The 286,903-nt window shown below is 46.6% G+C and overlaps 6 protein-coding genes, 2 long non-coding RNA genes and 1 pseudogene across 42 annotated transcripts; 4 read left to right on the forward strand and 5 right to left on the reverse strand.

Annotated features, from left to right (window-relative positions):
- Positions 1 to 11,984: 11,984 nt before the first annotated feature.
- Positions 11,985 to 31,970, forward strand: LOC134481497 (uncharacterized). The gene is made up of 6 exons (XM_087581952.1): positions 11,985 to 12,057; positions 14,944 to 15,004; positions 20,539 to 20,692; positions 22,602 to 22,738; positions 25,547 to 25,680; positions 30,811 to 31,970. Exons 1-6 carry the CDS (start codon positions 11,985 to 11,987, stop codon positions 30,939 to 30,941), a joined length of 690 nt encoding a protein of 229 aa, XP_087438078.1. The 3' UTR covers positions 30,942 to 31,970.
- On the reverse strand, positions 14,467 to 20,762 carry Snrpe (small nuclear ribonucleoprotein polypeptide E). Of its 5 annotated transcripts, none has more exons than XM_087579802.1 (5): positions 20,666 to 20,762; positions 20,190 to 20,216; positions 19,378 to 19,440; positions 17,048 to 17,126; positions 14,467 to 14,653 (listed from the first exon to the last, which is right to left on the reverse strand). In XM_087579802.1, exons 1-5 carry the CDS (start codon positions 20,699 to 20,701, stop codon positions 14,598 to 14,600), a joined length of 261 nt encoding a protein of 86 aa, XP_087435928.1. In that variant the 5' UTR covers positions 20,702 to 20,762; the 3' UTR covers positions 14,467 to 14,597. The 5 variants fall into 5 exon arrangements, with proteins under 5 accessions (XP_087435928.1, XP_087435929.1, XP_087435931.1 ...); XM_087579803.1 differs by having other exon boundaries at positions 20,186 to 20,216; positions 20,648 to 20,762; XM_087579805.1 differs by having other exon boundaries at positions 20,186 to 20,216; positions 20,616 to 20,762.
- A 4,934-nt stretch (positions 31,971 to 36,904) lies between the features above and the next one.
- Zc3h11a (zinc finger CCCH-type containing 11A) lies at positions 36,905 to 77,410 on the reverse strand. Of its 16 annotated transcripts, none has more exon segments than NM_001443638.1 (18): positions 36,905 to 38,815; positions 39,138 to 39,205; positions 40,178 to 40,344; positions 41,896 to 42,211; positions 43,312 to 43,397; positions 44,098 to 44,601; positions 52,480 to 52,578; positions 54,262 to 54,321; positions 55,619 to 55,726; positions 56,747 to 56,827; positions 57,038 to 57,154; positions 57,246 to 57,449; positions 58,606 to 58,729; positions 59,669 to 59,788; positions 61,584 to 61,781; positions 70,121 to 70,180; positions 71,427 to 71,480; positions 77,286 to 77,410. In NM_001443638.1, coding segments are annotated over 15 exon segments (2,367 nt in total). In that variant the 5' UTR covers positions 61,638 to 61,781; positions 70,121 to 70,180; positions 71,427 to 71,480; positions 77,286 to 77,410; the 3' UTR covers positions 36,905 to 38,556.
- On the reverse strand, positions 70,723 to 76,994 carry Zbed6 (zinc finger, BED-type containing 6). The gene has a single exon (NM_001398831.1). The coding sequence runs from the start codon at positions 75,631 to 75,633 to the stop codon at positions 72,682 to 72,684; it is 2,952 nt and encodes a 983-aa protein (NP_001385760.1). The 5' UTR covers positions 75,634 to 76,994; the 3' UTR covers positions 70,723 to 72,681.
- Positions 77,411 to 84,830: 7,420 nt separating the features above from the next.
- On the forward strand, positions 84,831 to 85,476 carry Ndufb10-ps1 (NADH:ubiquinone oxidoreductase subunit B10, pseudogene 1; annotated as a pseudogene).
- A 12,815-nt stretch (positions 85,477 to 98,291) lies between these two features.
- Positions 98,292 to 108,921, reverse strand: Lax1 (lymphocyte transmembrane adaptor 1). 4 transcript variants are annotated; one of them, XM_087581358.1, is made up of 6 exons: positions 108,594 to 108,921; positions 107,577 to 107,760; positions 103,079 to 103,230; positions 102,613 to 102,717; positions 102,058 to 102,128; positions 98,292 to 99,794 (listed from the first exon to the last, which is right to left on the reverse strand). In XM_087581358.1, exons 2-6 carry the CDS (start codon positions 107,660 to 107,662, stop codon positions 98,940 to 98,942), a joined length of 1,269 nt encoding a protein of 422 aa, XP_087437484.1. In that variant the 5' UTR covers positions 107,663 to 107,760; positions 108,594 to 108,921; the 3' UTR covers positions 98,292 to 98,939. The 4 variants fall into 4 exon arrangements, with proteins under 4 accessions (XP_087437484.1, XP_087437485.1, NP_001017491.1 ...); XM_087581359.1 differs by having other exon boundaries at positions 103,079 to 103,255; NM_001017491.1 differs by having other exon boundaries at positions 103,079 to 103,182; positions 108,594 to 108,844.
- An 831-nt stretch (positions 108,922 to 109,752) lies between these two features.
- On the forward strand, positions 109,753 to 117,114 carry LOC148001613 (uncharacterized). Its single transcript, XR_015635908.1, has 3 exons — positions 109,753 to 110,621; positions 111,070 to 111,259; positions 115,103 to 117,114. It is a non-coding gene; the product is annotated as an uncharacterized LOC148001613 (long non-coding RNA).
- A 2,491-nt stretch (positions 117,115 to 119,605) lies between these two features.
- Positions 119,606 to 218,290, reverse strand: Atp2b4 (ATPase plasma membrane Ca2+ transporting 4). 13 transcript variants are annotated; one of them, XM_087580540.1, is made up of 23 exons: positions 217,907 to 218,290; positions 181,219 to 181,289; positions 169,874 to 170,533; positions 157,178 to 157,375; positions 156,425 to 156,682; positions 155,789 to 155,914; positions 155,238 to 155,363; positions 153,866 to 153,901; positions 152,289 to 152,450; positions 149,275 to 149,489; positions 148,705 to 148,947; positions 147,581 to 147,822; positions 146,605 to 146,836; positions 145,593 to 145,772; positions 144,831 to 144,918; positions 143,693 to 143,799; positions 136,677 to 136,868; positions 135,187 to 135,400; positions 134,537 to 134,748; positions 132,923 to 133,030; positions 131,289 to 131,465; positions 127,817 to 127,991; positions 119,606 to 123,874 (listed from the first exon to the last, which is right to left on the reverse strand). In XM_087580540.1, the coding sequence occupies exons 3-23, from the start codon at positions 170,064 to 170,066 to the stop codon at positions 123,849 to 123,851; spliced, it is 3,510 nt and encodes a 1,169-aa protein (XP_087436666.1). In that variant the 5' UTR covers positions 170,067 to 170,533; positions 181,219 to 181,289; positions 217,907 to 218,290; the 3' UTR covers positions 119,606 to 123,848.
- Positions 218,291 to 237,823: 19,533 nt separating this feature from the next.
- On the forward strand, positions 237,824 to 243,548 carry LOC148001614 (uncharacterized). Its single transcript, XR_015635477.1, has 2 exons — positions 237,824 to 238,040; positions 239,223 to 243,548. It is a non-coding gene; the product is annotated as an uncharacterized LOC148001614 (long non-coding RNA).
- Positions 243,549 to 286,903: the final 43,355 nt, after the last annotated feature.

Here is a 286,903-nt window from a genome sequence, read left to right on the forward strand (position 1 = left end):
GAGCCCCTTTTTGTAGTGAGTCAGGTGAGTGTTGCCAGGTAACCGTGGGGCGGAGCTTAGACAAAATGCTAACAGCTACAGTAATGTGGTTTCCAGAAGTAGAGTAAGTAGTTTCTCTAGATTCCAGCCTGCCCTGCCCTCAGGACCCTAGTAATGGTGACCAAATGAGATGCTTCTCCATCACCTGACATTGTTTAACTGAGGACTCACTGGTCACCCCTAGTAATGACAGCTGAAAACCAAAAAGGGACTTAATTTCAGGTGGGAATTTTTTCCTGCAGGTGTGTATATGCACCACATGCATGCTTGGTGCCCTCAGAGTGCAGAGGACATCGGGTCCCCCAGAACTAGAGTTTCTGATATTTGTAAGCTGCCATGTTGGTGTTTTCTGCCTCCCTCTCAATCTTCCCTTTCTGCCCTATAACTTCTCCAGCCTGTAAGCAAATGGTAGGCTCTGATCCTCAGAGACCGCTCTACGGGTTTTTGCCCTAAGTACAGGCAACTGTCTTAAGTTGCTTTCCTCGTGTGTGTCCTTCCTTCCTGCCAACCTTTTCAAAATGTATACCCAGAGGTAAAAACAGAGAGTGATATGAGTAAGAAAGTTCAAGTAGCCTCTATCCGGACCAGAAGATACTGGTGACAACTTTTCCTTGGAAACAAATATGAGCTAGATTTCCAGAGCTGAATAAAAATGGAATAGAAACGTAAGAACAAGAAGCTGGCAGGATGGCTCAGTGGTTAAGAGCACCAGCTGCTCTTGCAGAGGACTAAGCTTCGGTCTCTGGCATCCACATGTGGCTCACAGCCATCTGTAACCTCAGTTCCAGGAGATCGGATGCCCTCTATTGAACTTGAAGGGCACCAGGCATGCATGGGGCACACAGGCACACATGCAGGCAAGTCTCACACATATAAAATTAAATATGTCTAAGAAAAAGAAGAGGAAGAGGTGGTGGTGCTGGGCCACCCTGACTTGGGTCATCTTGCTCTTCTTTGCTCCTCAAGTCTGGATAGCACCGGGAAGAGGTTTTCTTGAGTGTTTTTAAATGGAAAGAGAACTGGTGGCAGCTACGGGCCTCTCTAGTATTCAGAGCTAAAGCCACTCCAGTCTCCTTCCAAGCAAGCTACTAGAGGTAATAAAGAGCTAGACTGAGCTGCCTCGGGTCCAAAGAAAAGGTCACGGGGACCACACACATCTCGGTGGTACCTTTGTCCTAACAGCTGTGGCTCTCAAGCCAAGATCCATTCCCTAACCTACAGGACAGTGTCGGTTGCCTTCAGAAGTACTGTGAGGACCCGCCTTGTGTCCTTAAGTGCCTAGCTACTCCTGTGAACCCTCAGAGAGAAGGAAGGGAATAGAGAGAGACTGGTTTGGTCTAGGAAGTCAAGCAGCGGCTCCAATCTCTCAAAAAGCCCACTCGGTGATCACAGTCGTGAGAGTGAGGAGACTCCCACCCATGAGTATGTATGAGATAGGCATACCCAGAGCAGCCAACACACCACCCCGCTGCCCCCCTCTGACACGAGTAATTTTCAATTATGCATTTCTATGAAGAAATCCTCGGAGCCACCAGTTCTAAGCCACCCAGCCAGTGAATCTCTCTAACCTGGAGCCCAGCCTATATCACTATTCAACAGAAGAATGGGTATCACCCAGCCAGTGAATACACGCTGGGACTACCCTAACCGGAGTCCTAATAGCTCTGCAGAACAACAGAGTCTACAGTGGTCACACAAGGCAGATCGCCCAGGTAGCAATCCCACCCAGCGCCACTACAAAGGCAGCAGCCTAGCCAACGAGGAACACACTGCAAACTTTCCCCACCTAGGTTCTCTGGTCCTTCCGTAATCACGTGCAATTCTAAATACTGAAGGCCTACCCTTGCCAAAGACTATCTGTACAGACCAGCAGAGGGACCACCTCCTCAATACAGACAGCAGGTCAGGAGACATGGAGACTGTATGATGTAGTCAGGGTGCTAAAAGACCAGTGTGGTGGCACGTGCCTGCACCCTCGGGACCTGCTGGGTACAGGTAGAAGGGTTGGTTCAAGATCATCCTCAACTATTTGGGCAACATAAGACCCTGCCTCAAAAACAAGTGATCTAACAGAAACAAAAACACAAAACAAGTAACAAAAACAAAAATGTTAAAAGAAAAAGTCAATCAATATCTTTTTGCCTCTCAGACATGAAAAGTCAAAAACTTCATTACAAAGCCATATTGGGAGTGGACTAAAACAATAGTGACAGAGATAAAGCAATTTTATTCCTAGCAAAAAGACTAAAAGACAATGCTATAGATAACCAAAGCTAAGATAAGCTGGGATACACACTACAAAGGACATAAACTCTAACATCAAAAATTCCGGGGTTGGGGATTTAGCTCAGTGGTAGAGCACTTGCCTAGCAAGCGCAAGGCCCTGGGTTCGGTCCCCAGCTCCGAAAAAAAAAAAAAAATCCAAAGGGTCAGGCATCGGGGGGATAAACTTGTATGCCAGCGTGCAGGAGACTGAGGCAAGAAAATCTTGAGTCTGAGACCAGCTTGTGCCTCTCTACCTAGAGGCCCTGTCTCTAAAGAAACAAAATTAAAAGAGAGGAAAGACGAGCTCTTAGGGAAAAAGGAAGTAACGGTCAGAAGGTGAGAGGATAAAAAGGGCAATGGGAATGAATACAACCAAAGCACGTGACACACACGTGTGAAAATGTGACGTCTGGCTTGGTCTGCATGAGCCCTTGCTGTGCAAGCCTGACAACTGAGTTTAATTCCTGGAACCCAGAGGAGCAGGAGAGAGTGAGCTCCCGAAAGTTGTTCTCTGAACTCTACAGGCACACTGGCATGTTCATGCATGCGTGTGCCTGCACACACACACACACACACACACACACACACACACACACACACACACACGTTTTCAAGTCTTATGTGTATGGCACTTTACTGACATGGATGTACATGCATGCTTGGTGCTCAGAAAAGCCAGAAGAGGACATCAGATTCCCTGAAACTGGAGTTACAGGTGCTTGAGCGGTCATGTGGGTGCTGGGAATTGAGCCTGAGTTCTCTGGAGGAGTGGCCGGTGCTCTTAACTGCTAAGCTATCTTTCTAGCCGCAGTAATAACTTTTTAAAAAGAGAAATGTCATGATGAAACCCATTATTTTGCACAATTAGCCTACGCTAACATGGTATGTGTGAGAGTTGGAAGCAAAGATAAATTGTTTTGAGCCCAAAATAGTGTATTATAAGATTTATACTCAGTAATTACAAAGCAAAAATCTTTAGAACTACCAAAAAAAAAAAAATAGAATGGAGGGTTGTGGTGGTGGCAGGGTACTGGCTTATCATGACAAAGTCCTGGGTTTAATCTCCAGTGTATGTGGATGAGAAAAGCCAGGAAGGATTCAAAGTGCATCCAGACAGAAAACCATCAAGCCCTAAAGAAAGGGAACAAGAAAGGAAGAAATCAAGTGTCTAAAAACCAACTAGACAAAGTGGCAGTGATAAAGTTTACTTTATTAACATTTGTTTGGTTGTGTTCAGGTGTGAGGGTGTGCACAGGCCATGGTGTGCGTGTAGAACTCAGAAGATGACTTCGGGTTTTGGTCCTCCTCTTCCAAGAAACACACTCGGGGCAGTCTCTCTCGTGGTTTCCTGCTGTGGCCCTTGAGCTTCCAGAGGATTCTCCTGTTCCCACTTCCCATCTTTTTCTAGAGATGCTGAGATTACAGACATATGCATGACATTTCACCTTTTCATGGGCTCTATGGGTTCAGAACTCAGGTTGTCAGGCTTGGATTTAACCTGCTGCACCATCTTGCCAGCCTCGTACTAAGTTCCTACCTGTTGATAACGAATATAAATGGATTCAAGTCTCCAGGATTACAGGGTGTTTTTAAACAGGCTATATTAAAACAACAAACAAAACTCCATCTATGTGCTACCTAGAGGCAGGTTACAGACACACAGACTGAGAGTGAAAGAATTCTACTCGAATAGAAATGCAGAGAGCTGAAGTAGCCATGGTTACAGTTCAGTGAGAGAACCTGTCTCAAGGAGATAAGGCAGGACACTGGGCATCCTTTTCTGGCTTTTTTTTTTTTTTAAGTATAGAATAAAGTTTATTCAGGGGATGGGGAGGGAAGTTAAGAGGGTAATAGAGGAGAAAGGCAGAGAGAGAGCCCTTCTGGCTTTTATGCACACACACACACACACACACACACACACACACACACACACACACACACACATCAATCTAAAACACAAACAACATAGAATTTATGAGATACAGCAAAAGTAGTTCTAAGAGCAGTAAAGACTTTGACAGATGCCAACTAAAGAAACATCACTCCTCGAAGAACTAAAAAAAGAACTAAGCCCAAAGACAGGAGAAATGATAAAGACAAGAGCGAAGTGGAAATTGAAATTAAGAGCTGGTTACTGTGGTGTGTGCATGTGTGTGTGTGTGCATGTGTGTGTGTGTGTGTGTTTATGTGCATATACACATGTGGAGATGCATGACCATGGCACATGTGTAGAGGTCAGGTCTCCAGGATGGTATGGTAAGCATCTTTACCCACTGCACGAACCCCTGGACTCAGGTGGTCCTTTTTGAAGGCTGAACATGGTGACACACGCCTGGAATCCCAATACTACAGTGGAGTGATCATGAGTTCAGAGCCTGCTTGTGCTACACATAGATACCCCATCACCAACCAGTTAGATAGCTTGTAAGAAATGCATAAGTCCCTGCTGAGACTGAATCATGAGGAAATAGAAAAATCCAAAGCTGAGGGTGAAGTTCAGGAGCAGAGGTAGCAGCAGGGAGGGAGAGGGGGAGAGAGGGAAAATTAAAACAGACCAGTAGTGAATAAGAAAATTGAATCAATAATAAAGCCCTTTTTATAAGTTTGGAATACAGCTCAGTGTGGTAGAGTGCTTGCTGAGAATGTATGTACAAGGTACTGGATTGAATCTATAGTCACACACACACACACAGACACACACACAGACACATACACACAGACACATACAGACACACATACACATACACAGACACATACACACAGACACACACACACAGACACACACACACATACAGATACACACACACAGACACATACACACAGACACACACATACACACACAGACACATACACATAGACACACACACATAGACACACACACAGACACACACATACACACACATACACAGACACACACATACACAGACAAATACACACACACATACACATACACACAGACACACACATACACACATACACATACACAGACACACACACACACACAGACACACAGACACACACACACACACACCAGCACCCATGTACACAGGCTCCTATCAAGGAAAAGTTCAAGATTTAATACCTTCACAACTGAAATAGCTAAGACAACTCTTCTTACTCTTCAAAAAACAAAAAATTCAAATGAAAGTGGTGCCAACCCTTTTTGTATGGCTGGTATTAATGACACAAATCCGAACAGGAGAGCAGGAGCCTAAGGCTTTTGTCTTTTTATAAGGACAGTATCTCACAGTGTATCCCTGCTGACTGGTCTGGAACTTTCTGAGACATTACTCTGGCCTCAAACTCGCAGAGAGCAACTGTGAGTCAATTGTTTGTTAACGTCTAAGCATGAATAAACCCTATCCTCTTGCAGCTTTAGAAGTGTGCTAAAGTCCCAAGCATTTCTTGAGAAGAACACATGAATCGTGTGTGTTTATCACGTGACAGGGGACAACAGCTAAGGAAAAGTCTCCATGCCATCCAGTTACCAGGAGAGGCTATTAGATTTGTCCTTTGCACTTCTTGGCCAGCGACAGCCCAATCCAAACAAGACGAATTCTTTCCCCTAACCTGACAGGTGTGACTCGATGTTGGCAGCCATGAATATGAAGTCCAAGATTTTTTAAGGTTTCCTTCCCTCTACCTGCCATGGGTAGGTCAGGCTCCTATCCATACTTAATTTTCTTTCAGACCATGCCTCTCCAGCTCCTCCCACCACCCTCTTCAAGAATGTTACAAGAGTTAGTGGGTGGCTAGCAAGACCCTCTCTGAAACAAACAGCCATTCCAGAAAAATAATTGCCCACATGCCAAGGTCTGCCAACACGAGCCGCTTCCCAGTAGTTCAGTAACCTTAATGAAGGGAGAGCCACGCCCCCTTGCAATACAAATCCTGGTTGGAAGAAAGGAGCTACAGATTGTGGAAAAGCCCAAGTTAAAAGGCAAACGCCACAGGCTTCACAGAGCAGGGAACAGGCAGAGGTTTCTAAATACAGAGCTCAATTGTAAGAGTACCTATTTCTCACTAGATCATCGTTTGCTCTGTCAAAAATAGAACCTTCGCCATCTCGGTCCGTTCAGAATGAGCCACAGCAGGCGTCTTTGCTTACGCAGGGCAACTGGGTCAGAAAGGCCACAGGGAAGTGGAAGGAGCAGCCAGCAGGCTTTCTCAGGGATTATACTGCTTCAGTTTGTATCCTCCTTCCCAGCTATTCCGGTGCCAAGAAAACTGCAGGGAGGTCTTCAGCTCTGGTCTGAAAGGGCTTCAGGCTGTCTTTTATCAGCAGTCCCATGGCTCTAACTCCCTCTACTGCCTGCTATTTTCTTTACTAGAGCTGGCTTAATGAATTTCGAGCTCAGGCATGTTAAAAGTGCTCAGTGTACTGAAAATATAACCAAAGGGCACGAATTTAGAAAGGAGAGCACTGTAGCTAAAGGCGGTCCCAGAGGCCGACTTTTATGGTCATTACAACGCTCCTGTCTCAGACAGGGTCATTTTATTCACTTTTAAAAAATCTCCATCTCAAAAAAATAATTACTTTAAAAAACATTATTATAACTTATTTGGTGTGTATTGTGTCTGTACGTGGGAGCCCAAGCTAGTCACACACAGAGGTCAGGGGACAATTGGACTCTGGCTCATTCTTCCCCTCCACCAAGTGTCAGGCTTGGTGGTGGTGCCTAGGTGCCCTTACCTACTGAGCCACTTTGCCAGTACAGGAACTGAACTTCCTGGTTGACTTTCACCCATCTCTACTGTCCCCTTTATCAGGATTTCGGATGGGCTCTGGGGGTGGGGCTGGGAGTACTGCTCAGTGGTGGAATGCTTGTGTAGCATACACAAGGCCATGCGTTTGATCCTCAGCACCACAAAATACAAACATAGGATTGGCCTTGTAGTACCCACCAAGAACAATACTAAAACTGTAGGCTGAGTGAGGTGGCACCTGTTCATAATCCCAGCACTTAGAAGGCTTAAGGCCACCTGGGCCACACAAGGGGAACAAACCTGAAGTAAATGAAGACTCTGCATGCTCATCAATCTGTTTCAGTCTTTGCTCAACTTTGCCCAGAAAACCTCCATCCATCACAATTATACAAAGCTGGAGACTTCCAATTGTGAGGGCTAGTCTCCCTATGTGAGCTTGTGAAGGGGACAATCGGAATCAGGAAAAGCAGGGCTCTATCCAAAGAGGAAGCACTTAGGAGTCCACAAAAGAAGTAAAATAGTTGCAGAAAGGACAGGGCAGATGAATGATGAGCAATGCACAACCAAACCCAGGGCAGGGGATGGCTCAGTGGTTATTTACCACCATTCTTGCTCACACCATGAAGAGAACCAATTCCCTTCAGGTTGTCCCCTGATGTAACGAACATAACCCCTCCACCCACACACACTGCATCAATTTAATGACAAAATAAACAAGGGCAAAAATGTCTGCTGGGGAGGTGGGGGGCGGCAACCTTAGTGTATTCCTGCACAAACATCATGACCAAGACTCAAGTTGGGGAGGAAAGGGTTTATTCTGCTTACACTTCCACATTGTGTTCATCACCAAAGTAAGTCAGGACTGGAACTCACACAGGTCAGGAGGCAGGAGCTGATGCAGAGGCCATGGAGGGATGTTACTTGCTCAGCTTGCTTTCTTAAGAGTCCAAGACCATCAGCCCAGGGACAGCACCACCCACACTATTGAGAAAATGCCTTACAGCTGGGTCTCACAGAGGCATTTCCTCAACGGAGGCTCCTTTCTCTGATAACTTGAGTGTCAAGTTGACATATAAAACCAGCCTGCACAGAGGGAGAAGCAAACACAGCATCCAAGCACAGCTCCCTGACTGGTGAGGGGAGTAGTTGCTCTCCTGAGGCAAGCCAGGAGAAATGTGCAGTCCTTGTTTCAGGACAATCCAGATTGTGGTGGAGCAGTGATTCCTCTGGGGCTCGTGATTTCACGAGCAGCTGTGGACTGAGGCAGCAGTCAGGCACCATCTTGTCCTGAGCTGAGACAACTGGGACAAGCCTGTAAGACCATACAGGGAGGTCAAAGACTCAGGAGGAAGCTATCCCAAATACTTCTTTGCCCTTGTGACCCCTCAAAGTTATATTTTTGTGTACATGTGCTATAGCATTTGTGTAGAAGTCAGAAGACAACTTCCAGGAGTTGGTTCTCTTCCATGGGCCCTGGGGGTTACTCAGAGAATCGTGTTTGTCAACAAACACCCTCATACGCTGAGCCACCTCACCAGCCCCCCTCTCTCAACAGCACTTCTACTTTACTGCTCTATGACTATTTTTAAAGCAGAGTTTTATTTTTAAGATTTATTTATTATATACAAGTACACTGTAGTGTTTTCAGACACACCAGAAGAGGGCATCAGATCCCATTACAGATGGTTGTAAGCCACCATGTGGTTGCTGGGATTTGAACTCTGAACCCCTGGAAGAGTAGCCGGTGCTCTTAACCAGAGCCCTCTCTCCAGCCCAGCTTTCCAATTTCTTGTTCTTCAGGTTTTTCTCTAGTATTCTTTGTATGTTTTGTCTTTTTCTTCAGGACAGGGGCTGTGTATCCCTGGCTGTCCTCAGACTCAGAGAATGCCTGCCTCTGCCTTGAGTGCTGGGGTAGATGAGGGGCGTACCACCATCACCATTCAGCTCCCTATACTTGCTTTCTGGGAGTTTTTTTCTTAGTGTCCTTCTCTTGCCTTCTCCTTCCCCTCATCCTCTATATATTGGTTACCTTAGTAACTTCCTTATTTCCCTTCTCATGTTTATCAATTTTTGCATTATTGGGGAATCTGCTTGCTTATTCTGTCTCTTGCTCTTTACTCTCCCCTCCCTATTACACATGCACTTGTTTCACCAGATTTCAAAGCATTTCCTTGCTTTGCTTGTATTTCCCTCTTCCCAGCCTGCTTCCTTCATTTCAGTCATCCCTATTTCTACACTTCCCCAAGTGTTTTAACATCCCACAGCCATCTTACTTTAAAGAGAGAGAGAGAGAGAGAGAGAGAGAGAATATGCTAACTTTAAAAAAAGAGAAAGAAGAAAATCCTGAGGAAGGAAGGAGGTAGTCACACAAAACCCTGGGCATGTAGCTCCATTAGCATAGTTTTATGTGATGTAATAAGGAGTATAACTGACCTGAGTGGAATTTAGATCTTGTATGGGTTGATGCTGGTGTAGTTTCCAGTGTTTCCTTCCCACTGAGTCGTAGTAAGGGTTAAGCCTCCCAGAATAAACTGCTCAAGACTAGGGGTGGTGGCCCAAGCCTTTAAATTCAGCATTCGAGAGGAAAAGGCAGGTAGATTTTTTTTCTTTTTTCTTTTTTCCGGGGCTGGGGACCGAACCCAGGACCTTGCGCTTCCTAGGTAAGCGCTCTACCACTGAGCCAAATCCCCAACCCCGGCAGGTAGATTTTTATGAGTTTGAGGCCAACATGGTCTACAGATTAAGCTACAGGACAGCCAGTGTTACAAGAAACCCCATCTTTAAAAAAGAAAAACAGATAAATAAAAAATAAATTAAAAAACCCCAACAACTCCTTCACTGAACCACATAAAACACAGCATCACCAATTAACTCAACTGAGCAGAAGAATGCCAGTGTGGAGAATGGGATGGCTAACACCCAACCTAGTGGGATCTGGAGTCACTTGGCAAACAGGCCTCCATAAGGTCTGAGGTGCTTTAGATGAGGTTACCAATGCCTGCTGTGGACATGCCTGTGAGGGGTTATGGCAGAAGGCCCTCCTTAAGGAAGGTGGCACCATCACCCCCAACAGCCCTTCCTGCGCCCACCTTGGGTCCTGGAGAAGGAAGTCAGCTGAGCAACAGCAGTCACCATTCTCTCCTGACTGCAGTGTGAGCAGTGCTCCCAGCTCCTGCTGCCTTGACTTCCCTCCACAAAGGACTGCATTTCAAACTGAGAGTTGCCAAAGTAGCCCTTTCCTTCCTCAGGCTGCTTTATCAGGTCATTTTTATCACAGTATCAGGACCCATAACTAAGACAGAACAAGGCTCACAAAGTAACTAAGACAGAACAAGGCTCACAAAGTGCACCAATAAAGAACAAATAAATGGGCAGAAGCATAACATCCAATTATTGGGACTGTGATCAATAGAGCAATCCATGACATACACAAGGAGTGGAAATGCTAACGGTATTGATTCTATTCATGGAATTCTCATAGAAAACCTCCCAGATCTAAAGGAAAACAGACATTGCAATCTAAGAGGTATTTGAAACCCCAAACAGGCTTGACTGATTAGAAAATGTACAACATAGTAGTCAATCAGGCAGTGGTGGCACACGTCTTTAATCCCAGGATTTAGGAGGCAAAAGCCGGTGGACTTTTGTGAGTTCTTGGTCAGCCTGGTTTACAGAGTGAGTTCCAGGACAGCTGGGCTATACAGAAAAACTCGTCTTGAAAAAAACAAAACAAAACCTCCAACACACACACACACACACACACACACACACACACACACACACACACCCAGAGTGGAGTCAAGATACTAAAAGCTAAAAGGCAAAGCTATGACTTTGAAAGCTGAAGGGGAAATGTGGACTTAGTCACAAAGACAAATAGCACCAGATCTCTTGGGGCCAGAGAGACAGTTTGGTGGGTCAGGATGCTCACCACCAATACTGATGACCTGAATTGCATACTTGGAACCCAAATTACGGAAGGAGAGAACAGATTCCCACAAGTTGTCTCCTGATCTCCACATACGTATACAGAGTCTATGGAGAACTTAAGGAAGTGTAAATACCCAAACCAAACCATCTAATGAAGAATTGGACAAGTAAACTGCAGTTTTCAAAAATCACCAATTCCTGACAAAGTATTGAACATCCTTAGCCAACAGAAATGCAAATTAAGTGATTTGAGGAAAAAAAAAAAAAGAGAGAGAGAAAAAAAAAAGATTTGAGGAGCCTGAGCAGTGGTGGTACTCACCTTTCAAGGCTGGCCTGGTCTACATAGTGAGTTCCAGGACAGACAGAATTGCTAACACAGAGAAACCCTGTGTGAGAAAGACAGAGACAGACAGAAAGACAGACACACAGAAAAAGAGAGATAGAAAGGGGCTGATTTGAGGATCTAGGGCTAGGCTCTCATTACCACAGCATGAGAACACGAGTTTGATCCCAGACTGACATAATGGCAGGCAGGGGAGTACGTTTGTAAGCTCAGTACTTCTGAGATTAGACATGGAGACAAGTGATCCCCTGGAAGCTCATGGGCCAGCCAGCTTGTCACATTTAGGTGGACAATCTCTGAAACTAAGTGGAAGATGAGGACCTAGAACTCCCATGTGGAACACTCTCTCACACACGTCAATCTAAATTCCACCTCACCCCAATCAAACAACTACCATCAAAAAAGAAAAAAGTTACCGAATACCGGTGAAGGTGCTAGAGAGAGACTTGCCTCGTACGGCTGTGCTCAGGCTATAAACCTGGCTATATAGCCATCACTAAAGTCAGCATGGAGCTTTCTCAAAACAGTAAAGACAGAAACGTCATATGGCTCGGACTCAATATTGGAGACGGTGACACTTTTCACAAGTTTGCCTAAATGTCCCTTACCATGAATGAAGTAAGAGAGCATGGAATATACAGCAAATCCCATTCATCTGTAGAAATAAGAAAATCATCACCCTGACAAGGAAATAGATAAAATGGGCAATCGCTATACTAAGAGAAATCCAGTAGGCTCAGAAGACAAGTTCTATCGAGGAAACCTAAAGGGAGGTGGACCATTTAGAGGAAGGAAGGATCCAGACAGATGGGGATAAGAGACAGAAGAAAGGGAGGGGCTAATCAGAATACAATGACGTATGGATGGAAATGCCACCATGAATGTTTTACTTTGAATGCTAACTTTAAAAAAAAGAGAAAGAAGAAAATCCTGAGGAAGGAAGGAGGTATTTAGTCACACAAAAACCCGGGCATGTAGCTCAGTTAGTAGAGTGCTTGCCCAACATTCATGGGGACCTCAGTTTAATCCACAGCACTGCATACAACCAGAAATAGCCCATGCTGGCGATCCTAACACTTGGGAGGTAGAAGCAAGAAATACGGTGTTCAAGGTAGGTACACTGACCTAAATATTGAATTTGAATCCAGATTGAACTATATGAGACCCTGTTCCAAACCAAAATAAAACAAACTAGGAGCCGGCCAGTCACACTGGTATATGGCTATAGTCCCAGCACTTGGCAGACTGAGGCAGGATCATGAATCTAAGGTCAGCCTGGATTACCCAGAAAGTCAGCACCTAAAAGAGAAAAAATGTAAGAGCCAGTGGCTGGGTGGAAAATGGCTAAAAGAGCTACCCTCAACCATGAAGATCTTAAAGACCATAACTGGGTCCGCCCACCCACCAAGGGCACTAGTAGATAGTCTCAAGAGACAAATACACACACATGTGCACACATGAAAACTGAAAAAGAAAAGAGGCCAGCAAGATCGCTTCCTGGGCAAAGGCACTTGGATGTTAGCAACAACCTCAGCTAGACATCTGGATTCCATACCTCAAGGAAGAGAATCTACTCATCAAGTTGTCTTCTGACCTACACACATGGCCATGGCACTGGTATACATGCATATGTACATACACAGACTAACAGACGCCAACACAAAACACAAAACACACACAAAACACACACACACACACACACACACACACACACACACACACACACACACACACACAATTTAAGTCTGATTAGTGGTCTTCAATCCCTGAATCTCACATGAAGAACTGACTCTTAGCTGTCCTGACCTCAGTATTTCTGCTGTTAGGAGCATGTACATCCTCATTGAAAAAATCTTTAATAAGACACTAGATATCAGTGGCTCACACCTTTAATTACAGCACTTGGGAGGCAGGGGCAGGTGAATCTGTGAGTTCAAGGCCAGCCTGGTCTAGTGAGTTCTAGGATGGCCAGAACTATAATGGAAAACAAACCAACAATCTCTCCCCCTCCCTTCTAACTCAACAAAACAAAAACCCAGACAACAAACCCACAAAGAAACAAAGTTTTGTTTTGTTTTGTTTGGGGAGGGGGGCACATTTGTGTATGACTGACACAATATGTCTTCCTCACACACTCCGACCTTACACCTTGGGGAAGTCTATCACTAACCCTCAGCTTGCAGATGCTGTTCCTAGGTTCCATTTCTATTACAGCCAGACCACAACAAAGCACCCAACTTTCATTAGGTTCTGCGTCCTAACTCTAGTCCTAAGCTTGAAAATGTCTACCCACTGAGACATTCTGCAGACCAAACAAGCAGCATTATCACTTGGGAAGGAAAGGAAATCTTTAAAGGTAAGAATAGACAAGCCTTTTCAGCATGCTATTATTTTACCCAACAACTAATGTACCAAGTGTTTGTGGTCTTTCCCAAACTACCAATTCCCAATAGTTTCCTATTAATTTTTTAAACTTAAGTGTACTTTAAAGGTATCCTGCTCAAACATTCCTCCTAGTCTGCTCCTGAACCAGTCTTGTCGTCTAGCTTGGACGCAAGTCCTTCACACCATTCCCTCCACTCTCCTGCTAGGATACAGGCACAGGATACCATACTGTTTTCCACATTCTGATCTTAATGATAAAATTCTCGAAGTCTTCAGTGACTCAGAAATTGCTAAGCAAATGGAACCACAAGCATGTCTTCAACCTCCTGCACTTAGAAATGCTAGTGTTGTAGTACCCAGAAGTCAGCAGTGGGTTTGTTTCTGCAATGCTGGGGATCACACCAGGGCCTCGTGTGTGACAGACAGTGCTTAGTGCTGAATTACACTCCCTGTCCCAAGCACTTAGAACTGATTGAGTACATCTTTGGTAAAAAACAAATCTTTAATACCCCAGCCCCTTCACTCAACCATAGCAGCTTAACCTACGCAGGCAGAATTCTTACTCTTTGCCTCAAGAATGTGCAGATCCGGGGTTGGGGATTTAGCTCAGTGGTAAAGCGCTTGCCTAGGAAGTGCAAGGCCCTGGGTTTGGTCCCCAGCTCCAAAAAAAAAAAAAAAAAAAAAGAATGTGCAGATCCATGCTGAGAAAAGCAAATGTCAAGGGGGACTGGAAACCCTCAGAAACCTTAAAATACCAACACTAGGTAAAAGCGTTTTACCACCAGAATCAAACAATGTAAAATTGTAACAAAAACAAGCTCACATTTATTTTTACCCCAATGAGAATGTACAAGTGAAACAGGATGAGTAAATGTAGTCACCAGCAGCCCCTGAGCCCCTTCTCAACCTCTCCCATGCTTGGCCACTGCTAGTTGGAAACGCTTTGGAGCAGAGTAATATTATCTCCTTTGAGCATGATCCGACCTGTAACAACAAAAAAGTGTTACAAGAGCTGTTAATAATCACAGAGAGACATATACTTATCTTTTAGCCTCAGAATTTGGTTTTGAATAGTATTTTGAAACACTTCTCTTATAAAGACATGTGAACATTTTCAAATGTCCATATTTTGAAGGTTTCCACCAGGTCTACTGGGCTTTCAGTGACAACAGAACAAAAAGCACTGTTTTAGTGAAAAGGATCTCCTGACAATAAATTTATATGAAGGTTTAGGAATGAGTGTCTGTCAGTGTACATCTCAGTTCCATCTGCAGACTGCGAGTTCTCGCTGGGTGGGATAGTGGGCACCTGCAATCCCAGTACTGGAAGGCTAAGGTAAGACTGGACAGCCTGGGCTAGAGTTAGAGCACCTCAGAAGCAAATAAACACAGTGTCATTTCCTAGGAGCTACTTTCAGCTATCCAACCTTGGTCATTAGGGTTTGGGAAAGCGATACCTGCACTCCATCATTAATAAATGTGTCAGTGAGCACTGACTATTCTAACAAAAGATAACATGACCTCAGTAAAATATCTCTTAATGAGACCATGGGTCTTCTTGTTACCTGGGCTTTTCTGAGTTTATGTGTCAAGCACTAATAAGTTACTGCACTTACAGGAACCAGAGAGGACATGACTCATACACTTATGGAGCATGCAGTCTAACAAAGAGACAACGATAAAATAAATATTAACTTCAAACTCAACATAGCACATCGTGTGCTCTCCCATCCCAAGTGAAAACAAATTAAATTTGGGTTTCTTAGAGAAAGCTGCCTGATCAGTGAACAACATAAACAGAAGTATTTGGTGGAATCAAGTGCGACGTCGGTGTGGTAGCCCTGTAACACTGTCATTCAGAAAATGAAGCAAGACCTCAGCATTAAGACCAGCCAGGGCTGAACCGGGAGATCCTACCTCAAACAGGAAGTGGGCCAATGTGCAGGTTTAAGGAACTAGAAGAAGAGCTGAGCAATGGTGGCACACACCTTTAATCCCAGCACTCTGGGGAGGCAGGGATCTGTGAGTTTGAGGCCAGACTGGTCTACAGAGAGTTCCAGAACAGCCAAGACTATTACAGGGAAACCCTTTCTTGAAAAACTAAAAAACAACCAGAAAGGAAAAAACAAAAATCAAATTGAAAGACAAGCATGGTATCTGCTCAGAAAGTGGGACAGTGCAACCCAAGATGAGCAGAGATAAGGTCAGATGCAACAATGTCAGACTCATAGGAAAAACAGACGATGGAAAATTTCAAACATTTCAAAAAGATGGCTACGTCTGGAGAGCAACTTAAAACGGGTAAGGGAGCTACATAATTTAGCAAACGTAGTGGAAACTGCTGTTCAGTTAGGAAGTGAACACCAAACCCACTCTAACCAGTATGTAAGCAGGAAATGACACTGGCTTCTGACAAGCTGCCTTGGAAACATTTCACGTGGAACCTTAAACAGGTTCAGAGAGGAGGTCTGGGCTACACATAAAGAAAGAAGTCAATGTGCAGATCGATCGTAGTAAGTGGCTAGAACAGTGGTTCTCAACCTTCCTATTGCTGCAACTCCTTAATAATAGCTCCTCATGTTGTGGTGACCCCCAACAATAAATTATTCTTATTGCTACTTTCTAACTATAATTTTGCTGCTGCTATGAATTGTAAAGTAAACAACTGTTCAACCCTCAAAGGTGGAGAACTGCTGGCCTAGGGGGAAGACTGTCAAAGGTGAGGGGGTTGGGGATTTAGCTCAGTGGTAGAGCGCTTGCCTAGCAACCGCAAGGCCCTGGTTTGGTCCCCAGCTCCGAAAAAAAGAAAAAAGAAAAAAAAAAAAAAAAAAAAAAAAAAAAGGTGAGCTAGAACCCAGCCCCAAATATTTAATGGCTGGGTAAAAAAGATGAATATAAAGAAACCTGAAAAGAAAAAACCAAAGATGAGTAATAACAACTCATGTACCATGTCACAGACCTAGGAGATCAAAGTATTGTAAGGAAGTATTCAACTGTGTCAAGTTCTATTTAATGTTAAATATAAGTGAACATGAGTAACAACCATTAAATTTAACATTCTTGGCCAGGCATGGTTGCAATGCCTATGATCCTAGAATTTGGAAGGGGGAGGCAGGAAGGCCAGGGGTTCAATTTGTTATCCTTAGCAAGACTGAGACTAGCCTGGGCTACATGAGACCCTATCAATCAACAAAATAAAACAAAACAAAAAAAAAAAAAAAAAGGAGTGGGTTACAGAATAAGTGGCAGGAAGATGAATTCGGAAGTGTGCTTTTTCCTTCAAACACAACTTTATAAATTTAAACATGAATTCAGCTACAGGCCTTTCAAGTCTGCCAGTGAAATAAGCAGAAATCTGTAAAGCCAACTATATCCTTACCCAGTTGTTTTCTTGACTTTGTTTTAGAATGAATTTCTTCTGCATCATCTAATACGAGGTTCATGTACTCATCAAAGCCCTGGAAAGTCAATTGACAATCATTTTCAAGTAAATCGCATCAGACCATTCTAAAAGAATAATTAGATTCAGAAATACCAATTAATTTTAGAATTTTATGCTATCACTGATTTGTCAACCCAAACACCTAAAGCATCTTCTTATTAACTTATTTGTATTTCTAAAGTTTTTCATTTTGTTTCTGTTACATGTGTGTTTATTTCTGGATGCATCTGTGCACCTTAGTATAGGTGCTTAAGGAGGGCAGAGGCACTAATCCACCTGCCAGAAGTACAGGCAGTTGTGACCATCGAAGGTGTACACTGGGAACTGAACTTGGTCCTCTGCGAGAATAGTAAATGCTTTTATCTGCTGAGCCCCTTATTTCCGAGACAGTGTCTTATGTGGCCTAAGTTGGCCCCAAACTTCCCATACAGTCAAGGAAAGCCTCAAACTCCTAATCCTCCTATCTCTCTCCATTCCAAGTGTTGAGACTACAGGTGTGTGCCACCACGCCTGGTCAAATGTGACATGCCCAATTCTTGGGGCATTTTCAATATTTTTTTGGGCAGAGATGGTGTTTGAGGATTAACCCAGGGTCTTCTACACATTAGGCAAGTGGCTTACTACTAAGCTGCATCCCAGTCTACCTCTTTTTAAATAACAAAGAAAGCTAGAATGAGATCCAAAATACTTCAACCTCTTAGAGGAAAACATTCACCAGGTAAGCCTGCTGGACACTACCCAATCCAGTATGTGCACTCACAGACTACCTTCTGCCACTGCTCTCCCATGTTCCTCACAAACACGACTTCCACTAACTACTGTGCTTGCTCACCAACTGCTAGGAGATTATTGATAGACACTCTTGGTATCTACAAGATATCAAGTACTTGTACTTGAGAGACACTTCAATTGTACATGCAATCATGAGTTTGAATCTCTACCACTCAAACAAAGCAGGGCACAGTGGTATACAGCTATACCTAGTGCTGGCCAACTAGTCTTCTCAAGTTCATGAGTTCTAGGCTCCATGAGATCTTGTCTCAAAAAAGCAGAGAGCAATAAAAGATACCTCTTGCATATATACCCACACACATGAATATGTATAAAACTCCTCTACCACCACTGTCAAAAAAAAAAAAAAAAAAAGTGAGGCTGAACATGGGTAACACATGTCTATAAACCTCAGGAGGCTGAGGTAGGATCAAAAGTTCAAGGCCTTACTGGGCTACACAGCAATCTCTTGCCTCCAAATTAACAATGGATAGTTCAGTGGTTAAGAACACTGGCTGCTCTTCCAGAGGACCCAGATTCAATTCCTGGCATCCACATGGCGGCTCACAATCTGTTGATAACGCCAGTTTCAGGGGATCTGGCACCCTCACACAAATAATGGCAGGCAGAACACCAACACACATAAAAATAAATAAAGCTTTAAAAAGAATTTTTTTTTTAAAGTTTCCACAATCTTAACATTGTAGAAGGTCAGACAAGAGGATTTGCATGTGTTAAGTCTCTCTTATAAGACTGCCTCACACAAAGAAACAACAGAGATTGGAGAGATGGTGCGGTGGTTAAGAGTCCTTGCTGCTCTTGCAAAGAACCCAGGTTTGGTTCCCAGCACCCACACGGAGGCTAAGAACCACCCATCTTCAGGTGAGCCGACAACTTCTGACTTGTTTGGGCACTAAACACACACAGGCAAAACACTCAGACAAATAAATCTAAAATAACAACAAAAACCTATTGAGATTGTAGCTGTGTGGTAGAGCAGGTGCTTGGTATCCACAAAACCCGGGTTTGATCCCTAGCACCAAACAAAAAGCTGAAGTCTCATCTAACCCTACCAGTTCTCTTCAGGGATTATCTAATCCAGAATCACCGTCCTCTAGCACTCCCCATCCCCCTCTCATTTTGATTTTTTTGTTCCTTCTCCTCACAAACTAAGCTCTTCTTAAAAGTTTAACTCTTTCTTCCCTTTAAGAAAAGTACTATCTGGGGTTGGGGATTTAGCTCAGAGGTAGAGCGCTTGCCTAGCAAGCACAAGGCCCTGGGTTCGGTCCCCAGCTCCGAAAAAAAGGAAAAAAAAAAAAGTACTATCTAACCCTATCAACCAAAGCAAGGAGAGGAGGCTAAATAAATAAAACTCAAGTTCTGAAGAGCTTTCTTGAGTTGGGTCCTTGACTCCTTGTATATATTGCTCTTTCTGGCCATCTTCTGAGATGTCTTTTTCTGATAACATCCAGAGGAAAAATAGCCTGGATACTCACAATAATACAACCCTCTATCCGCATATTCACTTGTTCATACAGCCACACCTGAATTCGAGATCTCTGAAATAAAAATAACGGTTTTAGAAACAGTAAACAGATCCCACCCCATTACTTTGACTCCACAATAAATGACTTACCTTAAAAATGCCAATGAATATAAGCCAAAAGTTAGAAATAGTTAGTCTACATCTAAGAGCTAGCAACTCTGGTGAATCTGCTGAGAAACATTTAACAAATGCTCCAACTGGGCTGTTCAAACAAATTTTCCTACTCTGAAAATTTATTTTTGCTTCTGGCATGAATACATTTACAGTTTAAACTGGTCACAGGACAGCACAAAGCAAATCTGACGATTAAAAATTACAATCGCTTAAAACTGTTTTTCATTTGTGTTGTAACACTCTAAAAATACCGTGAAAATCTCCCCAAAGAAGACCATTTGCCACTAGTTTCTTTGTATCTAACTCCCCCACCACCACACCCCCCACCTTTTTTGTGTCTTCTCTCCATTTTAAGTGCTACTAAGGAAAAAGCAATATACACCTGTCACTGCTAACTCCGATGACAAATTCTATGAAATCAATGATTTTGTTCTTGGAGAATAATGGTAACTGTGTGCATGCTTAAATTAGGCATGGACATACACCATTTTATTAATTAGCGCTTTCCCTGGGACCTTATCCTCAACTGTGGTGCCCCCAACCCTCAATTTTTAAGTCTAAGCACTAGGATCAGAGAAGTTGATACAAATAATCAAATAGGCCCAACCTTCATTTCAATAACAATAAGGAAACAAGTAACTTACGTACATTTTGCAAGTATCTGAAGATAAGGTTCTGTGTACCACAGCGATCAAGGAAAACATACAAACAGTAGTTACTCTGCTCCCAATCTTGTCTGACTCTCCAGCGCCCTAAGGCCAGGCCGGGCTACACACGCAAGCACTAGTGTCCATCTGCAGCAAGCACTCGGGATGCACTAGAAACTCGAAAGGCACTCCCTCCCCACCGGCCTCGTTTCTCAAAACTTCCTGATGACCCACATCCTCTTCTCCTATTCTGTCGACCCCACTTCCATTCCGTACCGCATGCCCGCCACAGTACACCCGAGCCCGCCTCCCGCGGCCCTTCAACTCCGCGCGCTTTCCGGCCTCCTCAGTACGCCCCGGGGCCTCACGGGAAGCGGCCCGTACCAGGTTGCCCTGTTCCCCGCCCACGCTCACAGCGCCTACGGACCCAAAGCCCAGAGTTCACGCCGCGGAGGATACGATGGGCTGCACCATCACCTTCTGCACCTTCTGGCCCTGGCCGCGGTACGCCATGGTGGAAGTCACAAAGACCACACGAATAGGAAGACCGCCTCAGCAAGCGACTTCCGGAAGCAAGACCTGGAAACGGAAGTGCCTGTAGTCGTCGGCGGGCCAGTGGCTAGGAAACGCCTCTCTAGCCACGGAGCCGCTTTTTCTCTATGCTTATAGCCTCCGCCGGCCGCCTTCCGAGTCCACCGCTCTTTGAAACCGAGGTCTGTCCTACAGCGCCACCTGGAGGTAGGCTGAAGGCGCTCAGGGCTTCGGCCAGGCGCCTGTACTGAGAGGTTTGCCTCTGCTTAGGTGCTATTCTGAGAATTGCTCTGGATTTTAGGTCTGGTGGCCTCCAGGCGGGCGGCATATTGTCCAAAACCATCTGCAGACTTCCCTTATTCGTTTTGGGCCCCAGAGCGTCTGGATTGTCATGCCCAAAGCAGTGATGTAGCTGTGGTTTGCTCAATAACAGATTCAACCCTCATCACCTTTATGGAGAGTTACTGTTGAGCTGGTAACCCAAGATGGCAATCCAACTGATTGGCTTGTTGGGCTCAAAATTCCTCTTAGTTGTGTGACCACTGATAATAAGTGACTAGGCCTCACCATCTCCATCCGGCAAGGGGTGTGTGTGTGTGTGAAGATTCAAGGAGGCAGTAGTGCACAAATATTCCTTGAACTGTACGGAATTTGCACTCACTGTAATCTCAGCTTGTGGAAGGCTCAAGCAAGAGTATTAGCTTAAGGCCGTCTGCTAAATAGTACATTCCAGATCTGTCTAAGCTACATGAGGCCTTGTTTCAAAAGTTGGAAATGTAAGTCAATAAATAAATAAATAAATAAATAAATAAATAAATGCATTTAATACAAATACCTACGATCCAGGGGAGATGATTCAGTAGGTGGGACATGAGGTCAGTCACCAACACCTACACAAAATGACGTGCCTGTAATTCCAGCACTGGGATTGCAGAGACAGGAGGACACCTGGGCGTGATGGCCAACTCCTCTAGCTCCATCGTCAAGTTCAATGAGAGTCCCTGACTCAAAGGATATGATGAGGAGTGGCTCAGAAGGACACTTGATGACATCCTTCAGACTCCACATGCAGATGTGCATATACACAGACATGCACACATAAAATGGGGGAAAATGTCTATGCCTAGCCTACTCGACACCAACACCACAAATCAGCCTTTCTCGAAGCTGCAGCTGCCCCCACCTCACCAGAAAGTATCTGGAGCAGCTTACCAGGGAAAGGATCAAAATTTGAAATGCAAAGTCTTGAGTTTTATGGAATTCATATTGCTTTCGCACCATCTTTAGGATGAAGAATTGTAAGTCAGGAGCCATCCGGATGTGTGTGTATGTTAAAGCCTGGTCTCTGTTAGAGACCCCCACCCCATAACGCAACTAGCAAGAAAAGGGACTGATTAAATGTCCCTACATTAGTAGGCAAGCCTACTCAGTTTTCTGTTATGACGGGGCTTCTGGCCTGGTTCAAACATTATCTAATATTTTATAATGTTTGATATTTAGCATTTATTTAAATATTCTCTTTCTGATAAGGAAGCTCAGACTTGAAAGGCTTTTGGATGGTATATAAGGGGGCTGGCACTTTAAAAGATAACACTTAAGTCAAACAACAGAACCTAAGGTCTTCTTCAGATGAGAATAACAGGAACTCCAATCTTAGAAAAGTATTATGATGAAAGCTTTCATTTTTTATTTTTTAAAGACAGGGTCTCATTTTGTAGCCATGGCTGTCCTGGAACTTGCTACAGCGTAGACCAGGCTGGCCTGAACTCACAAAGATCCACCTTCCTCTCCCGCCAGAGTGCTGAGTCAAAAGGCATGTGCCACCACACCTGGATAAAAGCTATTTTTAAGCTACAAAAAGAAACTTAATTGACCCGTCCAGCGGGTCCAGTTATTCAGGGTTCCGAAGGGGCGCTACCCTTGGGCCAATGGGGGGCGAGAGAAGAAAGAGACCAAGCAAGATTCCATTGTCAAGGTCTCATTTATTGGGATGAACGTTACAGCGTTTAAGGCTTTCAGGTAGGGGGAGTGACCTTTGTGAAACACGAAGGATGGAGGGGAGACGAGGGTATAGGCAGTGATAGCTGGAGGCAAAGAGGTCAGGCGGTAGACGATGAGGTCAGGCAGTGGAGACACCGGGTGTTGACTCAGGAGATAACTGATATTTGCTTGGGCTGAAGCATCCCGTGGATGTTATCTTCCTGTGCCGTAAATTCATGGGAGAGGCTTTTGTCCCACAATCTCGAGGCTTTATGACAGTCATCTTAGAGGAGTATGTGTGGCCATGCAGCCAAGAGTCACGTAGCTACTTTGAGCTATACAGTCACAAAACGGCCAGGCCCAAATCCAATACGGCTCCCTACACTTAATTTTTTTTTTACATGGGGGAATTGAAATTATGTCTTTAAAAAGAACATATCACACTCCAAACGTAAGCAATCTACTGCCCTCAGAGGCAGCCTGGAAAGAGCCCACATAGACCCACTCTATCTCAAATGCAAAGATCCCTAACTACTTCAGTACTTGCCTATGCATTTTCTGATTTTTAAACTTTGGTGAGTTGAATCCTATAAACGATATATGTAAGCGGTTCTACAACTCGTCAGAAATGTCGTATATGATTTCTTTTTTCTTCTTAAGATTTATTTATTTATTTATATTGAGTACACTGTCTCTGTCTTCAGACACACCGGAAGAGGGCATCAGATCCCATCACGGATGGTTGTGAGCCACCATGTGGTTGCTGGGAATTGAACTCAGGACCTCTGGAAGAGCAGTCAGTGTTCTTAACCGCTGAGCCATCTCTCCAGCCCTGATTTCTTTTTCGTTAAAACAAAATGATTTTGCAGGGCCAGCAAGATGGCTCAGCAGGAAAAGGCATGAGCTATGAAACCTGGTGTCAGGAGTTCAGTCCCTGGATTCTACATAAAGGTGGAAGGAAAGAACCAACTCCTGAAAGTCGTCCTCTGACCTCCACACATGTGTCAGACATTAAAAGCCTTATACTTGTCAGGCATGGTGGCACATCTTTGATCCCAGTACTTGGGAGACAGAGACAGGCGAATCTCTGAGTCTGAGGCCACCCTGGTCTACAAAGCAGGTTTCAGGACAGTCGCAGATACACAAAAGCTGAAAAAAAAAAAAAACAAAAACAAAAACAAAACTTATCTGTACATGAATGGGAACACATGTAAGTACAAATGGGGTGTTGTAGCCTGGGTAGAGGACAGTGGACAATGTTTGGGGCTGGTCAATTTTGTATGGTTTGTATTTGTCCAGTCATCTCATATTTACTTATGACCTAGTGTCACTACAGTGTCACTACTGTATGTATCCTAGCTTTGGTGGGAAGTAAGTAGATTTTCCTTTTTTAAATATCAACTTTAGAATCAGATTATCCGATTTTAAAACATTACTGTTTTTCATTCTTGATTGTTTGGTTTTGTTCTTTAGAAGGGTTTCTCTGTGTCGCCATGGCTATTCTGGACTCTGTAGACAGACCAGGCTGACCTCAGACTCAGAGATCCGCCTGCCTTTGCCCCCCAAGTGCTGGGATTAAAGGTGTACCCCACAATCGATTGGCAAAACATTATTGTTTGCATTTTATGTGTAGGGGTATTTTTGCATGTAGGTGTGTGTGCTACATGTATGCTTAGTGCCTGTTGAAGCCAGAAAAGGGCACTGGATTTCCTAGAACTGAAGCTACAGATGATTGTGAACCACTATTTAAATGCCTGGAATCAAAGCCAGGTCCTCTGGAAAAGGAGTCAGTGCTCTTGATTTTTCGTTTAAGATTTATCTAGTTATTATATATAGGTACACTGTAGCTGTCTTCAGACACACCAGAAGAGGGCACCAGATCTCATTACAGAGGGTTGTGAGCCACCATGTGGTTGCTGGGAATTGAACCCAGGACCTCTGGGAGAGCAGTCAGTGCTCTTAACCACTGAGCCATCTCTCCAGCCCGTGCTCTTGACTTCTGAGCCATCTCTCTAGCACCTAGATTATCGATTTGTTTTTTAAATCACATTTGGAATTTGTGTTAATATAAACTCTAGTAATTTAAATTTTAAATTCCAGTACATCCTATTTATTTATTTATTTCTTCGGAGGTTTCTTTGTTCGACTTTTTTTTTTTTCTTTTTCTTTTTTTCAGAGCTGGGGACCGAACCCAGGGCCTTGCGCTCTACCACTGAGCTAAATTCCCAACCCCTTTGTTCGACTTTTAAGCCTGGGTTTAGCTCTCTGGTAATGTTTGACTAACAATCCTATATGTGGCCTTGGCTTTGATCTCATCTCTTCTCCCCATCCTCAAATAAACTTAAGCCTGCTATAATATGATTATTGTACCATCATTGGAAATATAGACAGGAAATCAATCTGTCAGTCTATAAGGAATAAATTATTCCACAGATTGTAATACAGTGCATCTGTAATCAAGGTTGAAGGATGTCGACCCTCTTGGGTCCCCTGCCGTGTTTGACCTCTACTGAGCCCTGCTGATGCATGTAGAAACCTTTTGTTCCTAACAAAGGAACGCCCTGGCCCGGTAGCCACACACCTGGGCAATGGTCCATTCATTCCTTTCTTTTGTTCTCAGTCTTTGTTCCTGGGATTTAAGCTGGTCCTTCTGGATTTCTCCCCAGTAAATTTGGGGCATGTGTTTGGTCTTTTGTTCCTGAAGCCTTAAGCCCAATTTTCCCACTGTGCTTCCTGGAATTTTCCACCTGGTGAACTTGGGGTATATATTCGGAGAATAAAGCTACAGATTTGGAAGTCTCTCTTAACATGAATGACCTGCATATGTATGGTTTTTTAATCCCGCAGACTTAGGCCCAGTTCTTGGTGCTGTGTCAGTGCCGGCATCGACAAACGGAGGTCCCACCGAGACCGGGAAAGAGAAGGTTTTCTGACAGGTCGTCCCGGGAAGCCGGCCAGCAAAGAAGGAGGGACGTATTGGGGTAAGATGGACTAGAAAAGGCCTCGGTGATTTGGGCTAGCATGAGTAAAACTTGTTTAAAAAAAAAGGTGGGGGGTGGAGGGACAAGGTAATGGTAAAGTATTTTTGCGTATGTGTTCTTTTAGAGTTATATTTTAGTCTTTGGACCCTGACTAGAGATAGTTTACACCCTAGACATGAAAGAGAATGGGTTTGAGAAAAACAGTTTTCCCAGACTCTCCACAGATGCTTTGGAGAAAGAGAAGGAAAATGAGCTTAAACTTTTTCAGAGCTCTCCTAGGGACAGAAGGAAGGCAGGAGACGTCCTGCCTCTTTGCTGGCTCCTATTGGAGAAATGCTTATTTCTGGTTCTGGGTTCCATAGGTAGTATATCTGTGTCCCTTAGGTGGGACACCATCTAGTTCTTTCCCTCTATGTCTATTGTCTGTCCTTGGTGCACCAAGCTATCCATGTTTGTCAGTTTATGTCTGTGGTTTTTGTTTATGGTTGCTTAAATGTTTTATGTTTCATGTTCAAAATAAAAAATGGTAAAAACTTTATCTGCTGGTCAATCACGACTTAATTTGGTTTTAACTCATTTCAAAAAAGGAGCAAATAAAAAAAAAATTTCAATCGGCCTTTGGAGCCCTGCACCTGTAGCTAGGAGTCTAGGTCAGCTGGAGAAGCTCCCAGGGGCTGAGCCTCTACACGAGCTGATCTTAAAGGTGCCAGCAGCTCCTCAGCTTCTATGGTAAGGGAGCTGATGGCTGTTTCTCTTAGAAAAATCCATGACTTATTACTGGATTTAGCAGGTGACAAGATGCTTCTCTTAAAATTACAGCTAGAAAAAGTAAAAATGGTGTTTGGTCTAAATATTAAAGATATGTGTAGCCACTTCATTTTTGTTCCTGATTGGTTTTAAATGTATAAATGTGCTCTATATGCCCTGGTTATAGACTATTGGCTTTTGGCATTTTTTTTTTTTTGGTTCTTTTTTTCGGAGCTGGGGACCGAACCCAGGGCCTTGCGCTTCCTAGGTAAGCGCTCTACCACTGAGCTAAATCCCCAGCCCCGACTATTGGCTTTTAAGTTATTGGGTATGGTTAAAAAAAATTGTAACATTGGTAACAGAAAGTTGACTTAAAACTGGTAATTTGGATAGAGTCATTGTAGACAATGTGTGGCATGAGCCAACCCAGGGAAATAGGTCTAAATTAGGATAATATTTTTATGGAATTTTATCCTAGAAACCAGGCAATGTCTCTTTGTTGAGGTATTGAAGACCACACCATCATGCATTTATATGCAGGAATTGGCAGTCAAACTTCACAACATGAGGGAAAGACTTGGTGTTTTGAAGAAACTGGATTTTGGAGACTAGATTGTTTAGAGGTTGAATTTTGCTTTCCAAAGTTGTGGTTGTGCTCTAGTGTTGCAAGGAGAACTTATAGATTGTGGTTAAAGATTGCCAGTGTTACATTGGCTAACTCACACAAATTTGTAATTAAGAAAAAATCAAACAGATAGAGATTTTTATGGAACTTGTGAGAGCATTACAGCCTGTTTGCTTACTCCAACTGCCATTTCAAGATAGATTTAGAGATTTGTTTTTATGCCATTCTTTACATTCTGGCGATTGTGAAAGGTTTTCATTTAGTGAGCTTGCTTATAATTTTAGAGAGGCCATGAAATGTTATCATTAAAAGGTTTTACAAAGGAATGGCTAATAGCCCTATATTATGTAATTTTGTCACTGCTTCAATGTTAGAAGTTAGGACTTTGAATCTTTCAGTGTATATGGAAATTTTTACTACAAACCTTTACTCTCACATGAGCTTTAATATTTGGGGAGTAGCTGTTGCTCCAGAAAAGATTCAGTATTGCTTTTCAATATTTGGAATTATTTTTAAAGCTTCTAAAGATATATTAATTGGCTAAGCCTCACCTTAAGCTTACCATGGAGGACTTAAGACTTTGATATCCTCAAGGCAGATGCAAATCCTAATTCCTCTAGACAATTAACTGATGAGGGAAGAATAGCTTTGCAGAAAACAGAGAAAGCTATGTGTCAACAACAGATACATTAATTATATAGACTCTGATCAATTGTTGGTTGTTTGTACCTACAGTAGTCCATTGGCAAAAGGGACCATTAATGTGGACTCACTTTTCTTCTTCAAGTAAAAGTTTTAATGCCCTGTTATGAAGCTGTTGTTGTGTTAATACAGAATTGTAGGATAGAGTCATGGAAGTATTTTAAAAAGGAACCTGGTGAAACATACCTTATTCCAAACAGCAATTAAATTGGTTATTACAAAATACTGATATTTGACCTATTACATATACAATTTTTCAGGCAAAATTGATAATTTTACTCTATGCATGCTTTTGTATATCCTGTAAATTTGTGCATGCAGCCCATAGAAAATACACTTACTGTATTTATAGATGGTTCATCTAATGAGAAGGCAACATATATAATTGGATTAGATGTTTATTCTCTTGAGTTTCCCCCTGCTTCAGCACAGATTATTGAATTACGTGCTGTAGCCGCTGTTTTTTAAATGTTGAAAAATCAAGCTTTCAATTCTTATGCTGATAGCCAATGTGTGACTTATGGTTTGCATTAATTTTTTTCCCTTTTTAGATATTGCTAGCCCTCAAATTTTTACAGTTACTTATGCTATACAACTGATTGGAGGCAAGTTTTCTGCATGAAATCAGTGAGTGATGATTTCAGTGTAAATGTCTGACCACTCCCTGTCCTTTTAGAGCTCTGGCTCAGGAAACTGACTAAACAAAACCATAGACTCATACCTAACTTTTTGGAAATAGTAATGAAGTTGATAGAACACCTTCACGAAAAGAGGAAGACTCCATTTGCCCACTCTCAACTCCGGCCTCGCCCTGCCAGCTCAGGTATTTCTAAGTAAGGCTGAACCTAGACAATATTTACAGGGCTTGGCATTTCTAATTAATGTTTAATGTTTAGGTAAATAAAGCTTGTATAGGATTGTAGATATGGTTCAGAGGTTAAGAGAACTAATCACTCTTCCAGAGAATGTACTGTTCCTTTATAGGCCATTTAAGAACTCAGACTAGATTGCCTAGACCCCTTAGTGAGGGAAGGCAATGTTACCAGGCAGATTATAGGCCTTACATAGGAACAATTAGTCAAACAATCTCATTCTTTATATCACCAGAACAATAATGCTGGAGACAATAATTTGGTATGGAAGTCAAATTATAAATACAAGTCCTCAGTGTCCTCAGTTTCTTCCTGTATCACATAATAGTGTTAATCCTCGAGGACTTATAAACAATATCTTAATAAATAAAAAGGGGGAGTTATATCCCTGTATGCCATACAATTATTTAAATAATGCTCTTTTTATTTTAAATTTTAAAATTTAGATGCCAAGGAACTCTCTGAGTGTTTATGGCACCCTATAAGTAGACATGCTTATGCCTAGGTGACATGGAAGGATCCACATATTGGCACATGACATGATCCAGTTCAGGTATTTTATATGGGGAAGAGGGAATGTTTGTGTTTCTTCTACAGGATGCTACAGGAGTGTGCCAGCTGCCAGAGTGGCTGGTGAGACATGCTGATGCTGGAAACATAAAGATTCCAGCTCTTGTGGTTCAGGCCCCTGGAGTCATTCCTGTGCCCTTGGAGGAAGACGGAGGATTCCCCCTCGTTTTGTGTTGTCACGGAAATTATATTGCTGCAGTCATTGTTACTGCCACTGCATGTCCCGTCCAACCATGGTCTGCACTCCCACCCTCTATGCACCGCTGCATACTTGTGGAGAAGACCAGACTCTAGACATTACCCCTGCCCCTCCTCAGTCCCCCAGCGGCTGTTGCTGCCGTGACTGGTGTTGTCATTTCACAGTCTGTGGCTTTGCAGGACTGCCATCTGCGTGAAGCTGCTGGAGACTGGGGAACTCTGCCCTGGTTGTGCAGATCTTAGGCATGGCTCCATTGCCTGCGAGTTGTTCCAGAGAAGGATGGCCAATCCTGAACTGTCATGGGAAAGACTTTGGCATCTTCGCTGCTATTGTAACCGCCGTTGCTGCTGCAGCCACTGTGTCTGCAGTGTCTGGAATTGCCCTCCCCCAATCTGATGTTAAGGCAAGCACAGTGGATAAACTTTCTGGAGTAGTTGCTGACAATTGAGAATTCTAAATTTAAATCAACAGGAACAGCTTGACAATGGCCCAAGGTGTTATGGCCCTCCATGTCTTGGCCCTAGGGCACCGAAGTAGTTGGCTTTGTGCTTCTCTTCACATGCGCAAACAGCACTCCCAGTCCTGGGCATCAACTAAGCAGGTGTTGCTCTCCTTGGTAGGAGGCAAACCCTCTGCCCAAATCGGGCTCAGCCTTTACGAGAAGCAGTTAACCAAAGGGTCAACTTGGTCAACTCTTTGGGACCAAGCCTCACCTAAGACAGGAAATTCTGAGACTGGCAGAGTTTTTCCAGAGACGGGAAAGAGGTTGCCACCCCAAAATGTCCTAAGACAGGCGCTGCTTAATAAAATATAAAAAAGGGGGATTTGTCGGACACTCCTGGGTCCCCTGCAGTTTTTGACCTCTGCTGAGCCCTGCTGATGCAAGTAGAAACCTTTTGTTCCTAACAAAGGAACGCCCTGGCCTGGTAGCCACATGCCTGGGCGTACACCTGGGCCATTCATTCCTGTCTTTTGTTCTCAGTCTTTGTTCCTGGGACTCAGGCTGGTCTTCCTGGATCTCTCCCAGTAAATTTGAGGCATGTGTTTGGTCTTTTGTGCCTGAAGCCTTAAGCCGGGTTTTCCCACTGTGCTTCCTGGAATTTTCCACCTGGTGAACTTGGGGTATATATTCGGTGAATAAAGCTACAGATTTGGAATTCTCTTTTAACACGAATGACCTGCATATGTGTGGTTTTTTTTAAATAAATATTCTTTTTTTAATTTATTATTTTATTTATGTAAGTACACTGTAGGTATCTTCAGAACTCATCAGATCCCACCCATTATAGATGGTTATGAGCCACCATGTGGTTGCTGGGAATTGAACTCAGGACCTCTGGAAGAGCAGCCAGTGCTCTTAACCACTGAGCCATCTCTCCAGCCCGTGTGGGTTTTTTTTTTTTTTAATCCTGCAGATTTACGCCCAGTTCTCGGTGCCATGTCGGTGCGGGCATCGACAGAAGGAGCTCTTTTTATATCTTGTGACCTGACAGGATTGGTAGCCAATGACATACTAATGGAAAAAAGCAAGCACTGGTCTGCTTGACTTGAGATTTACTTCAATCTCAACCTAGGCTGTAGTAGAATTTACACGTATAACTACAACCCTAAGAAGTGTTTCCTTCAGTTGTGCCCAGCTACCTGTTTATCTTCCCCTGGTCCCAACCATGAGAGACCATATAGGGGACAATGGTGTGGGAAGAGAGCAACAAGATTAGCAGAGGGGCTGGAAAGACAGTTGAGCCTTTGAGAGAACCCTCACCACTCTTGCAGAGGACCTAACTTAGGTTCCCTGGACTCACATGATGGCTTGCAACAGTGACTCCAGTTCTATTAACAGGGTACTGTTGCCACCAAGGACACATGTATTACATATACATACATGACGGCAAACACTCATACATATAAAATAAGTGAATATGAAACAGATTGGCTATGAATATGTAATTGTTAAAGCCAGGTAACTTCCTGGATTTTATTTTAAAACTTTGTCGTTTTGTTTCCAATTTCTCAAATAGCTGGGCATGGTGTTGCACGATGTTAATCCCAGCTCTCAGAAGGCAGAAGCAGGTAGATTTTTGAGTTTCAGGACAGCCTGGTCTACAGAGTTCTAAAGCAACCAAGGATACACAGCAAAAGAAAATATGAAAAAAAACCTTTTTTTTTCCTTTTCTTTTTTTCGGAGCTGGGGACCGAACCCAGGGCCTTGCGCTTGCTAGGCAAGCGCTCTACCACTGAGCTAAATCCCCAACCCCGAAAAAAAAAAACTTTAAAAGTACAGAATGGCATTGTAAAAAGATTTATATGTGTATGAATGTTTTGCTTGCATGTATGTCTGTGTACTTTGTGCAAGAGAGATACCCACAGAAGTCAGAAAAGGATATTGGCTCCCTAGGAACTGGAATTATAGATAATTGTGAGCAGACATGTGGGTGCCAAGAATTGAACCTGGGTCTTCTGCAAGAAATGCTTTTAACCACTGACCCATCTCTCCAGCCTCTAGAATGTCATTTTATATATACTGTATTTACTGATATGAATATTTCACAATTCAATGAATATAATAAATAACAGAAACCTGGATGAAACCTTTTTTTTTTTAGCATATAACTAATCATAATATTCTTGTAACTCTTGCAATTTTCATGACATACCTAGTGTCTGTAAAGTATACTGGAGAGAGACTGTGATTTAATTTTATTGACCTGGTATCTCATGTAGCTTTCATACTCCAGACTGACTCAAATTACTCTGTAGCCAAGGCTAGCACTGATCCTCCTGCCTCTACCTAATTGCTAGGATTACTGGCATATATTGTGAAGTCCAAATTGAACCTCTTCCAGGACCTCTTGAATGGGACTCATGGAAGTGGTGATCGATGCAAAAGCAAGAGGAGTTTAATCATTCTGACATATCAGGGTCATCCCACTTCAAGGGGAGACGACCCTGAGCAGACTCTAACAGAAAGTTATACACCTAGGATACAATTGGGGCAGAATTTGCACAATAGTAACTAGGCAGGATGCTATGTGCATTTGGTGGGGCGAAACAATGTTTAGATAGGACTCAGTGTACTGTTTTCAGGACTTTCAGTTGGGAGTCAGTTAGCTTTGTGTGACAGTTTGACTTAGTTCCAAGAACTAAGCCAGCTTTTTCCTTCCTGGAAGGGAGGGGTCCTTGTGCTTGGAGGTTTGTGGTGGGAATTTTCCCATTGGCCCCAACTCTGGCTCTTTCAACATCAGCATAACCAGCCACTTCCCACAGACTTAAGATCTTTTTCCATTTAGATGAAGTTCTGTTTCATCCAGAATCTGTCATTGAAAGGCTGGCCGGGACTACTGCAATCATGACAAAGACAGTAAGTGACAGGGCAGTCCAGCAGTGATCAGCAAGCCTTGAAATGAGCCAAGAATCCTTTATGGGATTCTTTCTGCTGTATTACACCTTCTATTGAAGCTCTAGTACTAGTACTTCAGAATGGGGCCATATTTGTAGATAAAGCAGCCTCTGTTTTTAACGATTTCTTGAGATAGAGTTGTTGAAGAGATAATTAAGGTTGTCGAGATCTGTGTGGGACCTAATTTCATATTTCTGGTGTCCTCAGTAGAGTAAGGGGAGCTGGAGATGTAGGTCAGGGTAAGGTACTTACTTGTCTCCCATACATGAGGTCTTGGGTTCCATGCCCAGTACCCAATGAAACAAACAAACAAACAAACAAACAAACAACAACAAAAACAACTAAGAGACAGCACATAGGCCTCTATCTCTCCATGGGAACATAAGACAGGCCAAGCCATGTAAGAAGACTGTAGTAGCTATTCACAGTCAGAAGGAACACTAGAAATGCCATCTATCTGGCCAGGACTTCTATTCTCAAGGACTGATAAATATGTTGACCTATTTGGCATATGGCAGCCTGGGAGGACTAATGGCACAGACACTGTTAAAGACAAGCAAAAGATCTGTCTTAAAAGCTTCTCTCTACCCCCACCACCCCACCCCTTGTGCTGGGGAGTCAATCCAAGGTCTTCTGCATACTAGAAAAGCATTCTACCTCTGGTCTACACCCCTAGTACTTTCTGGTATGGGAATTACTGGTAAACAATTTCTTTTAGGGGTGGGCAGGGCATTGAGACAGGGTCTCTACACAGCCCTGACTGTCTTGCACCTACTATGTAGACCAGACTGGCCTTGAACTCACCTATCTCTGTCTCTTAGACTGCTGGGTGTGTACCACCATGCCAAGCTGGTAAGTAACTTTAAAATACAGAGTAAATGAAGCATATGCCTGGTGGAGACCTTGTTTGAAGAGAAAGGAGAGTCTTTGGAAGAAGTCCAATGGTCATGCCTTTTTTTCTTTTTTAGGTGGGTAGCCACATAAAGAATGAAGGCAGGGACTGAAGACATAGATAGATAGCTCCCAGTTAAGAGGGATTCATTTTACTTGCCAAGGACCCAGGTTTGGTTCCCAGCACCTACGTGGCAGCTTATAACAATCTCTAACTTCAGTTTTGGGGCATCTAAACACCATCTCTTCTGGTGTTTACAGGCATCTTTTATACAAATGGTACAGACATACATGCAAGCAAAATACATGTTAAAAATTGACAAAAGGGGCTGAGCGTGGTAGGAATCCTACCTAGCATTGTGGCAGAAGCAGCACAAGTCTGAGTTTTAGGACAGTCTGGCCTACAGTGAATTCTAGGATAGGCGGGGCTATGTAGAAACCCTGTGCCAACAAACATAAATATTCAGAGGGCAAAAGACAGGATCATGTGTTTGAGAGCTGAGGCATTAGCAAGTTTTAGATCAACATTTTGTGGCTTAGATCATCCGTTTAAGATGAGGTGTTGGAGAGTGTTTGCCGAACATGTACAAAGCCCTGGGTTTATTCTCTAATACTACTACATAAACCAGACATGGTAATGTATACCTGTAATCCCAGAATTTGGAAGTTACAGGCAAGAGGATTAAGAAGTATGAGGTCATATGAGCTCCCTTCTCAAAAAGTAAAGAAATAAATAAACAGAAAATAGCTACTAAAACTCCAGCTCATTGTCTACTTAAAATTTGTTAAACTGGGTATGGCGGCATACCTTTAATTCTAGGATTAAAGAGGCAAGCACATCTCTAAGAGGCCAGGTCTGTCTGATTTACACAGCAAATCTCAAGCTACCCAAGGCTATGTAGTGAAACCTTGTCTCAGAAAAGACCAAAAACAATGTATTACTCCACTCCTTGTTATTCTTGTTTTTCTGAAATTCTCTTATATAGCACAGGCTGGCCTTGAACTATCCTCCTGCCTCCCTACTGTTGGACTTATAGACGTGAGGGCAACTACTCTGGCTGATTCCTGTTTTACAGTAGTATTTCCTAAGGCCACCTGCTCTTCCAGAGGATCTTGAGTTCAGTCCTTAGCAATTGGGCCAGGCAGCTGGCAGCTGCCTGTCACTCCAGCTCCAAGGGATCTTGTGACCTGATTCCTCTACAGGCATCCCCACACAAGTGGCATTCACTCCCCTCTCACAATTGTTTAAGGACTTCGGGAGCAGGAATCTGACTTAAACTCATCTATCCCTAGTGACAAAAATTATCTAATTAAATTCGAAATTGTTGTATTTGTCTTCAAGGGTGGGGCTCCAAAATCCTTATGGCAGTCGAGGCCAAAACAAGTAACTTTTCCTCCAGGTAGCTTTTTGGAGACAAGACATTGAGAGCTTGTCATGGCTGCTCCATGTAGGGTTCCCTTGTCCTTCTAGGGGCACTCTCTTGTTCAATGTTTCCCTAATCTGTTTAGTCCCTTATCTTATACACGCTGCACCTTAAAAAACAACTCAAGCTCCCTCACAAGCAAACTAGTTTAAGCCCAATAGACTATTGTTTCCCTGCAATGAGAACAAACAAACAAACAAACAAAACAGGACAGAGGCAATATTGTTTTAATTCACTGCTTTCTACTTACGGCCACACTTACTTAGAAATTTAGTCCAACCAAGTACTAACAATAGGCCTACTCAGTTAAGCCTCATGAAACCTCACTACAAACAGACAATCACAATCATGAAACCTGACTGCTATTCTAGAGTCACTGCCTGTTTTGGTCATTTTACTGCAGTGTTAAGAAAATGGTAAAGATCAAATGATTCCTGTGTGCTTAGGCCTCTTAACGGTTTAAAACTAACTTGTGTGTGCATTTATGGGTGTGTACAGGCCCCACATCACGTGTGGAAATGAGGTCCATGCAGCGGTCAGTTCTCTTCACTGTGTGCATCTGGAGGGTTCAACTCAAGGCCATCGGCCCAGTCGTCTTCAAGCTGAGTCACTGGCTCTAACCTTTCTTCTTTTAAATTTTTAGAAACTTCTTTTGGGGACAAGAGGCTTATGACATGGCCTAAGCATGGGAAGTCAGAGGGCAATGTTGGAGTCTGTCTTTATTAGACTCTGGTTGCCAGGATGGTGAGGCAAACGCCTTTATCAGCTTAGACGTCTCTCTAGTCCCCAAAGCCCTTATCGCTTTGCAGATTAAATGGTCCACTGTAGGTTTGGACTGCACCACACTCTGGCTTTAGTTCCTAGCTGGACCCGGCCTGGCACGGCTTCCATCTAAACACTTGGGTGGTAGAGGCAGGAGAGTAAGGAAAGCTCACGGCCAGCCTGAGCAACACAAGCTGGTCTGAAAATTGTTGGGTTTGAGCAGATGATCTTGAAAGCTAGCAGTACCCTTTCTCTGTAGCTTTAGTTTAAGAACGGGTCCTACAATAGTTTTATCTACACTAAGCATTCACATTGGAGCCCATGCATTTTCTGTTGAGGGCATCGCACATTAAAAAGCTACAGAATTATTCAGACAGAATGAAGCATTAGTTTCAGAGCAGAATCACAGGAATCTGATGGAGTAACTCAAGCTTCCTGTATGAACTGTAGTTACTTAACTTTAGCTTCTCCCTGAGACTGGCAGAGATGAGAACACGTGTAGCTGTGAGATTCAACTGTTAAGGTCAGAACCTCACAGATAGTGTTTTCTTTTTCGGCCTATAACTCAGAGATTCTTCCTGCCTCTCCCCTGTGTCACCACATCTGGCCTCACCTCGAAAACATGTAAACTAAAACTATCTCCAAGAGGCAACATCTGGTCCATTACCAGTAAGAAATGTCCATGAAAATTGCCCAACCTGACAGGACTTTGGGGTAAGACAGCATTAGGCAGGCCCAAGGCCTCATGCACACTAACTGGGCAAGCGGTCCACTGCCGAGCTACAGCCTCAGCCTGGAGACCATTAGCCTACTCATAGGGAAAAGGTCCTGGTCTTTGGTTGCTAACAGTTTACACCTGTTATTTAACAGTGAAGTCAGCATACATATGGAAAAAACCCTGTACGCTTCTAATTAAGTCTTTTCATTCATCTTCATGCTTGAGAATTCTCAATCATTGAACATTAAGATCACTTTTAGACCTGCCCTCCTTTAAATCAGTAGCATCCCTTGAGTTGTAATGATAGGAACTAAGTATTTCCTATATCAGTTTTATTTAAAACACAAATAAGTATTTCTCTTTCGTTAATGGCAAATGGTTCAAATAATGTTGAACACAAATCATTGACTAATACAGGGCATTAAATATGAACAGACTTTTTTTTTTAAAGCAAAAGAATAGAGGTTATATACAAAAGAGACCTACAATCTATAGGCCAATTCAAAAAAGGAAATGTGTTTATAAATGTGTGGTGAAACCAGAACCTTCCACCTCTGCTTTGGAGAAGGGCTATCATACAACATTCAGTCAGCTGAAGATGGATTGGTACAAGTGTCTATACAGAAACTTCAAGTCATTTGTGCATGTGCAGAATCATCCAGATCTTCCCGACTGAATTGGCAGTCCTGTGGCTTTCTTCCTTTTCCATATTCCCAACAAGGCTACATGAACTTCAACTCTTGGTGAGCCGCTTACAACAGCAGTTCCTTAGGAGCCAACATGACAGGTGATCCAGGACTTCCCTACGAGAAACAAACTGGCCACCCACACAAAGTATCACAATGAACGAGTCTTTCCTTTCCTTCTTCCAGTTCTGTACAGTGTCTCATTTCAAGACTATTATCCTCAACAGACTTGTTCCTTCACAAGTCTAAACCTCGAGGTGATTATGAAGACCAACATTAAGAAAAGAAAACTCAATCCGGAAATGAAGAAACTGGAGGTATCCAATACACCCCAGAGCATCTTGCCGTCCCTAAGCCAGTACAGCCCCGTGTACTGGTACAGTCTGTTGATCAACACTGGCAGCTTGAGGTTTTCCCCTCCTCCCATGGTTAAAGCACATCAAATAAATACTAGGCAAGAGGAGTTTCCTGGGAGAGTTAGAAATTAAAAAAATTACCAATTTTCTGTCTCTGATAATTCAATGCCAGTAAGATAAAGGTATTGAAGGAACAATTTTCATACTAAAAAAAGAATTTCTAGTCATGTCACCATCTCTTATAAAGAATCCAGGGAACCCCAGAAATAGAAACGTAGTTTCAGGGGACCCCTGAGGCACTTTAAAGCCTTTAAAAAATTACAGTAGTAATAAATTAGCTATTGCTCTTCAGAGGCCATAGAGCAGCTGACACAACAGAACCGGTCCAGAGTTATGTCCGCATCTCAGGTGCTCAAGCTGCCTGGCCCTCTTTAAAGCTTAGATGAATCTCCAAATACCTTTAAAAAGACATACGATTTTACACAGACTGAGTGGGTCTTTTGTTTAGTGGTAGCATGACATTTGGTCCACAATGGTTAGCAGCCGTCTTCATTTTAAACTCTGATAAAATTAAGACAATACATAAATAAATACAGCAGGGGAAGCTAGCCCACACTGACAAACACCTCAAGGACCACTGAGTTCTCGTGCACCGTTTCATTTGGAGCTCAGTCCCATGTGGAGAGAAGGGCATTACAGAACTTTCTTCTCAAGGATGCTGAACAATGGCATTGAATGGACAAAACGGTTATCAAGGGATGTAAAAGATCCGACCCCAGGGAGGACACACACAGGTACTTCAGAGGTATACTTTTGATTTAGGTAAAATTTGAGACTTAAGGAAATTATCACCTCAGGTAAATAGATAAAAGTAAGTCCAGTTTTGGGTGAAGGTTTTTTTTTTTTAAGTGTCCTCACTGTCCCCCTTCAGCTGTCAATCATCTCTGAGAGCTCAAGCAGAAGGTCGTCTTCATCTTTCCCAGGATCCAAGTCAATCTCAGCTTCTAATTTGCCCCCTGAAATTTCCCATATTAGTTTCTCAAAGTCATCTTCCACGGAGAGTGGAGGCTTTCCTGTGGAGGCCGAGCTCAGCCGGCGAGGTTTCGTTGCCATCTGGGATGAGGAAGGGCCAGAGCCTTCGGGGAGCAAGGGTTCTGAAGAAGCTTGGGCTGAAGACAGCGCAGAACTGTAAGTGAAAGACAGACTGTTAGACCAAGCTGTGCCCGTCTTTCATGGTTAAATGACCAGAGCCTCAGCAGTAGAGGAAAAAGTGTTTCTGAAGACACACACGAGAACTGTGTCACTAATCTGGAATCACATTTTAAATTAGCCAGGTGTGTAAAGCATCTTTTCAACGCAGGGACAAACAGCAGCAGCGAAGAGCAGCGAGCTTTTTTGCCCTCACTTTGGAGTCAGATGGGAACCTGTAACGTTCAAGTGACTCCCCAGCACTGCTTTGCTAGACAGCAAAACCAAAAATAGCATGGATTTGGTTAAGATGGCATTACCTGTCTTTCGGTTTTTCTGTCTCAGACATGGTGACGGATTTATCCTCAGAGAGGAGTGGGCCAACAGCCTACAAAGGAAGAGAAAGGTCAATTGGTGAGTTAGGCTTCATTCTTTTGGTGTCCATATGTTCTGTGTGTATGTGCAATGCCAGCGTGCACGTGTGTGGAGTTCAGAGGAGGATGTCAGGGAGTCTTCTACTGTACTGTCTTACTTCCTCAAAAAGCCATCCCTTACTATCCCAAGCTGGTGGTTTCCAGCTATGTTAGCCGGGTCCCACTTGTTTTCATCCCTCAGTGTTGGGGTTACAGGCACATATGTGGCTGTACTGGGATTTTTATGTGGGTGCTAGGGGATTCAAACTCAGGTCCTCATACTTGTGTAACAAGCACTTACCCACTGACCCTGGTTCCCAGTTTTTGTTTTCTTGTTTTGAGACAGGACCTGACTATGTAGTTTTACATATCTCACACCTCTACCTTCCCCTGCCTCCCCACTGCCCAGCCTGGAGTCAGGTTTTCCTTTTGTTTTTTAAAAGCCAGAGCATACTTTCTTTTGTTACCTTCTTAGAATCATGGCTGTAGTTTTTGTTTTGGCATGGTTGGAGATCTTGGATAACCTAGGATCTTTCTTACTTTTTTTTTTTTTAAATAATTTATTTTATGTATGATTACACTGTCACTGTCTTCAGACACACCAGAAGAAGGCATCAGAACCCATTACAGGTGGTTGTGAGCCACCATGTGGTTGCTGAGAACTGAACTCAGGACCTCTGGAAAAGCAGTCAGTGCTCTTAACCTCTGAGCCATGTCTCATGTTAGGTGGTCTCTCTACCTCTGAGCTGTATCTTCGGCCCAAAGGCTACCACTGTTTAAACCTGATCCAGAAGCTGAGTATATAATTAGCTTCCAACCTTCAGCTAGAGGAACAGCCTAAGAATCCCCAATGTTTAGGAAATGACAGACGTGTGAGTCAAAGGGAGGCAAAACCAAAGAGCAGTTGTCCTGCCAGAGTCAAGTACCACTGAGCGGTCATCTCTTACCACGGCTGCTTTCTTGGCGGGGCTTTCCTGCAGGACACTGCTGGAGCTGAGCGGCTTCACAGCTGCGATGACAGCAGAGTGCACCTCCACAGCCTTGCGCTTAGGAGCCAATTTGGGGGCTGAGACAACCTTGACCACAGATGGCTTCACATTTACTTTGGGCTTGGCTACAAGGAACAGAGCACATCTGATTAGCAACCAGATAATCTTTTTCATATATAGAGTAGCTCAGAATAAGATACAATGCCTTTAGTAGTAGAAATAAAAAAAAAAAAAAAGTATCCAAGCATGGTGGTGTGTGACTTAAATCCCACTGAGTCTGAAGCCAGCCTGATCTATATAATGGGTTCCAAGACAAACAGGGCTATGTAGAGACCCGGTCTTTCTTTTTCTTTTCTTTTTTTTTTTTGTCTTTTTTCCCGGAGCTGGGGACCGAACCCAGGGCCTAGCAAGCGCTCTACCACTGAGCTAAATCCCCAACCCCGAGACCCGGTCTTAAAAACAAAACAAAGGGGTTGGGGATTTAGCTCAGTGGTAGAGCGCTTGCCTAGGAAGCGCAAGGCCCTGGGTTCGGTCCCCAGCTCCGAAAAAAAGAACCAAAAAAAAAAAAAAAAAAAACCAACCAAACAAACAAACAAAAAAACACAAAAAACAAAACAAACAAAACAAAACAAAAAAAAAAAAACAAAAAGCAATACTCAAAGAGCAAACAGCATGAATAAATATGAGGTCACATGGGTCACCATGACACACCCTTCAATGTTGCTATCATATTCTGAGGTATTTTCTTCTGCAAAACAAGAAGAAAAACTGAGTGCAGTTGCACACATTTGTGATCCAAGCACCCAGAAGGCTGAATTCTAGCACAGCTGGGGCTGTATAGTGAGACCCAGAGGAAGGATGCACCACAGAAATTGTGGGTAGGACTTTCATGTTTTCTTCTTCTATGACAAAGTCTCATGTATCCCAGGCTGTCCTTTCATCAAGTAGCTGAGGGTGACCTTGAACTTCTGATCCTCCTGTCTTATTTTGTCTCTTGAGAAGAGCAAGGATTTGGTGACTTGGATGATAAAACTTGGAATGTTTGTGAGAAAGTAGAGAAAACAATGATGCTGTTTGCTCCTAGCGCCTTAGAATAAAGATAAGAGTGGGCTTCATGGCAAAGCTACTACCTACATGTGCACAAGCAATCCAGAGTTCAAAGTCTGTCCTGAAAGAGAAGCTTCCACCAGCCATAGCACTCAAGTGGCCCAACTCAAACTCAAACCCGAATCATCTATTGGCTGACTTACAACACAGCACATGGTTGGGATTGAGGCATTCAGCTGAGGTTGGTGTCTCTGGCGTGAGACGGCCACTGTATCATATAGGCTAATCCAACAGATCCTCTCTCTACATTCACTCTATGGTTCTGCTCCTCTAGACAACTGTACCACAACGGGGCTGGGATTATATGCTCTATAAGGGAACCCAGGGCTTTGTGCTGGCCAGACAAGTACTCTACCAACTGAGCTCCATCTCCAGAACCATACGAGGCAGAAGACAGCAATTTTAAGTTGTGAGGAAGAACTCTGCCTACACTTCCCATTTGCAGATCATGATCAGAAACATCACTACTGGTGCTGTGACCTCGGTACACAGGAGATCCACTCTACCGCTGCCAGAGCTGGTGAGTTCTGTCACTGTGCGACAATGGAGGCACCAAACCACTCACTCACCTTTACCCCTTTTCTCCAGAGTCTGTGCCGCACACTTCACGTGCAGTATTGAGTCTCCAATCCCGGAGGTCTCCACCTCCCCTTTCTGGGATGACTCCGTGGGGAGCCGTTTTGCCAGGTGCCGAGTGACGCCCGATACAGCAGTGAGCACCGGCTTCCCCACCACTCGGGTATAGTAAGAAGCCTCAGATGCCAAGGCTGGCTTCTCCTTTTGTGACGCTCCTCTCTCCTGCTGTCTCTGTGTGTGTTTCTCTTTGACAATGTCACATCTGTTGACTGGAAGTTTTGTGGGATCACTTATGGTCTCATCTGAAGTCTGTGGACAAGTTCAATCAAGAATTAAGGCATGCACTCTCATTTATAGTGGTGAGTAAATTAGATTATCTCATGATTCAGAATAAAGAGGCTCACTATTTGATATTAGACAGAAGATATGCTGTTAAGTATGAAAGATTAGAACTAAAATGTATGAAATTAAGCGAAAAAAACAACAACCCAGAATTATAGGCTATAAGTACCATTCTAAGTAAACACTAATGACTATTAAATAATTAAGATGCCTGAATACTGTTTATGTCAAGATATTTTTAACTGTGAAAAAAACCTAGTGTCTAGAAAGAGCTCATACTTGCAAATTATAATATTATATAGTCAGTAAAAAGAAACACCCCAAGGAATTACTAAAGTTTCAGCAGGCTGCAAAATGACTGAGCATGAGATTCATTTCTATTAACAGATGTCTCAGTGGTTAAGACACCTGCTGCTCTTGCAAAGAACCCGGGCTCAGTTCTGAATGCTGGCATGCCAACTCACACACACATAAAGTAACTGGAAGAACAACAACAAAAACTAACAGAGAACTCTAAGAATCTCCCACAGGTACAGTGGTACACAATTTTAATCCCAGAAATCAGGAGGAAGAGAGGGGCAGATCTAGGTTGAGTCAGAAACCAGTCAGGTCTACACAGAAATTTCAGGACAGCCAGAGCCTATCTCAAAAAGAAAGAAAGAAAGAAAGAAACAAACAAACCAAAAACAAAAATAACTACACACCAAACAAAAAAATACAAATTCCACAGGAGATTATAAGCACAGTCCTGGGCCCTGTGTACAGGCTGTAGTCTAGTACTGAGGAAGGGAACTGGTTGAGACAGGCAGACTGGGCTATATAGTGAGAAACTGTCTTCAAAAATCTCAAAAAAAAAAAAAAAAAACAAAACAAACAAACAAAAAAAAAAAACCAACCACCAACCATCCAAAACACCTAAAACCAAACAAAAGCATGAAACAAAACAATTAAAATCACAATCACTGTACCACTGAAATTAGTGACAGAAACTTACTGTAAACTAAAGCTGAAAGCACACACCATTCACCTGACTAGGTGTGCCTGGAAGTGTGAGATAACAGACTTACCTCACTAACTCCCATCTTAGTCACACTGCTCTGAGAGGGAGCGCCACCATTGTCCTCAAGTTCAAGTTTTTTCTCTTCTCTTGTACCTATATTCAAATTAAAAACATCATTGCTTTAATAGGGCTGCAAGCTCATGAGCTGAAATAAAACCTTTCTTAATGAATACAATTTTACTGGCTAGCTTTTGTGTCAACTTAACTTTGGCTATGGTCATCTAAGAAGAGGGAGCTGCAGCTAAGAAACTGCAGCTAGTCATCAGACTAGCCTGGTGGGCATTTTCTTGATTGGTAATTGTTGTAGGTGGGTCCAGTCAACTTTGGGCAAATGGTCTTAGGTTAAAAAAAAAGACAGAGTGGCCAAGCCACGAGCATGCCAGTAAGCAGTGCTCCTCCTTCGACCATGCTTCAGGTCCTGCCTTCAGCTTTCTACCTTGACTTCCCTCAAGGATGTCCTTGTGATCTGGAAGTGTAAACCACATAATATTCCCAACTCAGGCTGTTTTTGATCAGTGTTTTATGAAACCACAGAAAACTAAGACAGTAATGATAAGAAGCAAGGAAAACCTTATACGGATAGCTAAGAGACTGGTCCTATAAAACCTCAAGACCACAGGAATATACTGTTGAGCTACAGGCCACCCATAGTCAACAGCTTACTCTACTAATTGTGGTGACCCCAGGTCGTGTCCCATCCCTTAGGAAAAGCCAACTTTTCAAACAATGGCCCAGGCTCCCGAGGGCCCGCCCTGTGCTGGAGCAGAGCTGCAGTTAGGGGAGCTACACGAACCTGATCTCTTGGTGATGCGCAGCAGCCTCTTGGCCACTGGGGCAGCCTCCGCTTGAGGCCGGGAGCTGCCACTCCTCTCAGCGCTTTGCTGCACCCTCAGGGCCTTTTCCAGCTTAATTTCCTCTAGCGTCTTAATATGCACCTCCTGCATAGGCCTGGCTCTGCCTGCAGGCTCCTCCTCAAGCTGTCCTTTGCTAACAGCAACAGTCGGCAGGCTCACAGTCTTTTTCACTTCAGAATCTTCTGTTAGCATGAGGCAACTTGTATCCTTTTTGGATTTCTGTCTTTCCATTTCCTGCTGCCGATGTTTCTTTTCAGCCAGGACCTCAGAGAAGGTTTTGATCCGCACTGAAGAACTTTTTGTTCCTGATGGAGAATCCTCAGCTCCTGAAGGTTCTTCTGTCTTTAGTTTAGTTTGCAATTCTCCACGTTTCTGATTGGCTCTTTCAAGAAGAATTTCTTCCAGTGTCTTAACATGGATCTCACCAGTTTTATTAACTCTCTCTGTTTTGAGGAAGGGCATATATTTAAGCTCTCATTATCTTACTGATTTATGACCTCTCCACTGTACAGGTACAATACCCAAGGAAGCACATCAGATGTCCATGTACAGTAATAATTTCACCCCTAGAAAATTGTAAGAAAAGTTCTTATAGAAACAACCCTACTAATTTGTTTCTACCACTCCACTTGCTGAAAATCATGTATCAGTGAGGAAGCCTGTACCATTATAAATCCTAGGTAAAAGTATGAATGAGCTCCCCACTCACTCATAATGCATGTGTATGACACCTGCACGGGGTGCTAAGCCAAGCACACTGCTGCTCAAGTGTGGTGTATAGTCGGACAGATACCAGACCAGACGACTATACACCTCCCATAAAACCCAAAGGTAGCAAATCTGATCTATATCCTCGGTACTCAAAAGATCATTCTACAGCTGTTTAAAATATAGAACACATTACCGGAGAGCTAAGACTATGAACACACCCAACAGTAAAAGAATTTAATTAAAATTCAAAAGCATACGAAATATAGCCCAAGCTCTAAATATAGTATGTTGTGGAACTCTGTGAACTTGGCATCCCTACCAGTCTCATTTCTGTCTGTGTCTCTGTAGCTCATGCTGGTCGGGAAGTCCTGATATAACACAGCCTAAGTTAACCTCAAACGTAGAGTAATCCTCCCGCTTGCTTGGATTACAGGCATGAATCACCATGACCCACTAGTTAGGTTGTGCTTGTTTAAATAAAGAGTTCATTTAAATGGTTAATTTTAAGTCCAACTTGGATTCTCATCCTCTATTCTAGTGCTTTCCTCTGGTGCAAACACTCATCAGAGTCCTGTGACTGCCTAGTCCTCCAAACATATCTGCTTTTTGAAAATAGCTGATGCTATTTGGGTTCTTGAAGTATTTTAGTAAAGTACTCATGACAAAGCAAGGACTTGGGTTTCAAGTGGATGAGTCTTTGGTGATAGGGCCTTTGCAGAAATATGGTAGTCTCAAACTAACCATCCTCTTGTCTCAGCCTTATGAGTATTAAGACTGTGACGAGGGCTACCACAACTGCATTCTCATTAGAACTTTAAAATGACTGTAGAGTTGGAGAGATGGCTCAGTGGCTAAGAACTCTTGTTATTCTTGCAAATGATCAGGTTCAATTTCTAGCACCCACATGGAGGTTCAAAACCATGGGTAACTTCAGTTCTAGAGTGTCTGACACCCTATTCTCACCTCTGCAGACACCAGGCAGACCTGTGTTGCACTGGCCCACATAAAAGCCATTCATACAAATAAAATAAGTAAATCTAGGAAAAAAGTTAATTGTAGTCTTTTCTTCCAGTTCACAATGACAATGTAATCTCAAAATTATCACTCAAAGAAAGTACATGGTTAATAGTGAATTGGGAGACTTCTCATTCCTACCAAAAATCATTGAAATGATAGACATTGATTAAAAATAGAATTAATCTAAACTAACAATGAAAAAAGAATAATGCCATGGTAGAGCAATCTTAAGAATTTCTGAGAGGAATCTATTGCAGCAGATAAAGTGCACACATTGTAGATTTAACTCTAAAAGACCAGCAGAGTTAACAGCCACAATGAACTATGGGAGAAACCACTAATGCAGATATTTAAGGACTGGGGTAGAGGATTCCCCTCACTGGAAGACTACTTGCCCGGCCTAACATGCACCAGCCCTGGTTTGACTTCCAACATTTTAAAACCAAATAGAGAAACAAAACTAAGCAAACAAAATGAATTCATTAGAAAAACAACAAAATGAATTCATTAGGAAACGCCACAGCAGCCTACAAAAAACCTAAGGTGTAAAAAAAAGGGGGGGGGGGGAGCAGAACAAACATCTTCCTAAGATAACTGTGAAAATAAACTCACAAGTAATGCAAAAAAGTCCATCGGCCATTTAAAAGTGTACACAACTCCAGCCCACAAGCCAAGAAACCTAGTTCTGTGAACTGTTTCCTTGGAACACAGTCTCTCACTTATTTACACACTCACATGGTAGCTTTCACACCACAGTGGAGGAGTCGAGTAACTGCCACTTAGATTATGGACCACAAAGCCTGAAATATTTTTGTTTTTAATACCAGGGATCAAACCAAGGGCATCACCATGCTAGTCAAGTTCTCTAGCAGTGAGCGACTTCAGAGCTACGTGGACTTAGGAAAACAGAGAAAGCAAGTTAGATCAAAGGGCCCACTGAACCCTTGGCTTGCCAAGGAAGATCTGTGTTTACATTCACCAGAGAGAAGTTATACATGTCAGGGAGATGGAAAGTCCTAAAATGTTCTGGAGAATAATGTGAGCATAACTGCCTCTGTGATCCCACCAAGCCTCTGTGAAGTAGTGAAGAACGTTTCAATTTCAGGCCAGTCTACAGGGCTACAGAACTGAGCCCTTGTCTTAAGAGTGGTGATGGTGGGTGTTTCCTCACCGGAGAATAAGGAGCCACTATCAGACTGTTTTTAGGAATGCTAACATAAAATTATACAGAAATCAGGAGAGGTGGTAATGAAAATATAGAGGCTAACAATCAAAACAAAGGCAGGAAATTTAAAACTGTCTCATACAGAACTATCACAATGGCTCCTGAATGGCACAGAGCAAAGCTAGAAGAATGGGTTACACAGGTTATTTACCTGGCATGGGTGAAGCTCTAGGTTTGAACCTGCAGCACCACAAACAACAAGAGCACAGTATTTGAATACATGGATATTCACATATAAAACACACACACACACACACACACACACACACACACACACACACACGTCATGTAGATCCCACTATTAAATAGGAATTTGAAAATATAAAAAAAAAATATTTTTTTTTGACATAGTCCTGCTGGAACTGGGAGTAAGTAAGGTGTCTATCACGGATGCACGCGCACAAAGTATGTTGCCATAACAGATAAAGATTGGCAAGTGTTGTATTCACATCTTGACGAAATGCAACTGGTTTTATATCGCTTAGACAATGACTTCTTTCCTCCCTTTCCAGTTCTGCTGACTGAACTCAGGGACTGTATAGAGCTATGTGAATCGAGCTATATATGTAGCCTATTAGAATCTAACTTTCTATGACGGCTATCTATTATGTAATATGGCATTCCCACTTACTGGATTTCCTCTTAATATTTTAATGAACACATTTTTCTATCTTTAAATAACACTTAACACACATACACATAAATACAAGCTCTAACTTACTTGTGCAGGTGAATCAGGAAAAAAGTTTGCTCTTCTGACTGTTTAAATACCTATTGCCTTCTCCCTGACTAAGCTAGCAGACAGGCTTAGTCACTCCTCCTTCTGAGATACAGAGACTTCAACTATCAAAAGTTTCAAAATTTAAAAAGCTAAACCACAAATTTTAAAGGTCAAATTATCTTTTCAGTGTTTACAAATTAGGTTGTGCTCCACTGCAATTGAAGAAAAAATCTCAACAGGCGCGGCAGCCTTAGTGGACCCTTAATTCCAGCAGAGGACAGCCTAGTATATGGATCAAGTTTCAGGACAGTCAAGGCTACACAGAGAAATCCTGTCTCAAAAAACCAAACCAAACCAAACCAACCAAACCAACCAGACCAAACCAACCCAACCTAACCCAACCCAACCCTTTCAAGTTCTTAATTGTTTTTCCTTAGAATTAATTTATATGAATTATATACTCCTCAGAAAACGGCAGACTCCAACAAGGGGAAAAACCAAAAGCCTTTTAGGGCACTGGGGTGGTTTAGTGGACAAAACTTCACAATCTAAGTGTGACCTCCAGAATCCATATTGGGGGGAGGAGAGAACCAAGGTCACACACACACATTCATGCATGCCTACTGTGCAAAAATTATTGAATTCAGAAAATTATTACTATTGTAACATTTTCAACCTTCTAAGAACTGGCATGAAAGGTGGGCAGGCTCCTTCTCAAATCTTTTGACTTAAAAAAAAATCTGTCCTAAATCTTACTGCTTGGAGGTTGCAATAGGGGAGGCACAGTTATTTGCACACCTCTTAACCTAAGAACACGCTTTCATTGGAGAAGATCATCCACGTGGACCAAGTGTGCAGCTTCCTTCCAAGTGTGCATGGAGTGGGGAAGGAGGAAAGGACAGCTGCTTAACTAGCCAGATCAGTCCACCAACCTGGCCACCGATGGGGTGGCAGTGGGGCGGCATGTATGTTACAGATGTCATGGACTGCTTCCACACACTGACAATTTAGTTGATATGTGGGTACTGGGTAAAGGCTCTGCAGATGTCCCCAGGACCTCACACATACTAGGCAAGTGCTCAGCACACTGCTGAGCCACCACGGATGAGGGACTAAACCTGACAAAGGAACTTCTGTTGTCCTGAGCACACAAGCCACCATTTGGGAAACATTAACTTAACCAAAGTTTCATGAGCTACAAGTAGAAAAGTTTACTTTCCTGCCTGGAGGAAAAAAAAAAAAAATCAACCCCATTCAAATTAAGATAAAAAAAATTACATATGTAACGTATAGAAAAGGAAGACTTGGGGACTTGGCCTTTAAGCGTCTGGTGAGGAACCTGAAATGATGTTCACCATCCAGAGATTCCAGACCACCAATAACAGGGTCTTAGACCTCACGGCCCAATAAAGTGCTAGAAAACACAGCCTAAAAGCAACCTGTTTCTGCCACACAGTTGACAGGCCTCTCCCCACAAGCCTGGCCATCTCTCCCTCCACCCCAAGAGATCTTCCTTCCCCCTTAGACTACCCAAAACCTAACTATGGAGGAAATGGGTACACAAATAGACCAACTATGCCTTGACTCTGCCCACCTTGACTCTGGGAGAGACTGAAAGACAAGGCCTCTGCCTATTGGCGGGCCCGAATCAGACACCAGAGTCTCAGTACCTTCAACACTGTACTGTAACAACTCATCTACAGATGCAAACTGCACGAGCTCCCTCCCTCACACCATTCAGTACCTTCAAAAGGCACTTGGTTTGCTTGTACCTCTCTGTCTCAGTCCCTATTGCCTATGCCTTGGACCTATTGCCTCAGGGAAACTATTACTCTAGAGAGGGAGCTGAGTCTGGAAGCACCTGGGACATCTCCACTGATCCCAGAGGGCCAGGTCAACTCCAATACTAGTGCCCCTGACAGTAGGCATGGACACAGCAGGGTCTGCCAGCATGGGAGCAGCAGCGCTTAAGGGAGATCAAAATTTCAAATACTTAAAAGTCAAACTCATCAAGATCTGTCAGAATTACAAAATGCCAACAAAGGCTGACATAAAGGTTCAACTGGTTCCTTCTGGTCTCAGAAAAAATTAAGACTCAACAATTTGACTCTGAGGTATAAGCTCAAGGAGGGAATGTTGAGGCCTGCTCTTTTTTTTTTTTTGGTTCTTTTTTTCGGAGCTGGGGACCGAACCCAGGGCCTTGCGCTTCCTAGGCAAGCGCTCTACCACTGAGCTAAACCCCCAACCCCAAGGCCTGCTCTTTTTAACATAACTGTAGCCATTTTATATTCAATCTCCATTCGCTCATATCGTGAAATTAAGTTCAGGCTCTCAGATTCCACTTCCCAGAAGTAATTATCTATAGCCGACACTGAAGAATGCTACTAATAAGCCAAAAAGTTATAGTTGAATTACTTATGCTCTACTTTCTCAACGTTCTTAAAGCCTCCTGTTCACTACCTCTTACCTCACTTAGACCCAATCAACTTACAAGTCGGCTGACAATACATTGTCTAGAGAGCCGAAAACATTGTATTACTTCACTGCTTGCCTTTCAACCTTTGAACCTAGTTTTATTATATAAAAAGTTTACCTTGAGGACAGATTAGTGCCACAATTCCTTTTTGTGTCCTGATCCACCAGTATTAAGATATACATTTAATAAACTTTTCTTGCTTAACTGAGATCAGTGAGCATATGGTTTGTGTGGCGATCCCTGAACCCCAACATCTACACACAAGAAAACATAACCAAAAATCTCCATCTACTCCTCAGGCAGTAACCCAACCTTTCACCTACCCTACGTCATAAAAGTGGAGGGGAAAACCTGCCTAGGACTTCTCTCCTTCCCAGACAGCACTGTAATACCTTAAATACCCTGATCTATACCACTATGTTCGTTTTCTTGAACTACCTTAGATCTTTTCAAGGTTTACTTTTATTTATTTCTATGTCTATGTCATATATGTACATGTGCCTGCAGAGGCCAGAAGAGGACCAGAGCTAAAGTCACAGGCAGTTTATGCACCACCTAGTGTGGGCGCTCATAACTACCGAGCGATCTTTGCAGCCCTATCTGGGTTATCATAATATAAGGTCTCATAACCCAAACTAGCATTTAGCCTTCTATTGTCTCAGTAATACAAGCCAGGTCTAAAATGCAAATACACTGATTCCTTTTTAATATTTTTTCCCTTAGGATTTGTTTATTTTTTTGTTTACTTGACAGAGGATCTCTCTACATAGCCCCAAAAGTCCGGGAACTCACTAAGTAGACTACACTGGCCTCCAACTCACAGAAATCCACCTGCTTCTGTGTGATTGTGTGAGTGCTAGGATTTAAAGGCATGTTGCACTACATGATAATTGAGTTACTATTACTAGTGTGTGTGTGTGAGAGAGAGAGAGAGTGAGTGTACAGGCACATGTGCCTTACTAAGGCCTGTGTGAGTCAGAGGATACCTTCAGTGTCAGTTCTCTGTCCTACTGTTGCTGCATGGATTAAACATGGATCATCCACCATACTGTGACAAGTGCTTTTACCACCTAAGCCAACTTACCAGCTCAATAACCATAAAATAACCTTTGTCACTGAACTAGAATAAGCTCAAGCTGTTATAACACGGTTTAACCAAGTTCCTTTCTTCTCGTTATTGGACCCTTTATCCCGATTAGCTAGTCCCTGATGGATTGTGCTTCCTCGGCTCTTTGACTCTGCAAGAGTGATTCTTCTTTAATACAAGCCCTGGCTCTTATAGTTAGTTTCTACTGCTGTGATGAAACACCGTGACTATCAACAACTTGGGGAGGAAGAGTTTATTCCAGTTTACAGCTCTCGGGCCACTCTACTGCTGAGGGAAGTGGGAGCAGGAGCCTGGAGGCAGGAGATGATAAAGAGGCCATGGATGAGGCTATTTACTGAGTTGACCCCCATGGCATGCTCGACATGATCTCTTATACTATCAGGTACTATCACCTCTGGGGTGGCACCACTCACAATGGTCTGGGCCTTCCCTCCTAAATCAGCAACTATAAAAAAGGACCAGGTCTGGAGAGATGACTCAGTGGTTGAGAGCATTGACTGCTCTTCCAGAGGTCCTGAGTTCAAATCCCAGCAACCACATGGTGGCTCACAACCATCTGTAATGGGATCCGATTCCCTCTTCTGATCTGTGTCTGAAGACAGCTACAGTGGACTCATATAAATAAAAATAGATTTAAAAAAAAGGGGGGGGGGAGGAGCACTTGCTTGCCTATGGGCCAACTTATTGTTTGTCCCAATTGAACTTTTTCAAAACAACTCTAGATTGTGTCAAGTTGACTGAAAACCAGCAAACACTGGTCTTCTAACTTTACCTAGCCAGCTCCTGATTTTGAGTTTGAACCTCTGCTGAGTGCTACCCACCTCCCCGTGCTCTCACAGGACCTCTCGAATTTTCTCTTACGATGATAGTGCTTATCCCAGTATCTTGGATATTCCTATCTTTCAGGAGCCTATGAACTGCAGTGGTTGTTAAAAACTGTTAGTTTTGTTAAATGTTAACTATTTAGAATCAGGCAAACACTCAAATGTGAGCAAAGAATGAGGTTCCATACCTGTATGATTACAAACAGGCAGGAAATGTCTGTAAAAATCAAAGTACTTACCTTTCTTTGGTGCTTTATCAATGTTAGTTTCTGGTGCTTCCACTTTTTTTCCCAGTCTCTGTGCAAGACTTCGCTTTAATGGGGGATCATTGTCACCACCTACAAATAGGGAGAGACTCACTTAAGACTTAATCGTCAACAAAGTAAAAAACAAAACCAAAAATAGACAATTTAAAATATTCTAGGATAGGCGGTGGTAGCACACACCTTCAATCCCAGCACTCGAGAGGCAGAGGCAGGGGATCTCAAGATATGGTCTCTAGACAGCCAAGGCTATGGAGAAAAGCCCTGTCTCCAGAAACAAAAACAAACAAAAATCACCAGTCAAAGTTTTCTGCATTTAAATGGTGTTTGTCCACCAGCCTCCTAGAATTTAATGTTAAAACCACAACGTCTCAGAAAGAAAAAAACAAAACAAAACAACTAGTAGACCAAAACAAACAAACCAACAAACCATGAATGAATTTTCAAAACTACTAAAATCACACAGGGAACCATAGCTCTGGCTGAAACTAAAGCTTAGAGACAGCGATGTCAGCTTTGCTGCCTGTGCTGGATGGTTTGTCCCCTTGGCACGAGCTAGTTACCTGAAAGAAGGAACCTCATAGAGAAAATGCCTCCATAAGTCATTTAGGGAGTTTTCTTAATTACTGACTGATGAGGAAGGAAGGACCCAGCCCACCGTGGGTAATGCCACCCCTGCACTGATGGCCCTGGGTTCTTTCTATAAGCAGGCTGAACAAGTCACAAGGAACAAGAGAGTAAGGAGCGCCCTCCACGGCCTGTGTGTCAGCTCCTGCCTCAGGTTCCTGCCCCCCCCCCCCCCCCCCCCGGTCAGTTAGGAAGACAGTAGAAGAATTAGTGTTAGTTGTCACTGGGGTATGAAGACTGGCTAGAGCTGTGGCTCTCAGGGCCTTCTGCTCAATACCCAGTGCTACATACGCTGGGTGGAGTAGCACAGGCCTATAATCCAACTTTGGGAAAAATGGGGGTTAGATGGTCAAATCTTGTCTTAAAAAGAGAAAGGAGAAGGAAGAAGGAGAGGAAAGATAGAAGGAAGAAGAAAGAGGAGAACACCACTAACCAAATGAAAATATCTAGGGTTCTGATTCTTTTGTTTCTGCAGAAGGAAGAAGAAAGAGGAGAACACCACTAACCAAATGAAAATATCTAGGGTTCTGATTCTTTTGTTTTTGCGATCAGTGAATTTTAATGCAGACTGCTGTCTGGCTGTAATACAATCAGTCTTTCTGCATCTGCTAGCCAAAGGGAAAGGGTAATGGATAGGGAACCACTAGGGAAACCATAAAAACAAAGAGAAAACGGTCTCTGGTTTTGTTTTTCTTGTTTTTGTTTTTGTTTTTTTGTTTTTTTTGTTTGGAAGACTAGGATCTCTCTATGTAGTTGTGGCTGGCCTGGACTAGTTATTCCAGGATGGCCTTGAACACACAAAGATCCTCTTGCCTCTGACTGTTTGAGTGCCGAGACTAAAAGTACATACCTGGACCAAGCCTGTAATTATTAAACCTAGGACCTTCTAAAAGGTTAGCCATGGCCTGACATGGCTTAGCCATGAGAAAAAGAAAAGGTCAGCTATAATCTAATTAAGTTATAATACTTTAAACCTGCAATAGCTTCAATGAAAGGTGTAAACACATAAGAAATCTTACAAATGTCAGTCAGGAATATAGGCGGACCCATCAGCATGTCAATACTGATGTGCTTGGGTTGAGTTTCAACAAGGTAACACGTTAATACACAAACGCAGACGGAATAACTCACCTCCTGGAAGTTTTCGTTTCCCCAGTCTCTCAGTAAGACTCAGTCTAACCAAGGGCTCTTCTGAAATGACAGAAATGAAATGTTTCCACTGTTACCCGATTGAGGATATTACATTCATATGAGCCCATGAAGGAGTTATTCTGAAAATCAGTCTTATTTAACAAGTCTAATAAATCAATAGTCTAGTAAACATGCAACAGCATGGCATTATTGAGAACATAAGTAAAGTGGCCAATCTATCCTCATGTACCTTGAAAAGTTATCTAACATTATCACCAGAGGGTAAGCCTTCTTCCAAATGTCTGCTGTTCAAATGGAACATTTAAACGTATAGTTAGATATAACACAAAAGTGCCTTTTGTGTTATATTATTATTGTGCTAGGTATTTTTATGTCAATTTGACACAAGCTAAAGTCACTGGAGAGGTAGGAGCCTCAATTAACAAAATATCTCCATAAGACTAGGTAAAAAGCCTGTAGGGCAACAGTTCTCAACCTGTGGGGTGCAACCCCTCCATTGGTGGCAGTGGTGGGGTCTAGTGACCATTTCACAGGGGTCACATCAGACCTTATATTATGATTTGTAACAGTAGCAAAATTAGAGTTATGAAGTAGCAATGAAAATAATTGTATGGCTGGGGGTCAGTACAACACGAGGAACTGTATTAAACGGTTTCAGCATTAGGAAAGTTGAGAACCACTACTCTAGGGCTTTTCCTTAATTAGTGATTGATGTGGGAAGGCCTGGCCTACTATGGATGGTAACATCCCCTGGCTGGTGGTCCTGAGTTCTGTAAGAAAGCAGGTTGAGCAAGGCACAAGGAGCAATGCAGTAAGCAGCACCCCCCTCCCCCCGCCCTCTACATCAGCTCCGGCCCATCTCCAGGTTCCTGCCCTGCTGAAGTCCTGTCCTGACTTCCTTTGATGAACAGTGCTGTGGAAGCACTAAACTCTCCCACACCACAGTGGTTTTGCTCATGGTGTTTGGTCATAGCAATAGTAACCAAAAACTAAGACAATTTCTTATCACATTTTAAACAATTCAGTAAAAAGATCTACGTTTTTCTATCACTCTAAAGATGCGAGAACATATTTTACTCAAAATGAGCAGCCAATAAACTTACTGAAGCAAAGAGAAAATGTTAAATTAGATGCACATAAATGTGAACTACCTGACTGAACATTCCGACTTTTTAAACAACATTGGTCATATGTTCCAATTTTTCAACCTCATATCTAATCAAAACGTTTCAAGTCCTCCTAAATCTCCAAAATGAACAAATGTGTCACCCAAGGCTCTTCTTTGTGTTGCCAAACACCCAAGTCCAACAACTCCTGACACCTGCTTCTAGCTTACCTTGTTTGCTTGACAGAGTTACGGTTCTCACCACAGTCCGAACATTCTCCTTCTCAGGGCCTGGATTGGGCTGAGGCTGATGTAAAACACTGGACATTCCCGAGGAGCCTTCTGAATGAAAAAGGCAAATAAATAACCTACGGAAAGTAAGGCTGATCCAAGTCAAGAGTCTGTCTCTATGAGATTGCTGCTCAGGCAGACACTCAGCCTTCTGCTCACCCACGAGGCTAACACTGCTCTAAAGGTCAGGCAGAAGCATGGTCAGCCGTGGCCATACTCTAAACAAGAATCCTACAGAGTAAGCTTTTATCTCTTTATTACCTTAGCTACAATTTTTGAGAGTAGGAAGTGTACATTAACTAGGTTGAGACAAGCAAGCTCCAGAAAAAACAAACAAACAAACAAACAAAAAACTTTGTAGATCTTAAGAACCCTCTTGTACCTAATGATATGCACGTTCTTTTAGTAGGTTCTGTTTGCATGTGGAGGTCAAGAGGCCAATCTGCCTCTCCTCATTCCTCATGAGACTGTGTCTTACAAGGACCTAGGGTCTCTGCTTAGACTAGACTGGCCAGCAAACCCAGCAATCCTCCTGCCCTCAGAAGCAGGATTACCAGCACACACCCCCACATCAGGCTTTTTATGTGAATTAGAGAGAGTGCAGATTCTAGGGTTTGTGTAGCAAGTATTTCACTCTGCTGGCCCCTCAATCCGGGCCTTAACTGTTGTTCTTTACAGCTAAATATTTTAAGATAATAGCCCAACATGGTAGCACATGCCTTTAATCCCAGCACTCAGGAAGCAGAGGCAGGTGGATCTCTATGAGTGCAAGGCCAGCCTGGTCTACATAGTTAAGTTCCAGGAAAAAAAAAAATCCACAAAACCAAACCAAAACAATAAAAAAAAAAAAAAAAAAAAAACCCATAAATTTGAAGATACACAGGTTTTTAAATTACTATACAGACTTAACTCTTAACAGCGAGGACAGCTCCAATAGTCTTATTTCACTTCAAACAAGCCACAGAAATAAGAGTCTGTATTTGCTGAATTTGGTTGTTGTTCCAGAAGTATCCTTATTACTCGTCTGGTAACACTCAAGTATTCATGCCAAAGCTTGTGATGACTTACCACCTTGCTTCTTGGATTTTTCCTTCATTTTCTTTGATTTAATTTCCTCAAGCGTTTTTATTCCAAAATTCAAAGAGTCACCTGAGAAACCCAAGGGGGGGAACCACATGAGAACAACAGCCTTTCTCTTTGTATTCATGTATGCTTTGAGTAAATGAATTACAAGACAGTACACATTCTGTGAGTAAAGCACATCACCAGGAAAAGAGAGCTTAGAGGCTGTGTACTAAATATCAACAGTGATACTAAATATCAACAGTGTTGGTTGGAAACCCAACAGCCTCTTCCTACCTGGCTTTAAGCTGGCTCCAGGTTTGCGGGTAGAGGCCACTCGTAGTCCATTATGGGCGTCCGTTGTTGGCTGCAGGGCAGGTGTTTTGCTCTCATCACCCTCCTCAGAAAACTGATCTGTATGTGCACACGAAAGACAAGCCTCCACTAAGAACAAGTGTAGAGCTGCAATCTTTTCCTGTCTAGTTCATCCCAGACAAAAACGTACCGTCGTCATCTTCATCATCATCGGCAGCATTGATCACGACAGGCGGGTGTGTGGGGCTGGGAACGTTTTCCGAACTCTCCACTTTCATCACGCTCCGCAGCTGAGGGCAGGGGTTGGACTGAACAGACAATTTGTTCTGTTGAACCATGAGCTGGCTCGTCTTTACTTCCTCTTCTTGTGACTCAGGCACAGTGGGTAACACAGCTAAACACACAAAACCAGACATAAATGTACAACAGAGAATTATAATCCCCAGTCAACAAAAACCTATCCTTTATGATAAACTGGCATATATGTTTTTATAAACCTAATTTCCTCAGTTTCACCCCAAAGTCTCCATGAAGACAAAAGTATTTTTGAACCAGTGACTCCTTAATTGTAGATAAGCAGATGGTAGGCAATGACAGCAGTAACACCAAGAGTTAGTTCTAAATACCAAACATTCCTTTCACAACTGTGACTACAATTTATCTGCTCAGCAGAAAGATGCATACACAGGCCACCTGCCGCCTCCACCTCCCGGTTTTTTTGAGTCTTGCTATGTAACCCAAGCTGGCCCTCACACTTATGCTTCTCCTGCCTTAGCCTTCTGAGTGCTGAAATCACAACCACCTTCCACTATTATAAATAAAAATTATTTTAAAAGAAACTCTGAGAAAAAACCAAAGATTTCTGTGGAGCTGAGGTTTAAGTATGGGGCTATAACAGAGTGGTAGAGGGAGGGCATGCTTGAAATCCTGGGCCTGACCCTCAACCCAGGAACAACAGGAGAAAGGGACAGGTTTAGCTATCCTCTATTAACAACCTTTATTTTAGGTATAAAACGCTGGACTAGTTAGTCCATGGGGTGCTGTGGTGAACGACTATTAGCATCCCAGCACTCAGGAGACTACAGCAGGAAGATCACAAGTTCTGAGTCAGTTGAGGCTACAGAGCATAATCCTGTTTCCACAAGAGTGAGCCGGCGAGTACTTTTGGCTTTGTGGATCAAATGGTTTCCATCTCAACTAGTTCACTCTGCCGTATCAACAGAAAACCATCCACAGAAGGTATGTATTCAGTAAATCTTCATTGACACAACAGGCAGAGGAACCAACCTACCAACTCTGGTCTGGAGAATTACGTTTCTTTTGAAAACATCTAAAGGTTTGGTAAGAAAATAAAAATGAAACTAACTATAGTAATATAATGACAGACAAGAAACAGCTGGTCCTCTTTATGCACACTTATCAGCTAACCTCTGTAAGGTTTTGTATTATACACTAGGAATAGTACTGCTCCCATGGGACTAACAGAAGTGTGAATAGAAGGTGCTCACTGAATAGCAACTGCTCTCTTTTAGAATCAAAACCAATCTCACTTTTGCTTGGAGGTAGGAACAGTCCATCGACATAACGACTTCTGTTGTGATGGAAAGCGCAATTTAATTTTTGACATCCCATTGGCTGGTTTTCCCAATAACAAGGAATTTCACTTCGTTTTTTCTGTAAAAGAGAACACATTGTTTTTAAATAAAAGGGGAAGTAAGTCCTAAATTAATGTTGTGATTGGTTTTCTACACAAAGTTCTGAACTGACACAGGAAGTCATGTTTAGTGGCTGAATGTGCTGCTTAGGCATCAGGAAACGTAGGAGGAGCTGCTCTTCTTTCCAGGTCTTCATCCTCAAAGCCCTAAAGGCCCACACTTGATGAAGAAAAGCAGGAGAACATAGCAGTTTAGAATATGGAGTAAGAGATAGTATAATAACCTTCCTTCCAGTTAGGTCACTCAAGGGCCTTGTCCACACACAACCAAATGCCTGGCCAGCCTCATTTTCCTTTGCTACAAAATGTGAACTACACAGAGGCCAGAACAGGCCGCTCCTTCATAGAGCAGCACAGACCAAACACAGTCTGTAAGTGTAGCTGCTCCTTCGATATAAGGTATGGCCAGACAGCGGCAAACCTGCATGAGGACAAAAGTGTTACCGGTTCTCACTTTCTACTTTTCACAGCTGTGTTACTGTTAGGGCATCAGAGCCCTAAAAGTAGAGTTAGAGGGCTGTGAGCTACCAAATGGGTGCTAGGAAACAAACTCAGGTCTTCTGTAAGAAAAGCAAGTACTCTAACATGCTGAGCCCCCCTCTAGCCCCTGCGACTGTTTTAAAACTTAGAAGCATGGGTCAGCAAGATGCCTCAGCATCTTGGCCACAGAGCCCGAGCATCCTAGCACAAGTCCCTACATAGACTGTAGAACTAGAGCTGATCTTCAGTTGGGGTGTTCACTGACCTCCACATGTGTGCAACAGCATGCCTGCACCCGGACCCCCACCAGGCTTGGCAATTAAGTGTTTTTACTCAGTTTCCCCACCTTCACTAGCCACTATCCTCATATTTTTTTTATTGATTCTGTATACCTATGGTAACAGAAACGGGAAACTTACGTCAATTTCCATGTGGCGAAATCTGCACACCTGTCGAAAACAACGACCTTCCTGCCATAGTGTGCAAACAGTTTCATTTCCTAGTGCAGCTTCACAGTGACGGAATGGGCAGCTGTCACCCTGTGAACAAAACAGGCAAGGACTATGGCACGTGTCATAACAATAGTGTCCAGGAACTTAAACAGACACACTAGTAAGCGAAGACCTGCAGGGCAGAGAACAAGATGTAGCAATAGCAGCAACCACCCAAAGCAACAGACCTGTGTGTGTGACCTACTGCCTTTCGTTGTTTGTCTGACGCGGCCCTCACGGCCAGGGCTGGGAACTCCCCATGCACATTACGCTGACTGACAGGGGCTTAAGGACCTACCTCCCTCTCTAACCCCACAACAACCGCATGCCATCAAGCCTGGCCTGTGACGTGGATTCTGGGTATGGAACTCAGGTTCTCATGCTTACCTGCGAATCCTTCACTGACTGAGCTATCTCCCCAGCCTTCACCCATTTTTTTGTTGTTGTTTTTGAGACACGTTCTCACTATGCAGTCTCCGTAGGCCTAAAGCTCACTGTGTAGACCCTGCCTCCCTAGTGCTAGGATAAAAGGAGTGTGCCATCACACCCAGCTCTCCTCAACCTACTGAGTACACAGCTGACTAAGGACCTGAAAAAGACAAGGACTCTAAGGAAAGAAAATATCCTCTAAAACACCATGTAATTCGCCTTCAAAATGGCTTCAAGTCCTGATGTCAATATTCCCTAGCTTTTGATAGAAAATAAGAAGGGAAGTGGAAAGGCTGCAAGTGATCTAAGCATAATTACTATATGACGAATAGTTACTTTTACTATCTGAAACAAACTGCTATTGTACAAACTGCTGATATTAAAGTCCCTTTTTTAAAATCTTGGTTTTCTTCTGCAGTGTCAGGACCTGAATCCAGCAGCCCTCAGGCTTGCATGTGCTCTATAGCTGAGCTCACACCCAGTAGGAAAACATCCTGCCCCTTACCCGAGCTCTGTGAGATGGGCTGGCTACACGGCACAGGAGGACCTTGCAACCCTCCTATCTCTATTACCATACTTAGCTAGACTTAGCTGCTTAAACACAGCATCGCAGTGATTTTAGAACAAGCCACTATAGTACACAAATGTACAGGACTAGCCATAAAGAAATATGAGACAATGACATGCCAGCCTAAATAGTGCTACCAAAAACTCAAGCAGACAAACAGGACATTCTGACAGAAAAAGCAAAACTCTAAAAGTAGCATTCTCTTCTTACTAGCAGAAAACATGGAAGAGGTCAAATTTAACCCATAACAGCTCCCGAAATCACTATACAACCCACCATCTAAACAAGATAGAGAAAAAACCCAAAAACCCCAGAGCTGCTGAGCCACAGAGGCCAAAGTCTCTGGAAGGCACTTGGACTAGATTAATTATGGCAGAATGACGACTACATAACATGGGCACTTTGGGGTTTTGTGGCAAACGGGAAGATAGTAATTATATATAAATGAAAAAATGAGCGATGGGTTTTTTTTTCTTTTTCTTTTTCTTTTTCTTTTTTTTTTTTTTTTGGAGCTGGGGACCAAACCAGGGCCTTGCGCTTGCTAGGCAAGCACTCTACCAACCCCCAACCCCGAGTGATGGGTTCTTTTTTTTTTTTGGTTCTTTTTTTCGGAGCTGGGGACCGAACCCAGGGCTTTGCGCTTCCTAGGTAAGCGCTCTACCACTGAGCTAAATCCCCAGCCCCCTGAGTGATGGGTTCTTAACATACGATTCTTCACTAACAACTGGTAGCGGGTGATATAACAGCTGAGCAAGACACAACATAAACAGTTTAGAATGCAGGGAATCTTAGCTAATTTTATTTAAGAAACCACAGGAAGCACGGATTTAGAGATGCCAGTCTTACTTTGGTGCATGTAGAATAGAAATAAAAATAGCAGTCTTCTCCCTGATTAGGCATACTGGGTAAATTCTCAGGCCAAAAGTGGCTTCCTGGAATAAGCCACTGCTTCCTCGAGGTGAAGACCAGCTCCAAGTACTCTTGAAGTGGACTTATTCTTCCAATGACAACTCAACCACAGAAATCGTCTTTAAAACGTAAATCCTGAAAAGGAGAGACAGTGAATTAAAGTACTTTGGATTAATTCTTCCAAACTCCTCCTCCAATGCTTAATGACACCACTATGTTAAACTAGATGTGAACTGTGTTAGCAGGCGCTTACCACACAGAGCATTCATTATAAACAAGCTGCTTATGAGTATTGTATGCTCCCATATGCGATATAAAACGTCCGCTAAGGGCAGCTATGCCCTGTTCTTCTGAATGTTCTATGGTGCTTGTTGCACTGTTTCAGTATAAATTTAAGTAAATACTGCTAAACACAGGAGCTGCATTTTACAACAGAACACAGACTACTTGTAAAAAATACTTACCACCAATGTTATTTTCACCTAAATGAAAAACTCAATTATCTTCATAAGCATGCTATATTAGAAGTATAGAATTATCCCTGACCAGAAGAACCCTACTTAAACAGAGTATTACTGAAACCATCATCTTTGAGAAGATCTACGGGGTGGTTTAGCTACTAAGATTGCAAAGGAGCAAAGAAATCTTCCAGGGCAGACCCAGAGAACGGTGACAACTCAACTGGCATTCTAATCCTCGTCCTTACCATTTGCTGCACACACACAGAATATGCAAAAAGGCTGCTACAAAAGCAAAACATACTGTCAGAGCACATGAGAATGTGGAAGGGGACCGCTATAAATTCTAAGAATGCCAGCTAAACCCTGGCTTACCACTTCAAAGAGTCCAAAGCCAATCTTATCTTCCATTAGTAAAATAATTCCTAATCCAAGAATTGTTCATCAAGATGAAAGCTGGCCTTCAAGCCAGTGATCCAAAGTTAGCAACAACGAGTCTTCAACTAACCACTAACCATGTCACAAAATCTTTACAATGTGTGTACCCATTATCAAATGATTCCACTCTACAATTCAAGGTTAAAAAGACAACAAATACTCAAGTAACAGCACAAATCAAAGTAAACCTCCATCTTGATTCTCACAAGAAATTAACACCCAGAAACTGTCAGGTTCAAAACCTGAGACTCTGTAATGTGTCCACACATAGCTATAAAACATACTTTAGTGCTCACAGGGGAAAGACGCTGAAAGCCCACAGACACCTACATTTGTGGACGTAGCTCTGGGATAGAAAAGTTTTGAAATGCTCAGTGGAAAAAGCACCATGAAACTGCTGCTAGAAATAATTACACTGAAGGTGTAAGAATCAAAGCAAAGGGCTGGGGAGGTGGCTCAGCGGTTAGGAGCACTGACTGCTCTTCTAGAGGTCCTGAGTTCAAATCCCAGCAACTACATGGTGGCTCACAACCATCTGTAAGCAGATCTGATGCCCTTTTCTTGCCTGCCTACAGATGTATATGCAGCAGAGCACTCATACATTAAAGAGAAAAAAACAAAAAACAAAAACAAACAAACAAAAAAGCACATGTCCAGGACTTTCAACACAGAACAAGGTTCTTTCAGAGGATCTGGGTTCAATTCCCAGCACCCTGCAGCAGCTCATAGCCATCACCAAATAACTAAAAGATAAATCAACATGAGACAAAAGGATGCATTATGTGAAAAAAATTTTAGAGAATTCAACTCCCAGAAGTGGAACCTGTGTAAGTATGAGGAATGGCATGGGCAGACAGAGCGGCCTTTAGAGACCCTGGGAAGTGCTTGACCCAGTGGCAGACTTCTAAACAAAGGCAAGCTCAGACTTCTCAGCTACAGGTCCAGCTACCGGGCAATGGATCTTAAAGGGAGATGAAGACCAGAGATGCAGCCTTTTAAAACATTCCACAGAAATCTCAGGATGTAAGTCTTTAAAATATGGGAAAAAACAAAAAACAAAAAAAGCCCCCAAAAACCTCAAAAGGTATGCCATCAATGTACTCAATGCATTCTTAAAAAATACATGATTGGGGGCTGGGGATTTAGCTCAGTGGTAGAGCGCTTACCTAGGAAGCGCAAGGCCCTGGGTTCGGTCCCCAGCTCCGAAAAAAAGAACCAAAAAAAAAAAAAAAAAATACATGATTGAAGCAGATATTCTAATAAAAAATTAGAAGTAGAAAAAGAATAAAACCAGGGTTGGGGATTTAGCTCAGTGGTAGAGCGCTTGCCTAGGAAGCGCAAGGCCCTGGGTTCGGTCCCCAACTCCGAAAAAAAAAAAAAGAACAAAAAAAAAAAAAAAAAAAAAAAAAAGCGAAAAAGAATAAAACCAACTCACATACAAAACACTGATGTTTCAAGCATTTATGTTGTTTGAGATGAGGTCTTAATATAGTTTTGAAGGCTGATGAAACTTGCTATCTTCCTGCCTCTGACTCCCAATTGCTGGGATCACAGGGCATAGTAAACTCAAAAAAAATTTACAAAAAATTATGATAGAATGAAAATATTCTAAGTAAAGCATTAGCTAAGTGATTTATTATACAGTAAGAAGAGTACACTGCATGACCTGAAAGGTTCATTTCAGAACTAAGAGTGGCTTAATATTAGGAAATGCATTGCATTAATAAAAACCAAGGGTTGGGGATTTAGCTCAGTGGTAGAGCGCTTGCTTAGCAAGTGCAAGGCCCTGGGTTCGGTTCCCAGCTCCGAAAAAAAGAAAAAAAGAAAAACAAAACAAAAAAAAAAAAACAAAAAAACAAAAAAACAAAAAAAAAAACCAAAAGTAGTCAGGTGGTACACATTTCAATCCTGAAACTCAGGAGGCAAGGCAGGTGGATCTCTGAGTCTGAGGTCAGCTAGGTCTTCAGTAAGTTCCAGGACAGCCAGGGCTACACAGACACAGAGAGATCCTGTCTTACTAAGGATTATACTGCTGGGAACAGACACCATAACCAAGGCAACTCTTAATTGGGGCTGGCTTACAGGCTCAGAGGTTCAGTCCATTATCATCAAGGCTGGAGCATGGCAGCATCCAGGCAGGCATAGTGCAGGCAGAGCTGAGAGTTCTAGTCATCTGAAGGCTGTTTGTGGAAGACTGATTTTCAGGCATCTAGGGGGAGGGCCTTAAGCCCACACTCACAGTACCACACCTAGTCCTACTAGTACTACTACTCCCTGGGCTGAGCATGTTTACAAAGCATCACATTCCACCCCCTGGCTCCTAGGCTTGCTCAAACACATGAGTCTATGGGGCCCACACCTAGCCATAGCATAATTTAAAAAGTACATTTAGTCCAACTTCCAAAGACCCCATAGTCTATAGCAATCTCAACAATGTTAAAAGTCCAAAGTTCAAAGTCTCTTCTGAGATCCATCCAATCACTTAACTGTAGTCCCCGAATCAAGACAGGAAACCAGCTGGGCAAACTCCAAACCCTGCATCCCCATGTCTGATGTCAAAGAGTTTGCAGATCTCCAATTCCTTTTTCATCTTTATTGACTGAAACAAACTTCTTTTCCATGGCTGGTTCTACTCCCTGTTAGCAGCTTTCCTCAGCAGATAACCCACAGCTCTGGCATCTCGAACATATTGGGGTCTCCAAGGCAACAACATTATAACTTCTTGTTTCAATGTCTGGGATCTTCTGGGCTCCTCTTAAGGGCTGGCATCACTTCTCCAGCTCTGCCCTCTGTAGCACTCTAAGCTCAGGTTGATCCACTCCACTGCCACTGCTGTTCTTGGTGATCATCCCATGGTACTGGCATCTTCAATACAATGGGGTCTTCTGCTGTAACTAGGCTTCACCAATAGCCTCACATAGGCTCTCTTTATGGCGCCAAGCCTCAAATCCTTTGCATGGTCCCTTCAGTCCTGGGCTATTAACTACAACAGAGGCTGCACCTTCACCAATGGCCTTCCATGGTCTCTCACAGTGCCAAGCCTCAGCTGCTTTCCACGACCCCTTCATGCCTTCAAAACCTGTACCACCTGGGTGACTTTTACACATTACCAAGTACAGCTGCAGCATGAGGTACAACACAGCTTTTTTGTGCTCTCAGAAAACACTTCCCAGAAGACTTCACCTCAGAGATGTTCTTCTTAATCACCACTAATTTCTTACCTCCAGCTAACCAGCATCAATTGGCCCAGTAATCCCTTCTATTCTGGACTCTAAAGCCAGAGCCGATGGTTGCTGAGTTCTGCTGCTTGCAAGAGCTGAACATGGCCCCCTTATTCTATTATATTGTCACTAGCTTTCTGTTTTCCAACTCCTTCACTGCCTACGCTTGGCTGTCCTGCATTTTGCTCTGTAGACTGACCTTGAACTCAAGAGATCTGCAGGCATTTCTCCTGAGCACTGAGATTAAAGGTTTGGTCCACCAAGGTTGGATTTTCTTCACCTACAACTTGCTCTGTCCCAGACTGGCCTTGAGCTCAGCCCTGCTTGGGATTTAATCTCTTGGGATTAAAGGTGTGTGCCACCAAGCCTGGATCTAAATTTATCGGGATAGGATCTTGCCCTAAAGTCCCACTCTCTTAATCTGCTATCTCCCAGAATACAGGACTCAGCTCCATTTTACTTGCTGGTGCCCCTTTAATACTCAAACCATGTATTTTATATTTTTCCTTTCTAAGCTTGCTATGCTTGATCAAAATGCTCTCCATGAGACTTAACCAGAGAGAACAGAGAGAACAGAGTCTCTGCTGGGCTCTTCTGAGACTTCTTTGTCAATGCAATCAATATAAATCTCTTCACCTTAGCCTCAGGCAGACTCTTCAGACAGGGACAAAAAATAGCCACATTCTTCACGAAAGAACCAGAAAGCAGTCTCTATGCCATACACTGAAATTATTCTCTTCTGAGACCTCTTAGGCCAGGTCTGCACAGTTCAAATTACTCTCAGCAACAAAGTCTTCCATATTCCTACTAGGACAGCCTATTACACCCCACTTAAAACATTCCACTGCTTTCTAAATCCAAAGTCCCAAAATCCACAATCTTCCAATCAAAAGCACAGTCAGGCCCATCACAGCAATACCTAACTCCCTGGTACCAACTTCTGCCTTAGGGTTTTACTGCTGTGAACAGACACCATGACCAAGGCAAATCTTAGAAAGATAACATTTAATTGGGGATAGCTTAACAGGTTCAGAGTTTCAGTCCATTATCATCAAGGCAGGCATGGTGCAGGAAAAGTTGAGAGTTCTATATCTTTATCAGAAGACTGTGTCTCAGGATTTTACTCTGTGAACAGACACTATGACCAAGGCAACTCTTATAAGACAAAACTTAATTGGGGTGCTTACACGTTCAGTGTTTCAGTCCGTTATCATTCAGGCAGACACGGTGCAGGAGGGGCTGAGAGTGCTATATCCTCACCTGAACACTGCTAGCAGAAGACTGGCTTCTAGGCAGCTAGGATGAGGTTTTTATTTCCCACACCCACAATGACACACCCACTCCAACGAGACCACACCTTCTAATAGTTCCACTCCCTCAAAGCCCTGCCCAGTGATACGCCTATTCCAACAAGGCCACACCTCCAAATAGTGCCACTCCCTAGGCCAAGCGTATTCAAACCTTGAAAGGCCCTGTCTCAAAAAAAAAAAAAAAAAAAAAAAAAAAAAACCAAAAACCAACCACACAAATAATCCTTGATCATCTTTGTAAGACTTGAAAACAAAACATGTATGATGACATCAAAAAGAAAAGTATGGTTAAATAAACCAATCAAAGTGTGACACTCATTTCTCATTGGGGCTGGGGGAAGCTAGAAGACAGCTCAGTGGATAAAGCCCTTACTAACATAAGCTTGAAGACCTAAATTCAGATTCCCAGCAGCCAGTAAAGCCAGCCAGTCACAGAAACCTCTAATTCCAGGACTCCTATTAAAGGTGGGAGGTAGGGACAAGAGAATCCCAGGAATCTCCTCTGGCACTCAGATTCAATTAAGACCCTATCTGAAACAAGGTGATAAGCCAAGGTTCTCCTGACCTCTGCAGAGTCAGGTGTATGCACAGATGCACATGTACTACATACACACATAGAACACAAAGAAGTCAAGTGTGGTAATATATGCCTGTGACCCCAGTACTGGGAGGAGGTGGAGGCAGAAGACAGGTCGTCCTCAGCTACATACTGAACTGAAGCCAACTCAGTTGGGCTATAAGAGACTCCCTGTCTCAATAAAGACAAAACAAAACCACACCAAACTCCAAACCAAACAATCCCCTAACTAGTAAATTATGTCCACCCCCCCTTTGTTTTTGAGATAGGGTACTAAGTTGATCAAGGATCACTCACTCACACACACACACACACACACACACACACACACACACACACACACGCCACAGTAAACTACTAACTTTCTAAAAACAAAGGAATACTCACTCCTCACAGTGTTTGGCACCATTCCAGTGTTCTAGTACATGGAAGAGTTTGAGGAGCACAAATACAAGACAGGACAAACTCTAAGCCAATCTATGGTATGAGGGTGCACACCTTTAATCTCAGCACTCGGGAAACAGAGAAAGTGGATCTGTGAGTTGAGCCAGTCTAGTCTATAAAACGAGTTCCAGGATGGCCAGGGCTACACAGGCTACACAGGAGTGTGGGGGGGACCCAATCAAGAACACTCCAGTGGGCTGGAGAGATGGCTCAGTGGTTAGGAGCACTGATTGCTCTTCCAGAGGTCCTGAGTTCAATTCCCAGCAACCACATGGTGGCTCACAACCATCTGTAATGAGATCTGATGCCCTCTTCTGTTATCTGAAGACAGCTACAGTGTACTCACATAAAAAAAAAAAATCTTTAAAAAAACACTCCAGTGTCTACGAATTATATGCTTGCAAACTAGCAAATCTAACAACTAACTAGAAAGTATTGGAAACAGCAAGACTATAAATAAGAAAGATAACCATGAAACTGTACAATTGTCCCATTCAGATAACAACTCTGAGTGAGGCTGTAAAAGATGAAGAAAGCATGTGAAAGTCATATTAAATACAAAACCAAAAGCTGAGCAGTGACCAGGAATAGAAGACCTGGGTAATTCATAACTAGGACAATAGAGGATTAAGGAAATTAATTCACCACCCAAATAATAAACACCCTGAATTCAATTCAGAATACCAAAGAAGTTTCTCTCTGCAATTTGAATCTGTAAAATCATTATCAATAGTTGAGAAAAATGAAGGTAATTTAAAAAGGCACAGAAGAAGGGCTGGGGAGATGGCTCAGAGGTTAAAGTGCTTACTGTGCAAGCATTAAGGCCAGAGTTTTTAGATTCTCAGAACCCACATAAAACACTATGTGGGCAAGGTAGTCCTCATCTGACAACTCTATCAGTGCAAAGTGTTACAAGGAGCACCAGACTAGCTGTCCAGACTGACTATCTCAAGACATGCTCACCAGTGAGATCCGGACCAGTGCGATCAACATAATCTTGGGGCCTCCACATGCATGCTCAAACATGCAAACATGTATATACACACATACATAGCACACATGCACCCAGAAATAAAAAAGGAGTGGAAGAGTTGTGCTCTACCTGACTGTACAGTAAGTATAAAATGGTTAAACACAGACTATGAGCAACTACACAAAGCAGTAATGCAAAAAGGTAATGAATTTGGTTGCAAGAAAGTTTGAAATTAACAATAAAGTCAGTCAATTGAGAAAAAGTCTCCTTAAACTGCCATGGTAACATAAGTGTCAGATCCTTAGAGTAAAGCACACTCAGAACCCACAACTGCAGTCAGCAAAAAGCCCCATCTGATGAAGTCTTCCCTACTTGTAGAGTGGTCATGTCATGCAACTGTAGTCCTTAAATATATGTATATGAATACACAATATATAAAAATCTTTTTTAATATGCTGAGTGAAAATACCTTTTCTATAATACTACAGTTAAAACCCATTAACAAAATAAGGAGAAAACATTTATATAGCAATGACCCATCAAAAAGATTTGCTATTTTTACTAAAAAGGATACAATCATGAGCTTCCACAGGTAAGGAAGGCCTCAGCTGTTCAGTAAATTGTCAGCAGTTCTTCTGAGTAAAGTAACTATTCTGTGAATGAACTGGTTCTAAGTTTACACAGATACATGCATCCAACTTACTGGATGCAGGGCTTTTGTTAATGTCAAACAACAAGTGATACATTACATTATGGCACATCCACACTGTGAAATACATGCTATATAGCCACTGCAAAGACAAAATAAAGACACTTAGCTGGACAAGGAGGTATTCAGTAATGAATTAATGATGGTTTTTCTCAAAGGAAACAGATTATAGAATATCACCTTAGCTCCAGAAAGAAAGGATAGTTTCCATCCAAAATAATTAAAAGCTTATTTAAAAAGATTACAAGAGTTAAAGCGTGGACAATGGCTTTTGAATGTTACTAGTCCAGCATGCCTTAAACTACAGTGTACTCTTTTCATGACAAAGCCCCATCCCCACTTACATTAGCTGGTTGCTCTCAACAGGAACATCTGTGTCTTCACTCAGTTCCAAGCTATTACGCCTGTAGGTCGAACCAACACTCAATCCATGAATTAATAATAATGAGGTAGAAAGAATTTTCTTCCTCACATTGCCAAGGAAACCTCTCAGCCACAATTGAAACACAGGATGTGTTTTTAAAACAACTCCTGGAAGATTAAGTCCATTTGCATAACCTCTGTCAGACTGGAGACAGCTAGCATTAGCTATCTCCTCAAAAAAAGCCAAAAAAAGTTCATTTAAAGATGAACTTAAAATTCAAAGAATTAAAAAAAAAAATCCATCTTCCATAGCTGAGCATTATAATTTAAAAATAAAAAGACGAAAAAAAGAAAAAAGAAAAAAAAAAAAAGGTAAAAACACCACCAAAATTCAATAAGATCCAATTTCTGGTCTTCAAGATTTCTTCACCTATTAAGAAAAAAAACAGAAACCTTCCCCCATCTTTATTATCTGTATAATAAAAGCATACTGTATGTAAAAATATAAAGTGTTTTATGTATATAATATCCATATAATATATACTAACAGGCTTATACACACACAAATGTATAGAAATAAAACATTTGGGTAATTATTCTTTTAAAATATAATATAAAAGCCTTTAGATTTGGGTTCAATATAAAAATAGTGAACTTACTCTTATACCAAAGTACCATGAAGTTAATGTTATTAAATTTTACCCAGCCACAAAATCAAGATGAAGAGAAATCCATATATATGGATGTACTGATAGATACATATATGTCAATGTATATGGTCTGTTAACAGTCATCGTCAGGGAGTGTTTAACCAAAAAAGGTAAAAGCATATAGTTACAGAGGAACTACAGAGTGGGGCAGCGAGCTGAAGAAGGCAGAGCAGCATTAGAGCCATTCTGAAGCAGCTCGGGCGAAGCACAGAGATGCTAAAGGAAGCTATTCTTCTTCCTTTATATCAACACAAGCATCACTGGTATGGCATTCAATGCTGGCCCTGCAAAGGTTTCCTGATAATTGATGATTAGAGCTAAAGACTTCACTCCAGTTGGTAAAGGGTAAATTTGGGGGAGATGAAATTTCACTTCACATTTACCATTTAAGAATTTAAAATAAAAAAATTTAAGTTATTTTAATACACAGAAATGAGTTTCAAAACCAGCCCAGTAACAAAGCCACTTGCTTCTTATGTAATAAACACTACATACTTTCTAGGCTAAATCTTGCCAAATACTATCCAAGACAAAACTAAAATCAAGACTTAAAAAAAAGTGGACACCTTTTACTCACACTTAATACTAGTCAATTTTCCAGGAATTTTTTGGGCAGGGAATATCCCCAAATCTAAAATGAAAGAAAGGAAAAATTGGGATCTCCCATTAGTTATTCAGTCTGAAACAGCTAATAGACTTACTAAACGTCATCATTTTCTGGCCTCCCACTCAGTCACAGAAACAGACTCTGGAGTGGAAAGGCACCTGACAGGCCACTGAGACGGCTCGCTCATTTCAGCAATGACGCCTAACACAGTTAAAAATACAGTGGCCCAGACTTCAGGGAGGAATACTGAGCTACGGACCAGAAGCACCCTTTAAAAAAAAATGAACAAACTATAGAAATATTCTCTGGGAAACTCATATGGGGCCTGCCACGTTCATGAGGCTTGAATCCTGAATTCCATCATGTTCTTTGATTTTTACAGACATCTAATATTTTTTACTGATAGGTTATTTAAAGGCACCTATATAATCCCTGTTTTGTACTACATTATAAAAAGCAAATCAAAGACCAAAAGTCATTTTTTTCTAATTGTTTTGTAATGTTCCCTTTTATATAGACTCAACCTTAAATATAAAAGACAATTCCATCATACCCAGTAATCTGACATTATTTACTGACCAGTGTGAGGCAATTATGAATTACTAAATAGGAAACAATGTTGTGGGTTTTCATGTCAAGCTGTGTCAGGGGTTTTAAAGAAATTTAAAAACAGGGAAGGGAAAGAATACGTTAATGCAGTCACTAACACATTCTAAACACGTCTGTGCTCATAGAAGTCCTGAATCACTGTATTTATACAAATCATAATTCTTGGGTAACCAAATCTTCCATGTTGGAAGCTCAATCTACCAACCAGAAATACCTAAGTCCTTCAACGCTGCACCATATGTTCTCAATACATCGACCTCTCGCTAGTGATACAAATGACACTTTAATAGATGTTAGTTATGCTGAGTTACAACTGTGAAATCTTCAAAGTTAACCTTCATCTTATCATCGTTACACTGCCTCTGCGGAGTTTTCAGCCTTTCTGTAATTTTCGATTTCCCCAGGTTTTTCATTTTTGTTGCCTGGGCTGGTCTCAAACTCATGTGCTAAAGTCATAATCCAGCCTCAGTGTCTCTAATGGCCAGGACTATTGGCACTGTGACCACACCCAGCTATTTTTTAAAGGATAAATAGTATGACTACATATGATAACAACAGCAATAAGATAATAATATAGCAAAAGCTGCCCATTTTAAGTAGGAAATAGTAAAAGAAATTAAGGTAGTATTTCTTTTTCATTGTTCTGAACAGCCTTATTTTCAGGGTCCCAGCTCAGAATCAATGTAGAATAGTCGTAGTTAACATTCTCCAAGTTCATTTTCAGAAATATGAGCTGCTCTATATTATCAAAGTCCATATTCATGATCTGCTTTGGATGAAAGTGGCTATTTGTGGTAAACATGCATTCAGATTGCCAACTACACATGGGGCAACTCAGATACTGAATGGCAACTTGGGTCAAGGCTGGCCATATGCTCACCTTCCTCTGCCAGTAAACCAAAGGGTCATCACCTCCTGAGAGCTCTGAATACTTCTCTTTAAAGTATTCATCTACTACGGCTACTGCAGAGGGGAACAAGAAGCTTCTGCTCCCAATAGCAACACTGTCTGCGGCTGAACTATCCATAGAACCTGCACTGGAGGTGCCTTCTTTTATAGAAGTAAATGAATCAGTCCCTAATCTAACTAAAGGGCCAGATGCTTCTGAACTTGCAATCTGGCAGGCCCCAGGCGAAGATTCCATATAATTACAAACCTCTTCTGCGAGGATCTGTTTGTAAGTTTCTAAATCAGCACCTTGAGGAAAAAAGTCCTCCAAACTGTTCTTAAAACAAGGATCTAACAAAGTAGCCAAGATACAATGCTTGGATTTGAGCATGGCACTTAGTAAGGCATCGCTTTCAAGTTTCAAAGATAAACTGTCCACCAGATTGAGGGCCTGAGTAATACCTCTGACTTGAAAATCTTCTCTGAGTCTCTGCAGGGAAAAGAGGAGATGATGGATTATGGGTAGCACCTGATTCAGTCCTGTTGTCTTCACACTCACTCTCTGGGTGGCCTCCTCAAATGGCTTAAGAATATCACAAACGTATGTCATTAGAGTCCACTGAAGGGAGGTAAGTACAACTCCGCTGGCTCTGCCCAGACTATGGTGAACAGAGTAGCAATGCTCTAAGAGCCATTTTAACATGTAAAAGGTGGAAATCCAGTGGCCAGTTTCATCCTGCTTCAGATTCTTCCATGGAAGCTGGTGATCATTTTGGAATTCTTGTAGTATCTGGCGGGCCTTGACAGAATGGCTAAAATGATGGCAGGTTTTCCTAGCAGCCACTAACATATTCTCAATGCTTTTGTGCTCACAGAAGAAGTCCTGAATCACTATATTTAGACAATGCAGGAAGCATGGCACATGGGTAAAGCCACCACCTTTGATTGCATGTACCACATTAGAAGAATTATCAGAAACAATGAAGCTAGGGATAAGGAAGTTAGGAGAAAGCCACAGACCAATCTGGTCATTTAATTCTTGTAAAATGTTAGTTATCAAACAGTCTTTGGCTAAACCTGTAACACAAAGTACTGCCCACTTTCTAAAATTGGGAGTCCCACCATTACTGGGAGAAGATGCAGTTTCCAAAGAGACCCAGTGTACAGTCACAATGAAATAGTCAGTGGAAGGGTCATGAGTCCATATGTCAACAGTAAGGTGGATCTTTTGGCTTTGAACATTCTCTAAAGTTAAGAAAATTTTTTCTCTAACAGAATCGTATAACTGAGGTACGGCTTTGGTGAAAAAGTAAGTCTCTGATGGCAATCTATAGTCGGGAGCAACAATCTGTAGAAATCTTTGAAAAGCTGGGGTAGAGAAATAGTTGTAAGGATGCAGATCCTCCACAATCATTTGAATAACTGCCTGACTTATTTGACTTGAGGCTGCATCTTCACAATGTGTGTCTGTCGTCGTTTCTCTCTCTTGTGTGTGCGCCAGATTATCTTGCTCTGCAACAGGAATCGGGCTCTCAGATCTATTTTCAACCTCTAAAACAGGAGGTTCATCTGTATCATCAGAGTCACTGAGGTCCTCAGCTGTTAAATCTTGGCTGCCTGATGACTTCTCTCCATGCAAAGTATCGTTCAAGAGATCACCGCTCTCTGTCTCAGTCTCGTCTAATCCATTCCCAATAGCACCACTGTCTTTGTTGGCAACAGCCCAGTGGATGGGATGTGTGGCCTGAAGATGTCGTTGAAGTGTTGAAGTTCCTAAGTGAGAACCTGGCCTACCACGGCTCACACTTCTTTTACATATGTTACACACAGCTCTTGAGATGTGCTGCGGATCAGTATAAAAAAAATTCCAAACTGCAGATGTCTTGGCTCTCGTTCCGGGAATTAAGGCATGCTTGACAATGTTGCTTTTGATGAGAAAGCGCCCTCTTTTTGCCCTCAGGGCATCAGATGCCGATTTATCACGTTTCTTACCCATTCTGTTTTCATCTAATGAATCAGTAGGAATATACTCAAAGCTTCCATTGCTTCCAGGAGAAGAAGGAGACAACGACAAATCCAAGGAAAAGTCCTCCTCCCCATTAGTGACTCCAAACTTGTTGGCCCTAGTCCAGTGAGGAGAATGCCTTGCCTGAAGATGCCTTTGAAGAGTAGATGTGCCAAGATGGCTGCCTGGCTTTCCCCTGCTGACACTTTTCTCACACAGGTTACAAACAGCTCTCCAGGTGTACTGGGGGTCAACATGAAAGAAGTGCCACACGATGGAGGTTTTGGCCCGGGTACTAGGCAGATAGATTTGCTTTTCTATATTGCCATCAAAAAGACTTTCTTCATCTTGCTCAGCGGCACTGGAAGCTAACGAAGCAGGGGCATCTGCAACAGGTCTCCCAGACCCCAAATCCTTACTAAACTTTTTGGCAAGAATCAATTTTTTTCGGCGTCTTTTCCCCTTAATTCGCAAACCCTTCTTTCTTTTCTTTTTAGCAGGCAATTTTGTCTCTTTATTCGATCCTTCTGCCACCATCTTTCCCTCTAGCACACCGTCTTCATCTGTATTTGAATTAATGGAAACACACCCCAGAACCCCAGCATCACTAAAAGCACTGCATCTTCTGCCAGGAGAGATCGAGGAAACTGGTACACTCAAAGTACATACACTCATTCTCTTTATGTCTCCAAAATCCGTACCAGAACCTTTCGGTGGGTTTCTTACTCTGGCAGAAATACAGCTGTCCCTCTCCACTTGTGTTACCTTCCCTCCAGTTTCTATGGGGAGTCAAGTTCCCTTTCAACCAATGACTTCCAAGCCAGGTTATTTTTGGAGGAAAAATGGCAGCAATGGAGAACATTCCCAAACTATGTCTTGCAAGGCTTTAGGAGTTCTTTTAACTTTCCAAATTCAAATCGTCCAGTGTCCTTATGTTATAGAAAAGAGAACTGAGGCCCATTTTCCCACAGTCATGGGATCTGGAGCAGCTAAAGGTCAAGTCTTCCAAATGGCAGGTTCATGTTCTTGCTGCCGAATCAAGAACTTCATCTGGCGAAACGCCTTCAGTTCTTAAAATATGTACTTTTAATGAATCCACATGACAACAACACTGATTTCCCCTTGATTTTGGGAATATTTTCAGGAAACCTCACTTAAACATAGTGCATCACTCAACAGTCACCATTTAAGACCGATTTGCCAATACAACCCAAAAAAGTCAATTCTGGAAATCTAAATCAGATTCCACATACTAGGCATTAGCAGTAAACGCTAGCTATGCCCTTTCTGTTCTGATATTTTGAAAGATGTAGGTGGCTGGAAAAAAAATTAACTGGAAAAAAATTTCAAAACAAGATAAGCTATATCCTTCATTTACGGTTTCTACCAAGAGTTCATATTTTTAGCCCGAAGCAACATTACAACCTGTAAATAACTCATAAGCTGACATTCTATGAGTAGCCAAACTAAAATGAGCTTTAAACCACTTCCATTCCTTTTCCGTGGATTCCCTCTCCCCTCCCCTCAATACCAACACGTTTACCCTACAAAAGCATGGCTATTCCCTAGCTCCACAGCCGCCTTCTCTGGGTTCAGAACCAAAGCCTGGTAGATGTCAACAAAACGAGCCTTCCCCATGGGGATCCGCACCGATTATGGGCGTCTAAGGGGTGTTCTTCTTACGGTCTCACCAATCCTACAAGAACGAAGAGTCCCTGTAGCTCTTGACTTCGATGATGAGGGCTTGGGCGGGAGAGTAACTAGAATGGGGTATGGAATAGGACACCAGAATTCGACTATGTATGTGGAATATGCGAAAATCTCCAAAGTAGTGGGACCCTAAAGAAGAAGGAGAGTAGGTAAACTCGGGTCCAGGCACTTGTTCTGATCTAGGAAGGGAGGGTCAGCTAACTAAAGAAACTGATTCCGGGAAGAAAGCAACCTAGTCAGTTCCCCTTCCGAGGGTCCGAAACAGTCGCTTTTAGGGGGCTACCCGGGGATCCCAGTTCGGGAACACCGGATGTGGGGGGGAGGGGAAGAGGTTGGTAAGTAAGGGAGCAGGCGCCGTGGGGGTGGGGCGAAGCGGGTGGGGGCAGGGAGGGTGGGAAAGTGAGCTGGAGTCTGGTTAGGAGCCCAGCAGGCCAGGGCCGCCGGCGGGAGTCCCGGTAGCTGCCGGGCTGATGGGCCCGGCTCGGACTTCCCGGGCTAGGCCGAAACTCGGGCGAGGGGAGGCCGCTGCCACTCCCCTCGCCCTCTTCTCCCTCCCAGGCCCCAAGTCACCCGGGAATCAAAAAACGGGTCTAGTTACCAGAGAACAGAAACTTTACCGAACCGATGACAATGTCTCCGACTCCCGCGTGCTGCCACGTCTATCTCTTTTCTTAGCTGCGGTCGCCCGCCGTCCTCACAGCAGCCGAACAAGCAGAAACCCAAGACTGCCAGCGTCAAAGATGGCGCCCGGCTACAGGCTCGGCTTTAAGGCTGGGCCAGTAAAAGTGCCAGCACGACGCAAAGCGCAGGCATTCTGGGAGGTGTAGTTTCCTCTATGAGGCGAGCCTTAAGATGGCTTCTTGGGTCATAGGGTCACGTGTCACGGAGGCGCGGAGACCAGACTTTCTTTCTGTGAACCCGGATGCCTCTCAGGAAATTATTGTTCACGAAAGTCTTGTTTTGCTGTAAAATCAGGGCGATAAGCAAGAAACCTGTCTACCAGCTGTCAAACATTAGATTTATGTTAACCAGGGTTTGTGTAATGAGTCTTCCAAACCTGATATACATTGAATTAAAAATTAGCGCGGAACTGGCCGGTTATGGCAGTGGAGCACGCCTTTAATCCCAGCACTTGAGAAGCAGAGGCAAGTAAGTGTGAGTTTGAGAACAGCCAGGTCTATATAGTGAGTTCCCAAATAGCCAGGACTATTTAGAGAGTCCTATATCACAAAAAAACAAAAACAAAAACAAAAACAAAAACAAAAACAAAAAAACAAACTACCATTAAAAGACAAACAAAAAACTACTTTTCTCTTGCAAAGTTGAAGGATTTCCATAGCAGAAGTTCTGCTCTGGGTGCTTTCCTTTATTTAATCACATAGATTAAATATTAAATATTGTTTTGATCTTTTGAGACAGAGACACACTATGAACCCCTATCCTGGAACTTGCTCTGTAGACCAGGCTAGCCTCCAATCTGTAGCAATTCTTTCTCTGCTTCTTGAGTGCTAGGGCCACGGGCATCTGGTATCATGCCTGGCTAGTTTTGCTTTGTTTGTTTTAGAAAAATAATCCTTGCTTAATAAAAAATTTACAAGATATCACAATGTGTAAAGCACTTCCCGTGTGCACCTCAATTAGATCCCTGGAATCCATAAAGTTGTCCTCTGACATTTAAAGGTATACCATGTCAGGCACACCCATCAGCAGTAGTAATTTAAACAGTGAAAATAAAATCGTAAGGGGAGCCAGGGCTCAAAGTTCAATCCCCAGGTTGGGGTGTCTGGAAGGTATAAAGTGGGGAAGGAGGAATTTATTAAGGTTGAGAGACAAGAAGGAAAAAATACAAGCAATTGCCTCTCATTATTCACAGCCTGTACTTTTCCTTTTAATATGAAGACAGACAGACACAAGACACACAGACGTACATATACACAGACAGACAGACACGCATAGGTAATTTTTAATGACCTCTGGGCCTGGTATAGTGATGCATGCCTTTAATCCCAACATTCAGGAGGTAGAGGCAGGGGATCTCTGGGTGCAAAGTCAGCCTAGTCTACAGAGTTCCAGGACAGCCAGGGCTACACACAACACAATACAACACAACACAACACAACACAACAAATGGCATCGGGCCTTGTAACTTTAAGTCATAATGACAGACAAGCCTACACAGGGCCAGCCAGGGTGCTCTCAAAACCTTTGTTTATTGATTTTGCTAACTGGTTTGGTTCTTTTTGGTGGGGGGGACCTTGTTACTGTATTTTGAAACAGTCTCACTCTGTAGCTCAGACTGGCCGTGAAGTAATTGTTCTGCCGTAGATTCCCAGCTGCAGCCCCTACAGGCCTGTGCAGCTCGGCTTCAGCTATATTTAGATAACTGTACTAGTTTGGCATTGGAGAATTCCAAAATAGGGTATGCTCCCTGGCCATATGGCAGTGTGGAGTTCTCATGAAGATGTAGTGTTTCCCAGACAGTGCACACAGCCACACATCAAGCCATGGTTTAGACAGATCAATTCTTACACGATCCAGATAGGTGTGTGTGTGTGTGTGTGTGTGTGTGTGTGTGTGTGTGTGTGTGTGTGTGTAGACTATAACTCAAGCATTTAGTAATTCTTCACTGCAGCCCTTTCTTACCTAGAAGGGATGGAATGCGGGCCGAGTATTGGCATGTCTTCTGAGGTTTTCAATGAGAGCAGGAGAGAAAGAAAGAGAGCAGAGCGGGGTGGGAACACTCACCAGAGATTTAGATTGCCAGAGGTGCGGGGCGCATGGGTGTGGGCCTGTGGAAATTAGAGGATTGTTTCATGGGTCGTCCCTTAGATGCCATTGTCCTCTCACCATCTCTCACAGTCCCGGAACTGCAGGCAGGCCAGCAAGCCCCAGGACCCCACCCACTGCAGTCTCACAAGTGTTGGGATAGTAATCCCACTGCATGCCTGAGTTTTCCCATGGGTTTTAAGAATCAAGCTCAGGGCCTTGAGATCCTGGGGTCAGCATTTACTCAGGACACTATCTTCTCAGCCCAGAATTCAGATTTTTTTTTTTGTGTGTGAAAAAAAAAATCCTCAAACTTTTGGACCCCAAACTACATTTGGAAGCTCCTTCCGAAATCTGACTTTACTGACTGATTTTCAATCTCTACCTTCTAATTTGTGTGGAAGAATGAAAGGAAAACCCAAGCAGTGAAGGAAGTCAACAAAGGAAAGTTGATGTGATCATAATTGAACCAAGGAAGCCCCATTCCAGCAGCAGAAGTTGGCAGCTTTTGACAGGTGGGTCCGTCTGGCTTTAGAGTCAGGGGTTGTGGAATCTCCCTCTGGGGAGGTCCAGAGAAGTCATTGTGTGAAGCTGTGAAGGGGAGGCCTAGATTGTTTTGGAAACCCCTGGATAATGAAGATGCCAGAGCTATGGGATACCTATCAAGGAAAGCTGCAGGCCCAGTGTGAAACCAAGCCAAGAGAAAGAAGTGTGCAATGGAGATCACAGTGTAGAATGTGGTGGTTTGAATAAGAATGGCCCCCAGAGGCTCACATATTTGAATGTTTAGCCATTTGAATCAATATCATTGAATCAAAGTCATTGAATCAGTTAGTGACACTACTTGAAAGTATTAGACAGATTAGGAACTGAGTTCTTTAAAACAAAACAAAACAAAAACAAACAAATCATGCCCTTTGATCCCAGCACCGGAATGGTTGGAGGGCAGAGGCAGGTGAATGTCAATAAGTTCAAGACCAGTCTGTTCTACAGAACAAGCTCTGGGACAGCCAAGGCTACACAGAGAAACCCTGTCTCAGAGAAACAAAACAAACCAGAACACAACAAAGGCGGTATGGCCTCCTTGTAAGAAGTGTGTCACTTCTCAGTCCTCACTAGGGATGAGCTTTGAGCTTTCTAAAGTCCACACCGGGCCAAGCATGTCTCCCCCTCACTCTCGCTGCTCGTGGATGAGTATACAACTCTCGGCTCCTTCTCCAGCACCATGTCTACCAGTGTTTACCATGCCATCCACCCTGAGGAGAATGGTCTAAACCTCTGAAACTGTAAGCCAGCCCCCAAATAAATGCTTTCTTTCCTAAGGGTTGACTTGGTCATTGTGTCTCTCCCAGCAATGGAACGCGACCACAACATAGTGTTTCTTTGGGGTGTTGGTCTCAGTAAGTGGCATCAGCCGCCATCTGCCCAGATGTTGAAGCTAGAAAACCAGGCAATATCAAGGGCGTTATTCAAACGGGACATCTTACTGACTTTCCCCTCCTACATATCTATTTTTTCTGTGCATCATCAAACCGAAGGACTCACATTCTAGACAAGCACTCTGTCACTGAGCGACATAGCATCTATTGTGGTGTGTAGTCTACATCCCTAGCTCACAGTTGGTCCATGCTAGGACTGCAGGTGTGTGCCCCCATCTTTCAGATGCTGGGACTGCAGGTGTGTGCCCCCATCTTTCAGGTGCTAGGACTGCAGGTGTGTGCCCCCATCTTTCAGATGCTGGGACTGCAGGTGTGTGCCCCCATCTTTCAGATGCTGGGACTGCAGGTGTGTGCCCCCATCTTTCAGGTGCTGGGACTGCAGGTGTGTGCCCCATCTTTCAGGTGCTAGGACTGCAGGTGTGTGCCCCCATCTTTCAGATGCTGGGACTGCAGGTGTGTGCCCCCATCTTTCAGGTGCTAGGACTGCAGGTGTGTGCCCCCATCTTTCAGGTGCTAGGATTGCAGGTGTGTGCCCCCCATCTTTCAGATGCTGGGACTGCAGGTGTGTGCCCCCATCTTTCAGATGCTAGGACTGCAGGTGTGTGCCCGCATCTTTCAGGTGCTAGGACTGCAGGTGTGTGCCCCCATCTTTCAGATGCCAGGATTGCAGGTGTGTGCCCCCATGACTGACTTTCATCTGCATTTCTGTCAACACCCCCATTATGGCTGCTGAGTGCAAACCTTTGACACCCATTACTTACTGCCCAAGCTGCTGCCATCTTAGTTTTCCTGCCTCTTCTTGCTCTCCCTTTAACTGCCTTCCAATCACAGAAAATCTCTTCCCCACCCTCCTCCCCTCTTTCTTCTCCCTCTTGTCTCAGGGAGTCCAGGCTGTCTTTGAACTCATGATGCAGCCAAGAGTGACTTTGAATTCCTTGATCTCTCTGCCTCTCTCTCTCAAGTCAGTGATTTAAGGTATGGGTCAGAATTTCTCTTTTCAAAAATGCAAACATAAACAGTTTTCAATAGATACAGACTAACTCGTTCATAGAAAATTTTCTTTAAAAGAATATTAAGTTAAATGCACTGGCATGCACCATAATAGTATAACTAATGCCAGTTATCACTGAAAAAATGAAGCCAGCCTGGTTTACACAGTGAGAGCCTTGCCAGCCAAGGAGACAGTGAGACCCTGTCTCAAAAGCCAACAAAGATCTACTGTAATAAATCCACATAAGAACAGACTACTACAGTAATTAAGCCAGTTAAGATTATAAGAGTCTTGGAGTTGGGGATTTAGCTCAGTGGTAGAGCGCTTGCCTAGGAAGCGCAAGGCCCTGGGTTCGGTCCCCAGCTCCGAAAAAAAGAACCAAAAAAAAAAAAATTATAAGAGTCTTTTAATTTTGACCAGTGACGAGGAGTAGGCTCATGCCTCAAAGTGCTGAAGCTCAGGGGTTCAATATTTTTAAAGGCAAAACCCACAAAAAAAATCACAATGACATTTGCAGGGATAATCTTTTTGTGCACTGGGTAAAGACTGTCTTTGTATTCTTCAGATGCTGATTTCTGTGCCGCCAGAGCCGATTCCAGACTGGACTTCGACATTGTTATTCCAATTGCCCAGCACTTGCCTTGTATTTAGTAAACACTCCCTCTTGCACCTTCTGATTGGTTTTAAGAAGAATCTGAAGGCCTGGAGCGAAGCAGGACAGGCTAGGAAAGACTTCTGGGGAGAGACTGAACTCCAGGAAAGTCAGGGGCTAGAACATTTGCCAGCTGGACACACGGATGAAGAAGTGGACCCACACTAGAGACCGAGAGGTAACAAGCCATAAAGCAGACATAGAATAATGTAGATAAGTTAATATTGTATTAATTTATAATAATTGTATTAGCTTTATATTAATTAATTGTATTAATAATTGTGTTAAATTGTAATAATGAAAGAGCTAGAGGAAACTACAATAACCAAAGGTCTAAAACTATTTTAAATAAACATAAGACTCGTGTCATTATTTAGAGGTAAGGTAGCCAAAGAAAGGCCTATTGAGGGCTGGAGAGATGGCTCAGTGGTTAAGAGCACTGACTGCTCTTCCACAGGACCTTAGTTCAATTCCCAGCAACCACGTGGTGCTCACAAGCATTTGTAATGGGATCCGATGTCCTCTTCTGGTATCTTTGAGGACGGTGACAATGTACTCACATACATTAAATGAATAAATAAGTTCTTCTTAAAAAAGGCTTTGTGGTTATATGTTAAATGAAGTCAGAACAACCTTCAAACATTTGTTTTGACAAATCATTGCTACTTCAGACACAGCATGACAATTAATTTTGACTGATGCCTTCTTTAGCTAGTTTGTTTATATAAACATTAATATTTTTGGTTACTACATCTAGAGCATGGTTGTAGTCATGGAAAGCCCACATGTATTGCCACAGCAGACATGACCATTAAAGGTGTGGGGTAGAAAACTGAGAAGTGTCTAAGCAAACACAAAATGGAGTCAGGACAAGATGGCCTTACCTTAGTCACGGTATACTAATACGGGTTAACTGGCAAGAACGGGGGTGGATGTCTGAGGCAGAAGGATGTTTACATTTTATTGTTTATCATGTTGTTATGGTTCTAAGATCATTTTACTATACATGGGTTACTTTTATTATGGGAAAACTGGTTTTTAAAAATCTCTTTTGACTTAGCAATTCTACACTGAGCTGTTTCTTTTTTTTAAGATTTATTTATTTATTATATATAAGTACACTGCAGCTGTCTTCAGACACACCAGATGAGGACATTAGATCCCATTACAGATGGTTGTGAGCCACCATGTGGTTGCTGGGATTTGAACTCAGGACCCCTGGAAGAGCCTCTGAGCCATCTCTCCAGCCCAAGGACTGACTCTTGAGAACAAGCAAATATGTCTTATTTCAAGGAGTCTCTAAGTCTCCCCTTCCCTGGAGAAGACTGGTCCTCTGGCCAGGTTCAGAGGTTCAGTCCATTATCATCAAGGCAGGAACATGGCAGCATCCAGGCAGGCATGGTGCAGGAGGAGCTGAGAGTTCTACATCTTCATCTGAAGGCTGCTAGCAGAATACTCGAGTTGTTTCTTTTATAGCTGTAGTCACACATGGGCAAAAATAATATATAAGAACATGGTGTCCCTAATGCCTGTAAATACCACCGGGAGTAAATATTAAATATTATAGCCAGGATGGAGAGATGGCTCAGCAGTTAAGAGCACTGGCTGCTCTTCTAGAAGATCCAGGTTCAGGGTGGCTCAGGGTCATCTATAATTCCAGTTCCAGGGGATCCAGTGACATTTTCTAGACTCCAAGGGCACTAGACATACATGTGTTGCACAGACATACTTGTAAGTAAAACAACCATAAATACAAAAAATACAATTTTTAATTAAAAGAATACAACCATAAAATGGCGATCCGTGTTGTTATTGAGAACATTCATGGTTAAAAAAATCTTCAAGTTAAAAATTCACATTGAACTACCTGGCAGTGGTGGCACACACTTTTAATCCCAGAGCCTGGAGGCAGGGGCAGGTGGATCTCTGTGAGTGCAAGGTAGGGCCTAATAGAGAAAAACCCTGGGGCTTGAGAGGTGGCTCAGCCATTAAAGACTGGGCTCACAACCAAAAATATAAGAGAGAAACCCTGTCTCAAAAACCAAACCCAAACTAAAAATATGCATGTTAAAAAGTGGGCATGGAGGGTTGGGGATTTAGCTCAGTGGTAGAGCGCTTGCCTAGCAAGTGCAAGGCCCTGGGATCGGTCCCCAGCTCCAAAAAAAAAGAAAAAAAAAAAAGTGGGCATGGTAGGACCTATCTTTAGTCTCAGCATTCAGGAGACAGAGATAGACTGATTCCTGTGCCTTCAAGACTAATCTGATTTATGTAGTGAGTTCCAAGACAGTCAGAGCTATGTAGAGAGATGCTGTCTCAAAAATAAATAAATAAATGAAATAAATAAAAAGAAAAGACCGCTGAGACGTCCTTAGCAGGCTGATTGGATCCAGACACGGGACGAGTGGAAGGTCGGCGGGGGTTTGCTTAAGCCATGGCAGACTCTTGGGACAAGGATGTGTACCTGGAGCCCCAACGCTGCACACCTGCTCCCTTGCTGCAGACCTTGATCCCCAACCCCATCACCTACTTGACGAAGGTCTACGACCTCGTCGTGGACCGGCCCATGACCCTCGTGAGAGTTTATTGAACAACAGCACGCCAAGAACAGAACCTCCTACTACCACCGACAGTACGGTCGAGGGCCAGACATCACGGAATGCAAAGGGGATAGTGTCGTGTGTATCTGTGAGGATGAGATGCAATGGAGAAGGGACTTCAGAGTGGACCAGGAAATCCTCAACATCATCCAGGAGAGACTTAAGGCTTGTCCGTAGAGGGAAGGAGAGAGCTCACAGCAGAACTGTACCAAGGAATTGGAGCAATTCGCCAAAGTGTCTAAAGCCTACCAGGACCGCTACCTGGACCTGGGAGCCTACTATTCTGCCAGGAAGTGCCTGTCGAAGCAGAAGCAGAGGATGCTGGAGGACAGGAAGGCTGCCAAGGAGACCGCTGCCGCCTAGGACGCCAGGCAAGAACTCTTGTTCATTCTACTGCTGAAATAAAATGACCGGCTTGGACATCAAAAATAAAAAAAGAAAGAAAGAAAGAAAGAAAGAAAGAAAGAAAGAGAGAGAGAGAGAGAGAGAGAGAAAGAAAGAAAGAAAGAAAGTTGATGTTGCCACATACTAAAACACTGGGGTATGTGATCCTGGGGCTCTAGTGCACAAGCCCAACTTTGAGGACCCCAATAAATCAGACCCAGCAACTTGCCCAAAAGCCAAACACAAAAAAGTAATGGAGGAAACCAGGAATTTGAATCAGCATCACTATATTGGGAAGTCCTTAGCTCCATCTTCCATGTACTGATGTGAGCGCCCAGACTGTAAGGAAGGGAAGGAACAGAGTGGGGAGGGTGGGGGGGGGCTGGGTCGTGAGGGGATGGGGGTGGGGGAGGCAGCCCATGAGTTCTCTCATTGGTCTGTTCAGACTGTGGTCTGCTCGGTCTGGAGGGCCTTGTCCTCTGTAAGAAGGAGGTAGTTCAGTAGCTGTTGCTTCAGGGGAAGATTCCATCCACCCTTATCACGAGATGCTTCTCTGTCAGACCTGTTGCACCTGGACCCCTCGTGACTGCAGAACAGAAGGTCAAAGAAGACGGCAAAAAAATGGAGGCCAAGGAAGCACCTGTGGCTCGCTTCCCCCCATGCCCCCCGCCACACCCTTTTATGATCCACTAGAATTTATGGTAGGGCTGTAAACCTAGCCCAAGATTTAAAACTTGGACAAAGCAATTCATCTTATCAACAGGCTGCAGAAATGACAACTCGGCACTCCTAAAGAAAGCGCCAAATACCTTGGGATGGAAACTTGCTGAACTGGATAAGGAATGTCTATACAAAACCCGGTAAAAACCCTCCAGCAAGAAGGGCCATTCTGAAGCAGCAACAATTCTCTTGGGGGTTTTACACTATCATATTTTTATCCTTGTTTGTTTGTTCGTTTGAGTCAAGATTTCTCCGTGTAGCCCTGGCTGTCCTGGAACTCACTCTGGAGACTGGGCTGGCCTCAAACTCACAGTGATCTGCCTGCCTCTGCCTCTCAAGGGCTGGGATTAAAGGGGTGCCCCACCATGCCTGGCTTCAGCCTTTTATTCAGTGTCATACTGGAACATCTTGCTAGGAGGAAGAAAAAGGGAAAAACAAGTAAGAGGGACTACAGATTAGGAGATGGGCTTGGTATTTATCAATAATGCTTATCATGAGAATCCTGGGGAACCTACAAAACATCTTCAGGTACATATTTCTTAGTTTATGCTGAAATAACGTCCCTGAGATTTTTTTCCCTCCATCTTTATTAAATTGGGTATTTCTTATTTGGGTATTTCAATTGTTATTCCCTTTCCCGGTTTCCAGGTCAACATCCCCCTAACCCCTCCCCCTCTCCTTCTATATGTGTGTTCCCCTCCCCATCTGAGATATTTTTTAAAAGGAGGAAGACAGGGCAGCTAGGGTACAGCTCAGACGTAGAACCCGTGCTCAGCACTTGTAAAATCCCATTAGAAAATCAAACCCAGAGCCTTGTGCGTGCTAGACACTCACCATGAGCTATGTTCTAGGGTCCAAGGACTGAGTCCTGAGTATGGTGGCTCATTGCCTAGGACAGAGCGGCTGTGCCCGTGGATGAACAAGTATGAAACCTTTTGCTGCTCTATTCATAATAGAATTTGCAAACATCCCTAGATATTTATAAACTGATGAATAGATTAGGAAAGTGTGGGACATTTACACAATGGAATATTACTCAATCATTAAGAAAAATGAAACAGCCACCACCGCCACCTACCAACCCTGCACGCATGCGCGTGCACCCACACAATGGGCAGATACTTATAAGTGTTGCTGGTGTTCTTTCTTTATCTTAGCTTGATGAAGCTTGGTGGCCAAAGCTGTTTTATGCCAAGGGCTCATAGAAATCGAATCAAATCAAATCCAGGCAGCATAGCAGGAGAGGAAGAAGACAGACAGAGATCTGCAGACCGCGCAGGAGAGGAGGAAGACCGAGATCTGCAGATCGCCCTGCCACTGACAGACCTGCCTTTGGTGGTCCGTGCGCCGTAGACACCCACTGGATGGAGGATATCACCCAGGCGCCAGCGCCAGCCTGCAACGGGAGTCACCACAGTTTGGGAATACGTGGTGAACAGATAGGAGAGAAAGAGAGGTGGACCTGGAGACTCGAGAGTGCGGAGGAGAAGCCTGTTGTGAGTGACCAGCCCTGCCACCTGGGGCCATGGCGAGGTTTCAGCCCAAGCTGCCGCTGAGGGCCATGGCTGGGTGTGTGGCTAAGCAGCAGAAGGGTCGATAACCATGGCTCATATTGCCACCCGAGAACATGGAGGACATCCTCAGTCAAGTTAGCTGCCTGGGACCACTTGGATATTCAGGGGATGTGCAGAATTGACCCGGCCCCCTCACCAGCCATAGCACTCGGGAGAGTGGGCCCTGCGTCTCACCTGGACAACACAGTAGATCTGGCTCTGATGGTGCAGTCATGGGTGAGCCGACCCCAAGGGTGTGAAAGCAGGCAAGCTATCCCAGTCCCAGCACTTATGGCCCCACGCCTCAACTGGGGAGCACAATGGAGCTGGCTCTGGAGGCATGGGTGCGGGTGAGCTGCTCTGAGGGCCTGAGATCTCGCGGGAGAGCTGAGCCTACTTCCTGTTGATGGTCTAGCCAGGGCAGTGCTGGAGAGCTTACCCTGGAGGGTCTGATAAGGGAGAGCCCGCATGCTGACAGGCTCAGCTACCACCCAGGCCCGGATCCAGGGCTCTGAATTGGTCCATCCCAAAAATCTATGTCATCTGTGAACAGTTGGGATGCATGAAAGGGATGGTCCTGCTGATCCAAAGCTGCAAGTTCTCCATGACAACCAACAACAGAATAACCAGGAGGAGTCCTGATGAGGATTCAATATTAATGGTATCACAGAAACCAGAGACCTTGAACCAGACCAATGACTCACTGCTATGAACATTTTCCAGTGAAGATGTGTGCACAGGGGTGGGGGTGTATACTGTCAGACACACTGTGACATACTGCCGCTTCTATGATGAGAGGTTTTCTATTCTTTGTTAGTTTTGTGTGTGTGTGTGTGTGTGTGTGTGTGTGTGTGTGTGTTTTATTGGGGAGGGAGTTGCGATGGCGAAGGGTGGTTATAAGGAGATGGGGAGATGAACGGAACTGGGGTGCATGATGGGAAAGCATCCTTCTATAAGCTGCAAGCTATCCCTATTACTGAAGACAACATTGCTGTCACTGAACCTGGAAAAGACAAGCTAGTGCCCAGCTAGGGACTCCACTCTTTTTTTTTTTTTTTCTTTTTTTTCTTTTTTTCGGAGCTGGGGACCGAAGCCAGGGCCTTGTGCTTGCTAGGCAAGCGCTCTACCACTGAGCCAAATCCCCAACTCTGGGACTCCACTCTTAATCAGAAGCATTCATGGTGCTGGAAGGCACTCTGCATATAGAGGAGAGAGGCAATCATCAATATTCCCCAGCTCTAAACCCTGCAACCTACAGCAGTGACCTGCTTGCAAAATATACTTGGGCAATACTAGCACAATGTTACGGGAGTAGCCAACAGATTTTTCTTTTCATTGGACTTGTCCTTGCTAGTTTTATGTCAACTTGATGCAAGAAAGTATCATCGGAAAGGAAGACATTTTAATTGAGAAAACGCTTCCGTAAGATCCAGCTGTAGGGCATTTTCTTAATTAGTGATAGATTGGGGAGAACTCAGCCCATTGTAGGAGGTGCCATCCCTGGACTGGTGGGCCTGAGTTCTATGAGAAAGCAGGCTGAGCAAGTCACATTGAACAGGCCAGTAAGCAGTACCCCTCCATGGCCTCTGCATCAGTTCTAGCCTACAGGTTCCTGACCTATTTGAATTCTTGTCCTGACTTCCTTCAGTGATGAACAGCAAAGTGGAAGTGTAAGCCAAACAAACCCTTGTCTCACCAACCTGTTTTTTGGTCATGATGTTTCCTCACAGCCACTGAAACCCTAACCAAGACAGGATCTGAGGCCCACTTCATGAGAAGGAATCCATACCTAATAGATTAAGTTTTTATTTTTTTTAAAGCTAAACACATATTTTAATTGGATTTTTTAAATTTATATTTCAAATGTTATCCCCTTTCCTGGTTTTCCGTCCAGAAACCCCCATCCCACCTCCCCTCCCCTGCTTCTATGAGGGTGTCCTCTCACCCTATTACTCACACATGCTCACCTCCCCACCCTGACATTCCCCTACACTGAGGGGTCCAGCCTTGGCAGGACCAAGGGCTTCTCTTCCCATTGATGCCCAACAAGGCCACCCTCTGCTACACATGCAACTGGAACCATGGATCTGTCCATGTGTACTCTTTGGATGGTGGTTTAGTCCCTGGGAGCTTTGGTTGGTTGGTATTGTTGTTCTTATGGGGTTGAAAGCCCCTTCAGCTCCTTCAATCCTTTCTCTAACTCCTCCAAGGGGAACCCCATTCTCAGTTCAATGTTTGGCAGCCAGCATTCGCCTCTGAATGTCTGCCTCTGTATTTGTCAGGCTCTGGTAGAGTCTCTTAGGAGAAGGTCTTTATTCTTGTTTAGGTAGGTGCTAGTGTCACTTATATGCTGGGTTCTTAGGTCAGAATGGTGCATTGGTAACTCTTACATGGCATGTCATATGCTGAGGTCTGGGGGCCGGTTACCAGGAGAAACCTATTACTATTATTCTGCCAAGGAAACGGCAATAAAATGACTCCTAATGACACACTGCCATGCCCATAGAACAGTGCCCCGCTCACCCCTCGTTTGAGAGGATTCCTGCAGTCGATGGGAATCAACACAGAGACCCACACTGGGCTATGAGCAGAGAGTGAGTCACTTTGCAGCGCTCAGTCCTAAATGGGATGAATTCATCAAACCCTTCAAGGCTCAGGGATCTATGAGGAAGAGAAGGCAGAAATTGTAAAAGCCCAAGGTGGTGGATGACCTGAGGAAACAGTGTTTTCCAGATACAAGAGGACAGCAGCACATATGAACTTCAGGTTTTTGGGCCTATAAAGCCCCCTCTTCTGGGCTCACTGAAAAGTCTTTTTCTTCTTTTTTTTTTCTTTTCTTTTTTTTTTTTCGGAGCTGGGGACCGAACCCAGGGCCTTGCGCTTGCTAGGCAAGCGCTCTACCACTGAGCTAAACCCCCAACCCTGAAAAGTCTTTTTATTTCAAAGATGGAACATTGCCTGATTCAGGCATTACTAATCAAAATCCATTAGACCCGCAAGCTCAATAACACCTCTTGTCCTAGCTGCTTTCTTCCTCCTCTTCCTCTTCCTCCTCCTCCTCTTCTTCCTCCTCTTCTTCCTCCTCTTCTTCCTCCTCCTCTTCCTCCTCCTCTTCTTCATCTTCTTCATCTTCTTCCTCTTCTTCCTCTTCCTCTTCTTCTTCTTCCCTCCTCTTCTTCTTCTTCCTCCTCTTCTTCCTCCTCCTCCTCTTCTTCTTCCTCCTCCTCCTCTTCTTCTTCCTCTTCCTCTTCTTCTTCCTCTTCCTCTTCCTCTTCTTCCCTCCTCCTCCTCTTCCTTTTCCTCTTTTTCTTCTCTTCTCCTTCTGCTTCCCTCCTCTTCTTCTCCCTCCCCTCCTCCCCTTCTTCCTCTTCCTCCTCCTTCTCCTCCTCTTCCTTCTCCTTCTCCTCATTTTAGCCCCAGTTACTGCTTGTTACTTCAGTCCCCTGAGCTTCACTCTGAAGAGGATGCTTCTGGCCCCGACCCCAGACAAGCACAGTCAAGCACCTGCTGATGCTGCTAATAATGGAAATATATATTCGGTGCTGAGCAGAATAGGAAAGCTGTTAAATGCTTTTAAAAATGTTTATTGTCCATTTGTGCTGGTGTGTGTGTGTGAACTGCCTCTTCAGTTCATCAGCTTGTTTATCCACTGGCAGCCTGTTATTCTAGATATTAACCTCTTGTCTGAAAGAGCTGGCACAGATTTTCTCCAACAAAGATCTGGTCTGCTCACTTTGCTGACACTTTTCCTGGTTGTACAGATGCTTTTAAATCCCATGTAACCGCACTTCCAATTACTGGGATTATTTCTTGTGCTATTGAAATCCTATAGAAGGTTCTTGCCTGTACCAATATCTGGAAGTGTTTTCTCCTGGAAGTTTCAGAATTAAACTAAAGGTTTTTTTTTTATCTGTTTTGAATTGGAAGTGCAGGGGGGAGAGATTTGCATTCCAATTTATTCTTCTGGAAGATGGTATCCAGTTGTGTCCGCACCGTTTGTTGAATAAACTCTTTTTCCCCCTGGTATATATTTTTGAGATCTTTGTTTTAAAAAAGTTGAACAATAGCTGTGTGCGTTTGTTTCTAGGTCCTGTATTATGTTTTATTTATATATAATATATTACATATAAAATATAATATTTAATATATAAATATAACACACATATAATATATAACCATGTATATTATATACCTTTATGTTTTATATGAAGATATCCATAATTATGTAAAATGTGTAAGATATATATATTAGTATACATGCTGGCCTTTGTTTTGAGCCAGGACCATGCTGTGTTTGTCACTATGGCACTGTAGTGTAATTTGAGGTCTGGCTTGCTGATGCTTCTAATAGTGTTCTTTTTGCTTAGGATTTTTTTGACCGTCTGTGGTGTTTTATATGGAAACATGGATTTTAGGAACTTGTTTCTAGCTCTATGAAGAATTTCATCAGAATTTTGATGGGAGCTGTATTGAATCTGTGGATTAATTTCGTGATAAGCATTTTTTACAATATTAAGTCTGATAATCCAGGAGAATGAAAGGTCTTTCCAGTGTCTTGTGTCTTTATCTTTATTGTCTTGAAGTTTTCAATGTAGAGGTTTCTGATATTCTAAGCAGGCTTATTGGTTTCTTTCTGTGTTTTTTTTTTTTTTTTTTTTTTTGGTTCTTTTTTTCGGAGCTGGGGACCGAACCCAGGGCCTTGCGCTTCCTAGGTAAGCGCTCTACCACTGAGCTAAATCCCCAGCCCCTTCTTTCTGTGTTTTAAGCTATTGTGAATGGAATACTTCTTTCTCTCTCTCTCTCTCTCTCTTTCTTTCTTTCTTTCTTTTTTTTTTTTTTTTTGGTTCTTTTTTTCGGAGCTGGGGACCAAACCCAGCTAGGCAAGCGCTCTACCACTGAGCTAAACCCCCAACCCCTCTTTCTTTTTCATATACAGTGTATATGAGTACATTGTCACTGTCTTCAGACACACAGAAGAGGACATCAGATCCCATTACAGATGGTTGTGAGCCACCATGTGGTTGCTGGGATTTGAACTCAGGACCTCTGGAAGAGCAGTCAGTGCTCTTAACCACTGAGCCATCTCTCCAGCCCAGAATATATTTTTCTAATTTCTTTCTCAGCAAGTTCATTTTTGGTCTATGCAAGCTATTCATTTTTTGTGTTGATTTTGTGTCCTCTTACTTTACCAAGAGTGTTTATCAGATCTATCTAAAAGTTTTCTGGTGGAATCCACAGGGGCTTTGAAGTACAGTCTTCATGTTGTCTAAAATTAGGATGATTTGACTTCTTTCTAGCCTGTTTTTTAACTCATATCTTTCTCCTGTCTTACTGCTTTAAGACTCTAAATATCTCATAGAGTAGGAAGAGTTAACCCCCTGTCTCTCTTTAGATTTTCTAGGAGATGTTGTCAGTTTTCCCCATTTGGTAAGTGTTGGGTATGGATTTGTTGTATGCAGTCTTAATGATGGTGTTGTTTGTTCTGTTCTGTACACTCCTAGTTTCCTCTGGAATTTTACCTCAAACACATGTTAAACTTTCCCACATCTATCAAAATGATAACTGGACTTCTCATCTTAACTAGATCTGCAAACAATTACTTTTTTTCTCCCCTCATCTTCATCGAACTTGCATTGCCAGGGTACAACCAATTAGTTGTGACTTATGATTACAATCATTGATTGTATCAACTTGACAAGGTCTAAGATAAACTAGCAGGCAAATTTCCGGACATATCTGCAAGGGAGCTTGTATATTGGACTGAGTTGAGTAAGCACACCCCTAATGTGGGCAGAGTGTCTGGTGTCCCAAACTGAGTAGAGAGGAGAAAGTAAGCTGGGTGCCAAGTGTTCATCTTTTTGATTTCTTGTTGTTGCAAGCAGTAGCCACTTGTGAATGGAGACAGGGAAGCATATTGAGTATCTTCTCTTTCTTACAGAGTTCTCCACAGTCCCAATGGACAGCAGTCGCAAAACACAAGGTAAAAAGTAAGGATTTCAAAGTCAAGAATTTCAAGATGGCAGGCCAGGTGTGGCGACTCAAGCACCTGCAAGATGGAGGCAGGAGGAGCAAAAATTTAACGTCACCCTTAGCTACACCATGAGTTTGAGGCTACTCTGGGCATATTAGACTCCCGCTTGGGGGAAATGTATTTCAAGGAGGTGACAGCAGATCGTTAAACTGCTTGTAGGTTAGGAGCTGGCTCTACATGGGAAATTCCTTTCTTGTCAAAGTGTCAAATTCTTTCCACTGGAGGGTATCTGAGGTGGGAGGAAGAGTCCTGCCATGTTGTATTCTTCTGAACAGATCCCAATCCCTCGGTGTTGAAATGAATATCTACTACCCAGTCTGGAGTTGGCAGTGCTGAGGAGAATGGTTGGCAAGAGGAAAGAGAGGCCATTTTACATCCATTTTCTGGTAACTTGAGGGGAGCAGGCCACCACGGGACTATTCCAGCTTCTGGAAGTGCTTGCAGGCCCTGCATTCTGTCCCAGGACACGAAGGGATCGGGAAGACGGATGCTGAAGGCTCAGAGAAACTTGTCTTCAGCTCACCACCATGGCATGGAATCTTCTAGAGGACAGGAGGAACTTAAATCTCTGATTTTATGTGAGGTGCTATTCCGAATGAGGAGACAATAACCACAAGGTCAGGTGATGAAGGCTACCCTTGGTTACCGACTTTACTGCTTGTAGAATCAACTAAAATCCAACTGCTGGAGATTCCCGTGTCTTGATATTTGAAGTAAGAAGACCCACCCTAAATCTAAATTGCAAGAATAGTTTTAGAATGGCATTCTCCTATGTGTTTTATCTCTCTTCCTCTAATATTGTTACGTTACATGACCATTTTATAGCCGTAAAACTGGAGACACCAACACAAACACGTTGTTTCTAACTAAAATATGAGTGTTTGGAATCTCATCTGTTTTTCTCTTGTAGAAGCCGACCTGATGCATCCTGTTGCATTTGGTCCTGTAACCTTAGTCTTCTCTAATCTGTGACAGCATCTCTATCTTTTCTGGTCAGGCATCTGTGCAAAGACATCTGGTCTGGATTTTTTTCTTCTCCTTTAAAGATTTATTTTGTTGTTTTTAATTACATGTCAGTGTGTGGGTCTGTGTGTAGGTATGTGCCCAATCGAGCAAGTGTCCTTGGAGGCCAGAGGCTTCCAATCCCTGGCACTGAAGTTACAGCTAATTGTGAACACTTGACACAGATGCTGTGTGCTCTTGACCAGTGAGCCTTTGTCTGGATGTCTGCTAAGGCTGGAGTCATGGAAGTTTTGATAGTGTTCTTGGTCTTATTGGTGGCAGGTGACATCACTGTGACTTAGTGCTGGTGGGTTGACTGACTGTAATCACTTGATGAAGTGATGAAGTGATATCTGTCAAGTTTTTTCCACTACAAACTTTGTATTTTCTGATTTTCACATTTAAACATTAGAAATGAGTCATTAAATGCAGCCTGTATCATTAGATGCAGCCTGTATCTGAGGGGAGAAGGCTTAAACTTGAGGAGAATTATGGAAAAGTTTGTGAACATGTGTTAAAAACACCACAATAATGAAGAAATATTTAGGGAAGAGTCTCTGAGGTTCTATGACCTTGTCCCTTGGTACGACTCACTAATCTTAGCACCCGTTAGTGGGTTTACTGACAACATTGTTCTGTGTGCTCAATGGCAATTTGTCTATTCGCACCTTCCTTTCTGCACATAGTATTTGGAATTCACCTATAGCCCAAACATAGCCTTTCCTCATGGTGGATTTACTTATTCACCCTTGGTATGGACTTATGGAAAGTTATTTTTCAGGTTATTATTCCACGACTACTAATCAATAGCTAGTTTTCATTGCCCATTGGCATAACGTTTTTGTGCACCATGTAAAGACTATCCTTGTATGACTCAAATGGTATCTATGCCCGCATATCTGGTTGCTATCAGAGCACGCATCGCAAGGCTTCTTCTAAGAATCTCCTGTCTCAATGGCGTGTAAAGACCGCTCCCCAGTTATCTCTGATTGGTCAATACAAGCTGATCAGCCAATCCTCTTTCTTTCTGAGCTGACAGCGCTCCTGCAAACATGGCGAACGTTCCTAAGACCGCCCGACATTCTGCAAAAGTGTGGGAAGCGCCAACCCCACAAGGTGACACAGTACAAGAGGGGCAAGGATTCTGTGTGTGCCCAGGGCCCTCGTCTACGGCCATACCACCCTGAACGCGCCTGATCTCTGTGTGTGCCCAGGGAAAGCGGCGTTATGACAGGAAACAGAGTGGCTATGGCGGGCAGACGAAGCCCGTTTTCTGCAAAAAGGGCTAAAACTACAAAGAAGATGGTGCTAAGACTGGAGTGCGTTGAGCCCAACTGCAAATCTCAGAGGATGCTGGGTATTAAGAGATGCAAGCACTTTGAACTGGGAGGTGACAAGAAGAGAAAGGGCCAAGTGATCCAGTTCTAAGCCGATATTGTTATGAAGACAATAAAATCTTGACCTTTCACCCCCTTTGATTGCAGTTGGCCTTTTGGGAGTGAATAAAGCTTTCAGAAATGAGAAAATGAAAAAGCTGAACAGCCAATGGCTGGTCAGAGGAGAGGACAGGGCTGGACTTCCAATCCTAGCCTATAGAGGAGAGGGAAGAAGAGAGGAACCTCTATGGGAGGAGGGTCCAGGAGTCTCCATGAGAGCACACCTGGAGTAGAAAGAGGCAGAACAATACTAAAATACAAGTATCTTGGGGATTTTGGCTGGGATGTAGCCAGATTAGCTTAGAGGATTGAAATAGATAAATATCTGCTCAGTTATTGTGCCTTAAGCCTGTTGAAAAAAATCGAATAGTCTCTGTATTAATTATTTGAAAGCGAGCTGGGTTAGAGAAAAACTGCCACTTTTAAATTTGCACTAACAATTGTCCAGGTTTTAGAACTGGGAACTTGCAGCTACCTCCTTTGGACATTTTCTCTTTCTCCCTGCCTCTCTTTCCCTTACTCCCTTTCTACCCTTCCTCCTTTTGCAATATGCACAAACAGCATTAGAAATGACCACTTCTCCCGCAAGTTCTTGTTCCTTTTCCTGGAGAGCAGTCCTTGGGGACAAGGATCTGAGTGCTCAGTGTGCTCAGGGTTCTTTGAGTGACATTGCCTAAATTCTGGGTCATCCTAGTGGACACACTTCATTCATTCATTCATTCATTCATTCATAGAACTAATGAGAGAAATAGATACTTTTCAAAAGATGAAGTACAGACAGCTATAAACACATGAAGAGTTTACCATAGAAGCCATCAGAGAAATGCAAAGTAAAACCACACTGATTTTATCTGACAGGTCAGTAATACTACACTGATTAAGAAAACAAATATCGGGGCTGGGGATTTAGCTCAGTGGTAGAGCGCTTACCTAGGAAGCGCAAGGCCCTGGGTTCGGTCCCCAGCTCCGGAAAAAAAAGAACCAAAAAAAAAAAAAAAAGAAAGAAAGAAAACAAATATCATGTTTGCGATCCTTAGTAGGCCCTAGATTTTATACAGGTACATAAAAAACCATTTACGTACAGATGGCAGGAAAGCAGAAGTGAGACTGTCTAACGGAAGGCAATGGTCTCGCGAGAAGAAGAAACGAGACCGGGCAAAGTCTTGGGGAATGAGTGGATATCTCAGAGTATGTCATATGCTTATGTGGAAATGGCCGTATCGAGAGGCCCACCCGCAACCATGTGGTGTGGGCAGGTGGAAGACTCCCACAGGCCTTCCTACAGCAGCATGGTCTGCCCTCAGCCGGAGCCACTACAATATGCAAGTGTGTGGTGGACAGAGGGGAGAGAAAGAAGCAGAACAGCTTGAACCTTCTGAAGAGAGGTGGCACTGGAGACGAAGGGTGGAGAGGAACAGCATGTTGTGAGTAGCCTGTCGGCCATGGTGATGTCTTGGCCCATGCTGCTGCTGAGGGCCATGTCTGGGTTCATGGCCATGTAACGGTAGATGTCTGTGTCAACGTCCATGTTACCACCAAAAGCCATATAGACATCTCTCGTCTGGGCTGTGGCCTGAGACCATGTTGATGTCCAAGGGCTGTGCAGATTTGGCTCTACCCCTCAGTGGCTGCCGCACTCTGAGAAACAGAGCACCTCAGCCTTAGGCACAGGTGACCTGGGAGAGCGGGAGGGCTGGCCCTGCTCCTTGCCAGCTGAGCTGTCCCTGGTGGGATAGGAGAGCTGGCAGACTGACCCACTCAGCTACCACTCAGGCCCACATCTCTGGTTTTCAGTCGCTCCACCCCAACATCCACTCCATCTACGAACTTCTGGAGTATGTGAAGTGGGTCAGTCCTGCAGATCCAAAACCACAGGATCTCCATGACAACAGGATATCCAAAAGTTGTCCTGGTGAGCAACCAGTCTCGATAGTGTAGCAGAAGCCAGAGACCTCAAACCAGACCAATGACTCATTGACCTGAACATTTGCAAGTAAAGATGTGTGGACAAAAGGGTTTACTGTGGGACCCACCACATCTTCCACAACGGGGTTTATTTATATACTTATTTATTTATTTATTCTCTTCTTTTGCTGGGGGGCGGTCACAAGGGTGGAGGACAGATAGAAAGGGGGGAGGATGAGTGGGATTGAGGTGCATGATGTGCAATTCACAGAGAATCAAAAGTTAAAGAAAAGAAAGAAAGAAAATGGCCATATATCGCCCAGGGTAATAAAATAAAAACAGTTGAAAGGGAACCTGCCCCTCCTTATCTACAACAGATTATCTTATTTGTGCAACTCCAGTATACATTAAAAACAGTTTTAATCCCTAAGGGTGAAATGGACAGCTCGATCCACCAGCGGTGACAGGGGCCCTATAACTCCACACTCTGGCCAGCTCTTATGTGGAAATCACCCGGCATACCCCAGACCGCTCCTCCTTTTGGCCTGCCTGGGCCACAGGCTCGGCAGGCAGCTGGAGTTTTTAAAGGTGATGATTTTCTACCACATCACACTTTTCCCTCCAACATCCCGAAGGATAGTGTCACTTCCTTCTGTTGACCTGAGAGCTAACAGCAATCTTGCTCGGGAAGGATTCTCTGGACTTCCTAAACTTTTGCTTTTGGGAAGTCTGCTACTGCCCCATTCCTCTCGGCCCCCTTCACCTAACCAAGTGAGTCCCATGATGCTAGGGCATTCAGACCTCTTCACCAGATGTTTCAGTGGCTAAAGACCCAGCAGGGTAGACTGCCTCACAAAACTTTCCAGCTTGGTCACTTGGTGTTCTTTCATCAGAAGGATGCCAAGTACCGGGTCCCTGTTTCCAGTCCTTGCCTTCTAACTCGGGGACCAGCACATTCTCATAGTCACTAGAGTCCCCATTTGACGCCTCTTCTCCAGGTATCATGGCACCGTCCTCACTCCATGCAGACGGCCGAAATGCCATGTGATACACTGAAGGTAGCGTCCTCTGGGCAGGCTCTCCACGGTCTGTGGTTGAAGATGTCACTTCTTCCACAGTCTGCAGCTGGCTTCCATTGGCAACTACTGGCGGGACATTTTCATAATCTCTGCAGCACTGAAAAGCGACCCTGGGTCGACTCTCTTGGATGTCCTCAAGATCCAACCCTGTCATATTGACATAGTCGTTTGAACTCTGAGATGAATCGTCTCCTTCGCTGAGTGAATTACTACCCTGGAGTCCTGGAGCCCACACGCCGGTGCGATCGGTGGCCTTCCCACAGCCTGCATGCCCTCCTTCAGCAAATTCCAGCCGCTGGCCACTTGGAAGACCAAGGTGACTTTCAGGAGTGCTTTTGGTACAAGTCAGAGTCTCACTGGTGTCCTCCGCTGTGGGGATATTGACATAATCATTTGACTCCTTGGAAGAAATGCTGTTATTTCTGGAAGTTCCGTCACATACGCGATGTGCTGAGGAGGCCAAGGGCCCGCACATCTGGGCCACTGTACCATTGTCATAGACGCCTACTGTGTACTCCACGGCATGAACAGATGCTCTATGCTTCTGAAGGGAACCACTGGCTTGGGGGACCTGTGAAGGAGAAGAGAAAGTGACAGGATAAGAGCAGAGACAGGGCCACAGCTGCTCTTCCACTCCCCAATGCCTGGCACTCCAGTCCCTTCATTCGTTCCTAAGGCTTAGAGCTTAGCTCCAAATCACACTGCAAGTGTTTGGGTGCCAAATGTGTCCGGGGGATGAATAAAGCGGGCAGAGATTCAGAAAATTCTGGGCCTGAGGCTCAATGGTTGAATACCTGTAGCACATACAAGGCCCCAGGTCCAACCATTAGTACTGCAAAAACATTAAACAAAACAAAAAACGACAGCTGAAATGAGATGTTAAATCACAACAGATTTTGGCTATGGTGGAGAGGGAGGACTCAGTGGGGGAGGACCATGGAATGTCCTGGAGAAAGTACACTTCGCCAAAGCACCCTGGAGGGGCAATGCAGTATGAGCTAAAGACCGATACTTAGATTCAGACTGGGAGGGCAAATCCCAGCTTTGCCACTTTTCGATGAATGAATCTGAAAGTCTTACCTTCGTGCCTTCACCTCCCAGTCTATGAATCGAGGTTCACCACCATGTCTGTGTTATAGTGTTTTTGCTTGTGGTAAAAGAATTACTATACTTGATATATTCAGAACAGTGTTAGCATATAGAAAATGCCAAAAAAAAAGAGGGATATTAATTTCTAGGATACCAGAAATTTCAAGAAAAGAACGTGTACCTTCAATGCAAAATTGCCTCACCTTTTTTTTTTTTTCTTTTTGAGATAAGGTCTCCTGTTGCTTATATTCATCTGGAATTTGCTAAATAGCCCAGGTTAGACAGCGACAGACAATCCTACTTTAGCCTTCTGAGTGCTTTTGCAGGAATAAACCTCCTCTAGTTTTATTTTATTTTGTTTTTGTTGAAGTCTCCCTCCGACCTCAAGCATAGCTGTAGCCATTTTGTTCCATGCCGGCCACAAGACGTTTTCTGACCTACAGATTCACATGGTAACATGGGCACACCCTCACACAGGCACACACAAAATAAACGAGTGAGGAATAGCATGATTTGTCCCCCCACCCCACCCCCTGAGAGGGTTTCTCTGTGTAGCCCTGGCTGTCCTGGAACTCCCTGTGTAAACCAGGCTGGCCTCAAACCCAGAGATCAGCCTGCCTCTGCCTTTCAGTTGCTGGGATCAAAGGTATGGCCGCCATTGCCCAGCACGGATCTGGTTTTACAGCAGGTGAGTGTCATTTGGCCTACATCCTGCATAACTTTTAAGAAGGGACAAATAATGTTGTTATTACAGAAGTGGACTAGTTGAAGGGGGTTGATGCCTGATAAAATTGATTTTAAACCTTATTGCACGATGCCCTGTGCCAGGTTATGACTGCATGAAAGCCTCATCAGATGCATCCCTTTGCCTTGACTTTCGAGCCTCCAGAATGGGGGGAGCCAAATACTTTTGCTCATTATCTCCTGCCCAGAGTGGTCGGCACACTCTCACCTACCATGTACATTCTACATCAGCTTCGGTGTTGAATAGTTTCTGGAAATCTCTGCTAGTTAGGATCGTCGAAATGGTTTGGCATAGGCCCTAGCAGTAATCCCCCAAAAGCAGGTTTTAGGAGATAGAGAGATCACTCAGCAGTCAAAAGGAGAACCCGGGTTCAGTTCTCAGCACCGACATAGGAGTTCACAGCCATCTGTAACTCCAGTTCCAAGGGCTCTACCATCTCTTCTGACCTCCCTGGGCAGCAGGCACACACACGGCACACATACACACACGCAGACAATACACTAAATAAAGGGGTAAACAGGATGGGTTTAAAGTGTGGTTTGAATGCTGACAGCATTGTCGGTATAGCTATGGCCTCCTGGAGTGGCCACTCTGAATGGAGCAACATTTATCCGGATAAACACATTGCCATGCCTTTAGTAAAACAATCACTCTCAGTTCTAACATAACTTGAATGCGTGCATGTGCTTTTCTTAAAACCTTGAGTGCTGGCTCCTCCCCAAGCCCCTCTCTTTCGGCATGATATCCCTATATCGTCTAGATAGGCCTGGAACTCACATTGTACTTCAGACTGGCCGTCAAATGTCAGCCTGCCCTCTGCGTTACAGGGTGTCCCAATACCAGCCATAACTTAAAGTGTTATTTCTTTTCCTTCAAAAGCAGGACGTCCTGCATGATGTGTGCCAAATGCCACTCATCGGCTGTAAAGCCAGATCAAAACCTACTCCCCTCCCCTCTCCTGCCATTCTCTTGGATCTCTACCTTTTCACTTGGCTCTTACCTCAGGCTCAGGGCTGTCGGACGCTCTGGAGAGGAGGCTCTCGGTACTAAAACCACTCAACTGATGTCTCCCTGCAACAACAAAATGAATCCAGAAGACAGTGGGCTTTGGAGTGCCCCCCCCCCCCCCATTATCTCTGCATGGACGAATGGGCGTTTTATGGAGACTGTGAGAACCTGGAATCCGTGTCTGGCCCTCTGTGGTGAGAGGGTTACCGGACGCTGCTCTGAGACCTGAACACATTCTAGGGTGTGCCTGTGGAGAAATCCATCCCTGGCTTCCAAGGTTGGCAGCATCGTCTTATTAATGTCTTCCCCACCTATGAGGTAACTGGCTGTCCTCTGCTGCCTACGGCCAAGAGAAGCAGACCCCACACCTAGCTGGCTCCTGACTCTCTGTTCAGAGCTCTCCAGCCCTCACTGAAGGTTCAGAGCACCCAGTGCCGTTCCCCAGCCTGGACACTTAGAGAAAGTTGCATCTGAATGGCGAGAGATGATGCATCTTGGGAGTCTAGAGTTTAAAGGGTTAGAATCCCATGGATTAGGAGAAACCTACCCAGCTCTGTCTGCTGCCGGGGCAAGAAGTCATAAATATTTTTGGCTCGCTGCCTGGGTGGAGGCAGAGCCAGTGACGGAGTTACTTGGAGGTAAGGAACACGCCCTGAAACACAGTGGGAGAATAGGTCAGAACACAGGCCATGGGGGACTCTCAGGATCAACAGTCCCCAGCAATAGTCCCCACCCTCACCGGCTGTCACCGAAGATATATTTCCAATTCAGCCAAAGGACAAGGAATTCAGTGGGCAGAGGCAGGGAGACAGATGGGCCACGAGGACACCAAAGCAATGTCTTCTCAACCATGCTCAGATCTATACTATGGCTACAGCTTAGGACCTGAGCATCGGAAAAGGAAATAGGACTCCAAGGACATGGCTTCCCCTTAGGAATTGCCCCAGGGTTAGAATGCAGGGCTAGAAGACTGGTACTACTGCAGCTTAAACGGGAGACACACACAGACTCACGCTTCTTCTGTTTCTTCCGGCTCCACAGGATACAGGTAACTATGACAACCAGGAAGATGGTCACGAGCACCACAAAACCAGGGAAGAGGAGGTGGCCTTTCTCTCTAGGAGGAAAACCAGGTGTCATGCTCCAGGTGGCTACAGGATCTGGGCTTGGGAATGTTGGAGAAGACATTTCTTTCAAATGATACCAGGGAGGCAAAAAGTCAGATGCAAGGAAAGAGAGGGAAACCACCCCTGGATCTTAACTGACTCTCCTGATGGTCAGATGCCCCTTTGTGGTTAAACATTCTTGAATCCAAAGTTAAGTTGTTTCTGTTATATCAGAAACCAAGGCATTTTCCTATGCGTGCCCACTCAAGAGACTAATGTTAATATACCGCCTGCATTATGATTTTGAGCTCCTCCACCTATTGTAGGGATCACAAGGAAAAAAAAAATACTCTAAAAGGGAAACCATGATGTGGGAAGGAGGTCACGTCACTCTGTGACCCACTACTTCATACATGTTCATAAAAACTTTCTTTAAATCAACAACGCAACACTCACTGAATGGCTCCTGGCCTTGGGGCGCTCACTCCAATCTTTCTTTGGAGTGATTTTCTTTGTTTAGCTTTGCTAAATAAACCTTGGTTTAAATTGTATAGGTCTCTCGTCTGTATTCTCTCCTTCAAGAAGATTCCTCTTGTAACACACAGATTTAGAATGGGAGCCAGATGAAGGATGTTAGGGTGGCTTGAATGAAAATGGCTTCCAGGGGTTGGGGATTTAGCTCAGTGGTAGAGCGCTTGCCTAGCAAGCGCAAGGCCCTGGGTTCGGTCCCCGGCTCTGAAAAAATGAAAAGAAAAAAAAAAAAAAAAGAAAATGGCTTCCATAGACTCATTGGGAGTAGCTTTATTGGGGGTGTGGCCTTGTTGGAGGAAGTGTGTCATAGGGGCAGGGATTTGAGCTTTCAGAAGCTCAAGCCAGGCCTGGTGTGACTCTCTCTTTTCGCTGCTTGCCAGTCCTGATGCAGAATTCTGGGCTCCTTCTCCAGCACCATATCTACCTGGATGCTGACATATTTCCACCACAACAAAGATGGACTAAATCTCTGAACTGTAAGCCAGCCCCACTTAACTGTTTTCCTTATTAAGAGTTGCCATGGTCATGGTGTCTCTTCAGAGCAATGGAGGAGACAAAATCATTTCCAAGAAAGTCATCTCAGAACGTTGAAGAGATGGCTCAGTGGTTGCCGCTCTGCCAGGGTTTCAGAGTTCAGTTCCCAGCACCCACTAGTGTCCCACAACCTTCTGCAATTCTAGTTCCAGTGGATTAAATTTCTTTGGCCTCGGAGTGTACCCACATTCACACCTACAACTCTACATAACTAAAAACAATAAAAGGAAAAAGAAGTCATCTATGAAGCACAACTTTACGGAGAGAGAAGCTTTGCACACGGGAAAGGGAGCCAGTCCTTTGGACACCTTTCAGGTGCTAGGGGGCTTGCACCCGATATTTACTATTTAATCGTCACAAAACTCCTGTCCTGCTCTTCACTGAAGGATCCTGAGACTCAGAAAGGAAAGTAACATAACCAAGATCTCGTTGGTCAGAAGAGGCAGAGACAGAATAAGAGTCTAGGGTAGTTCAGGTCCAAAGACTTTCTGTTTCCACATTATCAGCAAGCTTCCAAAGCCAAACACATGTGGCCCAGCCCAGCATCCCTTCATTCTCCTGGGTTTTCTGGCTTACTGGGAGAGGATTGCTCAACTCACAATTAGGGAGTGGCTCTGGTGACTGAGTCCAGCTTCCATGAACTTGAGTAACCCCAAGATGTTGGAGCTGGTCTCTAAGCAACACTAGACTGTTGGGTGAAATTTAACCAACACCAGCTCTGAGCAATCTTGCAATTCTCTGGCAGGCTGCAGACATGGTTCTGCTTGGGACCAGATGGTTGCAACATCAGGCAGCCACGCCCACTCTATCAGGAAGTAGGCAATGGAAGTCTGGCAGGAACAAGCAACAACCCCCAAATGTTTACACCGGGCAATACCTGGAAAGATGTTTGTCCTTCTGAGTTCTGGGCTTACTGATCCAACTTCTATTGGCCATTTCTCTTAGGTTGTCCAACAGATATCTCAAGCCTAAACTGGGCTCCTATACCTAGTCTTTATATACTAGCTTTCCCTCTAGACTTCCCGTCATCTAGTGGTACAATCTAAATCCTTGGCATCACTCCTGACTGACTGCTTTTTCATGCCCTACTTCCAATTAATCGGCTTTGACCTGGGCAAGGGCATCCACTTTAAATCCAGTCACCTCATGTTCTTCCACTGCTACCACCCTGGGATAAGCCAAGATGAGTTCCAAGTTGACTTGCAGTGGTCCCCTCCCTGGGAGCCCTCCTGGCTTTCACTCTTGACTTCAACATATCATGTACACCGTGAGCTAGTACGATCACTGTACAGAGTAAGTCATACTGGGTCCCTCTTCCACTTAGAATGGCTTCCCACCATGCTGACAGTGAATCTTCAGTCTGTACTCAGCAGGGATTTTTTTGACATAATGTGATCTGTCTTCTCCTGACTAACATCCGGGCTCATTTCAAACCCCCTTACCCCTGATGCTGACCACCGGGACCTCTTGCTGTTCCTGCCCAATCCGTACGAAGAAAAGTTCTATCTCGGATCTGCATAGCTGAGCCCCTCGTTCCATTTAAGTCTCAAGTGTCTTCACCTCCTTCGAGAGATCCTCCCCGATTGCACCCGCCATTCACAGCTTTCTTACTTCTATTTCTTCTTCAAAGCATTTACGGCTGATTGATAGTATACATGTTTGCCATCAAACACTGCCACTGACTGAGCCTCAAGGAGTCACGGACATCTCAAGCAGCATGGTAGGAGCGTCATGAATATTTGTTCAATGATAAGTGAATGAAATAATAAATGAACAAACACGGAAATAGTTTCGAGAATAACACAGTCATTGTGGGAAATAACTCATGGCAATTATCCCCAAAAATTAAAAATAGAATCACCATATGCTCTGTTCATCCCACTACTAGATCTATATTCAAAGCAAATGAAACTGTGTGCCTGTATTCCTGTGTTTATTAGAGACATTTGTACTGTCATATTCTTTTGCAGCAAAACTCACAATAGCCAAGATACAGAATTAACCCGAGTGTCTATCAATAGATAAACGGAGAGAGAGAGAATGTAGAATACATATGCAAAGGATATCATTCAGCTTCAGAAGGGAAGAAGATCTTGTCATTTGTGACAAGGTGGGTGGGCCCGGAGGACATAGTGTTAAGTGAAAGAAGCCAGGAATAGATAGATCCTGCCTCATCTCACTTATATGCAGACTCTAAAAGGATTGAACTCATAGAAACAAGAGAGTAGACTAGAGGTCAGCAGGGGTGGGAAAGGAAGGTTTCCAGAGTCAAAGGTTAGGTAGAAGGAAGTTCAACATGGCCATGTTGAAAATAATGTATTCTTGAACATTGCTTAAGGTGTTGTTTGAAGGTTATGTCAAGTAATACATATGGAATTCAGCCATCTACAACACGTATGCATTGCAAAACTATAGGCTAAACATAATACATAAGTACAGATTTTATTTACTGATTATAAAGTGCAAAGGAGACAGAAAGCAACAACAAAGCATATATCAGCTTAAAAAATAGTTTTTAGTGTTCAGTAAGAGGGTTCAGTGGGTAAAGGCACCTTCAGCCAAGCCTGACACTCTTAAGTTTGATCCCTGAGACCCACATGGTGAAAGAGAGACAACTGATTTCTGCAAATTGCTCTCTGACCTCTACCCTTCCACCCCCCACAAAAAAAATGTACTAAAAAGGGAACTCATTGAAGATGGTGCTTAAAGCTTCAATGATGGATAGGAACTTAGTCCTCTGTACCTGTGTTTCACCTGCACACGATACTGATTAACTCTAGTAATAACACTGACATTTCCTAAAACGACAGCAATTTAAAAACAAAATACACTTTCGTTGCGTTTTTACTTTGAAGGGAGCACTGGAATTTACACCTATTAATATTCCTAAAATCTTGGCACCCGATTGATGGACGCTTTACTTTTGTGTATTTGAGAGTGAAAACCTCAGGAGTGAGTTTACATTCATGACTACCTCTATAAGGCCCTAAAACTTTATGACATCTGTTATTACACTTCTCACTCATGATAAGGGCTTCAGGATCTAAAAACTTATTGCTGGAGATTAGGACAAGAGGTTAGAAAGCCCAAGCATAGAGGTCAGGGCCTCTGAGAGGAAGAAAATCCAATCAGAAATTCATCTTTCAGTCAGTCCCCCTGCCCTGAGCCCCAGTATCTCCTTTCTTACTTCCCAGCATCCCTCAGCATGGTTTGCTCTCGGTTTGGTTTGCTTGTCCTAGTGAGCCCAGGCTTGGGATGTAAGTGTGGCATCATTTCCAGGCTAGACAATTCCTGTGCTAGATCAGGGGACCTTGGAGTTCACTTTCCCAGAGCAACTCACCCTTCCAGGCTGCCAAGAGTCCCCTGCTGAGTGCTTGGCTCTGAGCTCCTTCTTGTGATCTCTGGAGGGGCTGGGGTGGTGTACATCACTGGACCTCTGAGGGGCTTTGCAGTTTCTAAGTCTTCTCAGTGTTGTGACTGACTAGCCAGTATGACTTCCACTTTTCTTAGCTCTTTCTAAGTTGCTGATTCGTAGGGAAAAAAGGCAAATTGGTATGCATTTTGCATATAATCACCTTTTTTTAAAAAAGTAGATAATAGAATGACAGAAAAATTTCCAAATCCCCATGTTTTCCAAAATGTATCATTTTGTATTCTTGAAATTTCTTATTTATTTAGATAGGGTCTAATGTATCTCAGACAACCTGGGACTTGCAATATAGCCATTCATTAGAGTTTCATGTATCTCAGAGTAGTCTGAAACCTTTACGTACCCGATATATATACATATACACACACATATATAATACACATATAATAATAATAATTTTGTGTGTGTGTGTGTGTGTGTGTGTGTGTGTGTGTGTGTGACCTTGAACTTCTGATCCTCTGCTCCTTTAGTACTGGGATTTACAGGTGTGCGCCCCAACCATACTTATGTATGTGGTCCTGGGGCAGGAACTCCAGGGCTTTTCGAACCTGGTGCAACAGAGACAGACGTTCCCCAGCCATTCTTCCTAGATCATATTCACCAAAGTTCTCTCACACAAAACCAGTTTTTAATTTTTATTTCTTTCTGAAGATTCTAATCTTCTGTTCTAGAACTTTTTCCCAGCTAACTACCTTCCTTGGGTTGGTTCGCTGGCTCTGCAGGCAGAGATGCTTACTGCCAGTTTAATGACCCAGGTTTACCGCCTGCATGGCAGAAGGGGAGAACTAGTTCCCTCAAGTTATCTTCTGAGACACACACACACACACACACACACACACACACACACACACACACACAGAGAGAATATAAATGACTGTACTTCTACTAACAACAACACAACAACAATAAGACCCAACCTTCCCTTACCTTGACCTGAGATTCCGGACTGAGTTGGTACAAGATTCAAAAGCATCAGATCTGGTTTACTGGGGGTGGCCCCAATGCCCACTGCAGGAGAAGTGCTCTTTCTCATCCAGCTCTTGGTGCTCCCAGTGTGACGTCGTGGGGCCACGCTCTAGTTTTCTGCCAGTTGATGGAAACATGAGGGACCAGTGGGGGTGGGGAGACTGCCAAGTGGCCCAGAGGATTCGTGAGAAACTCGTCTTCCTCCAACCCCCAGGGCAGTGTGAAAACAGCAAAGCACCGTGCAGAATGGAAAGAGTGGCTGACAGGAAGCACCCTCCACCGGTGTGCTAATAAGGCACAGGGCACAGGAAATGCTCAGCTTACACAGACGGCAGGAAACCCACCTTCAGCCCTCCTGTTCCCCACAGGCATGCTGGCATCTGGGGCCTATGTGGTTATGGAGTCACAGACTTGACTGTTTGCCCTGGTTTTCTAAGTGTTAAAAGCTTCCAGGGTCAACATGTGAAGGTTTAAAGCAATTTGTTTGAGGAGCAATTGCCATTGGTTTATTTTTACTTAAATTTTCTTTCACATCTATTTCATGTGTCTGCACACTTGCCATGGCACATGAGTGGGGGTCAGAGAACACTTGGGGGGGGTGGCTGAGAGTGTTGGTCTCAAGAATCAAACTCAGGTGTCGGACCGAGGCAGTGTTTTCATCCAATGAGCCATCTTGCTGACTCTGGCTTTTTTGTTTTGGTTTTTGTCTTTTGAGGCAGATCTTCCTTCACAGGCCAAGTTGTCTGAACTCATGGTACCCTCCTGTCTTAGTGTCCCTGGTGCGGTGCTGACAGGTGTGAGTCAGGCTCGGGGTTCAGATGGCTCTTACCCCTGCTCCCACCCCAAGACAGGGTTTCCCTACACACCCGTGGTTGTTCTGTAGGTCGATACATAGACCAGGCTGGCGGGCCTTGAGCTCACAGAGATCCTCCAGCCTCTGTCTCCTAAGTGCTGGGATTTAAAAAAAAAAGCATACCACCAACACCTGGCCTTAGACTGGCTCTAAGCAGGTCTAAACATCTCGAGAGTTGGCTGTTTAGAGATATGCAGCTCTGGTACCTGCTTGTGGTTCAGAGGGAGGATCGGCTTTATAAATAGCTCATCTGCAGGCGATGGTGCCAGAGGTGACCTGAGTTTCACACTCTGAGAACCTCTGTTCCGGTGTCGTGGTGGGAATGGAACGGAGTCTGGGTTAACAGGGCCACTGTTTCTTCCTCAGGGCTTCTGGCAAGGGGCTATGTGTTGCTGGCCTGGCTCTTCTGTAGCCCCATCCCAATCCCGGGTAGCCTCCCATTTCAGATGCTGGTGGGTTCCTCCCCAACCTGGGAGAATGTTCTGAGTTTGTTTCTAAACCTTCTTCCCTTTCACTTCACACGTGTCCAGAGACCCTCCCCCCGGTGAGTCAGACAGAACCACTAAGAGTGAGTAGAGCATGCCGGAAGCCTCTCCCACGACACTTGCCACACCAGGTAGAACTCCAGGTAGATGAAAGGGATGGCTTCAGTGCCTTTGTCACTCTGCCTCTCAGGGAACCTCTTTCAGGCGCACACTGGAGTCCTTGGCTTCCAGAGCCCAGACACACCCTACCTGTCTGCCTCTCTCAGGGCCAGGGTACTGTGCAGGAAACCCTGCCATGCCGTCTCTGACCACCTTCCCTCTGGAGAGCTTGCTTAACTAGAGACACGGTTTGGTGGTAGGTCTCTGCCTACTTTTCCTTGGGATCAAGTCTGAATGAAAACTAGGGTTCCTCTAACCTGGTAGTGCTGGCTTTAATTGCAGCATTCGTGAGGCAGAGGCAAGTGGATTTCTGAATTCAAGGCCAGATTGGTCTACAGAGTGAGTTCCAGGACAGCCAGGACTACACAGAGAAAAACTGTCTCAGAAAACATAACAACAAACCAACCTAGGATTCCTCACTGGATTCCTCGCACTAGAGACTGGTGGACAGGCTGCCCGTATGAGCTTGAGTGGGACCTCAAGGGAAGCCAGGTGAGGATGATCTCTGACCCCTGCATGAGGGTAAACAATCTTTCTGTGTGTGATCATCTCCTTTGTTTGTCCAGCCTTGTTTGTCCAGCCCGCTAGCTGCAGCCAGAGCAGCCTTCCCTCCTAGGGTCCCATCCAATGTTTTGTTTGAGCAAAACCACCTCAAGAGGGATTCTCTCCCCAGGCTGCTGGCTCCACACCCCTTTACTGTACTGTTCAACTTTCCTTCCACAAGTCAAATCTGGCAAAGAGATTAAGATAAGAAGGTGGGGAGTACTTTCTGAGAAACAAGGCGCATGCTTTAAACCGGATTCTTCTAGTGTCCCTTGAAACCTTTCAAAATCATTTTAGGAGCCCCGTGTGAGGTAAACTAGTAGGGCTGGTTTTATTTTTGCTTATTTTCCTTAGTTAGGGTCTCACTGACCTTGAACTCTCCATCCTTCTGCCTTAGAATTCCGAGTGCTGGGATTATAGGCATAGGCTGCCGTACTAGGTCTGGATTGGTTTGAAACGGACTCAACATATGTATATCGGTGAGCAAAGTCTCCTGCTGGAGGTGGAGGGCTGCAGGCTACGTCATCAGTGCCGGCAATGCAGATTCTTTTCAGACGTCTCCAGGAAGGCAGGAGTTCTAGTTAAAGGTATCATAACTGGATTCAGATGATTCTAACACCCAGAGGATCCTGGCAGTTCATCTGCCTGCCTTTCTCTCTCTCTCTCTCTCTCTCTCTCTCTCTCTCTCTCTCTCTCTTTCTTTCCTTTCTTTTTTTGGTTATATTTCCTTAGATGTAAACTGGCAACAGTAAAAGTTTGTATACAATATTCTTGTGAAAATTAATTGGTCCCTTAATGAAAAATTTCTGGTTCTGAACTTGCAACACACACACACACACACACACACACACACACACACACACGAGTACAGGAGTTCATTAGACAGGGCCTGCTATGCTGTTATAGCGACATTAATCTCATCCTCTAATATTTAATTAGATCTGTCTCCATTGCCCTCCACCCCACTGTTACTTTACTCTTTAAACACAGAGCCAGCCTGGCTCTATCCCAAACAAAACATCTGTAAAACCACCACCACCCTTTTTTTTTTTTTTTTCTTTTTTTCGGAGCTGGGGACCAAACCCAGGGCCTTGCGCTTGCTAGGCAAGTGCTCTTCCGCTGAGTTAAATCCCCAACCCCACCACCACCCTTCCCATATCTATGACATCCCTCACTGGGGGAGCCAGTCTTGGCTCTCCCTTGGCATGGTGTCTGGTCTAGATGGCAGCTCCCCTGTGGGTGCATGCACCACACACAGGCCCTTCCACTCTCACTTTGTATGACGGGTGCCCAAGTCTCTTCATTTTATAGGCATTTTTTTTCTTTTGTGAAAGTCCTGTAAAGTCCTATCTGAAGTCCTATGCTGGTCCTTTCTGGCTTGTAGGCCTTGGGGTCATTGTTACTCTCGGATTGTTAAGAATGTTATCTTTAGAAAAAAATGTAATAACACACACACACACACACACACACACACACACACACACACACACAATGTCACCACTGAATGAAAGAAAAATAATAAAAAAGGACAGAGGGACACAAGTGTTCTGGGAATGGTGGAGGAGAAAATGTAGGTAAAAGGGAGAGCACAGCCAAAGGCAGAGACGTCTGGGAGAGTCCAGGGTGAGTCTGATCCTGAGTCAAGTGAGGAGATGGGGGAGAGGAAGGAAGGGAGGAGAGAGGGGAACCAGGTGCAGCAGCCAAGAGGGGAAAAGGTTCAAAGGGCTGGGTAAAACCAAAATATCTGGATTATATAGAGAGGAGCCTCTGACGAAAGGGCACCTCTACCTTTGGGCTGGAGACTTTGGGGTAGAGGGCAGGGTATGTCAGCCACACAGTGTGACAGATAGGGACTGAGGGATGCTGGGAGAACTGGGAGGTGAGGTCTGCTTTGATATGTTACATAGACACTTCAGCCCTTTGTCCCCTCTGCGAGCTTTCCCCTCTAGGGACCTGGATCTTTTTCTGGGTCTCTGTGGCTCTGTATATGACATGGAATGGTCCTAAGCATATTGCAAGGGACTTCTGCCTTCGATGTGCATCTCATCTCTTTGAGTGGTCTCTGAGACCCTTGGGGCAAAAGAGTGGAACCCTTGAGTCTAAGAACCCAGAGTGGCACAGTTGACTGGGCCTCTCCCATGTTTTCTTCAGCATTTCTTGCTGAGTTTTTGATTCACAGCAAGATGGTGTGAGACACTGAGGACCGCTCAGCTGCTTTTCATTCTTCCTGTGTGAACACAGGGGACAGGAGACAAGGGACAGAGGCCAGTGCTGCTCTCACAGGGAGGAACCCTTAGCACTTGTGGCCGGTCTCTGACCCACAAAGTTACCAGTAGCTCTTACTGGTAACCAGTAGCTCTTTTTTTTTTTTTGGAGCTGAGGACCGAACCCAGGGCCTTGCGCTTGCTAGGCAAGTGCTCTACCATTGAGCTAAATCCCCAACCCCAACCAGGAGCTCTTATCTGGGGAAAAACATGTCTAAATTGCCTTGTATGAAAGAATGAAAACGAATCCAAACCAGGCTTTCTTTTTTGGACGTTTTGGGGCTGGGACAACCTTAGATGACAGGGAAAGCTCCCAAGAGATCTCCCTTCCCCCTTCATTGTTCAGTCCCTGAGGCCTTTCCTGTCAAGGCAGGTCTCAAACAGAACAAAGGCAGCAAATACCTTCTTTCTGAGCTAAGGATGTGGGAAAACCAGTATGGTTCCCTCCCTTCTCCACTCCCACCACAACCCCACCCAGGACCTTTGAGCAGCCTAAGGAACAGTCAGAAGTGAGGACTGAGGCCAGGCTAGGGGCGATCTCTGCACACCCTCTAAGACTTGGATCCTGAGAGGGAGGTGGTTGGTATTGCTAACTGATAAGGAAGTTTCAAGGGCAGACCAGGCCTCTGCCTGCTTGGTTCTTCTGGGATTCTCTATTTAGCAGCCTCCTACAGTGTCCCAGGAGACCGACCAGCCTGTCAGCCACAGAATAGTGGTGAGGAGGTGCATCTGGGGAAAGAAAGGTCTGCTAATAACAACCCAACTTTTCTTGGTTGCAAGAAAAAAGCTGCAAGTGGCCAGAGTCCCTCTTCTAAGAGGAAAAGTGGGAGGACAGTTGACCCCTGGGCCCTGGCAGGAAACGGTAGCACCCAGCACAGGGTACAGTGATAACCACAGCAGGAACCAGATGATTGTAGCAAGTCTCAGGGGAGGGGAGAGGCCCAAACACCTTCCTGTGGTCCAGATGGTGAACAGGACAAGGGGAACCGGAAGACGGAAGGTGTAGGTCAGAGCTGTTTTCTTTGTGACTCTTAGAGATGAGTAGAGATGCCCAGCACTAACCATTGTGCCAACTCGCTGACAGGATGCCCCAAACACTTGAAGGGGTTGGTACTTCCTTTTGTGTGCCACAGGACAATGGCATGGCAATGGGGCTTGGACCTCTCTGTACTCTTAGCAGCTTAGGTCACCCGGGTATGGCTTTCTACTGTCTTCCGGATTATGATCCGGAAGATCTGCACGGCAGATATCGGGGTTGGCCGCCATTGCACCCTCGGCTAAAATCCTGCAGTGAACCAAAGACTCTGACTTTTCCATTTTCACTTTTCCTTTGAGTCTCTCAAATAGTTCAACCTGTGACCTCCTTTCAGGCCTCCATACAAAAAAGATCCCTTGCTTCAGGGCTGACCCTTTCTGGCCTTTTTTCATTCTCCTCACTTTATCGTGCTCTGGATTTTGGGCAGGGGGCGGGCGGAGGGGGTTGTGTGTCCACAAACATCTGTCACAACTGCCTTCCCTGACCACTCTGTTCTGTTCTCCCATCTTGTCATCTGTGTTCCGACGTCCTCCTGTCCCCCACCCCCACTTACCTTCGTCTCTACCCTGGTCCTAATTACCTCTCGATAAGGTACGTCTTTGTGTTGTCTCTTTCCCATGAGACTGAATTGAGAAAGGCGGTGGGGCTGGGGGTGGGGGTGGGGAGTAAAGGCTTCACATAATTAAACGTCAGTGCACACGCTCCTGGCGTGATCAATATTGCTGTTCTTGCTACTGATTGAGGGGACAGTGTCCAAGGACAAGAGACAAGAGTACAGTGGCCTCCCACAGGTCTTGCTGGGCACAGGCTTGGTCAGTTGATTGACAAATGCATTCTCACCCTTCAGAAATGTGGAGCATTTGCCTTTGTTACAGACACAGGTGGCTGGGCTGGAGGGGGAAGCCTGCTGGCACACGTCCTGGTATGCGGTCGTGTTCAAAGCACACAATTACGCTGCATTCCAGAGAGATAAAGCAGTGGAAGGGAGCTTCCATTCAGGCTCTGAGAGGTATTAATAACCGCTAGAGGACTGGAGCAAGGATGGACAGAGTGTCAGAGTTGGAAAGACCCTGAAGTCTTGCAGTGAGTGTCAGAGGGTGAGGATCTGACACGTGCCTTTCCATTCCCAGGCCCGGCTCTTCCCGCCTTGCCTCAAGCGGCACCCACTTCTCTCCGATTTACACCGTTCCAGCTGGATTGCATCTCTGGCTTTCCAAACGACGGTTCTTTCTACATCAAATTCCAGAAGAGTTTCCCATTCCACTCTACAACCAGCTAGACAATACTATCAACAGGCTGGGCTCCAATCACTAAGTTTTATACATTTTATTTCTGCATGTGTTTGTTTAGAAAAAGCAGGGGGAAGATTCTTGAGGTGTCTGAATTAGCATGGGAGATACATATATCTATACATGGGCATATGCATACACACACATATGTGGAGGCCAGAGGTCATCCTTGGGTGTTCTCAGCAGTCATCCACCTAGGTTGTTTTGTTTGTTTTGTTTTGTTTTTTGTTGTTTTCTTTGAGATAGGGCTTCTCTCTGTGCAGCCTTGGCTGTCCTGGAACTCACTCTGTAGACCAGACTGGTCTCAAACTCAGTGATCTGCCTGCTTCTGCCTCCTGAGTGCTGGCATTAAAGGCATGCATCACCACTGCCTGGCCAGCCTAGCTTTTTGAAAGAGGGTCTCTCATTATCTGGTGCTTACCGGTGAGTCTTGGCTGGCGTCCAGGGAGTCCTAGTGCTCTGTCTTTGTCACCTCAGCACTGGGATTTCAAGTACACACCACAGCCAGTGCTTTGCTTTTTCGAATGGTTGGGGCCTGAACTCTGGTCTTCTTGCTTGCAATGGTAAGCAATTTACCGACTAAGCTACGGCCTAAGCACCCTGTTTAATTTCTTTTGTTGTTAAACTAGAATCTGTAGGGCTGGCAGAGACCTTCAGTGATTTTTCTTTTAATTTTTGTACATTTTAATTTATGTGCATGTGTGCATGCCTGCTGTATATATGTGTACCGTGGCTGTGAAAGGAACCTGTGGAGACCTCACAGAATTTCAGATGCTCTGAAAGGTGAAGTTACAGGCAGTGGCGAGCTGCCCGATGTTAGCACTGGGACCTGAGCTGGGGTCCTGGGGAAGAGCCACAGATGCTCGGAATTGCCCAGTCATCTCTTCAGTCCCTGGGTGAATGTTGCCAAGTCATTTTAAAAAGATACAGCTACTCGGGGAGGCAAACCCAACCCAACCCAACCCAAAACGCAAGGGGCTAGAGAGATGGCTCTGCACTTAAGAGCTCTTCTTGCTCTTATAGAGGACCTGAGTTCAATTCCCAGCACCCATGTGGTGTTCCACAACCATCCCTAAAACTCCAGTTCTAGGGGACCCGCCCTCTTCTGACCTATGTGAGCACACACAGTGCACAACAGACCCATGCGGGCAAATAGACACATGAAATACAATAAATCTAAAAGACAAACAAGCCACTGTCTTTTGACACTGGGCCTTACTCTGTAGGTGGATCTGGAACTCAGTTTGTAGCACAGGCTGTTCTCGAACACATTGTTATCCTCCTAGCCCAGGCTCCCAAGTGCTGGGATTACAGACCTGCGTCACCACACTGGTCAAAAAAGAAACAAATCCAAAAATGAAACAAAACAAAACAAAAAAGAAGAACTACTATTTTTATCTAACACCTGTGCTCTGAGTCATCTTTGGGGACTTTCTGACTTTTGTATTCATTCGGTATCGCAAACAAAAGCTTTTAACTAGGCCTAGTGTGAGCATCTGTGATTTGGGACAAATCCCGGGTATAGGAGTGTCATGGTTTGAAAATGCTTGGCTCAGGGAGTGGCACTGTTTGGAGGTGTGGCCTTGTTGGAGTAGGGGTGTCACTGTGGGCGTGGGCTTTAAGACCTTCACCCTAGCAGTCTGGAAGTCAGTATTCTGCTAGCAACCTTCAGGTGAAGGATCTAGAACCCTCAGCTCCTCCTGGCCATGCCTGCCTGGATGCTGCCATGTGCCCATCTTGATGATAATGGACTGAACCTCTGAACCTGTAAGCCAGCCCCAACTAAATGTTGTCCTTACAAGAGTTACCTTGGTCATGGTGTCTCTTCCCAGCAGTAAAACCCTAACTACGACAAGAATCGCTTGTGCTGTGCTTGGATGAAGTGCCTGCTGGAAGGAGAAGTCTCTCTACAGGAGGCACTTGGAGCAAACTGAACAACACCTGAGTTTGTACACAGAGCCCAGGCCTGCTGGAGTAAAGCAGAACCATCCCTCGGAGCGTGGTGATGCCAGAAATGTCAGCAGGTTGCAACCTGTGGGTCTGGACCCCTTTGAAGAGATCGAATGACCCTTTTACAGGGGTGACCTAAGACCGTCAGACATATCGGATACTTAAATTATGATTCGTAACAGGAGTAAGAATACAGTTATGAACCAGCAATGAAAATAATTTTATGGTTGGGGGTCACCACAACATGAGGAACTGTACTAAAGGGCTGCAGCATTGGGAACCACTGAGTCATGCAGACAGTTTAAGCATTTACTTAAAATTCATGAAAAGACACTTAATTTCGGGGTGTCATTTGACTTCCCAAACACAGGAGTTAATAATTCCGTAGTGTAAACGTTGCGATGGCATGCTGTGTGTGTGACACCATCCTCTCAGAGTTGGCAGCATGTTCTTTATTTCCAGGGCGTCTCTAATGTTTTCTAGGGCCAGGGAAGTGATGCTAGTTCAGGTAGATATTACTTGAACCTTTTTAAAATAAAGATTAATTTATTTATTATATGAAAGTACACTGTAGCTATCTTCAGACACACCAGAAGAGGACATCAGATCTCATTGCAGATGACTGTGAGCCACCATGTGGTTGCTGGGAATTGAACTCAGGACCTCTGGAAGAGCAGCCAGTGCTCTAACCACTGAGCCATCTCTTCAGCCCTTGAAAACAGTCTGATTAGAGAAGTTAAAGCCTTGTTGCTAGCTGGCTCTACATTAGGATTCAGATTTTAAAGAAACTAGTGTTCCATATGCCCATGCCTATGGAGAACAATCTGGGACAGGCAAGAAGGCGGGAGAAAAATTCTTAGGCTGAGGGCTGCAGATATGGCTCAGTGGTTAAGAGCACCTGCTGCTCCCAGGACCCATAAAGAGGCTCAAAACCATCTGTAAGTCCAGTTTCAGGGGCTCAAAAGACATCTTCTGGACTCCCTGGGTACCAGGCATGAGGTACACAGACATACATGCAGGCAAAACACTCATACACATGAAAACAAACAAACAAACAAACAAACAAACAAACAAACAAACGGAAACTCAAGGGCTGGAGAGACAGCTCAGCAGTTAAGAGCTCTGGCTGCTCTTTTGGAGAACCTGGTTCAATTCCCAGCACAATATGGCAGCTTGGAACTGTAACTTTTATTCCAGGGGACCTAACACCCTCATGCCAGACATACATTCAGGCAAAACAGCAATGTGTATAAAATACAGATAAATTATTAAAAACAAACAAAACGGGCTGAAGAGATGGCTCAGCGGTTAAGAGTTCTGGCTGCTCTTTGGAAGGACCCGGGTTCAATGCTCAGCACTCCCATGGCGACTCCCAACTGTCTGTCACTCCAGTTCCAGGATCTGACATCCTCACACAGACATACATACAGGTAAAACACCAGTGCACATAAAAAAAATTAAAAATCAAAAGAAAAACCCTTTTTTGGTTGTGTTTTTTTTTTTTTTTTTTTTTTTTTTTTTTTGAGACAGGGTCTCTCTGTGTAGCCCTGGCTGTCCTGGAACTCCATCTGTAGAGCAGGCTGGTCATAACCTCACAGAGATCCTCCTGCCTCTGCCTTCCAAGTGTTGGGACTAAAGGTATATGCCACAATTACCCTGCCAAAAACTTAAAAAAAAAGATGTAGCCTGAGACCACCAGGGAACACTGGCTGCACTTCGCCAACATACTGTTCCTAAGGAAACCCAGGTAAAAGACAGGGTCCTTTTCTAGAGGGGGGTGATTTTATACTGGGGGTCAGAGCTACAAGAAGGAGTCACCTGAGAGATAGGTCCATCCAGAGGGTAATGGGCTATCTTCTTTAAACAGAAATTGGGGTCTAATACAAGCCATGCCCAAAGGCAATGAAAGGGACCGTTAGAGTCAAAACACTCACAGAGAATGCCTGCAAAGCATCTCTAGAAGGGGGACTAACTTTGTCAAAAGACATTTTAAGAAGAGGAGGGGGCAAAGTGAGGGGTGGGGAGGGGTGGGGAGGAGGGGACGGATGAGAAGAAGGAGGACCTGTGCCAGGCACCTCTTGCTCATCTTCCCCAAGGCCTCACTCAGGACAACGTTCGAAGGGCCTGGGTTGTGAACGCTACCCAACTCTAACCATGGTGTGCACAGGAAAGCTGGCTCTTCAAGGGAATGAGGCTAGTCCCAGGAGCTGTGAGCCCCTGAAGGAGGCCTGTCATGGTAAGAGGCAAGCTTGGGCCCTGTGCTTACCTGGTGGTGAAGGTAAGGCCATCTTCAGCCCCAGCGAGCCCCAGCGGTGTGACCCCAGGGTGGAGACAGGCAGATGACGGCGCATTTACAGGTGGGCAAGGGTTTTTATTCTCAGTGCATGGTGTTGGTTTCTGTTCATCAGCAGAAAGCTTTATTGGTTCCAAAAAGTTACACCCTTTAAAACTCCCTTTCTTCCCGTGTCAGTTGGAGAACACATTTGTAGTACAGATTTGTCGGTTTATAGCATCCCCCCCTCCCAAGAGCCATATAAATACATGCAAAACATTATACATAGAGCTTAAATAATATCAAATGCAAATACAGATTGGGTGCACTGTTCAGCTGAGCTGCAAACTACGGCCACACACGCTAGGATACACATTGCTTTGATATCGTAATGTCTGACATGTAGACCGCGAAAGTCAATTTTCTTTTTTTTTTCCTTTTAGTTTTGTACAAAAATACCAGTGCTCATTATACCAGTTGCTGAGAAGAACTCAAAATTCCTATCTGCATGCCCATTAGAAAAGATGGCGTAGAGCGATTTGTCAGCACATATGTGGCATATTTATTTACATATGGCATATATACATATGGGGAGAAACTCTGGGCCAAAGGCCCATTCAGCTGCAGGGGTCTCACCTCCCATCACCTCTCCCAACCAAGAAGAAAGGGGGCAGCAGGCAGAACTGTAGACCTGGGAAGGCAAAAGTTCTGGCTCTCAGCTAAATGGAAGGGAGGGAGAGGATCTGGTCTATTCTGAGGAGGAGGCTGGAATGGCTTTAGAACAGCAGGCATTGCAAGGGCCCACCCCTACCAGTGCCATGGGGTGGACCCTAGATGCAGAAAGTGATTGAATGTGCAGATTGGGATGGTGCCACAGGTAGCTTCAATTGTAAGGCAAGGGGGATGGGGAGAAAGAGGAGGATCTGGGAGAGGATTCTGGCACACTCAACTTCCCTAGGGCTTTCAGCAGTGAGGTAACCCCTCGGATTGATCTTTGAAACTCTCCCCTAAAGCTTGAAGGCAAAAAGAAATCCAACCCTGGGGAACCCACAAGTGCCCAGAAGGCTTCTAGCTGGTCTCTCCTACAACTTTTGGGATGGGAAAACTGCCACAGAGGATATCGTAGAACTGTTGAGAAGGACCTAGTCCTGAGACTGTCAGACAGAGCTAGAAGTAACCATTGCTGTTACATTGATCTTTTCCAGTTTGGAGCTCTGGCCCCCACCTGCTGTATCAGACAAAAACAGCAGGATGTTACAACTCAGAGTCATACACAAAACCTCACTAGTGGCATCTCTCCAGGGGGAGGGGAAAGGGGAAAACATAAAGAAATGCGGACCCCACGTCAGAGTACCCTTGCTGACTAGGAGAGACCAGCCATCATTGATACTACTCTGTTTGCTAATTCCTCAAGAAACAGAAACCCAACTGATCCTTGCTCCTGAGTACCAACAAGTCTGCTCTCCTCCAAGGCAGCATCCATCCATGGCCTGACAGACAGCTAAGGAGCCTCTTTGTGGGTGTTTCCCTCACTACCTGCAGGTTTTTACCCGTTTGTCCAGGTTTATCAAAAGAGGGCTCTAGGATATATTCTCTTCCTCCCATCAGACCTCTTTCAAATCCGGAGCACCATTTAGGGGAAAGTGTCATTAACTTATATCATATTTACTCACTGCCACCTGGATTACTGAAACTGAATAGACAAGAACATATAAAAACATATGCACAGAAACACTTGAACTCACTCAATTCCATATCAACAAAATTTATATTAAAAAAAAGTCTAGAACCCAACAATTTTTTTCCCCTAAATATAAAGATGGCCGTTTGGAAAAAGGAAGTATGGTATATTGGTTGCTGTCGTTGTTTTAACCAGTTACAAACGTACTGAGTCACCTGTCATGCCAAACAGCTGGTGGTGTGCTCCTCTCCACGGCGTGGCATGGTGGCACATTATTTGAAATTCTTTAAACAATATATATATATACATATATGGCTGACTCGTAAATGTCAGTTTCTGAGCTAAAGAAAACTATATTTTTTGCATAATATTTCTATATTTTCTCTCTTACTATGGAAATTACTGAAAACACACACACACACACACACACACACACACACACACACATAAACATGTTGACTTTTGAAAAAGTAGACACAAGCCCTCAGGAGTAACCTGTCAGGCACCACAAGAGTCTTTTGGGAGCAAGGATGGTAAAATGGCCTTTGAAACTTGTTATTGGCTTGCTTTAAAAAAAAATGATCTGAGGTAATAAAAGAGCTGACAGAATCAAATCTTCTAATGTACTTAAATATAGTTGAACAGCTAACACCTCGAGGGAGATGCCCCCCCCCCCCCCATGAGGGAAGATTGCTGAAGTATGTAAGCCTTACAAAATCCGAATCCAAACCTTCTCTCTACTTCCTATAATGATGGGCTGTGCTGGAACGGGTGTGAAATGGTGTTTGTTCCTTCGCTCACCCTCCCCTGGCAGCTTGGGTGAAAGGTGGGGTGGGAGGAAGATTGCTAGAAAAAAGACTACAGGTGGTCAGGCTCATTTTACCGTTCTTTCCCAAGTGGAAATCTGGCTGTTTTCATGAGCCTCACTCGCCCTCTTATTCTCATCACCCTAGAAAGAGGGAGGCAGGCTTCACTAACCCAACAGTGGATGGGACTTGGGGACACCGACTCGATCCACTGCACAAACATGCTTAAATCAGCCAGCCGAGATACACATGGAGCACCTGTGCTTCCTCCTCATCCCAGTAAGGCAAAGTCCCTTTTGGTGAAGTTCCCGGCTCCCGAGAGGCTGCTGGGCAGAGGGTGCTCTGGGCAGTGTTCAGGGCAGAAAGGCACAGACTTTCCCAGGCAGCAGTGGAGACAGACCCTGGAGGAGGGTATGTGAAGACAGAGAGGTTGGGGGTGGGGGCAGGAAGCTTTCCAGGGAGGGCCTTTAGCCCCTTGACTCAGCATGCTGTTTGGGCGCCTCCTCTCTTCAACGTTAGAATGTTTGCAAAAGTTGGGGACCTCCTTAGAGACGGAAAATGTTGTGGGACACAACAAAGTGTAGCTCCTGAAGGACTGGCGCTTTAGTCCTTCCCAAGGGTTCTTAACATTCATCCTCGCCTCCCACGACAGAAGGAAGCTCCTGCTCTGGGAGAGCCTTGGCAAACAAATGAAACCCTTGAAAGTAGTCTGCTTCAGTGACTTCTGGTCCTAGGCCTGCCCCATGTTGATCCTGAAGCTCCTCGAGCAGCTGGAAGGCAGGGTCATGGCCCCCTCACTCTTTGCTACCACCCCAGGCAAGAAGGAAGCTCAGGCCTATGGTCATGGCTGATTTCCCTGGCACTTAAAAACCCCTATCCACCCAAGAAGACATTCAGAAGTTGGTGCTGACCTGGTAAGAATAGGGAAATATTTCACTAGCTCATTTGCTCCAAAAAGACCATTTTAGAAAAGAAATCTGCCTGCCTCTGGAACAAAATGAAAGGTTCTACTGGGGCCAGTAAGGGTCAAATTGACTCAGTTTGGCCATGCCCTTTCCATTCTTGTAATTACCACGACATAAAGAGAGTGGGAAGAGTGGATGAAAGGGAAGATGGTAAGGGGCAGGTGAGATCCAAAGAACCCTGGGGGACGTCAGACTGAAGGGCAGAAAGAGCTAGAGGCCTTAGTGTGCACATTTTCAAAATAGGAAAGAACATTTTAAGGATAGTCACTCTACTGAAACGCGAACATGGGGCGTTTGTCTCTCACCGAGCCCACGACTTAGCTTGTGAAATCTCCAAGTCAGAAGGGGGTGGTGGCATGTGTGGGGGATGCTGGGGAGACTTTGGGTTGGGCGACGCCAAGAGGATTGTCACTACTTCTTTAAAATGACAACTGGTACGCCTGGGGAGCGGAGCTACTGTTACCTGCCCAAGGTCTGACCGAATCCATGTAGGTCTGTGCTTCTTCATGGTCAGGTGGGGGTTCTCACATGCTTAGGAGCAGCTGATGAAACAATGACAAGTCCCACCATCACATACAGATAGGACAGATGAAGAGAAAAAGGGGAGAGCAGGGACGGTACTCAGAGGATGGACGTTCAGACCGGTGTCTCCTGGCTTTGTAGAGGGCTGTTGGGATGGGAGGCAACGATTTGCACTTGGTGGCAGTCCACGGCATTGTTATTCGTGTTGTTCTGTGAAACAGTTTCAGCATCCGACAGGCGCTTGGTAATCCGCGACTTAGAAGCCAACGAAGGACTTTCCTCTTGATTCAGGAAGGACTGTGACATTTCATCGTCTGCGGCGTACTCAGGTTGGGTCATGAAGCTGTGGATGGAGACCTGGTTCTTGGATTTATGAATGACGTCTCGGAAACTATGAAATACTTTGACCACTCTGATCTATAACCAGGAGAAACAAGAAAGAGGATGAGAAGACGGGGGTGGGGGTGAGAATCGGCAAGCAGAACAAAAGAAATTAGTGGTTTGAGGAGAGAAACAAAACCCCCAACTACAAAACATGATGGCTCGACCGCCCGCATCATCACGCGGCTCGGATCTCAAGCCCAAGGCGCGGAGTGACTGAGGGCAGACAATAAGGATGTTTCAAAGGTTGCGTTCCAAAAAAAAAAAATAGCACAAAGCAAACTTAGCATTCCCAAAGAATCCACTCTTAAAATGAAATAAACCAAGAGATTGGTTAGTTCTTTTGGATAGAGGACAACATGTTGGAACTAGGTGACATTAATGGAAGAACTTAAAAGGCAATTCACACAGGTGACTTTCTGTATTGAGGCCAAACCTCTTGTGAATGTGGGATGGGAAAATTACACTCTGCAGCTCTGTTATCCGTTTAATCCCCTCAAAAGCCAACATCCACCAAACTGCACATGATAAACACTGGGTGACAAGTGACCATGGATACTGTGCACAGGCAGACAAACCAATCTTCATTCCACAGCATGCAGGAAATTCAAAGTCCCTAACTGCTCATTCAGAAGACATGCACATCTCTTTACATCCCGCAACCTCTGCTGTGTCCTCTCCCCCACAGAAGGGAGTTCCTCCTCTCCATGCCCTCTTCCCCTAGAAGATGCAGATAAAACACAGGTGTGAAAAGCAGTCTTTCCCTGTCTACTGAGAAAGGCCTGGTGTTTGCCCTTCAAGTACAGCCATGTCTAATCCATAGCAATGTTGCTCAAACACAGAGTGTACATTCGTGCGGCTCTGCCCAGCCATTTGAATATTGTGACGAGGAATGTGACATTGCGTGAGGATGCAGAGGGGCCAGGAGAGAAGCCTGATCCAGAAGGCAGGCTTCAAATGAGTGGCTTTTCTGCCTGGACGGTTGAAAAGAATGAAGGAGACACTTTGCAGTGTTCCTGGGTAAATGGGCAAACGTGTTGCCCTGTCAGCCTTCGCTCTACTGCATAGAAGGGACTTGGTGACTCAAGAGTCTAGGGAAGACACTGTAATGAATCATGGGGGCAGCTTTGGCTTAGTCCTAAGCATCGACTCCTGTTTTCTACATGTCTGAACTGTGTCACTCAAGTGTGGCTTTGAATATGGGTTTTGTCTGGGATGTGGTGTCAGGGAAGTTGTATACCAGAGAGAAAGAGAGGGAGGCCAGGAAAAGCTGGTGGTTCCAGGGTGTCTTTTGTTGGGGGAGGTGGTCAGTTTTAGTATGATTCAGACCCATTCTTCCTTGGAAAAGAAACGAGATTGATAAGAAAGAAATTGTTAGGCTGGGGAGGAGTTGGGGGGAGGAGTGGATGTCAGGTAGTAAGAGTGTCTCTTTAATTCTACTGTTTAAACAGAACCACACGGCCCTAGAGAAGAAGCAAGAGTGTGGAGGTAGCAGCACACACAGCCAGCCACATAAACCAGCTGGCTTTTCTGTCCTGGGTCCTCTCAGAGTTTTACAGATCCCTCAAAGATACGGGAGCCTCACCCTCTCTTCTCTGGCTTGACCTTTCTCCTGTTGGGGTGATTAATAACCCTCTTATGGGCAAACAAACACAAGAGTTAAAATGAAGAGGGAGGGGCTGGTGGGAAAAATAGGGCCACCTTTGGGTGTGTCCCCATTTAGACTTCAGGGCTTCTAGGGGAACCAGCCACCTGGAAGGAAGCCCAAACAAGGAGTCAGGGAACTGGGGAGAACTCCCTGGCTTAGGGGCTGGAGGAAAGAGTGAGGCATAGAGGCATGAAGGCTCAACTCCAACACTGGCTCAGAGACCATGTGCTGATGGGCAGTCAGTCACACAGTAAGTATATCACCAGCTGATCGAGCCTGGCATCCTCTGGGCCTGGAGCACAGGATCTGGTGTGGGAGCAGTATGTGCTGGAGTTGGCATGGAGAAAGCAACACACACACACACACACACACACACACACACACACACACTTAGCCAGGAAATGTTTCCTGAGGGGCTGATTGAAGGGTAACTCCTTCACCTGGAGGGACCCCAAAGCAGGATGGACCACCAGTGAGTGTGGAACATACTTGGAAGCTTAGTGCTGATCTGATGAAGGTGTCATTGCCCTATGGGAATACCATATCTTTCTACTCCCCTTTCATATGCTAGGGGCAGAGAGATACAGAACTTCCTTGTAGAGGGAAGGAAGCTTAGGGACCTTGAGAAGATTGGATGTACAATCGAAGTCATTTAAAACACTCTGGGATGGGGAAAAGAGTTTTAAAATATACAACTGGAACTCCTGGGACCTCCAGGGGAGGGACATGCCAGAGAAAGAGTGGGTGTGGTTCGTTTCTTTTTGGTCTAAACTTTTAGGGGCTTAGGGAATGTGGTTTGCCAGTTCCTCTGAGCCCACCGGTCTCTGTTCTCTGCCATTAAGTCCCCAGGACAGCCAGCACTAGCTCTTTCTATCAGAGAAGCGGATGAACGATTAGGCAGGACTAGTTAGTTAGAAAGGGAGGGCAGAACTAGAGAGAGAAGAGATTAGGAGAGGAATGTGGCAGGACTAGGAGAGGTTTTGCACTTCACAAGGCAAGACCTATTCAGTGTCTTCAGGCCTGCCTTTGGGCCTCAAGAAACAGCTGGTATCACTGTAGCCCCCACTCTCAATTCCAAATTCATACCAGAACTTTTATGGGTAGCTAACGGGCAGAAACAGGTTGAAGTCAGGAAAAGCTGCCCCCGAGGTCATGCGATCGATTACAGGCAAAACCCGCAACTCTGAGTTGGCTGTGGGGAGGGATAGACCAGAGACGCAAGTATTTAAAGTCTGTAACACGTGTGAGGAAACCGTGCTGACTGCCTCCCCTCTGCTTCCCTTTCGGGGAAAGTAAAATAGACCAGGAATAGGAAGGCATTAGCAAGTGTCCTATAATCTACCAGGGGGATCAGCAGGGCCTGGGCTAAAACCTGACAGGTGCTAATTAAATCTGGACAGCCGGGGTTTCCTAAGACGGAATGCAAGGGCTGGCTGGACAATCAAGTTAGATGAAAAGATGAGAAAGGGGGAGGGGAGGGCGCTAAGTAACAATCCTCCGGCCTCGGCCACCTGAGGGCTGGGGTGCTGCATACCACCATGTGGGCCAATAAAGTTTTCTTTCTCCTACTCGTATGTGCACTAATTGGTTCTGGAACTAGAGATCCATTTAAGGTCACCTTAAAGGTGAGACGACATGGGTTGAACTGACTTCTTTCCAATCTAAGTTACAACTTTGGTTGCTAGCTACCAGTACGCTGGCAGCTAAAAGGACTGTCATCGGTGGGTGACCAAGTTCAGCACTGGCTCGGTTAGGTTAGGACACCCCCTGGGCAGAGGCTCCATCACCCCAAGTATACTGCCTCCTAGGCCTCCCTGGGCACTGACTTCACATCTAAAGGGGCGGAGTTAGAAGAGGAGGGGAGGAACAAAGCAACAGGCAGAACCTGAGGTGAAACAAAGAAAAACCAAACCAAACAACTCAAGGAGAGAAGCAGCAAGCAATGCAGAGGGCCAATCAGAGAGAAGCAGCAAGCAATGCAGAGGGCCAATCAGAGAGAAGTAGCAAGCAATGCAGAGGGCCAATCAGAGAGAAGCAGCAAGCAATGCAGCGAGCCAATCAGAGAGAAGCAGCAAGCAACGCAGAGGGCCAATCAGAAAACCGGGTTATCGTCTTCAAAATAGGTAAGGTTTAATAACTTCCCAACATTAAAAAAATAAATAAAACGAAAGGTGTATCCAGCCTGGTTTTTCTTCCCTTAAGTCAAAGGGGTGGGTGGGTGGGGGGTGTACCCAAAAAAGGACAAGTAACCACGGTTGGTTAAAGTGGATGCCGCGTGCTGTCTTGTGGTCGCTTTAGTAAATCATGCATTGTAATATACTCTCACTCACTGCCCACAGGAGGAGGTGTAACGGCAGAAGAGGTGGAGGGGGAGGTTCTGACTGACGCAACTGCTTCTGAATAGGAGCTAGGAACCAGTTTTACATCAAGTTGTTGACTCAAGTTCTGTCGCCTTAGGACTCCCTTAAAAGAGGCTCCCGTCTGGAATTTGTTAATTACTTCAATCTGCAAAGAATCAGAGAGTGAGACAGCTTTGCTCCACAGTCAGAGAGAAGCAAGAGGGAAGGCAGGGTCAGGAGGGCCGGGGAGAGGGGTAGGAGAGCAAGAGAGATATTCCCTCAAACCCAGAGCAACAGGCAAGGGTGGGGTAGGGGAGGGCAGCGATTGCAAACCACACGTCATTTAAAGAAATTTGCTATGGGTTTCCAAACGCCTAGCTAGGATTCAGTTTTCTTTTCCCTGTAGCCTCGGATGCACAGGTGTCCAAAGGCCTTTAAAATGCAAAAGAACTTCTCCCCACCACTGACAGGTAGCCTTTTCATTATGTTGACCTGTACTCTTAAAAAACAAGGCATGCAATTTGACATACCAGAAACAAAGTATATGTTAGTAAAATTTAAGGCTCAGGAGCATCTAAACCAAATAAGTCAACTAATTGTTGTTTTTTGTTTGTTTGCTTGCAAAATTTCCAGGAAATAAAGACGTGTGTAGAGAAGAATGGGCAGTGTAGTAGTCCACACAGAGTTGGCCTTGGTGAAGACTGCTAGCCTGTGTGCCTTGGTGTGGAGGAGGTGTCTTTCTTGACGCTTCCTCTACTTGCAGTGGAGCTCAGGATTCTGGTGGTCCACGAGACAGAGCTGCACTCATGGCATTACTTAAGCACTGGAGACCTTCACTGGCAGACTGGTGCTGGAGGTGCTGGGAGGCTGCAGCTCTCCGCCCACCTGCCTATCAGAGCAGCCCTCTGGCTTTCAGCTCCTTCTTAGGGATGGGGACAATTCATATCACCGCTTTCCCACAGTAGCAATGATCTGGGGTGTTAGTCAATTTACCACCCTTTTCCTTGACCCCTACATAATAAGGAACAGATAGAAAGGCATTCCTGTATCTTTCAGAGATCTGTTGAGATCCTGTGACTGCATCCCCAGGAGACAGGTGCCTCCTGAGTCAGGTGCCTGTCCTTGTACACAGCTTCTGGAGAAGCCAGGAAATGCTTAGGGTGGAGAGAGTGTGAGCTAAACTGCTTCCCCTCATAGGCACTTTTCTGCTACAGTGGCCTGCAGGCTGGAGCTGCAGGAGGTAAGGGCAGCCCCTGGGGTTGGGTGGGGTTTCAGTCCCAGGAAGAAGCGCCTTCAGAATGTTACAGGGTTGACCTTCCACAAGGAAACTGCATTCCGAGCGAGCGAGCACTTTAATTCTTCAAATGTTTGCTTTCTAGTGCTTTTACCTCCCCCCTAACTAAAGGGTAAAGGTGAAGGGGAGGAACAGCCTAGAACCAGGGAAAGGGGAATCCCAGCCAGGACTGGGCAGTAGCTTGACAATGTCTCCCACCCCACAGGTTGCATTGGGGACCAGCAGCCAGACAGGAAGGGTTCCTGAGACCCAACAACTGATGGGGGTGGGAGGGCTTTGGACACGGAAGATGCAGTGAGTACGCTCAGTCTTACTTGCTCAGTTAGGTGCCAGTCACAATGGCATGGATGGATCCTGTCAGTGGCATCTTTAATAGGCTGCCATTGGAGCCTGAGTTTAGGCTTTTGTTTGTTTGGTTTTGAGGTAGGATCTAGCTACACAGCCCAGGCTGGCCTGGAACTAGGAATCCTTCCACCTCAGACTCCTGAATGCTGAGGTCGTAGATGTGTACCGCCAGGGCTGGTCTCAGGTTTAGGCTTTAAAGTCTATCTGGCCCATCTATCTTATGCTCTAGCAGGGGAGGACGTGTATGCCTAAAGGTATGTGTGCCTTGAGATCAAACAGAGGGGTATGGAGAGGGACTGCTAACTGGAAGTGCAGGAACAGGAAGGGCCATGAATCTCAGCTCCCCAGAAGGAAGGAAGACTGGAAAGAAGGAGGCTCTAGAATGAGGGATCCTGGCTAAAAAAAACACAAAAAAACAAAAACAAAAACACAAAACCAAAAACAAACAAACAAAAACCCAAAACCAGAAACACCACTCCCCCCAAAACAAAACAAAACAAAAAACCAAAACAAAACAAAAAAACAAAACAAAAAAAGCAGTCATACAGTAGAAAAGGAGGTGGGTGATCCTGAAGGGAAGAAAAGCAAAATGAGGTTATTTTGAAAGGAGTAGACCTGAAGGACAGCAACAGGGGCTTTAGAGATGGGAGTCAAGGTTTACAGGCACCCAAGGGACTCAGCGGAGGTGGGGACTTGATATCATGAGGTGGTATATGTAGGCCATGATACAGTTCCCTTCCTAGGAGAGTGAGGAAAGGAGCCCAGGGTTTCTAACTGCATCTTGCTCATTTTTCTGCCTGGTATCTTCCCCAGAGGAGGACAGTGCCTACCAGGTAAGTAGCTTAAACTGCGAATTCATTTGTCTTCCCTGTACACTAGAGGGGAAGGGGAAGGAAATGGGGGGAGGCTAGCCAGGCGGTTTTCTAAGCCAGCCAAAGGCCAAATTTTGAAAATGAAATATTTTGATCTCTTGCCAACTAGGAGGAAGAAACAGGCCTTGCCCTAAGATCTCGGGACTGATGGTTTGTTCAGGATTTTGGGACTAAAACAATAAAAGGTTGAGGGGTTGGAGCAGAGAAAAAGCGTTATTACTGCCAAGGCCAGTCAGCTTCACCCTGAAGGTGCATGGAGAGTGTGGGGGCGGGCGGGGGGAGGGTATGGTTAGGGCTGCAAGCAGGGTACTCACTTGTACTCCATTTCAGAAATTCCCTTATTGGGAACAAGTCTGAATCCTTCCAAAAATATTAGGCACTGAAAGACTGCTGTTTATAGCTACTTAATCATCAGATTCCCCAGAGAGGACTTGCATCAAGGCGGAATAAAGAAAGAAGGGGAGCCTCTTTAACAAAGACCTCCCCAAATAACAGCTCTCCCCACAACAGCAGCATGACGGGCATGCCTAGTGACTGCCAGGGATGCTGGCTTTTCCTTCCAGTTTTAGAAAATCATCTTCCTTCAGGGCAGGGAAGGGACTACACGGTCCCTATCTTGGGGTCAAGTCTGGTGCTGGAATGGACCTTAGGTGGGAAGACAGCTCCACTGACAAACCTGGGGGTACGGGGTTGGGGCTGTAGGGCTTAACCACGGCTGAGGAACTCTGTGAATTGTGGCCCATGGTCCAGTCTGTTGACTCTTCCCCCTAGAAGAATCCCCCAGAGACCTCTGGCCCTGTTGGCCCTGAAGTTAAGGAACACAGGTCACCCTTCAGCAGTGAGCGTCACAAAGGGGTAAAGGTGTAAAGTGCCAGGAATTACTGCTCTCCTACCCTTTCCCAGGATGGGGAGATTTCTTCTCCCAGGGTAAGGACAAGCCACCACAGAGTACCTGAGTCTGAATCCGGTTCAGGCCACGGACCCAGAGGATCTGGCCTCGGCGAAGCTCCATCTCGGCATGGTCGATCTCTTCCAGCCCCTCAGCGTCCTTGCTGATCTCCTCTTTGTCACTGCCATGGCCCGCCTCTTTCAGGAACTTTAGAGACTTGGTAGGTATTGCAGAGATGACCTGAGAGCAGTTACAGCCAAAGGGGCCAACAGCCACATCAGAGAAGAAAAGACATTAGCAAGCCTGAGCCAGGCCCCTGGGAGGATCCTAAGCCACAAGTCTTTCCCATCTGGACAGCACCAAGAAGCACCAGTCTGCCCAGGTTAGCCCGTTGTTCCGGTTGATGGTACTTGGGAAGGAACCAGCATTCGTGGACACACAGAAGGGGACTTGATTCCCGTAATTCCCCAGCCACACGTGCCTCACACTCTGTCTCTGTCTTGGCTCTTCCTTCCCACTGCGGTCCTTGTCTTTTTAAGACAACAGAACAGAACTACAAAGCAGACACACATCAGGAAGAAGTGGGGCCTAGGGCAAACCAAGCTGGGGGAGGGACACATAGCTGAGGGACTGAAACACTGAATTGGAACACAATTACCTAAGAGTTTCATCCCTTCCTTAACCCCATTTTTAGCTTGTGAAGGGACACTAGGGGGTTCTCAGTACAGACTTGGGATTTGCAGAGAACAGCCCAGGCCAGGACTAAGCATGGTGTTAGGGAAGGATGAACCTTGAAGCAATGATGTCATCGTTGTAATTAATATTAACACTCATAGAGCACTTATGACAGGTGTTGCCATAGTTTTGGAATAGTAACAGTTTACTAGTTAGCAACAATTAGTGGTCACTTTGTTATCCTATGTGGAGGTCCCCGATAGACAGAGTGGTTAAGTAACTTACTTGTTCATGGGGGACTGGAGAGAGATGGCTCAGTGGTTAAGAGCACTGACTGCTCTCCCAGAGGTCCTGAGTTCAATTCCCAGCAACCACATGGTGGCTCACAACCATCTGTAATGAGATCTGATGCCCTCTTCTGGTGTGTCTGAAGACAGCTACAGTGTACTCATATATAATAAATAAATAAATCTTAACAACAACAACAAAAAATACAAGTAACTTGCCCATGGCTGCTCCGTTTGTGAGAAGAAGGGTAATTCCAGCCCAGCTGTTTCCAGAGGCTGTGCTGATCTCCCCCCCCCCCCCCGGAGCATTAGTAGAACTGATTTATCTCATGTGGGAGCTGGGCTTCAAACAGCCACCATGAAGCAAAGGAGAGGCGGGAAAGCTCAGAGCTATAGCAGCACAGCAGCCCTGGGTCAGGCAGCGGCAGTGTGACGTCTGCTTTTTTATTTTTATTTTTAAAGATCCTTTAATGGAAAATTTCCACTTTTGTTTCAAAAAGCCCCCTCCCCCCCCCAGTCTCTAGGTTTGGGCAGAGAACCTAATGTCCCTGAAGTGAAGGCAATGGTTTACTCCAACCTGACGCCCCAAGACAGAAGGAGCTTGAAACTGCGAAGGAGGGGAAGGGAGGGAGGGGTCAGGTAAAACAGGGACCTGGGATCTAGCCACTTGTCCCTCTCATTCAGAGAGGAGAGATCTGCAGCCTTGGTGATCTGTCGAGGGCACACCACACTCACCTGGCCCCACAAAAGTTCTCCGATCCCTATAAAGAGACACCACATCCACTGCTCCATGGTGAGGTTTGTGCAGCTGAAGGGCTTACCTCCCACTTCCACGATCAAGATCTGAAACAGAGCAAAGGACAGCCCGCCACCAGGCGTCGGCCTTCCACCAGCCAAGGTCTCCATGGTGGCTAGGGCCACAGCACCCCCTGCAGGGCCCTTGGGGAGCAAGTCCTAATTTTCTTGTGAAACAGGCAAGAACTGCAGACACGGAGAAAGGCAACAGATAAGATCTTTACAGAACGCTTCAAACGGGATTCATGCGGTCGATATGGGTATTATGACAGTGATTAAATGCATGGTCTGGCAGGAGTAGAGAAAGTGGAGGCTTCCTGTGAGGTGGGCTAGTATGAGACAGAGAGTAGGTACTGCAGAAGAGGAGTGTGTGTGTGTGTGTGTGTGTGTGTGTGTGTGTGTGTGTGTGTGTGTGTGCGGAAAATGGGGGCAGCTTTGCCAAGGAAAAAGCCAGCTCATTTTTAAGATTTATTTTCAAAATTGTGTGTTTGTGTGTATGTGCTTATGTGTGTATGTGTGTGTGTGTGTATGGTGTGCATGTGTGTGTATGCATGCGTGTGTGTGTGTGTGTATGGTGTGCATGTGTGCATGGTGTGTGTGTGAGTGTGTGTGTGTATGTGTGAGTGTGTGTGTGTATGGTGTGCATGTGTGTATGGTGTGTGTGTGTATGGTGTGCATGTGTGTGTATGGTGTGTGTGTGAGTGTGTGTGTGTATGTGTGAGTGTGTGTGTGAGTGTGTGTGTGAGTGTGTGTGTGTGTGTGTGTGTGTGTGTGTGTGTGTGTGTGTCTGTACTCTCATCCATGTGCTACAGAAGCCAGGAGAGGGTGTCAGATCTTCTGGAGCTAGAATTACAGGTAGTCCTGAGTCAAGTGACGTGGGTGCTGTAATTCAAACTCTGGGCCTCTCTTAACTGTGGAGCCATGTCTCCAGCTCCAAGAAGATGTTGTTTTGTTATGTGGCCTTCCCATAATCCTTTGTAGCCAAGTGTCTTAGTGAACCCCTAACTAGGTTTACTAGTCAGAACCAGGGCAAGAAGGAAGGAAACTATCTTTCCACTACCAGGCAACTGTGCTCTTGAGCAAGGGACAAGAGGAGCCTGGGCAGGGTGATCCCAGCAGCTACGGATGCACAAACCCACCCTTCCTCTGTGAATTGTACAGAACCATAAGCTCGTTCAGAACAGAAGGGCAGGGGTGGGGATGGAGAGCCTACACTACCTGTACACACACATTTCCTGTGTGCTGGCCTGGGAATGAGGTAGAAGATAGTGACCCTTCTCTTGGTCACCATATGGAACTTCTGCACACTTAGAAAGGTCATGAGAGAATTCTATAAGTCATACTTGCAGGTGACATGCTACCTTGCCTTGGAGCACCTGACTGGGCTCAGTTCTAAAACAAGGTACCCAGGAAAGCCAGCTGAGATTCCCAAGGTGTTCATTCCTAACCTTGGTCCTCATAACCCCCTCTCCTAATCTTGGGCACAGAGTCCTAGGTCCTGAGCTTTGGCCCTCTGTCTCCCAGCACTCCTATCCCGACCACACAGAAGCTTACCTGGCAGAAGAACGTGCCTAAAACAACAGAGCAGAAAATGATGTTGCGGTAGACACCTGCAAAGACATTCTTCTCGCCATGGATCTTCCGAGAGTTGATCTCGTTGAAGAGTTGCATCAGCACAAACGTGTTGAAAACAATGGTGTAGTGCTGGCTGGGTGGTGAATTGAGAGGCGCCTTCCTCCCACTGTCAATGTCAAACAGTTTGTCGCCTAGTAGGGCAGGACAGTTATTAGAGGGTGGCTGTGGTCTCCATGAGGGTCCAGGTTGAGACAGAACATGCTGGGACAGCCGTGCTGATGGCTGATGGCCATTAGAAAGGCCAACCTAATCGGGCCGTTTCTGAGTTATACTAGTTATTGGACGTTTTGCTTGTTCGTTCTTTTTAAATGTTGGCTCTGGTCTCAACTTATCTGATCTTGTCTGTCAGCTGGCATCGCTCCTGTTTGTTCCCCTGTGGTGTGGCACGATGGAAAGTTATGAGCGGCCATGTCTTTGTGCTGGGAGTACACAGGCAGCACTCACTGGGAAAGCTGCTATTATGCCTGTGCTTCGGCGGCTAGTGTGCTACCTTCTCTTCTCAACCATTCTCTGGGCCTAACTAAGTCTACCACTCAATAGCTGCCTTCCCCTTCCCAACTGTGGCTCACCAGCAAAGACGAGGAGGAAGACGATTCCGAGCTGATACACCGCGTGGCCCAGGATGTTCTTCATCATTGTGCGAGAGATCAGGGGCTTGTTTCGCCCATAGGGGCGACGCCTCAGCAGGGAATCGGTCGGGGGCTCTGTGGCCAGGGCCAGAGAAGCAAACGTGTCCATGATCAGGTTCACCCACAGCATCTGCACCGCTTTCAGTGGGGAATCCTGGTAGGAAGAAGGAGGACCAGGTCTTTCAGCTTGCTCCAGAAACCAAGCCCACGTCACTCTCCGGTGACATCATTCCCTTGATGCGGCCTTGTAGGTTGATGTCTATATGCAGGTGAGGGCCGGCACAAGTTAGGTCAAGGCCATGATTGGACAGTAAAAAAAAAATAAGGCGGGGACAAAGCTTTTGTAAGGTGGGAGAGAAGAAGAGGGAAGGAGAATCAAGACAGAGAAGGATGACCCAGATCTGGGTGGTCTTGAATTGCCAAGGTAGTTAGAATGGATTTCTATAGGCAAATTTATCTTATGTAGGTGGGCAGTTTATTTATTTATTTATTTATTTATATTTATTTATTTATTTATTTATTTATTTATTTATTTATTTATTTTGGAGCTGGGGACTGAACCCAGGGCTCTACCGCTGAGCTAAATCTCCAACCCAGGTGGGCAGTTTATATACTTACCAATTGGTTGTGAGTTTATTGTGTGGGTGTATTGTGGGTTGGGAATTTAACATATAAATCTGATTGTTGGGTTGTAATTTGTTGAGTCTTGATTTTTATGGATTGTTGGGAGTTTATACCATGACTATTAGAGGGTGGATGTTGGGAATGTTGGGAACAGAGCAGTGGCAGAGAGTTACAAGAGGGTAACCGTTGGGGTTGGGGATTTGGCTCAGTGGTAGAGCGCTTGCCTAGCAAGCACAAGGCCCTGGGTTCGGTCCCCAGCTCCGAAAAAAAAAAGAAAAGGAAAAAAAAAAAAAAAGAGGGTAACCGTTGCCGGAACCAGGGGGTGGATGCTAGAAATGTGAGCAGAGCCCACAGTAAGAGAGCCGTGAGACGGGCATGGTAGCCACCCACCTGGGTCTGAGAGTCCTTGGGGGCAGCGTGGAGCCCTAGTTCCCACGGCCCGCCAGAGGCAGAGCATGTGGGAACCATTCTGCTGCTTTTTATGTTTTTTACTGCAACAGGGCGCAGTTCCCACTACTCACTAGACCTTGAATTTGGGATAATGACATCTGACTTGCCAGCTTGCTTTGAAAAGACAAGTTAACCCACATCAGTGCACTTCATAGTTGCTGACAAAAAAGAATTTTAAATCAATGGTGGGTAAATCTTCATGCTTATCAAGCAGGAGGAGACTATGAACCTGGTAGAGAAAACTGTCCAAGCAGCACTGGGAAACCCTTGTTTTTACTCCTGAGTAGATACGCTGTTCCCCCTACCGTATGTTCCTCAACCCTTGAGCCATCCCTGCCGTCCGAGCCCTGCCCAACCTGAGTGATGCAGGCTCCAGAGAAAGCCACAATCACGGCCACCACGTTGACAGTGAGCTGGAACTGCAGGAACTTGGAAATGCTGTCGTATACGTTCCGGCCCCACATCACTGCCTTCACAATGCTGGTGAAGTTGTCATCAGTCAGGATGATGTCTGATGCCTCCTTAGCCACATCTGTGCCTGCAATGCCCTGAGGTGGGAGAGGAAGGTGAACGGTGAGCAATTAGGAGTACGTAATGAACGCAGGGTCTAAGAACCCGGAGGCCTCAGAACCAGGTGGTGCAGAAACTAGAGGGCACTGAAGCCACAACAGAAAACAATCCCCCTCCCCACCTAGCTTCCCTGCCACTCTACAGAAAAGACTCCACAGGTGATCAAGGGAGGGGCCAGCATCCTTAGCCCCTCTCAGAGTCTCTTGCAAATGCCAGTGACAGGCGTGCATTCGTGGTGCTCAGCCTCCCTCACTGCCTCTGCTTTTGTTTTGAGGAGACTCTGGGTTAAAATTGTTCCATAGGTGACAGAGAAAGTGATTTTTTAAAAAAATATTTACATTTATTTTTTTATTTGGATATATTTCTTTATTTACATTTCAAATGTTATTCCCTTTCCCGGTTTCCTGTCCATAAGCACCCCCAAACAATGACTTCATGAAATTCATAGGCAAATGGAATGAACTAGAATATATCGTCCTGAACGAGGTAACCCAATCACAGAAAAATACACATGGTGTGCACTCATTGATAAGCGGATATTAGCCTAAAAGTTCGAATTAACCAAGATGCAATCCACAGACCACAGGAAGCTCAAGAAGAAGGATGACCAAAATGTGGATGCTCCCACTCCTTCTTAAAAGGGGGAACAAAAGTAGCCATAGGAGGGGGTATGGAGAGCGTGATGTTTTGATGAGCATGTGGTGGAAGTGCTAAGCCTGACTGGGCTCCCACTGTGGAAACATGGCTGCTTGGTGGTAGAAGAGAGGCTGTCATTCACCCGCGCGCAACCTGACATCGGTGCCTGACTCCTCTCCCAGATGAGGAGTCAGGCATCTTTGAGTAGTCCTCTTTCCCCCAACCCCACTCCTCCCCCTTAGAACTGAAAGGGAGAGGGCAGGCAAGTCCTATTTGTTCTGTTTCCAAATTCTCTATATTTCTTTCAACATGAGCAGGACTGAAGTTCCCTGGCACCACTTGGAAACCCTGCGGTTTGTTCTAGAAGTAGTCCTGTAGCATTCAATGTTCTATCTTTGTCCAAAGCCCTGTCACTGGGGACTCATGAAGACATCTGGATAGATATGTCAATGGCTGGGGACTTTCTGGGCTAACAGTCCATGTCCTCACAGCGACCCTGGATTCATGCTCTAACTGCCCCTAGGCAAGCTTTCTGCTCAAAACTTACTGGGTATTAACAATCCTCCGAATCACCCTTTCCTTTTTTTTTTTTTTCCTAAAGATTTACTTATTTACTATATATAAGTACACTGTAGCTGTCTTCAGACACACCAGAAGAGGGCATCAGATCCCATTACAGATGGTTGTGAGCCACCATGTGGTTGCTGGGAATTGAACTCAGGGCCTCTGGAAGAGCAGTCAGTGCTCTTAACTGCTGAGCCATCTCTCCAGCCCCACCCTCTCCTTTTTTAGAGTCCGTTTTTTTTTTTTGTTTGTTTGTTTCTTTTTCTCTTTTTTTCGGAGTTGGGGTCCAAACCCAGGGCCTTGTGCTTGCTAGGCAAGCGCTCTACCACTGAGCTAAATCCCCAACCCCTAGAGTCCGGGTTTTTATTTGCATCATTTTCTAAGCCCGAAACATCCTCTTTCACCATATGTTTGAATCCTATGAACTTCATTCTCCAGCTCAATTCAATACTAACATCCTAGCCTCTAAGTTCCTGTGGTCCACAGCTTTTGTGTAATCCAGGCTAGTCTCAAATTCGCTAAGTAGCCAAGGTTGGCCTCAATTCCTGATTTTCCTGTCTCTGTTTCCCAGGTGCTGGCGCATGTCACCGCATATAGCCCCATTCTGTGTTTCTGTTACACATTTTGAAACCCCTAACCCACTGGAGCTTATTCCTCTTGTAAAATCTTAGAAAAACGTTTAAATCTTCATTTATGTGTTTGGGTGCATATGTGCCCATGTGCACAGGGGCTCAGTGGGTACTGGATTCCCTGACCAAGGAATTATAGGTGGTTGTGAGCCACGCAGGGTGAGTGCTGCGAGCTGAATTCAGGTCCTTTGTAGGAGCAGCAACTGCTCTCAACTGATCACTCAGCCACCTCTCTAGCACCAGGGGACTTATTCTTTATTTTGGTGTGTACTAGATTATTCTGTTTGCTTAGTCATATGATTTTACTGTCTATACTGCAGCAAATGAAGGCTGTCTAGATAAGAATATGTAATTCAGTTTCCCTATCAGAAAGCTCTACAGGGCAGGGCAATGGCAGCTTATCTATAACCCTGAGGCGGGAGGTCAGGCTAGGCGATCCTGCCCCCTCCCACAAACTTCAATAAAGCTGCATGCTGCCAACTGTGCAGCATCTGCACACTGTGGAAAGAGACGAGGAGAGGGATATGTTCGAATCTTCTCACTCCGGTGAAATAATCTTCAGGCCACTCTGTTAACTGAAGATAAGAGAGCCGGGAAAGAACATGCAGATGCATTTATCTAGGAAGACGGAGTACAAGTGTATTAACAAAACAGATCTGTTTTTTGTTTTGTGTGTATGGGTGCTCTGTCTGCATGCCTGTGTACCAGGTGCCTGTGGAGACCAGATGGGGGCATCAGGGTCCCTGGAACTCGAGGTATGGATGGTGAGGGGACCCAAACCTGGGTCCTCTGGACAAGCAGCCAGTGCTTGTAACTGCTAAGTCGTCTCTCTGGCTCCTGTGTGATTGTTTTTTGTTTGTTTATTGTTTTTTAATGTTTGCTTTTGTTTCTTGTTTTTTTGAGATTGGGGTTCTCCGTGTATCCCTGGCTGTCTTGGAACTCACTCTGTAGACCAGGCTGGCCCTGAACTCACAGAGCTCTGCCTGCCTCTGCCTCCTGAGTGCTGGGATTAAAGGCGTGCGCCACCACTGCCTGGCTCGGCACTTACTCTTTCATTTAAGAAGTTAAATTATTTCATTTTATGTGCATGGGTGTTTCCCCTGCAAGTACGTCTGTGCGCCGAGAGCATGCCTGCTGCTTCCGGAAGCCAGAAGAGTTCATGAGATCCCATGGAACTGGAGTTACAGACAGTCGTGAGCCACCATGTGGGTGCTGGGAATAGAACCTTGGTCCTCAGGGAAAGTAGCCCATGTTCTTAATCTCTAAACTATCTTTCCATTTAATTTCTCTATTCTTTAATTTAAAAAAATGTGTTTTTTGGTAATTTGATGATACATTCCTCATAAGATGTATCTACAGATAAAAATAAGAATAATATATATATACACACATACAGAACTACCAAACAATAATAAATAATTTAAAAAAGATAAATATTCAGCTCACTCTGGTAGTACATACATATAATTTCAGGACTCAGGAGGCTAAGGCAGGGGGATTGTGAGTTTAATGCTTTCCTGGGCTGCATAATAAGGTTGAGACCAACCTGGGTTCATAGTGAGATGCTGTCTCAAAATAAGAAAATAAAAGAATATTTTTAGTAATTATTTTATTATCATTTTTTATAACTAGACAAGTCAATGACTGCATTAACAGCATTGGAGATCACAGACTTTACCTTAGGGACTGCAAATATAATATTAGGGAAGCTAGAAACAAGTGAGTTAGGAACAAAGCAGGAGGCTAGCACTCCAGAATTTTAAGTGAGAGACGTGAAGACCAGTTGAAGCCCTTTACCTTAAAAACAGGTACAGAAACACAGTTAGGCCGTGAAAGCTCATTTCTTAGCTCTGTTACCCACTCAGTAGCATTTGACACGGTGTGTGCTCAGAGGAGAGATACACCTTCATGCTCTGACTGTATTCCCTAATATGGCCTGACACTAGCACAAGGCAAGGCACGCTGAAGAAATGCATGATACCAGACCAGAAATAAGAAACGGATTCAGCCAGGCGGTGGTGGCACTCGCCTTTAATCCCAGCGCCTGGGAAGCAGAGACAGGTGGGTTTCTGGGAGTTTGAGGCAAGCATGGTCTATAGAGTGAGGTCCGGGACAGCCAGGGCTACACACAGAGGCCATGTCTCAATAAAACAAAACAAAACAACCCCCAAAAACAACAACAACAACAAGAAGAAGAAGGCTCAACCTCTTTGCAGTGTCTCATCAGGCAAGAAACCAAAAGGAGCAATAAAAGACAGAAGAACTCAGGGACACTGAAGAGGTGGCTCCTGGCTAATGAGGGATCAGTTTCAGCACCAAGACAATAATAAGAGTAACGGATTGAGACATATCAAACTTATATCCAAAGTCCCTTGTTTGGACTGTGGGTACCTGAGGGGTAGAGTTCTTGTCTGACATGCATGAGGCCCCTAGGTTCAATTCCAGTACTGAAAACAAAATCATGTGCTTGTGATAATACTTAAAAAAATAAAGCAAGTAATCCGTGGTAAGAAAAGGAGACTAATCAAGCAGTTAACTTGCCTTTCAAGTGGGGACTGAAGCGTGGAGAAAGGGCGGAGGCAAAGGGAAATCTCTTTTTGTCTAAGTATTAAAGTAAATAAATAAATAAAATCAGAATTGTCATTTCACACTCCCAATAAAATATGGAATCTGATTGCTTCTAGAACTAGTGTATAGAAGACACAGGGACAAACCAGGCAAGGGACAAACTACTTCAAGTTTGAGGATAGCCTGGGCTACTACTGGCTTAGGGGAAGGCCAGACCATGTCTCAAAATCCAGAATGAGGCATGAAAACGAAACAAAACGAAACAAACAAGCAACAAATAAAACACATCAGATGGGGGTACAGGACACCTTAAACCCCAGCACCTGAGGGAGAGGTAGGCTGGTCTACTTAGCCAGTTCCAGGCCAATCAGGTAAGAAGCATTTGTCATGCAAACCGGTTGACTCTTTGGTTCTAGAATCCCACAGTAGAAGGAAAAAACCAATTTCTAAAAGTTGTTCTCTGACCTCCATACCCATATCTTGTGAAGTACATACACACACACAAAAACACATACAGACACACAGCAACACACACACACACACATACACGTACACATACACACACACACACACACACACACACACACACACACACACACACACACACACACAGAAGTGTAGGAGAAGACACAAACAAAAAGAAAAACAAAAACATAAAACCCCACCCTAAATAAAAACCAATCGACCTGACACTATCAAAGAGACTTGCTATTACTTTAACATGTTAAAGGGAACTACAGAAATTCAACAAACACAGTCATGCTGTTCATTCGTGTTGGGGCAGTAGTCTGTGTAGACAATAAACCCAGTTCCTTCAACACGAAATAGCCAGGACAAAGGTGGAAGGGGAGTGTGCAAAACTGCAGCACAGTGGCCCTGAGAAAGGTCCACTTGCGAGGCTGGCTTCTGGGAACTTGGTTCTCTGAGCGCTCCTGGTCAGCACTTAACTGAGACAGGGTGGCTCACTCCACCACGTATGTCCAGCCTTTTGACAACACTGTCATCTACAACATTCACACTCAAAAAAGGAGGCAATGGAGTTACAACAACAACAACAACAACAGAACAAACCCATACTCTTCCTGCCCCCAATCACATGGTATTTAGAGTACATCTTACGATTTTGTGTCAGGCCTCACTTATAGCTATCCTTGGCTTCATGCAGCACACAGACTGCAGCTTGGACACACTTGGTAGACTGTACTGAAAAAGTTTGGCTTCTAATCCCCTTTTGGGAGTCTGGAATTCTAGTGTGTGATAGAAAGCTCCCGAAAGGCCAGTGCTGACGCGAGCTTTGCGACCTGAGGGTGGCGGGAGTCCCTGTTGGGAGCATTATACGTGCACACTGCTGACTTGTTGCACGTGGAAGAACGGACTCTCCTTGTGGCAGGGAGAGCACAAGGAGGCTGGGCGTGGACTCCTCTGGAATTCTGTCAGCGCCTTTTTTTCTCTTGTGATCTAACTGTCTCCTCAGCACACGTCTGTAACAGACGGCAGCCATGGTGCTTAGACCAGGCTCCATTGAGTCCTTCTGGTAAATTTGTGACTACAAGGACAGTCTTTGGAACATAGGCTGGAATAAAAAAATCAGTGCTTTCTTAAACATTCAGGCACACGAGGATCCTCAACTCCAGGTCTTCTGGTCCAGGAGCCTCGGGTGGTGACTGAGTGTCTGTATTTCCATAGGGTTTCAGGTACTGCAGACGCACTGGGAGTTTGGATTTATTGTCTTAAGAATTCATTCTATGTGTTTGGAGTTTTGCCTGCATAGGTGTATACACACTCTATGTGAGCATGGTGCCTGCCAGAAAAGGGAGTCAGATCGTCTGGGCCTGGAGTCATGGATGCTTGTGAGTTGCTTTGTGGGTGCTGGGAACTGAACCTTCACCCTCTGTTAGAGTGGACAGTACACTTGGACACTGAACTGTCTCTCCAGGCCCACACAGGACACACTTTAAGAGCCAGTGCTGTGGAGTCTGACTCCAGAGACGCCTCAGACAACCATGAGGTGGAGATCCTGATCTCAAACTCAGAGATTTGACTGCCTCTGGCTTCTGAGTGCTAGGATTAAAGGTATATACACCACCACCGAACAGTTGGAATTGTCAGACTTTTTATGAGAAATTCTGTAATAACTATGTTTTATTCACACACACACACACACACACACACACACACACACACACACACACACACAGCTTCACCACAGTGCTCTTGTTTTCTCATGTAAGCCACTCTGTGATTTCTCAGACAACCACCATCTGGTGTTCACACACACACACTACTGGCCGGGTCGACAGGAGATGGAGGTCGGGGAAGAGCAAGGGTGGGATGATTTGGGATTCGTAGGCATGGGAAGCAGACCCTTGGCTCCTGATGGAGAAGGTGACCCAAGGGGGGCTTACCATAGCAAAACCGACATCTGCTTTCTTTAGAGCCGGTCCATCATTGGTTCCATCACCGGTGACAGCCACCACCTGCCTCTGTTCCCCAATATTGCTGTCAATGATACCTGGGAAGAACAGACATTGAACACACATGTGCCACCTGAGGTCATGTGGCAAGTACTGTTTTCTACAAAAGGGACACTTCTCCCCTGCCTCTACTCTGTCTCCTTCCTTTGCCTCCTTGCGGCTGGGTCTAGAGTAACCACCAACAGGCAGTTGATTCACCAAGGTCACTCTGAGCTGAGAAAGGTAGCCTTCGTCCAGTGCCTTACACAGCTGCTAGGTCGCTGGGAAAGCATGAGATGGCGTTGACATCTGGGTTCAAGGGTACCACTTCAGCCTTACCAGTAGGGACTAACACTCCTATCCTCAGCTCTAGAGAGCTGTGATGGCCCACCCCTTAATCCCAGTACCTGGGAAGTAAAGGCAGGAGGAGCAGGAGTTCAAGGTCATCTTCAGCTATATAGGGAATTTGGGGTCAACCTGGGCTACATGAGAACTGTACCACCTCCTTTCCCCAGCAAACAACAACGAAAGAACTCCCAAACCCTACTAAAACCACAAACCAAAAGGCTCAACTCTATTTTATCATAAACCTGCCAGGAGCTCAGATGTTTGCCAAACTCAATGTTCTCGGGGACAGAAAAGTAGTTTGGCTGAAGGCTCATTTTATTTTGAGACAAGGTCCTGCATAGTTATGGCTGGCCTCGAACTCACTATGTTGCTGAAGATGACTTTGGACTTTGAGTCCTTCGGCTTCCACCTCTTACCAAAGCCTAACTTTTCAATGGCTGTGATTTTTCTTCAATGGGTACACGCCTTTTCTGTACTTCCTTCCTCCCCCCTTCCCTCCCTCCCTCCCTCCCTCCCTCCCTCCCTCCCTCCCTCCTTTCTCTCTCTCTCTCTCTCTCTCTCTCTTTCTTTCTTTCTTTCTTTCCGGAGGGCAGTACTGAGAACTGAACTCAGGGACCTGTGCATACTAAGCAAGCATTCTGCCACTGGCTACATCTCCAGCCTGGCCAAGGATGGCTCTTTATCTGGCTTTACCCTGGCCTGCCTTCATCTCTGGCAGGCCATATGTACAGACCAACCTCACCTTTCACCAATGTGTGCTTGTCTGTGGGAGAAGATCGTGCCAGTACCCGAAGCCTGGGCCAGACCTTGTCCAGCTTTTCTTGTTCGACCTGCCGATACCAGAGGCACCTCAATCAGTCAAACTCAGAGCAGCTTATTCTGTGAAACCTTACCCCTCTACACAATCCCAGCTTCCAACAGGACTGGAACTTTATAGCCCCAGAGGGATCTTTATTCCCTGGCCTCCTGGGAGATGAATAGTCAATGTGGCTTCACTGCTGGTTACCACGCAAGGCTTTCTCTTCTTTTCCCTCCCAGTTTCCTATATGGAAGCCAATTCTGTTAGGCTGATCACAGGAGGAGGGTCAGGGTGGACGCCCGGCTCAGGAGGCTACCATGGAGCTATGCTGGGGGCTCAGGTCTGAGCCTACGTAGATCAGGAAACTTTTGTCTATTCTGTACTCAAGCACGAGCCTGTGCCACCCATAGCCACAGAGTGATGATATGGAGGGGTGAGGTAGGGGGAAGTCAAGCATAAAACATTATTCTTTGAGTTAAAGAAACCAAGAATGAAGTTAGTGGTTCTGTCCCCCGCCGGTAACTGAACAAAGACAAGACGACCCCCCTTCAGCATAGAGTGGCTGTGGTGGGAAGGGATGTTTCATGATGGACTGATTTCCGTTTAGAAGCTGCCTCCTTGTTCCCACAGAGCCCCAGATGCTGCACACCAGAACCAGCCATTCCCTTGGAAGTAGTACCCTCACTGCTCCCTCCGGCGACTCACCTCGCCCTTCTCATTGCGTATGAGTCTGTTGAATTCTTTCCCTTCCAGACACAGGAAGTCATCACCAGGAGTCAAGATGCCACATTTGGTGGCGATGGCCCTGGCTGTGTTGACGTTGTCACCTGTCACCATCCTGACAGTAATGCCAGCCCGTTTGCACTTGTTAATGGCATCTGGTACCTAAGGGGAGCAAAGAAAAAAGAAACATGGTCGTGAGCTTGACCATTTGGGAGGCTGGTGTGCCTCCCTTTCCTTCAGGGTCCCTGGGAAGCTTGGGCAGCGGCTGGAGATGCGGCCACTGTTCTCCTTCCGAGAAGCAGCTCTAACCACTCTCTGCCAATGTGGTCCAGGCTCCAACGCACGAGGTCATTGAAGGGACAGGGCACCCTTGCCCTTACTGTTCTAGCTTTTGAAATTCCCCTGGCACCTGGAATCGTGTTCTGCACACAGGGACTGCTCGGAAAAGAATATGTCAGGCTGGAGAGATGGCTCAGCGGTCAAGAGCAGTGACTGCTCTTGCAGAGGTCCTGAGTTCAATTCCCAGCAATCACATGGTCACTCGTAATCATCTACAAATGTAATCTGATGCCCTCTCCTGGAATGCAGGTGCACACTCATATACATTAAATAGAACAAAAAGGAATATGTCGATTGAAACAAGGTAGCTGAAGAGTCAGTTGTCTTCTGGTTAATTCCATCCTTAACTATTCTTACTTATCAACTAATAAGTCCCTTAGATAACATAAAGCCCTGGGGAGGCTGCCTTCTACTGCCTTGGCACTGCACAGCTGTTGTGGAAAGGAGATATTGGAGAGTCATCTGCCTCTGTAAGCGACAAGTAGTTAGGCAACGTGTCTGTGGTTACAGCTAGGCCAGAAATTCACCCGCTTCGAGTGGTTACACTGGACTCTGTACCCTAACCAGTACTTGGGGGGAGGGGGCCGAGGGGGGGACAACAAGCACTTCTGCTATCTTGCCCTTTCTCTTCAATCCAGCAGCCGTCAAACCTTACCTCTGGGCGCACAGGGTCCTCAATGCCCACCACTGCAATGCAGACCAGCCCAGTGAAGATCTCATTCTCATTTTCCCACGAGGGCTCTTCACCATCAAAATCTCGGTAAGCTATGCCGATGGTCCGGAGTCCTTCACTGGCCATGGGCTCAATGACGTTGCGTACCATATTGTCTCGGTCCTTAGTTTTGAATGGTACAATTCCTCCTTCCTTGTTCAGGATCCGATCACACCTGGGGAGATGCACAGTCAGAAATCAGTGGCTGCCTTCCCATTCAACCCGTTCCAACAACCACACAATCACAGGCATTATGGCGATTCTGTAATGTTCCTTGGCCACACACATCATAAGCATCTCTCTCCCTCTCCCTTCATGCCCCCCACCCCCGACCCTGCACTTGTAACCCTCCTGCCTTAGCCTCCCTAGTGCTTGGATCATAGGTGGCTACATACTGAAGTTGGCTTGACTATAGTAACCTACAGGCTGCTTAGCGACTTTTAAAGGTACGTAACGTGTATTCAGACTCGAGAATGAGAAAGAAAGGGAGCAGAGAAAGCAGCCCTGTTAGCTTTTGGTATGTGCGAGGAGGCATCTTCTGCTCGCCAATGCCTTCGAGCACAGTGGCATGGGGCACATTCTGACTACCTCCATCAACTCTCTAGGAAGGGGAGACGCAGGCTGAGTCCTGGCTGTGGCACGGTTAGCTGCTCTATCTATGATAAAGTCACGCGGCGTCACTGTCTTTATTTCCTCATCATTGAAATGGACCAGAACGGTACCCACCTTTCTGAGATGTGAGGGTTTATTAAAGGAGCGAGCAAAGTTCTTAAAAGCAATGGCTGTCCTGAGTAAAAGCTCAGATGTCACTACCTGTCTGCAGGGTCACTCATCCTTCACACTGCTTTGGCACGGCCCCTCAGACATTCCTGGGGCGGGGGAGGGGGTCTCGGAGGGGAAGTGGGGGGAAGGGGCTCACTTGCGCAGCATTATCTCGGAGGCGCCCTTGCTGAACACGCGGAAGCCCCCTTCCGGCTTCCTGATGACGGTGCTCATGGACTTGCGCACTGAGTTGAAGGTGTACACCTTGAAGAGCTTCTCCTCGGGCATCTCACTGCGAACTGCTTGGTAGTCCTGCTTCAGGTCCGTGACAAAGCCCAGCAGTCCACACTCTGTCTTGTTGCCTACTTGCCGGGGGAGGCCTCCCTCTTTCTCTGGAGGCTGAGAGAGAAAAGAAAAAATGAAAAAAAAAAAAACCAAAAAAAAAAAAAAACCAAAAAACCCAAAAACCCACACATAGAATTAATGAGTGAGATCTCTGGACAAGAGAGAGAACTTGGGCAGGTCAACTTGGTAGGCATACCAGTGCCCAGAGGGGAGACACCACTTCCCGTTCTTTCAAAGGTGACGTTGGCTCACAGTCATACAGGTCTTGGGACCTTATAGTTTACTCTATGGTAATGAGTGTCCTGGAAGTCATATTCTAAAGCTCTTCTTGTTTCAGGGAAATGAGTAATTAAATCTGGGTATGTGCAAGTCTCCTGCAGGCATGAGGCTCCTTCTTGTGAGCCACCACCATATGTTTACCCTGAATGTGTTCAGTCAGGAGTAAGAAACAGAATGTAGGATAGCAATTCAGATGGGATGAAGATATGGTGGTTGAGTAAACATGGCCCCCACTGGGTCATATATTTGAATACCTTGTCCCTAGTCAGCAGAACTATTTGGGAAGGATTAGGAGGTGGGGCGTTGTTGGAGGCGGTGTGTCAATGGGGGTTGAGAGTCTTTGAGGTTTCAAACATGCTCATGTCCTCCCCAGTGTGCTGTCTGCCTCTTGCTTGCATTTGGAGATGTGAACCCTCGGCAGCTGCTCCAGTGTTAGGCTTGCCTGCCTGCTGCCGTGTTCTCTGCCGTGACAGTCACGAGTTCTAACCCTTGGAAACTTGTAAGCCCTCAATAAACACTTTCTTCTATGAGTTGCTTTGGTCATGGTGTTTTAGCACAGCCGTAGAAAAGTAACTAGGACAGAAGATTTGTCTCTGGCAAAATGAATGTTGCTTCCCGGTCACCCGTCCCAGGCGCCCAGGCAGTGGCAAAGCTTACCAGAATCTTAGAAGTGTAAGCAGAGTTGATACAGATGCTGTTGACTATGAGGTCCAGAACGTTGGGTGGGAGGTCGTCAGGTTTTGGGATCTGGCGGTAGTGAGTGCCCCCAATGTAAGCTTGTACCACGGTCATGCGGTTCATGGTCAGCGTGCCCGTCTTATCAGAGCAGATGGCTGTGGCGTTGCCCATCGTCTCACAGGCGTCCAAGTGCCGGACCAAGTTGTTGTCCTTCATCATTTTCTACAGAAGAAGAGAGAAAGGAGTTGAAAGAAGACCAACAGAGTCCCCCAAACACAGGCTGACGGCTAAGTCCTGGGTAGCATTTTTCACTTGAGTTCCAGTCCTGCTGGATGCTCCGTGATGTTTCTGTGATATATTAAGATTCTGCTCATGTATTTAAACAACCAACTGAAATGGCCATTTCCTAGAGCTAACGGTTTCTGCTCATGGAGGACTCCCTAAAGAGCCTAAAGGGCAGAAGAGCCTGTCCTTTAACGGAAGGGCACGTGGTACCCTCCCTCTTCTGTCTCTCTCCGTAAGGAAGTCAATGTTTTTTTTGAGGCTTACCTTTACAGAGTAGGCCAACGAGATGGTGACAGCCAGTGGCAGCCCCTCTGGCACAGCCACTACCAGTACAGTGACTCCGATGATGAAGAACTTGACAAAATACTGGATGTACACAGGAGTGCACTCAGGAAGCCATGCCCGGCGCTGTATCACGAAATTGTCAACCACGAAGTATAGAATCAGGATGAGGACTGTGAGGATAGACATGATCAGACCTGTCCAGGGCGACAAGGTGCGTGGACAGGGGTTAGGCTGCTATGCTCTTCCTGTAACGTTTAAAGCTATAAGCTTTAGAAAGTTAGAGTAAAATCTTCTCCCCATTCTGTTGCTTGCATACAATGACATTAGAGGGTTTTTTTTTTGTTTTTGTTTTTTTTTTAAAGATTTATCCATTTATTTTATATAAGTACACTGTAGCTGTCCTCAGACACACCAGAAGAGGGCATCGGATCTCTTTACAGATGGTTGTGAGCCACCATGTGGTTGCTGGGAATTGAACTCAGGACCTCTGGAAGAGTAGTCGGGTGCTCTTAACTGCTGAGCCATCTCTCCAGCCCCATTGTTTTTGTTTTTTTGTTTGTTTTTTTTTTCTACAAAACAAAATCTCTAAACGCAGACTTCCAAAGATAAAGATTCTGTTCTTAACACGTCACCAATCTGACTCATACCCTTGTGTTAGTTGTAAACCTCTGTGGGTTGGGCTGCTAATTTAACTTCTTCATTCATAAATAAGAGGGTTTGCTGGGTTACCGTTGTGTATACCTGTAATTTCAGCACTTGAGAGGCAGAGGCAGGAAGACTATACGTTCAGGCCAGCTTGATCTAGAAGGGAGCCCTTGTGTCAAAAACAAACAAATTATCCCCCTACCTCCCAGACCCCTAAAACCTGACCAAACAATAAAAGGGGAGTAGAGTAAGCTAGGCCGTGGGCTTCCTCTTAAAGAGGATTCTTACTTTTAAATGTCCAGATCCCAAAGCCTGAAGAGATTGGGTTGCACCTCCATTCAGAGAACTGGGCCCAGCCCACTGCTTGCAGAGAACTAAGAAGCAGGCTGCAGAGACTTGAGCACTCTTTATCACGCACACTACATTGAACATTAAATCACTCAATGTGAAACTTCCTGCCGTAATCCTCCAATTTTTTTTCCTTTGTTTTGAAATTTGTTCAGAGATTGGACCTGATGCTCCTTTTTTTAACTGGGTCATGATCCTGAGGCCCTTTCTTCTTATAAACTGCAATGTCTAAAGGGGTTTGTGTGTCGGCTACATGTGGACCGACTGCCACTGCTTTATTAGTACATCTGTTCTGTTAACAAGGTAGCCTACATTTTATGACTGCATTCCATAGTTTACTGAGCAGCGACTGCGTCTGCCCACTTTGGAGCTTACAACTTTGACTTTCTCTCCTCCAGGTGAAAGTTCCACATCCTGGTTACAGGGGTGTTCCCACAGTGCTAGCATATGTCACCTACATGACTCCTCCTATCACAGCACGGCATAAAGAGGACAATGAATCAAGGGCTTACACAGGGCCTGCCACAGGCCAGCCAGGCCTTCACAGCCAAGCCTCTACAGCCCTAGGAGACAGCTACTATAGAGAAAGCTAGGGGTCAGTGAAGCTTCACTGGCAGGGCAGCCGTCCTGGTTTGCTAAAGACAACAATTTCTGGGAGTTTCAGTGAGAAAACGGAATGTTTCAACCATGTGGGATAGCTTGTCACCTTACATGTTTGAGGGTTAAGGATTGATATGTACAACATTTGGAGAACAGTCATATTGAAGCCACAGTGTGGCCCTGATGCTTCCGGGGCCTCACAGCAAGGGCATGGATGGTGGTGGTAAAATCAATGAAAGAAGATTAGTTTGGGTTTGATTTGATTAAGGCTAGGACTAGTGTAAGGAAGCATAGGGAATCTCTCTCTCTCTCTCTCTCTCTCTCTCTCTCTCTCTCTCTCTTAGTTGCAAGGCATCTTGCTTATGCCACCCTAGCCTTGCTTGATATTCTTATCTCCAAGGAATACTGAGGCAGGGGTGAGGAGAAGACTTGGGCTCGGAGGATCTATTTGTTCCTGACCTGGGTACGTGTCTCAACAACTGGCCTTTGTATCCACAGCTCGTCCACAGAGGGTCTATACATAGGATTTCAAGGTAGTCAGAATAAGCTAAGTACTGGACTGAAATGAGTTGGCTAGGTCAATACACTCCTTCCAGAACTTTCTGTGATACTCAAAATGCTCTGACTTGGTGCAGTCCAGTAAGACAGCTACTGGACATATGTGGTTACTCAGGAGCAGGCTGTAGACGGTGGCTACTGTTGTGTCCATCTCAGATCCTTGGAGACTCTTAGGCCCTGCCATAGACTTTCTGAAGGTAGTATACATTTCAGCAAGGACATCTGGAGAACTGTACCCAGAGAAGCATGTTTGAGTGGTAAGCAGAAGTGTGAGGTCACAGAATACTCATTGACAGACCATACCTCAAGGGGCACAAAGGAACCACCCTCTGCTACCTCTCCCCGCTGCTCCCCTTGACCAGAGGGTGGTAGGGAGGTGTAGGGGTGGGCGATGGGGAAGCCACTTGTCATTAGGTATAAGACCCTTCTTGTGAGTAGAGCAGAATACATTAACCACTCTTCTTTACTGCAATCTTTACTGTGTATTTATTGCTCCATGCTGGGTCACAAGATTCTACAACCAAGCAGGGAACTGCCTAAAAGCAAACTCTGGGGGTGGGGGGATTCCAGGACAGGTGAAAGTTCTTAAGGCTGCCTTCCTGTTACATGACACCCCCACTCCCCAGTATTTGGATGAAAGAGACCTCAGGGCTATTAACCTTTCTACACTGGAGGAAATCTCTTTCCTTCAAAGCCCACCAGGTGTCCATAGATGCAGCTCCCTAGAGCTCAGGAGCCACCCAAGTACCAGTCCTGCTTGATGTGGTGGGATGGAGGCTGCAGCAGCCAACACACGGGACAGCACTTCACATCTGCAATGGGAGGCGGGCTTAGCTACTCACCTGCCTTCCCGATCTGCACAGCCAGGCGTGTGAGCTTGCCCTGCAGGACCGACTTCTCCTTCTTGGGTCCCTTGCTTGCTTTCTTCTCCTTTTCCTCACTATCGAGCCCCTCCTGGCTGTTGAGTGGCTGGATTTCCAAGGCCACTCCATCCTGGGTTTTTGCTAGGGTAGACAGGAACAGAGGAAGTGAGCAGTCAAGGACAGAGCAGTGAACAGCAGGCAGGCGGAAGGCAAGATGTCCTTCTGTCCTCTTCCTGTAGTGATCCTAAGGCTCCTGAGTGCTCCTTGCCCTTGCCAGACACAGCACTCCACTAGGGACATGCCTAACAACTGGAGATGAGGCGGAAGATGCTTTTCAGGTCTGGATTTCCTCTTTACAACAACTTCCTGGCGCCCCTCAGAGCCACAGGCACAGGTTTATAGCAACAAGGGGATTAGTCACACCACTGAGGCCATCCATCCCCTTAATGAGTGTCCTCTCTGGAATCCAGAGCTTAAAGCACTGAATGTTTACTGTAGAAAGCGACCAAAAGGAAGCTCTAGCCAATGTTTCTAGGAGGGAAGGTCCTAGCCTATTCGGTTAAAAAGCCCCTCTTCCCCCAGTCGGGGAAGAAACAGACACCCACCCCAGCCCTCCTAAGTTCAAAGTTATTTTTCAGTTTCTTATATAAGAAGGACAAGTGAATGAAGGTGGTGCAGAGCAAGCCCTGAATTGAGTATTCTGTCGGGGGCAAGAAAAGAAGCTCCTCTAAAGACAGAGTAAGGCAAAGCAGAGACGCACCGGCATGTCAAACCCAGGATTTCCCCTTCAGAAGAAGAATAAAGAGACCTGAAATTCAAGTTCTTTCTCCTGGAGCCCTGGTGCTCCCATAGGGTGACTGTTTCTGAAGAGTACTAAAGAGTGCTACGATGTGTGTACCGGGAAAAAAAAAAACAACTTTGGGAGCTGTCTCGGGACTACTTCCTGCGGCTGCTCCTCATCCCGTACCCCCAATGTCACTGTTTGCTTAGGAGCTGGTCTCTTCTGTCTGATGCACAAACAAGACGGAGATGGGATGCGGACACAGCCACCAAGAGAGACACAAAGCATATCAGGAGGAACAAAACAGACCGTGGCGAGAACAAAGGAAGAAGTGGGCAGAGAGGCGGAGGGAGACGGCTCTTTCCAGAGCCTCTGAGCAGACGAACGGAGAAAGGAATACGGACCAGAAGACACCGATGAGGCGGCTAGCAGAGGAGGGTGCAGGGACTGCCTGGCCAACACCCTCCGCCGTGACTTCCAACCCAGAGCCTGCCGCCGCCGGGGACAGTGAAGCAGAGCTCAGCACTCTGAGAAGAGCGGATCTGTGACCCTCAGCCGAAGAACTCTGGACACTGCTTCCTCAAGCCAACAGCAGAGGGTGCTGCTGTTCCACTTTGAGCCCCACCGCCAGATCTCTGCACCGTCCTCAGGATGAGGCGCTGGGCCGCAGCAGCAGATAACAGATTATGGAGGGGGCAGGGAGACAGATGGCCTGGAGAGGTCTGGTTTGAGCGTGGGCAGGTAGAGATGGAACATGAGTGGGTGGAGAGGTTACCTTTGTTGCGATTTTCAGAGACTCCTTGTTTTTTACCTGTTTGAACAAGAAAGAAAAAAGCGGGGTGGAGACCCAAAGTAACTAGTAAAGAGATGATCCGATATCCGACTCTGTCCTTTCCCCGGCACAGAAGGTTACGGCGGAGGAGGAGGGATGTGGGGCAGGGAGATACTTGTGAAGGAAGCTCACATCTCTGCACATTCATCCTTCCTAGCAATTCAACTGAATCCTTGGGTTGCGAGCATCAGACATGGCCATGTCTGAGCTTCTCTTGCAGGGAGAAGGGAGAGGTCTCCTGGCTTGAGTCGTAGCTCTTAAGAAAATCGGGCTGAGAGTTAAGGAGAGAGAGGCTAGACATATCTGCCCATGGCAAGGCCCTAAAATGCATCCCGAGGTCAATTCAACAAGCCCCGGGGAAGCTTCCTAGGTGTTCAGCCGAAGGCAGCTGTGAAAGTGAATCGTTGGGTTCTGAGAGATTGTTTCTCTTTCTTATGCTTCTCTCTACTCAGTACCTAAGATGATCCTCAGCCAAGGGCTAGAAACCCTTTTCTCCTGAGGAAGAAGGAAGGTTCAGGAAAAGGCCCGGGTCTGGCTTCATATCTGGCCCTCTTTCTCCTGGCTCTCCCTCCTCAGGAAGGAGTGAGTGACTAAGACTAGTGTAAGTACGGGGTGGACATGGCCTCTCTGTTCCCAGTCTTCAGCGGAGAGACCACAGTTTCAGAGGGATCCATGTTTTGCTCTAAGTCACTTCCCTCTTAGCTGTGATGGTTCACTTTATCCCTCAGTCCTTGAGGAAGAGAGGAAGGGAAGAGGAGGACAACATGGTGGGTGTTTGGTTGGAGCACTGGCCAGCTCATTCAGGCTCGGGCTAATTCAACCCCTCACAACCTACCAATGACACAGGGGTTAAGGAGCTGCGATCTGACTTGAGGGATTTCAGCCAGAATTTGGTGGTTTTCATTGGAGCTCCTCAGACACACAAGGTCGACGAGTGAGTGAGTGTGTGTGTGTGTGTGTGTGTGTGTGTGTGTGTGTGTGTGTATCTTCACATATGTCTATGTACCATGTGTGTGCCTGGTTTCCACACAGGCCAGAAGAGAGCATAGGATCTCCTGGAACTAGAGTTGTAGATGGTTATTAGCAGCCATGTGGGTGCTGAAAACTGAACCCAGGTCCTTCGCAAGAACAAGTGCTCTTAACTCCTGACCCATCTCTACAGCCCCACAACTGACATCTACATCTTGGCAAGGAGTCTGGACGTCTGTTGCTTCAGCCCAGCAGGCTTTCCGAACAGTTTTCCCATCTGAATCCGCTCTCCGACCTTTGGGTCAATCACAGAGTTGAGGGAGAATCTCATTCAGCAGGCCCTTACCTTTCTTCTTTTTCTCATCGTCTTCTTCCTCATTAGCCCCTAAGAGGGTGAAGATGATTCCAGTCTGGGAATTGATTCCCACAGCAGTCACCACCATCCGTCCAGAGCCTTCCATCACATGAGTCCCTGCAAAAGGGGAGGGAGAAGGCGGGGAGGGATGAGTGCTGTTTGATATTCTTAGCTGTGATTTGGTATGAAATACAAATTTGAGAGCATGGTGCTCCCTTTCATCTGTGGATTATAATTTATTTAGTAGGCAGTGAGCAGAAGCTAGGAGATGATCTCATTTAAAACAGGCCAAGGAGACAGAGGTTAAGGTTGTGTATTAACTTTATGCCATCTTCCCAAACGACAGAGCTCCTGCAATACCTGATGGAAAATGTCTCTCATCTTACTGGCATGTCTGAATCAGGTCTACCACATGTTTCTACGCCATATCAACCCAGAAGAAGAAGAAGAAGGGATGGAGCCAATAGAGGGAAGAAGGCCCAGAACCCATGGCCCTACTATCTGGGGGCTGTGTTGACAACCTGGGCAACCAGATACTGTACCTGAGAGCAACATGGGGTCTTTGTCCAGAGTCTTCTTGACATGATCTGATTCTCCTGTCAAAGAGCTCTCGTCAATCTTCAGATCATTTCCCTGGATTAGGATTCCGTCGGCAGGCAGCAGGTCACCTAGTGTATAAGGGGAAGGAGGACAATGAGGGAGAGTGGGTGAGACCTGGTAGGGGATAGCCATGTGAACCTCCATCCAGCTCCTCCATGCCACCTTAGGAATGCTCTCCTCGTGGTCCCATGAGAGTGTAAAGAGCCTCTGTGTAAAAGGGTAAGGAGAATGTAATTCCAGAGCTGGCTTGGGACTCAGCGGCAGAGGGCTTACCTATAATACTGCAAATGGCCCTGGGTTTGATACTTAGTGCCACACATACCTCAAAGCAACACCTTCCTGTGGCCTAAATAGTCTATACTTTTACTCCTAAGCCTTACATGGTAAACGTCTGACAATCCCTTGGAAAGAGTTTTGGCTTTGGCTTTCTTCAGAATTCCTTCCCACGGGTTAGCAGAGGCTTTCAGAGACTCCTATCTCCTCATGTCAATGGACTTACTCTTTAGATGTGTGTGTGTGGGGTGGGGGGGGTGAGTGTTGTGGGGAAGTTGTAGGTCAGGGAAACATGGTGCTCTCACCGTATTTGACCTGGGCAATATCTCCCACCACAATCTCAGCCACTGGGAGTTGTATAAGCTGACCATTCCGGATAATGGAGAATTTTTGCTCAAGCTCAATGCGACTCTGCAGCCCCCGGAACTGCTTCTCTTTGCTCCAGTCGTTGAAGGCTGTCACGAATACCACAATGATCACCGAGGCAAGAATGGCTGCCCCTTCAATCCAGCCAGTTTCTCCTTCCTCATCTTCTTCTGGGTTACTTACAATGTGGCCACAGACTATCCAAAGAGGGGAGAAAGAGTCATTGAAATGAGGGTGGTGTTTATACATCCTCCACAAGGTGGACAGTCATGACAAGAGAAAAACAGAAAATTAAACTCTGAGGTGAAGATTTCCGAGGAAATCGGAAGAGAGCAGGATGGAGTTATCTCTTATCATCACTAGGTCTAATTTGTGTTAGCCACTAAACGGCACAAAGTATGCCGATCCAAGTCACAGGACATGCAGCCGGGCTCACTGCTATTTCCCATAATGCCAAGCACTATGGTTGGGACACACTGAGGAGCAAAGGTAAGGACACAGGATGGCTGGTGTTCTGAGTAAGGATGTGGAGGAGGAAGGGAACGGTTAGGGGAATGGCTTGCTTACTAGTTCTCCTTTGTAGAGCCTGCTAGGAACATTCTGTACTACAGCCTGAAAACCACTGGTACTGAATGTGGTTGGTGTTGTGGCAAGGGCTCAGGTGAGCCACACACGGCAGCGCAGACACTCACTTTCATTTTCCCCGCCAGGAGGCCGGTAGAAGGACAGGACCAGGGATATGATGGCTGCGATCTCCAGGATGATGAGTGTGACATCCTGCAGGGCTTCCCACACTAATTCTAAGAACGTCTTGGGCTTTTTCGGAGGTATCATGTTCTTCCCAAAAACAAGTCTACGCTTCTCCAAATCTGCAGGGTTCCCAGACAGACCTGAGAAGGAGAAGGAGAGAGAGGGAGAGAGAGAGTAAGGCACAGGGTGGAGTGATATCAGAAGTCAAGTTAAAGGCCTATTAATTTAGTTATTTAGTTATGTGCATATGTGCCCCTCTGTGAAAGTATATACCCCGTATATACTGGCACCTGTAGGGGCCAGAAGAAGGCGTCGGGTCTCCTGGAACGGGAGTCACAGGTGCTTGTGAGCTGCCTGATGTGGGTGCTGCTACCCCCACGGTGCAGGTTTTCCTAAGTATCTGACCAGCAAGACTGCCATGGTTGAAACCAAGAGGTAAAAGCCAGAATCTAGCATAAGGAAGGAATTCTTCGTCAGCAAAGGCGGATGGATCTTGACTGTAAACAACTACAACCCCCCAGAGCTGCCCACCCTGGACCCTGCACTGAGGTTTTCTGGTGTTTAGAAAGGGGGAGTCTAAATCTCGGGAGGCAGAGGCACAAGGCAGGGAGGTTAGATGGGCTGACTCGGAGTACCGTACAATGGAGGAAAATGGTTAAATGGCTCACTGTATTCCAGAGGGCCCTTCTGAGGGGCATCTTAGGGCCCCTTTGACAGACATCAGTGTGCCAGATTGTTGTCTGACTTACAAACCAGTGTATGGGTTAGTAAAAGACATTAAAAAAAATAAAAAAGACCCCATGTCCAGTTCTGAGACCTGGGGTTAGAATGCAGAGAGCATGTGGTCTACCACCCTAGTTTGTTCAGGACTCCAGGACTATGGGGACTTTAAAAGTTTATAAGTGAATAGGCTGACAAGCTGGCCTCTGGAGGGGCCCCTAGTGACCAGGCTAAGTAAATGTCATCTGTTTCTCGGGAGCTATGCTGCACACCAAGGCCTTAACTCTAAGAACAGAAGCACAAGAATGTTCTTGGGATGCACAGGGCTCTTTCCTCAGAGAAGCGTGCAAATTCTGGCAATGACCTGAACATAGGTGCTTGGGCCAGAAAGAACTAGCTACCAACTTCTAGGAGCTTAAGGTCACTGAAGTAGAACTCCCCAAGGCAAGGTAGCCTTAGGTGTATCATCCCCACCTTTCTACTCGACCTCCAGCAAGTTGTATCATTAAGCACTAAGCACTAAGTACTTGGTATGAACTAGACAAAGTATTACAGCTCAGGTTGAAAATGAACCAAGCAAGGCCACGAAGTTTCCAGATGCTACACAGTTAATGGACAACCAGCCTTTTCCCCACTAAAACAGAACAAGTAACTCCTAAAACCTCTCTCTCTCTCCCGGCCTGGAGGGTGGGGAGACGGAATTATACTCAGTGGCTTCCTTAGAATTTTGGCCTCTCTTCTGGACCCTACAGGGGTTAAGAGGCAATGGGGAAGCCTGCCTAGCTGGTAACCCAAGTAGGCATTCATTAAGTTGTATTTGCAATAAATTGGTGTTTTTTGTTTGTTTGTTTGTTTGTTTGTTTGTTTGTTTGTCTTTGGCCCTGGATGCTGTTGGCTGCCTGTTTGATGGGTTCCACCACAGACAGGGTGAGGTAATCTTTGTCTTGAAAACAGGTCGACAGCCAAGGAAGCTCAGAGTCAGGGGCAGGGGATTCTCTACTCCCTGAGATTCACACAAAGCAAGGAAATGTGTGTGCCTGGAAGGAGCAAGGACAGAGTGGAGGCCAGGATGTCAGAGACTCCACGCTCGCTCAACACGGAGACCTCCGGACCCCAAGGAAAGGAATAGGCTCAGTGTGAGGGTGAACATTCTTTTTTCCACTGAACAAGTTGGAAAAAGATGCATGAAAATGGGCAAGGTCACAGGGAATATGGCCTGTGGGGTGGGAGGTGGCTTCCACTCCTCCTGGGGACTCACAAAATCAGCAGCAGCAGGAGTGGAGAGTCTTCTGGCTCTGAGAGGGAGGAGCCTGAAGTCGGCAGGATGGTGTGATTTAGTATCATTTTGTGAAGTGAGGGACTGGAGGCCATTTTCACTCTTTAGGAGGCAAGGGGCAGGGGAACTGTTTGGGGACATGGTGGCTGAGACTGTAATCCAGGGCCCTATAACCCAGCATTTAAGTCCCTCACTCCACCTCAGCAGCTAGTTGGGCTCCATGGGGAAGCAAGGCTGGCTCCAAAGCACTGAATGACGAGTTGAGCTTCTTTTAGGACAGTCCCCAGGCTCCTCTGCCTGCCCTGCCCTGGGAAGAAAGGCAGGGGAGGGCCTGGGAGGGGCATGTTTTAGGCAGGGCATCTGGATGCCCAGCCATGCAGCGGCAGGGTGGCCAGGAGGCAGGACTCACTGGTTCTTTGCCCTAGAGAACCGAAAAGGGCAGGGCTGTGACAGCTTGGGATTGCAGCTCTGAGTGGACCGAACGGTTTGAGGAGAACTGAAGTTTGGGTATTTTGTAGGATCCACAGAACACTGAGAGAAAACACCCTTCCCTCCTTTATGGTGAGGGCTGGAGAGGACGTCAGACAGTAAAGACCAGAGCCTGGTGTGCTGACTCAGGCCTGTTTTCTCTTAAGAAACTAAAGCAGGAGGATGGCCGGAAAGTACAACGTCAGCCTGGACTACATAATGAGCTCCAGGTTAGCCTGAGCTATAGAATTCCATCTCTAAAAACCTAAAATCCAAAATATCAATTTAAGGGACACCCTGGTAGCCTAACACTCTCCCCAAGGCGAGCCTACCTGAGTAACCTATCAGGGTGCAGGGCAGGGTGACCTCAGACTCTCGGTTAATAATCAAACGATCACTGGTGCCTCCTCCCCACCCCTCTCTCTTTCTCCACAAAGATCTTTTTAACGATGTAAGGCAGTACATGCTACTCACCTATTTAAAGCCCTATGTGGCTTTTATTTGAAGTGAAACTGGGCACCGAGACCTTTGATGGCTTCAAAGGCTACTTAGGAACCTCCTGCATTCATCCCTTCCCATTTCCCAGTCTTCAGAGAGTTCTGTCTCAACATCCCTTCCTTTACTCTCAGAACATACCCCCTACCCCCCACCCCCTACCCTCTACCTCCCATCCCCTACCCCCTACCCTCTACCTCCTACCCCCTACCCCATACCCTCTACCCTCTACCCCCTACCCCCTACCCTCTACCCCTACCCCATACCCCTTACCCTATACCCTCTACCCTCTAACTCCTACCCCCTACCCCCTACCTCTTACCCCCTACTCCCTACCCCCTACCCCTACTTCAGCTTCTGCACCTGTTGCTGCTGTGTCACCCCCTTCCCCAGCACAGCCTCTTCCGGGGCTGGCCTTCCCATCCTTCGAGTCTCTGTCCCCATCTCAGCAAGGCTAAGGCTGTCCTCAGCCATGGTGCTCACCACTCTCCACCATGTTCTACAGCTCCCCTCTCAGGTCTTCTCCTTCGTTCCCACTGGGGTCTTACTCATCCGTTGCTTGCCCCACCGTCTTCCAGAGCAGGTGCTTGTCTTTGTTCTTAAGGCCTATAGCAGCCAGCCCAAGGCACATACTCAAGGCTGCTGAATGAACCCAGTGGATGAGTAATGGACAAAGTCCATTACTAAGGTTTGGGTGACTGCTGTGTGGCAGCGGGCACACTGTGCTTCTCCTTCAGACATCCGCAGCCACTGGAGGACGTTACTATCAACCCAACTTGGTGCACGAGACAGCTAAGTCCTAACGAGCTGATGGGCTCCTGGCCACCCACAGGAGGCAGCTGGATGCCACCAACCTCTACTCTAAGCCTCCTGGGACATGAGAACAGCAGGCTTCAACGGAGGCTCTATTCTAGTGTGGCCAACGCACCCTGGATTGCTGGGACTTCCAGGCAGATGGCTATGTTGTTTCTTATGCTAGAGGGTTTAACCCAGTCACCTCTGTATCTCTGAGCAGACCAGGGCTGCCTCTATGGGCTACCACTGGAGAGGTTGTTTCCTGCCCTTTTCCTGTCCTCAGAGATGGTGCTTCAGGCTCGCCAGAGTCCATTCCATTCTACGAAGCCTGTGCTCCTCACTAAGCCAAGGCTCCCATGACCTTTCTGGACTCAAGCAAATGAAACAAAATACATTCTAGGTAATATAAAAGGTAGGACTTGCTGTCACCTAGATGTTCCCTTAAAGGTACACGCTTGCTCCCTCTTGCCCTTTTCTTTCACACACACACACACACACACACACACACACACACACAAACACACATAGAGCATGTGTAGAAGTTTGTTCTCTCCTTTCACTAGGTACGTCTGGGGGATCAAACTCAGATCATCAGATTTGGCATCAGGCACCCTTCCTTACTGGGCTGTTTCGCCTCCCTGACACCCCTTAGCCATTTGTCACTCATCTATCTGCCCCACCTTCAGTCATACAGACTGAACGAAAGCTTCCTTAAGAAGCCAAGAGGCTGCCCAGGTTCCCAGAGAGCTCCGCAGGAGGGCAGGGCGGGCCCTGGGTGTTAGCCAGAGGAGCCTTGGGAATCCTCTCTGACATGTGGTGTTGCACAGGAAAGCCATGTGGGGCTGGGAGCCCTGCCAATTCCCAATTTTGGGCTTTCCACTTCATTCTTTCCACCCCAGAGAGGCTTCCCAGCCTTGATCTCAGCAGCTTTAATTTCACACAAATACTTGTCCAGCCCAGAAAAATGTTTTGGGCCCCGATCTCCTCAGTGGCTTCTCAAATACTTACACAGCCTCCTGGAGAGGGAAGGAGGACTTGGCAAGAAGGCTATTCAGAAAACACAGTAAAAGGGGTTTCCCGAGATATTCATGGGGAAACTTTGTCCTGAGACAAATTTTCATAGAGAACATGAGAGATACAGCCCCACCCAAACTGAGAGCGCTTCTAGCCTTTTGAACCAGGCTGAGCACATTAGTTGGGAGAGGCAAAGAGAAGCCTGTGAAGTCACTGCCCGCACCCATGCTGGGAGTTGCAGGGTGCCTGCTCAGGTTGGGCAGGTCAGCGTCAGGGAGTAGTGTGCTTTGGGTATCTGCTATAAGCCCGTGCAGGACCCAGGCTGGGAGGCGTGCAGCCCAGCCCACAGTGGTGTGGCTCCGGCAGGAGAGGACCTGGTTAGCCTCCTATTCACGTCAAAGACGGTGTGGGTAGAGGCACAGTTTATCAGAGTCGGCTCAGCCCCAGAAAGGGTGGATCTAGGTCATGAGGGACTTCCCAACTGTCTGGATTGTGATATCTTGCCAGAGGAGGTGGATGAAAAGCCTCTCCCACACAGACAGGGCAAGGGAGATGTTTCTTGAGGTTGACTAAAGGCAGTCATTTCTTTTCCGTGCATGAGAATAGACGCTGGGGAACATTTCAAGATCTGGGTATGCAGCTCCATGGAGAGAGCTCGCCTGGCTTACAGATGACCTAGCTTAAGATCAGAGGTTCTGTGGATGGGGCCAGCCCTTGCTCCTGGCCAAATGCTGCGCTTTCAAACAGTATGGAAGACCCTTCAACACCTCCTGTTCAACACAGTCACAACCAGGAGATGTGCTGTCCTGGATTCCTAGCCTTGAGATGGAGGGACAGATGCAAGGTCAGAGTAGGAGGACTCTGGACTAGACAGCAATGTTCCCTGTAGAGTGGCAGCATCTCCAGGGCCCGTCTTCACCACCCCTCCCCGCAGCCGACTCCATTTCAGCTCTAACACAGGGAAGAGAAAGATTCCCCGGAGCCTGTGCCCTCTCTATCCCTCTGCGTTGCCACCTTCCTGCACCGAACGCTCGTGCTCCTCTGTAACCAGTGTCATAGTCCCAGAGCTCACACCTCTGAGCTAAATAAAAATAGTGAAGAACCCCGCTCCTAAGGGTGTATGCGACTGGCTGCCTCCACCAGCGAGGGAACACCAATTCTCTTTTTCTCCTGCTGAAAGCTCAAGGTGACACAACAGGTTAAAAGCCAACGGAGGAGGAGCTGGGGGCATAGCTCAGTTGGTAGGGCACTTGGCTGATGTGTGCAAAGCTCTGGGTTCAATCCCCGGCACCATATAAAACACGACAAGGCAGTACAATACTGTAATCCCAGCACTCTGGAGGTGCAGACATGAGGATCGGGAGTTCAAAGCCATCCTTAGCTACTTAGCACGTTTGAAGCCAGCCTAGCCTGTGTGAGACCCTGTCTCAACGGGAGAAAAGGAAGAGGCTGGAGAGATGGCTCAGTGGTTAAGAACGCTCGTTGCTCTTGCAGAGGACCCGGGTCAGTTCCCAGCACAGTGCAAGGTGGCTCACAGCTATTTCTAACTTTAGTTCCGGGGGGGTCTGATGGCCTCTTCTGACATCCTCTGGCTGGTACCGGTCACGGACACAGTGCATACACATGTTCTGGGGAAACCTCATACACATAGAATAAACTATAACTATCTAACTAACTAGAAAAAGAAGTCAAAGCGAGAGTCAGGAATGGAACGTGCCTACCATTCTAGCATTTGAGGGGTTGAGGCAGGAGGATCACTGTGAATAGAAGACCAACAAACAAACGAATAAACAAACAAATGCTGCACTCACCCCAAACTAGACGCTGGAGTGTAGCTCGGAGGTAGGAGGAGTAGAAGGCCACTATCAAACACTAACTAGACAGAAAAAGGCCAAGCAAGCTCAGGAACACAGTGATTCTTGGAAACACCGAGGCACCCAGCATAAAGGTTCCATGCCAGGGGTGGGGGTAGGCTGCGGGGGGGGGGGGACCACTGTCAGGCCCAGAAGTTCTTGGTATCTCTAACCCCTGCCTAGTACGTTATGTCAGCAAACAGATGCTCAGCTCTGAGCGAGGAGCTGCTGCGTGGTTAAAGGTAGGCAGAATTGGATTGGGCCTGGATAGTTCTGGCCTAATTCATGAAGCTTAAACCATACAGGGAAAGTCCAGGGCTCTTAGAGGCCTTTGCTGTTGGGACAGGAGAGGGCATTTTTACCACGTTCACCCTCCTGTTTTCCCAATTCCTCCCATCCTCTACCTCCAAATGTTAGCAGGCACCCTTCTCACTCCTCCACCCAGCATTAAGAGTTTCTCTAATGAGGCCATTGGTCTGGCCCACACTGATCAAACCCAGGCCAGCCAGCTTTTCTAACCGTTTGAATCAGGCTATGCCTATATGTCCCTTTCCCTCCTTCCAAGATATTCCTCCAGTGTGAGACTTTAAATGAGCATTAGCAGATTTACTGGACGGGTGGTGGCTCACTGGACCACAGAAGGCTAGTCTCTGCAGCTAGGCCCAGAGAAGTTGCTAAGAAGGAACTTGGCAGCCCCAGGAGAGGTGGGGCAAGAATCCGAGAAGGCTAGGGGCAGAGGCCAGGATGAAAAGTTGCGCCTTTCAGATTCATGAGCTCTGCCAAACTGATATTCCAGAGTGGATTATGAATATCAGAGAAGAAAGAAAGACAAAGTAGACAGGTGCCTGTCTTTTCATCACACCTAGTCCGTCTGTATTCACTCACCCAGCACTGCACTTCCCTATACTAACCCTGGAACGGTGTTCTCTCTCTCTCTCTCTCTCTCTCTCTCTCTCTCTCTCTCTCTCTCTCTCTCTCTCTGTGTGTGTGTGTGTGTGTGTGTGTGTGTAGGTGGGGGGTCATGCTTCTACCTGTTGGAGAGCAGGGGAGAAAGTCCTAGAAATTTCTATTTTACCTCATCCATTTCTAGGTCTAGGCCTGTGTATCTTATTATAACGTTTTAGTGTTTGAAGGACTAACAGCAATTCTGATGTGCCACAGGTGAACATTTACTGGGTGTGTATCAATCTTTGTCCAGACTGATGACGCTATTAGAAGCTTCAGGTCTGAGGTTAGTGACGAGCGCTTGTGTAGTAATGGCCGACCTCTGGTTTGATTCCCAGCACTTTTCCAGGGATGGTGGTAGAAGGGGGATTTCGACTTATTTTAGTCTGCCCTGTGGAGGAAAAGCCCAATCCCAATAAGTTCCAGACAATGGGAAAATGGCCAGTTTTGGGTAGCACATGGAGACAGGAACACAGGAAAACCCCAGAGGTCTTAAGGTGACAGGAGCTGTCAATCTAAATCTTGTAATTAATGACCTCTAAATTATAATTTGGTCTGCCTTCAAACAAATTCTCCTCCCTCTGGCTAGTCCCTGAAAGAATCTTATCTCCCTAATCCTAACAGCTACTCAGTAGTTAGGGAAGGCTAAGATGCTCGCCTTGTAAACTAGGAGCGCTCCGGAAGGGGTGCAGTCAGCACACAGCATGTCGAAGCTGGAGTAGCCCTGGCAAGTCTTAGATAACGCAGAGGGGCAGCCTCTCGCTCAACTCCTAAGCCCCTTTCTTATCCATCAGTCCTTCATCTTAGTTTCTGAGCTCTATGCTCCTCAAGATGCTTCTCTCCCCAACACAGCACAGTGGCAAAATTTTACAATTATTTTTCATTTGTGTATAACTTCTATTGGCCCGTAAGCTCTGTGGGAGGAGGGACGGTGCCTACTTTCATGGTCACCAACGTGAGGTCATCTACAGAGTAGGTACTAGTAGTGGGTACAGTGGAAGGCTTATCGATTGACCTTCATTGCTGTGCTGTCATCCTGTGTGGAGAGGGACCGTGTGGAAGCTGGAGATATAACATGAGATGGGAGATCCAACCAACATTTATCTACATCCACATACAGCAGAGATCGTCTTTAGCCATTTGAAAGAAGCCTTGTGCGAGCGATTTACAGTTTATTTAAAGCTCCCTTTTCTGACCTCTCTTCTCTGTGCCCAGAGGTTCCTCCTACTTGCCAATCTACCTGCTCCCCAGAAAACAATGTTTCCCCTAACTGGGGTACGGTGACAGAGAGGGCATATGGAAGGCTGAGAACATGCCTCCCTTTGTCCCTGAGGCAAGGGGAACCCCACTCAGTCAGACTCAACACATGTTCCCTTCTCCTTTTCTGTCAAGCGGAAGCGGACAAGAAAAGTTGGGATGGGAGAAGGAAGGGCTTATGAGGCCCAACTCTCCCTGAGGGTCTATGGGCAGTTAATGATTGTGAGAGTGGGATGGGAGAGGCCAGAGACCTTTTCCCTCTAGGGCAGGTACCCACTGGTAGGGTACCTATGCTCTGTAAATGATCTGTCACCCATGTTTATGTAACAACTCTAGTGAAGTCCAATGGGTCTTTAGGAGACCAGGAGGAAGAAGAAGAAGAAGACATGAGAAGTGAGAATAGAAGGGGGATGAGTTGGGAAGACGAAGTGATCGGGGTAGGGAGGTGGGGACCAGAGAAGGTGATGGCAGATGTGATAAAAATGCATTATGCATGTGTATGAAAATGTTGTAGCCCACTATTAGATATAGTTGATGATATGATATTATAAACTTTTTTTTTAAAGAAAGGAACTGGAACTGGGAGAGAAGCAAGAAAATGAGAAGGGTTCCATCGGTGCTAAATGACAAGCTGGCTTTGACAAAGCGTCCTTTAAGCTCCCAGCCCTGTGTCTTCACAGTTGTTTATATAAAACCACAAAGACTGAGAACTTGGGGCTGGAGTGATGGCTAGCACTGGCTCCTTTCTAAGCGACCCGGGTTTGGTTCCCAGCACCCACATGATGACTTACAACCATCTGTACCTCCAGCTCCAGGGGACCTGATGCTCTATTTGAATTCCACAGGCAACAAGAAGCTTGCACATGGAACATATACAAATGCACTGACACACATAACATCAAACAAACAAACAAATGTAGACTGGTGCCTGAGGCTTATTCTACATCTTTCCTGGCCTTTCTTATTTCTCTAAATGTCCCTCCTCTTTTCTGGTCACTCTCTAAACCTTGTGGCCAGTCACAGTCAAATGCTGAAGTAACCCAGATCCCCACTCCCAGGTCCTCTTTATTCTGACCTACTCTAGCCTGAGGGGCAACCTCACTCCAACACTAATGCAGTGCAGGAACAGTATTAGCATGAGCATTGGGCCCAATGCCATGTTTTACCAGACGTTAAAATGCAAAACCAGGGCTGGAAAAATAGCTCAGCAGTTAAAAGCACGTCCTGCTCTTGCAGAAGATCTTGGTTCGGTTCCCAGCACCCACATGTCAACTCGCCATTGCACGGAACTCTAGTTCCAGGGGATCCATGACACCAACTTCTGGCAACTTAAGGCACCAGCATTCATGATGCACATGAACTTACTCAAATTTATTTGTGTGTATTCACATACACACAAATAAAACATCTTTTAAAAATGCAAAACCCATTTTTAAGTCCTCTGTAATTCTGTACAAAAGAGGCAACAGAATATTGATAGACTGTAGGTCAAAATATAGAAACTGCTCCATTATTTTCTACCCGTTACAAAGACCTCGGGTGGGTCATTAAAACCCTTCAGCCTAGACAGAAAATTCTGAAATTAAGTGCTAGTCAAACAACAAAGTTAATGAAAGGTAAGAAAACTTAATTTAAAAGTAAGTCATATCTGCCTCTAGAATTGTGTAAACAGAGGCTAACAAAACCATGTTAGTGTTAAAAAATCTCATGGTCCTTCAAGGCTCCATTTTAGCTATAATTTACAGAGTTCTATCTACACTAAGCATGTGCTCAATCCAAGCAAATATCAAAGAATAAGGGGGCACTCTATTTTCCTTACTACTACCACTGCTCCCTAGCCAGGCTAGTTTTAAACATCCAGGTTCATGAGTGTCTCCTCTCAGTTCCTGAGGAAGAAAGGCTTTAAGTGCACGCTCCCTGACCCCAATCTACTCAAACTTACTTCATGTTGGTTTCTAACTAGAATCTAGACTCATTCTCGTATTCCCGTTATTAATCTGCAGGAGCCTCCCACAGGTGACAAAATCATAGGAGGCTGAGAGGCCTGTGAATGGTCTTCTGGTAACAGACTGGCTTCTTAGAGAAGGTAAATTGTCATAGCTATATGAGAAGGTTAGAGAGATGGGAGGAAAGTCTGGATCCTGTTCTGAGGAGCCCCCAAGTTCTAGCTTACTGGATCCCCAAGTCCCACTTTGTCAAAGAAACATCTGACCAGAACAATAAAAGAAGGAAAACAGGAAGATCCAGCTTCAGTTCTGATGTAGGTCTGTAAACACCTGTAGTGTCTCAGGTAAGCACAAGGAGGTACAGACTTTCCTTACAGCCTACACTCTGTATAAGTCACTGAGAAAGTCACTTAGGGGACAGGCATGGTGCTGCATGTCTGCAATCCTAGCACTTAGAAAAAGCTAAAGCAGGAGGGTCCCAAATTCCCAGTCAACTTTGTTAGCAAAGTGAGACTGTCCCAGGGAAACAAACATAGGAGGGGATGGTGGGTGTGGCAGCGCATGCCTATAAGTTCTAGTGCTAGTGATTGGGAGGCCAAGGCAGGATGATTTGTTTAAGTTTGAGACCAGCCTGGGCTACGAAGTGAAACCTTGTATCAATCAATCAATCAATCAACCAACCAATCAATCATAAAACCTCCAAACAACAACAACAATAACAAAAACAAAGACTTCAGCTTGCAGGAAGTGGACGGTATCCAAAAGGTAGTATTAGACACACGTTAGAAGGCCCAGGGAGCTGACTGAGAGCACCCAAGCACTGTCATCCTAAAACCAGGCCTCTGAGATGACAAGGATCACAGAGAATAGACAGCAGCTGCAGTCACACATACCTTAGCCACACTGCAGATTATGTTTCTTTGAAACTCATGGCCACTCACACTTTAGCAAACTCTCCAGGAATATGGCCTATATTTAATTTATTCAACACCTATTATCAGTTTGCACATGCACACACAAACACACGTGTGCACATATGCACTGTATTACTTAATACCAGTAACCCTGTGGGCAATGTATAAACGTTATTTCCAATATCTGAACTCAAAGGGTATAAGATATATACCTGGCCTCTGAGGCCAACCAAATGGGAGACTGAGGTAGGAGAATCATAACCTCAAATCCTGCCTACACTACAGAGTGAGTTCAAGTCCAGTCTGGGTAATGCAGTGAGAATCTGTCTTAGATTGAAAAGTAAAAAAGAGGGCTGAGGCTACAGCTTAGTGGTGGTGGTGGGGCTTGTACAAAGTCCTGGGTTTGGTCCCTACATGGTAGGGAAAATTTTTTATTATACAGGATTAAAAAAAATCAGTAACCCCAGGACAGACAATGCCAATTTGTCCAAAGACATATTTATAATATGGCATCCCATTTTCTGTGTACAATAAGGTACTCAGATGGCTGCAATACTATATCCTGTAGTCTTTTCTCACCCATTGAACTTCAAGGTCAGTGTGAGGAAGATACCCATCTTATGCTCTCCTAGAATCAAAATCTGAAAGAACGGGGAAATTGATCATACTAACAAGAGCATCTACATCACCAATAAGAGCCCGCCATACTATGGATTGATACTTAAATCGGAGGAGAGAATGATTTAGAGAATCATGGTTCCTAAACATGGCACTTGTAGAACGCTCCTCATGTCCTCTCTTCAATGGCCATCTCTGCTTTAGATGACTGCTCTTCCCACCAGACAAAAAACAACTTATTGGGTCTCCAGAAATGTACTTTCCTTAGAAGCTAGACATAATATTTCAAAATTCTAGTCACTGTCCTCCAATCCCCAACCCTTGAAACGGCCTTTACCTTCTACAGGGGAGGTTTTCAGTCTTGCGCAGATTTCTTGTACACTTCCATAGTGGGCACTGATCTGGGTCACTGCATCAGCTGCACGAAGCTCCATGAGCTTCCTCAGGTCCATTAAGGTGCAGCCAAACTCCCCTTCATAGCTCTCAGCTACCGAGTTGGCTGGCAAGTTATGTCCTGATGGATTCGTCATCTTGCCTTCGGTTACCAGACTCTCAACCAGAGAAGATGTAGAGTTTCCCCTCTAACTGAGCAGTGTCTCTTGCCTTCTCTTCTTCGTTTCTTCCCACTTTTTTCTTCTCTGGGAGCCCAGTTAGGGGATAAATTGACAATATCTTGTGCAATAAGTTTCAGAGTAGCAACACCAGGCCTAGAGATCCTTTCTTCTGTATTAAGTCTACTAGTGAGAGGAGGAAGAGGTTGGGGGAACTTAGTAGAAGACGGACGTAGTGTCACGATGATTGGTGTCCTCTGGGTAGAGACGGAAATGGTTGTCCAGAGTACGTAGGTTCCTAGTTTAGACTACTTGTTCATATAGAAGTGTAAACAGGATAGGCATGTTACCATGGGGGCAACCTTAGCAACAACCAGCAGTTTCGATGGTAGGGTGGCGTCAGCAGAAAGAGGAGGGCTCCCTGGATAACGATGATGGCTAGGCCTCTGGAATAGAGATGCAAAAAAAGACAAAAGGAAACAATTAGAGCAGCCATGAGGATCCAGGCTCTGCAAGTTACTCTCCAGCAGAAGGGTTTAAATGACAGTTGGTGTCTGAACGGAACTGAGAACTGAGGCCTAAGCTGAGTGTCCAGACTCATGGGAAGCCCGAGGTAGGCCTGCTGACTGGTAAGACTTTCTCCCAGAAACATTATCTTTAAGTCTTACTTCTTCTAAATCAAGCCACACAAATTAACTTAAGAAACTCGCATATAAAAAGTTATGACCTCTAATGCTCCCCCTACTTCATGGGCTGACTGATTACAGAATACATTTGTCTTCTCTTACCTGTAAGATGTGAGAAGAATCAGAAAAGGAATCTAGACCCAAGGGGGAGAAGAGTGGTGGCTTGCCTGGGTGCCATCTACTCCCAACACAGACACTTATAAACCAGGAAGACAAGCTGATTAAAGGTCTCTTAGAATGTTCAGCCTTCAGTGGTATGAAAATTTGGAAACCTACGGCACCAAATTTTGGTCTCAGAGCTAAGCCCTCCCAGAGGCTTTTCCTGGTAAGGAAAGAATGAAACAGGCTAACAGTTTATGGCACAGGGCGGATTCAGTTTTTCTATAAGGGGCAGGTAGACCTCTGAGGAAGAAAGATAGTAAGCCTGAAACCTATGAGTGTTCAAGTTTCTCCAGGGAAGGAGAGATAAGAGAGCGGTTTGTTCAGTCCATAAACAGACACTGTCCTTAGAGGGAGAGAGCACCAGGGGAACTCACATTAGCATAGTGACACATCAGAGAAAAGTAGGCATTTTTCCCTCAGCAAGATAGTTGTTACCTGGAGCACATGCTGGCTGAGGTGGGCTGGCACAACTAGGTGTATGTGGGGATGAGCGGGGGTGAAGGTGGCTTAGAGACTGAGCTGAGCCCTGTGCTCAGCTGCAGACAAGGGCTAGCTACATGTTGTACAGTACATAGGGCCTCATTCTGGTTAAATAGCAGCCCTGCAATTGGTTTATGCTGCCAGGGCCTGGTAAGGCATTTCAATTGGCTGGGTAATAAACAGATGCTTTTTTTTTTTCTTCCAGAAGGTTAACCTGACTCTAGAGTCATCAGAGAAATACTTGGTTCTTTTTATCAATTATTTTCTCTAGAAATCCCATCTGGCCAAAGCCCCTGCTGATTCTAACCAATCATGTTTTAGGCAGGTTCCTCTGGGATGGAGGTTATCACACGTCTCCCCCTCAGCCAGCATGCCCCATCCACCTCCCCAGTACCCAGGCTCACAATAAGTTGAGCAAGCAGGGAATCCCAAGAAGGTTCCCTGAGGCAGTAGGTCTAACTCCATCATTAAGATTATCGTAGGAGCAGGACCCACACCAGCAGTCGCAGTCCCTTCCCATTCAAATCCCATGGAAAGAAGATCAGACGATGGTACAGGAAGGGGACACACATTCACATAACTATGCCGTCACAATTGCCTAATTATTCTGCTAATTATTTTTGTTAATTTCTTCCTGTACCTAACTTACGTATGCCTTTTTGTGTGTATACATGTGCTTAGAGGACATAGGTAAACTTTGGGCTAGGGTCTCTCGTTGACTTAAAGCTCCCCATACACTAGGCTGTCCAGCCAGCGACTTCCAGAGATCCTCCTGTCTTTGCCTATCCAGAGCTGGTACCAGCACATGCCACCACCTCGCCTTTTATGTGGGCAGTGGGGACTGAACTCGGGCCTGCAGGCTTGTATGCAAGTGTTTTACCAACTAAATTCTCTCCTCAGTCTCTGTGCCTAATCTCTAAACTCGGTCACGAGGTATAATGGTGAACTCTTATGATCCCAGCACTCAGGGAGGTCAAGGCAGGAGTGTTACAAGTTTGAGGGTCAGTCAGAGGTACAAGGCAAGGCCCTGCCTCTAAAAGTAAATGTTATAGGAAGTATCTTCTAGGAAAAAAAAGTGTGTGTATGAGTATGCACAGGCTTCTGTTATTCTCAGGGATCCAGTGAGTATCTTGGAATGCATCTCCCCCACCAACTGTCAGCGGACTTTATCCTAGTTTAGTTCTCCAAGCCTCTAAGGACTGAGAGGGGCTGCAGCAGCAGGAGAACCATCTTGACCCTTAACCTTTGAGGGGGATGTTCAAGACCGCGCTGACGAGCATGAAGCTGGAAGTCAGACTTTAATTTCCTTTCTTGCTTTTTCTCTTCCTTTCCCTCCTTCCTTTTCTTTTCTTTTTTCCCTGAAACAGAGTTTCTCTGACCATCCTAGAACTCACTCTGTAGACCAGGCTGGCCCCAAACTCCAAGATCTGCCTCTGCCCCTGCCCCTGCCTCCCTAGTGCTGGGAGTAAAGGCTTTTGCTACCACTGTCTGGTACATTTTACTTTTCTTAGTTTAAATTTTTTTACATATATGGTTATTTTGCCTGCGTGGGGTGTCTGTGTAGCACGTGCACGCCTTGTAGCTAAAGAGGCTGGAAGAGGATTATCAGATCCTCGGGAGCTTGTGTTACAGAAGTTGCGAGCTGCCGCGTGGGTGCTGGGAACAGAACCTGAGTTCTCTGGAAGAGCAGCCGGTGCTCTTAACGGATGAGTCATCTCTCCAGCCTGTACAGATATAGTCTTGTTATGGAGCCCAGGCTGTCAAGAGGCTCACAATACAGCCCAGGTTGGCTGTAAACTCAACACACACACACACACACACACACACACACACACACACACACACACACACACACCTCACCCCACCTTCTGCCTCCTAAGGGGTGGGATTACAGGTACGAGCCGCTATTCTTGATGATTTTTATCGTTTCCGTCCCTGCCCGCTGCAGCGTTTAGTCTGTGAAGCCATGGATTCTTTTGCCCAACTTGTTCACTGCCTTCTCCCCACCACCTAAAAGAGAGCTTGTATCTCGTGGGCACTTTGTTGATATTTTTATTACTGAGTACACCCGTAGCACGTTCAGAAACACACCTGCTACCCTCCCAGCCACCTTTAGTCTGCAAGGACCTTTAACTAGGAGAAGACTCAGCCCGACCTAACACATCGGGCTAAGGCAGTAACAGAGGAAGGGCATTCTGGGCTTAACGAACACGTGTTTCAGAATGTTGGAAGGATGTTTGATGTTAAGCACAGGGCATTCGAGCAATGGGAGAAAAACCTCATTTGATCTGAGTGAACTTCTGTTTTCTTGTACTTTAAGCAGGAGAACATTTGCTCTACAAACCTCTCCATTTTTTCCTCTCCAGGCAGCTCCCACCCTACAAGGAAAAGAAAATTCGAAGGCCGATTCCTTAACAATACCATGAATTGGGCAGTAGTCATTCGCAAGTGTCATTAGCATCTATGGTCTGGGTCTCAAGAGAACGAGACAGGGCTAAGTTCAGATTTCTTACTTTGAACCTCTCCGAGGGTTCAAGAGAGAGAAAGTCTTCCTTTCACACAGGCAACCTATGGAAGCAGGCACAGAAGATTAGAAGGCAGAATGCTACAGAACTGCTCCCAGAGGGTCACATATACCCAGCATATCAGCTGTCGGGCCATTGATTTCCAGTCCAAGTAACAGTGTGTGACGGAGACCTCAGGCTTCAGTGGGATCTACTAAAGTCCCACTGCACTGAGGGACACACGAGGTTTCTAGACCGTGAGCTCTTGGTAACTGCTGAGCTTGCTCCTACCCTTATTAGGCAACTGCTGAAGAAAAATCTGTGAGCCACCAGTACTCCAGCCAGGGAGGTGTTACCTCTGGGGCTGGGATTAGTCAGTCACTGGGCTTCGGAAAGCATTCTGGGCTGGGTATGTTACCCATCCTGTCTCCAGTCTTTTCTAACCCAGGGGATAATAGGCTACAAGGCTGAAGTCTCCTCCTTCCTGCCTGGGGCAAGAAATGACATTACTTCATGTGACCACTCAGCCCTGCTTCTCGATGCACTGGAGCCGCATGCCACCCCACACCTTCTGATGAGTGGTGCACTGAGATTCATTAGCAAGAACCCCACATAAGGAGAAAACCCTTGAGCTAGGTCACCAAAGCTTGACAGCTGCCCCATTAGTCTTTCAGTTCTGTCTAAGGAACTCCTTCCTACCTCTCCTGGTGTATTGAAAAAGGGGTTCATTTCCAGACCATCGGGGAAGGGGGCAACTCTGCCTATGTAGGTGACAGAGGAGGTCATCTTTGCAATTATGGAAGGAATCTGTCCCCGAGTCCTCCCAAACCATAGATGTCTCTGAAACTGGATGAGGCACAGGCAAGAAAGCATGCTGGGAAATGGAGAAAAGGGGGCAGGGGGCTCCGACTTAGGCCTCCAGGTTGGGGCAGCACTGCAGACAGACTGCCTGGAGTAATAAATGACATGGACCACTCAACTGGAATAGCTTAGGAGAGCAGACGTGCATGTCCTTCTCTGTTCTGTGCTTTGATCTGGGCCAAGGGTTTTTGCTTTAGGGCAGGTTGTTAGTACCTGAGGGTGACAGAGAAGAGCATCTGGGCAGGTAAGATGGCATCTACGGGATACACCAGACTAGAATCTGAAAGCTGCTACTTAGCTCGCCCCCTCCCCCACCTCCCAGCCCTGCCTGTGGTTAGCTCTGACGAGTGTCCCTCCTCCCAAAGGGAGCTCCACCTTTTTCTCAGTCAGGAGCAGGGCAGTGGGAAGAGGGGGAATACTGTTTTCTGGGTACAATCACTGTGATAGTTGCTACACTTGACACTTCGTGTAAAAGTGAGAACGTTACCAAGTATAGGTAACACGAACGCAAATGCTATCCGGTCCCTAGCGCAGTGACTGACAAGGACTGGATGCTGTGCTCCCGGTGGATATTATCGTCACTACATAGGCTGAGTCACTGAACGTCCATCAACAACCCTATTTTACGGCAGACAAATACGTCTCCAGAGAGTCAGGGTTTGAGCCCTAGTCTGAATCCAAATCCACTCTACCTCAGAAATGAGAGCAAAGCTACAGAGAGTGAAAAAGCTATGAAGGTGCCCCTAAACCACAGGGCCACAGAAACCTATTGGTCTCTTGCTCATGACCCGAAGACTTTGAAATAGGCGAAACACCCTTTGATATTTTTTTTTCCAGGTAGTGGTAGATTCAAAGCTCACCACGAGAAGACATTGGCCAATCCTTCCCTCCTCTCCCACTCCGTATCACCACCCCAACACTGTCCTGAAGCAGGGTGGACCGGGCTCTAGGCTGGCAGGGCTCTAAGAGCATGCAGTGCCCACCTGAGAAGAGCCAAGGATGCAGATACACATTTCGCCCCACCACCTATCTTGGCCTTTGACCCCTAATGACCTGTGCAGAGAGGTCCTGCTCAGGTTGCATCTCTCTGGCGTTCCAACGCTTCCCAAAGGGTCAAGTGGGCTGGGTTGTGGAACTGAGCTCCCGGGATGTTTGCCTAGCCTGTAGGAGGCCATGGGTTCCATCCCCAGCACCACGTAAACCAGAGCCAGACTGGGTCTGCAATCCTAGTATGTGGTTGAGGCAGATCAAGAGTTCAAGTCCGGCTTATCTACTGAATTTGACGTCCGCCTAACCTGTGTGAGACCCCATCTAAACAAGGACAAGGAAGGCCAATGAGAGAGCTCAGACAGCTCGTCTGCTGTCAAGGCGGATGCTCTGACTTTGATCTCTGAGACACACATGGTAGAAAGGGGGACAGACTCACACAAGCTGTTCTCTGACATCCACCTGTGTACCTTGGCGCGCGCACGCGCGCGCGCGCGCACACACACACACACACACACACACACACTCCCCCATACAAACAAGTAAATGTAATTTTAAACATTTTGTTTGTTTATTTTTAAAGGAAAAAAAACAAAGCTGGCAAGAGGCTGGTCATACAGTTCTTCTAGTCCTTGCGGGTCAGCGGCAGGGGGCTGGAGAGTTCAAGGCTAGCTGCGGCTACACAGAAGCTCTAGGTCATCAAGAACTTCACACAATGAGACTATGTCAAAGACAAATTAAGAACCTGGCCCTGCAGGCTGCTGTGTCTGAACTGTCCTGAGCTGGCCCTTCTCACAGCTCCAGGCATACTGGCCTAAGCACGCTCCCCCTTTAGACACACACGTGGGCAGGAGGTCAGAGGCAGAAGGCAGGACTTTGCCAGAGTGTTGGTAACATTTGGATGTTAGGGATACTGCTTTTCCCAAGAGCTACACTCATGGCAGGAAGCTAAGTGAGGCAGGGGCACTGGACCGCAGGATGGCACTCTGTAGCCAGATCCAGAAACCTGATGCCTTGCTCAGTTAGCTTTTAGACCTGGGGTGCAGTGTGTCAGTCTTTTCTGAGGAGAGAAAGGATAATACTGCTTTCTGGTTAGGTGTGGTAGTGCATGTCTCTGAGTTCGTCCCAATTCAGGACGGGAGGAGGAGGAAGAAGAGGAAGAGGAGGAGGAGGAGGAGAAGGAGGAAGAGGAGGAGGAGAAGGAGGAAGAGGAGGAGGAGGAAGAGGAGAAGGAGGAAGAGGAGAAGGAGGAAGAGGAGGAGGAGAAGGAGGAAGAGGAGGAGGAGGAGGAGAAGGAGGAAGAGGAAGAGGAGGAAGAGGAGGAAGAAGAGGAGTTGTTCAAGGCCAACCTAAGATACAGGAGAAAGAAAGAAATGCAATGTCAGCATTCGAGGAACCACCTAGAGAAAATGTGACCTCAGATTCATAATCCATCCTCCTCCCCAAAGCCACCAGGTATTAAACTAAGTACAAAGCACACCCAGACCCAGCAAACTAAGCCTAGATGTACCACACAAGGAAGTTCTTATACAGGACCTGGAGAGGGCGTGCACAATGACTTCCCTGGTATGTTATCTGTTGTGACAGCCAGTTGGAAGCCTTGTACTTCCAAAAGACTTGAGGATTGACTAGATAATGACAGGACAGGCATGGAGGTGGGAGCAGGAATGTGGCTTCCTTCCAGAGCAACATCACAGCTCTCCCTCCACTCCTGCTGCACCCTTAATGGCGCTCATATTGTCAGGACATGATAAGGGCCAGAGCCAGGGTCCCCTTCCAAATCATCACACTGGCCCAGGTCATCTCCATCCTCTAGGGACTAGATGACCATTGTGTTCTCTCTCTCTCTCTCTCTCTCTCTCTCTCTCTCTCTCGCTCTCTCTCTCTCTCTCTCTCTCTCTCTCTCTCTCTCACACACACACACACACACACACACACACACACACACACACAGATTTTGGGTGGGAGAGACAGCACCATCTAGCAGGTCTAGCGTCCGGGGAGCTGGCAGCCTCCCTGCCCCTTGATCATGAGAAATGCTTGGGAAAATGGTCAGCTGGAGTATTTGCTTCTCACCCCTCAGAACTAGAACAGGAAGCTGCTGGGCCACATTCAGTGCTCAAGGGCATTTGGTATAGACACATTCTTGGAAGACATAGATTGCCTTTCTTGGGGCTGCTGTGGTTTTTCCACACATCGGTTCCTAGGGAACAAAGCAGCTTTCAGCAGCTGGATTTTCAGCAACTGGTTTGGCTCTGGGGTTATTTTTAGAAACAGATTCCATCAGACTCCATCCTGCTTTGGACGGAAGTGGAGGGTCAATCCCTCCTGGCTATAAAGTATGGACCTGCTTGCCCCCCTGGTGACTTCTCCTCTTGTCTACCACAAAGGGGTGGCAGGGCAGCTGCTCTGCGCCTAGGATCTCCACAGGGAAGACAGCAAAGTGACACTGCCAAGTGACACAGACACTCGTTAGTATGGCCAGCCACTTACTCCTTTCAACCCCTTGAGTCCCACTGGACATAGAAAAAAAGCTCTCACCACCCTGGCCTTCCTCGAGTTCTCTTATCCCAACCGGCTCCTGGAAGACACAGGCGAAGAGCGAGGCCAGCTTGCTGAAAAGGTGCTTATTAAGAAAGCAAACACAACACAACACAACAACAATCAACACCAACTGTGTGGGCACACACACATCTGTTATCCCAGCACTTGGGAGGATGAAGCAGGAGGATTACCATGAGTTTGTGACTATATGGTAAGACCCTATGTTAAAGCAAAACAAAACGAAAACAAAAGAAGGGAAGGGAGAGGAATCAGGAGAGAGGGAAGAAAAGAAGACTTTGGATATGGGAGGGACACCAGGACCCCTGGGAGCTGGCCCTCTCTCAGCTCCTAGATCAGGATTGAAGCCAGCCTAGGAATGGATCTGCCTCCCTCCTTCCCTCCCTCCCTCCCTCTCTCCCTCCCTCCCCTCCCCTCCCTCCCTCCCCTCCTTTCCTCCTCAACCTAATTTTTCTCCAGACAGGGTTTCTCTGTGTAGCCTTGGTTGTCCTAGAACTTGCTCTGTAGACCAGGCTGGTCTTAAACCCAGAAATCTGCTGGTCTCTGCCTCCCAAGTGCTGGGACCATAGGCATGCATGACCACTGCCAGTCTGGAAATGGGCATTTCTAACAAATGGATAGAGAAGCCATTGCTCAGGGCAGCATTTGAGAGCCCCCCAGGGATTCTGATGCTCTCCACCGACTCCCCAGTAAATCAGCAGCTCCTCAAGGTTACAGGGCTTTGAAAGCCCGAGGCAGTCCTAACTCCAGGCTGATAGGCGAAGGCAAGGCTGTGCCACCTCTTTGCTCTTGCCAGGTGCTCCTTAGATGCTGGCGTCCCTTTTCTTCATCTCAGAGACCCGTGAGCTTCCCAAGGAGAACCACCTCTTTTTACAGGCTGCAGCAGGAGTCTGGGTTTATTTAGGAACTGGGGCTCAGGTAGAGCTGAACCCCTGCCATTTCTGCTTTCTGTCTCTACAGGAGAGGAGGGATGGGTGGAAGCCTCAAAGGTGAGGGTGAATCAGAACTTCTGACTCCCTAACCCCCACCTCGTCCCTACCCTGCCTAAGGGCCAGGCCCACTGTCTCCATGACACCTCCCCAGGAGCCTGCCCACTGCTCTCAGGCCAAGGGCCTGCGTGTGCTGGTGGGGGCAGCAGCCGCTGTTTTCCAGGCTGGCTGACAGGCTGTTATAAACACTCGTTTTAGGTTGCTATGGCAAAGAGAGTGTGTAGCCTGGCTACAGTGAAGCTATTTATGTGCCTGAAATGGCAGAGTGGTATGTTTTTTATTATTTTACTTTGAAAGTTTTCCTTTCCCAACCCCCTAGAAGGACATTAAAAAGGGGGAGGAGGGGAGAGGGGGACCACAACTTTCTCAAGAACCAAAAGAATAGAGTCAGAAAGCGAAGCTGGAGCCCTGAGCTGGGAAGGGGAAACCGGAAGTCAGAGCAGAGGTAGGCCAGCACCTTAAAGAAAGGAATTCCTGGTTTCTGGCCACAAGCTCCTTACCACTTGGGAACTGGAGGCCCAGCTCATCAGGGAGAAGGGCCAACTCCAGGTCCCTGCCACCTCCTTATAAGCTTCTACCAAGGAGAAAGACAAAGTCTCTTTGTCATCACCTTCTAATCACAGCATCCCTCACTGTCCTATGTCCTGTCACTGGGATGAAGACACCAAAGATCCCTTGAGGGTCAGGGGAGGAGAAACTCAAAACTACCACACCCTTGCATGGGTGGCAGGGCCATCTGGCACGGAACCTAGCCACTGGAGGTTTACAGGGAACAACCTCTTCAGGTGCCTCTGAGGAGAGACACATTCCTCTGCTTGTCATCATGTGTATGTGTGTTTGTGTGTGTGTGTGTTTGTGTGCACGTGTGTGTGAGTGTGTGTGTGAGACAGTGTGTGTGTGAGTGTGTGTGTGTGAGAGACAGTGTGTGTGTGAGTGTGTGTGTGTGAGAGACAGTGTGTGTGAGTGTGTGTGTGTGTGTGAGACAGTGTGTGTGTGTGAGTGTATGTGTGAGTGTGTGTGAGTATGTATGTGTGAGTGTGTGTGAGTGTATGTGTGAGGGAGTGTGTGTGAGTGTGTGAGTGTGTGTGAGTGTGTATGTATGTGTGAGTGTATGTGTGAGTGAGTGTGTGAGTGTGTATGTATGTGTGAGTGTATGTGTGAGTGAGTGTGTGTGAGTGTATGTGTGAGTGTGTGTGAGTGTGTGTGTATGTGTGAGTGAGTGTGTATAAGTGTGTGTGAGTGTGTGTGTATGTGTGAGTGTACGTGTGAGTGTGTGCGAGTGTAAGTGTATGTGTGAGTGTGTGTGAGTGTGTGTGAGTGTGTGTGAGTGTGTATAAGTGTGTGTGAGTGTGTATGTGTGAGTGTACGTGTGAGTGTGTGTGTAAGTGTATGTGTGAGTGTGTGTGAGTTTGTGTGTATGTGTGAGTGAGTGTGTATGAGTGTGTGTGTGAGTGTGTGTGTGTGCGTGCGTGTGTATGTCCCTATACAGCACATCTAAGATGTTAGTAGAGGTGGTGAGGACCTATTATCATACCACTGAGTAGGTCTTCAAGTTCAAATGCTATAGGAGGACCACTGAGTATAGGACAAGTTGCTTTGTTTTTTGTTTTTGTTTTTGGCAGAGGCAGAGAATGATCAGAAATCAGACTCCCAACTCCCTTTCTTTCTGAGAACTATGACTCTCAGCCTTGTTGACTCTCCCACCACAAAATAAAATAAATAAGGAGAAAGGAAGGAAGGAAAGAAACAGGTCATAGATCACAGGCTGGAGCAAGAGAGAAATCAACAGTCATGGGGTAACGTGTGCATCTACGTATGTATCACACACACATAGATGTACAAAATGTCTAGTGGTTTCTCTAAACATTCTGTAGTCACTTAATGCAGAGATGAGAGTTACCTTCCAGTGGCCAGGGGTTAGGATACAGAAGACACTGCTGGTTGGAGATGCAGCTCAGTGGTAGATGGGCTCTATGTTCAATCCCAGGACGAGAGAGAGAGAGAGAGAGAGAGAGAGAGAGAGAGAGAGAGAGAGAGAGAGAGAGAGATTGATTTTGACTGATTTCAGAATCTTATTGTCCCTTTTCCCTACCAGCTCCTTTCAGATGGGTAGAATCTGACTAAGAAACTCACTGTTGTGGGCCATATTAACTAGATCAAAACAAAATGCAATGAGAGTGCAAATTCCTAGACTGTTCCAGTTCCCTCCATATTGAAAGCTTTAAGGATGTCACCATGGCTGGGAAAGGATACAGAGAACACCCACGGGGAGAAGAGAGGGCAGAAAGAGTGGGGGGCAGGGCAGTCTCCCTGGAGGGAAGCCTCCTCCTCCTGCTGCGGCCAGAGAGTCTTAAGCAACAGCCCCAGTGAGCCGATAAAAATGGTACTGTGAAAAATCAGAACCTGAGACACATATCAGTCTTGGCAGCACCTTGAGGTCAAAAGAGTAGAGCACACAGTTTCTGAGCTTGTCAAACTGTCATCTGCTTCGAAGTTCCTGGAGGGTTGGAGGGTGAGGGGAGGGGTGAGGGAAGGGTGAGGGGAGGGGTGCTAGGCGGGTGGTGGTGGAGAGGCGGGGCATCTCTGGACGTCAGAGCACAAGCCACTCAGAAGGTAGCAACCATGATGCCCCCTACCCCCACTGTGTCTTCTGGGTCTGAGGTTGGTGGGTACTACTCAGGAACTTGTAAAACAAAACAGATGCTGACATCGACCTGTCTCAGAATCCCAGGGTAGAAAGAGTTTCCAAAATCATGGACTGGAAAGAACACCTGTGCCACAGGGCTCAGCTCCGTGTCGATGGACACAGAGTGCTCTGTTGAAAGAGTCAAAGGGCAGGCAAAGAGGTGACTCAGCCACAGCTGGTCACTGTTGATGGGTCTCTCAGCTGGGGGAGGGGGAGAGGGAGAGGGAGAGGGGGAGGGGAGGGGAAGGGAGGGGAGGGGGGAGGGGGAGAGGGAGGGAGGGAGAGAGAGAAAATGAGAGAGAAAGAGAGAATGAGAGAGAGAATGAAAGAGAGAATGAGAGAGAGAGAATGAGAGAGAGAGGGAGAGGGAGAAGGGAAGGGAGAGAGAAAATGAGAGAGAAAGAGAGAATGAGAGAGAGAGAATGAGAGAGAGAATGAGAGAGAGAGAGAGGGAGAGGGAGAAGGGAGAGGGAGGGGGAGAGGGAGAGAAAAATGACAGGGAGGGAGGGAGAGAATGAGAGAATGAGAGAGAATGAGAGAGAGAGGGAGGGAGGGAGAGAGAGAAAATGAGAGAGAATGAGAGAGAGGGAGGGAGGGAGAGAGAGAATGAGAGAGAGAAATGAGATAGAATGAGAGAGAGAGGGAGAGAGGGGGAGGGGAAGAGAGGGGGGAGGGGAAAGGGAGAGGGAGAGAGGGGGAGGGGAAAGGGAGAGGGAGAGAGGGGGAGGGGGAGAGGGAAAGAGAAAGAGAATGAGAGAGAGAAAATGAGAGAGAATGGGAGAGAGAGGGAGGGAGGGAGAGAGAGAATGAGAGAGAGAGAATGAGAGAGAGAAAATGAGAGAGAATGGGAGAGAGAGGGAGGGAGGGAGAGAGAGAATGAGAGAGAGAGAATGAGAGAGAGAAAATGAGAGAATGAGAGAGAGAGAGAGAGAGAGAGAGAGAGAGAGAGAGAGAGAGAATATGTTTCTTCCAAATGAGCAGTATCCTGGCTACAGCCTAATACTTGACTCATCATGGGGAATTAATGAATAAGGGTGGTCGTGGGAAGTCTCATCTCCAAGGTGAGGGAGAGCAGAGAGCCCCAGAAGGGCGAGTTTGTGCCCAACTGCACGTTACCAGATGGTTCTGCTGTCTGCTGTCCCTATGGAACATGGGTAAGGAGTAGATATGCCCTGTGGAAGAGGCCTTCTTCTGTCTCTCCCCGCCATTATGGAAAGATTCAGAGAGGACCTGGAGGAAGAGGAGTATCACCCTCCCTGAGGGAGCAGCCACATTTCTAAAACTCTGAGTGAGCTTTCCCCAGCGTCTCCAGCCTCGCACTTCCTGGCCAGCTGTTTGGAATTAGCAAGAACTTCATCACCAGGGACAATCCTTGTAGGTGTTGGGAAAACTTGTGCCTCCCCATCCCAGTCCAAAGAGAAGCTGAGGACACACGGCCTTCTTTCTCTTCCCCACCCCGCTTCCCCAGCCAGCCTCAGAGGACTCTCCTGGGGGTGGGGAAGCAGGGGCACACTGGCAGCAGGCTAGGGGAAACTTTGCCGTCTAAGGCTGTGGAATTCTCCCACTGGGCTCCTCCTTAATCATCACAGTGCTGCTGTATCCTAAACTTGGAACTTTAAAAGGTAGTCCTGGCCCGTGAGAAAGACAAACATGTCAGCGGAGAAAAGCCGGTGCAAGCTGGTATAAGCACTTCCAACCGGGCTCTGGAGTAGCCAAGGAACTGCAACAAGGGAGAGCCCCCTTACCACCCAAAATGGGCATAGGCCACATGGCAGAGATTACTTCCAGACTCACATCAACGAACACTGCCTGTAGCCACATTCTTCACCCCATAGAGAATTTTGCTTCCGTTAAGAACCTACCCAGAGAAGGAATGTCTAACGGCTAGTGGGGATTGTTTGATTCGTTTTTGAAAACTTTTGTCCTTTCTCCTTGAAAAATCTGAGGCTTCGTGGCCTTTTAAGAAAAGAGAACAAAAAGTGCTAGAGAACCCACAGGCCTGAAGTACTAGCTTCTAAGACTGGTCTAAGTGGCCTCTGAGGCCAGGTTGCTATGGTTTCCAGGAGGACAAAAGAGGGGGTAGGGAAGGAACTGCCCTTTTCTTCCTATGGGAATAGTTTCAAGAAAGGAGGGTGCTTACAAACCGAGGGCGTTACAGGACTCAGAGCAACACTTGTACAGCCCAATCCTCCGAGAGCAACAGGCAGGAGGCCCTTGTAGCTAAAGACCCTATCTGGGGTGAGATCACTTCAGAACTCCCAGAAGGTGAGCACTTCTAGACCAAGCCTAGAGGCAGAGATCACGGAGCTGTGACAGAGCTTCCACGGAGAGCCTGGAGAAGAGAGATGGGGCCAACAACCCCAAACTGTGTGTGAAGGTTCCGTTTCCCCCAGTAAGGTCTTCTTGGCCACCCACCCGGACATAGCATCAACACTCGGCCTGCCCAAGTCTCCTGGCTGCTTCACCTTTCAACTCTTAATCAGGATGGGTGGGATAGTGCCAAGTGCCAGCCTGCTACGGTGTCCTCCAAGCAGGATCTGTCAGCAGAATGCGGCCACCTGGCCAAGGAGTTCCCTTTCAGAGCATGGGGAGCTGCTGTTCCGAGAGCCTCCACTTGGATGAGAGCAACAGAGTTTGTGTCAGCTTGCCTTCTCTCGGAGAGGTGACAAAGAGGGCTGAGGTTTCTAAAGTTTGGCTGAGGGTTCTGCCATCTTTAGAACCAAAGACTTGGGCACCACAGTAGACTAAGTATCACCATGTCCTCTCACTTTCTCAAAACACACGAGCTGTCATCAGGCAGCCACGGCCAAGAGGTCAATAAATCACAAGTGTATCACTGGCCAGTGCGCCAGTAAGTTCCTTGCCTTTTCTGGAAAGATTCCTGCTTTGCCACCAGCTACAGCAGTGGCTCTCAATCTGTGGGTCGTGACCCCTTTGGGGATTGAATGACCCATTTCACCAGGGTCACCTAAGACCATCTGCATGCCAGATGTTTACATTAGGATTCATGACAGTAGCAGAATTGCAATTATAAAGTAGCAATGAAAATTTTATGGTTGGAGGTCAGCATAACACAAGGGACCGTGTTAAGGGGCCATGGCACTAGGAACATTGAGAACTACCGAACTACAACGTCACACAGCTCACAGAACCCCCAGCATTGTAGAGAATTCGGGGGAAACCGATGTAAGCCTCACAGTTTTACACAAATTGTGAGGCAAACACAGGACCCAGGCATTGGACAGACACGTTGCACAGTCTAGATGGGAAATCAGGGCAGAGGTGGGGGATAACGTGGTTTGTACCAGGCATGGATTGGAGGCTAGCACCGGCTTCCTTTACCTGTTCACTCACACTTATCAGGCACCTCTGGGGCCATACTACTTAGAGCAGTCAAGCTTCGTGCAGGGGAGTTCATTCATAGCCTCCCCTCCCCCATCTTATGGCTCAGCCCTCTACCTATACACCCTCCCGCCCCCAGCAAAGGGGATCCTTCTGCTACTTCTAGGCTGCTTCCCACAGTTGTTTAGGGTGTGCCCTGCACAAAAGTACCAAGCAAGGAGGTGACTGGGACACAAAATCTACGCTGGTTTTTTTTTTTTTTTTTTTTTTTTTTTTTTTTTTTTTTTGGATGAGCCTTGTATCGTGGGCTAGCTTCATCTCTCTCAAATCTTTGCAAAGTCGCCTAATGGAACTAACGGTTATTCTTACCTCTTTGCTCGGAACATTCTCTGGACCCACAAGACCTTAAGCAACACCCGAAGAAGAAAACCAGCAGCAAAACCAGTCTGACCACGGATACACCGGAAGCAGAGCTTAGGATACCAAGGCAGCCAGATACATAATAAGCCAGTTCAGATCCATGACAGTTTCTACCAATCTGTCTTTCCTGAGTCTTGTCCACATCCAGAAGGTTAAGGCTAAGGTCATGATTTTGAGGCTAGCCCGGGTTATCTAGTCCTGATCTCAAAGCAGGAACAAGAGAACAAATCCCCACGCTCCACCCACTGCATCTGTCTGAGTAAGCTGCTGTGCGGAGCCTCTCACAGGACAACTTGCTCCCGTCTGCAAATTTAACAGAGTATCATTAATAGTATTAGAGACTGGTTCTTGCCAGTGGGATGGGTCTCAAGTTGGGCGGGTTATTGGTTGGCCATTCCCTCAGTCCCTGCATTTCTTGTAGACAGGATACGTTTTGGGTTGAAAGCTTTGTGGGTGGGTTGGTGTCTCTATGGCTCCACTGGGCTTCCTGCCTGGCTACAGGAGGTGGTCTCTTCAGGTTCTATGTCCCCAATGTAGTGAGTCACAATTAAGGTCACCGCCATTGATTCTCGGGTACCTCCCTTATCCCAGGTCTCTTGTCTCTTCCTGGAGATGCACACCCACCCCTCACCCTCATCAGCAGAGTCAAGTAACCTGGACCTTTGGGGCTCTCAGAGTCTGAACCACCAACCAAAGAACATACATTGGCTGGAGCTAGGCCTCCCCACACATATGTAGCAGATGTGCAGCTTGGTCTTCATGTGGGTCCTGAACGACTGGAGTGGGGCCGTCCCAAAAGCTGTTGCCTGTACATGAGATATGTTCTTCTAGCTGGACTGCCTTGTCTGGCCTCAGTGGGAGAGGAAGGGCCTAGACACTTGAAGTACCAGGGTGGAGGGATTCAGGGTGGGGGGTTCAGAGGAGAAGGGGAGGAGGGATGAGGGAAGGATTATGGAAGGGGGATAGTGAGAGGGATGTAAAGTGAATAAAAGTTAAAATTAAATTAAAAAATAAAACATTGAAGTAATTCACTGTATAGAGATTGGAGTGTTATAAATGATTGTTTCCTCTGGGTATAAAGGGCCACACACATTGGATGAAGGCCTACAGTAAGAAGATATTGTAGAAGGATACAGTGAGAAGATATTGGACAGATGAAGTAAGCTGCCTGCCCCTCTGCCAGAGGCTGCCAGTTCCTCTGGCCATGTTGTTGCCACTCCTTATCCCAGATCTAACCCTGGACTCTACATAACCAGGGGGACACCAGCATTCCCTGTTTCGACTCCTCCCAAACCTCTAACTTTTGCAACTGTCCGAGGAATCTATTTGCCACTTGTTAAGTGGTGTTGGCAAGAAGGCAGAGGCAGCAAGTCTCCACAGTTGGTTAAAAAGAATGTTCTTCAGGAGCTTGTCCTGAGGTATTACTTCCCAGACACTAAAGCATGCAGCCATTTGGTCATTGTGACAATTTTTAAAGACAGGGCAGATTTGATAACACATGAAGCTCACTGGTAATGTGACTCACTAATTAAGACCATACAATAAGCCGTACACCCACAGGAAGAATCTAGAAGCAATAAGACATACAGCATGCCCCATGGTCCTATCAAGAGAGTAGAGGGAGCCAGGCCTGTGGTGGGTGTAGGCCCCTAACCCCACCTACTTGGAGGACATCTGCACTGTCTATTTAAAAAAGTGTCACAAACAGCAATGTCAGAGTTTTGAAAAAAAAAATTCCAGCCTTTTTCAGTTGCAGAGGGAATTTAAAGTCAACCTGGGCAGAAAATCAGCTGGAGGTGGGCGTGGGATCAGGGTCTTATACACTGTCTGGTTTATCCTCAGCTCTGTTTAAGCACATCCCTGGTCAAATTTCGTGAGAGCCTGTCTCAAGATAAACAGAACAGCCAGGGATGGCATTACCTATAATCTCAGTACATGGAAGGTGGAAGCAGGAAGCAGGAAGCAGGAAGCAGGAAGTAGGAGGATCAAGAGTTCAAGGCCCCTCTGGGCTAATAAGATCCCGTCTCAGACAAACAGAGAGTATTAGGGATATAGCTCAGTGGGAGAGGACTTGTCCATTATGTGTGAGGCTCAGATACTGAAGCCAGTACTAGGAACCCTGCCTCCCCACAGTATACAAACAGGAGAGAGTGGAGAGAGGTGGAATGAGAAAAGGAAAACGTCCTGCATTAGACTCAGATACTACACTGGAGCTGGGGGATCCTGTTCTGGTGAGCTCAGAGGATTCAGAGGAGAAAGCTCAGAGACTTCCTCCCTGAGGTGACTGTGAGGCATGCTGGGTGCATGTGTGACTCTGGTATGTGTCATCACTGTTATTGGCCATGGGCACCTTAAGGGTGCAAATTGTGGTCTAGCCAGAGGCTGTGCAGCTACGGGGACACTGAGGGTTGGGTGTTAAAGGGCGAGCTACTGAGTAAGAGTCAGAGGAAGGAAGTAATAGGGCTCTCTTCTCGGGGAACCCCCAGTCTGGAGAAGTCTGGATGACGGAACCAGGGTGTGCCACACAGAGAGAACCTGTGATGAGTGTGCACACAGGAATCCCCAAGGCACCGAGGACCATGTGGAGCCCTGCCTGGTGTGTCAGGCAGACAAGGGGAAGGGCTGGAGAGAAGAGAAAAACAAAAAGCCACAAGACATTTTTAAAAGTAGAGAGAAGAGGCTGCTTTTCGGCAAGCACATTTCCTGGAACAGGCAGGCTGAAGCAAGATGGAGACCCCCAGAGAGACACTTCCCTGTGTAGCACTCCTGGGCTTATGTAATGTCATACACTCGGTCAAAGAGATCATCTCTGCAGCCAGGTGTAGCAGAGCTCACCTATAATCCCAGGACTTGGGAGGCAGAGGCCAGCCTGGTCTACATGGTGAGTTCCAGGACAGACAGAGCTACATAGTGAGACCTTGAAAACCAAAAAGCAACTCGAAGCAAAACAAAACAAAGCAGCAACAACAACAACAACAAAAGATGAAAGAAAAAAATCGACCTCTGGAAGGTGAAACCTAGAAGGTTTTATACCTATCCCCTTCACTGCCTGCAAGAGCTGGCCCTGGTTTCCTGCTTCTAAACTCCTGCCTACTGTGCTGGGCCCAGGGAGAGCCAGGATGCCCTGGGATGGGCGAGGGCAGTGCGCTGCACGTTTGTACAATGGAACTGTTATTCTCTTCTTCAAGGAAGGAAGCAGACACATTACATTACAGAGTCTCAAAGACACCATACTAAGCGAAATAAGCCAGACACAAAAGGACAAAGGCTGTGGATTCTATTCATGGGAAGAATCTACAGTAGAGACAAGGAAGGAGGGTGCTGGTTACCAGGGGTTGGGGTGAGGGGGACGGTGCCGGATCGTCCAGAGGGAACAGTTTCTGTTGGGTGGGTGAAAAAGTCTGGGGATGGAGGGTGGTGATGGTTTTACAACAGTGTGGCTGTATATAAGTTTCATGTGTCACATATTTTAATGCATACACACACACACACACACACACACACACACACACACACACACACACCTAACTCAGGAAGCAAATACGAAAGTGGCACTGTATTGGGGTAGCACAGAACTCAGTTGGGCCCATCATGGTCACAGAGGTAAAAGGCCAGAGCTACAAAGGATAGTCATTGACAGTGACCTTTGACAAGCTCAGGACTGAGAGAAAAAGGAGGGCCTGGTAAACGTCACACAGCAAGCAGATGACCTGAGGAGGCTGTGTGACCCAGCCTTGGACTAGGGTAACAGACAGGACTGTTTTTTTTTTTTAAGATTTATTTATTTTATGTATATGAGTACACTGTCACTGTCTTCAGACACACCAGAGGAGGGCATCGGATCTCATTACAGATGGTTGTGAGCCACCATGTGGTTGCCGGGAATTGAACTCAGGACCTCTGGAAGAGCAGTCAGTGCTCCTAGCCACTGAGCCATCTCTCCAGCCCCAGACAGGACTTTTTAAATTCAAAGAGTGTGTGAGGTGGTAGAAGGGCAGCGAAGAGGCCGGGCAAGAGGGTGAGCTATCACCTTCTAAAGGAGCAGGAGGAAAGAGTCAGCTTTCACCTACTGTCACTTCCAAAGTCACCCCATCCCATCACCTCCTTGGAGTACACAGACCTGAGTGGAGTGAGGACAAAGGAGGCCCTCCTGCCCTAACACAGAGAATTCCTAGGTTCCTATGGACCCCCACATCATCTCACCAGATGCCCAACAGCCTTAGGAGAGAGGGTGACTATCATTTCTATTTCACGGGGACAAAACTCTTGGACACATGTCTAGAGACACACAGGAGCAGAGCCACAATCCACATCTGAGGTTAACAAAAAGCTGCCCCCCAACCCCCAACAATCCTGCCTTTGAGATACTTTCTAGGCCAGGAGACTCTTTCCCAGGCACCGGTCCCTTCAAAGTATTGAGGACATAGGCTTGTGGACAAGGTCAAGGTCATTGGCTGTATAGCTGGCCCAAATCCCAGAGCTTGTTTGACCTTGGTGTAAGTAGTTAAAAGTTTCTGGTTCCTAAGTTCTTGCATGAAACACAGAAGCGCAAGTGCGCGCGCGCACACACACACACACACAGAGAGAGAGAGAGAGAGAGAGAGAGAGAGAGAGAGAGAGAGAGAGAGAGAGAGAGATATGCACACACAGGGTTGGGGGAGGTACGCTGGTGTTGGTGGTGCTGGGAATCAAACTCAGGACCTGAAGCTTGTTAAACTTGGACCACTCCTGAACTACATTCTCAACTCTATGGTTGACTGACTTGTCACTTCATTTGTTGGGTCTGGAGCCAATAGGGACCGACTTCGTGAGTCAGAAGTTGAGCAAAACTTTACAGCATGTGGTAAGGAAAGGAAAGGAACTTTTGTTGAATGCTAATGAACTGGATTGGAATCCAAGCTCTGGTGTTGGACAAGTTCCCCACCAGCGTCACTACCCAGTGACCATGTAACATGCGGAGCAGTGCCAAGCCATCTGGCTTATTTCTGTAGGAAAGCACTTTGCTTACAACCAGCACGTTCCTCAGCAGAAGAGGGACATTTCACTCTCACCCTACTAACTTCTGAGCGCACTCTTTTTCGGGGTCGCTGTTTGCAAGCCCTTAGGCAGGAATTTACCCGTGCCCACTTAATTCCTTCTAAAATCAATATGGGTCCCTACCTCAGTCCCAGGCTTTGATTTAGGAATAGTAATAGAAGCCATCATGTTTTATATATATATATATATATATATATATGTATATGTATGTATATATATTCATGAATTAATGAATATTAGTGATTAAAGTGACTAACACAGCAGCTACCTCAGAAATGCTAATAGCTTTTCATTTCTCTTTTGGGTCAGAACTTTAGTATATATCATTTATGTGTGTGCTTTCTCTGCCTGTGTGTGTGTGTGTGTGTGTGTGTGTGCGTGCGCACCGTCTGCAGGGGGTAGCGATTGTCACGGGAGCTCTGAAATTGGCATTACAGATGATTGTGAGCTACAATGAGAGTGCTCTTAACTGCCGAGCCATCCCTCCAGTCCCAAGTGTTAATGTATTTGTTTTAATGGCCACATGTACACCCTTCATTTGTATTTCCTTTTCCTTTACTAGTTTAGAAGATGTAGTTTTCATCTACAGATGTGCATGCGTGCGTGCGTGCGTGAGTGTGTGTGTGTGTGTGTGTGTTGTGTGTGCCACCGCACGTGTGTGGAGGTCGGAGGACAACTCTGGGAAGTCTTCTCCTACCTTCATGCGGGTCCTGGGGATCGAATCAACTGTTTCCCTGCTGAGCAATCTCTCCAGCTCTCACCGACCTCCTCCTGAATTGCATAAGTATTTCCCAACTCTTAAACTCCAAAGACTGGCCTTCCCTTTCATAGGCCGTAGCTATCAGGACTGTAATTACAACTTCATTTTTCTCCCGACACACTAGACATGGTTATCACTATTGTCTTTCCCATCAGTATTTAGATTTAGCTCTGGGCTTTCATTTCTTGTGGAACTTTAGATCTCTTCCTTAAGTAATTTTTATTTTGAAATTTGTCCTCTGGAAGTTTCTTCAGTGTGTGTGTGTGTGTGTGTGTGTGTGTGTGTGTGTTTTGGGGGAGTCTTATTGGCAGAAATCTCTGTTTTCATCTGACTCCAAAGGGCTTTACCCTACCCACATTCATGAAAAGGGTTTTACTGATGATGAAGTCTGTGTTAGCAATTATTTTCATTGTCTTCTAATTTTGTGGAAAACATCTGTCAGCGGGCATGGTGGAGCATGCCTTTAATCGCAGCACTCCAGACAGGCAGATCCTGAGAGTTAGAGGCCAGCCTGATCCACATAGCGAGCTCTAGGACACCCAAGGCTGTGTAGAGAGACCCAGTCTCAAAAAGCAAAACCAAAGCAAGACAAATTGCATATACACATATATATACACATACATGTACACATACATCATATACATAGATATATATGTATGTATATGATCAAATTTCATCTATTTCTGAGCATCCTCTCTTTATGTAGGATCTTTTCTAGGTGTTGGCAAATTATAGCACTCAGGCCAAGATGGGAGGGTTGCCTGGTTTTGTAAATAATGTTTGATTGACACAAAGCCACAACTACCATCTAAACACCATCCCCCATGACCACTTTCACAGCCTGAGTGCACAACTAGTAGTTATGAAGAGACCATATGGCCACAAGGCCCGAAACATTTACCTTCTGCCCTTTACAATGAGAGGATTACCGGTTTGGCTATATTCTCTAACCCTTTATACTTCTTGCATAATTTTTACCTTTATCTCTTCCATCTTCTATATCAATTTCTTCAGAAAAAAACTCATTTACTAGTTTTGTCCTTAGCTCTGCTATCCTATTTAAACTAGACACTTAAATGTTAATTTCCGAGAGCCTGCGATTGTACCTCCATGGTGTATAGCATTTGCTTTGGGGTTCCAACCTTGGTACCCCAGAAAGAGGAAAGTTCATAACACAAATGTTGTGGGAATGGTGACCCATTTCAGTAATTCCAGTATTTAAAAGCTGAGGCAGGAGGATTACCATGAGTTCAAGGTCAACCTCAGTTACAGAGTGAGATAGTGGCTCTAAATACCAATAACAACCCAGGCAGTGGTGGCGCATGCCTTTAATCCCAGCACCGGAAGGCAAGTGAATCTGAGACCAAGGCCAGCCTGGTGAGTTCCAGGCCAGCCAGGGCTACACAGAAAAACCCTGTCTTGAAAAAAATACTGATTTCCTTTACTCCATTTGGTTCCTCATCGTATCTGTCAAGCTGGGTGTCCTGTGTCTCCGTCATTCTTCCAATACCCTGCTAACTGATTATCTGCTGTTTCTGTGAGTCTGGTCTGAATCATCTCCACCGCTCAACCTCATTGGCAACCAGGGAAACGTAAATGTAGAACAGGAAGAAAAAGCACTCAGAAGGCACAGGCAGAAGGACTGTAAAATCAAGGATTCCGTGTGAGCTTCAGGTCAGCCTGGGGTACACAATAGGACTCTTGGAGAGCGTGTGGGTCGGGGATGGACAGTGAGGAGGAGGTTGGGATGGGTGGGGCTGGTGGTAGGGGAGGGGTGTAACAAAGAGGAGAGGGAAGGGAAGGGAGGGGGTATTTTCCACGAGCATGGTCAAAGCTACCAATTGTGGCAAGGCCCTCTGACAGGAACTCCTATTGTCAATACACTACTTTGAACACGTGAGCCTAACAAGACTTTTATCAATGAACGAAATTCTCTCTAGATGTGAAGTGGGTGGGAGAAGGCATAGTCAAGGCAAGCAGAGCAGTTTTCCATTACAGAGTTAGAGGCACTGAAGCATTGGGTGCCAGCGAGTTACGGAGGCCTGGTCTCCCTCTTTGGGTGGGGACTGTAGAGAGTCATTGTATTTCACAATGGAAGGAGCCTCAGTTGTCCCTACAGGCCTGAGTGTGCATCTCCTCTGGGATCCACAATAAAACAGCCTAGGGCAGAACCTGAAACCCTTCCAGGTCAGATTAGAGGGGTTCTAAAAGGAGACCAACTCTACTTAGGCTCCGGAGGCCGGGAGCAGTGACTGGAGCAGAAGACTTGTCCTATGAGGACCTCACCGCCGCCCTTGCCTTGGGCTGGCACACAATGTCTGGACCTGCTGCTCCCCGCCCTCCGCCGCAGGCGTCCGTCCGGGCGCCGCTGGCTCCCAGCACTGCCGAGGATTGTGAACAGCTGGGGAAAGACAGGCCTAAGCCCCTGAGGCCTGGCTCAGCCCAGAAACCCAAAATAACGCGACTTGCTCCACCCTGGCAGCGGTGATTGCTCAAGAAGGGGACCTGTGACTCATATCAGAGCAGCCAACCTAGAGGCCCAGGCCCCACCCTCTCTACGATCCCTCCCCCTCCCCCTCTTTTCCCACCAAACTCTGGGGAAGGCCCTGCCCCACCCTCCACCTTAGGGACCAATCCTTAAAACAAAAAACGGATGATGGCAGTAGCTCTAGCAAGGTTTTCTCTGGAGGGCCCAGACCTCTTGGGAGCACAGCTCCGCATTTTGCACCGCGCGCATGCTCAATCGAAGGGATACCTGATATTAGCAGATAGGGGCTGAAAAATGGAGTCCACTCTGAGGTTTGAGCTTCGAGGACAACGCTGGGTAGAAGAGACAGCCCAGAGTCTGCCTCTCAGTAGCAGCAATAAGGCTAGGCAAACTGGACAGCCCCCCTGAGTTACGAGTGGAGCCTGAGATCCCAGAATGGAAACTAGCCAGTCTTCTCCATTACTAGCGGGGACCACCAGTTTCAGCGATCTCAATTTTTTGTAGTCTAATTGAAAAAAAAATCTGGCCGCAAATCACAGTGTTTTTAACTTCCCAGAGAGTGTCAGTTTAGATCCCACACTCTAGATTATCATAACAATTCTTTGTGGTTAGAAGCAGATTTCAAATGGGGCTCAGAGGTTAAGTGCCTTACTCTCTAGCTAGTGTCAAGGTCAAGAGCAGAATTCAGTCCCAGGATCCTTTGCTGTCCCCCAAGACTCCCAGGTTTCTTCCCCACTTTGAGGAGGACATTTCTCTGGTTTCTGGCTCACTGTTTACACAACAGCATAAAGAAGGCCCACTCTGCTCAAGGAGCGTTCAATTTGTAAGAACTGGAGAAATAACCCCCAAGCTTCTAGGGAATAGGGAGTTGAGGACATTCATTGGACAGGCTTCCACAGTCCAGCCTTCGGATTAATACTCTGCACACTAGAGGCATCCAATGGCATGCAAGGGAATTAATGTGACCAACACATTCGTGTTTCTTGTCTTACAGAATTTGCTGTTCCTTCTCTTTGTGTGTTGCTGTAGGAGGTACTGAGTGAAGTAATAGGTTAGTAAAAGATTCTTCTTTATTAATCATGGAAATTCTCAAATACTTCCCTCCATTTTCTTATCCATCTCCCAAAGCCACCCAGGAGGAAGACAGTGAAATCTCTCTGCTGCCAGGGACAGAATATTTGGACAGTGGTTCAAAGTTTAGCCAGAGTCACACAGCTTGTGAATGTACCCAAAACTCCATGACCTAACCTGTGGTCCTGCGCTGGACATGTGCCAGCATTCTTTGGATGACCTGTATCTGCCACAGAAGCCCCAGGGAATCTGCGTCACTCTTAAATTTATGAAAACCAGTTGGTACAATCTCCGACAGGCTGGTATCCAGACTGACTCAGAACTGCTGTGTGATGGTTGTGCATGGCCCAGAGAGTGGCACTATTAGGAGGTGTGGCCTTGTTGGAGAAAGTGTGTTATTGTGGGCATGGGCTTTGAGACCCTCATCCTAGCTGCCTGGAAGCCAGTCTTCTCCTATTGGTCTTTAGACTCCTGCACTATGCCTGCCTGGATGCTGCCATGCTCCCACCTTGATGATAATGGACTGAACCTCTGAACCTGTAAGCCAGCCCCAATCAATGTTGCCCTTATAAGAGTTGCCTTGGTCATGGTGCCTGTTCACAGCAGTAAAACCCTAAGACATACCGTAACCGTTTAGTGTGTCAGGTGACCTCTCTGTCCTCACCACACACACTGAACTCTGGTTTTTGGCCACACATTTTCTCATATCCTTTTGATGTAGACAGCCTCCTTGATCTTCCTAATTCTCCTTTCTCTGTCTCTCTCTGCTCTATTCTTGGATGATATTTTAAAGTTTCTTTTCTTTAAAAATATAGCTGCGGATTGAATATACTTAGCTCGTCTTTACACATGAACGTGTAATAGAACAAAGAAAGAAAAACCTCATAGTTCTCACCAGCCAGGAGCCATGGTGAGAGCTCAACCCTGCAGGAGGGGTCAGCCTTGGTCATCAGTGAGCAAACCTACTCACAAGTGGAGAGGGGGCTTTATCTAGGATGCTCTTCTGCCAGAATGCCAGGCCCTGAGCTGAGCCAGGGTAGGTGCCAGTTTGCATTTCTGACTCCCACTTCAGACACAAGTTGGTCTGGTCATCTCACGCTTTCCTGTGGGTTCCAGACATGCAGAGGAAGAAACTTCCTCAAAGACTGTCTAAGAGGCCCAGGCCTTCCTGCTTCTCTGCCTGGCTATTCCAGCTTCCAAACTCCACACCCTGCCTGGCTGGCTCCAGATCACAGCTCTCCAGGCAAAGGCCGTGGGTCCTGCTGGAACAACGTGTAACCAGGTACTTATGACGTGGGACCCACGCTCACTACTCTCTCTTTTTTTTTTTTTCGGAGCTGGGGACTGAACCCAGGGCCTTGCGCTTGCTAGGCAAGCGCTCTACCACTGAGCTAAATCCCTAACCCTCACTACTCTCAAGTAGGGAAAATTTACTGCAAAACCTCAGTATTTAAAACATTCCAAATTTGTTTTTCAAATATACTAACCTGGGAGCAGGGTATAAACCTGCAGTCCCAGGTACTCAGGGGCCTGCTAAGGAAGGAGAATTACGTGTGCTCAGGAGTCCGAAGCTGGCCTACGCAGCAGAATCAGAGACTGTCTGTCTGTCTGCCTGTCTGTCTCTGCGCATACATTTAAAAGAATAAAGAAACATGAAACACATTAATAGCTATAAATTTGAATTTATTACAAGTTTTCTTTCAAGGTTTTTTTCCCCCTCTAATTTTCTAGATCTTCTAGAATGATCTTGAGTAGAATCAGAATATAACCCAGACTACAGAGTCCAGGAGGTATGGTTTGAATTTGACAGCCTTCACTTAGTACCCAGGTGAACTTGGATAAAGTGTTACTTTATTTTATTTATTATTTATTTATTTATTTATTTATTTGTTTATTTATTTATTTATTTTTGCCTTGGTGTCCCTTTAAAAGGGAGGATGGGCACAACACCTTCCTTACAGGGGAGCCTGTACCGTGACACTTAGCATCTGCCTGGGTGGGTGAGAGTAGCCTCCAGCAAATGTTGGACATTTATATATTACTGTTATTCTTACAGGAAAAGTAAACATTCTTAGAAATAACATTTTGGCTTGATGCTACCTTGGTGTACAAGACCCTGCCTTTAAAAAAAAAAGTCACTTTCTAAAAATACAGCATGTGCGTTAAAAGAAGCCAGCGAAGCCCTCACCCTCTTCAGAAGGTGTCTCTGACGCTGAGCGGAGCAAGAATAAGCACAAAGCACGGTTGACTCGTGTAAATGGTCGCATGAAAAGAGGGAAGTAGGAGAGGAAAAAGGAGCGACGGTGGAGACAAACACAAGGCTCATGAAAGAAAACGGAGATGCCATTTTCTTCTCTACTGGTGCAGGAGACTGGACATGGGCTACGCATTCACTCTGCCGATGAGCTGCAGTCTGGTTCAGGATTTTTTTTTTTTAAAGACAACAAAGCGAACAAAACAAAACCCCCGAAAACTAGCTAGATCAAACCACAGAATAACTAATCAAACTCTCAAACAGCAAGCTTAAAAATAGCACACACAGCCACATTCCACGGCACCTGTAACCCCAGAACCCTGGAGACTGAGGCAGGGGGAAGGAGAGTTCAGGGTCATGCAGCCAGGGGGTGTACAGGTCTCAAACAAAATAAAGGAATCCCCAAGCAAACCAAGGCTAAGAGAGAAAAACAGAACAGAGACACAGACAATGGGGCCTATAGGAAGACAAGAGCCTGTGGGTTGAGAAAGAGGGAGTGCCCTGCTTGGTTAGGGCATGAGAGATCCTGTTGCCTGAGGCCCCAGCAGGATGACTAAAGGGCTTAGTGGCAGATAACCCTAGCTCCAGCTGGGTCTGAAGTTAGCCTCATGTTACACGACGGACTTTTGTGGGGTTAGGGTATGGAAGGGGCCAGCCCAAGACCTCTGAAAAGAAGCTGTTGGCAGGAACAGGTGCCTGGGGGTAGAGCTTGGTGCAGAGAGGCTGAGCAGGAGAACTTTGCCACACTTGCATTGCTGTGACCCTTGATAACAATCTCACAGTGCAACTGTCTCACTTGTCTGGTGCCAAGAACATAAGTGGAGGTTGGACATCAGGAAAAAAAAAAAAAAGGAATTATCACCATGACCTCAGTTCTCCTGAGGAGTTCTCACCCTGCTGTTGACCTTGGAGGACGGCCACCTAACCCGAGCAGGGCACAGATGGTGGTTGGGGGAGCTCACAGACTCCTAACATGGCTCTAAAGAAGGCGAGACACTGAAAAGTGAAGTTTGCTCAAATAAGGCTTCAGTCAGCCATGGTGGATCACACTTAAAATCCTAACACTTGGGAGGTTTGAGACAGGAGGATTGCCAGGAGTTCAAGGCAAGTCTGGCTTATACAGTGAGCTCCAGGTTAGCATGGACAATGGAACAAACCCTGTGTCAAAACAAACAAACAAGCAAATAAACTTCCCTAAGGGTGTCATAATGCTGGGGGGCCATGGCCCACTGTAACATGCACTGGCTGGCCATGGTTTTTTCTTTGTTTGTTTGCTTGCAAAAACCAGTTACTAACATCCCAAGTAGACCCAGTCTCGGCCATCTGAAGCCATGTGAGCAAGAGCAGGCGTTCAGGCTGCCACCCTGGCCTTCCATGTGCCCTGGCCTTCCCTCTTCAGAGAGCCATTTCCCCCATTCGATGTTTGCACATTCAAAGGGATGCTGACACCAGGCAGGAAACAGACCAGAGCGAAGCGGACTGAGCATTCACTGAAGACAGGAGAGGAGGAGACACAGCCAGGAGAAGCTTCACCCATCAGAACAGGCCAGCGGTTACTTAGCTCCTGCTGACCGTTGCCATGGAGAAAAGGTAGGCTGATACTGGCTGGGCTTCTGGTTTGGGGGGTGGGAATTTGTTTCTAAGTGAAATCTTCTTACTTTAAATTTTTGGTAACCAACTATAATTAATCTGTAAGGTTGTTTGGGTAGGAGGGAGCAGAGAATTTGAGAGTTGAGATGTCCCTGAAGTATATTCAGTCCAAACTTTACTTTAGCCACGAAGACACTGAAGACTGGGGAGTTTTGGCGAGTTCCAGAGACTGGAAAGCAGCTCGACAGACTAAAAGCCTTGCCTCCCCATGTCTGGTCTCAGATCAGCACCTCTAGGGCCTGGCTTCTTGGTGATTCGCTGATCCACTTGGGGCTGCACACTTGGATGTGAGCCTTTTGAAAAACCTGGCAACAGTAAAAGGTTTCTGAACACTAAATGGACCAGAATTGATCTAAAATCAAGTGTATCTCTAAGGAGATTCTGGGTGTGCCTGCCTGTGTTATATGGTAGACCCTCACTGCAGCCTTGGGTCTTAAGCACTCTGCACCATCTATGGTATTGCCGTGTCAGGGCCAGGGAACGCTGTTTATGAATCACCTTGGCTCAGATTCCAAGTTACTGTATGCTGTGAACCGCAATGTTTTTAGTGTACATACTGTTTCCCCCCTTATAGAAATATAGTGGTTTAATTACTGAAGATAAAGTTTTAATATTTCAGCATGTATCAACTTAGTGTGTTTAGAATTATATTGTTAGAATGTTTTACTTCAGTCAGGGGATGGTGGAGTACACACCTTTAATCCCAGCATTCAGGAGGCAGAGGCAGGTAGACATGGTTTCCAAGGCAACCTAGTCTACACAGTGAGTTCCAGGATAGCTAGGTCTATGCAGAGAGACACTCTGTCAACAAATAAAAACAAAACCAAAACCAAAACCAACCAACCAACCAACCAACCAACCAACCAACCAACCAAAGCCCAAAGTACAAGGTTTTATTTTGTTCTTGAGGGAGGGTCTCTCTATTATGTAGATCTGTCTCTTCTGAAACTGGACCAGGCTCACCTCAAAGTCACAGAATATTTGATTTTAAAAACTGTTGTTTGACTTGCTGACTTGAGTTTCATTTACAAAAAACGAAACTGTTGTGGGCCAATGAGATGGCCCAACGTGTGGCTCAAGAGCATTGGCTGCTAAGCCTGGTGTTCAGAGTTTGGCCCTGGTTTGATCCCCAGGACCCACATGGTGAAGGAGAGACAGCCTCAAGTCACCCTCCAGTCTCCACACGTGCACTGTGGGACCACCACCCACCCCCATCTCTTCAGCACAGACACAAAATAAATACACGAATAAGCGTTAAAGAGATAGATAAGTTGAATTTTGTTCGTGCTTGAAGGAATTTGCAATAATTTCTCAAATGGCTCTAGACATATTTCTGCCATTTTGTGTTTTGTATTTATAAGAAGCGGCATTCTCAGAATTGACAATTATAAAATCAAAATATTAGTCAGTTCTGAAAACCCTTGAAGATATTCAACACTCTCTAGAATCAAATCAGCAGCCAAGACTTCTTTATCTAAAAATAAACAAGCAGGTCGCATTAGCAGGAAAATTTGCTTTTCTTTTCCACAAATGGTAAAATTATAAGTGTTCTAAGCAGCATTGATTTTAAAATGAATTCCTTTATCATTTACTAATCCATAAATGATCTGTATACTTATTTTACACACCTATATACCTGGGCCCCTATGGCAATTTCTTGGGCAAAAGGGGGTCATAATTGGGAAAAGTTTAAGTGGCCCCAGCTCTAGAACATTCTGTCTGTCATTCAGAGGCCTTTGCTAGCAATTGTTCAGACATAGTATGACGAGCTACTAAGCAGAAATGCTGGCTCTGGAGAGGAAACGGGTAAATTTACTATGGTCTTGACTGAACTTTAAAGAAAGCTTTTATTTGTTAATTCATCGATTCATCCATCCATGCATCCTCCACTGATCACGAGATGAGGCAATGTTTATGCTATATTTAATCCCGGCGACAGAGATGACGAAAGCATCACTCCTCCCTTGAAGGAGCCCACAGGCTGGCTCCCAGGCTTGCTGAGAGCAGGATACCCCAGCAACTGCAGTGCCGTTAGCCAGTGAACTCTTAGCTAATATTCACATCTGCATCCATAAGTCACTTCCCCTGAAGGCATCTCCAGTGCCAGATGCTATCCCCACGGACTGTAGAATTTCCTCCACTCAGAGCCGGGAGCCCTGGAGCTGCCCACAGGAAGTGAGAACAAGATGCATTTAATGCCAAAGCCCCTTCCAGAGCAAGGAAGGCAAAAGTGACTCATGCATTACCTTGGCCCAGTGGCCGCTATGTTCCAGCTGAGATCGCTTGAGAGTGTGTACCAGAGAAAGCAAGGCAGATTCCAGCCTAGACTCTCCCAGCTGTGTATCCAGTGGTCTGCTCCATTCCAGTAGCAGCTGGCAGCTGACCTGGGTGACCAAACAGTGAAGATTCCCTTGGGTCCTCACAGTTTCTAAAAAGAACATCGCACCTAGTCTGACTTCCATTACAGACAAGAGCTTCCCCAGTGTTGTCTCTTATGGTCAGAGGAATTCAGGGGGGGCAAGAACAAACATCGAAGCATCTGAACTACCCCACCCTCAGATCCACCTCATCTATCCAGGATTCCCATTGCTTAAGCAACGAGAAAATCCTGGCGTTGGCACCTACGCCAGGCAAATGGCAGAGCTCCTAGGCCACACCTAGAAGTGCTTTGCCGGAGAGCTGTGTGAGGGTGGGGGACAGTTATTGGGAGATCATGGACTATGACAGATGCCTGGATAGATGAAGGGAGAAATCAAGGGACAGAAACAGGGTTTCTCAGCCTTACACAGGGGTCACGGATACCCTGCAGATCAGATATTTACATTAAGATTCATAGCAGTGGCAAAATTACAGTTATGAAGTAGCAGTGAAATAGCAAATTATGCATGGGGGTCACCAGAGCATGAAGAACTGTATAAAAGGGTCAAAGGGTCAGGAAGGTTGAGAACCACTGGGATAGAAGAAGGAGAACCTACTATTGGCCACTCATTAATTGGTACTTGGTCACAGAACCGGCCAAACACATGTGAGCCCGGTTCTACCTGACCCCCTAACCCTGTGCTCTGCTGTAGCCATCATCTGCCAGGATCAAGACAGCCTGGTGATCAGGGACACAGGAAACCGCTGTGGAGAAAGAAAGGCACTGAAGGGACTGAAAGATTTGGTCAACTCTGGCCTTTGGGCTGGAAACCCAGTAGAAATTAGCATTCTTCCCCTGTCCACACAGGACCTCTGTATCCTATTTCCTAGTCCCAGTAAAATGGATTTTTCAATGTTAGGGGAAATCTCCCGTCACTGGTTTTCCTCCTATGGCTAACAGCGTAGGTCCGATGCGTAAAACAGGAAACAAATCTAAGGCACACACTCCTCTAGCCTTTTCCACATTAAGACATGGTTCCTAACATTTCCCCATAAAAGTTGGCGCCAGAAGCACCCCTCAGGACAGCTCCACTTATTTCCACTCCCCAAAGCTTAAAACATAACTCACTTCCTTTAGGTCTTGGGGATTCAGAGGTCGAAAGTTTCCCAAGTGAAAGCTACCGGTTTCCCCTCCCCTGAACCTGTATTTTTTTTTCTTTCTCCATTTTCACCATGTTGTGGATAGATAAAACCCAGGCTTTCAGGAGAGCTAGGCCAGTGTCCTATCCTAGAGCTACATTGTGAACACTTGCCACAGAAGACATCACTGAACCAAAATGACTAAGGTCTGTGTCCTAATGGAACACACACCCCAGGAGAATCAGGACTGAGGCTGTACCTTAGGGAGATGTAGCACTTGCCTGCTGCGGGCAAGACCTTAGGTTCAATGCCCAGAATCAGGGTGGAGAAAAACACAACACTCCAGGAGAATCGGACTCAAGTACCTTTGTTCAGAGGTAGCCCTGAGTAGAAAGGGCACAGGTTTATATGTTGGGCAGACCCTGGTCAAAGATCAGCACCAGTGTTAACCAGCCAGATGGCCTCTGGGAAGGCAAGACTGGGTTTCTATGCCTGATTGGGCCACGGTTAATGGGAAGATCTCAGAGCTCAGCTGGAGCCTTTGGCATTTGGACGGAGAGCCTGAGCTAATTTATTTAGAGATCTGGACTGAGCCTGCTGCTTAAGCTGTGTGCATGTGCACAAGGGAGGGGGGTGACCTGCTGTGAAAGGAGTTCTCCAAGGCCCAGGGAGAAGGCCCAGCCCTACCAGGGTTACCCTCCCACACCCAAGTTCTGCAATATTTCCCCGTAACCCTTTAATAAGGCCCCATCTATTCTTTTTCTTCCTGCTCTTTTTGAGTGAGCGTCTGTTCCCACAAACCAGATGCTGGAAGTCAAATCCTATACCTGTCTCAGAAGGTGGTTGTTGTGACATAATCTGAAAGCAGCTGGCGCTTACTCGACATTCAGTAGATGCACGGAGCCTCTCTGTGCCCCCATCTTCTAGTCAGTCACTCGGCAATAGAAAGAGGAAGCCCTGAAATAGCTTAGACGAAAGTTGCTTCTCAGCCTTTTGTTTTGGAAATATCTTCATTAATCTGTAAAATGAAGACTCCTAACATTGATCGATTGGTAAGATGGGGGGTGGGGGGGATGTTGAATGAGATGCTCCAAGTTAGAGATTGAACACATGGTTAACAAATTAGCTTGGATCGTTGTACCCACTGTTGGTGTTAAGATGCAACCGATGTTGCTGTGGGTTTTGTCTAGGTGAGGGGACTTGATGACAGTATTACAAGAAGGGGGCTTGAGGGCTGGGGGGTAGGGAGGAGAGCTGGGCAGTGGAAAGAAGGGAGTGAAATGGAGAGGGAGGAGCACAGAGGAACACAGAGGAGCACGGAGGAGCACAGGAGAACATGGAGGAGTACGGAGGAGCACTTAAGAAAGTCCCCCAGACACCCAGCACTCTCACATTTGCACAGTGTTCTTTGCCACACCTAACACAGCTGTCACAACACTGCAGGGAACATGAGGAAAGGTGGCATATAGGTTTTCTAGAGGCCCTGTAAGTGTGTGTAGAGCATGCACCATCTGAAGCTGAGACTGCCCCCTCTGCAAGGAGGGTGGAGAGACTGAAGTGCAGAGGGAGGACTGGAAAAGAAACAGGGGGTATTGCTTTATTCCTAGGTACCATTTGGATCCCGTCTGGGTGTCCCAGAGATGTAGTAGCTTTGCCACCATCTAAGCAGAGGGCTCTGGATGCACTCAGACATGGTTAAATCAAAAAGCTTCTATGAGCTTTGGGTCAGCCGACCTGGGCTCTTCCTGTATCCTAGATACCGCTTTCCTACCGGCAACATAGTAACCAGTATATAGCTTGCACTCACTTCCTGTTTGTTCAATGAATGAATACACAGGAAAGCAAATGAATGACAGATTGGTTCCATCTACAAAACCAGGTTCGCTGTCATGTTACTGTGACCCCCTCCCCCTCAAGTCAAGGGTCACAGTCTAATCTGGCTTACTCAGCTGCCCCGGAAGAAGTAGAGATCCCATAGCTTCCTTTCTGTATTTCCTCTAACCTTTCTGGGAGCCTGCCCCAAGGAAAAGGCAGGCCCAGGGATACCCTGGCTGGAGAAGGAAGACTCTGCCCATCCCCTGCCATGACGTCTGCATCCTCTCAAGATCGCCCTGCCCCTTCTAGCGCAAGGCCCCACTACATGCAGAGCTGTGAAGAGAGCCTGGCTCCATTAGAGGCAGTGTGGATGAGGGTGGTGCTCCCAAGAGCACGGTTCTGCATTTTCTCTAGTGCTAATGACCCTGACTATCAATAGCACAGTGGCTTCACGGTTGCTAGCCTCTTTCATCCAAAGTGCTCCTAACGCACGACCTCGAGGTGAGGCACGCCATCCTCTAGCTTACTGGAATGGCTCTCTGTTATAAGAGGAGAGACCCTGGGACCCGGGAGGTTCAGTGATGAGCAGTGTCACCCAGTGATGACGCGATGGGGGTGGTGAATACTCAGCGGCAGACTTGGGAGGTAAAGAACTGCATTTTGGCCCTGGCTTTGCCTCAAGCGAGAGCCAGGCATCCTTGGCTAAGTCTCTGGGTTGTACTTTCTCCTTTGACAAAGAGGGGAAATGGACTATGTCCCTAACTTCATCTACCTCACAGCCTCACTGGCTCAACAACCAGGCCGCTTCCCAGTCCCAAGCCAGTGACTCATCTCTCTGTACAAGGTCAGACAGCTCCTGGAAGAGGGGGTGCCAGCTGTGTCCGTCCTAGCATCCTAACAGATGTCCTATGAGTGTTCCCCACCAAGAAGACTGTGGTACAGACAGCAGGGGGGACACATCAAAACCATTCTAATGGTCCCCAGCACTGGGAAGCAGGTAGACAGCAGCTGCTGCTGAGGCCAGATGCCATCCTGTCTGTGACACTGGTGGTGGCTCCGACGAGGCTGGCGGTGTGCCAGCGGGCGGGCACAGACAGCCTCCCTCACCTGCAGAAACATCTGACTCTCTGGCTTTCAGTATCTGCAGTCAGGACTTAGCTACACAGACCTTCCTCCAGCTACACCCTGCCTCCCTCTGCCCGACTCCTACACAGTCCGTTCTACACGCTCAGATCCTGTCTGGCGAATGCCTCCTGCAAGAATTATTTTCAGTTGAGACAGGCTTGGTGGCACAGGCCTGTGGTCCCAGCTACTTCCTAGGCTTGGGCAGCAAGACTGAGGCAGGGGGACAGAGAGCTCTGGTGGTAGCATGCTTGCTGAGGCCCTTCTAGTATCACAAAATAAATAATTATTCAGGCATGGCGGCAAACACCTTTAATACTAGCGTGTGGGAGGCAGAGGTTAGGAGGATAGTTGTGAGTTCTTAGCCAATCTGGGCTACAAAGTAAGTCCCAGTCTAGCCAGGGCCCTGTAACTGTGTCCTTCTCTCTGCCATGGGAAAGGGCAAAGAGTAGCTTGTTTCTGTTTTCCTAGAAGTCCCTTCCATCCTCACATGTCAAGCAGGCTACTAGGGACACAGGGACCGTCTGCGAAGGTGGGTGGCAATTTTTCTTCTCCATGGGCAGCTATTTTGGCCAGTTCCAGGAAGGCTAATGTAAGGGTGTCAATAGACGTTTGGACAAAGACTTGGCCAACACAAGTATCACCTCCAGAGCCAAAAGATCTGAACTGAGAAGAGAAGGCAGGCCGGTCTAGCTAGCGGCAGCTTACCCAGTATTTTTGAACCTCGCTAGCCCACAGCATAACTATATGACCCCTGATTTCCAACGTTCGACACTGATATTTAGGATGAATGATAGGAAACTACCTTCTGGAGGTCAAAGTGGTTGCATATTGGTAATTTCCTATGGTTCAACCGAAAGGGTCTCTTGGGATTTGTGGTCTCTTGAAGACAGTAAGTCCCTGAAGACTTGGATTTCTCTGCTTCTAATCAGTACTGATATTTCTTGACAGTACAATTATGGCTGGGTGTGGTGGTTTGGATGAGAATGACACCACAGGCTTATATATGTGAACGCTTAGTCACCAGGGGGTGGAACTCTTGGATAGGCCTAGAAGAAATAGAAGTGTGGCCTTGTTGGAAGATTTGTGTCATTGGGGGTGGGCTTTGAGGTTTCAAAAGCCCATGATAGGCCTATTTCTCTGTCTCTCTTTGCCTGAGGATCAGAATGTAGCTCTCAGTCACTGACTAGCACCACATTATCTTGCTATGCTCCCTGGCATGATGATAATGGACTAAGCCTATGAAACTGTGAGCAAGCTCCCAGCGAAATGCTTTCCTTTGTAAGAGTTGCCTTGGCCATGGTGTCTCTTCACAGCAATGGAACAGTGACCAAGGCACTGGGAGGTATCAATACTAAGTACTTGCTAACTGAAGTCCTGGAGGTGGGGAACCTACAACCTGTCTTTATTTCTAACTCCAAGGGTGGTTGTGAGAAGGCAGAGTCTGCCTGGCTTTACTTCTTGTCGCCTCAAGTAGGTGATGGGATTTAGCCGCAGGCTGTAGCATCTAGCTTCTGAAAGTCTACATTTGGTTTCTCGGTCCAGTGAGGGGGATGAAGGCTCAGGGAGATAGCTGCCTCACTTAAGGTCATACAGACAGCACGAGATTACTAGACCTCTGACTCCTAACTCTGAGCTCCTCCGGCGGGCTCAATGGCTCCAAGAACAAACCCCTCCCTGTCTGCCCATTTTCAGCATCCCATCCCAGCTCCTTCTCCCTCAGGCTCCTAAAAAGACAGAAGAGGAGTTGACAGTAGGATCATATACGAGGAGAGCCCTGAGTCACACTGGGCCTAGCCCAAGGTTTCCAGGAAGAGAGAGATGAGCAGCCCCAGAAACCGTGTCTCTCCAGAGCCAGGGCCAGGGCCAGGCTGGAGAGGTGGGGGTGGCCACACTGTGGTTTGGGCCATTGCCAGTGAAACCAGGTATACTGTCCCCAGCAAGGAAACATCTGGAAGACCCTGCTTAGTGTTTAGGGTTCCACTGCTGTGAAGGGACAACATGATCAAGGCAGCTCTCATAAAGCTCTTATAAAGGAAAACATTTCTTTGGGGCTAGCTTACAGTTTCAGAGATCCAGTCCATTCTCAAGGTGGGAAGCATGGCGTGATGCAGGCAGACACAGTGCTGAAGGAGCCAAGAGTTTTACATCTTGATCCACAGGCAGCAAGTTCTAATTCCACACTGGACAGAGCTTGAGCGTGTGTGTGTGTGTGTGTGTGTGTGTGTGTGTGTGTGTGTGTGTGTGTGTGTGTGTGTCTAATCTCAAAGTCCGCCTCCACAGTGACACACTTCCTCCACCAAGGCCATACTTCCTAACAGTGCCACTCCCTATGGGTCAAGCATTCACACACATGAACCTATGGGGGCCATACCCATTCCAATCACCACATTTAGGTTAGTCACCAAGGCTCCGAGAAGGCAGGACAGGTTCCCTCAGAATCACCTTAGTAGAGGATGTGAAGGGGTCAGAAGAGGTCAGCAACAACTTTGGGCTGTAGGCATATTCCTCTTCTTACAACCTGGGACCTCTTCACATGGTGAAGCCCCTAGTCCCTAGGCTTTCTCTAGGCCGAGGCATGGTGTCATCAGGCCTCCTGCACATTGCTCAGTCTACTAGCCTACTCACTGGACAGAGAAGCGAGAGGGAGGGTCTAAGGGAAGTGACTGTGTGGGAAGACCCCTCTGGTTGCTTAGGGAAGATGGAGGAAGGAGTCTAGGACTCTAGGAACCCTTTCTGGGATTCAGGTCTCACCCTATCTTAGACTGTTACATATATCAAACATGAAATGTTGAAGGAGGAGGAAGAGGAGGAGGTAGAAGAGGAGGAAGAGGAGGTGGTGGTAGTGAAGGAGGAGGAGGAAGAAGAGGAAGGAGACAAACAAACCACAAGTCATACAAAAGCCAACTACACACTCTTCGTTTGGTGTCATCAATTGTTCTTGTCCTGTTTTCTTGTAGGAGTAAGGGTGGACTGAAGGACTCTGCATGCCCTAAGGAAGGCACTTTACCAACCTTTATCATTGTCTTCTCCTTCGGGTGTGTGTGCACGTGCGCACACACATTTTTGCTGAACTGCTTGAAAATGACTTAAAACCACTATGCCTTAAATATTTTTGCATAAAAAGGATACTATGGCATAAAGCCATATGGCCACTTTTACATCTAAAAAAATGTAATAGTAATTGCATATCACTTAATATCCAGACTAAAATATTCTCAATTGTCCCAGAATGGCTTTTGCAATACATTCCCCCCACCCTATACAATTAAAATTTATACACTGGGGCTGGAGACGTGGCTCAACGGTTAAGAACACGGGGTGCTCTTGCAGAAGACCTGAGCTGGATTCCCGACACCCACACAGTGGCTCACAGCTCCCTGTAACTCTGGATTTAGGGGATTGGGTTCCCTCTTCTGACCTCCACAGGAACCAGGCACACGCATGATATACATGCAAGGCAAAACATTCATCCCTTTAACGTGAATAAAGATATAAAATTAATAAAAAACAATTTATACATTGGGCCAGTGAGATGGCTCAGAGGGTAAGGGTACTTGCCCCCAAAGGACCAGAGTCTGATCCCTGGTACCCACATGGTATAACGAGAGAAACAACTCCCACAGTTTGTCCTCCAACCTCCACACATGCCAGGAGTACACACTTCAGAACACGCATACACAGAGATTCTAAATTTTAAAAATGTAAAAAACAGATTGAAGCCCTTACATTATTTATGGCTTGACTGTCTCTTTAGTTTCTTATTTTAAAAGATTTGCGGTTTTTTTTAATTATTATTTTTGTGTATGTGTGTGTATGTATGTATGTATGTATGTATGTATGTATGTATGTATGTATGTATGTATGTGTGAGATCTTGTGTGCCATGGAGGCCAGGAGGTGTTACCTTGGTGCTGAGGTTACAGGAGGTTGTAAGACGTCTGAACGGGTGTTGGGAACTGAACTTGGGTCCTTTACGGGGGCAGAGAGAAGCACTTGGAACCAATTAGCCAGATCTCCGGCTTTTCTTTTGTTTCTTTTAATGGAAAGTGGGTTTTACCTTCATCCTTTCCAACCCTGCAGCAACAATGTTCTTTTCGATTACTTCCTTATTTTTTGTGCGTGGGTGTGCATCTGTGGCTGTTGGGACAACTTCGAGAAGTGGTTCTCTTCTCCCACCTATTTGGTCGCAGGCACCCTTTCCTCATAGGCCATCTTGTTGGCCCCCAACTCCCAATTATTATGTTTTAATGACTTTCCTCCTTCCTTCCCTCCCTCCCTCTGTCTCTCTCCCTCTCCCTCTCTTTCTTTCAAGCCCTGGCTGCTCTTTAGCATGTCCCCCCCTTTAGATGTCTAGTCATCTCTTTGAAACTAGATCTGGCTAAGCAGTTTTGACTAGACCACAGGCTGTGGGAGAAATTCCTCTTGGGGAAGCTTTCCCTTTGGCAGGAGGGGGTTCCCACCACGGAGAATGCTTGATTCCTTACTAAGGTGACCTGTGTGGTCTTGCTAAAGACATTTCCTCCCCTCAGGTGAAGAGCAAGGAGTCTGCGAGAAGATCTGCTGTGTTCTGTATGGACAGAACGCTTTTGTGTCTGGCCCTCCAAATTCATAGCAGTCAAATCCTCAGAGTGCTGGGATGAGACATCAGGAGGGCGGGAGCCTGGTGAATAGGGTTAGTGTCTGCCTAAAAGACACAGGAGAACCCTGCAGTCTCTGTCCTCACCCCTCTTCTGAGGACCGAGAAGAAAATGGCTTAATCAGGAAGCAGCCCTTGTCTGACTCCAGGTTTGCCGGTGCCTGATCTTAGACTTCTGACTTTCAGAAATGTGAAAAAAAGCAACTTCTGTTAAGCCAGACACTCTGCAAGGCATGCTGGGACCAACCTTTTATCTCATAGTACGCGCCCCTCCCTGCTTAATAATTTTATCATCTACTAATGAGCCTGCTCTGAATCAGCTTATTGTTGGGGAAAAATGCTGAAGGAAAGGGCAGGTTGGGAGCTCTTGGCCAAGAGATACAAAGTGAGAAGAAATAAATCTTTGTTATCTGCTGTCTAGCATGGAGACTGCAGCTGATGGTAAGGTAGGTTTCACAACTGCTAAGAGAATAGTTTAAGTGCTCACGCCTCGACATGGAAAAGTTAAGAATGTGCTCCTAGATATGTTAACCACTGTCGCTTACTCATTCCATAGTATATATCAACACATCACATCGTGTATTCCATATATACTTACTTTCCAATAAAAAATCCAACCCAAGGGCGGGCATGGCGGTACAGACTTTTAATCCTAGCACTCAGGAAGCAGAGGCAGGTAGATTTCTGTGAATTCGAGGTCTACATAGTCAGCTTCAAACTAGCTAGGGCTACAAAGTGAGACCTTACCTCAAAAAAAAAAAAAGACAAACAAAAATCAACAACAAAAACAAAACGAAACAAAAAGACCCAAATGTGAGCAATTTTTAGTTGGAACCTTACTATTCTGCACAGACTGGCCATGAACTTACTACCTGCCATGGTCTGAATAAGAATGGCCTCTACAGAGCCATGTGTTTGAATACTGGGTCACCAGGGACCAAGGGTCACTATTAGAAGGTGTGGCCTTGTTGGAAAAAGTACGTCACTGGGGGCTGGGCTTTGAGGTCTCAGAGGCTTAAGCCAGGCCCAGTGCAGCTGTCTCTTCCTGCTGTCTGTTGACCAGATGTAGAACTCTCAGGTCCTTGTCCAGCACCATGTCTGCTGCACGCGGCCATGCTTCCCGCCATGACAGTAGTGGACGGAACCTCTGAGCTGTAAGCCAGCCCCAGTTAAATGCTCTCCTCTATGAGAGTTGCTGTGGCCCTGGTGTCTCTTCACAGCAGTAGAAACCCTACGTAAGATCCTACCCTACTGTGCCTCAAGTAATTGAGATTGTAGACGCCGGCTACCATGTCCAGCTAAATAATAAATAAGCTTTAAAAAGTAAGTTTATTCATTGAGCCATAAAGGGGTTAAACCAGGGCCTGACTGGTATATCCTAGGCAAGTACTCATCATTAAGGTAAATTCCAACTTTTTTTTTTTTTTAACATTTTTATTTGGAGACAAGGCCTTTGGCCTTCTACTTGTGATCCTCCTGCCTCAGCCTCCTAGGCAGTCACCACGCCATGTTAAACTGAAAGGTAAAGATCACTTCTTCCGTGTCTGGTTAGCTTGCATTTCTGTGAAGAGTTTCCACTTCCTACCCTTCCTGGCTGCTTCAGCTGTTAGACGGGACTCATGAAGCCCCTTTTTATCACAGGTTACTTCTCTTGTGTTGTTTCTCAGTGTCTCACATCCACTGCGAATGCCCCTGTACGCAGGCTCCTGTGTTCTTCGACACAAGTGTGCTCCGGTTTCCCGGCACAATGCAGTTCACCGTCCTTGTCCAGTCTCAGACCTGATAACAGTCACGTGACATTGGCTTCTAATATAGGAAGTGGCACCTGGAAATAACAATCCAGGGGCTGAGGAGGTGGCTCAGCAGGTGAGGGCGCTGGCCCTGCAAGACTGGCAGGTTGACTCTCATCCTTGGACTCTACAGGGTTGTTCCCCAACCACTCCCTCAAGTATGCGCCCTCTGCACACACATCTTGCACACACACACATGCATGCAATGAAAATAAACAAGTAAGTAAAAAACCCAGGCACTGGATGCCGTTTCGCTTCTTTTTTTTTTTTTTTTTTTTTTTGGTTCTTTTTTTCGGAGCTGGGGACCGAACCCAGGGCCTTGTGCTTCCTAGGTAAGCGCTCTACCGTTTCGCTTCTAAATGCAGACAAAGAAGCAAAGAATCCTGTGCTTCCCTCTCCATCTACGTTCTTCTCTGCCTCTTCCCATACTCAGACCCTGCCTTTTAGACCTCTGAGTTCCCGAGCATAGATACTCATCTGCCCTGTAGTTTTCTATTCAGGACGACAATGCTAGGGACAGTAGCGTACCTGAGACGCACAGTCCAAGGTTTCTCTCAATCCTTAGATCAGATATTCTACCAAGAGTGCACAATCAGAGCAGTAAGACTGAAAAGTATTTGAATTAGCCAGATGTAGTGGCACAGGGCTCGGGAGGGTGAGGCAGGGGGATTACTACAGGTTTAAGGCCAGCCTAACCTTGTCTCAAAAAAAAAAAACCTTAAAAATCTTGTTTAAATTAATTCTTTGTAATGAAATGATTACTCATTAGTCAGTGTTTCTGTTGTAGTCAGGTTTGGGGTTGTTTAAATCTAATTTAACTGTTGAAATATGTAAGTATTTTAGTCAAAACTGTCTGAAAAACCATAACCAAAGACGTCTCAATCCCATCCTGACGCCTCAACTGCCTCCTATAGGAAACCATTTTCTTTTTTCTTTTTTTTTTCTTTTTTTCAGAGCTGGGGACCGAACCCAGGGCCTTGCGCTTGCTAGGCAAGCGCTCTACCACTGAGCTAAATCCCCCACCCCCATTTTATTATTTCTGATTTATTATTTGAGTGTGCATATGTGTGTGTGTGCATACACACACACACACACACACACACACACACACACACACACACACCTTTCTCTTTTTGAGACAAGGCTTTCCTATGTATCCCAGGATAGCCTCTAATTCACAGCACTTCTGCCTTAAGCTTGCAGGTGCTGGGACTGTAGGCGTACACCACCATATCCAGCTTGGGCAGAAAGATGGTTTCTGGAGGTTTCGATTACAAATGCACCTGGACTTGCTGCACACACACCGTCCCTTACTTGTGGGCATGCATCTTTGGGATAAAGACTAGGACTGCTGTGTGAATGCGAATGTCGCCTGTTGGATACTGCCAGCATCCTCTGTAGGAGACTACTGCTTTGCACTCCCGACACAGAGTCTACAAGCTAGCCAGACCTCATAGTGAGTGCCCTGAGCTGAGCACTGTGAACCCAGCCAGAGTCCAGCAGTAAGCACACCAGCTCAGCCCCAGGGCATGCCCTGGATGATGGCAGGAAGGCAGGAAGAAGGTGGTCGTTCCAATCATTTTTCCGAACTGAATGAAACTTGCCCAAATTCTTGTGTGAAACTTGGTAAACCAGGAGAAAAGGGGGGAGTGAGAGAGCTGAGGAAGCCAGGTCCTCGGTTCTCAACCCTGTTTCTCTCAGTTCTCTCTCCCTGCTCCACACTGACCAACAGACGCTTCTCTGAGCAGAAGCTGTTGGCTCTGACTCCAAGTAGGTCCATTCCTGTTTGTACATGTGCAAAGGAAATAAGTCAGTGGAACAAGAGCAGCTCATGGTAGGAAAAGAGGAGACAAAGAGATTCTGGGAGAGGAAACAGAGTACAAGACATTCCTCACAGCTCTCCTGGACTCTAACCCCAGGGTACGCTCACTTGTATACCCCACGGGAAAGGGGAAACGATTTAGTCACTATGGAAAAAAATCATGCAGGTTCCTCAAAATAGTAAAAACAGAGCTGGAGTTGAGCGCCTGCTTGGCACGCAAGAGGCCCTAGATCCGATTCCCAGCACACACAAACAGAATTAAAAATGGAGCTGCCCACCGGTCCAGCAATCCCACTGGTAAGCATGCATGGGAAGGAAATGAGAAGAGCACAGAGATGTCTGCCGGCTCTGCTCTGCTCTGTCTGTTGCAACACTGTTTAAAACACGGAGGAGATCAAAGCAGCCCAAGTTCCCATCAGCCCACAGACTGGTCAAGAAGATGCCCGGTGCTTTACCAAACGCACTACAGAGTTCAGCCACGAAAGAAAAGCAACCTGTCATCTTCAACAACACGGAAAGAACCGGAGGCCCCCGTGTTAAGTGAAACCAGCCAGGCACGGCATGGCAAGACAGATACAGATGACCTCATGTGGAATCTGGAAAGGCTGATTCTACAGACATGAGATGGAATGGTGGTTGCCAGGCCGGGGAGGAGGGAGGAAGACAGGATGATGGACAGCACCTAGCAGGAGTTAGAGGGGAGTAATACGCTCTGTTCCGTCTGAATGATAAGACTGGAGGAAGTGACAGCATGATGCTCACTTCAAACAAGCTGCACGGAATCACCTTTGAATTGTTTCTCTTTTAACCATAAGGGAATGATGAATATTCTAGATTTGAATAGAACAGTCTATAGTAAATGTGCATATCGAATCGTGGAGCCTATAAATACGTATGGCTCTGTGTCAATTTAAAACAGCGAGTAGTATATCATCTATTTTCTGGAGGGGAAAAAAACCTGGAGAAAGGCTGTTAGCCCAGTAAGAACGCACCTAGAGGGTGCCTGCCTCACCCCACCCTCTTCACTTCACCCCTAATTTCCTCCCCGCAAGGAGAATGAAAAAGCAGGCAATGGGCTGGGTGGGCAGCGTCTCTGGGAGGCACTTGCAGGGAGGGAACACAGATGGCCTGGCAGATACCCTTCCAGGAAAGGGCAGGCTCAGGGTGGGGCCCGTTACCTGTAAGATAGCATCAAGAATGTTTCCCGGGATCCTAGGCGCCCCAAATAAACATACCCCTCATCTCCTCTCAAGGTTCAGTAGATCTTAATGTGGGGCTGGTTTTGGGCTGGGGCCTAGAACACTGAATAAAGAGCAAAGGACCATGGGTACCAAGAGGAGTCAACTGTAGTCTCGGCTGGCAGTCTGAGCTGCTGATAGGCTAGACTGGGAAAGTACAGCAGGGCGGCCTGTGTCCCCTTTCCTCTCCAGATCCCAGAGTGTGATGTAAGTAAGACCCCCTGCTCTCCCTGCTCAGGGACCTTACTCCTCCCACCTTGGACCTTAGGTAGATTCTGACTATTCTAGTTCCCTGCCCACCCCACCCCCAGCACCCTCTTTCTGATTCTCTTCAGACATCAAAGACCATAGCTGTGTGACAAACTGACTCAGCCACTCCCTCCCACTGTCTCTGTGTGAGCAGGGTTCCCAGAGCAAGGAGAAGCCATAGAACAGAGGCCAAACTAGGGGCCCTTTCCTGTAACTCCTCATGCAATTGATTCCCCAGTGCTATTCTCCACACCCTTGGGACTAGAAAGATGGACCTGAAGACAAGGTCTCTTCCCTGGAAGCCTCTCCTGACCTGAGTGTGGGTCTCCCGGACCCCCATGGTATAGGGAGAGAACACATTGTCCTCTGACCTCCAGATGCACCCCCCCAGATGGTTTTTAAGAAATTAAGCTGCCCTTTCTTCTAACAAGTGTGACTGAGTGCCTCCGTGCGTGTGTCTCAGTACTGTGCTAGAAGCTGAGGATGTGAGGGGTGAGGCAAGCTAAGCTCCTTCATCTTGACCTTGGATCCAGGGACACAGAGATAGAAAATAGAAGGGGAAGGGAATGAGGCACCAGCAGGGACTGGAAGGCAAGAAGCCTCTACTCCTTCTAAGCCCTTTCTCCTGAGTGCACAGACGACCTCGGGCAGAGCCAGCCAGGAGGGTGGAGCAAGCTGCTGACAGGTTGACAATAGGGCGGGTCACAGAGGCAGCTAGAGGGGAGGGGGCCCAGATTCTGCTGCAGTGTTCCCAGTCCCTCGGGCTGCACAGCTGGGAGAGGTGGGGGCACAGCTGGGCTGAAAAGCACTCGCTCCAGCTGCCCAAGACGCAGGACTCAAGACCACTACAGCAGGCACCCTAGTGCACTAGCGCCTAGCGCAGGAACCTCAGGCAGCAGCCATCCTTGTCTACCAGTATCTGCCCCCCAGGATTCCCTCCTCCCGTTCTTATAGAATAAGAACATCAAGTCTTCCTGGGGTCAAAATACCGGTAGGGTAGAGAGGTACAGTCTGAGCCATCTCCAAGCACTCCAAGAGAAGGCGTCGTAGTACTCTGGCAGCTTTCCTGATTACCTTTTAGACTCTCCTAGCCTGTCTCTTTCCCAGGGTCGCAGCAAGCCTTTTCCCCATAACCCAGATAGGTAGATAGCTTAGCTAGCCTGCCCGGTTCATGGGGTCCTCTTCTGAAATTCCCCTCTCCCTTAGTCCCCTTCCCACGCTGATCCCAGCCTGGAACCACCCTGGTTTCCTTTCCAGATAAGGAGGACCTAAAGCAAGGGGGCTACTGGAAAGGGTCTCTAGTTAGAGCCAGGAATAGGGGAACTCATGGGGGTGGGGGAGCAGGTGGATCTGCAGACACCCCAACTGAGGAGGAGAGAGATGATCTGCAGAATTGGGATTTGTTTTCCCTCCTCTCGGCCTTCCCCTTGCCTCTCTTGGTATCGGTGGGCACAGCCACTGCCTGATTCTCCATCTGACAAGGAACCCACCCAACCTGGCCAGCAGATGCTGGCATGGGGTCTAGAGGGACTGTGTGTGAGTCCTGCAGGAGTGTCCAGGGCAGAGGTGGCTCTAGCCAGGAGAGCTTGTCTCTGCTCCCAGGATTGGGGGCGGGGGAGGGTTCCTTCCAACTCTCCCACTCAGTTGGAAAAAAGCAAGTTGGCACTCCTCTTTCTTTGGTGGACTAGAGTGCAGGGCTCAACTCATCTCAGGGAAAGATGTCAAGTGGCCCCAGGTCCATGACAGGGAGAGAGGAAAGGGTAGGAGGCAATCGCAGCTTCAATGTTGACCTCTTAAGCGATCTGTTCAAGGACCCTCTTAAGGGCCAGAGGCCCATGCCAGCCTGCCCCACGGCCTGGGGCTTGGAACTGAAAACTTTTCAAGTCCCTTCTCCTGCATTCCCTCATAGACGCAGAGATGCGTGGGGCGGTGCCCTCAGAGACACTCATACAGTTGGTTCTGGACGCTTACACTCACTCAAACAACAGCAGTGCGAGGGAACTCCCAGCTTTTTCCACAGCTAATTATAGATGTCAAAGTCTGAGGATGTTTTGTAAGCCTCAGAGAGAAACTGCTGAGGTTTCCATGCAAAGCCAAAGAAATTTAATTTGTGTACCAACTTCTCCTAACCCATCTCCACCTTATGGCCCCAGTGTGCCCCCTCCCTGGCCTTAAGGCCTTTCTTCCCGCTGAAGATTTATTTGGTTCTATCGCTCCCCCAACCCCCCCACCCCGGCTGTCTTTGGGGCTTTCGAGAAAGGGAACAGACGCGGAAAATATTTTTTTTTCCGCAACAGTTTTCCATTCTGCGGCTGGTTCCCAAACCAAGGGGGAGGGGGAGGGCAGGAGCGCGCGCGGTTTCGGGGCGGGGGGGGGGTCGGCTGGAATAAATACTTCTTCCAAGAGCTTAATTTGGGGGCGAAATAGGCAGTCCCTCCATTTCCCCCACCCATCCCACGATCGAGAGGAAAACGCAAAGGAATCACTTGTTTGATTATGTGATTCTTCAGAACCCAGGGAAGAAATAATATTGTTGAAGAAATCATTCTCATTCTCCCTCCACACACACCTCTCTCTCCCATCCCGACATCCCACCCCTCCCAGAATTTGCTAGCAGGAGGAAAATCGGGATCTTTGAGAAGCCATTCAGAGGAAAGAAAGAAACAAAGTTTGCAAACCCCGAGTCAATTCATTCTCTGCAAGCCTACCTCTCTTTCTAGCAAAGATCCAGGTGTCTCCGAGCGGGACCGTCCCTGCGCGTTTCCATGGACCGACCGAGTAGGGTGGGGTGACCACCCACCGCTCTCCCCACTGTGGCAAACCACCTAGTGATGCTGGCTTGGCGCTCTGGCCTTTCAGCTACAGCCGGGGGGAGTGGGCTGGGTCTTCTTCCCCAACCCTTCCTTGCGAAGAAGGACCTTCCCTGGAAGAAAATGGGTGCAGGGAGCTGGGCGGGTGTCTGATCTCGCTGTCTTCGGAGGGATGGACCCCTAAGAAGTTCGTGCCCCCACCCCACCCCCAGCCTAGGACCGACTCAACAGCAGAGCTGTCTTAAGAAAATGCTTGTCATGGCAACAGCTCCAGCCAACTCCGGCCAGACTGGGGCTCCCCAGCTCTCCCCCAGCAGAGCGGGAGGAGAAAGGGGCGGAGCGAGAGCCAGCGGGGGTGGGGCTTGGCGAGAGGCCAGAGCATTGCTCAGCTCTTAAGGTGGCTCAAGTGCAAGGCGTGGCGGGATGATGCTACTTGGTCAGGTCTTAAGGCGGAATGGGGAAGGCTAGGGGGAATCCTCTATCTTCTTGGCTTTCATCTGCGCTGTTTCTTACTTGTTGACAGGAGCAGAGCAGGAGTGTGTGTGGGTGGAGGTGGGAGTGGATGTGGGCAGCGGTCTTCAACCGTTGCTGAGTGGAGGGGAAATAAAGGAAGTGTCTGCAAGCCTTTCGGCTTCCTGCAGCTCCTCCAGGCCTCTCAATCTCTTACTGAATTAGACCCAGGACCCAGAAACCTCAGGAAGTGTGGGCATTTGCCCTACTCACCCCGTCTGAACTGGGAGTTCACTGGCAGAGACTATTGTTCAGGGTGCCTCCTCACCCTTTCCACACACAGATCGCATCTTGCTCTCTTTTGCCTGTGTACTCAACCAAAGGCATGTCCATTGGGCACAGACCGCTACTTGCCTATGCATCGGTCACACACCCAAACTTTCACATCTACAATATTGTTTCTAGTCCTTCTGAAAGGTTCTTGTTTACTGTCCTCATTTCATGGTTGGGGAACTTAAAGACTGAGCGACTTGCCCAAGGTTATGCATCTGGTTAATGACAGCTAGGATCCAAAGGCAAGTCAGACCCATTCCAGAGCCCATGCGCTTTTCCCCCCCTGTAGCCTAGTGTGTCACACATTTCCATTTTTGACTGTATACACTGAGACATCCATACACACGTAGACATAGCCCATAAACTGTTAATCACACCCCTGTGCCACCCACCCACCAGCATTGTAAAACATTACCACCCAAAGCTTTTGCAAGGAACCTTGTGCCTTTCGAGTACAAACGTGCACCATCGGCTGGCTCGCACAACGTATCTTCATTGACTGATACATTCCCACACCCACCTCAGCAGGCATACGTGTTTGTGTATATGCTTATGAAAGGCAGGCTGACATAACCTCACAGGTTACAGTGAAGAAGGGGAGTGTCACAGCTTCAGAGCCATTCATAGAGCTTCGGAAGGACCCCCACAGCTAAGCCAGGCATGCTGGAGTACTCCTCCTAGCAATCAGAGGCTGAGGCAGGAGGATCTTCAAGAGTTTGAGGCTAGGGCTGGAGAGATGGCTCAGTGGTTAAGAGCACTGACTGCTCTTCCAGAGGTCCTGAGTTCAATTCCCTCTTCTGGTGTGTCTGAAGACAGCTACAGTGTACTCATATAAATAAAATAAATCTTTTTAAAAAAAAGAGTTTGAGGCTAGCCTGGGCTACATAATGGATGCCAGGTCAGCAATAACTACAGAACAAACAAGATTGTGTCACCAACAAACAAGCAAACAAACACCCAAAATCAGCACCATATGTTACATTACACCCGTGCTTCTTTGTTTGCATCATAGGACACAGAAGCTTATGTGCAGGAAGAAACAAAGCCGAGGTGAATAAGACCAGGAATCCCTCCCAACTTCCTGTCATTCCGTTCTTTCCTTCCTTCCTTCCTTCCTTCTTTCTTTCTTTCTTTCTTTCTTTCTTTCTTTCTTTCTTTCTTTCTGACTTCTTAACACTATTGACTTCACTTGGTCTGTTTTGTGTTTTGAGATTCATGTAGTCCAGGCTGGCCTCAACCTCGCTGTGTAGCCGAGGCTGGCCTCCACCCTCCTATCTCTACTGCCTAATTGCTGGGATCATACCCGTGTATGACCATACCTAACAGTCTACTGTTTCTCAATAACTGCTCTACATCCTATTTCTGAGCTAGGGAAGAAGTTGAACAAGCAAAACTAAAGGAAGTTATTTGGAGCAGCTTGGCTCGGAACTCAGGAGTTTCTCTGTAGCTGAGATTCTCCGCCACCTGTCTAACGTGGAAACAAGATCCAGAATAAGCCCTGCCTGCACCGGTGCCTTTCCTCCTTAGCCAGGCCCAGTCACAAGCCCACCCAGTCTCAAGGTGAGGGGGGAGATTTGCTCTGCTGAAGGAAAGCAAGGGTTACTTCCGAAGAAGTCCTTTCTGGGATTTTACCTCTTCCCCTCGAGGCACTTAGAAGATACCAGAGATGACATTGCTCTCATAGGACCCCATACTTCCAACACCCCTGTTTTCTCTCCTGTTCCTAGGCATTTCAGTGGAAGACAGGAAAAGTGTGTCTGCAGTAGGCCATACCACAACGTCAACTTCAGATGCCCCCGTCAGGCATCAGTTGGGGTTGACATGGAAAGGACAGGGAGGGGAGTCAGCTGGACAGGCACAGAACTAACAGCTGTCAGATTCCCTGCTGGATGGCTGTGTGGTGACATTTTCGAGCCCAAGCGAGTGTCAGTTGCATCTTTATCACAAGAAAGCCGGTTTCTGAAATGGCCCTTTAAATGTATGGAAGTGTTTTTTCGGCTTTTGGCCATGGCAGAAGTGGAGGCATTGCCTAACTGTTTGGTAAACTTGTCTTGGGGGAATAACAGCTTAGACCAGATGTGTGATCCTAGTAAAGGAGGGAGACTGGTACTGTGGCCTATGTGGGGCCATGGCTGATGCCTGATCTTAGCTGGCTAGTATGTGAAAAGCCCTCTGGGCTGCAAGGTGGTGGGCACAGTGGTGGTGGCGGCGTTGTTTCTAGGCAGAGAGGTTCTGTTGTCCCATCCCAGGCTGACAGAACAGGATGCGGACTGGTATCTATAGGTGGTGTAGATTCTTCTTCTCTTGAAGTAAGTAGTGCTCTCTCCTAGCTATGCTTGTGGGCTGAGAGAAGACGATCCTCTACCCAACTCCATCCCACCCCTCCCCCCTTTCCCACCTCTTTTCCAGGTAAATCCAGACGAGAGAGACCACAGCCTGAATTCTATAACTGTCCCAGCCACCAAAGGCTGTGTTTTCCAGAAACCTAGAAACCTTGGTGTCTGGTTTCTTCCAGCTACAGGTTTGAGGTCTAGATTGGGTAAAAATAAATCTATCCGTAAAAATAACTCCTCTGTGTGGGAAAGTAGAGTTGCCTCTCTGGGGCAAAGGGTGGGGCAGTGCTCTCGGTGTTCACAGTCGAGCTATCCTCACCCCTCAGCTGAGGAGAATGTGGCTCTCACACTAGATGTTTCACAGAATGTTACTCTGCCCCCTGAGAGCTCAGTCTTGGGTGATCCAAGATCTCCCCTCCCCATCATTCCTCTGTATCTCCCTTGAAAACAGACGGTATCATTCCTGTTTTGGTATATATGGTAACTGTCCTCCCTACATTGAAGTCCAGGGTTCTTCTTTCTAAAGAAGTCTATCTCCCATCCATTGCTTAGTTCTCTGTGTCTCTGTGCGTATGTAATGGAAGAGGCATATGTACACAGGTACGTGAAGGTGCATACCTGTGTACACATGCAGAGGCCAAAGAAGGGTGTCTGGCATCTTTGCTAACTCTCTGCCTAATTCCTCCAGGGCAGGGTCTCTCTCTAAACCTAGCAGTTACATCTTTTGGCTAGGCTGGCAGCTGGCAAGCCTATTGGTGCCCTGTCACCAGTAGCCTGGGGTTATTGGTCAATGCAAGACTATACTCATGTGTGTGCTGGGATGAGAATTCAGATCCTCCTGGTTGCACAGTAAAGCTCTCCTAACCACAGCAACATCTCTCCAGCCTCCAAGGCTGCTTCAAGACACTCTTTCTTCTCAATGTTACTGTGAGAACTGTCACTTCATCAATGCCCCTCCCCCCCATGATCCATGCTTAGCCAATTACGTTGTCCCTTAAGATATTTAAAATTGTTTCTGGGGCTGGGGATTTAGCTCAGTGGTAGAGCGCTTACCTAAGAAGCGCAAGGCCCTGGGTTCGGTCCCCAGCTCCAAAAAAATGAACCAAAAAAAATTGTTTCTAAAATTACACTTTTTTTGTGTGTATGTGTGTGGGCATACATATGCCACAAGCACAGGTGTGGAGGTTTAAGGAAAACATAGGAATCGGTTTTCTCCCTCCATCATGTAGATTTTGAGGATGAATTCAGTTGTCAGACTTGGCAATATGAGTCAGTCCTTACCCACTGAACTATTTTGCTGTCTCTCTTCCCTGAAATGTTTAAATGTAAGATAGATAGATAGATAGATAGATAGATAGATAGATAGATAGATAGATAGAAAATGGTTCAATTTATCAGTGAACATAGTGAGTCTCGAGACTCTGGAAGTGTCAGCAGCTTTGCTCCGATGAAGAAGCCTACCTATGGGAAGAGAAAAGGTCACAGGAGAGGCAGAGAAGAAAACTGCAGAGTGAGGGCAGGCCTCACCCCAGACCTCAGAAGTCAGAGGCAGAAGGATCATGAGTTCAAGGCTAGCCTAGACCACAGGACAAACCAAAGTCAGCCAGAGCCGTGGAAACCCCATTTCAAAAATAAACAAAAGAAAAAGAGCCACGTGAGCCTACAGAGTCAGCAGTGTCTCCTGCGTCACACTTCCTTTCCTACCGATGGGTCCCACGACAGATGATACATGGCACAGATGAGTTCCAAGCTAAGTGAAGCTTGTCATTTTACGTTTAGTCATTTATACTAAGTGATAGGGAAACAATGTAGAAGCCCTTTGAGGTGGCTCCTCCTCTTTGATACCCTCATCTACTCCTTGAGTATTGTTGAATACCTGCGGCCCACTGCCGTGTGCACACATTGAATGGCTACCGTTTCAGCGCCTATGGTCCCAGAGACAACGGTGGTAGGCAAGATGTGTTCCTAGCATGAACAGTTATGATCAAGAGGATGTTATAGTTGTCCTTTCAAATACATTTGCTGAGTGTGTACTGGGTATTGGGAATTTCCATGGAAATGCATGCATGGAAATTCCAAGGCATGACTTGCCTTTGATGGGAATACTAGACAGGGTCAGGGAAGGAGACTGGGGGCAGACCAAAAATCGTGAAGAGTAAGCTTTAAGCTGCTTGGGATGGGACTAGGATGGGGCAAACCATCAAGGCACAGGTTCTAAAGGGCAAAGACTAGAGAGCAAGGCTGAGGGCGTGATTTGTGTCTGGTGGGCAATAGACCTGAGTATTGGCCATGTGTCTCTGGCTGCCTTGCGGACTGTGAGAGCAGTGTGTAGAGTGAGTGGGGAACCTACAAGCGTGAGCAAAGATAAACCAGACACACTGTAAATGCTGGGCATTTTCATAGAGCAAAGTTACTATGTTAAATGAAAATGTTGTGGACTAAGTTCCTGCACTGGGCTGCAGTAGAGCAGACTGAAACTCAAAATGGAGTCACCCATGTTAAAGTTCCATGTTGCCAATGACTCAATCATTGTCAGATTTTCTAAAAAACAAAAACAAAACAAAACAAAACAAAAAACCAACTAAGGCTGGGGTTGGTGCACATACCATATACTAGGCCTGGGGGTTTGGAGGCAGGAGAATCAGAAGTTCAAGATCATCCTTTGTTACATACTAACTCCAAGGACAGGCTGGCTGCAGTAGGCCTTCCCTTAAAAACAAAACAAAATAACTAATGAACTAAAGGAAAGATGCCAAGAAAGGCAGCACTAATGTTAAGATAATGAAGTGACTTTTATTTACTTTAATCTTATCCTAGCCAGGGTTACTGTTGCTGTGATGTAACACCATGACCAAAAACAAGCTGGGGAAGGAAGGGTTTATTTGGCTATACTTCCATACCACAGTTCATTATTGAAGGGAGAAAAGTCAGGATGGGAACTCAAACAAGGCAGGAACATGGAGGCAGGAGACGGTGCAAAAGCCATGGAGGAGTGCTGCTTACTGCCTTAGTCAGCATGGCTTGATCAGCCTGCTTTCTTATAGAACCCAGGACCACCTGCCCAGGGGTGGCCTCAACCCCAATGGGCTGGGCCCTCCCACATCAATCACTAATTTAATTTGAAAATACCATACAGCTGGGTCTTTTTTTTTTTTAAAGATTTATTTATTATATATAAGTACACTGCAGCTGTCTTCAGACACACCAGAAGAGGGCATCAGATCTCATTACAGATGGTTATGAACCACCATGTGGTTGTCAGAATTTGAACTCAGGACCTCTGTTTCAACTTCTTGAGTGATGGATGGTGTTACAGTCTCCTAATGTTTCTTTCCAACCTCCCGCAGAATGAGCCTGGCGATAGCTAAAGGCAGGACAGACCCTGTTTAACCTGCTGCTACTATCCTCATGTCCTGCGTCCGTTCCTTCCATAGCAAGGGATCGGATTAGGAAGAGACCAGGACTGGAAGACTGCTTGAGATGCTAACTAATCTGGCCCCAAAGACAGGGGGACACCAATGAACACCAGCTATAAGACCAGGGAAAAATTCTAGGCGCACACACCATGCATAAGTCCCCGAGCTTGGCCTCAACCCTGATGGCAGGAGACAGGGGAAGGTTAGACAACTAGGTGGGAACTAAGATAGCCAGATTGTGCCCTACAAATCATCCCTACCCATAACCAAAACAAGTCCGAGTGACGATAGCTTCAGGACCCAAGTAGGGAAGAGTGTTCTCATGGAAGACAAGAGTGGGGTCAGCTTATAGGCAAAGACTCCAAGGATGGCTATTCTGGCTGTGCTCACATAAGAGGTAAGTAGGGCCACAGCGGCCACAGCTGCAGTGCATCAAATGCAGCCCCCAGACAGGCTGCTTCATCACTGGCTCCTCCACAGGGGGCCTGGCTTCCCGACTGCCCCTTAGTGCATCGGAGTGGCCATTTATACTCCACAAGGAACACTTTCATTTTCTCAGTTCCTGTCATTCCTGTGGAGAGAATTGGAAGGGCTAGCCTCAACTGAGAACATTGAAAAGCAAGCCTGGATCAGCAAGGGTGGGGTCTGGAATTCAGTCAGAGGACATTTCCTTCACGAGGACATTTCCTTCACGGGCTTAAGGAGAACCATCTAGACCTGTGGTTCTTAACCTTCCTGGTAAGACCCTTTCTTCATGTTGTGACCACCAGCCATACAATTTTCATGGTCACTTCATAGCTGTAATGTAAATGAACCTTAAGGTAAACATCTGTGTTTTCAGATGATCTCAGACTACCCCTGAGAAAGGATGGTTCGATCCCAAATGGTCACAACCCACAGGTTGAGAACCACTGACCTAGCCACAGTCATCAGGGAGACCTCTATGGTCTAGTTGTGTTTTCTGGCTCCCCCCCCGCCCCTTTTTGTTAAATTGCTGGTCAGATGCTCTGATTATGGTAGCATTGACATTTAAGTGGGCATGCCATGTCCCTTTTCCCTGGGATCATTGTCCTGGTAGATAAGGACTGGAAGAGGGAGGACTGAGCTGGCCGGGAGGTGTATGTTTCCCGGGAGGATCCTATGCTTGGGCTGTGTGTGCTGGGAGGGAAGGGATTGGTTTCTCCTCTCTCAGATGCCAGGGGTAGCATATCTAAGAGATTTGGTACGTCTGTGGAATGAAGGAGATTGATTTATCTATTTTGCAAGTTCAAGACAGGGTCTCGGTATGCACCCTCATCTGGCTTCTAAATTGCAATGTCCCTGCTGTTACCTGCCAACTGCTGAGTTTATGGGTATGTACCACCATTCCTGGTTTGGAAGGCCTAAGAGGTGAGGGACAGGGTATCTTTCTGAGTCAAGAGCCTTGGATGATAGGCAGAGTTAGTTTGATTTCCTTGGGAACATATTTTTCTGTTCAAATTTCATCCTGGTTCAGCTGGTTTGGAAGCTATAGTGGGTTGGTCTTAGTTTCACTTGGAACCCATTAGCTAGGTTATTCTTTTTGTTGGTTTACCCCTCCCCCCACAAACTCTAGTTTGATTCATGATTTGTTTTTCTAACAAAATATTTGTCTCTCGTTTGTTTTAGGCTACAGCAAATTAGGACCATTTAAAAATAGTTTTGTTTAATGGCTGCGATCAGGAGAGCCGAGGAAGTGATGTGTAGGGGAGGGACCATGTGATGAGCTTTGCTTTAATTTTTAATCCTAATTAGAGTGTCAGTAATGCCCTACGTGCTCATTAAGTCTCAAATGAAGATCAAAGGAAGCCCAATGGAAATATCCGTCCCATACTGTCAGGCTCCCAGGCTGGACAGGGAGTGTTTGCCACCTGGCCTCCATCACACAATGCTCCAGAGTCTTTAAAAGCCTTCCCTGTTCTCTGTATTACAAAGAGTCTCTCTCTCTCTCCCTCCCCCCTAAAACACACATTAATTTTAGATAAGACCTCACCTTGTAATCAAGATAGACCTCCAATTCACAATCCTCCTGCCTCAGCCTCCCCAGTTCTGGGATGGAAGGCTTCATCTCTCCATGCCCAGCCAGAGATCAGCCTGACCCACTTTTGTGTCTTGGTAAGGAACTGCGGCACGAGACGGGCATATCGACTCATGAGTTTAGTCCCAGCACTCAGGAGGAGGCAGAGACGGGTGGATCTCTCTGAGTTTAAGACCAGCCTGGTCTACATACCCTGTCTCCAAAAGAGAGGGGGTTGACGTGAAGCCAGAACATTGGCAGAACTACTCCCGGGGCATTTGAGGAACTCGAGATTTTGAGAAAAAATGAACAATGTTTAGTCAATCAATCTCACCTCTCCCCAGTAGTGGGACCTCCTTGGAAAACTCTGGCTTTCAAAATCCAAGATTCTATCCTCTGACAACTTGTACTAAGGTAGGCGTTTGTGATCACTGGGCATGGTGTCATAGTCCTGCAGCCAAAGATCTCTGGAGGCTAAGGCAGAAGGATGGTGAGTTCACAGCCAATCTGGGCCTCGTAATGAGACCCTTGACATAAGCTATGGTGAGAGTCAAGGCAGAAGAAGGTTTGCTCCTGGTGTTATACAGAAGGGGAGAGAAACCTCCCTGGCTGCAGACTGAGAGGAAAGATTGGGAATCCAGAAGATGAAACTGGAAATGTGGCTGTGTGAAAGGCCATGCCTACCTGTCACAGGTGCTGGGGATTGCAGACCTCTCAGGGGCTGACGGTCGAGCTTGTCCACCAAGCAGCTAAACCCAGTATCTTTTGATCTTTAGTCAGGGAACTAGGATTAAGTATAAGAGAAGACAGGAGGAGGTAGGAATGAAAGGTAGTCAAATGTTCAGGAGTCATGAACGTTGGCTGGGACTACAGTCTTCAGAAAAGAACCAAAGGGCTTTAGAGAAAACAAACAACCCAGACTGGAAACTGGGCAGTAGCACATACAAGCTGAATGAACTTGGCTAAACTGCCGAACCATCTGGCCATAAGTGTCTCTTAACCTATGAGCTGAGGAAAATGGTGCCCTCAGTGTGGGGTTCAAACACAGGGACAACCAAAACCCATAGTATAGCTCTGGGAGTGCTGGAGGTCATGGCCAGAGCTGGGGCGCACCTCAGACTATTTTAACATTTTCTTGCTGTAGGCAGATTCAGAAACAGATGGAGAAGAGGGTCTGGTCCAAGAGAACCATTACACACTCTTCACTCCTTTGTGAGGGGCTCCACCAGGCCAGTCCAACCCAGGTGTGCTGCTGCTGCTGCTGCTGCTGCTGCTTCCTCTTCTTCCTCTTCTTCCCCTTCTTCCCGTTCCTCCCCTTCCTCCCCTTCCTCCTCTTCCTCCTCCCCTCTTCCTCTTCTTCCTCTTCTTCCTCTTCTTCTTCTTCTTCTTCTTCTTCTTCTTCTTCTTCTTCTTCTTCTTCTTCTTCTTCTTCTTCTTCTTCTTCTCCTTCTCCTTCTCCTTCTCCTCCCCTCCTCCTCTTCTTCTTTCCCTCCCTTTCCCCTTCTTCCTTCCTTCCTTCCTCCCCTCCTCTTCCTCTTCTTTCCCTCCCTTTCCCCTTCTTCCTTCCTTCCTTCCCTCCTCCTCTTCCTCTTCTTTCTTTCCCTTTCCCATTCTTCCTTCCTCCCCTCCTCTTCCTCTTCTTTCCCTCCCTTTCCCCTTCTTCCTTCCTTCCTTCCTTCCTCCCCTCCTCCTCCTCCTCTTCCTCCTTTTCTTTGTTTTTCTTTTTTTCAAGACAGGCTTTCTCTATATATCCTTGACTGTCCTGGAACTCACTCTGTAGACCAGCGGGTCCACTTGCCTCTGCCTCCTGACTGTGTCACCACCGCCAAGCTGTGATGCTTCTTCTTAAAGACCCCTCCCTGTGTCTGAAATATGTCGTGTGCCTTCCCCTGCCAGTGCCAGCGGCCTTCCCATCCACCCCACCAGGTGATACTACTCAGTTTCACTCTTCCACTATCACTGTCATAATTTTGAGCTCTTGTTCTGTCAGATACAATGCCAGCCCCTGACAGTACAGAAAAGCAAAAGACACATTTGCCTTCAAGGAAGCTGAGGCCCAGTGGAACCCGGCTAATAAACAGACTGTCATGACAGTGAACAGAGTGAACAGTAAGTACCTTCACAGACAGAAGCCCAGAACACTCTGGAGTCCCCGAGGCTCCCGTGCAAGTGGACTTAAGGAAGGTGTCACAGAGGAGCCTAGTCTTATGGAACTCCTGAGCAAGCAGATCTGCACCGAAGTTAACTCACTACTTCTGGTCTCCAGCCCTTATTTCACAAGAGGCTCATTGTCCGCAGAGTAGTGGTGGTGCAGGTCTATAATCCCAGCACTCCAGAGGCAGAGACAAGCAGATCTCTATGAGTTCAAGGCCAGCCTGGTCTACAGAGTTCCAAGACAACCTGGGCTATACAGAGAAACCCTGGCTCAAAACAAAAACAAAAGATAGACAACAACCCCCCCCCAAACAAAACAAAAACAATAAAACCAACCAACCAACCAACAAACAAAAAGGCAAACAAACAAAAAGATGAGGGGGAGGAGGAAGGGGAGGAAAAGGGGGAGGAGGAGGAGGGAGAGGAGGTGAAGGAGGTGGTGGAGGTGGCAGTGTGCCTGAATTATGAACAGAATTTATAGCCTAAGACCTATGACCATTTTGGGTGAATGCTATCCTCTGATCCTGAAGCAGATGGTCCAGGCAGGATAGACCACCTGAAGCCTCCATGTTCTATGCAAAGTATAGGACTAGAAGTCTATGCCTCACAGAGCAAGCGGGAATTGTAGCCTGTGAGGAAAGGGTAGTCACACGAGGGTATTAAAAATCACGTTTCTCAGAAATCTCTCCTGGTCCTCAATCAGACACTGATCAGTAACAGCAAGGACACTGCCTGGAATGTGAAGAGGAACAATTAGAGGGCTTCTGGGGTCCCTTCTCCCCTGAAGGATCAGAATGTGGGTCTGTGCTTGTAACCAAGCTCAAAGATCCTACTACCTCAATGACCTTTGCCTTCCCCTTAAACTAATTAGCCAGGGCTCACACTGCCAGAAAAGGCAGCTCATGGCAGTGATGCCACGACTGTAGATATGTAGAGAAGTCAGGCGACCACTGTGTCAATGGATACTCAGCAAGCCAGGAGCCTGTAGCCATCTACATTCCTCCGGTCAACCACATTCCCCCACAAGCTCAAGTAAGATTAGGTTTTTCTTTCTACAACTTTCTCCCTGCCCCTACCCACCAAACCCAGAACAAACCAAGAAGGGAGACAGTGCCTGATAGGAGCTAGCCACAGGAGCAATCAATACGGTCCTTGTCTCTGTGGCTTGGGGGCACCTCTCTTACTGCCACACTTGCCTCTGAGAGATGAAGATAAGCCCAAGCCAGACCTCTAGGCCACTGATGGACATCTAGAGTAGGAAAAAGTCTAGTGGGGTTATATGAGTCTTCTCATGTTGTTTCTGGCAGGTTCTTGGATGAATCTGCAATGAAAAAGGCAAGATAAGTCAGGTGTATCCAATCTTTTGATATTCTGACACAGTGTCACCTGCAAAGTTGACGGTGCAGAACCATACAGTTGAGTTGAGAGAGAAAGAAGAAGGGGAGAGGGGAGAGAGAGAGACCAGTGAGGGGGAGGGAAGAAGGGAGGGAGGGAGCGAGAGAGAGAGAGAGAGAGAGAGAGAAGAGAGGAGGAGAGTGAAGAGAGGAGGAGAGGGGAGGAGAGGGGAGAGAGGAGAAGGGAGAGGGAGGGAGAGAGATACTTTATACTGTTTTAAGTAAGTTTAGGTCCTTGTATTGGGTACACTCGTAGCTATGCACTGTATGTAGCCTGTGGCTGAAGGCTGGACACACTTGATAGACCCTCTAAAGAGTTTGTCTCCCTCAGGCTGGGTCTGGTGGCCCATGTCTGGAATCTTGGTGATTCCAGCAGGAAGATCTGGAGGTTAAGGTCCTCCTTGACTACATAGAAAATTTGAGATCTGTTTGGACTACATGAGATCATGTCTCAAAAGAAAGTTGGAATTATCTTCCCTCGGCAAGGAGTCTTCAATCATTGAGCCACATGTAGTTAATTCTGTTGAGAGGTCAGGGGTAGGGACGGAGTGATCTCTCACCAGCTCAGGACACCTCCGTCCCCCAAAGGTTAATGGATATCCAGAGGAGTTGAGAGCAGAGATGAGCAGGTGGCTGTCAGGAAAAGGTAAATTGGTTTGTTTTGCTTTAAGCCTTTCTGTTCTTATGAGAAACCATGGTCTGAATGTTTGCCCCCCCCCCAAATTTACGCTTAATCTCTAGTGGGATAGGCATTGGTAACTGGAACTCAGATTGGAGACAAAGCTTGGGTTGAGGATGGAGCTTAGTGGTAGAGTATTTGCGTAGCATATATCTGGCCCTGGATTCAATCCCCACCACTGAGGACACTCCTGTGCCCTTCCTGCCATGTGAGGATGTAGCATGAAGGAACTAAGAGGTCGGAGTGGGTGCTCACCGGACACCACATCTCTAGGCAAGGCAACGTCCTAGTGTCTAGAACCCCAAAAAATGCATTTCTGTTTATAAATTACCATGCTAGCTGGCTATGGTGGTGTTCACTTGTAATACAGGAAACCAGAAGGCTGAGTCAGAATGATTGAGACCTGGAAGGCAGCTTGGGCTCCATAGCAAGGCCAAGACAATACCAAACACATAAATAAACATCTCAAAGTGGTTCGCAACCACCTTTAATTCCAGTTCGAGCAGAGCTGACAACCTCTTCTTCCTTCTTGGACACTAGGCGGGCTACTATGCACAGACGCACACGCAGGTAAGATACTCAAACAAAAAATTAAGTAAGTCTAAAACAAACAAGCAAATAAATAAATAAATACAATGACAAAAACCAAAAGAGGAGAGTCCCCAAAAGTCTGTATGCCAGTTAGCCAGCACACACAACATCAATATAACAAAAAGGCTCCATCTCGAGATGGAAGGTAGTAGGGGGGTGTGGGGTACCAGAGGTAACCCTCTCAGCTTTACATGGGTGCTATGGTACAAGAGGGCCCATGCACACACGAATACATGCACATACACATTTGCATACATCACACACACACAAATACACACACATTCATACACACAAACATACAGACACATACACACACACACACACACACACACACACACACACACACACACAGAATACAACCTCATGAAATAAGCACTCTGATTATTCCCCACTTGTCAAGGGAAAGCTGAGATGGAGATTTTAGGCTCCAAAGCTATGTCAGGATTTGAACCAGTCTGGTGTCAAAACTTTGCTTTTCTCTTCTGCCACGCTGCCTGCCCCATAACACCCACCCCCTCACTGGTCCCTCCTTCCTGTGCCTTCTGGTGACTCATTCTTTCTTGGCAGATGCTGTGGTTTGCCGACATTGTGGGTTTTGATAACTCGGTAAATGAAGTCGTCAGTGTTGTCCTCATCATTGTCTGTGTCGGCTGCTTCTCTGGCCACCCACTGGCCCTGTGCTTTGTGGGAAACATGACTGCCTGGTTGTATCCTGTCTTTGAAAGACTGTGGCTTCCCCAGAGGTGGGGCAGAAGCTTCCCTAAGGCTCTGTTCAATGCTATCCGTTCCCTTGGCACAGAGTTCTCCACCTTCTCAGAGCTCCCACACTTAGGTCTGCGGCCAACTTTACCTGCCTTTTCCCACTGAGGCTTTAATCCTAGTGTGGAATCCTCAGTCTCAAAGCCCTTTCTTTAGTCTTCTTCTCAGCTCCCTGGGTGAGGATCCCTCTCCCACAGTCCCCTCAGTGGGTGTGATGTTAGCCTCCAGCTGCGCCCCTTGTGTGAGGAGACTGCATAGGGAGGTGGTACTGAGGAGAGAGAGGGCAATGTGAAAGAGGAAGAGGTGAAGATACTGAACGGACCCTCCCAAGCAGGCCCAGTGCCTTCCTTGTATCTTGGTGTTTAATCACAGAAATAAATCAGTGTGCTTGTCTTCCTTTTGCCACGGAGACACGGGTACTCGGCCAGGTTGGAAAAGCCTGCCCACGAAGGTTGAATATGGGGCCAGGTTGATTTTGAAGTTTTTGTTTAGATTGTCCTTTTTCTTGATAAGGGGCTTCTAGCAGGAAGAGACTCGAGCTCTGTTGTAGGAAGATTGTCTGTCAGCGGGAAGTAGAATGGATGGGAGAAGAGTGGCCAAAGCTGGGGACCCGTGAAAGGACATGACGAGGGCAGACGTGGAAAGGCAGCGATTATCAGAGACAGTCTTTGCTCAGAACGCCCTTTCTTTAGTGTCACTGAGGCCCGGCCGGGGTGGATGAAGTGTGACAGGAGGGACCCTAGTTGCCACCCTATTTAAATCAGTCACTAAGGGGCAGCATGGACAGGAAATCTGTACTCTTTTAGCTGGGGCTAGACTAGTCTGCCTGGCCCTCGTGGGGACCAGGATCACACCACCACGGTGACTGTGCTCAATAAATAGTAAATGCCTGTGGTAACGCTAAGACGTGGCTTTGGAATGGAGATGATCCATCCCTGTTTATGAGTGTCTCTTGTCCTGGGTTGGCAGGGCAGACTGAATGGCTCCTCCTTCCCTGGTGAGGAAACTGAGGCTCAGGGGTTCCAGGTTTCTTTCCCACGGTTGTCTGGAAGGCCAGAGGGCAGGGTTAAGATTTAATGCCTCAGCCCCAGCTCTAACTGCTCTCCTCAACTCTCCACTCTTTGGTGTTGGAGAAGTGAGGGGATTAATAATAAGCTTCCCAGGAGTAAGGCAGCATACACTTTACAAAGCTGCTTCCCATCCATTATCCCATTGGATCCTCACAGCAATGTTATTATTAGACCCACTTTACAGGTGGGAAAGCTGAGGTCCAATGATTTGAGGCCATGATCATTCAACAATGATTAATAGAACTAGGATTTCAGATGAGGGTTTTCTTCCCTTCTATCCTCTCTTTCATTTTGGCGACAAGGTCTCCCTCAGCCTAGCCTTGAACTCATGGCTATACTCCTGTCTCAATTTTCCAAGTGCTGGTATTACAGGTGGGTGGATGGGTAGAGGAAACACAAGTGGATAGATGGGTGGTTGGATGGATGGGTGGAGGGAGTCAGGTGAATGAGTGGAAAGATGTTTGCAGGGATAAGATTTAGCAAAATTGCACATTGACTCAGACAACACCTTCCCTGCTCCAAGGTCCTCTTTAAACTTCCTGAGGTTAGTCTGTTCCCCCTATCTTAGCCTTTTTGCCTATTTCATGTTAAAAATGGCATTCTACCAAGAGAAAGGAGTCAATATAATACACAGAGAGGCTGAGAAGTCCCAAAAGGGTAGATGAAGTCTGAGTGTCCTCCAGTTCACCAACATCTCTAAGGTCTTTCTCCACTGAGTCAGGATAGGGCCATAGAGTCAGGCATGCTCCAAACTGGACTCGTCTTCATTGCCTGCCCAGGTCAGCTCCACATACCTCACCCCTACCTGCTATGCCTGTAGTCGTTTTGATCTTAACACACTTAATATTTTTTTTGATGCTGAACTCTTTGGGACTGAATGTCGGGACCCTGGATTCCAGCTCTCACTCTGTCGAGAACGACTGCTGGGGAGCACAGCATCGGCCCACAGCGGGTATAACTGAAGAGCCCCTTGCTTTCTACCACTACAAATTGGGATTGTGGTGATCTCCCTCTTAGTCACCCTCAACTTCCCCAGGAGTGAATAAAGGGCTAATTGTAAATGGCGTGTAGACAGAGCCCACAGTTCCAGGTCCGGCGACAGTCAGGTCAGGAACCGGACCACAGTTGGTGGTGACTGTGAGGATCAAATGCAGTGATGTGCTGTGTGTGGTTGCACAGACCTGTTACCTCAGCACTTGGAAGGCAAGGCCAGCCTCCTCTACGTGGTAAATTCCAGGGTAGCCAGGCTTACCTAGCAAGAACCCGTCTCAAAATAAGTCAAAACGAAAAAAGTGAAACATGTTTGAACCATCTAACCATCTAGTAAACTATAAAATGTCCCTTGAGTATTGCGTATGATTTTATAAATTTTAAATTGTATCCATTTATATATGTGTTTGCATGTGTCTCTTTGTGTGTCTGCCTGTGTGTATCTGTATGAGTCTTTGTGTGGATGGACGTGCGTGTGCGTGCAGATGCAAGTGAGTGTGAGTGAGTGAGTGTGTGTGTGTGTGTGTGTGTGTGTGTGTCTGTGTGTCTGTGTGTCTGTGTGTGTTAGGACAGCTTGTAGGAGTCAGTTCTCTCTTTCTACCTTGTGAGCCCGGGAGGTTGAAATCAAGTTGTCAGTTTTAACAGCAAGCTCTTTTACCCACTGAACTGTTTTGCTGGCCCTGAATATGATTTTTGTTTTCAGATGAGATCTTGCTGTGCTGCCCAGCCTGGCTCAAGTAGTCTTTTGGTTACAACATCGAAAGCAGCTGGTACTATAGGCTCCCAAGTTGGAGATGATTTCTTTTCCCCTTTGAGACAGGCTCTTGCTACATAGCTTAGGCTGGTCTCAGACTTAAAATCCTTGTGTCTCAGCCTCCTGAGTGCTCAGAATATAGAGCTGTGCCATCATGCCTAGCTTTGGACATGATTTTTAGTGAAGCTCTTCTAGAAGTACTGATTTAACATCAAGACATAGGTAAGGCTGGGGAGGTGGTTCAGCTGGTAAAGTGATGTCTGGCAAGCATAAGGATTGGGTTGTGATCCTCAGTGCTCTTGTAAAAGCCAAATGTGGAAAAGCTCACCTGTGAGCTCAATGCTGGCGGGGGGGGGGGCGGGCAAAGACAGGAGGACTCCTCCACCCTGAGGTTTGCTGGTTAGCCAGCCCAATCACCTGGGGGAGCACCAGGTTCAACAGGAGACTCTGCCTCAAAAACTGAGACAGAGAATGATTGCGGGAGAAAGAGGACATTGATCTGTAGTCTCCATGTGCACACACACATGTGCACACACACAGACATACCACATACTTCCAACAGAAAGAACTGGTAAGGGACTAGGTTGTAGCTCAGCATTGTGAAAACACACACACCAACACACACACACACACACACACACACACACACACACACACACACACACACCAGTGGTGGGGATTACAGTCCACAGCCTACAATGGGCTGGTGAGATTGCTTTGGGAGAGGGGTCTCCCATGATTCCATTAAGAACTTGGGGAACTGACTGCTTCATCACCGGGATCCTGGCAGTCCCCACCTCACCGCTCCTAACCTGCTGTGCTCTCCTGTGGGTCATGGATTCCAGATCTACTCCCAGGATTGACCTACGGAGTTTTCTCTTAAAGACCTTGCCAGGGAGATTCTCTACTGTACTTGGAGGCCCCTTCTCTGTCCGCGTTGAGCCCAGAGCTTGGTACTGGTAGAGGAAAAATGCCCAGTTCGATAGTCATCAGCCCATTGGAGTCTCTCATGGAAATGCCACAGACCCTCCAAGACTAGATGCCAGCTTCAGCAGCAGTGGGTGCTGGCGCTGGTCTAAACCCCCAGCTTTGAGCTAAATATAGCAGTAGGAGGGAAGATGGTGTGGATTTGGGGGGAATCTAAACGGAGGGAGGGAGTAGGGGTGAGGAAGCCTGGAGGAGAATGAGAGCGGGAAGGGAGGTGGGAGAAAGGAAAGAGACAGTGGTGATTTAAAGGAGAAATAGAGGAAGATAGGAAACATGCTGAGGAGTGTAAACAGCGAGGGGTAGTGCAGGAAAGGGAGGGAGGGAGGGAGAGAGAGAGAGAGAGAGAGAGAGAGAGAGAGAGAGACAGAGAGAGACAGAGAGAGAGACAGAGAGAGAGAGACAGAGAGAGACAGAGAGACAGAGAGACAGAGACAGACAGAGACAGACAGAGACAGAGAGACAGACAGAGACAGAGAGACAGACAGACAGAGACAGAGACAGAAACAGAGAGGAAGCTCAGGCTGTGCTCCCAGCTGGAAGTGAGCTCAACACAGGTGTCAGTGGGGTGAGGACACCCAGAGTGGAGACAGAAGGATCCCCAGGCCAAGTCCTGATCTGGTTGGCCAGCTGGGAGCCCTCTATTAGCGTTTGCATGCTGCAGCAATGATTGACTGGAAACAGCCCAACTCTCCTGCCCACAACTGTCCCCATACTGTCATTAGAAACCCCTGCAGACTGGGGCCAGTTGCTTCCTACAGTCTGGGACCCAGAGTGAATAGAACTTTCCCACTGTTGTGTTGGTGGGGGCTGCCATGGAGAGGGTCAAGGCAGACCTTGACAGAGAGAAGCTGGGAGTGTGGTTGAACTTAGTAAGAGGGGCAGCTCCCACGGCTTCAAATACCGGCCTCCCCTTGCTTTGGGGGGCCTGTCAGCTGAACTGAGCCAGAGTAGGCTGGCACTGGGAGCTGTGCTAGGGCTGCCTCCAAGAGTGTGCACTTCTGAGAGGACAGAGGGATCATTGAAGTCAATCACAGGGAAGGAGAAACAAGACTTGGGAATTTTCAAGGCTTGGGCAAGCCACTGGGTTTCCATCTAAGACTTATGTGCAAAGGCAATAGGTGCTTTTCCAGCAACAACTGGCCCTCCTTGGAGGCAGAGTCTGGTTGTCGGTGAGGGATATACCTGGAGGACATGGGGTAGGAAGAAAGGGCTGGCAGGCTTCGCAGCTGTCAGTAACAAAGTAGCTGCTCAGGAAACACTGGTGGGTGGTGATGTAGAGCAAGTGGGGCTTGGGACTAGAGGATGGGACTGAACCACTCTCTCCTCTGTCTTTAAGCCTCCAGTTGGAGAAGGGGGGGATAAGTGAGCCCTGCCACCCTTTACCCAGGCTCCCCAAGAGCAGAACAATCCTCCCATATGGGAAGAACAACTATTTATGACCTGTCTGAAGCGGGGCTCCACCTGGGAAGAACAGGGGTGAGTTTCCTTAAAGGCACAGGAGGCCTTGCTGAGGAACTAGGGAGTCATGGGACACCTTCTCAGGACAGAAGGAGGAGGAAGAATGAGATGAACTGTGGTGAGAGGTCTGCAGATGCTCCAGGCAGGAGGCGATGTGAGAGGTCACAGAGACCAGGAAGGATCAATGGGGGCTTTCCAGCACCTTTGTCTCCAGAGATAGCTTATCTTGCTTCTGCTGCTGCTGCCCTGTCTAAAACCAGCAAGACAGACAAAGGCCCTGGCCACTGACACACACTAACACCTGGGAATTTGTGCTGGGGTAGGAGCCCTGCACAACAGCGATAGAAATAGAAATTTCACTTCCCAGGTTCGGGCGTGCGAAAGCACCCCAGCTGCTCCGGGTTGGGAGGAAAGACTGAGCATCAAAGGCCTCAAGAGAGAGTGAGAGAGCCTGAGCAAAGAGGGGAACGTGTGGGGTGGAGGAGAGGGAAAGGAAGGGAGCGGAAGTGGCATTGGTTCCACAGTGACACTTCAGAGAGGGGCGGGGGTCCAGCTCCAGCCAGATAAGGCTGTGCAAGAAGTGAAGCTGCAGCACCAGAGACAGGAAACCGTGACACAGCTCCTGCCAGGTAAGGAAAGAGACACACTGGGGAACGATGAGGAGGAGGAGGAGGAAGAGGAGGAAGAAGAGGAGGAGGAGGAGGAGGAGGAGGAGGAAGAGGAGGAGGAGGGCCGGGTTCAGAGAAACGGGGAAAGAAGAGTCTAACTGGTAAATGGATCATGGGAGAGAAAGGCTGCCAGAGGCCTGGGGTCTGCAGAGGGAAAGGAGTGGGTGGGCGGGCAGCCGTGGAGGGAGAGCAGTTGAGCGAGTACCAGAAGAGTGCTGCTTTTTCTTTTCTTTCATTTCAACTGCTATCAATAATACGTTCCTGAGGAGCCGCCTTTGACAGCAATTAAAAAAGCATTTATGCTCCCAGAGAGAAATCAGAGCGATTCCTCCCACCGCCCTCCACTCTCCAGCGACATAGTCCCTAGTGATGATTTCCCTGGTGGGTGTGTCCAAATCAGGGACACACAGGGGAGGGGATGGAGACAGGCCAGGGAGAATTTCCACCCCTCCCTCCCTGGAGGTGGGATAGCTGGATGTTTTATACCAGGCTCCTCCAGAGTGTGGGTGGCTGTGCAGAGACAGGGTATGCAGAGGCTGGGGATTTTAAATACTCAGTCAAACCCTTTTACCGATTATCAAGCTTCACAGGGGAGGGGGGCAACCTTGGGCGGGCAGGGAGCTGGGCCTCTTTAGCCTGCTGGAGAGAACGTTTGATTCTCTTTTGCTGAAGGGCCAAGAGTCTGGGAGTTTGAGGAGGACGCCACCCATTTTAGACCTTTGCTGAGCCACGGCTGTATGTCAGGACCTACAACCCATGGTGAAGGTGCAGGTCCGTCCTACAGGAGATGGTTGGGAGATGGGTAAGAGAGTCAGCTGGGTGGCTATGTAGTCGGTGGTTAAGGGGCATTGGGAGGACAGTAAAAAGCTTGAAGTGGTGGTTAGGATCAAACCTGCCTGTAATTCCAGCACTTGGGAGATTGAGGCAGAAGGATTGCCTTTAGAAACCTAGTCTGGTCTACAGAGTGAGACTGCTTCAAAGAAGGCGGAAGAAGAGGAGGGGGAGGAGGAGGAAGAGGAGGAAGAAGAGGAAGAGGAGGAGAAAAAGAAAGTCCATGTCTTACTTAGGTTTTACTGTTGTGAGCAGACATCACAACCAAGGCACCTCTTGTAAGGACAACATTTAACTGGGGCTGGTTTACAGGTTCAGAGGTTCAGTCCATTATCATCAAGGCAGGAGCATGGCAGCACCCAGGCAGGCACGGTGCAGGAGGAGCTGAGAGTTCTACATCTTCATCTGAAGGCCAATAGGAGAAGACTGACTTCCAGACAACTAGGAAGGTCTTAAGGAAGGTCTTAAAACCCATGCCCGCAGTGACACACTCCAACAAGGCCACACCTACCCAACAAGGCCACACCTACTCCAACAAGGCCACACCTACTCCAACAAGGCCACACCTACTCCAACAAGGCCACACCTACTCCAACAAGGCACACCTCTAAATAGTGCCACTCTCAGCCGACCAGGAAACCAATGAGGAAAGAGCAGTTATGTAATCCACCAGAGGTCCCAGAGGGAAGTGACAGGGCCAGGGTAGATGCCACAGTCTGCTTTCTCTCTATCCCGTGCCCCTTCGCATTGGGAGTTAGGTTCCAGCAGCAATTTCCCATCCAGGATTCTACATGAAGGTGACCTTCCCCATCTGCAAAACACATCACATCCAATATGGAGTGAGGCAGGGAGTTTGGCGGGAGAGCGCATGATCAGCATGCATCAATGAGGTCCTGGATCCTGTCTCCAGCATCCTTTACTGCCCAAAAGGAAAAATCAACAGGCCTGGAAGGTGTGCGCCTCCAATCCCAGAGCTGCTGAGGCAAAAGAGCATTTGAGGCCAGCCTGGGCTACAAAGGAAGACTCTCAAAAACAAACAAACAAACAACAACAACACAAACAAACAACCTTCGAAGGAGACTGGCTGAATGGGTTCCTAGACAATGGAATGTCTGCCACTTATCAAGAGGAATGAGAGCACTCTGTGTCTAGAGACGGACTAATCCTTAGAACATATTGTTTAGTCAAAATAAGTGCAAGCACATAGCAATGTGTATAATACCCTGCCATCTGTGTGAAGGGGGGAAGAGAAGGAGTATTTCCATACAGTTACTGTCGTGCAAGAAGTCTCTTCCGCTCCTTAAAAGGGCCACTAGTCTTTTGGACACCAACCTGCAGCGTTTCGGAGGTAGAAGCAGGAAAAATAAGTTCGAGGCTAGCCTGGGCTACTGAGTGATTTCAAGGCTAGCCTGGGCTACTGAGTGAATTCAAGTCCAGCCTGTAATCCCAGAAAGACACTATCTCAAACAACAAACAAACAAATCAACAGCAAAATGAGAAGATGGAGCACACCAATGTCATGTGCCTTAAATGTTAAGAGAGTTAGTTGCTTAACCCTTTGAGTTCCCACATCATATGTCATCAGGAACTCCCCCTTCCTCATGTGTTGTTGTTGTTGTTGTTGTTGTTGTTGTTGTTGTTGTTGTTCTGCTTTGGTGAAAAAGGAGCTTGACTCAGGGTCTCATAGATGACTGTGGGCTCAAAAAAGAGCCAAGAGAAAAGGCTGCCCCGCTGGTTTCTGGGTCTCAGGAGTGCTGTGAGCATGCCCCTGCTGCCAAGATTGGCTGTTGTCTAGTTGAATGGGTGGGGAGATGTGCCACTCACTAGGCAGGGCGCATTGGCTTAGGGCCAAGCAGTGCTCTGACCTCTGTGCCCCACACCAAGGCATCTCCATCTCTGAGTGTAATTCGAGGCCATCTTGGCCACTTTTCTTCAAGGAACTTCCATTGTCCCCAAGGACCAGAGACTGCTTCTGGAGGGTATGGTTTGTAAGGGCCACATAAGGGCAGACACGGGCCGAGCAGAGGCAGGGTTGTGTGGGAGACCTGAGTCGGAAGAACATGGTCCAAACAAGGGTTCCACATCCATTAGCATGCCTGTCAGTTAGTCTCAGCTTTCTCCTTCGCAGAATGGACACACACCCATGAAGACCAAGTTGTGATACAAGTCCCATGTTCGTGCAGAATTGTGAAAGCTGTGTGGAGCGGCCTCATAGGATTAGGCAAGGGCTCAACCACTCAGTCATATTCTCTGAACCACGGGATGGCTTTGATGCAACTATTGCAGACTGACAAGCACGCCAGTAGACAAACTCTTAAACCAAGCCAAGATCAATCTGGGTTCAACGGAATATGACTTGATCAGGGCCGGTGCTGCTGGGTGGGGGCAAGGGAAGAAAAGCTCAGCGGGTAGCTACAAAGATATTTCTGGGTTTTCTCCATTCATTAAACAATTAGGGACGGGTGTTCTTTTATTGACTGTACTTGGAGAGTCCCAGAAAAGATAAGACATAGGTATGTTGATCTTGTTCTTGAGAAATTCTCTGGCTTATGTGGGGGACAGAGGCCATTCAGTCAACCAACAAACATTTACAGAGCCACTTGTGAAGGGTGGGTCAGCCACAGTCTCTGCTCTCCAGATACAGGGGACATTGATTGACAGGATGAGAGGCTTGATTCTTCAGGAGAGAAAATTACCTTTGTGCCAGCTGCTTGTGTAGGAACTAAGAAAAAGGGCAAGCAGCCAAGGCTGGGGAGGCCAAGCCAGGGACGACTTCTGGAGGAGGATGGAGATAGCCAGGAGAACTAATGTCATGCAGCGATGTGGGGTGACCCTGTGGAACATTGCGTGGCTTAAAAGAGTAGTGCATAAGGAGATAAAGAGGAGGGGCTGCTGGCGGAGGGACACGAGCCAGGGAGCAGATGGTTATTTCCCAAAGCCCCTCTAGCCAGGCAGCTGTGCCCTGCTGCGCACCGGGTGTCCAATCAGCTGCTTGCTATTCTTCCCTGGTTTTACTCAGGGGTTTTTGTCTGGTCAACATCACAATGAATGGAAGTCATAAGCCCTGGGCGGGGGCAAGAGCAGGTGCCATGCAATGAAACAAGGGCATAGATAATCCTTGACAGTTGTGAGGGACTAGCCACTCGAATGTCAGACTGTGGCCACCTGGCTTTTACTCACCTCTGGCCCAGTCCAGAATGAAGGGACAGGAGCCTGGCTGGTCTCTTCACCAGCTTTGTGTCTGCGTTAAATCCCGCCCACGCCGGGGACGTGCTGGGCCTCCTGGGATCCGAGCCTGGCAGAGTCAGATAAATATTGATTGTCTGCTCAGCCATCCGTGCAGAGAACCAGAGGCAGGGCCGGAGGGGGAGCCTATCAGGCGGTCCGGATGTGAGGGAGTTGGGCAGTGCCAAAGGGCGAGAGGAGAGGCAGGTGTCCTGGGGTGATGAGCACCCACCCCAAGGATTTGAGGCTCATGCCAGCTGCAAGGGGTTTAGGGAGCATCAGGGCGAGCCGGGAGCCCAGCAGAATTGCTCATCAGAGGCTGATGAACTATCATTACCACAATGGTGAAATGTCTTCACTGTTTCCCTGTGTACTATTCATGACGGTTTGTCTGGTGGCTTGAGAGGTCGTGGGGTCCAATCCCAGCCTCAAGGAAGACCTGTGCTCCACTGGAGTCTGCAGCTGCTCAGGGGCAAATAGGAAACTCAGGGAGGGATTCTCAAACTCAGAGTAGTGGTGTTTGTCTAGAATTCCAGCACTTGGGAGGTGGAGAGCAGGAAATGGTGAGCTTGAGGCGAACATTGGCTACGTCGTGAACCTGAGCATGAGACCCAGATTCCTAAAACCACAGCGAACCGCGCGCAACACCCAACCTTCACCACAAAATGAGTGTGTACGAGGGGAGCCTAAAGGTTGGAGCATGCTGACGCCAACCTGTAATCTCAGGATTCCGGAAGCCGGTACAAGACTATTGAAGTTTCCAGGCCAGTCTGGATTCCCAAGGCCCCAGAATGAGCCAGGCTCTGCCTTGCTATCTTTCCTTCCCCAAGCTGGACCAAGGGAGGGTGTTCTTTCCTTAATTCAGATAACACATCCCAAGAGCTGTAAGTGTGTGGAGGGGTCCGTGTTCTCTACTCCATTCATATAAGCCCCGTGCCTCGACTTCTGTAAGTGACTGCATTGAGCCCACAGGTTGAGTCAGCAGGGGTGGAACGTGTAGAGGTGGGGGAGGGGGCTCTGGGGAGAGAAGTGATGGAGATGAAGGGCTACTGTGCTGGGCTTCGTTTCCCTTTTTGTTGTTGTTTCTTTCCAAACAGCCTTCTGAAGGACTTGGGACTAAGAACAAACTAAGCCTTTCCCTTAGAAATTGTTCTTTCTGTGTGTGGTGAGCACAGCTTTAATCCTGGGACTTGGGAGACAAAGGCAGGTGGCTCTCTATGAGTTCAAGGTTAGCCTGCTATACAAATTGAGTTCCAGGACAGCCAGGGCTCTGTTATACAGACAAACCCTGTCTCAAAAACAAAACGAAACAAAACAAGCCCCCCCCCAAAAAAAACCCAAACTAAAACAAACAAATATTAAAACCATACAAAAATATTTAATAAAAAGAAAAGAGACTAAAAGAAAGATGTTCTTTCTCTCCAGGGTCCCACAGAGTAAGTGTTCTGCCACTGAACCATATCCTCGGCCCACTAAAGAACATCCCCCTGTAGGAGTTAGTTCATGGGTTACGTGGCTAGGCGTGGTGGTCCACACTTTTGGTTTTATGTGTTCAGGAGGCTAAGGTAGAGTAAGCTCCAGTCCAGGAGTCCAAGGTTAGCCCCGGGGAACATCCAGGTTTTTGTCTGTGAATGAAAGGAGAAACTATGGCTACCCTGGAACTATGTAGATCAAATTGGCCTCGAACTTGTAAACGGTCCTCTTGCCTCAGCCCACTGGGTTCTGAGATTACACGGATATCTCACCATGGCAGACATTTTGATATATTTTAATTTTGAGGCCGGGTCTTGGCCAGCCTTGTCCTGGGTTCATTCAGCACAGGCAAGCTATGACATTTCTTTTTTCCTTACTTTAAAAAACATTTTTATTTAGGCATTTAAAAGTAAGTCATATTTGATTTATGTTCTCTCTCTCTCTCTCTCTCTCTCTCTCTCTCTCTCGTGTGTGTGTGTGTGTGTGTGTGTGTGTGAGTGTGTGTTGTACATATATGAATATGGAGGACAGAAGACAATTTAAGAGTTGATCCTCTGCTTTGACCATGTGAGTTCTGGGGATTGACTAAGGTTCTCAGGTTTGCTAGCAAATGCCTTTACCTCCCAAGCCATCTTGCCAGCCCACATAACATTCATTTCCAAAGCTGCTCTTGGGGACCAGAGAGATAGCTTGGAGATTAGAAGCACAAGTCCAAGAAGGACTTGGCTCACTTCCCAGCACCCACATGGTGGCTCACAACCCCCTACAACTCCAGTCGCAGAGGCTCTATTGGTCTTTTCTGGTCTCAGTGGGTACTGCAGAGACACGGTACCCATACACACATGCAAACAAAGCATTCGAACCTAAAATAAAAACAAGTAAACATGTAGGGTTATGATATCGCAGGGACACCCTTACATTCAAAGCTTCTTTGGCTTCCTACCCCCATCCAGAAGTTTGGTGATTAAAATGGAAATCACCAGGTTTGTACCTGGTCCCTCTCCCATCTACTACCCCAAGCCCATTCAGGGCTGACAGAACAGGACCATCTGCTCTTGTAAGTATACTGGGGGGGGGGGACCATTAGCCCATAGCGAGTGGGCAAACACACCTAGCATCCCAGGTCCCTGTGGTCATATCAGCTCACATGTCTCTCTCAGAAGATGACTTGTTTGGCCTGGATGGTCTAGGTCAGAAGTCTTTCTTTTAGGCTCTTGGTTCTCTCCATACAGCACCTTCATAAAGCAGAGACCAGAAGCCTGAAGCCGTGGCTGTGAGCTTTTCCCCTCTTCCCCTGGAGAAAGAGGACTGGCCTAGAGCCTGACATTTGTGGGTTCTTAGCTATGAAACCAAACAGGCTTGGAGTCAATGATCGAGCACAGTGGTCTGAGAGCTCGTGCTCATTCTCCGTGGAGGAGTGTGTCAACACAGTGTGCTTGTTTCTGGTACCCACAGCTACTGCTTTACGCATGTGTCTTTCTTGGACCTGTGTACACTTCCAGATGGGGATTTCCGAAGTGCACAGTTGGTTTCTCCACATGAAGCCCCCTAAGGATGGCTGCCCTGCTCCCTGTGCAGCACCTTCAGCACCGCGTGCGCCTGCCACGTTCTTAAGACAGCTTGCTGGTGAGACGGCTGAGCAAAACCGTCATCAGCCTCCTTCTGCAGATCGTCCGAAGCACTTTATGAAGACCTTTCTGTTCTCCGGGGGCAAAGACGTCTGCAACATCAGAGGAGAAAACAGTCCCCGTTCCCGAGTAGGAAACCCCTGGGAAATCAAGCATTTTGGCCAGACACACAAATCACAAACCTGGAAATGGCAGTCAGGCTTCAAATGCACGGGGCTTTTATCTGTGCCCGTCAGCTTGGCCTCTACTCCTATTCGATGGAATTTTAGCAACTCAGAAAAATAGCTCAATGCCTCGATAAGAGGCACAGAAACATCTCACCAGCCCCTGCCTGGTGGTTTTAGCAGCTCTTGCTCCCACTGATGAATAATTCAGTCTGTCTGTGTAGTGAGACAGGTCAGACAAGGGCTGTGTGCCTGAGAGAGAGCCACTGCTCTAACGCAGGCAAGTTTCCAAACACTTCAAAGGGATGAACCACCACACCGAGAAGGCAGAGAAGGCAGAGTGTCGAGGAGCAGGCGGGGAAGGGGATGGGAGGGCCTTCCAGGGTGGTGGGTGGGCTGCAGCAGAGCCCCAGAGCCCCAGGAGGGCAGGTCACTTCTTTTTTTTTTTTTTTTTTTTTTTGGTTCTTTTTTTCGGAGCTGGGGACCGAACCCAGGGCCTTGCGCTTCCTAGGTAAGCACTCTACTACTGAGCTAAATCCCCAACTCCGGCAGGTCACTTCTTGTAAAGCCCAGGAGTGAGGTCACAAATTAAGGCAGTGGCAGTTGCCGGGTGGCAGTAGGCTGAGTAGGTAGCTGGATCTCAGGGGGAAGGATGGTTCATCGAGAAGGACGGAGACTCTGGATGGCAAAGGAAAATGGAAGTGGCCTCATTGAGCAGGCCAAGGAGGGTCGGTGGTGCTGGCCACTCAGTCTTTAGCTACTGAGAGTGACTGTAGCCTTTATAGGAGGCTTTATGGGGTCCAGGAAGAAGGGAGGAAGATGGGTGCTGAGGAGAATGGGGAAAGGGCAGAGGGGAAAGGACAGACACAGGAAGGAATCCACTAAGACATGGAATCCACTGAGACATAGAATGTGTATTTGGGTGTGCTCGGAGAGGTTCTGTCTTTCCACCAGAGTCAGCCCCAGGGGGAGGGCCAAACTGGTAGGCAAGATCGTTGTTGACTTCTTCATTTGGCTCAACTGAGAGTTGGGTGGCCAAAGGAGGGAAAGTGGCTGCATTTACAGTGCAGTGCTGTATGAGGATAGCTTGGCTAAGGAAGGGCTGCAGATACAGTACTACAGGAGAAAGAGTCCTGGGGCCCGGAAAGGTCACCACACAGTGCACACTCATACCTGTGATGATGCTGGTGTGTGCAAAGCCTGCCAATCATATACAAGCACAGCAGGGCACTGTGTATAGGACCCACAGTGTAGATAACAGTGTGTTATCTGTGTTTTGGCTGTGTAGTCGCTCTCCTATTTATTTATTTAATTCATTGTTTTGTGGGCAGTGTTTTAAGAGAGCATCTTTCGTCGCTTGCACTGGCCTCGATACTGTAGTCAAGGATGACTTTTGAACCTCTTCCTGACTTCACCTCCTGTGGCGGTTAGAATAGGTTTGGCCCCCACACATGTACTTGAATGTTTGGCCCGCAGGGAGTGGCACTATTTGGAGGTGTGACCTTGTCGGAGGAAGTGCATTGTCTCATATACAAACTCAAGCTACACTCAGTGCTGAAGACAGTCTTCTCCTTGCCGCCTTCGGCTCAAGGTGTAGAACTCATGTCTGCTTTCATGCTGCCGTCGTGCTCCCCACCATGATGATAATGCACTGAACCCCTGGACCTGTAAGCCAGGCCCCAGTTATACGCTTGCCTTTATAAGAGTTGCCTTGGTGATGGTGTTTCTTCACAGCACTAAAACCCAAACATAGCCTGTCTGTCATACCTGGTTTCTGTGTTGTTGGGCAGGCACTCTACCAGGTGAGTTACATCTCCAGTCTTGTTTTTGTTTTTGAGGTGGAGTCCCATACTGCAGCTCAGGCTGGCCTTGAACCCTCCATCTTCTTAGCCTTTTGAATGTTGGGGTTACATATTGATACACATGTATCACTGTGCCAGGGTCCTATTTTCTTTCTTTGTTGACACCATAAAAAGAGGCCATGTTTTGACAGCATAGTGGTGGACATCGGGTTATTCCAGTAGTGAGGTGGCTGAGGCCAGAGGATTATAGCAAGTTCAAGGCCAGTTTGGGCTGCCTAGTGAATTCTAGATTGGTCTGGGGGCTGGAGAAATTGCTCAGCAGTTAAGAGCATTTTGTGCTTTCAGAAGACTTGGGTTTGGATCTTTTTTTCCAGTCTTAGGGATTGAGCCTAGGGCCTCTCCTATGTAAGGCAAGTGCTCTTCCACTGAGCCACGTTCCCAAGGCAGGATCTGTGGCTTGGTGGCTCTTGTAACTCCAGGGGATCAGATGCCTTCTTTTGATCTCTATGGGTACACACACACACACACACACACACACACACACACACATACACACACCTTATTAAATTAGCTGTGTCTGTAGAGTTAGGTCATGTCTCAAAAAAAATACTACTAATAAAGAGACCATGTAGAATGACTGATTACACTTAGTTTTGTGTAAATATACTCCAGATGCGCCCACAGTGAGTGAATCACATTAAGGATGCCTTTCTCAGAACACAGTCCTATTGTTCAATGGATACAACTTCACTTAACAACAACAACAGCAACAACAACAATAACAAACAAAACAAAACCAAAATCCTCTTCCTCCCTTCCTCCCTCCATCCCCTCCCTTTGTTTCTCTCTCTCTCTCTCTCTCTCTCTCTCTCTCTCTCTCTCTCTCTCTCTCTCTCTCTCTCTCTCTCCCCCGGTGGGCATAAAGACTCCAGCTAGATCACTGTGAATCTGTGAGTGCCTGACAGAGGAGCCAGCTAATACCGAGGCCTGTGGTCTGGTGTCAGGACCTAAGACAGGTGCAGTGAGGTCACAGCATCAAGCCTGAGGCCTGTGAACTGGGTGAGGCAGGAGACTGCCAGGCTGAGGGAGCTTCCCCATCCCTTATCTCAGTTTCTTCCTGGCAGATTAGACCTGAGACAATCACCTTTCCCAAGGTCATCTGGAGCAGGGGGTGCTGGGACTGTGATAGGGTGAGAGAATTCCAAGGGATGATGTCTCCCCTTTCCCAGCAGAGGGTGAGAGAGATGGCTCTCTGAGCTGAAGCCAGAAGAGCAGTGCCAAGCTCATACAATTTGAATTTTTATGAATCTTATTACTATGGTGGTGTTATAAATAATTAATAAAGCATTTGAATTGTCCAGTGGAGTCGAGGAAGGGGGAAGATTAATATTTCTTTAGAACGACGTGCATCGGGGTTTTTGGAGAGCTCCCACACATTATCTCTCACAGTTTAACCTAGTCCAGGTTAACTCCTTGCCTCCCATAGCGTCTCCTTTCATTTCTCTGTTCCTTCCGGGCCTTTATAAGGAAGGGGGGGCAGCTTCCCTGTTCGTTTTTCATCCCCAGGAGCTGTCTGGGAGCCCTAGAACCACAGGAACAGACTGTCAGGAGCTGCTCTCCCAGCATCGGTTCATAACAGAGCAAGCAAACTCACCTGGAGGCTTGGGGGGGGTTGGGGGGCGGGAGGAGGAGGAAGAAGAGTAGAAGGGGGAAAAGGCAGGAGGGAGAATCAGTGATGAACAGTATGATGTTTTCTCTGGTCATCTATCCAATCAGCCCTGTGACCTTTGTTTCTCTCTTCCTCTTCCCCCTCCTCTTCTTTCCTTTTTCATTGTTTATGTTTTAATTTTCCAATTTCATTTACTTACTTATTGTGATGCTGTGGGGACAGAACCCAGGACTTCCTGAATGCTGGGCAGTCACTTTAGCCCTGAGCTACAAATATCCTCTGCCCTGACTTTCATGCTTGACAGACGACTGCAAATAAGCAGTCGTCACTTGACACATAGTAGGTACCCAGAAAATGCTTACTGAAAGCGTCTCTGGCCCTTTCTTCTACAGAGACAGTCTTAACCTAGGAAACTCCTGTCTCTCTGCCTTTGTACTTTGTAAGAAGCCATAATGTGCGAGTGACAGGAGAAGAGAGCATCCTGGTGTTTCCCATTCAGCATCCGGAGGGGTCCTGGCTCCCCTCCAGCTCCCCTCACTGCTGAGGAAGTCCTGTGTGTCAGAGTGCAGGAGGGTGAGGGGATGTTTCTGGAAAGCAAACTTTGGACAGAGTCTGAGAGTCTGTAGCCCATGTGGTAGGGAGGCAGGCTGCATGAGGCAAGGGAAGAAATGGGAGAGGAGAAAAGTGCCAAGTATGGGGATGGTCTGCTGTCTTCCATGGAGGCTGCGTATTATTGAATGAACAAAAAACAGATGTTTCCCATCAATCCCACAGAATCTTTAGCAATGGTCTTTTGGGCTACAGGAAATCTCTTACGGACTCAGCTGCTCAGTGGGGATGGGCCATGGTTCCCTCTTCCTCCCTGATAGGCTGTGGCTTATGAAACAAGTTGAACTTCTGAAGTTCAGGATCCCTCAGGCAGGGGTGGTCTCCTGAGGCCAGGGTACCTTTCCTGTGCATCAGACACCCCTCCACACCCCTAGGTATGTCCTTACCTGTCAGCTGGGCAAGCAGGGAGGTCAATGTCTTCCAAGGTCAGTCCTGCAGCCTCTCTGACAGCCAGCCAGGAGGTAAGCAACAAGCCCCCCCATTGGGAAAAGGTTAGCACACTCTTGGGCTTTTAGGGTTCCTAGCCCTGGAGACAGACCCTAGGCATTAACAAGATAGCCTTTGGATCCCAGAACCAGCATCGTGGGTAGAGGCTAGAGACTGCGACCAGAAGCAAGCCCTTTAGCCTGGCCTCTCCCCCATCAAACTGTAGAACCAGCCCTCTCGTGCAGAAGAATAGAAGGCTATTTTTTCTACATGGTGTCCCAGAACACCATGGTTCTGGAGGACCACAGGCATCAGTTGGATTTTCTCCCCATGATACTTATTCTATAGCAGATTCAAAAATTAAATCTGGGTCCTGAAGCTTCTCTGTTCAATATCAGCATGTGTAGTCCTGCCTCCACCCACCCCTCACTCCCAACCCCCTCCACGCCTGCCCCAGTCTGCTGAGCTCAACACTACCAGACTGTCCAGCTCAGAGGAACTCCATGCTGGGAAGTTTACCTAGGGACTCAAGTGCAGTCTTTGGCTTTCTGTGGCTGTGATAAACGCCATGACCAAAAGCAACCTGTGGGGGGGGGGGCACACGTGTATTTCAGTTTACAGCTTATGGTCTACCATCTAGAGAAGCCAGGCCAGCAACTCAAGGCAGGAGCCTAGAGGCAGGAGCTGTTGCAGAGGCTTGGAGGACTCCTACTTACTCACTTGTTCTTCACGACTTGCTCATTCCGCTTCCTTATAACACCAAGGGCCACCAGCCAAGGGAGAGCTGGGCTATCCCACACCAATCATTAATTAATAAAATTTCCCATAGGCCAGTCTGGTGGGGGGGCATTTTCTCAACTGAGATTCCCTCTTACCAAATGATTCTGGCTCGCGCCGAGTTGATATAAAACTAGCCAGCACAGTTTGGTTGGATTTTCCATTCCATTAACTCTGTCTTGTCACCAAAAGAGCTCCCCGCCTGGGCACCATGTCAGGAGCTTCTCTCTGCCTACCTGGGACTTTTGCCTGGGCCCAGGAAGGATAGTAGTACTGTTTGCATTGATTTTGGCCCACTGCTGACCAGCGCCCTGCTCCTTGAGGGGTTCCCTCCTCTCTATACCCCCCTTTTTGGTAATTAACAGGGCCTTGAAGGGCATCCTGCCAACAGACGGCCAAAAGGCTGAGCAGACAGCTGTGGCATTGCCAGCAAAGGACAGGCTATTAAAACAAAATGATTCATCTTGGGAATGAGAGCAAATCGGTTTCCATTTATGGGAATTGGGGCTGGGCTCCAAGCAGCCTGCATGCAGTCAGTGGGGCGATGAGTCTGGGCCTTGACCATTAAGTAAGGAGTGCCTCTGACTCCACTGAGACAGGATCCGGTGGGCACCATGGCAGGAGAGCCAACGTTGGGCCATGGAGACCCAGGCTGCTCAGCTGTTAGGATGCTGCTGCCAGACATGACCTTGGAAGTCCCCAGTAGTCCCAAGTACCTAGTTAATGGAGACAATTGTTAATGGAGACCCCTAAGAAAACAGACTTAGGAACCTAATCCGTGTGCTCTGCCACTAGGTGATTCCCAAGACAACACTAATTCATTCGTTCATTCATTCATTCATTCATTCATTCAGGGTTTAGGGAACGGGGTCTCTCTCTGTAGCCCGGGCTGATCTGATCCCACAGTGATCTTCCAGCCGCAGCCTCCTGAATGCTGTGTTTGCTGCTGTGAGCCACCACGTCTGACTCAAAGGTGGCTTAAGAGCCTCTGTTGAGTGTGCCTGCCACAATGAATGTCCGGCTCTGGGGTCCGCAAAGAACAAGGCAGGAATCTTATCCTCAGGGACTTGGTGTGCTGGGCTGGATGATCTGCAGATTGACACAGGACAGCAAGGCCGCGGCAATGGACTGTGATGGAGACCCTGGTGGGGGCCCGATGCGGGCAGGGGTTGGACCAACCTACTAGGGGCTGGGACAGGGAAGACAGCCAGTGGCTTTCATGCTGGGTCCTGAGGATGACCGTATCTTCTCTCCAGGTAGACTGGTGGTGAAGAGCACAATGAAGGAGGAGTGATCTGTGTGAAAATCGTAATTCCAACACCTGCTATGGCTTTGGGAGGGGCATAGGTGGAGATGGGCCATGGTGTTCGGGAAGCTAGGGAATGTCACCGTAAGGAGATCCTGACCCCGGAGCCCCAGGAGCCTAAAGCAAAGGTGCCATGAGGGCAGCTTGCAGTTTTAGGCAAACTCCGGCCCTCTGAGGGTTTCTTCATGAGGTCCATCCAGAGAAGTCCATAGACCCTAAAACAGAATTTGAAATGTGTGTGTCAGATTGTTAGCATTTATTGCTAAAGGGAGGGGACGGGCAAATGGCTATGTGCTGCTTTGTTTTTCATTGTTTTTTTATTATTTTTATTTAATTTTTAAAAATTCTATTATTCTTGGTGGTGGTGGTGGTGCTGGTGGATGTGGTGCTGGTGGTGGTGGCAGTGTGTGTGTTTGTGTGTGTGTACGTGTGTGTGTGTATGTGAGAGAGAGAGACAGAGAGACAGAGAGACAGAGAGAGACAGAGAAAGACAGAGACAGAGATAGAGAGACAGGGAGAGACAAGGAGAGAGACACAGAGACAGAGACAGAGGTGGGGTATGTGAGCACATATAGCAAGGTGTGAATGCAGAAGTCAGGGGAGTCAGTTCTCTCTACTTTTGTGGGATCTGGGCATCTGATAGAACACAGTCTGACTGGCGTGGAGCCAAGCACCTCTCTCTACCTGCTGAGCCATCTCCTGCACCCTGCTCTCATTTTTTGTTTAACCAAGGTTTTGTGTAGCTGACCTGGCCTTTCAACTCAGTATGTGAATCCCTATATCCACAGCCTGAGTCCTAGGATACCAGATATACGCCACTATACTCAGCTATGTTTTTAAATTTTAGTAATGATGAAAATTGGAGCAGGCATAGTGATATGTAGCAGTAATCACAGGTAAACAGGAGGCTGGGGCAAGGGGGGTCACTTGAGACCAAGAGTTTGAGACCAGAACAGGTGTCTTAGTTAGGGTTTCTATTGTGAAGAGACACCATGACCCTAGCAACTCTCATAAAGGAAAACATTTCACTAGAGCCAGCTTACAGGTTCAGAGGTTCAGCCCACTATCACCATGGTGGGGAAGCATGGCAGTGCACAGGTGCACTTGGTGCTGGAGAAGCTGAGAGTTCTACATCTTGATCCAAAGGCAGCAGGAAACTGTACCACACTGGATGCATCTGAGCACAGGAGACCCCAAAGCCCACCCCTCTAGTGACACACTTCATCCAACAAGGCCACACCTCCTAATAGTGTCATTCCCCTGTGGGCCAAGCATTCAAACACGGCTCTGGGGTCCATTCCTATCCAAACCACCATACTAGACAGCACAGAGAAACCCTGCCTCCAAAGATAAAAAGTGGGAGAGAGGGCAGTACAGAAAGAGGGATGGGGGAGGGAAAATAACAGTAAGGTGGTCTGAAAGGTTACAAGAAATCATACTATTTTTAAAAATTTATAATGATTTCCTTTTATTTTTGTTGGGTGATGTTTTGCCCATTAAACTGGAACTGGAGTTACAGATTGTGAGTTACCAGGTGGGCACTGGGAATTGAACCAGGTTCCTCTGGAAGAAGAGCCAATGCTCTTAACCTCTGAGCCATCTCTCCCACCTCAATATCATTTTTTTTTTATTTTCTCCAAGTTATATATATAATGTGCATAAGCTGGTAGCTAAGGCTGGCCTAAAAATCGCTAAGTAGACCAGACTGGCTTCAAACTCACAGAGATCTGCTTGGTTCTGTCTTCTGAGTACCAGGATCTCAAGATGTAAGACACTAGGCCTGTGGTACTTTGACTAGGAATGGTCTCCATAGGCTCGTGTATTCCAATGATTGGTCATCAGGGAGTGGCACTACTTGAGAGAGATTAGGAGGTGTGGCCTTGTTGGAGGAAGTGCATCACAGGAGGTGGGCTTTGAGATTTTAAAAGCCTGTGTCAGATCCAGTCTCTCTCTCTACTTAGGGGTCAGAATATAGCTCTCAGCTATGTCTCCAGTATTGAGTCTGCTTGTGTGCTGCCATGCTTCCTGCCATGATGATAATGGATTAAATGTTGAAGCTGTAAGCCAGCCCAATAAATGCCTTGGTCATCACAGCGGTAAAACACAAAGGCCATGCCCAAGGGAATCTTTTTTTTTTCCGGAGCTGGGGACCGAACCCAGGGCCTTGCGCTTCTGAGGCAAGCGCTCTACCACTGAGCTAAATCCCCAACCCCGCCCAAGGGAATCTTAAGGAATTTCTTCCTTTTCTTCTTCTTCTTCTTCTTCTTCTTCTTCTTCTTCTTCTTCTTCTTCTTCTTCTTCTTCTTCTTCTTCTTCTTCTTCTTCTTCTTCTCCTCCTCCTCCTCCTCCTCCTCCTCCTCCTCTTCCTCCTCCTCCTTCTCTTCCTCCTCCTCCTCCTCCTCTTCTTCCTCCTTCTCTTCCTCCTCCTCCTCCTCTTCCTCCTCCTTCTCCGTTTTCTTCTACTGTTATTATTATTATTATTATTTTGGGGACAGGGCCTCCTCCTCCTCCTACTGTTATTTGGGGACAGGGCCTCCTCCTCCTCCTTCTACTGTTATTTGGGGACAGGGCCTCCTCCTCCTCCTTTTCCTTCTCCTTTTTCTTCTACTGTTATTATTATTATTATTATTATTATTTTGGGGCAGGGCCTCCTTCTCCTCCTCTTCCTCCTCCTCTTCCTTCTCCTTTTTCTTCTACTGTTATTATTATTATTATTATTGTTTTGGGGCAGGGCCTCCTCCTCCTCTTCCTTCTCCTTTTTCTTCTACTGTTATTATTATTATTATTATTTTGGGCACAGGGCCTCCTCCTCCTTCTACTGTTATTATTATTATTTTGGGGACAGGGCCTCATGTATCTCAGGCTGGCTGTGAACCCCTATGTAGCAGGGTAACCTTGACTCTGCCTCCTTGCCTCCACTTCCCAAGTGCTGAGTTTACAGCCGTGCCCTACCACATCTTGCTTATGTGGTGCTGGGGCCTGAACTAAGAGCTTCCTGCACACCACACACGAGCAGTGCCAAGAGAGCTGTGTCCCTGCCCAGGCTTGTATTCCTATAAAACAAAAACTCGCTCAGTGCACTGGCCCACCCTTGTCCCAGCAACGCAGGAGACTGAGGCAAGAGGATTTCTTTGAGTTCAGAAGGTCAATATCACCGCATTTCCAGAGGGAGCTTTGCTTCCCATCCAGTTATTGGGGACGCAGGGTTGGGATCAAGAGTCTCACCCATACCATGTGAGTGCTCTACCACCGAAGCCACAGGGGACCTGCATTTTGATGGAATTTCAAAGTTACAGAAATGTGGCTAAAAAGAGTAAAACAATTCCTGTGCATTCAACAGACACATACTTGCTAATATCTTACTCAGCCCATGATCGCTTTTCTTATTTGAAAGAGAAATCACCCTCGCCTCCTTTTTTCGCAACCCAATGGCAGCTTTTTACATTTCTGGACCAGTCTGCTGCTGATGACCCTGCTCTGCCCCCACCTGTGCCTCTGCCCGTTGGCCTCTGTGGCCTTCAGCCTCCTCTCTTTCTCATCCTGTGCCTCTCCCTCCTTCAGCAGCAGCTCCATTCTTCAGAGCTCCTTAGCCCTGGGGTGCCTCTGATTCCAGTTTGGTCTTTGGATATTTTCTTTTGAGGAGTGCCTGTCCGCTTTCGTTTACCCAAACCATGATTCATTAGCCTGTGGAGCCTAAGCCCTGGTCTCCAGCTAGTCTCTCTCCCTTTGTTTCTGGTGCCCATTAAGAAACACTCTTTAAGTAATGTCCAAGCACATCATCCTCTTTCCTTCGGCCCACTAACCACAACCCTCTGTCTGACCCTCTACACACACAGCAAGATACACATCTCTCACTTTGACAATGTTAGTCAACCTTTAATTGCTCTCCCTGACTCCAGTTTCCTTCACATAAGGTCACCTCTCTCTCGTACAGTGGTCAACGTGACGTCCCTGATGCATCTCGCCACATCGCACCCCAGGAAAACCTATCAATGGCTCTCCATCTATGGACTGAAGTCCAGACTCCCTGGCTGAGTGCACACGGCCCTCTGTTCCCTGGCCCTCTCCTCCTGCTGTCTGTGTCTGCTTCAGTATACTGTCTCCCATCAGCCCAGGCCTCTCACTGTTTGCACCTGCCGTTTTGTGTGTGTGTGTGTGTGTGAGAGAGAGAGACAGAGACAGAGACAGAGACAGAGAGAGACAGAGAGACAGAGAGACAGAGACAGAGAGACAGAGACAGAGAGACAGAGGGGGGCGGGGAGAGTCCCTTTTGCTTTCTTTCCTTGGCTAACACATCCTACAACACAGGGTTCAGCAGACTCCTCCAGGCTGAGGAAGCCCCTGAATGGCTCCTGCTGCATTATATACACCAACCAAATCAATGTCTACAGCTGTGGGTTTTGTGCACACCCCTGTCCCTAGACTGCATACCCTGGGAAGGCAAGGGTTTGCGTGACCTATAGTCATAGACTTTCAGATCTCTGGTGTCCTAGCACAGGGCCGGGACAGGCAGAAGTCATGTAACGAGCATTGGGTTCACTGAAGCAGGCATTCACTCTCGGCTTAGCTGCCCCTCTGTGGTGGCGGCAGGCTTTCTTTATTCTGTGCCTTGGATTTCTCTACCAGGATTTGCATCCCAGACCCTGGCTCCTCTCGTCATTGCCAGCCCTGTTCTCCCTTTCCCGCTCTGTCAACTTGCCCAGGTTTGGCCCCCACAGATTCCTTCTCTCCCTTCCTTCTGCTTCTTCCTGTCTATTTTAAGAAGCTCTTGCTACCCTCCTATACCTTTCTAGGTGCTTCTCCCAGTAAGGGAGGTGGGGTACTCCAGGAAGCTCCAGCCCACTCCTGGCCCAGGTAGCTGCAGTAGTCTTTGTGCAATTGCTTTCCCAACGTGATTTAATGACTGTGCAGCGCTCCATCTCAATCTACACGCTTCTGGGTTTACGGCAGCTGAAGCCTCAGGGTTACTATTGCATGTATACCCAGCAGGCCCCTCTCTGCAGAGCCTTTTAGAGGATGCACCTCACAGTCCTTTAGTGGAGAGGGTCATTTGCTGACTGCCTTTCTCTCTAGTACTTAAATGCATAAGAACATGGCTCCACTCCTCAGTTCTCAGCCCTCGTCTCCATGGTGAGGCTCCCAATCAGCCCACTCAGCCAGGCATTTGACAGTTTATAAACTGAGCTTCTCCCATGGGAGGAGCCTCCCATAGGCACGTTCATTCAGTCAGTACCTCGCTCACACATTTCCTGAGCTCTTACTAGGACCACACTAGGGCAAGGGATCGGTGTACACAGGGAAGGGGTCATTCTAAGACCACCAAATGAAACTCTCGGTCCAGTGAGGAAGTGAGAGAACCCAACGAGAAAGTCTTATTAGGGATCAACATATCAGGGCCTGTGGGGAGGAGTGCATCCCTGGGCATCCTGTTGCATGCAATGCATTACCTGTTGAAGGTGGCATGTGGGTAGTGAGGGACTGGTCTAGCCTGGCACCCTATCGCAAAGCCCTACCACATAGTGGAAGTGTTTCTTTCCTTCCCCAACATTCCCTTGCCTGAGTTTTGAAGCTGATTCCTACCCACCCCCTTTTAAGACAGGACCTCACTGTGTAGCCTCACTGTGTGTTGTCTTGGAGCTCATTATGTAGGCCAGGCTAGCCTGGAACTCACAGAGGTCCTCCTGCTTCTACCTTATAAGTGTTGAGATTAAAAGCATGTGTCACTATGCCTGTCCTATGACCTAACTTTAAACAGACATTGGCCTTCCAGACAGGATCTACCCCAAGCTGGCTGTGCAAACCTCGTACTTCACATCAGACCCTGTGTCCATACCTCAAACCCTTAGATCTTTTAGGGAAAACAATCACCAGGGACTGGGAAGATGGCCCAGTGGTTAGAGTTTGGCTTTCCAGAACCCACGTAGATGCTGGCATGGTGTTCTTCCTGTAGTTCTAGCTTTAGAGAGCAGACACTGGGGATCCCCAGGGTACGGTGTCCAGGAAGATTAGCTATTTCCTTTAACTCTGGGTATGACTTGTCTCAGTGGGTAAGGTGGAAGGTGATTTTAGAGATTAGCTCTGGCTTTCCACATGCATGCTCATTCACATACGTAAATGCATGCACGAGTGCATGCGTGCACACACCCATACCTACACGTGAGTGTGTGCACACACACACACACGGCTTTGTGGCTGATGTGGGGAAAAGTGGCCGTTGGTCCTCCGTGCCTCAGCCACAAAGCACAGAGAGAATGCGAAGCTGACCCTTAGCTCATTCATTCCACCTTGTCGGATGGTACCCAGAATGGTACCCAGAAAGTGCTTGAACTCGCAGCGCTGTGGGGCAGCTGTGAGACTGAGCGAATCTCAGAGTCCTTCTCAGGGTCACACAAGTGACTCCCACTGGATCCTTCTGGGTTGTTCTCTTGTTCCATCACCCTCCTTGATCCCCAGGATTCATCCCTAGGGTGATCTGCTTTGCTAACTGCCCTGGATGAGGTGGTAGGGTTCAGCAGTGGGTGTTAGGTGATACCCATGCTCTATCAGCTAAGCAGGCTCAGAAGGGGGAAGGATGCAGGCGCTGTGGATCAAGCTTCTGCTTGGGGTGCGAAGGGTGGGGCTTTTCTCATTTTGTTTTTCATTTTCATTACTCAGTAGGTAAGGCTGTGTGTATGTGTGCTTTGGAGAGAGAGTATTTAGGGATTGGCATGAGTGTGTGTGTGTGTGTGTGTGTGTGTGTGTGTGTGTGTGTGTGTGTTATGCATGCACATGTATGGCTGTGTGGGAAGACATCAGCAACCTCCCTCTGCCCATCATCTTGGCTCTGACACCACTCCCACTGACTTGGCCTCACAAAGTTTGCCGGTTGGGGATTGGGTTGGTGTAACAAAATAGAAGATACAGATCTCAGCTCAGTTGTGTGGTTTCCTTGGCAACCTCAAAACACAGTGGGAACACCAGAGAGAGACTGGGCTCTAAGCACCCATCTCTGTCTCTCTCTCTCTGCCATCTCACACCCCTCGAAGTAGCCCAGAATAAAATATGAGCCAGTTCCAGAATGCTCCTTCCCGAGTCACTGGGAAGGAGGGAGAAGAAGGGACTGCAGTTCCCTCAGAGGAGAAAGGCAGGCGGAAGGCTCAGTCTCCTCCTTGCTGCAGGAACTTGGCTAGGCTCTCTCACCTTTCTTACTAAGATGTATCTCCCTCCTCCATCTATCTCCTTTTCTTATCCCAGAAGCTTCTAGGACCTCTCTCCCCACAAACTCCCCCAGAGAAAACCAGAGGCCGGGCTCCCAGGTCCTTTGAACATCGATGACTAGCAGGAGATCAAGGAGTGGGTGTGCCCACCCCCACCGAACCTCAGGGCTCCATTCCTAGAAAGCAGGAGACTGAATCAAGTTGGAGGCAGAGACAGATCGTTCATTAAGAAGCAAAGACATTTATTAGTAATTAGTGGAACTGCCTCCCCTCCAGCAGGTCCTCTCCCTGGAAAACGAGCCCACAGCACCAATGCTCAGCAGACCCGAGAAATACCTATGTCCAGCAATTCTGGACAGCTCGAGGCCTCTTCTTAGAGAATAGACCACTGGACCTGGCTAGACCTGGTCCCTGTCCACTCTTGTTAATATAATTCCTTTGCCAGAACATCCAGGAGTTTCTAAAGATGAGGTTCAATTTAAAACAGTAACAACAACTAGCTTACCACCCTTCTAGTCCTGTGACTACATCCACAGAGACCTTGACCTTGGTGTGGGGCAGACACCAAGGAAGGGGATCCTGCTGGCTTTTTCCATGTCCAGCGAGCAGGTGAGGGCAGAAGAGGTTGTAGGCCCTAGGTCTGGTGCTCTCTCAACCTCCTCTGACGAGTCAGGCAGAAGGCTGCAGGGAAGAAAGGGCTGGACCAGGCAAACTCAAGTCTCACACCAGCTCTGACCAGCTGTGGGAGGGAGGATGACAGACTGACAGACTAGCAAGCCAAGTACTTGGGACAGGCAGTCTGACAAATTTTGAGATTTGAGGGAGACGGGGGCTGAGGATTTGGCATGGGGCATATGGCGCTGTGACCATGTGACCATGATGCTGTAGCTTCCTGTGTCTGGGCCTCTCCTCCCCCTTCCACATCTCCTCAGCCATCCCTCCCAAGATGTAACAGTTAAATCCTACTTGGCGTTTTCTTTTAGGAAACCAAAGATCTCAGGGCAAGCTTACTCCTTCCCTCCCCCACCAGCTGCCCCACGAGTCGTGACAGAATGAAGGGAAGGAACCCATTTGTCTACTTCGTCTATGCAATAACTCTTTTCAACACGGCATCAGCCACCTCCTTTCCAGAGGATTCTGTCCTGGTTATACTGGTGTGTGTATGGTTTGGGGAGAATTTGACACAAGCCAGAGTTATCTGGGAAACAGAACCTAAATGGAGAGAATGCCTCTATCAGATTGCCTGTAGGTGAGCCTGTGGGGCATTTTTTTGATCACTGATTAATGTGGGAGGACCTATGTCTCAGTAGGTAGTGCCACCCTGGGCAGGTGGGCCTTGGCAGATAAGAAAGCAGGCTGGGAGCTGGAGCGATGGCTCAGCGGTGAAAGGCTAGGCTCACAACCGAAAACATAAGGAAGCAGGCTGAGCATTAGTGTTTCTCCACGTCCTCGGTTTTAGTTTCTGCTCCCAGGCCCCTGTCTTAAGTCCCTGCCCTGACTTCCTTCCATGAAGGACTTTGACCTATGAGTTAAACAAACCCTTTCCTCCTGGAGTTGCTTTGAGTCATGGCGCTTATCACAATAGAAACTCAACCAGGGGAGGGTCTTCATCCTCATCTCCCTTACGGCAGCTAGGGAACCGCTCCTCACTGGACATATATTTTGAAGAGACGCTTTTTAACCCATGGCATCCCTTAATTTACACCCTACTCTGGCGGTAGGGTGTCTGTGTGAAAGGACCTCTATGATTTTGGCAACCAGTCACGGCAGCTTTGTTTGACCTGAGAACACACCAACACTGGGCAACCTAACCAACTACTTTTTAGCTGTCCTGAGCTTTCTAAAAATCCGTACTGCTAAAATGACTGAGGCCTATTCTCCAGTCATGAGCAAAAATGGTTCTAAAAGAGCACACACACACACACACGCACGCACGCACGCACGCACGCACGCACGCACGCACGCACCAGCTTTCTGGAGTGTTTCTTTGGAAAATTAATTGTCCCCTGAACTATTTTCATTAGATGGATGTCTCCCTTCAGCCGACTTCAATCCAGCTTGCTGCAGTTCTGTGTCCTTCTTCTTGGTCTGCCCGGGAAGTGGGCATGGAAAAGCCTCTTCCCGACTTGCTACTTCCACAGCACTTACCTGGCATCGGTCCTTCCTTCCAGATGTTTTTCCCCAGAGACAGCACGCCCGAGAAAGGCAGGATGAATTGCCTTTCTAGACGGACGGCTTTCCCATTTTCTCTGTGAGCTATCACGACCATTAGTTTCTGCCCATTTTTTATTCTCCTGCCTCAGGACATGTGTGAAGTTGAGCTAACCACCCCCATCTTGACCAACCCTGCACAGTTACTCTTTAGTGAAGGAGAGAGCTTCGGGGAGTGTGGCCATCAGTCACCCGGCAGTGTCGGCATCAGCCACATCATTACTGTGATGAATTGCTTTCAGGTTCCCATCACAAGCAGCAGGGCAGGAGGGGACGTTGGCGTTAGCCTGGAGTCCCTACTGTGTTCACCTCCTGTTGGCATTTTAAGGCAAAAGGACACCAGCATGGCACACTTTGATTCTTCTTTTAGAGATAAGGGTGACAAGTAGTGGCAGGGGCTGGAGATGCTACAATCAAAGGTTTGAAGAGCTCTCAGCCCATCTTAATCTGTCTGGTCACTAAGGTTATAGAGTTGACGGCTCTGGTGATGAAAACCTGCTCTGGCCAGGTGCTGCTCAAGGGTGGACAAAGACAGGGGAGCCTGAAACACAGCCTGAGGGGTAGGTCGTGAGAGAGGGGATGGGGTGGTGTCCCACAGTCCCGAATGAGGGTCCAAACTCTGAATGTTGTGTGTCCTTTGTAGCCATGGATTTCATCCAGGGGTGAGGACATAGCTCTGTGCTGGGATGCTTCTCTAGTATGCTCAAATGAACTAGAACCCCAACACTACCAAAAAGAAAAACCAAACCAATGGAAACGCCCATGGATTTCACCCACGTCTGACGAGCAAGCAAGAGTTATTTTCGTCAGGCTCTGTGATGTGAGTTTTATGTGCTATGTTAGATTTTCATCGTTGACGGAATCCCGAGGAAAGAATTTAAAGGGAGGGAAGCCTTCATTCTGACTCACATTTTCAGACTCAGTTTGAGGGCCACGCCCATTTCATAACTTGATACTCTCGGCCTCTGAAAGGCTGGTGCCTGTCTTATAATTCGAAATGCACCCAGTTGCTCCCTCCATAAAGTCTCAATAGTTCGAACATTGCTCGAAGTTTAATTTTTTTCCCCTCCCCTCGAAGTTTAGTTTTATGCCAGGCAGCACACATCTTTAGTCCCCACCCTCAGGAGGCAGAGGCAGGAGGATCTCTGAGTTCAAGGGCAGACTGGTCCACAGAGCAAGTTCCAGGACAGCCAGGGCTACACAGAGAAGCCCTGTCACAAATGATGATGGCGACGACAACGACGATGACGACTACGACGACGACGACGACGATGATGATGATGATGATGACGACGACGATGACGACGACAACGACGATAATTTAATCTCAAAGTCTCTGAAAGCCATTCTGGCTTTGAAAACCACAACTCTGAAAGCCACATTCTCAACATATGATGAGATAAGATTAAACAGTCTTATCTTTTGCTTGTTTTCATGTATGTACGGTACGATGTGCATGCATTGTATAGTGTTGTGTGCACACATGTGGGCATCTACTGAGGCAGGCTCTCTTGCCCAACCCAGAGCTCATTAAATCTAGCGAGTCCAGCTAGCCAACCTGGGCACAGGGAAGCTCTGTCTCTGCCTCCCACACTATAGGCAGCTGCTACACCTGCCCAGCTTTTGTGTGGATTCTGGAGATGGGAACTCTAGGCCTCACACTTGCATAGTAAGCACTTTACCCACCGAGCCACCACCCAGTCCACCTTCCCATTCTGAAAGGGAGAAATGGGGATGAGTGGGACCAAGGTAAGACTGCAACCACCAGGACAATGCTGAATCCCATAGCAGACCAGAGCAATGTGCTCAGTGTGAGCTCCAAAGGGCTAGGGCATCTTCACTCCCATGGCCTCCCAGTTGCAGCCCACACTGCTATCTATTGGGCTGTCTCGGATTGCTACCCGTGGCTTTCCTTGGAAAGCATCCCACAGGGCAGGTGTAGTAGCTGCCTATATAGTGCAGGAGGCAGAGACAGAGCATCCCTGTGTCCAGGTTGGCTACCCTAGAGTCCCCATTTCATCTTCACATTCACTTTCATAACTTCTCCACATCACCTCAGGGGAAGGGAATCTGATACAGGTGTACCTTGCCTGATCCCCAAGGCTTCCCCTAGAAATCTGAGTGAAATCTTCTGTCTCCACAACTCTTATGTTCCAACTCTCTGCAAAATGAACACTACCTGGATGATGCCAGGATCTGATGGGGGTGGGGGACTGTAGCATTCCCCTCCCCCATGCATCCCCGAGTGTCTGGATGGATCATCACAATGAGAAGAGAACTCTGGGGTTGGGGATTTAGCTCAGTGGTAGAGCACTTGCCTAGCAAGCACAAGGCCCTGGGTTCAGTCCCCAGCTCCGAAAAAAAGAAAAAAAGAGAGAGAGAAGAGAATCCTGGGGAAACAGGCTCCTAGGGTCCCCCGAGGCACCATCTTAAGGGCGAGTCTTATGCTTATAATTTTATGCCCCAAGAAGGATGGCGTTGCAGTTAAAATGAGAAATGGCCCCATAGGATCATGTATTTCAACTCTTTGTCCCCAGCTGGTGCTGTTTGAGGGAGATTATGGAATCTTCTGGTGGTCCAGCCTTGCCTGAGGAAGTACATCGTTAGATGTTGGCTTTGAGGGCTTCTAGCCTGGCTCTACTTCCTGCTTGCTCTCTCTGCTTCCTGTGTGGATGACAACCCTGGTCAGCCAGCTTCATGCTCCAACTGCCATATCATCTCCACTGCTATTGTAGACTCCAGCTCTCTGGAACCGTAAGGCAAAATAAACTCCTGCTGAACTCCTTGGTTGCTGTTGGTCATGGTATTTTATTATAGCAACAAAAAAATACAGATGGGATCTGGCTGGTTCTCAAAGCATCTTCACGGCGTCACCCCAGCTGCCCCAGTTAGAGTGACACTGAACTCTTTAATAACTGTACCCTTTTGTCTACAATATTTAACACACCCCCTTTTAGGGTTTTACTGCTGTGAATAGACACCATGACCAAGGCAACTCTTCTAAGACAACATTTAATTGGGGCTGCCTTATGGATTCAGAGGTTCAGTCCATTATCATCAAGGCAGGAACATGGCAGCATCCAGGCAGGCCTGGTGCAGGAGGAGCTGAGAGTTCTACATCTCCATCTGAAGGCTTCTAGGAGAAGACTGGCTTCCAGGCAGCTAGGATGAGGGTCTTAAAGCCCACGCCCACAGAGACACATTCCCTCCAACAAGGCCACACCTCCTAATAGTGCCACTACCCTGGGACAAGCATATTCAAACAAACTTCAAGTTTCTTCAAGTCCTTTTATTCTGTTTTCTCCCAATTCTTATTTGTTTGTTTGTTTGTTTGTCTGAACGCTCTATTTGCCTGTATGCCTACGTGAAAGAAGAGGATATCAGAACCCATTACAGATGGTTGTGAGCCACCATGTGGTTGCTGGGAGTTGAACTCAGGACCTCTGGAAGAGCAGTCAGTGCTCTTAACTGCTGAGCCATCTCTCCAGCCCAGCAGTACCTATACCAGTCTTGAAATCTTTGTCAGATTAGTCTTTCACCTTTAAATTCAGTTTCCCTCACAGTTTCAATGATCGAATGTAGCCAAGTTCTCTGCTACACGAATGGTCTCTAGACGCAAACCAGCAGGGTCCTCCTTAGTATCTGAAACCACATGAGCCCAGTCTTGACTATATCCTGGTCTTCTGTGTTCCCACTAGCATCACCCACTCAGCTGAGCACACAGTGTTCAAGGTTTTCTCTGACCTGGTTCTTTAAATTGTCCCAAAACATATCCTAAATCATCAGGTAAAGATAGCATTAATGGTTCTTCTTCCCCCCAGCAACTGTGGTTGCTTAAATAAGAACGGCTCCCATAGGCCTATATATTTGAATGTTTAGTCATGAGTGAGTGAGTGGCATTATGAAAAGGATTAGGAGGTGTACCCTTGTTGGAGGAGGTGTGTCACTTGGGGTGGGCTTTGAAGGCTCAAAAGCACCAGGCCCAGAGTCTCTTCTTTTTTCTGCACCTCCATATCAAGATATAGAACTCTCAGCCACTTTTTTATGTCTGCCAGCCTGCCAGCATGTGCCCCACCATGATGAAAATGGATGAAATTTCTGAATCGGTAAGCAAGTCCCAATAAAATGCTTTCTTTTATAAGAGCTGCTGTAGTTATGGTGTCTCTTCCAGCCATTGTTATTTTGAGTGGAAATTTTGCCAAGTTGGCCAGGATGACCTTGAACTCTTAGTACTTCTGCTTTTGTCTCCTGAGTGACTGGGTTTACAGGAGTGGACCACCACATCCAGTTATAGCCCACACCTTGAAGGCATGTGTTTGAGATTTGGTCCTTAGGCGTGGCACTGTTGGTGGGAAGGGAACAGTAGAACCTTTAAGAGCTGGAGCCTAATGCGAGGACATGAGTTATGGGGAATGTCCCTGCAAAAGGGACATTGGGTCTCAGCCTCCCCGCCTCTTTTTTTAGTTTCTGGTTTCATGAAGTGAGCAACTTGTCTACCATGTGTTTCTGCCATGGTGCAGTATGTTGCCACAGACCCAACAGAACCACCCCCCCAAACTGTGAAAATAAGCCTTTCCTCCTTAAATGCTGATTTTTTGAGTGGAGTGTGGTGGGTGCATCTGACTGTGAACACAGAAGGTCAGAGCTCAAGATTCTGAGCTCAAGGCATGGACTACAAGACTCTGTTCCAGGAGAAGCAGCCATTCAACCAACCAACCTAAAACCTTCTAGTTCAGTTGGCTCAGTGCTTCGATAAGCTCCACATTCACACCCCCAGCTTTGTGCAAAATCGGGCACAGTGGCTCACGCCTGAGATCCCACTGCTGGGAAATGGAGTCAGGAGAATCAGGAGCTCGGTGCCCTTCTCTGCTCTCCAGCATGTTCTAGGGAAGTCCAGGAGAAATAAAACCACATCTCAAAAACATTTAAAAACAATTATCTCAGGCTGGGGGGGCATCAACCAGGCTTGGGATATTGCTTAGTGGTGCATATCTAACATTCGGGAGGCCCCAGGTTTTAGTCCTAAGACTGGAAAAGCAAAAATAAAAACTCAGGGTTTTTTTTCCTCCATGATGGAAAGCTTACAGCAACCAACAATTATAAACAGAAAGCTCATACACATCACACAGTGAGCTCACTGAGGTCAGGAACCAAGTCTCCAGAACTCAGTACAATACTCAATAAAGGTTAAATGTGCTGGAATGAAAGATGCTTACCACCATACCTGGTCTAACAAATGCTCGCGAGGGCAGGAGTGAATACATACGGTGAAGGGTTGCATATTTGTCATAGAGTAAAACTACTTTTAGAAAGTCAGCTTCACTTGGTTTAGATGACCTGGAGTTCACATGAGTCATGTAGAAGTCTCTGGAGGGTTTGGGAGACAAGAATTAAGGGGCCTTAGTGTAAATTTCTTTTGCCGTCAGACCGACAAAAGAAGCTTACGCTGGCTTCTCCCTTCCTGGAGGACAGTTCTCCCAAGTGCATGACTCTTAAGTGATGCCAGCGTCTGACTCACGGTGCTCCTCAGCTCTGTGAGGACCGTGCTCTCAGTCTGGATAACTCAATATCTACCTATAGAGCTGCTTATTTTCTGGGACAATTATTGGACACTCCTTCACCACAACCTTCATTTTGAGTGTGCTGTTGCTCCAGTTTTCTTCTGCAAATTATGTTTCAGACCCTGTCTCAGCTAAGGTTTCTATTGTTGTGGCGGAACACCATGGCCGAAAGCTTCCTTGGGGAGGAAAGGGTTTATTTCATCTTCTTTTTTTTTTTTTAAGATTTATTCATTTATTATATGTAAGTACACTGTAGCTGTCTTCAGACACACCAGAAGAGGGCATCGGATCTCTTTACAGATGGTTGTGAGCCACCATGTGGTTGCTGGGAATTGAACTCAGGACCTCTGGAAGAGCAGTCGGGTGCTCTTAATCGCTGAGCCATCTCTCCAGCCCTTATTTCATCTTCTAACTTTAGGCTAAGATGTCAGTCTGGGAACTGGAGGACAGGAACTAAGGAAGAGACTACAAAGGAAGCTTGCTTACTGGCTTGCTCTCCAAGGCCTCACCCACCAGAACCCCCCACCCAGGAATAGCATTGCCCAATGTGGCATGGTTTCACCCACATCAATTATTAATCAAGAATGCACTGTGGCCAATTCAGTGAGAGCATTTTCTCAGCTGGGACTCTTTCTTCCCAAATGACTCTACCATGTGTTAAGATGACATTAAAAGTAGCTGGCAGAATTGACCCTTTGTCATTTGACACACTAACGCATCGATGTTAAGCCACAACCTTTCCTTTCTTGTTGACTCATAAGGTCTCCTCATATTAACACCACAGTATAAAACATTCCAAATTTAAGAGATGATTTGGTTTGGCTTTTACTGCCGTGAACAGACTCCATGACCAAGGCAACTCTTACAAAGACACCATTTAATTGGGGCTTCTTACAGGTTCAGAGGTTCAGTTCAGTGTCATCAAGGAGGGAGAATGGCAGCATCCAGGCAGGCATGGTGCAGGAGGAGCTGAGAGTTCTACATCTTCATCCATAGGAAGTCAGGAGCTGTCAGTCCTCTGGCTTAAAGCCCACACTCACAGTGACACACTTCCTCCGAAAAGGCCACACCTCCTAATAGTGCCAATCTTTGGATCAAGCATATTTAAACCAACATACACGCACAAGCACATGTATATAAACATGCACATGAACACGCATATTTGTGTGCTTGAGTGTATGTATGTGTACCATGTCTGATCCGAGGTCACTGGAGGTCACTGGAGGGCGTCGGGGCCTCTGGAACTGGAGTTACAAGCAGTTGTGAGCCACCATGTGGGTTCTTGTAAGAGCGGCTGAGCCATCTCCACAGCTCTACATTCCAACTTTTAAAAGGCTCATCCATCGTTTTTAAAACTTCAAGCTTTATAAGTTCTCTTTTTCAAGGCTCAAAGGCCTCTCTAAATTATCCAAAGTCTCTTCAAAAGTTCAAAATCCCTCAACTATGGCCTCCTGTAAGATCAAAAATAAGTTGCCTACTCTCTTATTCTAAGAAGGAATCATCACAACTCAAATTCAAGTCAAAGCAAATTCAAAATGCAACAATGTAAAAAGTTCAGTGCTTGATGTCTGGGACCCAGTCATTGACACCATGAGTTCCAGAGGGTCTTGGCGGCAACTGTATCACAGCACATGCAGCTTGTCTTGTAGGCTGGGGCCTGATCCAACAATGTATCGGTATGTATCGCCTTAATGCCTGGCTCTCCACTACAACTGGCCTTCATCTTCACTAATAGCCTCACCTGGGCTCTTGTTGGGACTCCAGCCCTGCCACCCAGTGCCAAAGTTAAGCTGTACCACATGACCCTTCTTCATGCCTTCAAAACCAGCACATGTGGGTGACTCTTACACAACCACCAAATTTAGCAGCCAGCATGAGGTGTGGCCTTACCCACATCGGGACCATGGTGATGCCCATCTCTTCTTAACCAGCTGCAGCTGATCAGCATCAACTGTCCCAGCAAAGCAAAGTTTTCGCTTTAGTGACTCTGGTCACTTGTTAATCCCAGCTGATTTTTCAGCCTCAACTGACCAGAACCACCAAATTGTAATTCAAAATACCACTCCAACAGCTTCTGTAGGCTTTGAAACTCCACAAGGCAGGCTCCATCATCTGCACTGTCCTTAGCATTGTCTTCTCAGTTCCAGTACTGGCTCACTAAGCTCTGTGTACTCAATGGATTTTCTAGACCAAATTCCAAAGTCCTTCCGCAACCCTGCCCCCAAACAGTGACAGTCCACTTTCTGGCTCTGATTTTAGTCTTAGTTAGGGTCTCTACTGCTGTGATTAAGAAGCAACTTGGTGAGGAAAGTGTTTATTTCCTCTTACAGCTCCTGGTAGCTCAGGAGATCCAGGCCAAGGCCATGAGGAGGGCTATTTACTGGCTTGCTCTCCAGACTTTGTTTCAGGTTGTTTTGTAGACCAGGCTAATTCAGAGATTCACTTGTCTCTGCCCCCTCACATGCTGGAATCAGCAGCCCAGAGTGCTTTCTTAGACTATCTAGGACCTGCCGACTCAGGGAATGGCAACACCCACTCTAGGATGGCCCCGCCCACATTTTTCATTAATCAAGAAAATGCCCCATAGGCTTGTCCACAGACCATCTTGGTAAGGGCATTTTCTCAACTAAAATTCTCTCTTTCAAATGACTATGTTATCTCATGTAGACATAAAAACTAGCTAGCACACGCCCTCTTTGTTTGGGCCAGGTGCTCCCTTTCCCTGACACAGCTGGTCCTGGTGAATGGGTCGGTGTGATCTACACCGTGCTCCACTGTCCAGCCCCAACACTACCTCCTTCACAGCAGCTGCAGTGATCCCCGAGTCAGATGTAACTCACAGGCTCTAACTGGTCCTTGTTGTAGGCACATGTCCCACTGTAGCTTCTGGCCCAGGTACACATCTTCGTCTTCTCTTTGATGTCCATTTTCACAGAGAGGAGGCTCCGCCTTCCTCACTCCCTGTTCCGTGTTTTCTAACACAGACTGGTGAGCATGTTTTATTTCATCTTCAATCCTGAACCCAGCCTTACTGTGAGACAGAGCCCTGCTCTGTGTCCCAGGTTGCCCTGGAATTCTGGATCCCCTGCCTCAGGCTCCTAAGTGACTGGCATTACAGGTCTGTGCCTCTGTCCCACCTTACCCAGCAGTATCTCATCTTTAAGGAAGACTCCACCTTCTCTATGGCCCAAATGGAGCTGTGATTGGTGGTGTCTTGCCCCACCCCACTGTAGGTGATGCTGGCTAGTGGGAAGTCTCTGTCCTCTGACTTCAGAAAGGGTTGCAGGGGCAAGCACAAACCTATCCAATCTGACCAGTCTGCTTGGACATTTGCTACCTTCACGGACAGAGAATGGTCTTCTGAATCCAGAAGCTATACGGATGTTATAGCCAGGGAGACTTCTGTCCATCTCTCTCTACATGCAGGAAGGGTTATGCTATACAAAAGAAAACCCACTCTAGAAGGAGCAGAGATAGAATTACAGTTGACACGTTAGGGTGCTGACTCTGGGCTAGTCCCTTGATAAACGAATTGTATGGAGACTGTTTTACTCCACACAGAGGCCCTCTGAGGTGATCTGACTATCATAGCCATTCCACAGAAGGGGACATGGGGGCTTCCTTTGATGTGCCTGAAGCCTGCATTCCATTCCCAGTTTTGCACCAAACCTGAGAGTAAGCTGTAAGGTGAGAATGTGAGATTTCTCTCCCCACTTTACAAGGTGAGAAAAGTCCCCCGGGGCCTCCAAGAATGAATCCCAAGTTTCCTGTATTTGTCTGAGCAAAGAGCTTGGCTCCAACCCAGGAGGAAGAAAACCATGCTGGAGAATAAAGAGTTAAGCAACGGGCTTAACACCACCCACCCAAGTAGTTTGCTGGAGCCAGGATTTGAACTCAGGCTGTGGGATTCCAAAGCTGTCAAACTATGCTGCCTTCTCTGTGAGCCAAGATGAACGTTAAGGGAACTGAAGGATTTAATCATTTATGAGCAAGCGTGAGAAATGACAGCCTGCTAGGAGTGCTGGCTCTAGCGGAGCCTAGAGTCAGCTGACTTGTGAGCTTTCTAGTTAAGTAAACCAAAGCACTCCCTGCTTTGCTTAGAATAGTTTATACACCAGTTACTTGTAACCTTCTGATTTTGCTGTGCGATGACTCGTCTTAGAGAGGGAACCTTGGAACTGGCGCTACCCTTCACACTTGGGACTAGACACTCTTGCAGGCCCCTGCAGGTAAATGGCGTGTTCTTGAGGCAGCTGTGGCTGGAGCCGACCTGCTGTGGCTGGAGCACTTAACACTCAGCTAACACAGTTTAAGTAGTCAATAATTGTTGTACCTCTCTCTTCCCTCCCCCTATTAGGAGTAGGTGCTCAATAGCATTTGCAGAATTGAATTAAGTCCTCTGGAGGCTGCAGAATGCTGCCTGAGTTTGAAAGCAGCTGGAGCTGCCGAACCACCAATCAGGAAGCTTCTCAGCCTGAGTGGCGCCTAACAGCTCTATTTGGCTGTTAGGAAAAAAAAAACAACAAAAAACCTTCCCTTCCCTTCTGTTTCCCTGGTAGCCTCCTCCTCCCTGGCTTTCAGTCTCTCTGACAGAAAAACAAAACAAAACAAAACAAAAACAAAGAAACAGTGTCTGCAGAGTGCACCTCGGAGGTAGCCCAGACCCTCCCAAGTCTCTGGTCTCCACCCACTCAGCTGGACCTACTGATTCACCTTCTAGGCTTTTTTGAGCTCTGCTTTTCTTTCTTCTGCTCCCTGCTTGCACACTTCACTTTTCTGGAGGCTTGCAACAGCCTCCTTGCTGGCCTCCAGCTAGCCAACCCTAGGAAGGAGAATCAGAAACAGCATGCTCAAAGGGACCAAACCTCTGTTAGCTAAAACTGCCTGCAGGATGATGTCAAGACCCAGGTGGATGCGCGCGCCTCTGTAGCCGGCGCCGCCTGGGTGGCTAGGATTGGTTCTGCCATGCTATTTCAAGCCTCCATGCCTTTTCCCCTGTCTGAAAGCCCGGAGCACCTCCTCCCCCACCCTCTATTCTTCCTTATTCTCCAAGAGCTCCTTTTCTTCTTCTTTTTTTTTTTTTTTCTGGAAATACTTCTACTCTCTGAGTAGAGGGCCCTTCCTCCCCGTGCTCCCATAGTGCCCTTCCTGATTCTGCCTTCTTATTCTGTTTTGACTTGATCACCCTGTTGTAGTTACAAGCACTTTAAGGCCCGTGGTGATGAATGACTCATTAGTAACGCCTGTCCCTACACTGTGCCCTGCACCCAGAACCACCCACCTGCGGGCAACTTGCAAGTTGCAAATAAAGGGACCAGGAAGGAAAAGGAAGAGGCTAAATTTTTCAGACTGATTTTCTTGGTCGTGTTGCCCCTGTACCCTGTGCCCCCCACTCCTCTTTTCACAGTAAACCTAGCAGGTTAATTTCTGAGAACTCCCTGGGCCCTTTCTCACCTTGTAAAGTTGGCTGTGAAATTTCACCAGTGGGAAAGGGGGAGAGGGAACTTTTCTTTGGGATGCCCTGAGGCTGTTCAATTGTTCAAATTATTGTGTCTTCCTCCTTACAGCTTTGGGTGTATAACAATTGAAGAGGAGACCTCTGACTACCCTAAACCATTTCAGTTTAGGATGAAGTTATTTCCTTACAAGACTAAATATAGACCGTGAGTCTGTGCTGATGCATAACTTAGGCAAATGCATGCAAATCCCTTGTGGACTTGTGGGGGATCCCTATCTACTGAGTCTCACAACTAGGAAGTCTTTCCTGCTGGGACCTCCAGTCACAGACCTAACAGTGACCCAGAGGGTGGCAGTGGCAAGAGTAGAAGGCATAGGGACTGCCACCCTGGGTCAGGCAGGGTCACGGGACTTAGGGTGAGCTGCTCTGGGCATCCGTCAGAGATCAGGGTAGGCGTTGCTGGAGTTTTATTCCTCTATAACTCTCCCAACCTCTATCTCCCCATCGTGAACCTGGTTCCTGTTTTAAAAAGACATTTCTCCTTTCTGCCTGGAATTTGGAGGTATCCCTACCCTGGCTTTGAAATCTGCTCTTCCACCAGTTCAAACCAAGTCATCCACCAATTCAAACCAAACATGGCAGAAGGCATCCTGGCCTTTGAGAACATTCCTTTTCCTTCACCCACCCCCAAAACCCCACTTTTCTCTTTTCTTCCTGATGGAAATTTGGCCTTTCCCTGCCCTCGTGACTGGAAAAAGCAGCGTCAACTCATCAAAGCAGAACAAGGCTGCTACTTAGCGTCCTTGATCTATGGGTTACCAGGAAGTCCCAGGGTTACCCAGCCCTGTCTGGTTCCAGCCAGAAATGGGGGTAGGGTTCTTCAGCTTGTGTAAGGCCTGCCCGGGGCAGAGAACTTCATTAAATGGTGGGGAAGAGACTGGTCAAGGGAGGAGGGGTGGCTTTGGAAGGGAATGTGTGGGGGTGACACAGCTGATGTCCCAGGTGAGCCAAGCTGGAAGAATAGGTCAAAGGGAAGTGACTTGTTCCCTCAGGCTGGCTGCCTCCTTGTAGATACTGGGACCAAGCCTTTTGCTGTACCTCTTTGCTGTCTCTGGGAGGTTCCTCTGGCAGAGGGACAGAAGAGGCAGGGACATGCACAGCCGGGAGGAGGGCCTGCACTGTCGAGGGACCCACTGAGCCAGTTGGTAGAGTCTACTGGTCACAGACATCGAGCCCAAGCAGACTGCCTCTTTCCAAGGTAAGTCCAGGTGAGCATTTTGAGCTGGATTCTCCAGAGATATGTCAGGGATGGGGGCCTATTCTAGAAGTAGCACATGGAAGGGATAGAAAGGAAGAGACTGGAGAGAAGCCAGCTGAACTGTGGTCCAAAGGGTGTCAGAAAGAAGGAAGGGTACCTTAATGTTCAGCATCAAAGTCTGAGGCAAAGCTAGGCATGGTGGTGCACACCCAGCATGCAGGGAGCTAAAGCAGGAGGATTGCCGTGAGCTCAAGGCCAAGCCAGGAATCCACCTGAGGCCCTGTGCATACTAGGCAAGCACTGTACTACTAATTTACATCCTTAGGCCATTTCTTCTTCCTTTAGCTATGAAGCAGACTCTTAAGGAGTTGTAAGGCTCAAAATGAGTCTTAACTCCCCGGAGACTCCTCAAGTGAGACACGAGAACAGAGCTCGATGCAAACACAAGAGGTTTATTTTCCAGCATGTCGGGGTCAACCTTCAATCAGCCCCTTGAGATGAATGACTGGAAGGCGACCTCGGATGGCTATAACAAGCAGTTTTTATACTTTTTAGGGGTACAGGTTGCATCAGCAAGGTTACAGTTTAAACTTATTGGCTAAGCATATTGACCTTTGAATCTATTGGCTTGCAAGCCTATGACATGCATCTGGGACCAGAGGGTCAGGTGACTGTCAATACATTCTGCAGTTTTTCAAGAATTTCCTGTCCCTGCTCTTCCCAAGAATTGTGGGTGGAGAACAGAACTTGGCCTAGCCTTGATCTGAGGCAGTGAGTGTAAAACTGGCAAAAGCCCCCAGGGTCCCCATAACCTACCTACTTTCTACCAGGCCAAGCCTCTTTAGGCGAAGCTTTAATAAAGCTCTTACACTTTATTAAGAACTAGGGTCCTTCAGAGGCACCCGACTCCTTAGTCCAAGACTGCTTCTTCTGGCTCCGTGTGCAAGGCTTCGACCTTCTCTAGCCTATGGAAATGGGGGGGGGGAAGAAATGGGTGTCTCTTCTGAGCAGCATCTGAGAGAGAGGGGGGGGTATGCTTGCCCTGTTTAATCTGTGCATGATGGCAGGAGCAGGTATCTGAGCCCTCAAGAGAGAATCCGTACACTGAGGACAGCAGGCTGACAAGATTGGAGCTTGGGTCACTGGTACTGTGGAACTGCCAAATTGAGTTCTGAGATTCTTATATTGTGGCTGAGAGAGGCCATGCCTCAGTCCTACTTCAGCCACTGTTCTATAACAACAACGGGATGACTGTCTTGTTTGCTTGCTTGCTTATGAGACAGGGTCTTGTTATGAGGCCCAGACAAGCTTCCTGCCTCAGCTTCTGGAATAGTAGAATAAGAGGTGTGCTATATCACTGAAATATATTTCATTGAGCAGATAATATAACTATACAGAGATCTTACCATGCCAGACAGCTTTCTGTGGGACTTTGGTTTGGTGAGCAGGATGACTGTTCTGAGTCAAAACTTCCAGATCTATCCCCTCTCTCCTCACTGATCTCAATGGAGGTCAGGTGTGGTTGCTAGGGCTACGATCCAACACCTTCCTCCAAGACTCATTGCTTTCCAGTATACAAAGGATCCATATTCATGAACCTACCCGAGGTAACACGGCCCCACTCACCTTGACCTAGTAGAAATGTCAGGCGATAAAATCACTCATGCACAGTGGGATTGGTGGTGACTGCCTGGTGGCTGTGGCAGTGGACTCTGTGACAGATCAATCCCCACCCTTCTCTCCCAGTCAGAAATGCCCACTGCGGAGCAAGGAAGCCAAGGTAACATTTGCTTACTTGCTTACTTATTTAGATTTTTTTTTTTTTTGGTTCTTTTTTTTTTCGGAGCTGGGGACCGAACCCAGGGCCTTGCACTTCCTAGGCAAGCGCTCTACCACTGAGCTAAATCCCCAACCCCTTATTTAGATTTTTAAAAGTTCTCTGACAATTCCACACATACACACACACTGCCTGGATTTGGAGGCACCCCTGACCTGCCTTGGCTGTGTCTGCTTTTCTTTAATAAGACACCCACCAAAAAAGGCAGGAGGCATCCTGGCCTTTGGGCCCACCCCTTATCCTTCATCCCCTCCCCTTCTCCTTTCTTCTCCCTCTTTTTTTCTCCCTAGATGGAAATTTGGCCTCTACATGCCCTCAGGACTGGAAAAATATATTCTTTCTTGTCCTCCTCTTACTCCTGATGAACCCCTTTTCCCAAGTTCTCTCAATTTTCATATGCATCTCTCAGTCAGTGAAGGGTTTTGTTTGTTTGTTTGAGACAAAGCCTTGCTATGTAGCAGCTTCTGCTGCTTTTGAAATCATTCTCCTCCTAGCTCTGCCTGTCCTGTGTTAGGGTCACAGAGGCTTAACTTACCACCATGTGTGGCTAGAGTGATGTTGTTGAGGATTAATCCTGATGTACTCTTTAGTATGTGAGCTTTAACGTTTGAGCCTTATTAATAGCAAGCCACCATCTTCACAATTGCCAACCCCCTCGCCTGGTGGTCTTTTCAGGCAACGCTCTGCAGCAGCTCAGTGTGAAGATAAGTCTCGTTCCTCCTCATGGACAGGGACACAGTGGGGACACAGGTTCTCCAGAGCAGGCGTTTGCTGAACTTGCCTCTCCATGCATCCTTGTAACTGTTCCTGCTAGCATACCTTGCTTTACGTCCAGGCAAATGCCTGCTGCTTTTCCATGGGACCCATGTCCATCCTCTCTAATGATTAAGACCCCAGAATGGCTGTTCTGGGAATCCGGTATGGTAGCCCCTCCAGGAAGATTGACATCATTTAGGACTTAGCTGTCTTGTTCTGTGAGTCCTTAATGTTAGGGTGCCCCCCATCACCCTCCACCCCTGCTGCGATCAGAATGCCAAAGAATGCCTCAAAGATTTCACCATGTAAAACAACCTCACTCAAGAGAGGGGTGTGTGTGTGTGTGTGTGTGTGTGTGTGTGTGTGTGTGTGTGTGTGTGTGTGTATGTGCGCGCGTGCGTGCGCGCAAAAGGTCGCCTCTGAGCAAGGATAGAGAAGAAGAGAAAAGGCATGAAGGTGTGGTCATTGGAGCTGAGTCTCTGAAGGTAGATTGGCAAAGCGCCTGGTTCTGGAATGAGGGTGGTTTCTGTTTTACCGACGTTTACTACTCTGAATTCTGAGCAGGGTTAATTCTGAGCAGAGTTATATAACTAATAAGTTAGGGTAGGTCAGGCACGGGTGCCTGGGCTTCTTTCCATTCTTAGAATTTCCCTGCAACCACACCAGACCCAGCATACATCCTTGGACACCATTTGCATGCTGGTGGTGGCTTTCTAGTAAAGCCCCCGCTGTGGCTTATGTTAGCCTTAGGGCTCACAGTTCGACAAACCAACTGGAGGTTTCAGCCACTCCCCGGACTGTGAGCCACGCTGCTACCAAACAATCCAGAAGCCAGACCTATCTGCCTTATTAGAGCCCCAGGAAGAGGCCTTCCAAATGGAGTAAATAAAAACGCAGGCTACCCAGGCACATCTGAATACAGATAAATTCGAATGTATAACATGGAGCACATCCGTGCTTTGACCACACATCAGGCCATCTGGCAACCCGATGGAGGAGGGAAGGTGTTCCTCCCATCTCTTTGGCTGACCTTGAAGGCATCTGTCTGTCTTTGTTCTGGTGTCCCTTTATCCTCCCGTTGAGTACACGGTTTATTTAGAAGGCAGATAATTTACTACAAGATTGGCCCAACAAAGGTGCCCAAAACTAAGGGAGCTCCACCAAGTTGTTGTTGTTGTTTTCAAACAAGAAGAAAACAATGAGGGCTGGAGAGATGGTTCAGCGGTTAAGAGCACCCAACTACTCTTCCAGAGGTCCTGAGTTCAATTCCCAGCAACCACATGGTTGCTCACAGCCATCTGTAAAGAGATCCGATGCTCTCTTCTGGTGTGTCTGAAGACAGCTATAGTGTACTTATATATAATAAATGAATAAATCTTAAAAAAAAAAAAGCAATGAGTGCTCTTAGGCCTTGGAATTGCTGCCCGGACTTCCTGCAGGTGAGCAGAACTAGCCTTTCTCACGTTTCTTATTCTATTTTTTAAACACTTCTTTAGAAGCTCTTACAGCATAGGTCAGGCTAGCTTAGAACTCAGGATCATCCTGCCTCAGCCTCCCAAGTGTGGGGGTAGAGCTGGGGTCCTAGCAGTATATCCCCAAACCAGATGGAGCTAGTCTCTATGGCAAGGAAAACACGTAGGCAGAAGCAGAGAACGGGGAGGGAGCCTGTTCTGACCGGCCTGTGGCATTCAGATCCCCAATTCCAGTTATTCCCCAGGCCTGCCTGTGCTTATTGTGTGCTGATGGTGTTTTCTCAAGACACAGGACTGTTGGGGGCAGGCGAGTGTTCGGCCACAAACTAAGTTTTCTTCTGCCCAAGGGCTGAGATCAAAGCCATGCAGGCTGCAACTCTTTACTTCCCTGTGCTGGTGAAAGCTATCCCGTTTTATTTTTCTCTTGGGTTTGAGCCGGACATTGCCTTGTGACAGCTTCCCTGCGTGGAACCCAGCCTAGCAAAAGCCCAGTGGAGTTTGAGATAGGTTAATGAATGGCTTGGCAGCCTTAGGGTCTGCAGCCTGAACTCAAGCTGGTTTCCTTTGTTCTCAGGACCCCTCCTAAGCAGCTCACTGGAAGCTCTCCCCACCCCCACCTCGAGCCGCACAGTCCTGTGCCTGGAACGCACATTCACCAGGAGAAGACCAGGAGGCTTCCTGGTAAGATTTTTACTCCTGAAACTGCTGGCCTTAAATGCTGCCCCTGTACGTTCTGTGGTTGTTTTCTGCCCTTTCCCGAGCCAGAAGGCCCTTCAGTAGGAAGCCCACTTGGGGCCTTCTAAGGAGGCCCAGGTCCTTGGTGTCCATACCCAGGACAGTTATGGATGGAGCAGAGAAGAATGGGGAAGGGGACCCAGATGGGCTTTCCCAGGCTGCTGCTGTATGAGCTGTGGAAGTCATGGAGTGGGTGTGTGTACGAGCACAGCATACTGACCCTCACTTCTGGTGATACTCTTCAAGGTCAGAGGATGCAGGCTCAGGTTGCATCAAATTCATGGCACCTGGAAGCAGGACACACATTTCTCCAGACCTGCCGGAAGGTTAGTCAGTTTTCAGCTGAGTGTCTGCCAGCCCAAAAAGAAAGGCCCAGCAAAGAACTCCCTGGAGAACAGTGGCCCCATGTACCAAAAGGCAGGGAGTGGAAGGAACTCTCAATGTGTCTGTCCCACCCCAACCCTGTTTTCTGAGGAAATATCAGAGCTGGGAGAATTTGTTTGCCTTTTCACAAGTTATAATGTTCCCCCCTTTTTTTCCTCAGACCAATTTGCAACACAAAAGAATGACTTACCATTCAATTATGGGGAGAGGAAACACAAAACAAACCAAAACTACCCAACATCAAAGTAAACATTATCTTTGGCAAGATGTAAAGAGATGTAGGGAATGCAGGGGAAAGGTTTCCTGAAGTTCCTGTTAATGGCCTGTCAGGCCATCTTGAGCCTCCCCCTCCCCCCACACCCCTTCTCTCCCTCCCGCCCACCCACTTCTCTTCGACAGGCTCTCAGCTTCTTTCTTGATTCTGTGGTGTTTTCTCTGTCCTCTTCCTGCGTCTTTATCCGTTGGCTCTCGTTTGTGCTGTGCTTGTCAAATCTGCGCGTTGAGCTATGCTACAAGGAGAAGAAGATGCCTTTTACAGAATAGGAGTGTGGACACAGAGCCAGGGCCCGGTGTCCTGCAACGATCTGTAGACCTCTTCCTCCTAGCTGCCTTGTCTCTGAGAGCTTACTCCATTCAGAACGGTGCAATGTAGTCTCCTGCTTGTTCTTTGGAAGAATAATCTCATCTGGTGACCTGCTGACCAACAAATAAAATCCTGGTCAGCCACCACCACCACCACCACCACCACCACCACCACCACCACCACCACACACGCAGTGCTGGGGAATCCAACAGGGCCTGCCTGTATCTTTTCTATGTTCTCCACCTCCGAGCTCCATCCTGAACAGTTCAGCATCCCTCCTTCACCCTGAGCAATGTGGCGAGCAATATTCACAATACTCCGCCTATACGATCTCATTAAAAATTCCCGACAACCCTACTAGAAGATACTATGATGTTATTCCCATTTAACAGACAGGAAACTGAGTCCCAGTGACATTAGGTTACTTGGTTGATGTCCCACAGGTGCTAAGTGGCTTAGCCAAGACAAGACCTAAATCTTCCTGACTCTGGAATCTGAATTTTTTTGTAGCTGGTCCTTTCTGACCCACCTTATTGGAATGTACTCAGTAGATCTGGGATCAGGCTAGCCTCACACATTTTTTTTTCCTCTTTCCGGGGCTGGGGACCGAACCCAGGACCTTGCGCTTCCTAGTAAGCGCTCTACCACTGAGCCAAATCCCCAACCCCCTCACATTTTATTAAGCCCCTCAATTGTGTTGTAGTTCCTCTCCATGCCAAGTTCCTCTGGGGTTCCCTTGTGGTAGACCCTATGAGCTACCCTACCCTACTACTGGAGAAGTACTTCTGAAGGTGTCAGACATTCTCCACTCACCACCGTCTGATCTCCAGACCCTGCTTGGGCTGCCAGGCTGTGCTCATAGTAGTGAGAGGCAATTGGGAGAACCAGGACAAACCACAGTAGAAGCTGTTCCCTAGTGGAGATGTTCATATAGTTGGGTACTCTGAGACTGATGCCCCCAGGATGCCATCCCCCCATAGCAATCTTCACTTGGTTCCAACAGGGGACACTGGGGTCATTGTCACTGCCCCCCTCCTGCTCTTTACTAGCGACATTAGTGTGGCTGGAGACTTGAAATTACACACCTCTTGAGCATTCACAGGAAAGCCTGTTGGGTAGGGCAGCAGCACTTTGCAGAGGCTTTGTAAAACCCTTGTGCTAGTAGGTCAAGAGGAGGAGTGGGAGGCAATCTCAGATCCATAGGTTCCATAACTTTCATGGCAAATTGGAAAGTCATCTGCTTTTTCCTGCCCTGCCCAGGAAGCCCTAACCTCATTTCTTTCTTTGCACATCCCAGGAAGGAGGTTGGTGAGATGCAAAGGCTGATGAGGCTTCTTGCATTTAAGACAAGGTGTGTTTTCCCTCCCTTCCTCCCCGACTCCCTTCTCCCCCTTTCCTGTGTATATGTGTGTGTGCGCACACGTCTCTGTGGTGCGTGTGTGTGTGTGTGTGTGTGTGCATGTGTGAGTGGGTACTTGCTTACACACACACACACACACACACGCATGTGTGTGTTCCTCCCCTTCTTTCCTTTCCTCTTAAGATATTAGGAACTTCTGTGTTGGGGCTGAGGCAGCTCTGTGGATTTTTGGGATGTGTGTATGCACGGGTCATGTGTGGAGGTTGGAGGACGACCTTGTAGAGTTGGTTCTCCTTCCACCTTTACATGGGTTCCAGGGATCAAACTCAGGACATTGTTAGTCTTGCCAGCCTTTATCTGCTGGGACATCTCACAGGTCTTTTTACATTAAAAAATTATTATTTTCATTATTATCTTACGGATTTTCTACAGACTAGACCAGGTCTGTCGGGAAGTGGGACTGGGAGGTGGGGGGAGAGGAGTCGCCACCTCCCGACTTTCCAGAACTTGATGGTTTTATGAAACATCTCCAGAGTCTGTCAGTGAGGCTTCGCTTCTGCTAAAATGAGCTCAGATGAATTTTATTCCCCGCAGTCAGTGACGTGTTTCCCAGACATCTCTACTACAAGGCAAAATCTTGCACAAGCACATGACACATGCACACATGTCATTCATCATGCCACCATATTTGGGGAGCAAATAGCACCAGGAAGATACCTGGAGCCGCAATCTGTAGTGAACAGGAAGGGCCATGAGTGGAGGTAGCATGTGAGCTCGTGCCGACGTGGATGCAGATGAGGAGAGTCCTTCCTTCTGTCAGGGCAGGTAACCAAGGACGGAGAGTCCTGAGTCCTCTTCTGCCTCGTGCTCTGTCTCACTGAGGTCAATGGCTTGAGGATAGGGGATATATCACCGTAGAATAGCAGGGGAATTAACAGGACGCTTCATCCCTGCAACCTTGTGTAAAACAGGGGCAGGCTCCCGGCTAGGCTGCTGGCTGGAAGGACACAGGGCAGAATGCCTGGTTCCTTTGTAAAACATCTTCTGCCTTTGGTGCTCTCAATACCCCGGGCTACACAGGCCGTTCTGAGAAATTATTTATTCGTTTCACTAAATTGAAACAGTTGAGTTCTCTGCCAGGCCATTTTTGTGGCTCAAAGCAATATCTAGATTAGGAAAGGAAAAAAAATCCGATAGCTGGGAACGCATATACGTGAGAAGTGGGAAATGGGGGCGGGGGGAGGAAGCTCTCCACAGAGCTTTCCATCGCACAGGCTCCAAACAAGTATCAGATGCATTCCACCACAAACACCTTCTTTGACTGGAAACAAGTGTGTGCAAAGGGCAGGGGGCTGAGCCTGAATGCAAACAGGAGAGAGGAAGTCTGGCTCCAGCAGTAGAATCAGAAACAAACAAACGGTAAAGTTGGGTACAGCCCAGTTGCTGCTAAGCAACCAGGATCTGGCTAAAGTCATTGTTCCAGATTAATTAGGCACTGTCTCTAAATAACTAGCTAGTTATTTCTTACAACCAGCAGAATTCTGTGAGCAGAATTGCTACAGAGCCCACCATGTTCAAAGGAATGTGGTGGGGAGCCCCACCTTCCCAATGGTGGCCAGGTGCTTGGCAGAAGTGAATGGCTACACTCGGGAAGCAGAGCATTACTGTATCCATTTGCCACACAAAATAAAAAGGCAAATTTGAACGTTCAGAGGAGAAAATGTACAAGGGTAGCCAAGACATAAAAGAGAAAAACAATGACAGAAGACTTTAAAACCTACTTGAAAGCTCAAGAAATAGTACAGTATAGTATTATGACAACAGTCCCAGTATTGGGCACAGGGGATCCCTGTATTCTCATGTGTCTATTCATAGTAGCCAAGACATGGAGTCAACCTATGGGTTCACTGACAGACAAGAGCATAAAGAAAACAAGACATATGTGATGAGATACTATTCTGCTTTGAAAAAAATGAAATCCCGTCACTTGTAGCTGCATGCACAGCGTTGGAGGTACAGGGAAGTGAGAGAAGACAGTCAACATTAGAAGAGTGGCTAGCAGAGGCTGCGGTTCAAAAGGAAGATTCTGGACATTCCCAAGCACTGCAAGCAATGCTAATTACACACTGTACTGGCTGGTTTCATGTGTCAACTTGACACAAGCTGGAGTTATCACAGAGAAAGGCGCCTCCCTTGAGGAAATGCCTCCATGAGATCCAGCTGTAAGGCATTTTCTCAACTAGTGATCAAGTGGTGCCATCCCTGGGCTGGTGGTCCTGGGTTTTATAAGAAAGCAAGCTGAGCAAGCCAGGGGAAGCAAACCAGTCAGCAGCGCTCCTTCATGGTTTCTGCATTAGCTCCTGCCTCCAGGTTCCTGCCCTGTGTGAGTTCCAGTTCTGACTTCCTTTGGTGATGAAGAGCAATGTAGAGGTATAAGCTGAATAAACCCTTTTCTCCCCAACTTGCTTCTTGGTCATGATGTTTGGTGCAGCAATAGAAACCCTGCTTGCCAAATATATGTTGTCTGTGTATATCGAAATATCCCGGAGCCCATTAACATATTCAACTATTGTGTCAACAAAAATGTAGAGTATAACATCACCATCAATCAGTGAAAATAATAAAAGATCACTTAAAAAATAGCATATGATTTATGCCTCATATCATATCTAAAAATAAGACTTCAAGTGAGTTCCAGCACGAAATATATAGGGAGGGGAAAAACAAACCAAAACATAAAAGCAGTGTGTGGCAGTTTGAATTTGCTTGGCCCAGGGAGAGGCACTATTAGGAAGCAAGGCTTTGTTGGAGTGGGTGTGGCCTTGTTGGAGGAAGTGTGTCACTGTGGGGGTGGGCTTTGAGACCCTCTTCCTACTGTCTGAAAGACAGTCTCCTTCTGGCTGCCCTCTGATCAAGATATAAAACTCTCAGCTCCTTCTCCAGTGTTGTGTCTGCCTGGACGCTGCCATGCTTCCTGCCTTGATGATGGTGGACAAATCCTCTGAACCTGTAAGCCAGCCTCAATTAAATATTTTCCTTTATAAGAGTAGCCTTGGTCATGGTGTCTCTTCACAGCAATGAAAACCTAACTAAGACACAGTGTAAGAAAATAAAATTGAAATAGTGTCTAGTCATAAATATAAAATATCATAGAGATTATCAAATTTTATGGTATAGAAGTATTACATTCCTTTTTGAAGAAAAACATTATTAAAACAAACGGTCAAACAAACAACTAAATCCCCAAGGGGGCTGGTGAGATGTCTCAGGGGGTAAAGATGACTACCACCAAGGCTGGTGAGCTGAGTTCAAACCTTGGGGACCCAAGGGTGGAAGGAGAGAACCAACTCCTAAAAGTGTCCTCTAGCCTCCAAATATGTGTGCGTGCGCGCGCGCACACACACACACACGCACGCACGCACACACACAGTAATCATAAATAAAAATTTTAATTCTTTAAAATAAATCAAATGACCTGAGACCAGCACTTGTGTCTAGGAAGGAGGATTGGCAGTCCAAGACCAGCCTGGGCTACACAGGGAGAACCTGTCTCAAGAACACAAAAGCAAGACATACAAACAAAATAAAACAACAACACAAGAAATCAAAATACAAGTGGTGGTAAACAGAAAGAAAATGTTTGGAAGATATAAACTAGAAAATAGATCATTATCAGTATAAAATACTCTTTACAAATTAATAAGAACACAATGTACTTCAAAGATAATTTACAACAAAGCACTAAGTTAATAACACAGGTACCAGCCATACTACTGGATCAAGACAAAATGTAGGGTATTACATTAGCAAGACTTTGGGAAATGAGCTCACACACATAGCCTTTTATTTTTATTTATTTACTCTGCGCGTGTGTGTGTGCGTGCGTGTGCACAGATGCACATGCATGTGTGCACATTTGTCTAGAGGCCAGCAGTGGAACTTAGAGCTCCTCTTCACAAGCTCCATTCCTTGTGTTCTTGTGCTTTTAGACAATGAAACACAGTGAGTTATCTCATTAACTCACCTTGGTTGGCTGAGCAGCCAGCTCCAAGAACCTGCCCATCTGTTCCCTGGACTGCTGGGGTGACAGGCATGTGTTGTCACTCTCACACCTGGGTGCTGGGGTTATAAACTCAGGTCCTTGTCCCTCTTTAGTGTCTGAGCCATCTCCTGTCCCACCCCGATTTGGAGACAGGATCTGTAGGTTGGCTTCATTCTCTTGTAATTCCAGCTCATGTGAGGCTGAGGGAGGCAGAGAGTCAGAATTTGAAGCCAGCCAGGACCACACACCAAGACTTTCTCAATTGACAGCTACAACAGAAACAAAATGTCTAAACCTCACAGTCTCCAAGTCCTGGGATAGCAGGTATGGACCACCGTGCCCAGTTCACACATATATCCTTGTCAGGAATGGAAATATAAGTTACCAGCAAGGTTTTGGAAGGCAATGCACAGTATCCTTTGCATACACGTATCAGATATTATATACAATATATATTACATGTAGGTGTTTTTGTTTGTTTTTGTTTTCTTTAGACAGGGTCTTACTGTGTAGTCCAGGCTGGTCTTGATCTCACGGTCCTCCCACCTCTGCTGCCTGAGTTCTGGGATTAAATTATGTGCTGCTTTGCTCAGCGTCCAGTACTTACTATATTCCATTCCTAGAAATTCATCGCACAGAAAAACGTGCATATGCGCATTCCTAACTGGGGGTGGGGTGAGGGGCGGGGCACGTTGTGCGTACACATGCGCATTCATAAATAAGAGGTGGTAGTGCGTACCATTTTTATTTTGTCGCACCAAGGGCATTGTTACAGGCATCTGAATAGTTCCTTTGGTAGTTTACAGGAACAAAAACACCAAACAAAACAAAGCTAGATTACTCCCCATTCCTGTCCATCTTTCTTCAAACACAGTACACTTGACTGAGTTTGCACTTAACAAGATGGAGATCTATCTGGAAGTACATCCTGTTTACTGAAATGAAAGCCCAAGACACCTCTGACCTCTTCAGTCCCATTTTCCTGAGAACATTCTACTTTTACTGTACACAAGTCTTACTTCTTTAACTCTCAGAGGGCACTCATATAAGAGTGACGGGGAGAAAAAACCCAAACCCTGGCAAAATGCCATATGGATTAATGAATTCAGACTACTATTAACTTAATTTCCCAATTTCATGGAAAGTGGATGAGGGCAAGGAGCCCTGAGTGGAATATGGAGGTGGGAGATACAGAGAAGTAAATTAGTTGATTGTGAAGAAGTGCCCAGCACCATAAAAAGTGTGAATCACCGAGCTGGGGAGGTAACTCAGTGGGTAAGGTGCTTGCTGAGCAAACATGAAGATCTGAGTTTAGATCCCCAGGACTCTGTAAAAGCAGGACTGCAAGCCTCTTATTGGGGGCTCAGAGAGTGCCAGACCCTAGAGCCTCACTGACCAGCCAGTCTGGCCAAAATGGTGATCTCCAGGTTCAGTAAAAGTTCTATCTCCAAAAGTAAGATGGGTAATAGAGAAAGGCCTCTGCCATCAGCCTCTGACCTCCATACATGCTTGGGCAAGTGGTACCTAAACACAAGCAGGCACACACACACACGCACACACACACACACACACACACACACAAACACACATGCATGAATATGCACACATCCACACATGCACATGCATATTCACACACATGTGCACACACATGCATATGCACACACATGTGCACACACACGCACAAACACACGTATATGCATATACACATACACGTGCACACACATGCACATACACATAAACACTTATCTATATACTGGGCGCACACACAGAGCAGAGGATGGTCCTGTTTGGGGACTTTCCTGGCTTTTGGCTGTTATAGGTGGAAACTGACTGTTGACACGGAGTAGGTAGAAGACAAAGATACTGCTGAACATCCTACAATGCACAGGACAGTTCCCCTCCCCCTACAACCAGTCAGGACAGACCGGCAGTAACAGTCCTGAGGTTGACCACTGGTATGCTTTGGTAAAAGACTCTTGTGTGGACTATCTTAACAGTCTCTACAGCTCTACAAGGTAACCACAGTACAAAGTGCCTAGATGCCCAGTCAATCACTCCCTA

This window comes from Rattus norvegicus, chromosome 13, assembly GCF_021556685.1.
Source record: "Rattus norvegicus strain SHRSP/BbbUtx chromosome 13, alternate assembly SHRSP_T2T, whole genome shotgun sequence".
Classification (NCBI taxonomy): Eukaryota; Metazoa; Chordata; class Mammalia; order Rodentia; family Muridae; genus Rattus; species Rattus norvegicus.

Bases quoted from the DNA above. Each gene is read 5' to 3' on its own strand.
- LOC134481497 (XM_087581952.1), top strand. From the start codon at position 11,985: ATGGGCAATCGCTATACTAAGAGAAATCCAGTAGGCTCAGAAGACAAG. The intron at 20,693-22,601 runs GTACGCCATGGT...TGACCCGTCCAG, and splicing joins ACCTTCTGGCCCTGGCCGCG to CGGGTCCAGTTATTCAGGGT. The intron at 25,681-30,810 runs GTAAGATGGACT...TTAATCCTGCAG, and splicing joins AGAAGGAGGGACGTATTGGG to ATTTACGCCCAGTTCTCGGT.
- Snrpe (NM_001271237.1), bottom strand. From the start codon at position 20,701: ATGGCGTACCGCGGCCAGGGCCAGAAGGTGCAGAAGGTGATGGTGCAG. The intron at 17,127-19,377 runs GTGAGTATCCAG...TTGACTTTCCAG, and splicing joins GGATAGAGGGTTGTATTATT to GGCTTTGATGAGTACATGAA. The intron at 14,654-17,047 runs GTAAGGATATAG...TTGTTGTTACAG, and splicing joins AAAGTCAAGAAAACAACTGG to GTCGGATCATGCTCAAAGGA.
- Zbed6 (NM_001398831.1), bottom strand. From the start codon at position 75,633: ATGAGTGTATGTACTTTGAGTGTACCAGTTTCCTCGATCTCTCCTGGC.
- Lax1 (XM_087581358.1), bottom strand. From the start codon at position 107,662: ATGTACACCACCCCAGCCCCTCCAGAGATCACAAGAAGGAGCTCAGAG. The intron at 102,718-103,078 runs GTGAGTCTGTGT...ACTGTGTTTCAG, and splicing joins CCGGAAGAAACAGAAGAAGC to GGCGTGTTCCTTACCTCCAA. The intron at 99,795-102,057 runs GTAAGAGCCAAG...TCTCCTTCACAG, and splicing joins CCGACAGCCCTGAGCCTGAG to GTCCCCCAAGCCAGTGGTTC.
- Atp2b4 (XM_087580546.1), bottom strand. From the start codon at position 170,066: ATGACGAATCCATCAGGACATAACTTGCCAGCCAACTCGGTAGCTGAG. The intron at 152,451-153,865 runs GTAACCTCTCCA...TGTCTACCCTAG, and splicing joins CTCTGAAAATCGCAACAAAG to CAAAAACCCAGGATGGAGTG. The intron at 148,948-149,274 runs GTAAGCCTCAAA...CTTCTTCTGTAG, and splicing joins CGTTGGCCTACTCTGTAAAG to AAAATGATGAAGGACAACAA.